Genomic DNA, 288,358 nt, shown 5'->3' on the forward strand with positions numbered 1-288,358 from the left:
GCTTTTACTTTTTACAACTGAAGAAGAGGAGGCGATAGAGCTGGAGGCTGAGTCAGCAATGTAAGACAAAACTTTTTCCTGATGCTCTGGCTTTAAAAGCGGTTTGCCAACTCCTAGAAAACTAAGCGTTCGAGGCCTTATGTAGCCAGACGATGACGCAGGCTCAACACCTCCTGCATTCGATCCTATTTTGCTCTTGCCACTACCATCAGATCCAACACCATCATTACCAGCTGCCAACCCCCGCCCAATTCCACGGCCTCTTCCACCAGCCTTCCTCATTTTTGGTAGAAATGTAGACAAAATCCAACAAACTATATAGTAATGTAAAACAAGGTACAAGGTGTCTATAGGACAGGGGAGATTTTGAATTTCTGCAGACACTTGTGGACACTGGACACTTTTGGATTGTGTGAGGCCCACTGATATCTGAGCGCTATGTCACAGGCTCGATGGCACAGCTGTGACAAAAGTGACGAGAGGATAAGGGAGATTTTGAATTTCTGCAGACACTTGTGGACACTGGACACTTTTGGATTGTGTGAGGGCCACTGATATCTGAGCGCTATGTCACAGGCTCGATGGCACAGCTGTGACAAAAGTGACTAGAGGATAAGGGAGATTGGATTGCTTTTAAAAAAGCAGTTTGCAGAGCAGTGGGTAAACAGCAATGCCAGCCTGTCAGGAAGCCTTAAAAGGCAGCCCAACAACCAACACCACTGATACACCACAATATAGCCTCCCCTTGCACTGCACACACAGTGACTGGTGTGTTGTACAGGCCAAATCGCTAGCAGCAGAAGCAGTTTTTTTTTCTTCTCAGCAGGACAAAAAAAAATTGGGATTGCTTTTAAAAAAGCAGTTTGCGGAACAGTGGGTAAACAGCAATGCAGGAATGTCAGGAAGCCTTAGAAGGCAGCCCAACAACCAACACCACTGATACACCACTATATAGCCTCCCCTTGCACTGCACACACAGTGACTGGTATGTTGTGCAGGCCAAATCGCTAGCAGCAGAAGCAGTTTTTTTGTCTTCTTCCCTGCCTAACGCTCTCCCTACAGAATCAGCAGCAACCTCTCCCTATACTGAGATCGGCAGAAGTAAGATGGCGGTCGGCGTGCACGCCCTTTTATACCCCCTGTGACGCCCACCAAAGCAAGCCAATCACTTGCATGCCCTTCTGAAAGATGGTGGTGACCCCTGCCTATGTCATCACGTTGCCCACAGTGTCCGTGGATCCTGATTGGCTGAAAAAGAGCGCAAAACAAACTTTTGAAACGCGACTTTGGCGCGTAAGTCGCCGACCTCGTGGCCGACCTCATCCTAGGGTCGGGTTTCGTTTCATGAAACCTGACTTTGCCAAAAGTCGGCGACTTTTGAAATTTTTCGACCCGTTTCGCTCAACTCTAGTGCTGGAACCCGGATGGGTAGCATAAGCTGCAAGAGCAAATGACACTAGCGAGGACCAGCTGACGGTGCTGGAACCCAGAGGGGCAGCAGAAGGAACAAGAGCCAATGGGACAACCATGGACCAGCTGACGGTGCTCGAACACGGTTTCTAAGCAGGAGGTACCTGTGCTAAAAAGCACTACCAAGGACCAGCAAACGTTGCTTGAACTCGGATACCAAGAAGGAGGCACCTAGGCCAAAGGCTCTGCCGAGAACCAGCTGACGGTGCTGGAAACCGGATGGGTAGCAGAAGGTACCCAGGAAGAAACAAAGTTGCAAGGCCGTGAGCCGGCCGCAGTTACCGAAACCCACAGTCCTACAGGGGGTGCTTGTCCTATTGGCACTACGGAACCAGCCTTTATTACCAGAACCCGCAGCCCACATAGGAAGCACCAAAACTGCAGGCACCATAGACTCGGCTAATCCGATCGCAACACGACAGGACAACGTATTGGTGGCAAAGTGACGTTTACACTACCCGGAAACAGCAGGCGTGCTGGAACGAGGCTGGGCAGGAGGGAGTGCCCGTGCCAAAGACACTCCCGAGAACCAGCTGATGGTGCTGGAACCCGGAGGGGCAGCAAAAGGAACTAGAGCCAATGGCACAACCGTGGACCAGCTGACGGTGCTGGAACACGATTTCTAAGCAGGAGATAACTGTGCTAAAAAGCATTACCAAGGACCAGCAGACGTTGCTGGAACTCGGATACCAAGAAGGAGGCACCTAGGCCAAAGGCTCTGCCGACAAACAGCTGACGGTTCTGGAACCCGGCTGGGCAGGAGGGAGTACCCGTGGCAAACACACTTCTGAGCAGCAACATGCGATGTTGAAGCCCAGGGGTCAATCATGCAGCAGGCTGAGGCCAACTTGGAGCGAGTTTTATATTGGTTGTACACAACTACTGATTGTAACCGTGCTCCACTTTGGCCCCTGGCTCTACTGTCTCTAGTATTTCCCCTGGCCTCCAACCACGCCAGTTGCTGCTCTGCAGTGTTGTCTGCACAATCCACACTTGTTCATGAGTTACTGGGGCTCAGTCACGTCAGTTGATCCCCTGATGTGTGTCCGGCAAGGTGTCCTGCCCTGTCCACATTCCCACAACTATTAATGGGAATGGGGACAGAGCAGGAGACATTGCCGGACACACATCAGGGGATCAACTGACGTGACTGAGCCCCAGTAACACAGGAACAAGTGTGGATTGTGCAGACAACACTGCAGAGCAGCAACTGGTGTGGTTGGAGGCCAGGGGAAATACTAGGGACAGTACAGCCAGAGGCCTAAGTGGACCACGGTTAAGAGTCAGGAGTAGTGTGATGTTGGAGGCAGCAGTAGACTTTGCCATCTGCACAGCAGGGGAACAGCTGGCGTTACTGAACCCCACAGACACAGGAGCGAGTGTTTCTATCTGTGCGGACGGCACTTCCAAGCTACAACCGGCTGTGTTGAAGCCCAGGATCTTTGCTCCGAGCAGGCTGAGGCCTACTTGGAGCAAGTGTAAAATAACATGTAGTGTGATGTTGGAGGCAGCAGGAGACTTAGCCATCCGCACAGCAGGGGAACAGCTGGCATTACTGAACCCCACTAACACAGGAGCTAGTGTGTGTTTCTCTGTTAAGACGGCACTTCTGAACACCAACTGGCATTGTTGGAGCCCAGGATGAGGCATGGAGTTGGCTGAGGCCAACTTGCAGCTGGTTTTATAGAGGTTGTAGACTACTACTGATTGTCACCGTGCTCCACTATGGCTTCCGGCTCCACTGTCTCTAGTATTTCCCCTGGCCAACAACCCCGCCAGTTACAGCTCTGAAGTGGCGTCTGCACAATGCACACTTGTTCCTGTGTAACTGTGGCTCAGTCCCGTCTGTTGATCCCCTGATGTGTGTCTGGCAAGCTCTCCTGCTCAGTCCTCATTCACACTACTAGTAATGTGAATGTGGACAGAGCAGGAGACCTTGCCGGACACACATCGGGGGATCAACTGACGGGACTGAGCCACAGTAACTCAGGAACAAGTGTGGATTGTGCAGATGCCACTTCAGAGCTGTAACTGGCGGGGTTGTTGGCCAGTGGAAATACTAGAGACAGTGGAGCCAGAGGCCTAAGTTGAGCACAGTTACAAATCTGTAGTTGTTTGCATGTGGATGGAGCAGGAGACATTGCCGTCTACACAGCAGGGGAACAGCTGGCATTACTGAACCCCACAGACACAGTAGCGAGTGTGTTTTTCTCTGTGAAGACGGCACTTCTGAACACCAACTGGCGTTGTTGGAGCCCAGGATGAGGCATGGAGCAGGCTGAGGCCTGATGGTGTTGGCATGTAGAGGCAGCAGGAGACTTTTTGCCATCTACACAGCAGGGAAACAGCTATCATTACTGAACCCCACTAACACAGGAGCTAGTGTGTGTTTCTCTGCGAAGACGGCACTTCTGAACACCAACTGGCGTTGTTGGAGCCCAGGAAGAGGCATGGAGCAGGCTGAGGCCTGATGGTGTTGGCATGTGGAGGCAGCAGGAGACATTGCCGTCTACACAGCAGGGGAACAGCTGGCATTACTGAACCCCACAGACACAGTATTGAGTGTGTTTTTCTCTGTGAAGACGGCACTTCTGAACACCAACTGGTGTTGCTGGAGCCCAGGATGAGGCATGGAGCTGGCTGAGGCCAACTTGCAGCACGTTTTATAGAGGTAGTAGACTACTACTGATTGTAACCGTGCTCCACTATGGCCTCCGGCTCCACTGTCTCTAGTATTTCCCCTGGCCTCCAACCCCGCCAGTGACAGCTCTGAAGTGGCGTCAGCACAATCCACACTTGTTCCTGTGTTACTTGGCCTCAGTCCCGTCAGTTGATCCCCCGATGTGTGTCCGGCAAGGTCTCCTGCTCTGTCCTCATTCACACTACTAGTAATGGGAATGTGGACAGAGCAGGAGACCTTGCCGGATGCACATCAGGGGATCAACTGACGTGACGGAGGCCAAGTAACACTGGAACAAGTGTGGATTATGCAGACGCCACTTAAGAGCTGTCACTGGCGGGGTTGGAGGCCAGGGGAAATACTAGAGACAGTGGAGCCAGAGGCCTAAGTGGAGCAGGATTAAAAATCAGTAGTAGTTTGAATGTGGATGGAGCAGGAGACTTTGCCGTCCACACAGCAGGGGAGCAGCTGGCGTTACTGAACCCCACTAACACAGGAGCTAGTGTTTTTCTCTGTGCAGACGACACATCTGAGCGACAACTGGCTGTGTTGAAGTCCAGGGATTATAGTTCAGGTGGTAGAAACATGAACACAACAGGAGAACTGGATACAGTTGCCAACCAATTATTTAGTCGGGAAGAGGACTGGCAAATTCTGGGGAGATCCAGGCCTTGTTCATTTTCAGAAAAGTAAGCCGGTCGACGTTATTGGAAGAAAGTTGCGTGCGACGGTCTGTTAGTACACCACCTGCGGCACTAAAGACGCGTTCCGATAATACACTGGCAGCAGGGCAAGCCAGCACCTCCAATGCATACTGGCTATGGTCTGGCCATGTATCCAGTTTAGAGACCCAAAACTTGAAGGGGGAAGAGCCATCTGGGAGTACACTCACAGGGCAAGACATGTAGTCTGTCACCATCTGAAGGAAACGTTGCCTCCTGCTGACTGGAGCCGTCAGTGATGGTGTAGACAATTGTGGCGGACACACAAAACTTTGCCACATTTGGGCCATAGTGGTCTTGCCTTGTGCTGAAGCGCTGCCTCTGCTCCCTCTTTGTGCCGAGTTTCTTCCACTGGCTCGACGCACAGAGGTGCTTTGTAAAGCACTAGCACCACTGCTGTCGGGTGGAATGGAAAACATGATTGACTGCACCAGTGTGTCTTGGTACTCCCGCAGTTTACGCTCCCAGTTCAACATTGGTATGAGGGTTTGCAAGTTGTCCCTCTAGCGAGGATCTAGGAGGGTGTACACCCAATAATCAGCCGTGTAGAGAATGTGGGCGATGCGGCGGTCGTTTCTCAGGCACTGCAGCATGAAGTCAACCATGTGCTGCAGACTCCCAACTGCCAAAGAACCGCTGTCCCCTGCTTGAGGCGTGATCTCTGCATCACCCCACCCTCGCTGTACATACTGACTAGAGCTTTGTGTACCTCCCTCCTGTGGAGAGATGTCTTCCTCCTCCATCGACTCCTCCTCATCCTCCTCACAAAGTGTCCCCTGCCTAGGCCTTTGTGAGGAAGAACGTAGCGCAGACTGTCCAGAGGCAGATGGCATTTGGGACTCCTCATCCTCCACATCTTCCAAAACCTCATCCCTTAGTGCTTGCAGTGTTTTTTGAAGCAGGCAGATAAGGGGGACAGTCATGTTGACTAGTGCATCATCTGTACTCGCCATCCGCGTGGAATCATCGAAGGCAAGCAAAACGATGCAGATGTCCTTCATAGAGGCCCACTCAGTGGTGCTGAAGTGTGACCGGCGCACATTGCGACTTGTTTGCGCCTGATGCAGCTGGTACTCCATGACTGCTGCCTGCTGCTCACACAACCGCTCCAACATATGTAACATTGAATTCCACCTGGTGGGTAGGTCACATATGATGCGATGTTCCGGAAGGCATAATCGGTGCTGCAGAGCAGCAAGGCGTGATCTTGCCGCGCTGGTACGACACAAGTGAGCGCACTCTATGCGGACCTTGTGCAGCAGTGCATCAAGATCCGGATAGTTTCTCAGTAAGCTCTGCACGACCAAGTTGAGCACATGTGCCAGACATGGGATGTGAGTGAGGTTGCCAAGGCCAAGAGCTGCCACCAGATTCCGGCCATTGTCACACACTACCAAGCCCGGCTGGAGATTCGCTGGCAGAAACCACACGTCGCTCTCCTGCTTGATGGCATTCCAGAGCTCCTGCACTGTGTGGCTTCTATTCCCCAAAGAAATTAATTTCAGTACGGCCTGTTGACGTTTGGCCACGGCTGTGCTCATATCGGTCATAACAGGCTCCTGCTGCGCTGTTTCAGAGGAAATTGAGTAGGAGGAGGAGTCAATGTGTACAGACTGGATTCCTGCAATCCGTGGAGTTGGCAGAACACGTAGAGCGCCACTCTCCAGATCTGTACCCGGCTCCACAACATTGACCCAATGGGCAGTGAGGGAAAGGTATCATCCCTGTCCATGGTTACTGATCCACGCATCGGTGGTCAGGTGGACCTTGCTACTGACGGCATTTAGTAGCGCATGTTTTATGTTTGCCTCCATATGTTTCTGCAGGGCAGGGACGGCTCGCCTGCTGAAATAAAAGTGGCTGGGCACGGTGTATTGTGGGACTGCCAATGCCATGAAGTCCCGGAAGGTGTCAGTCTCCACCAGCCTGAATGACAGCATTTCAAGTGCCAGTAGTTTGGCAATGCCAGCATTCAGAGCCTGTGCTCGGGAATGGTTTGCCGAGTATGGCCGCCTTTTCTCCCATGCCTGTGCTACCGATGGCTGTCGAGTGGCCTGGGACTGTGAGGATGACTAGGAACGTGGTGCTGTGGGTGGAATGTCACAGGGTCTCCGGACAACAGTGCCAGAGGTTCTTCCTTGGCGATCCTGTGAGGAAGCTGAACCAGCTGTGTGTGAGCTGGAGGAAGAGGCCCCAACACGAGCTGAAGAGGTGGTAGGTGATGCTGTACGTTGGCCTACGTCTTCAGTGTGTCTGTGTAACTCCACCTCGTGCTTGGTCTGCACATGTTTCCACATATTAGTGGTATTGAGGTTGCTGACATTTTTCCCTCTTTTGACTCTCTGATGACACAGCTTGCATTTGGCAAAGCGTCTACAAATCACTAAAATTGACAAATCCCCGGGCCCGGATGGGATACACCCCCGAGTACTGCAGGAATTAAGCACAGTCATAGACCACTATTTTTAATATTTAAAGATTCCATAATAACAGGGTCTGTACCACAGGACTGGCGTATAGCAAATGTGGTGCCAATATTCAAAAAGGGGACAAAAACTGAACTTGGAAATTATAGGCCAGTAAGTTTAACCTCAACTGTGGGTAAAATCCTGGAGGGTTTTCTAAGAGATACTATACTGGAGTATCTGGAGAAGAATAACCTTATGACCCAATATCAACATGGGTTTACAAGAGACCGTTCCTGTCAGACTAATCTGATAAGCTTTTATGAAGAGGTAAGTTCCGGACTGGACCAAGGGAATGCAGTAGACGTGGTGTACATGGACTTTTCAAAAGCTTTTGATACGGTGCCACACAAAAGGTTGATACATAAAATGAGAACAATGGGGATAGGGGAAAATATGTGTAGGTGGGTTAAGAGCTGGCTCAGGGATAGGAAACAAAGGGTGGTTATTAATGGAGCACACTCGGACTGGGTCACGGTTAGCAGTGGGGTACCACAGGGGTCAGTTTTGGGCCCGCTTCTTTTTAACATATTTATTAATGTCCTTGTAGGGGGCATAGAAAGTAGAATTTCAATATTTGCAGATGACACTAAACTCTGCAGGGTAATTTAATTAATACAGAGGAGGACAATTTTATATTACAGGAGGATTTATGTAAACTAGAAGCTTGGGCTGATAAATGGCAAATGTGCTTTAATGGGGTTAAATGTAAGGTCATGCACTTGGGTAGAACAAACAAGATGTATAATTATGTGCTTAATTGTAAAACACTGGGCAAAAGAGTCACTGAAAAAGACCTGGGTGTATGGGTGGACGACAAACTTACATTTAGTGGCCAGAGTCAAGCAGCTGCTGCAAAGGCAAATAAAATAATGGGATACATTAAAAGAGGCATAGATGCTCATGAGGAGAACATAATTTTACCTCTATATAAGTCACTAGTGCGACCACACTTAGAATACTGTGTACAGTTCTGGTCTCCGGTGTATAAGAAAGACATAGCTGAACTGGAGCGGGTGCAGAGAAGAGCGACCAAGGTTATTAGGGAACTAGGGGGTCTGCAATACCAAGACAGGTTATTACACTTGGGGTTATTTAGTTTGGAGAATCGAAGGCTTAGGGGTGATCTTATTACAATGTATAAATATATGTGGGGACAATACAAAGACCTTTCTAATGATCTTTTTACTCAGACCTGTGACGGGGACAAGGGGGCATCCTCTACGTCTGGAGGAAAGAAGGTTTAAGCATACTCACAGACGCGAATTCTTTACTGTAAGAGCAGTGAGACTATGGAACTCTCTGCCATATGATGTTGTAATGAGTGATTCACTACTAAAATTTAAGAAGGGACTGGATGCCTTTCTTGAAAAGTATAATATTACAGGGTATATACACTAGTCTCCTTAATATTGCGTTGATCCAGGGAGCTAGTCTGATTGCCGTGGAGTCGGGAAGGAATTTTTTTTCCCCAATGTGAAGCTTACTGTTGCCACATGGGGTTTTTTTGCTTTCCTCTGGATCAACATGTTAGGGCAAGTTAGGATAGGATATGGGTTGAACTAGATGGACTTAAAGTCTCCCTTCAACCTTAATTACTATGTTACTATGTTAATTGTCATCTGCAACTGTGTCAAAAAGGACCACGCACTGGAAGTCTTGGGAGTGCCCGTTTTGCCTTTTGAAAGTGGAATGCTCCTAAAGGGTGCCCAAGTGGAGGCTGCAGGCAACCAAGTCTGCTCCCTCCCTCTCCCTCCAGTTTTGGCCGTTCGGGGAATCTCTTCCTCAGAGCTTCTCCCACCACCTTCCTGTTCCTCACGCCATGATGGGTCAAGGACCTCATCTACACTCCCCTCTTCAAACACCTGCTTCTCCTGGGTTGTTTCGCCAGCACCGTACGCAACAGAAAGTGGTAACTGAGTCTCGTCATCATCTGATGCATACTGAGGTGTACTGACCATAGGCACTGGCCCATCCACCTCTTCAGATTCCGGGGGACAAAGAAGTTGCGCATCACTGCATACTCCCTCTTCTTCACATTCTGGAATGCTGCTTGGCTGGCCCCCTCTTTCCAAACCAACAGATTCCGAGAACAGAAGTAGAGACTGTGATGGCTCCTGTCCAGGGCTCTCTGACTGCCTGGGCACTTAGGCAGGTGGTGAAGAGACAGATGGTTGCTCTTCGGTGCTCTGGCCCTGAGAGGATGTGGAAGTAATTGAAGTAAATGCATTAGCTGCCATCCATCCGACAACAGCTTCAATTTGTTCCTCCTCCAGCAGTGGGGTACGGTGAGGTCCTACAAAGCTGCGCATAAAGGACTGTTGCCTGCTAAAACTGGGGGATGCTGACTCACTGGTGCCAACAGCAGGCACAGAATCCCCACGTCCTCTCCCTGCAGAATCCCCACGTCCTCTCCCTGCAGAATCCCCACGTCCTCTCCCTGCTGAAACTCCACGCCCACGTGCCTTACTCCCTGCCTTCTTCATCTTGCTACACTGAGAAAGATAGGCAGAAAAGTACAAAGGGGGGCCTTAGTGTGCTTATTCCTGAACAGCTGGTTACAGGTATAAGAAACACTAATTTTATGAAGTGTGTGTGTCGACTACACTTTAATGGGAGCTAATGTGGCCTACACAACTTTCAAATGTAGTGTTTGGTGAACTTTGTTGTTTTTTTTTGGGGGGAAAAAAAAATAAAAGGATGTGACCAAAGATTTGAAAGTCAGAGTATCACCAACTTTCTGGAGCTATTACAATGCAGGCAGGTAACCTACAATGCAAAAGATGAGGCTCCAAAAAAATTGGGTAATACTAATCTAGCTGCAGCTGATGGGCACAAGCCAGAAAAAAGGCTCCTCTATCTACTCCTATATAGTGTTTGCAACCAACCAATGTAGATGGATAGGGATGGATGCACACTAATAGGAGAAGAAAAATGAGCTGCAATTAAAGAAAAATATGTGTGAGGCAGTGACGCACGCTGAGCGGCCTACAACCAGACGTAGCTGCAGGACACACTACTCAGCATGAGCTGCACTCACACACAGTCAGAGACCTTTCAGACAGCCGTGAAAAGTGCAGCTAAGTGGGCACTAGCACTGAAAGGCTGCAGAAAGGCTCCGCTGTCTACTACTAGTGTTTGCAACCAACGTATATGGATACGGATGGAAGCACACTAGATAGAATTTTTTTAAAGTAAGCAGCTCAAAAAGAAAAATATGTATGAGGCACGCTGGGCGGCCTACAACCAGACGTGGCTGCAGGACCCACTCCACAGTGTTAGCTGCACTCACACAGCCCTTGCAGACAGCTGTGAACACTGCTGCTAGGCAAAAGAAAGCTACAGTGGTGGTTTATGTAGCCTGGGTAAAGCACAATATTGTTTTTAGAATCGCTATTTCTAACTGTCCCTCACAGTCTTCAACAGCAGCCTGTCCCTAACTGAATTCACAGCAGAGTGACCAGAAATGGCGGCGGCGGTGGCTTTTATAGTGCATCATGACATCATTTCAGCAGCCAATCACAGCCATGCCAATAGTTAACATGCCTAACAGGATGTGCCCACACTTCTGAGGATTCCCATTGGCTGAATCAAAGCGAGCGGGCTGATAGCATTATGGGATCTTCCAATTCCGGTATCCGATATGAAAAAAGTATCGGAAGTCAGTATCGGAATTCCGATACAGCTAATATCGGCCGATACCCGATACTTGCGGTATCGGAAAGCTCAACACTAATCATAACTGATTATTAACAATCTCATCATAATTCCTGTGTGTTCCCCATGCAAGATGGTGGTCATGTCACTGTATGTACTGTATATTGCGTATGTACTATGGAAAAAGTGACTTATGCGTTCACAAAGAAGATTTCTCTGATAAGATGTATTACCACATTTTTTATACTTGCACTATTAATGCAATGTTTGTAGACATAAGTGATTAAAAAAATGGGTAATAGAACTACTTTTTCTGCAAGTTTCTGAAAACTCAAACAAAAACAGCAGTGCTTCTACAAACTATTTATAGCCTTGATGATTTTTTTGTTAATAAAAATCAATATTCTGCCTGACACCTGACTTTACTATAGCATTTGACTGATTAAAAACTACAAACTATAAAAATTCTTGTTTTTAATCATTCAGACCAAGGTGTGCAACATAAAAAAGCGTCCTGATTTTGCCACTACAGGCCAATGGGATGTTCGAACAGAATGTGATGGAAAGGAAGAAGTTGGAATTTTTGATGGCATACTTGTCTGTAGTGGGCATCATACCTTTCCACATTTACCACTTCATTCTTTTCCAGGTATGAAAAATTATTGTATATCAAAGAACATTTATTGTTCAGTTTAAAGTTTTTGTTTAAAATTATGTTAATAAGATTACAGATATAGTTATTTAAAATGTTTAACATAACGAAAAAGTTCCTACCGTTCTTGCCATCCATTTCCAGAATTATTTTCGATTGTGATAATTTACTAATTACTCATGATATCTTTGCACACGTCCACTTCTTGCTCACTCTTGTAAACATACCATCCAACCTTGATCCAGAAGAATATTACTGGATTTGTATAGCTGTCCCAGGAGGTTGCGATTATAATGTGTTGTTACCTGGCATCCACTTGACACAATTGGTGAAATACTATGGTGAAACAAGAAGCTAACAGCTCAGTAAATGTGTCTGTCTCAATGGCAGGGAGGCACAATGATATAACTTGATTTCTCTGACTGTGCAAAATGATTCTAAGCGCACACCAGAGCAGAGATGAGTATTTTTTACTTGGCAAATACACTATTCTGAAGCTAATGAAAACTGTGGGGCCACTGTTGGGCTAACACACTGTGGTGGAGAGGAACCTTCCTTTGGGTAAAATGGACTATGGGGCATCATACTGTGAGTGGGGTTTTAATTAGTAATGAGTGAACGTGCTCGCCACTACTCGTTACTCGCCTGATTATCACTGTATTCAGTGTACTGAGTATTTCCAGGATTACTCGTGTCTCCACCCAGCTTTTTTGGTGGACTTTACAGACCCAGTCACGATGCAGGAATGGTCTGCCAGGCCATGAAAGCCACAGCCATCTTTGTTGTGGTCGTGCAGTGATTGGCTGGCCGCACAGCATCATCAGGGGTATAAGAGACTGGACGCCGCCTTGCTCGGCGCATTCAGCTCCAGATTGAGATAGTGTAGGGAGAGCTGCCACCTTTATAGGGTCAGAATTGGAGATTTATTAGTTAGTGTGGGGTCTACCATCCTAAACTACTCAAATCCAGCTAAAGCAACAGTCCTTCTAAGGACTAATTCCAGACTATATAGGATCCAGTGTTAGGCAGGCAGGGTAGTCTACGTCGCTCTATACACATCAGTGCAAGGCCTGCAGGCACTATATGTGTGTGTATAGATCATTGCATACATCAAGAGGGTCCATTCCCTTCCTGTGTTCTGGTGCTGCTGCTACCTGTAGGATATATTGACGGTATATATCTAGCCCCAGGTGTAATTGTAATACAGGCCATACATTTTTTGGTGTCGTATCTTCGTGGCAGCTCATATCAGTGTTCTCAAAGTTTGGCCTGTTTACAGCAGGGTTTTTTATGTCCCGGGTGAAATTGTACTTATATACAGCAGTATTTAGCCCAAAAAAATAAAAAAACACATTACTTATATACAGCACTATGTTGCAGTATTTTAAATAACAGGCCATATTTTACAGTGGGGTCTATCTGGGACACGCCTCATACATCCGTGTGCCAAAAATTGAGGCATTTTAGGCATAAATTCTCTTTTTGGGGCAGTCTGTCACTCTCGTTAGATCCAGCACTCTTTTTGCATCCAAAAAAAAACCAAAATAATAAAATTTACAGTGGGGTATGTCGGTAAAAAGATTTCTGTTTCAAGTTGTTATGGCAGCTTCATGACTGTGTTAAATGCTCCAACTACTACCACCATCATCATCTTCAGCCTAGGGGCAGATAGAAAGTCTGAGTAGCAGAGAGTGAACACTTAGGCGGTGTTGTACTCAGTACTGTACTCTGTCTCTGTATTACGAAGGCTAAATCTTGTTGCTGAAATCATGCCTGGAAGAGCCATAGCAAGATAAATACACCAAAGAAAAAATGGAACCGAGAGCAATAAATAAAATATACAATTTTGTTATTATCCAGAAGATAAAATACAAATTTTATAAAGATCAATCACTATTTAAAGATGTATAAGGGAATCAGCAACACCCAGTTACCACATACGGACAAGGAGAGTAAAAAATGGCAATATGTAAACAAATGCATATGATAATATAAAGGATATAGATAATATTCCAATTTTTGTTATCCTCCACAAAATAGGAAGGCAAATGCAAAAAATATATAAATTTTTGTGTGTATATATCCCAAATATGAAAAAACACAATTTTTATTTTTTTATCATTTATGTAAAGAGCATTTAGGGCATAATAAAGTGATCCATAGAAGGACCTACAGATGGCCAGTTACAAATACTAATAATGATCTAATAAAGTGCATAAAAAATGATAATATTCAAAAAGTTGGTAGCCCATCACAAATGTGAAGAGGGAGGATTACAAATAAATATATATACTAACTGAAGAGCCCAGCGCTGCCCGGGCATAGTAACTAACTGTGGTTAGTTATAACAAATTATAATTATCCTCCATCCCATAGTCCAGTGCCCACATACCCATCATACATATTCACAATCCCATAGGCCCGTACCCATATACCCATCATACATATCCTCCATCCCATAGGCCCGTGCCAATATACCCATCACACATCCTCCATCCCATAGGCCCGTGCCCATATACCCATCATACATATCCTCCATCCCATAGTCGATTGCCCATATACCCATCACACATCCTCCATCCCATAGTCCCATGCCCATATACCCATCATGCATCCTCCATCCCATAGTCCCATGCCCATATACCCATCATACATATTCGCCATCCCATAGTCGAGTGCCCATATACCCATCACACATCCTTCATCTCATAGCCCCATGCCCATATACCCATCATACATATCCTCCATCTCATAGGCCCGTGCCCATATACCCATCACACATCCTCCATCTCATAGCCCCATGCCCATATACCCATCATACATATCCTCCATCTCATAGGCCCGTGCCCATATACCCATCACACATCCTCCATCCCATAGTCCCGTGCCCATATACCCATCACACATCCTCCATCTCATAGCCCCATGCCCATATACCCATCATACATATCCTCCATCTCATAGGCCCGTGCCCATATACCCATCACACATCCTCCATCCCATAGTCCCATGCCCATATACCCATCATACATATTCGCCATCCCATAGTCGAGTGCCCATATACCCATCACACATCCTTCATCTCATAGCCCCATGCCCATATACCCATCATACATATCCTCCATCTCATAGGCCCGTGCCCATATACCCATCACACATCCTCCATCTCATAGCCCCATGCCCATATACCCATCATACATATCCTCCATCTCATAGGCCCGTGCCCATATACCCATCACACATCCTCCATCCCATAGTCCCGTGCCCATATACCCATCACACATCCTCCATCCCATAGTCCCATGCCCATATACCCATCATACATATTCGCCATCCCATAGTCGAGTGCCCATATACCCATCACACATCCTTCATCTCATAGCCTCATGCCCATATACTCATCATACATATCCTCCATCCCATAGGCCCGTGCCCATATACCCATCATACATATCCGCCACCCCATAGTTCCATGCCCATATACCCGTCATACATATCCTCCATCCCATAGTCCAGTGCCCATATGCCCATCACATATCCTCCATCCCATAGTCCCATGCCCATATACCCGTCATACATATCCTCCATCCCATAGTCCAGTGCCCATATACCCATCACACATTCTCCATCCCATAGTCAACCATTATGACATCATAATGAGCGGCGGGGCTTGCAACCTATGATGACATCAGCGTCGCCATGGCAGCCATGGTGACATCATAATGAGAGGTGGGGCTTGATACGCACACACTTTTTCCCCATTATGTAGATAGGGGCAAATTTTGTGGCTGTAGCTGTGACGGTGCGGATGCCTATCCCGGACACATATATATATATATATATATATATATATATATATATATATATATATATATATATATATATATATATACACACACACACACGTACATACATACAGTTGTGGCCAAAAGTATTGACACCCCTGCAATTCTGTCAGATAATACTCAGTTTCTTCCTGAAAATGATTGCAAACACAAATTCTTTGCAGCTGCACACAGGGGAGAAGAGAGAACTGCCGTTCAGAGCACAAATCCAGGGGGATTGTGCAGAGAGACTGCATCTTGTGAGTATGTGAGACCAGAGCCTGCAGTGGCTGGAGAGGTGCACTCTGACCCCCGTTCCGAGACAGTGACCCCCGTACGTAGCCCCAGTACCTGCGGTGTTGGTGCAGAGCCCCTGACTCCAGTTGAAAGACTGATAGAGACACAGAGCCCTTGATTCCTGCAGAGAGACTGTTTAGTTTTGGAGCATAGACTCAGAGCAGGGGACACCCGGAATGCCTTGTGTTCCCCCTGCCTTTCTTCATTAATCCCCGAGACCCCTGTTGTGGATCCTTAGAGACTGCAGAGCATACAGCCACTAGAGAGATGACAAGTGCCGCTGCTGACGGCACCGACGCGGGAGAAGACGACCCTACAAGCAAGTACTCGGCAGACTGATAAGTTCCAAGAACACCTGTTCTTTTTGACTGTTTGATATACTGCTTTAAAACCAGTTTAACCCCCACTGCTTTCTCCCTGCGAGGAGTATCATATCCCTGTAAATAAAACCCTTTAACTTTTGATCTGTCTCTGTTCCGTGGTGACATACCAGCACCTGCACGTTTACTACATTCATACTCATACTAACACACATATACAGACACACACACTGTATACTTCCCATGTACTCACACAGATATACATATATGTACAGTTGTGGCCAAAAGTATTGAAACCCCGGCAATTTTGTCTGATAATGCTCAGTTTCTTCCTGAAAATGATTGCAAACACAAATTCTTTGGTATTATTATCTTCATTTAATTTGTCTTAAATGAAAAAACACAAAAGAGAATGAAGCAAAAAGCAAAACATTGATCATTTCACACAAAACTCCAAAAATGGGCCAGACAAAAGTATTAGCACCCTCAGCCTAATACTTGGTTGCACAACTTTTAGCCAAAATAACTGCGACCAACCGCTTCCAGTAACCATCAATGAGTTTCTTACAATGCTCTGCTGGAATTTTAGACCATTCTTCTTTGGCAAACTGCTCCAGGTCCCTGATATTTGAAGGGTGCCTTCTCCAAACTGCCATTTTTAGATCTCTCCACAGGTGTTCTATGGGATTCAGGTCTGGACTCATTGCTGGCCACCGTAGAAGTCTCCAGTGCTTTCTCTCAAACCATTTTCTAATGCTTTTTGAAGTGTGTTTTGGGTCATTGTCCTGCTGGAAGACTCATGACCTCTGAGGGAGACCCAGCTTTCTCACACTGGACCCTACATTATGCTGCAAAATTTGTTGGTAGTCTTCAGACTTCATAATGCCATGCACACGGTCAAGCAGTCCAGTGCCAGAGGCAGCAAAGCAACCCCAAAACATCAGGGAACCTTTGCCATGTTTGACTGTAGGGACCGTGTTCTTTTCTTTGAATGCCTCTTTTATTCTCCTGTAAACTTTATGTTGATGCCTTGCCCAAAAAGCTCTACTTTTGTCTCATCTGACCAGAGAACATTCTTCCAAAACGTTTTAGGCTTTTTCAGGTAAGTTTTGGCAAACTCCAGCCTGGCTTTTTTATGTCTCGGGGTAAGAAGTGCGGTCTTCCTGGGTCTCCTACCATACAGTCCCTTTTCAGTCAGACGCCGACTGATAGTATGGATTGACACTGTTGTACCCTCGGACTGCAGGGCAGCTTGAACTTGTTTGAATGTTAGTCGAGGTTCTTTATCCAACATCCGCACAATCTTGTGTTGAAATCTCTTGTCTATTTTTCTTTTCCGTCCACATCTAGGGAGGTTAGCCACAGTGCCATGGGCTTTAAACTTCTTGACACTGCGCACGGTAGACACAGGAACATTCAGGTCTTTGGAGATTGACTTGTAGCCTTGAGGTTGCTCATGCTTCCTCACAATTTGGTTTCTCAAGTCCTCAGACAGTTCTTTGGTCTTCTTTCTTTTCTCCATGCTCAGTGTGGTACACACAAGGACACAGGACAGAGGTTGAGTCAACGTTAATCCATGTCAACTGGCTGCAAGTGTGATTTAGTTATTGCCAACACCTGTTAGGTGCCACAGGTAAGTTACAGGTGCTGTTAATTACACAAATTAGAGAAGCATCACATGATTTTTCGAACAGTGCCAATACTTTTGTCCACCCTCTTTTTTATGTTTGGTGTGGAATTATATCCAATTTGGCTTTAGGACAATTCTTTTTCTGTTTTTTCATTTAAGACAAATTAAATTAAGATAATACCAAAGAATTTGTGTTTGCAATCATTTTCAGGAAGAAACTGAGTATTATCTGACAGAATTGCAGGGGTGTCAATACTTTTGGCCACAACTGTACATACATACATACACACACACTTTGAGCCTTATATATGAAAAAGGCACAGCAGCACCCTGTGAATGCCAAGTCATATGATGTCAATGGAAATAACTTACAAATGCTCTGTCCCTCAGCAAGATGTACTTACAAAAGCGAAGGTTCTTAGCACATGATTTGGCCAATTCATGTGTGCCCGTCAACCGCAGCAAGGTGACACTTCTCTGACAGGTTCTGTCCAAACCATTCCATATCCTACTGTATATACCACTTTCTGGTTAAAAAAAAACCTACTATAATGGACAGACATGTCTCTCCTGAGCTGCAAGCCTACAATTTGAATGGGCAAGTAGAACTGGTTGAGAACATCTGCAGGTTAACGGGGGGAGTGCAAGTGTCAGAGCAGAGGGAGTCACACCCCCCATAAATAGCTATACAAAAAACCTGACCAGCACCTTCCAAGTGTGAATAGGTGCAAGCTGCAGTGACTACTCCTCCAGTTAACCTGCAGGTGTTCTCAACCAGTTCTGAGGGACAGAGCATTTGAAGTTATTTCCATTGACATCATATGTCTTGTCATTCACAGGGTGCTGCTGTGCCTTTTTCATATATGTTTTGTAGTCACTGCAGCTTGCACCTATTCACACTTGGAAGGTGCTGGTCAGGTTTTTGTGTATAGTTTTTTTGTATATCTATCTATCTATATATATTAGGTGAAGAGCCTGGCGCTTCCCGGGCATAGTAACTAACTGTGGTTAGTTATAGCAAATTATAATTATCCTCCATCCCATAGTCCCGTGCCCATATACCGATCATACATATCCACGATTCCATAGTCCCGTGCCCATATACCCATCATACATATCCTCCATCCCATAGTCCCATGCCCATATACCCATCACACATCCTCCATCCCATAGTCCCATGCCCATATACCCATCATACATATCCTCCATCCCATAGTCCAGTGCCCAGATACCCATCACACATCCTCCATCCCATAGTCAACCATTATGACATCCTAATGAGCGGCGGGGCTTGCAACCTATGATGACATCAGCGTCACCATGGCAACCATTATGACATCATAATGAGGGGCGGGGCTTGATACACTTTTTCCCCATTATGTAGATAGGGGCAAAATTGTTTGGTGAATTGGAACACGCGGAGTTAAAATTTTGCCTCACAACATAGCCTAGGACACTCTTGGGGTCCAGACGTGTGACTGTGCCAAATTTTTCGGCTGTAGCTGCGACGGAGCGGATGCCAATCCTGGACATACATACATACATACATACATACACACACTTGAGCTTTAAATATTAGATACTGTGTATATGTGTGTGTGTGTGTGTATATATAGATATATATATAATCTCTCCTTCAAGTAAGAAAGACACAATTCAATCTCAATATTCATATAAGGTGCAAAAGTGCATAATAAGGTGATCAATAACAAGACAAACACAATAAAATGTAGAATATAGAGAAGGAAAAATGTTGCCTGATATCACTGAAGTAAATAATGAGCTCTTGTGACTGGATCTCCAATCTAAACTAGATGTGTATTTCCTGAAGGAAGTACAGATAGTGGTTTGAAATGGTGCCCGGGCTGCCCCTTTAAGAGAGACTTGCCTGCTGCCCCTGCACGACTTTCAACTCAGTATCCGTTTTACCTGTGGGTGCCTCTCAGGGGCCACTTTGGCCTGTGGGGCCCCTCAGGGTCTGATTTGGTGGGTGGGGCCCCTCAGGATCCGATTCAGTGGACTGGGCTCCTCAGGGCTTGAATTGGTGGGCCGATTTGGTGGGCGAGGCCCCTCAGGGTCCGGTTTGGTGGGCACGGCCCCTCCGGGTCTGATTTGGCGGGTGGGACCCCTCTGGGTCCGATTTGGTGGGCGGGGCCCCTCAGAGTTCGATTTGGTGGGTGGGGCACCACAGGGTCCGATTTGATGGGCGGGGCGCCACAGGGTCTGATTTGGTGGGAGGGGCCACTCTGGGTCCAATTTGGTGGGCGGGGCCCCACAGGGTCCGATTTTGTGGGCTGGGCCCCTCAGGGTCCGATTTTGTGGCCGGGGCCCCTCAGGGTCCGATTTTGTGTCAGGGGCCCCTCAGGGTCCGATTTTGTGGTTGGGTCCCCTCAGGGTCCGATTTTGTGGTTGGGGCCCCTCTGGGTCCAATTTTGTGGGTGGGGCCCCTCTGGGTCCAAGTTGGTGGGCGGGACCACTCTGGGTCCAATTTGGTGGGCGGGTCCTCTCAGGGTCCGATTTTGTGGTTGGGGCCCCTCAGGGTCCGATTTTGTGGCCGGGGCCTATCAGGGTCCAATTTTGTGACCGGGGCCCATCAGGGTCCGATTTTGTGGCCGCGGCCCCTCAGGGTCTGATTTTGTGGGCGGAGCCCCACTGGGTCCAATTTGGTGGGCGGGACCACTCTGGGTCCAATTTGGTGGGCGGGACCACTCTGGGTCCAATTTGGTGGGCGGGGCCTCTCAGGGTCCGATTTGGTGGGCGGGGCCCCTCAGGGACCGATTTGGTGGGCGGGGCCCCTCAGGGACCGATTTGGTGGGCAGGGCCTCTCTGGGTCTGATTTGGTGGGTGGGGCCACTCTGGGTAAGATTTGGAGGCTGGGGTCGCTCAGACTCCAATTTGGAGGCCGGGGTCGTTGAGCTTCCGATTTGGAGGCCGAGGTCAAAGAGCCTCCGATTTGGAGGCAGGGGTCGATGAGCTTCCGATTTGGAGGCCGGGGTCGATGAGCCTCCGATTTGGAGGCCGGGGTGGCTCAGCCTCCGATTTGGAGGCCGGGGTGGCTCAGCCTCCGATTTGGAGGCCGGGGTGGCTCAGCCTCCGATTTGGAGGCCGGGGTGGCTCAGCCTCCGATTTGGAGGCCGGGGTGGCTCAGCCTCCGATTTGGAGGCCGGGGTGGCTCAGCCTCCGATTTGGAGGCCGGGGTGGCTCAGCCTCCGATTTGGAGGCCGGGGTGGCTCAGCCTCCGATTTGGAGGCCGGGGTGGCTCAGCCTCCGATTTGGAGGCCGGGGTGGCTCAGCCTCCGATTTGGAGGCCGGGGTGGCTCAGCCTCCGATTTGGAGGCCGGGGTGGCTCAGCCTCCGATTTGGAGGCCGGGGTGGCTCAGCCTCCGATTTGGTGTGTCGGCCCTTTAAGACTCATTTGGGTGCGCTGGGCCTTTAACAATCAGTTTGGCGCATTGGCCCTTTAAGAGCTAGTTTGGCTCACTGGTCTTCTTTTAAATCCACTTTGGCGCACACATTCTCTCTCAGGGGCATGTGTCATGTGATGAAGCTAGATTTGCATTTGTGCTGTGAGTTTCGCTTTAAGAGCTGATATTATGTGGCAGAGGCTCTGTGCTGGGGTTCAAGTGAAGTTCGTAGGCGTTGGCATAGTAACTGGGCCTTCCTGCGCATATCAATGAGCTCAACTGTCATTTCAATCGCCTCAGGGCACGTTTTGCCATTTCCTATTGAAAAGCATTGAGACAGTGCATTCCAATGACGGGAAAAAAAATTTTCAAATGCAAATTGCGCAAAAACTACAAATCCGATCGACATGAAAAATACTTAGCACACCTCTCATGGACGCTGGCTTCGAAACGACACCTCAACGGAGTCTGTGCGTGTAGCGGTTCGGGCCGCATTAATTGCGGAAATCAACTTAATAATAATAATAAGAAGAAGAAGAAGAAGAATAAGTTAGCAGCGTTCGGATTACAATATAGTGGTTTTTTCAAACCACTATAACTATAGAAGGTAACCATAAGTGTTATGATTGGGTCACAGAGGAGGAAAGCAAGACCAAGCTAAGCCACAGAAAACTAGAGAGGTTGGTAACTAAGAGGATTGCAGACCCCTGATCCTATCCACACAACTAGCAGTAGCCGTGGAGTGTACCTACGATGATTCTAAACGCCTCGACACAGCCGGAGAACTAAATAAGTCTAAATCAAGAAAGGGGAAATCTAAACTGCCCCAGAGCAGACCCCAAAGGAATAGATAGCCCCCAAACATATTGTCGGTGAGACAAGATGAAAACACAAACGCAGATAGGAATATAGGCTGAGCAAACGATGAGGCCCAAACTAACTAGCTAGGACAGGAAAGGAAAGACACTGTCTGCAATCACACAAAAAACCCTGCAAAAAATGCCCAACACATCTGATAGAAAAAACACTGAAGTCAGTAGACTTCGCCCACTATATCAGCACTCTGGTATATTCTGAAAGCAGATCAAAGAGAGGCCAATCTAATAAGGGACAAAAACAAACTGGCACAAAAAGTAACATAAGGATGGAAATTGAGCACAGCCCCAGCCGGGGCTGGCTGACCACATAAAATTGAAATAGACAAAACCAAATCAAATATGAAAAATAGCAAAAGAACATTTAGCTTGAGCATGCAGGGACTGAGCTGGAAACTAACACCTCAGGAGGGAGGAAAAAATCACCAGCAGGGATAGAGGGAGTCGGCTGTCTTAAATCCAATCAGAAACTCCAGATGTCCAATCATCCTCCTCATTATCAGGTGGCAGACCTCTGTTAGTTAGATCAGCTCCATTACCTCCTGTAACCACCAGAGGGAGCCCGGAAAGAGAACTCGCGACCCCTCTGTCAATATAACCAGCTCCACTACCTTCACTAGTCACCAGAGGTAGGCCAGAAAGTGAATTCACAACACATAAGTCAGTATTAGTGTTATGAGTGAGATTTCTGCCCTGTCTACGCAGAGATCTAGAACCTTGCCTCCTGCAGTCTCCTGCTCTCCGTACACTGCAGGAGAGATTGCAGAGGAGATTGCTTTTCAGCAACTCTCTCTGGAGGCTAAGTCCTTATCCCATCCTCTGAGTATGCTTATGGGACAATCTCTCATTGGAGCTCAGGAGTCAGGTGCTCAGGTCCTGCTCCTGATTCCATTGGTCCAGCTCAGGGTTATGGAGACTTCCGGAAGGTCCTGTCCGCTATAAAGGGTGCGCATGGCCGTTCCGCCATGCACTAGTATTCTCATACTGCTGCTGTGTGTATGGTGATGGATGCTTGGACTGGTGACTGACTTATTAAGAAACCCCTTCCCTCTGATAATACGTCTGTGTGAGTGTTTGGGTATCAGCCAGCAGCAGCTCTAGCGCCAGCGCGCTCAAGCTCCATCTGTTCCGGCAGCTAGCGTCCTGCATCGCGCTTTCAATATAGCGGTGCCATCGCTTAGGCACAAGTTTACGCTGCGCAGCGGTTGCAGTCCTGCTGGGTGTTCGCAGTTGCGACGCCATGCACCTTATTTTCATGGTAGGTCTAGACGGAGTAGTCCTGTCATTTAAGGCTACTCCTGTGACCAGTAATACCGTGTCTGCATCGCTGGGGTCTGTGACCTTGAACAGATGCAGCGTTTTCTGTATGCTTTAAGCCTGCAGCTCTGTGATTCTAACAGAGCTTGCTCCAGTGCACAGTAGGTGCAGTTAAACCCTGTGCACATAACCGCCACAGTGCTCTGCCTCTTCTAGCAGCGTTTTTTCCATCCACCGCACGGTGGACCCAGAGTGGCGAAGGCACTTTATTTATATTTTTATTTAGTGCCTTCTGCCACTCCTAACAATTAGTAGTAGTTACTATCAGGTATATCAGGTGGGACAATTTTATGCAATACATGAAAATCCAGAAACTGTATGCCAAGACCGACCTTTCCATAATGTGGACTGTGGGACCCCAACGCGCGTTTCACTACCTGCATCTTCAGGGGGGCATGATGTCTGAGTGTAATAAGCCGGCTTATATGTGCTAATGGGCGGAAATCTTTCCGAGCGGTAGCAAGATAAACTTGAAGATAACGTGGACAAAACTTGCAACTACTGAAGCCTGGTGTTCCTGGGCAGGATTCTGACAAGCCCTCACCTACTAATACTGAACTGGTTGAAAGCTGATGTTTAAAAGGAACCCATGCATTTCTATAACTGAAGCTATAGATTTTGACATTTTGGATGCTTTTCCAGAGATGTCAATTGGAGAATGTGGTGGCCGCAGATGTGACTTCAACACCACCACGCGAGTTGCCGCCTCTCCACCACCCGAGGTGCTGCACCCACCAACTTCTGTCTCTTTCCCATTCTCCCGCAGAATGAAAGTCTGCAAGGACAAGGTCCTCTCCCCTCTGTAACAGTTTGACATTGTAATTTTTATTTGGGTAAACAATATCTATTACTATGTATGTAACCGCTTGTCATGTACAGCACCATGTAATTAAAGACACTATATAAATAACTAAATAACAATAATACTATATGGGTGTCAGCTTGGTAGCTATACCCCAGTGGGTGTTGGCACAGTGTCATGATGTAAAGATCTCCCTGTAGCGTGGGTCTTGAAGTGTCACCTAGTAGTATTGCCCATCACCAAAAATCTTGATGACTCGAGGGTGTTCTGTCACTGACATTTAATTCATAATCCCTGATTATCGGCTTGTTAAATATTTACAGTGTTTTCTGGCTCCATCTAGTGACCAGAGTCATAACGGCAGTGTTATTGTGTGTTTTACTTTAACTTTCTATTTCCCTCCATTTGCAATGCACCCTGGTAGCCTTTTGCAAAGGATTATGGTTAGTTCAGCCCCCATTTTCCCTCCAGTCGACCATTTTCCTTCTGCCTGCATTCAGGAAGCATCTCATTTCTCTTCTCCCCTTGTGACCGCATCGCTGGTATGTACTTATGTTTCCAGTATCTAATTCCTGTCCCATATTAGCCTGCCTAGTTAGTTTTCCCTTGCTCAGCTAGCAGTGCAGATGTTGATTTATTATGTACAGTATATATGTATTCCTATGTACCCCGTGCTGACTGAGTGTATATATGTTTGTATTGTAGTTTCACCACGCCAATATACCATCACATTCAATAAAGTACAGATTCAACCTACAGTCTCCTTATTGGACCCTGGTATAGCGGTTTAGCTGCCTGTATATAAGCTACATGAATTCTACTTTATTTAGTGAGGACAGAACAGTGAAACAGCAGCCCTCCAGCCAATGGGAATTCAGGGAAGAGACAGTCTTCCATCTTGCAGGACCACAGTGAAACAGCAGCCATCCAGCTAGTGGGAATTCAGAGAAAAGACAGTTTTCCATCCTGCAGGAACTAGTGAAACTGCAGAAATCCACCTAGTGAGATTCAAGTCACCGGCTACACAGAGGCTAATACAGCTACAGCAATCTCTGCACAGCCAAGCATCTCCCCAAGACACCATGTCCCACAAATCACATAGGACAAAATCTGTTACTTCTGTCTCCTCAAAGACTATATCCATCAGCAGCGCGGTCGCCGTTGCCTGTGTAAATGCTGAAGCCACCAAAATGTGAGCAAGCTATGCTGAAGAAGAGATGCAACTTAAATTGGAGAAAGCACGCTTAGATGACCAAGAAAGAAAGGTGCAGTTAGAGAAGGCACACGTGGATGCCGCCTTAGAGAGCCTAAAAGTAAAAAGAGAAGCTGCTGCAGCACAAGCCAAAGCAGAATCGCTAGAAGCCGCGCACAACCCTGAGCTGCATAGCCTAAGCAGTATGTAAAGTCTGAAGTTGCCACTGCAAGATTTGCCGCAACGCACATCTCAATATTGTTAATGAACTTCCTGATCCAAATTATAACTAAGAACACGACACATCCAGTGAACCGAGTGAGAGTCATCATGAGGCTCAGCTCCAGGAAAACGTGGAGCAAAACAACTCTGCTAATCACTACCTTGCCCCTCACCAGGTAACCGACGTGAATCATCTTGCTGACGCACCGCACGTCAGACCGAAGTAATTTGACACGGGTTGGCGTCACCCTGAGGATACTAACAGGTATGAACGCACCTCACATCACTAACAGGTTGACCCATCACCAGTATACTCTGCTGACTACAGGTTCACAACAGAATTTAAGTTCTTCACATGATGTGATCTGGTTGCCAAGGGACTCATGAAATTCACGGACAACGCTGAAGGTTACAGAGCTTGGAAAGCTTCCTTCCAAAATGTCATTAGAGACTTGGGGCTACAACACAGGGAAGAGATAGACCTCTTAGTCAAATACCTAGGAGAAGAGTCAGTCAAACATGCAGAAAGGATCAGAGACATTAATATAAACCACCCTCAAATTGGCCTCAAGCAGATCTGGAAGAGGCTGAATGAGTGTAACAGCTCAGCAGAGGTAATGGAGAGAGACTTGCTCAAAAGAATCAATGACTTTCCTAAAATATCTAACAAAGGTCTCCAGATACTTAGGGAACTAAGTGACCTGCTAAAGAAAGTCCTAGTTGCCAAATGTGAGGGTGACCTACAAGGACTTGCATTCCTTGACACAGCCGACGGTTTTAACCCTATAGTCCAAAAGTTGCCCTACAATCTACAGGAGAGGTGGCTCACACATGGTTGCACGTACAAATACAAACACAGTGTTCCATTCCCTCCCTTCTCCATTTTTGTAGACTTTATACACAAACAAGCGACAATCAGAAATGATCCCAGCTTTGATTTTGCAATGTCATATGCCACACCGTCACCAGCTGCAAACCCACGCAGAACATCTGTGGCAGTGCACACGACTTATGTTTCTTCTCCAAGTTCCAATTACAGGTCTGCTGGCCACTCTCAATCAGAGACAAAGGTACAGGACCCTGACAAGCAGTGCCCGCTCCATCGGAAGCCTCATCCTCTCCTGAAATGCAGAGCCTTCAGGGGAAAATCTATGCCAGATCGCAGAAGCTTCCTGAAAAAGAATGGTATCTGCTACAAGTGTTGCTCATCTACAACTCATCTCGCCAAGGATTGTAAGGTCAGTGTAAAATGCACAGAATGTGGCACCACAGATCATAACACTGCTCTTCACCCTGGCCCTGCTCCATTGAGTGCACAAAACACGCCAGCTGACAGTGAGCATGATGGGGAGGAAAGAAGCACTGATGCACCTACGCCAGAGATTTCTTCACAATGTACTGAAGTCTGTAAGGGACAATAGACAGTAGGTCCTGTTCAAAAATATGCCTCGTCAGTTTACCCAAAGGGCCATAGAGACAAAGCTGTAAGACTGTATGCTATCTTGGATGATCAAAGTAATCGATCCTTGGCTAGATCAACATTCTTTGACCTATTCAACATCAAAGGGCCAAGCACCCCCTACTCATTAAAGACATGTGCAGGTACTGTAACAACAGCAGGTAGGGAAGCCATTAACTACCAAATTGAGTCCTTAGACGGACAATTCTGCCTACCACTGCATACAATCGTCGAGTGTAATCAGATCCCAGACAACAGATCTGAAATACCTACGCCGACTGTGGCAATCCATCACGTTCACTTAAAACGCATAGCACACCTTATACCGGAACTCGTCCATCAGGCTCAGATAAAGCTGCTGTTGTGAAGAGATATCCTACAGGTCCATAGTGAGATGTCATATCAATGGACTCCAAAATGCTCCATATGCCCAAAAGTTAGACCTAGGATGAGTTATAATAGGAAACGTGTGCTTGGGACATATGCACACCCCATCTTCTGTTACAAGCATGCTAACAAATACACTGGAGAAGGGACGCCCATCTCGGTTTCAACCTTGCAACAAGTTCCATGTCAAGGAACTACCACACAGCATCCAACTACCCAATCATTTCATAGACTTTACTCATGACAGCAGTATGGTGTCAGGAAGCTATGAGGTTCAGTTGGGGTGCACAGTCTTCCAGAGAACGAAGCAAGACAACCAAGTAGCAATGTCGGTAGAAGACAAGTTGTTCTTAAAGGTAATGGACAAGGGACTTGTAAAAGATGAGACCAACAGCTGGGTTGCACCTCTTCTCTTCAGAACCCACAGATCACGTCTACCAAACAGAAATCAAGCAATAAAATGTTTCTCATCTCTCAAACATAATCTGCAAAAGAAACTAGAGATGAAAGATCACTTTTTCTCCCTCATGTCAAAGATTTTTGAGAACTGTCATGTAGAACTAGCTCCCACTCTCAAAGACTATGAAGAATGCTGGTTCCTACCCATGTTTGGAGTATACCACCCTAAGAAACCAGGCCAAATTAGAGTGGTGTTTGACTCCAGTGCTAAGTTTGATGATGTCTCCCTCAATGATGTTCTACTGACAGGACCAGACCTCAATAGCAAACTGCTGGGAGTACTTATGCGCTTCTTTAAGGATTCCATTTCTTTTATCGCTGACATCCAGCAAATGTTCCATTGTTTCCTTGAGAGAGCGAGAGACAGGAACTTCCTAAGATTCTTCTGGTACAGAGACAATGATCTTACTAAAGAGGTCACAGAGTATCGCATAGAGTGCACATCTTTGGCAATAGTCCTTCACCTGCAGTTGCCATTTATGGACTCAAAAGGTCAGCTCAAGAAGGAGAAACAGAATACGGATCAGATGTCAGACAACTCATAGAAAAGGACTTTTATGTTGATGACCGTCTGAAAGCCATGCCTTTTAAATGAGACTGCCATCAGTCTTCTCAGGAGAGCCCAAGAGATGCTTGCTTGCTCGAACTTCAGGCTTCACAAAATAGCCTCAAACCGCCAAGAACTCATGAAAGCATTCCCTTCACAAGACTTGAGTAACGATCTCAGAGACCTGGACCTGGGGTCAGACCCCACACCAATGCAACGCAGCCTCGGGCTTCTCTGGAATCTACAGTCAGACACTTTCACCATTCAGGTCAGCCAGGAAGAAAAGCCTTAAACACACAGAGGTGTCCTGCCTACCATCAACAGTCTGTATGATCCCTTGGGTTTTGCAGCTCCTGTTACTATACAAGGCAAAGCCTTACTAAGAGACTTAACTAAGGAGACATCTGACTGGGATGCACCTCTGCCACCTGATAAGAGAATCCAGTGGGAAGTATGGAAGAACTCTTCAGCAGCCCTCTCCAACCTGAATGTTCCAAGACCATACACCCCTGTTCCGTCTACAGAAATACAAAGCCAAACACTGTATATATTTACAGATGCTTCTGTCAAAGCAATTGCTGCTGTTGCCTTTCTCAAAACTGTGGACTCCAAATGTCAGAGCCACATTGGATTCGTTATGGAGAAGGCCAAACTTGCTCCACAACCAGAGCACACTATACCAAGGTTAGAGCTTTGTGCTGCAGTCTTGGCAGTTGAATTAGCAGAGTTCATCGCATCCGAGATGGAAATCGACCTGACATAAGCCAAGTTTTACTCAGACAGCAAAGTAGTCCTGGGATACATCCATAAGGAAACTAGACAATTCTACATTGATGCCAACAAGAGAGTACTGAGAATTAGGAGATCAGTTCATCCAAAACAGTGGCATTACATTCCCACGGACCAAAATCCTGCAGATCACGCAACTAGAGCAGTTGACGCAAGTCGACTAGTAAGTACAACATGGCTCTCAAGACCAAAACTATTGTACACTGAGGAACGATTTCCAGACATCTTCGAACTAGTGAGAGAGGACTCAGATGCTGAAATACACCCTCAGGTGTCTACACGTCATACATTGACTCCAGCTACTCTCCTCACCCAGAAAACAGGACTATCCAGTGCCCCTCCAGGAGGATTCGATGCTAAGGACCTCTACAAGCGCCAATGAAGACAGGTACAAAGTCTTGCAAACACATTCTGGGACAGGTGGCGCAAACAATATTTGTCTACCCTGCAGCCATGGATAAAGTGGCAATTTACCAGGCATAATCTAGGCATTGGTGAACTCATCCTTGTGAAAGACTGTCAAGTCCATGGGAACCAGTGGCCCCTTGGTCTAGTGATCGCAACATTCCCGAGTAAGGATGGCAACGTCCGCAAAGTCGAACTGAGTATGGCCAAAGGGAATGAACTTAAGACATTCTCCAGACCAGTAACTGAGCTGGTCCTATTGTTGTCTTCAGAGAAAAAGAATAGTGACAACCGTTTGATGCCAGACTGGGAGTGTTCCGTCTCCGACATTTAATTTATCATCCCTGATTATCTGCTTGTTAAATGTTTACAGTGTTTTTTTGGCTCTATCTAAAGACCAGAGTCATAACCGCAGTGTTATTGTGTGTTATACTTTCACTTTCTACTTCCCTCTGTTTGCAATGCACCCTGGTAGCCTTTTGCAAAGGGTTATGGTTAGTTCAGCCTTATTTTCCCTCCAGTCCACCATTTTCCTTCTGTCTGCATTCAGGAAGCATCTCATTTCTCTTCTGCCCTTGTGACAGCATCGTTGGTATGTACTTAAGTTTCCAGTATCTAATTCCTGTCCCATATTAGCCTGCGTAGTTAGTTTTCCCTGCTCAGCTAGTCGTGCAGATGTTAATTTATTATGTATATATGTATTCCTATGTACCCCGTACTGACTGAGTGTATATATGTTTGTATGTAGTTTCACCATGCCAATATACCATCACGTTCAATAAAGCACAGATTCAACCTTATTGGACCCGGTATAGCGGTTTAGCTGCCTGTATAAGCTACATGAATTCTGCTTCATTTAGTGAGGACAGAACAGGCAGCGTAACATGAACTCAGCCATGCGTGCAAGACTGCTAACATTCAATACTTCCGTTTCCTCACCAATAGGACGACTGACCATGCGCTCCTCCTCCTTGTCCTCAGGCCTCCAACACTTAGAAGTAATCTCAGTAATATCATTGTACAAACTTCATTATAAATACTTTCTTGTAATTACACCCCTGATTTTTTTTTAATCTCCCCCACCTCATTTTAGATTGTAAGTTGTCATGAGCAGGATTGTTTTGTTTTGGTTTAATTATTCGATTATCAGTGTTACTTAGGACTGTTGTGTTTGAAACTGGTAAATGTTTTCGCTCTATAATAACTCTCAATCTTCAAATTAGAGCACAAATAACCAGGATAGATACGTTAATTATGGTGTCATTGACGCTCACCCTCTTTGTGGATTCGTCAAAGTTTTGGAGGATTTTACATATGACAGATATCTATGTCCACTCCTGACATGTTGTGTGAAGACAGAACTGAATACTGACAACCATATTGATGCTGGTAGAATCTTAACCAACTGCCCTGCTCTGCTCACAAATCCTTTCCTACATATGCAGTGTGCCTGGGGGTGTTATGAATGAGTCACCGTAGGAGGCAAAAACAGAAATACTAGAAAACCAGAGAAGTTGGCAGCTATCGGATTGCAGACCCCTGAACCTATCAACAACAACTAGCAGTAGCCGTGGGGGGTTCCTACGGAGCCCTAGACCCCTCGATCACAGCCGGAGAACTAAATAGCCTAAAGACAGAAAGGGAAATCTAAACTGCCCCAGAGCAGACCCCAAAGCAATAGGCAGCCCCCAACATATAATGACTGTGTGAAGCAAGATGAAAAAACACTCACACAGATAGAAAAATAGGCTGAGCAAATGAAGGGGCACAAGCTAACTAAATAGGACAGGATAGAAAAGCTGCTGTCTGCAATCCGCCAAAAACCCTATAAAAACAAGAGCCAACAAACTGATAGGGAAAAAAGCCCTGAAGATGCTAGGCTTCAAAAAGACTAGATCAGTACTCAGGTATTTTCGGAAGACAGAGCAAAAAGGAATTCAGCTCACCCCAGCAGGGGATGGCAGAAATCCAGAAAAACAAGGCAAAACAAAACCAAAACACAAATGCAAAAAGCAGAGCAGAAAACTTAGCTTTTGAGGAGCAGGAATCAGACTGGTCTCCTAGAATCCCTCAAAGAAATCACCCGCAAGGCAGAAGGGCGTCGGCTGCCTTATATCCAGTCAGCAATTCCAGTCACCCAGTCATCATCATTCTGCTCAGGTGCTTGTTAATCAGCCTCACTACCTTCCTTCACCAGAAGAGGGAGTTCATCAGACCTCAATGGTGAAGGGGAAAATGAACTCACAACAGTACCTCCCCCTTGAGGAGGGGTCACCGAACCCTCATCCACGCCACCAGGGCGATCAGGGTGAGCCCGATGAAAGGCACGCACCAATCTTTTGGCATGAATATCAGAGGCAGAGACCCAGGAATTATCCTCCTGACCATAACCCTTCCACTTAACCAAATACTGGAGTCTCCGTCTAGCCAGACGGGAATCCAGTATCTTCTCTACCTCATATTCCATGTTACCTTCAACCAATACAGGGTCCGGAGGTGCCACCCCAGGAACAACTGGTTCAACAAACCTCTTTAACAAGGCCTTATGAAACACATTATGGATTTTAAATGGGACAGGAAGAGCCAAACGAAAAGAGACCGAATTAATAATCTCCAAAATCTTGTAAGGTCCAATAAATCTAGGCTTAAACTTAGGAGAAGCCACCTTCATAGCGATATTTTTTGATGATAACCAAACCATACCACCAACCTTAAACTGGGGACCAATGGTCCTATGTCGGTTGGAAAACCGCTGGGCCTTTTCCTGGGAGAGAGAGAACTTATCCACCACTTGGTCCCAGATCTGGTGCATTCTCTCCACTACAGTGTCAACACCTGGGCAGGCAGAAGGCTCCACCTGCCCTGAAGAAAATCGAGGAGGAAACCCAAAGTTACAAAAAAAAGGTGACATCAAAGTGGCAGAACTAGCTCTATTATTTAAAGCAAATTTGGCCAAGGGCAAAAATGAAACCCAATCATCCTGATCAGCGGAAATAAAACATCTCAAATACGACTCCAAGGTCTGGTTTGTTCTCTCCGTCTGCCCATTGGTCTGGGGGTGAAAAGCAGAGGAGAAGGACAACTGAATTCCCAGCTTGGAACAGAAAGTCCTCCAAAATCTTGACACAAACTGAACTCCTCTGTCAGATACAATGTTCTCAGGAATCCCGTGCAAGCGAACCACCTGTTGCAAAAACAGGGGCACCAACTCAGAGGAAGATGGCAACTTAGGGAGTGGTACAAGATGAACCATCTTAGAGAACCTATCACAAATCACCCAAATAACAGTCATTCTCTGAGAGACAGGCATATCAGAGATGAAATCCATTGAAATATGGGTCTATGGCCTCCTGGGGACCGGCAAAGGCATCAACAACCCACTAGAGCGAGAACAAGGTTTAGATCGGGAGCAAGTCCCACAGGACTGCTCAAAATTCCTGACATCACGAGACAAGGCGGGCCACCAAAAAGACTGACTCACCAGATCTCTAGTACCAAAAATACCTGGATGACCAGCCAATGCAGAGCAATGAACTTCAGACATCACGCTCTTCTTCCACTGGTCAGGAACATACAACTTTCCACTGGGACAACGCTCAGGTTTGTCCTCCTGGAACTCTTCCAGAGCACGTCTCAAATCGGGCGAGATGGCAGAAAGAACTACCCCTTCGCCTAAGATGGTAGCAGGCTTGGTCACCACAGGAGAATCAGCAAAGAAGCTCCTAGAGAGGGCGTCTGCCTTGACATTCTTAGTGCCTGGAAGAAAAGAGACCACAAAATCAAAACGTGTAAAAAAACAAGGCCCACCTAGCCTGTCTAAGATTCAAGCGTTTGGCCGACTCCAGGTAAATCAAATTCTTGTGGTCAGTGAGGACCACGACTTGATGTTTAGCTCCCTCCAACCCATGTCTCCACTCCTCAAATACCCACTTCATGGCTAACAGTTCCTGATTCCCCACATCATAGTTACGTTCAGATGGAGAGAACTTTCGGGAAAAGAAAGCACAGGGATTCATTTTAGATGTTACAGGATCCTTTTGGGACAAAACAGCTCCTGCACCAATCTCAGAAGCGTCCACCTCTACCTGGAACGGGAGTGAGACATCAGGTTGCCGCAAAACCGGGGCAGAAGTGAATCTTCGCTTCAGCTCCTGAAAGGAAGAAACAGCCTCCGGAGACCAATTCAACACATCAGCACCCTTCTTAGTCAGATCAGTCAATGGCTTGGCAATACTAGAAAATTTTGCTATAAATTTCCGATAAAAATTAGCAAAACCCAAAAACTTCTGGAGGGCCTTCAAAGAAGTGGGCTGAACCCAATCATAAATGGCCTGTACCTTGGCTGGGTCCATTTCAATAGTTGACGGAGACAAAATCCCAAAAATGAAATCCTCTGTACCCCAAAAAGGCATTTCGATCCTCTGACATACAAGGAATTCTCCCTCAAGATCCGGAACACAGTCCGAACATGTTCCACATGAGAATCCCAATCCTTGGAGAAGATCAAAATATCATCCAGATAGTTAATCAAAAACTTATCCATAAAGTCTCGTAAAATGTCGTTCATGAAGCACTGGAAGACAGAAGGGGCATTAGTGAGCCCAAAAGGCATCACCAGGTACTCAAAATGTCCCTCCGGAGTATTAAACGCCATCTTCCATTCGTCCCCATGCTTAATGTGGATAAGATTATACGCCCCCCTGAGGTCAAGCTTGGTAAACCAGCAAGCACCTTTAACTCTGGAGAATAGATCCGAAATCAGGGGTAACGGATACTGATATTTAATAGTAATTTTGTTGAGGGCACGATAATCAATACAAGGCCTTAATGAACCATCCTTTTTGGCCACGAAAAAAAACCCGGCACCTAAGGGTGAAGAGGATGGTCTAATATGACCCTTCTCCAACGCCTCCTTAATATAGGATTGCATAGCCTCGTGCTCAGGTACAGATAAATTGAAGAGCCGACCCTTGGGAAATTTACACCCCGGGCTCAGTTCAATTGCACAGTCATAACTCCTATGAGGAGGCAAAGACGCAGACTCATTCTCACTAAATACATCATAAAAGTCCGCCAAATAGTCAGGAACATCATGCGACTGGGGAGAGGTGGAAAAAACCGGAGCCTCACTAAGGTCACACCGACAACCCCAACTCACCACAGACACAGATTTCCAATCCAAAACTGGATTATGAATTTGCAACCAGGGAAACCCCAGAACAATGGTATCGTGCAAATTATGCAACACCAAAAATCTGCAATTTTCTTGATGGTCTGGGGCGACCCGCATTACCACCTGGGTCCAAAACTGAGGTTAATTTTTCGCCAAAGGAGTAGCATCAATCCCCCTCAAAGGGATAGGTGTCCGCAGAGGTGTCATAGGAAATCCACAACGTTTAGCAAAATCCAAGTCCATTAGGTTCAGGGCTGCTTCCGAATCCACAAAAGCCCTGGCGGAAAATGTGGACAGGGAGCAGATCAGAGTAATTGCCAGAAGAAACTTAGGTTGAACTCCACCCACAGAAAACGTGTGTGCAAAATGTTTCTCTCGTTTAGGACAGATAGAAATAATATGCGAGGCATCTCCACAAAAAAAACACAGCTTATTACGCCTTCTGAACTCCTGACGCTGCTCCCTGGACAAAACTCTATCACATTGCATAGGTTCAGACACTTGTTCAACAGGTGGCAACACCTCTCGTGCAGTCCTGCGTTCACGTAAACGCCGATCAACCTGAATGGCTAATGACTAGAGTTGAGCGACTTTTGTTTTTTTAGGGTCGCGTTTCGTTTCGTGAAACCCGACTTTTCCAAAAGTCGGGTCGAGCAAGATCGTCCGATTATAGGGAAAAGTCGGGGTCGTCACGAAACCCAATGTAAGTCAATGGGAAATAAAAGTCGGCAGTGAGAGGAGGACAGGAAACACACCAACAGTGCCCATTTGAATGCCAAAAGCATCAATTCGTCTTACTTAAGCTTGTCAACCTTAATTAACTTCATAATATAAGTTACGCACTGAAAAATGGGTGTTATTTGGCTAAAGTTGTGGGGGGGGAGGGCTGGCTGCAGGTTTTCAGGTGCCCTGGGCGAAAGAGCGCCCCTTTAACACATACCACAACTCATCATGCTCCGATACGGCAGATAAATAGCGGTATAGTACAATGAAAAATACCTCACTTTTTACATCTCATGACGAGGCCCATCTATTTCTCCATACAGAATCATTGGTCCCATATAATGTTTGAAACAGTATATGATGAGCTCCACATAATGCTACAGTATATGTTGGTCCCCATGGATGAAGCTCCACTGTCTTATGGGCCCAAATAATGCTCCAAACATAATGGGCCCCATTTCTAATGCTCTAGTGTATAATGGGCCCTGTAAATGCTGCTCCAGTGTCTGATGTCCACCTTTGGAATGTTCCAGTGTATGGTGGGCCCCATCTATCATTCTCCAGAGTATAGTGCTCCCCAAAAATTGCTGTCCCAACATTGAAAACAATCAAATAAGTCTCCTCGCTAGGGAATCCCTGTACTTGTCTGGACAGGTGCTGTAGCTTGCTTAACAGCTCGCCAGCCGTTCTCACGCCCAGTATGGATTGCACGTGATTGCACAAAGGTTAGAAAGGGTACCGTATCCCTGGATAACATGTATGGATAGCGTACACATTCAAAATATATGTCTATACAGCATGAGGCAGGCTCAGACGGTGTTAGGCCCAGTATGGATTGCAAGTGATTGCACAAAGGTTAGAAAGGGTACCGTATCCCTGGATAACATGTATGGATAGCTTACACATTCAAAATATATGTCTATACAGCATGAGGCAGGCTCAGACGGTGTTAGGCCCAGTATGGATTGCACGTGATTGCACAAAGGTTAGAAAGGGTACCGTATCCCCGGATAACATGTATGGATAGCGTACACATTCAAAATATATGTCTATACAGCATGAGGCAGGCTCAGACGGTGTTAGGCCCAGTATGGATTGCACGTGATTGCACAAAGGTTAGAAAGGGTACCGTATCCCTGGATAACATGTATGGATAGCGTACACATTCAAAATATATGTCTATACAGCATGAGGCAGGCTCAGATGGTGTTAGGCCCAGTATGGATTGCACGTCATTGCACAAAGGTTAGAAAGGGTACCGTATCCCCGGATAACATGTATGGATAGCGTACACATTCAAAATATATGTCTATACAGCATGAGGCAGGCTCAGACGGTGTTAGGCCCAGTATGGATTGCACGTCATTGCACAAAGGTTAGAAAGGGTACCGTATCCCCGGATAACATGTATGGATAGCGTACACATTCAAAATATATGTCTATACAGCATGAGGCAGGCTCAGACGGTGTTAGGCCCAGTATGGATTGCACGTCATTGCACAAAGGTTAGAAAGGGTACCGTATCCCCGGATAACATGTATGGATAGCGTACACATTCAAAATATATGTCTCAGGAGGCAGGCTCAGACGGTGTTAGGCCCAGTATGGATTGCACGTGATTGCACAAAGGTTAGAAAGGGTACCGTATCCCCGGATAACATGTATGGATAGCGTACACATTCAAAATATATGTCTCAGGAGGCAGGCTCAGACGGTGTCAGGCACAGTATGGATTTGACGGCCCAGATTACACAGCGGAGGAGCAGGGAGAGGTAAAGATTGCAAATGCTGGGGCCCTGCCCAAGCAAGGGGGGCCCACTCGTGGGCGTCGGTACTGGCACTGGGCCCCTCATAGTACAGCGGTGTGTCTGATGGCAGGTGTGCACCACCGCCGTCAGAGACACTTGATTGCACTATGAGGGACCCTGTGCCAGTGCCCGCGCCCAAGAGTCGGCCTACCCACCTGTCCAGGGCAACGGCACTCGCACGGTGTCGTGCGGTAGGTGGTGACCCCGGCCATGGGGGGGGAGGCAGCACAGTTAGGGAGTTTTAGAAAGTGGCATATGTTGATGTTGGACATTCAGCTGATGCAAAAGGCGAAATAGGTGAAGTACCAGGAAGAGGTGGACCAAAGCAAGCCATTTTCCTGTCACCCTATGTGTCATCAGGGGAAGGTGGGACAAAATCCTTGGAAACCCATGCGTGGTTCATTTTAATGAAGGTTAGATCATCCACATTTTGGGTTGACAGACGGGTCCTTTTTTCTGTAAGGATTGATCCAGCTGCACTGAAGACTCTTTCCGATAGCACACTTGCAGCTGGGCAAGCGAGCTCCTGTAAGGCATATTGGGCCAATTCAGGCCAGGTGTCCAGTTTAGCGGCCCAATAGTCAAAGGGGAATGACCTGTGTGGGAGAACATCGATATGGGAGGAAAAGTAGTTTGTAATCATAGTTGACAACTGCTGTCTCCTGTCACTTTCCATCGATGCAGTATTACCAGTTGTGTGAGCGGTATTTGAAAAATCAGTCCACAACATTGTCATGAAACCCCTGTCTCCAACGCCACTTCTGCTGTGTGCACCACGAACACCTCTGCCAAGCTGCCCCCGGCCCGTACGGCTCGTGTGAGAACCATCACCGCTGCTGTGTGCTGGGAATGCCTCAAGCAACCGATTTACCAGAGTTGCTTGTTTATTAGCCAATATTAGGTCAAGGTTCTCCTGTGGCATGATGTTTTGTAATTTGCCTTTATAGCGTGGATCCAGGATGCTGGCCAACCAGTAGTCGTCATCGTTCATCATTTTGGCAATGCGGGGGTCCCTTTTTAGGATCCGCAAGGCATAATCTGACATGTGGGCCAATGTTCCCGGTGTCAATGATGCACTGCGAGTGCTGGGTGGAGGAGCACTTTCTGGCAAATCCACATCCCTCCAGTCACGCACAAACCCTGTACCAGACCTTGCCACGCCAACATTTTCACTTGCCCCACGAGATGCATCCTCCTCCCCTAAGTAATCATCCCCATCATCCTCCTCCTCCTCTTCTTCCTCCACTTCGTCCAGGAGAGGTCCCTGAGCAGACAATGGCTGAATGTCATCAAGGATTCCCTCCTCCTCTTCCTCCTCATCAACATTGGCTGCAGACGCCTGCTCCTTAAGGTGCGTCAAAGTTTGCATGAGCAGACGCATAAGTGGGATGCTCATGCTTAGGATGGCGTCGTCTGCGCTTACCAGCCGTGTGCATTCCTCAAAACACTGAAGGACTTTACAAAGGTCTTTCAGCTTCGACCACTGCACGCCTGTCAACTCCATGTCTGCTCTCAAAGTGCCTGGCCGTGTATCCTCCCACAAATGCATTATGGCCTGCCTCTGCTCGCACAGCCGCTCCACCATGTGCAGGGTGGAGTTCCACCTTGTTGCAATGTCGATAATGAGGCGGTGGTTGGGAAGGTGGAGCAATCGCTGCAGCTTCTGCATACGAACGGAGTGTACAGGCGACCGGCGGATGTGCGCGCACAGTCTTCGCACCTTCTGGAGCAGGGCTGTTAACTCCGGATAATTTTTGAGGAAGCACTGCACCACCAGGTTCAATGTGTGAGCCAAGCAAGGTATGTGGCTGAGTTTTGAAAGGGCTATGGCTGCCACAAAATTACGGCCGTTATCACTAACTACCTTGCCTGCCTCAAGATGTACACTGCCCAGCCATGACTCAGTTTGTCGCTTCAAGTACTCGGCCAGCACCTCGGCGGTGTGTCTGTCGCCCAAACACATCATCTGCAACACAGCCTGCTGACGCTTTCCACTAGCTGCTTGATAGGGGGACACATCGTGTGCAACAGTGGCAGCTGCAGATGGAGTGCTCGTACGACTGCGCTCTGTGGACGAGCTTTCGCTTCTGGAGGAGGTGGAGGAGGAGGAGGGTCGAACGCCTACAGCCAACTGTTTCCTATACCGTGGGCTAGGCAGCACTGTCCCACCACCGCTGTCCCCTGTGGACCCTGCATCCACCACATTAACCCAGTGCGCAGTGATGGACACGTAACGGCCCTGGCCATGCCGACTGGACCATGCATCAGTTGTGAGGTGCACCTTTCCGCTCACTGACTGCTTGAGTGCATGGACAATGCGGTCTTTCACATGATGGTGGAGGGCTGGGATGGCTTTGCGAGAGAAGAAGTGGCGACTGGGTAGGTCATAGCGTGGTACTGCATAGGCCATGAGTTCGCGGAAAGCTGTGCTTTCCACCAACCGAAAGGGCATCATCTCAAACGAGATTAGTTTGGCAATGTGGGCGTTCAAACCCAGTGTACGCGGATGAGAGACTGAGTACTTTCTTGACCTACTCATAGTGTCTGGGAGGGTGAGCTGGACTTGAGAGCTGCATATGGTGGAAGTAGCGGTGGACAGGGCGGACTGAGAGAGGGTTGATGATGGTGATGGAGTTGGTGTTCTTTCTGATGGCCTAGAATCAGTCTTTCGTTGATATAACAGTGGGATTCCCTGACTGCTGTGGCCTTGCAACGACACCTCAACATTTGCTGCTGTGCTAACCGGTGGGCTTACAGTGGGGGAAACAATGTAGCGTTGCTGACTACCTTCGTTGTGATCAGTTGCACATGTGGCACTTGAGGTTTGGTGTTGTGTCCACGCTTGCAAGTGCATGCTGGTTAAATGTCTAAGCATGCAACTGGTATTCAAATTTTTCAGATTTTTCCCTCGGCTAAAGGTCTTTGCGCACTTCTTACAGATAACCTTGGCCTGATCATGAGGATTTTGTTCAAAAAAGTGCCACACTGCACTCTTCCTACTTTGGCAGACATTTTGCGGCCTAGCACGCTGTGATCTTTTGACCTTCTGGACAAGCTGTCCAGCAACTCTTTTGATGTTTGGAACCTGTCTTTGGAGTGCTCCGGGCCTGCCAGATAACAGCTGTTGCGATGTCGATGTCTGCTGTGGATGCTCCTCATCTGAGCTATTGGAAGCAGCACCCTCTTCCCCCAATGGATGCTAATCTGGGTCAACAACTGGGTCATCCATCACCTCCTCTTCTATGTCATGTGCACCTTTCTCTGTGTCACCGTGTATGGTGGTATAGTGTGCGGGAAGGGGAACCTGAGTCTCATCAGGGTCAAAATCTGGCTCTGTACACTGCGAGGACAATGTAGTGCTCTGAGTGAATGTACCAGCAGAATCATCCATCAGCGGCTGTGCATCAGTGCACTCCATGTCAGATTCATCTTGGCCTGGGTAATTCACCATTTGACTTGATAATCCAGGCATGGTATGTGAAAACAGCTCCATGGAGTAATCAGTAGTATGGCCTGCGTCATCCTTCAATCTTGGTTGGGGTGAAGGACACAAGGAAAGGTGTGGTTCATGAACATGAGCCTCCAATGACGACTCGGTGCTTTTACTTTTTACAACTGAAGAAGAGGAGGCGATAGAGCTGGAGGCTATGTCAGCAATGTAAGACAAAACTTTTTCCTGATGCTCTGCCTTTAAAAGCGGTTTGCCAACTCCTAGAAAACTAAGCGTTCGAGGCCTTACGTAGCCAGACGATGACGCAGGGTCAGCACCTCCTGCATTCGGTCCTATTTTGCTCTTGCCACTACCATCAGATCCACCACCAACACCATCATTACCAGCTGCCAACCCCCGCCCAATTCCACGGTCTCTTCCACCAGCCTTCCTCATTTTTGGTAGAAATGTAGACAAAATCCAACAAACTATATATTAATGTAAAACAAGGTACAAGGTGTCTATAGGACAGGGGAGATTTAGAATTTCTGCACACACTTGTGGACAGTGGACACTTTTGGATTGTGTGAGGCCCACTGATATCTGAGCGCTATGTGACACGCTCGATGGCACAGCTGCCTGTGACCAAAGTGACGAGAGGATAATGGAGATTTTCAATCTCTGCGTACACTTTTGGACACTGGACACTTGTAGATTGTGTGAGGCCCACTGATATCTGAGCGCTATGTGACACGCTCGATGGCACAGCTGCCTGTGACCAAAGTGACGAGAGGATAATGGAGATTTTGATTCTCTGCGTACACTTTTGGACACTGGACACTTTTGGATTGTGTGAGGCCCACTGATATCTGAGCGCTATGTGACACGCTCGATGGCACAGCTGCCTGTGACCAAAGTGACGAGAGGATAATGGAGATTTTGAATCTCTGCGTACACTTTTGGACACTGGACACTTGTGGATTGTGTGAGGCCCACTGATATCTGAGCGCTATGTGACACGCTTGATGGCACAGCTGCCTGTGACCAAAGTGACGAGAGGATAATGGAGATTTTGAATCTCTGCGTACACTTTTGGACACTGGACACTTGTGGATTGTGTGAGGCCCACTGATATCTGAGCGCTATGTGACACGCTCGATGGCACAGCTGCCTGTGACCAAAGTGACGAGAGGATAATGGAGATTTTGAATCTCTGCGTACACTTTTGGACACTGGACACTTGTGGATTGTGTGAGGCCCACTGATATCTGAGCGCTATGTGACACGCTCGATGGCACAGCTGCCTGTGACCAAAGTGACGAGAGGATAATGGAGATTTTGAATCTCTGCGTACACTTTTGGACACTGGACACTTGTGGATTGTGTGAGGCCCACTGATATCTGAGCGCTATGTGACACGCTCGATGGCACAGCTGCCTGTGACCAAAGTGACGAGAGGATAATGGAGATTTTGAATCTCTGCGTACACTTTTGGACACTGGACACTTGTGGATTGTGTGAGGCCCACTGATATCTGAGCGCTATGTGACACGCTCGATGGCACAGCTGCCTGTGACCAAAGTGACGAGAGGATAATGGAGATTTTGAATCTCTGCGTACACTTTTGGACACTGGACACTTGTAGATTGTGTGAGGCCCACTGATATCTGAGCGCTATGTGACACGCTCGATGGCACAGCTGCCTGTGACCAAAGTGACGAGAGGATAATGGAGATTTTGAATCTCTGCGTACACTTTTGGACACTGGACACTTGTAGATTGTGTGAGGCCCACTGATATCTGAGCGCGATGTGACACGCTCGATGGCACAGCTGTGACAAAAGTGACTAGAGGATAAGGGAGATTGGATTGCTTTTCAAAAAGCAGTTTGCGGAGCAGTGGGTAAACAGCAATGCCAGCGTGTCAGGAAGCCTTAGAAGGCAGCCCAACAACCAACACCACTGATACACCACAATATAGCCTCCCCTTGCACTGCACACACAGTGACTTGTGTGTTGTGCAGGCCAAATCGCTAGCAGCAGAAGCAGTTCTTTTGTCTTCTTCCCTGCCTAACGCTCTCCCTACAGAATCAGCAGCAACCTCTCCCTATACTAAGATCGGCAGAAGTAAGATGGCGGTCGGCGTGCACGCCCTTTTATACCCCCTGTGACGCCCACCAAAGCAAGCCAATCACTTGCATGCCCTTCTGAAAGATGGTGGTGACCCGTGCCTAGGTCATCACGTTGCCCACAGTGTCCGTGGATCCTGATTGGCTGGAAAAAGAGCGCAAAACAAACTTTTGAAACGCGACTTTGGCGCGTAAGTCGCCGACCTCGTGGCCGACCTCATCCTAGGGTCAGGTTTCGTTTCATGAAACCCGACTTTGCCAAAAGTCGGTGACTTTTGAATTTTTTCGACCCGTTTCGCTCAACTCTACTAATGACATAGAATCGTCAAGACCAGAGGGAACAGGAAATCCCACCAGAGTATCTTTTACGGCTTCTGACAAACCCTTCTGAAAGAGAGCTGCCAAGGCATTATCATTCCAGGTAGTTAGGACCGCCCACTTTCAGAATTTTTGACAGTACAATTCTGCAGAATCTCGACCCTGGCTCAATGCCAACAGGGTCTTTTCAGCCTGATCAATAGCATTAGGTTCGTCATACAACAACCCCAAGGCTTGAAAAAATGCGTTCACATTAGTAAGAATAGGATCATCTGGTTTCAAAGAAAACGCCCAATCCTGGGGATCGCCACGCAGCAAAGAGATGACAATTTTAACCTGCTGCGCGGAGCTCCCTGACGAGTTAGGCTTCAAGGCAAAAAATAATTTACAATTATTTTTGAAATTCAAAAATTTAGACCGATCCCCAAAAAACACATCACGAGTAGGGATCTTTGGTTCAGCAGCATTAGAATGAGCAAGGTAGGCGGAAATTCCCCACAGCGAGCTGCTCCACATGACCAGACAATTGGTTTATCTCCATTGAGAGAAAAAAAAATTCCCCCTACGGCCTCAGAGATATACAGGAAAAAATATACACACTTTTTTTTTTGCAATTCTTTCCTGCTATTGAGTACCCTAGGATCTGCGGTATGGTGGGTGATTCTGTTATGAATGAGTCACCGTAGGAGGCAAAAACAGAAATACTAGAAAACCAGAGAAGTTGGCAGGTATCGGATTGCAGACCCCTGAACCTATCAACAACAACTAGCAGTAGCCGTGGGGGGTTCCTACGGTGCCCTAGACCCCTCGATCACAGCCGGAGAACTAAATAGCCTAAAGACAGAAATGGAAATCTAAACTGCCCCAGAGCAGACCCCAAAGCAATAGGCAGCCCCCAACATATAATGACAGTGAAGCAAGATGAAAAAACACTCACACAGATAGAAAGGCTGAGCAAATGATGGGGCCCAAGCTAACTAAATAGGACAGGATAGAAAAGCTGCTGTCTGCAATCCGCCAAAAACCCTATAAAAAGAAGAGCCAACAGAATGATAGGGAAAAAAGACCTGAAGACGCTAGGCTTCAAAAGACTATATCAGTACTCAGGTATTTTCTGAAGACAGAGCAAAAAGGAATTTCAGGCAGAAATCCAGAAAAACAAGGCAAAACAAAACCAAAACACAAATGCAAAAAGCAGAGCAGAAAACTTAGCTTTTGAGGAGCAGGAATCAGACTGGTCTCCTAGAATCCCTCAGAGAAATCACCCGCAAGACAGAAGGGCGTTGGCTGCCTTATATCCAGTCAGCAATTTCAGTCACCCAGTCATTATCATTCTGCTCAGGTGCTTGGTAATCAGCCTCACTACCTTCCTTCACCAGAAGAGGGAGTTCATCAGACCTCAATGGTGAAAGGGAAAATGAACTCACAACATGGGGGAATCACACACTAGTCATTGAGTTAGAAGCTGCAAGCGCTGCTGAATCACGGCAATGACGGATGAAGCTGTAGCTGACCATCTAAAATGGGTATTTCGAGCATTGCACTTTTCCGAGCAGATCTGCCAGCTCTGTACCACTTTTTCAAAAAACATTGACCAGTTTGGTAAAGCGCATGAGCCAGGCATGGCACATGTGTGAGCTCGCCTCACCACAGAACAGCCACCAGGTTCCAGCCATTGTCACACACAACCATGCCTGGCTGTGGGTTCAGCTGTCATGGCCACCGATGTGCCTGCTCTTTCAGAGGTGTCCACAACTCTTCAGCATTTTGGCTTTTGTAACAGAAGCATATTGGCTTCAGCACAGCCTGTTCCCACTTTCATTTGGCAGTGCTGCAGTGCTTCCAGCTTGTGACTGATGTGCTACCTTTTGTAGCTGGAGGCTGAAGAGGAGGCAAAGGAGGAGGTGCAGGAGCTGTAGACTGTGGGGGCAACCCAGATTGACATAGGGCCCGCAATACTGGGGGAATAGGAGGACATGCACCATACCAAGGTTGGAGTGGGTCCCGGCTTCCACTATGTTAACCCATTGTTCCATCAGTGAGATCTAGTGTCCCTGACCACAAGCACTTGTCCACGTGTTTGTGGTTAGGTGGACTTTCCAAGTAACAGCATTGAGGAGGGTACGGGTAATGTTGTGGGACACGTGACTGTGTAATGTTGGGATGGCACACCGGGACAAATATTCCTGCATGATCGTGCCCTTGCGGTGATACTCGACTCTACCCTCTCTTTCAAGCTAAGATCCAAGCCCTTGCTTCCTCCTGCCCATTACAACTCAAAAACATTTGCTGGATCAGTAAATTCCTAGCAAAATCAAAGATGTTTGTGCATGCCCTCGTGATCTCTCGCCTTGACTATTGCAATCTTATACTCTCTAGCCTCCCCTCTAGTGCTCTTGCACCACTTGAATCTATCTAAAACTCTGCTGCCAGAGTAATCCAACTGTCTCTCCGTTATTCCCCATTCTCTCCTCACTGCCATGCCCTTCACTGCCTTCCTATTGCCCATAGGCTTTAGTTCAAAACCCTAAATATGACATACAAAGCCTTCCACAACCTGTCTCCTCCATACATCTGTGAAATGGTCTCCAATGTCTGACTGGGTTATGACGACTTCTACGCAAACCCAGTGTGCCATCAGCGACGTGTACCGTTTTCCCCCCCCCCCAACACTTGTCCACGGCTCCGTGATTAGGTGCGCTTTCCCTGTAACAGCATTGTTGATTGCCCGGGTAAAGTTGTGGGACACGTGCTTGCTTGTGTAATGTTGTGAGGCATACCCAGAGAAATCGTGGCGGGTGGAGACAGAGTACCTTATTAATGTCACCACCATCAGGTTGCGGAAAGCGTCCATCTCTCACGAGCCAAAAATGCAACATTTAGCGCGCAAGCAGATGAGAAATTTGTGAATTTAGTACTGTGGCCTGTGGGCCGTTGGCTGCGTCTTTCCGTTTACGGTCCAATGACTGGGGTATGAACAACTGAAGGCTGCGCTGGGTCAAGGACGTGCTTGATGATGGTGCTAATAAACTGTGGTCAATGGTAGGTGCAGGGCAAGAGGCATCTCTGCATGCACCATGGACAGCGGATTGGCTTACACGCACAACAGCGGAAGAAGCAGTTGTATCACCCGCAGGCACTGTTCTTGGAGCCTGGTGTTCAACGAACGAAGTCGGGTGTTTTGCTGCCATGTGCCTGATCATGCTGTTGGTGGTAAGGCTGGTAGTTTTACTACCCCTCCTGATGCAGCTTTGGCCAGTGTTGCAAATGTCCTTTTTGGAGTTATCAGCAGAGTCTTTAAGAAAAAAAAAAGCAAGACTGGTAGAGGGACATTCATTGTCTCCCTCTCCCATACCACCACCTCACCTCGACACCTGTCTTTCGGTGTTCCCAAAGGCTCTGTTCTAGGACCCCTACTATTCTCCATCTACACCTTCTGTCTGGGACAGCTGATGTAATGGCACGGTTTGCAAAATCATCACTACGCCGATGACACGCAGATCTACCCATCTGTAACTGACATCACCTCCTTACTGACCAAAATCACATGTCTTCCCACTATATCATTCTTCTTTTCTTCTCGCTTTCAAAAAGTGTACATGGACAAATCAGAATACATAATCTTTCAAGCATCTCATGCTGAGTATATCTGACAGCTGTGTATGCCTCATTCAGTACTACTTTAGTAAGAGGTAAACTTTGCCCTAGAGAAAAATGATTTTCCAGAAATTCACTGCCTTTTTTGTACATTTTTTGCAGCTGTGCTATTCATCTTATTGGTTTGGCTGTGGTAAATTTCTAAAATGTCATCAATACCATCATCATCCCTATTGTCACGGTCCTGTTAGGGTCGGCGTGCAGTCACCACTGAGCAAGGACTCACCCACACTGCAGAGGGGCCCGGGGTCAGACACGGCTGGATAGTTCAGGCAAACAGGACCTGGAGAAGCTGAAGTCAGTGAGCAGTGAAGTACCTATGGTCATGTGACCTCAAGGGGGCAGAGCTTAGCATCCTGCTGCCAGAGATAGGCAAAATACTATACAGGAATACTCAAAGTCAGACAAACCGGGTCATACACAGAGATAACAATAAAGTACAAGGGATGAGACCGAACGGATAGTCGAGGACAGGCAGTGGTCAAAGCCGGACAGGCAGTGGTCAAAGCCAAACAGACATAGAAATGTAACACCCCTTTAGGGCTACCACGGTACCTTGGGTGTTATGGGGGTCTCACCTCTCTAGGGCGCTGTGCCTCCACCTGAATCTTGATTGGAGCTCTGTCTCTGGGGCTGCAGAAGGACAGTTATCTTCTGCCAGGGGCTGATTTGGGAAGCCCCTGCCACAGCTCGGTACACACTCAGGAAACAGGAGTAAAACAGTCTAACAGATTTATTGCTATGCAGCAGAATTGAGGTGGGTTTAAAGGAATAAACATACAATGCAATTGACGGTGCTCTATAAAAGTCATATACACATCACAATCTAATTCAACTCCAACCCTGCAAATATAATGTGGCAGGTCCCCCCTCTTTTGTATTGACTCAGTCCAAATGTTGGGGCCCAGTTGCCACGGATGTTGGCGCGCAAAGTAGAAACTGTGGGTTCACTTAGATGAATGTTTCTGTCAATAGTCTAGGTTGCCGTGTACTCACTGTAAATAACACTGATAGAACCACAAGTCTTAGAAGGGCACTTACTGTGTCTCTAACGGCCGGAGGATTCTTTGGACTCCAGCTGGGGGCTGCAGGATTTAGACCTTTATGCGATGGGAGTGCCGGCAGGACTCTCTGGATCTTTGCTCTCTCCAGCAACACGGGTATCTCCGCAGGGTCCCCCACACTCTGCAACTTAGGGGAATCAAGATCCACACCGCTCTGTCTCTCATAGCAAGCAGCGGCCACGTTCTCCCTCCTCTGCACATTTACTTTAACTTTCTTCACAGCGTCCTCCCCCAAGTCCCTCCTTCTCTCTTCTTCTATCATCTCACTGAAACAAGGGTCCCTGGGAATTGTAGTCTTCTGCCACTCAGGAGAAAAATGATTAGTGTCTGTAGGTCCCTGTTTAACAGCCACTGCAAAACTCTTCTTAGGGTCTGTAAGTTCCAATATGTCGGTAGATGCTCTGACAATTCCCTGTGCAGGTGTTACATTCTCCCCCTGGTGAGTCATTAAAAGTTTCCCATCACGATATGAGGACTCTCCACCTGAAACATGAAGGGGGGTTAGGGCATCCTGAATAACACCAAATTTACATGCACACAAACCACCACCTGGACACATGGGAGATACCGAGAAATAAGGCCAAACAGAATTTGAATTAGGGGTATTAGCCTAGGGACCTCAGTGGTATGTCCCATTCTGTCATAGGTCAACATCATGGGTGGCCTAACATCCCGTTTGGGACGAGTGTGTACCTAGGGGACCCCTCCTCAGCCCCGACTCTTGTCTCTCCAAAACGGGCTCCTCCAGATGGATCTCTTCATTCAATAAATGTCCTTCTTCTGAACTCTCTCCCAATTGTGAGCAGAGCGCATTAGCCTCCTGACAAATGTCCTTTGTTCGTGTTTCCACTTCAGGAGTCTGGTTTACAGGGCCCGAGCCTATGGGGCATGGGTCCTCGGTCCGTCTGTAGCTCCATTGACAGTTGGTTTCCCATTCATCCCCAGACTCGCTGTCACTTCCTCCTGAGGCAACCCCAAGCTGGGGTAGCGGTTCTCCCCTACGACTTCTCCTATTGCACAGAGGGGTGTTATGACCTCCTTGAATTGGCAATGGTGGTAAAGGGATGTTTTGTCCCACAGGCAACAAATGGTGTCGATGATAGGTTTTGACAGCCCCGCCCCCTTTCTCAGGCTTTACTCTGTAGGCCGGGACACCAGGCAGCTTCTCCATCACCACATAAGGGTCAGGACATCACCGATCAGCAAGCTTGTGCTTCCCAGGAAGGCCCAAAAGTTGGATAAGGACTCTATCTCCAGGCAGTAAAACTTGTTCTCGAATTCTACAGTCATAGCGAGTCTTATTGTGCCTCCCTGACGATCCAGAGGCCTGTTCTGCCAATCTGTAAGCTTTTTTCAAATCTTCTTGTAGCTGGAACACATATTTTAAGTAGGTCGTCCCATTAAAGCTGTCAAAGGATGTCCCAAAACTGATATCCACTGGTAGCCGGGCCTGTCTTCCAAACATGAGGAAGTAAGGCGAGTATCCCGTTGACTCATTTGTGGTGCAATTGTAGGCATGAACCAACTGACTCACATGCCTGCTCCAGTGTCCTTTCTTCCTGGCATCCAAAGTGCCTAACATGTTCAAAAGGGTACGTTTGAACCTCTCGGGTTGAGGGTCCCCTTGGGTGTGATAGGGGGTGGTTTTGGATTTCTTGATCCCACAGCGCATAGCTCCTTGATTAGTCTTTCAAAATCTCTTCCTTGATCAGTATGGATGTGGGCTGGCAGCCCGTAATGTACAAAGAACTTCTCCCATAGGGTTTTTTGCCACAGTAATTGCCCTTTGATCTTTAGTGGGGTAAGCTTGGGCATATCGGGTGAAATGATCATTGACCACTAACACATTACTGACATTACTTTCATCAGGCTCGATGGAGAGGAAATCAATGCACACTAGCTCAAGTGGGCCATCACTGGTAATGTTCACAAGGGGGGCGGTTCTCAAAGGCAAAGTTTTTCTCAACACACACCGGGAGCATGATCAGCAGTATTCTTCTATATCCGCTTCCATCCGAGGCCAGTAAAATCGGTCGGCGACAAGACCCGTAGTCGTCTTGATGCCAAGATGTCCATGATCATCATGCAGGGACTTCATGACCATCCACCAAAATCGGGTGGGTAACACCAGCTGTCTACGAACTCCTCCCTTCTGGCACTTTGCCTCCCGATATAGTAGTCCATTTCTTACTACTAGCGACTCTAGCTGCCAAGTCAGCAGGACAGACTCCTCTGTTCTCAATGCATTCTTCTCGGGCCTCAAGCCCCTCTTAACCCACCATCGGACTACCCCCACCGACCGATCCTCCTGCTGTGCCTTTCTAACTTGATTACGAGTCAGTTGAGGAAGAGAATCTGGGGTCACATTTGTCACTTGGCAGTACAACAACGGGAGCGCTTCACTGGATGCTCCCAAGAATTCAGCACAGCACCTCATAGGGAGGGCATTAGTTTGCTGTCTATGGCACAGAGTCTTCACCTCCGTGGCAGGGACCTCTATCCATCCTCCTTCTTCCTCAATTAAGGGTTCCCTAGGCAGGCGAGAAAGGGTGTCTGCATCAATGTTACCGATCCCTGGTCGATATTTTAAGCTGAAATCGTACAAAGAGAGTGTGGCAAGCCATCGGTGCCCCGTGGCATCCAATTTTGCTGTGGTTCTCACGTAGGTTAATGGATTGTTGTTAGTATGAACCACGAAAGGTACCCCATAGAGGTAGTCATGCAGCGTGTCCACTACAGCCCATTTCAGAGCCAGAAACTCCAGTTTGTGAGCTGGGTAGTTGCGTTCACTAGGAGTCAATCCTCGACTAATGTAGTAAACAGGATGCAGATAGCCAACATGGTCCTGGTAGAGAACCCCTCCTAGTCCATCGAGAGAAGCATCCACATGTAACACATATAGTTTACTGGGGTCTGCATAGGCCAACACTGGAGTTTGGGTCAAACATGACTTCAGTTTCTCAAATACCTCATCGCATACAGGTGTCCATCTTTCCCCAAAAAGATCATTAACTCAGAAGTAGACTCTCTTTCTTGATTTTGAGGAGTGGGCTGTCCTCCCGAAAGGGGGATACCCTTGCGTAAGGGCAGTTAATGGCTTCGCAATCCGAGCATACTACGGTACAAATCTTCGGTAATAGCCACAAAATCCTAAAAAGGACCTAAGCTCCTTCAGTTTGGTGGGCTTAGGCCAGTTTACAACAGCCTCCACTTTGGCGGGATTGGTGGAAATTCCTTCTCTGCTGACTATGTGCCCCACATACTTCAGTCGTCTGGTAAATTCGGCACTTGTCAAGGGACAACTTCAATCCAGCCTCTTTCAGCCGATCCAGCACCTTGAACAACCGCTGGTTGTGTTCCTCCAAAGTCTTCCCAAAAACAATAAGATCATCTAGATAAACCAGGACCTCACGTAAGTGCATGTCCCCCACCACTTTGTCCATACATCTCTGAAAAGTCGCCGGAGCACCTGTCAGTCCTTGAGGCAGTCACTTAAACTCAAAGAACCCAATAGGGCAGATAAAAGCGGTCTTCTCTTGATCTTCTTTTGACATGGGTATCTGATAGTAACCACTCCGGAGATCTAACACAGAAAACCATTGGCTCCCTTGCAGACAATCCAAAGCTTCATCGATTCGGGGCACAGTGTACTGGTCAGGGACCGTACGTTTTTTCAAGGTACGATAACCCACACACATCCGAATAGCTCCATTTTTTTTCTTGCTATCACGATAGGGGAAGCATAGGGGCTACTAGACTCTGATGACTCCTGTGTCCAGCATACCGCGTAAATGCCGCCTGACATCTTCGATATCCGCCGGAGCTGATCTTCGGGATCTCTCTCGGAAAGGCTTTTGATCCTTCAACCAAATGCGATGCTCTTCTCCTTTGGCAAGGCCCATGTCCCATTCGTCCAGAGAGAACACTGCCCCCCGCATAATCATGCCATCGATGACCAGCCTCCTGTCTTCTCCTTCCAGCTCACTTCCTTCAAAACAAGGGTCAAAGCTTTCAGGCTGTAGTTCCCTCTTCTCCTCCATTTTCACATAGGTTTCCAAACAGACTGGGTGGATAGATTGGGGGAGAAAATTATTCGCAGACCCTATTTCCCGACACCACTGAGCTAACGTACGGAAGATGTTAGCATTTGTCCCTACTATGACAGGTGTTGGTCTCTCATCTGCCTCTGCCTCCAGGCAGATTAACGCTATGATGGGTATCTCTTTCGCCACTCCAACAACAGTCTTTGAGAATCGTAAGGTCACAGACACGTACCCTCTGTAGGGGTGGCTGTGCTCACTCAGTCCCCACACCACGAGTCCAGACAACGGTTTCAGAGGCATGTTGGATAAATATCTTATACCATCCTTCGAAGATGATGGACACTTGAGATCCGCTATCCAGCAATACTGTACAAGGTTGACCATTGATATATGCAGGGACATGTGGGGCTGGTCCCACTAAACCTTCAGGCAGTGTTTTCGATGAGGCCCAATCGGATGGGGCAGTAGAGTAGGATTTAGCTGCTGATGGGGGCACCGTATGGGGTTCTACTGGCCCCCCCTTTCCCGTTTCCCGACTGCCTGAGTGTGATGGGGAAGATGTGAAGAGTTCTTTGAGCTCCACTTCTTCGGACACTGATGAGCCATATGGTCTGGACTCCCACAAACAAAGCACCCTTCTGGTTTCCTACTCTTTATTCTACAGAGGTCATCATTCTCGCTTCCTGAAACCAGGGTTTTCTTCTCGGCTACCTCCGCAGCATTTTGTAGCTGCTGTATTGTCTTGGTCTGGGCACTTAACAATTGTGTAATCTGCTCCCCCTGTTTCTCGATGACTGTCAGCAGTTCCATCTCTCGGCAGTCGGCTGCTGTCTTCAGGGCAACAGTAGTCACCCGAGGGGATGTCTTCTCTCTTGCTGCCAATATAACCTCCTCATTGCGAACTTCCTTAAGCAGCTCATGAAAGAACCAGGAATCTTCTCTCTGTCACAAGACCTCATCCGCTGGGCAATTGGATCATGCATTAGAGCTCCTCTGAGTACTTGTTCCAGACGACACTGATCAACTTCTTTAGGGCTGACTCCACCTTTAGATACTCTTCTATGAACCAGCTTGTCTAGTCAGTAGAGATAGCCAGACATCTTCTCATCTGGCAGTTGGTAGATGGTACGGAGTTTATAGAGATCAGTAGCATCTTCAGGGGATCCAAAAGCATCTTCTAAAGCACTCATATAATCTTGTTAAGTTGCTTGTGGCTTGCTCCGCCAAGCAGCCTGCACCACTTCCATAGCAGTACCCCTCAAACTTTGTACTATTCTCTGCTTCTTTACGGCATCCGTGCATCCGTGCACTGCCACTCTTCTAAGCACAGCAAAGTGACATCCCTCCAAGTCTCATATCCTTCTTCTCCAGCAGGAGTGGGGAGGGCACCCGAGAAAGTTCTTAGATGACGGTAGTTCCCTTCTGGCTGCATCTTTGCAAACTGACTAATTTTTCCATAGCTGTCATAAGCACATCTGCAGGGGCCGCTCTCTCTTCCTGACTGGCTCTAAATGGAGTAGAGGACGGACCTTCAGTACTCTTTCTAGGCTGAGTGGTGGATTTCTGTTGCCGGGTCTCCACTTTGGACTCAGGCCAAGTGATCCTCCATTGTCGACCATACTCTGTGGACACGGCTATCATGGATGGGAAATATTCTTTCCTCAAGATCTGCCCGGTTGAGATCAGGACTGTAGGTAACTGTCCCCTTTTTTCCTTCCAGCGGTCGACCACTTTAGGGTGGGCAAGTTCAGTGAGTCGGTTGACTATTTTCAGTATTTCCTCATCAGACACATCACGGAGCTCACCACTCACTGCAAAGCTTTGTTTAGCTGTAACATCCATCTCTCTGCACCACAAATACGCTTCTCGCTCTGTTAAAGTCTCCATAGTAAATACTCCTGTGTTAGTTCTGATCTTAGCAGTGCCTCCACTGTAACACCCCTTTAAGGGCTACCACGGTACCTTGGGTGTTATGGGGGTCTCACCTCTCTAGGGTGCTGTGCCTCCACCCGAATCTTGATTGGAGCTCTGTCTCTGGGGCTGCAGAAGGACAGTTATTTTCTGCCAGGGGTTGATTCGGGAAGCCCCTGCCACAGCTCAGTACACACTCTGGAAACAGGAGTAAAACAGTCTAACATATTTATTGCTATGCAACAGCATTGAGGTGGGTTTAAAGGAATAAACATACAATGCAATTAACGGTGCTCTATAAAAGTCATATACACATCACAATCTAATTCAACTCCAACCCTGCAAATATAATGTGGCAGGTCCCCCCTCTTTTGTATTGACTCAGTCCAAACATTGGGGCCCAGTTGCCATGGATGTTGGCGCGCAAAGTAGCAACCGTGGATGAACCTAGATGAATGTTGCAGTCAATAGTCTAGGTTGCCGTGTACTCACTGTAAATAACGCTGATAGAACCACAAGTCTCAGCAGGGCACTCACTGTGTCTCTAACGGCCGGAGGATTCTTTGGACTCCAGCTGGGGGCTGCAGGATTTAGACCTTTATGCGATGGGAGTGCCGGCAGGGCTCTCTGGATCTTTGCTCTCTCCAGCAACACGATTATCTCCGCAGGGTCCCCCACACTCTGCAACTTAGGGGAATCAAGATCCACACCGCTCTCACATAGCAAGCAGCAGCCACGTTCTCCCTCCTCTGCACATTTACTTTCACTTTCTTCACAGCGTCCACCCCCAAGTCCCTCCTTCTCTCTTCTTCTATCATCTCACTGAAACAAGGGTCCCTGGGAATTGTAGTCTTCTGCCACTCAGGAGAAAAACGATTAGTGTCTGTAGGTCCCTTTTTAACAGCCACTGCAAAACTCTTCTTAGGGTCTGTAAGTTCCAATATGTCAGTAGATGCTCTGACAATTCCCTGTGCAGGTGTTACAGAAGGTAGCAAGCAGAATCCAACAAGCAGTATCCAGAGAACAGGTCGAGTTGTACACCAAGTTATCAGGCAAACAAGAAACACAGCACAAACACACTCAGGGGTCAACACACTCTGCCAAGGGCGAAAGTATAACTGATGGGGATAGGAGCTTCCTGAGGCCATAAGAAGCCTTCCCAGAACCAGGGAGAGGCCACAATAATGAGCCCCAGGTGTGCAGGTAAGCCTGCACAGGGATCATAACCTTTAACTTCAGAAGTGCCAGTCATCAGCACTGGTTCCAGACATTAACCCTACATGTGCGAGTCAAACCCGCACTGAGATCATGACAGTACCCCCTCTCAACGGGGGGGCCTCTGGACCCCCAGGCTTGCCCGGGTACTTAGCATGGAAAGCCCGCACCAGGCGATCAGCATGCATCAACCGGGCCGGCACCCAGGACCTGTCTTCCAGTCCATACCCATTCCAATGAACCAGGTTCTGTACCGACCGCCGAACCAACCTGGAATCTACGATATGACCCACCTTGTACTCCACCTGCCCCTCAACAGGAGGAGCAGTGGACTCAGAGTCTCCCCGGACTTCTTCAAAATGTTTCAGTAGAGATTTATGGAAGACGTTAGGGATCTTGAAAGAAGGCGGAAGGCACAGCCTATACGCCACTGGATGATTTTTTCCACAATCTTGTATGGGCCAATGAATTTGGGCCCTAACTTGGCTGAAGGAACTTTCAACTTAATGTTTTGCATGAAGAGCCAAACCTTCTCTCCAACCTGAAACGTGGGACCTGGTGTTCGTTTCCTGTCCGCGAAATCTTATACCTGCCCTGAGACCTAGATATATTCCGCTGGACTTCCGCCCACGTATTCTTTAATCGCTGAACAGAGCCCTCAGCCCCGGGACACCCCGAGTCCAGACGAGAGAACTCACCAAAATGAGGACTGAACCCATAATTGATCAAGAAAGGAGTCATACCCGTGGATTGACTCACCCGACTATTGAAGGCAAATTCAGCCAACGGCAGTGCATTGCACCAGTCATTCTGTCTAGCAGAAGTTAGACACCTGAGGATCTGTTCCAGGGACTGATTAGTGCGTTCCATCTGACCATTGCTCTCAGGATGGTATGCAGACGAAAAGGACAGAGAAATTCCTAATTTTTTGCCAAAAGCACGCCAAAACTTAGCCACAAACTGCACACCATGATCAGACACCACATTCAGGAGTACCCCATGCAACCGGATCACATGCTGCACAAACAATTTGGATAAAGTCTCAGCTGACGGTAGTGCGGACAGGGGTACAAAATGAGCCTGCTTAGAAAATCTGTCCACCACTACCCATACCACCGTATTACCCTTAGATGGAGGGAGATTGGTAACAAAATCCATGGACAAGTGAGTCCATGGTCTTTCGGGTACTGCCAAGGGCATCAGCTCCCCTGCCGACCGGCTATGAGAGCTTTTAGAACGAGCGCAGACCCCACAACCAGAAATGAATTTTTTTATGTCCGAACCAAGGGTAGGCAACCAAAAGATCCTTGCCACCGCCAGACGCGTGGTTGAAATACCAGGGTGAGCACTCAGCTTGGATTCATGGAACTCCTGCAAGAGTTTCAGGCGAAGTTGCTCTGGGACAAGCAACTTACCCCCCGGCTTGGCCGCCGGAGCCAGCGACTGGGCCCCCTGAATCTCCCGTTCCAATTCAGACGAGACCCCTGCTAACACAACCCCAGGGTGAAGAATGGAGGATGGTGGCTCAGGGGGAGACACCAGCTGAAATCTGCGCGATAAGGCATCAGCCTTGACATTCTTAGCCCCTGGACGAAATGTAATCGTAAACTGAAAACGGGAAAAAAAAGTGACCAACGGGCCTGTCTGGGCGTTAGTCTTTTAGCAGACTCAATGTATGACAAATTTTTGTGATCAGTGATCACAGTAACCGGGTGACTGGCCCCCTCCAAAAAGTGCCTCCACTCCTCAAACGCCAACTTGACCGCAAGAAGCTCTCTATTGCCTACATCATAATTTCTTTCCGCAGCAGAGAACTTCTTGGAAAAGAAAGCACATGGCCTGACGTTGGTTAGAGTGGCAGGCCCTTGGGACAACAACACCCCCACCCCAACCTCGGAGGCGTCCACTTCCACGACGAATGGTTTGGACGGGTCTGGCTGTACTAACACGGGAGCAGACATAAAGCATCTTTTCAGGGTCGCTAAGGCCTCTTTTGCGAGTGAGGACCAGTTTCTCACATCCGCACCTTTACATGTAAGATCTGTGAGTTTGACCACATATGAAAACCCCCTAATAAATTTGCGGTAATAACTGGCAAACCCCAAGAAGTGCTGAAGACCCTTAAGGTCTCGGGGTTGCACCCAATCTGCAATGGCCTGCACCTTCTTGGGGTCCATGCGAAAAACACTTACAGGACACAATTCCATAAAAGACAATTCTTGAACAAAAAAACACACATTTCTCCATTTTTGGCATACAGATGATTTTCCCTCAGTCTTTGGAGAACGGTTCGTACATGATTCCGATGAGACTGACTGTCGGGAGAGTATATCAGAATATCGTCTAAGTAAATAACATCAAAACGACCAATGAGATCCGAGAATACCACGCTGATGAAATTCTGAAATATGGCGGGGGAATTGGTAAGACCAAACGGCATGACTAAATTTTCAAACAGTCCCTCGGTCGTGAGGAACGCGGTTTTCCATTCATCCCCCTCCGGGACCCTTATCAAATTTATATGCCCCCGAAGATCCAGTTTGGCGAACCATGTAGCCCCTGAAAGTTGGTTACACAAATCAAGAATCAACGGAAGGAGGTACGTATTTCATACAGTAATCTTATTGAGCTCACCAAAATCGAGGCAGGGGCGTAAACCGCCATCTTTTTTCTTCACAAAAAAAACCCCTGCCGCCACAGGTGAGACTGAGGGACGTATGTGTCCTTTGCGAAGACTATCAGCAATGTAATCTTTCATGGCCAAGCGATCAGGGCCAGATAAATTAAACAGATGGACTTTAGGTAATTTAGCCTCCGGGACTAACTCGATAGTGCAGTCAAAGGGTCTATGTGGCGGCAACGTCTCGGCCTCACTTTCAGAGAATACATCTTCGAATTCTTTCAGGTACTCCGGAATACCTTACAGCTCGACAGATGACACAGATACAGATTTAACTGGTTCGACCAGTAGTGCAGATTTATCCCATAACATCAAATCATTAAACCCCCATTGAACAATCTCCCCCGTTTTCCAGTTAATAATTGGGTTATGGCGTTGTAACCAGGGCATGCCCAACACCAACCCTGCAGGTAGATTGTCCAGAACCAAACAACTTAGGTTTTCCATATGAGTAGCGCCCACTCTGAGAGAAATCAAGTCAGACATAAAGAGAATTCCCTCCTTAGTGGGGGGGGAGTCAATGGCCACCACCTTGATCGGAACCTTGAGTCTAACTGTCTCTATCTTACAGCATGTAACCAATTGGGAGTCAATAAGACTGATGGTTGATCCGCAGTCCACGAAGGCTGTAGAGGGAAAAAAACAACTGTCCACTAACTGTTCCACATGAAGCAACACCTTAGAAAATGAGGAAAAGGGTACCTGAGGGTCTGAGTAGTCTCCCTGCTGACTACCCAGACCTAGTCGTTTCCCGTCGACCGGGTCGAGGAATGGCAATCAGGACACTCCTTTTCCAATGTCCCGTTTTACCGCAGTAAAAGCAGGGAGACAGCACCTACGTCCATGGGCACAGAAACAGTCTCTTTTCCACTAGGGAACAATGGAGTTTCCACCTGCATCACCCCCTGGCCCACAACCTGCGGTCCATCCGGACGGCCTGGGTCATGGCGTCATCCAGAGAGTTAGGTGGGGGATGTAGTGCCAAGGCATCCTGTAGCCGCTCGGACAAGCCTCTGCGAAAAATTCCTCGGAGAGCGGCATCATCCCAAGAGACCTCTGTGGCCCAGTGCAGAATTCAGTGCAAAACCACTCAGCTGAGTGTTTCCCCTGACAGACGCTCATCACCATGTCCTCTGCCAATCGCACTCGGTCAGGCTCATCATATATGCGCCCGAGCGCCTCAAAAAATGCATTCACAGACACTCTCTCAGGGGCAGTGGGAGGAAGGGAGAAGGCCCAAGCTTTTGGGGACCCTCTTAATAAAGACATAATGACCCCCTACCTTCTGACTTTCATTCCCAAAGGAACGTGGCCTCAAACTAAAGAGTGTGCATCCCTCCATGAAGACCCTGAACTCCTTTTTGTTCCCAGAAAAGAAGTCAGGCAGTTTAACAGGTGGTTCTGGAGACACCAAAACAGCATCACTTGCCCCAGCCCCCAGAGGTCCAGCAGCTAAAGCCCCCTGCACTGTCTCAGAAACCTGCTACTGAGAACAAGCAAGAGCTTGCTGCTCCAGAGATAAACCCTGAAACAACTGACTCAGACTTTTCATCTGTTCAGCCAGAGATTGTATGGGATCCATATTTCTCAGCAGAGAAAAAAAAACAAAAAAAAACTTAATGGTCAGTTATAATGTCACGGTCCTGTTAGGGTTGGCGTGCAGTCACCGCTGAGCAAGGACTCACCCACACTGCAGAGGGGCCCGGGGTCAGACACGGCCGGATAGTTCAGGCAAACAGGACCTGGAGAAGCTGAAGTCAGTGAGCAGTGAAGGACCTACGGTCATGTGACTGCAAGGGGGCAGGGCTTAGCGTCCAGCTGCCAGAGATAGGCAAAATACTAGACAGAAATACTCAAAGTCAGACAAACCGGGTCATGCACAGAGATAACAGTAAAGTACCAGGGATGAGACAGAACGGATAGTCAGGGACAGGCAGTGGTCAAAGCCAAACAGACATAGAAGGTACCAAGCAGAATCCAACAAGCAGTATCCAGAGAACAGGCCGAGTTGTACACCAAGTTATCAGGCAAACAAGAACACAGCACAAACACACTCAGGGGTCAACACACTCTGCCAAGGGCGAAAGTATAACTGACAGGAATAGGAGCTTCCTGAGGCCATAAGAAGCCTTCCCAAAACCAGGGAGAGGCCACAATAATGAGCCCCAAGTGTGCAGGTAAGCCTGCACGGGGATCATAACCTTTAACCTCAGAAGTGCCAGTCATCAGCACTGGTTCCAGACATTAACCCCACATGTGTGAGTCAAACCCGCACTGAGATAATGATACTATATTGTAAAGAGGAAATCAGGTGTTTCCAAGGGTTGTAGTTATGTACATTTTGTGCCATTCCTTTAACAGTGTTCGCTACACTAGGACAGTTAATTTTAGACTGGAAATTTAGGTTATTATTAGTAATATGTATGGGTGAAGATGAAGAAGCTTGTGCCACGGGTATGTTTATAGTTACAAGACAGTGCACTCCTCTTTAAACTTAGTTTTTCACAAGCATCCATTAGTTTGTTTGGTTTTCCTCCAACACTGATCTGCTTTCTCTAATTAAGCATCTCAAGAGCATGCTGCACTTTGCCCTTTATACAGACACATGCATCTTTTGCAGCATATTTTGGACGGGCATTTCTTAGGCCAAGTCTCACACGCGCATCTGTTACACCGATCTTTAAACGGGCATGGATCCGATTCTGGTAATTGATGATGGCTAAACCTCTAATCATTGTTGGCTGTATCCTGGATTTCATACCTCTCATAGTCACTGCTGTTATTAATCATGTACTTTCCCATTCCTGTCATCACCATGCCCCTTTTCCAGATCACTTCATCCAACGATTCGCCGCCATATTGTTACTAAAAACATGCACCTTCCCAGCAGCAACTGTGTAGGAAGCCACGTTATAGTTTTGCAAGGTGTTTATGATGGCCGTAAAAAAATAAGGAAACCCTATGTTGTCTACCCCCAGGGGGAAATGTTTGCCAGGCCATACACTTAGTGTATGGGCATTCCAAGTCTAGGAGACCCGTTCCTTTAAATTGAGCATAGTTTTTAATCAGGCTTTCCCCCACAGCTCATCTTCCACCACCACTAGATCACCAGCGTTAACGTGTTCTGTGCTGCTACAGCCAGTGTTGAATGCTGAACAAGGGTGGGTGGCGTTGCTGGGCATATAATACTTGTTATGGAAAAGGTGGAGGTGTACCCCACAGGGAAAAATGTTTGTCATCCTAATACACTTAGTGTATGGGCATTACAAGTCTAGGAGACCCGCTCCTTTTTAATGGGACATGTTTTTGTTAAGAGGCCCTCTGTTTCTTCCAAGGGGGGATTGGGGTTATTGGGGTGCATATGACTTGGTAGTAGGGCAGGCCTTGCTGTCAATGCATAAGAAAATAGAATGGTAGTACAAAATGAATAATGTGAAGTGGATTTCCCTGTGCCCATCCAGTAACTTGGTTCAAAGGCTTATTGGGGTGCATATGACTTGGCAGCAAAGCAGGCCTTGCAGTCAATGCATAAGAAAAGAGTAGGGGAGTACAAAATGAATAATGTGAAGTGGATTTTCCTGGGTTCAAAGGCTTATTAGGGTACATATGGCTTGGTAGCAGGGCAGACCTTGCATTCAATGCAACATTTTTTCTGGAAGCCCTCCTGGACATCTCATGAAAGGGGTATTGGGGTGCGTCGTAATTCTTGGCAGCCCATCCACTCACTGCATAGGCTATAACAGTTTTGGAGACCCACTGTTTAATAATGGCCCTTTAAGCAGATTAATGCTGCCTGATGCCCCTGTAAAATAGGCTCTGTGACTTTAAGAGTCCCTCCTTCATAAATTAAACAAGATGTGTCTGCTTATGTGTCATACATCACATGTCCAACTAGAGTTGGTAAATGTTGCAAAGACATTTCCCAGTGAATGCATTTGTTTTGGTTGAAAGCAATATTAAAGTTGAAAAACGCTTCAAAAACACTGCATCTGAGCATAGCTTAAAAATCTTTAGTATCTTTGACATAAGAAGGGATATCATGTAAGAGTGGTCGAAGCAGCCAATCAAGATACTCAGAAAGGGGTTCTGTAAGAGACCCTATCCCTGAAACTATTGGGCGACCCGAAGATTGAGACACGGATTTATGCACCTTTGGTAACAATTTTTCCGCTCTTTTTTTTTTTGTTACAAAATATTATTTTCTACTTGCTGTCTGAGGAATGTATGTAAATCATTCTTAAATCTAGACGTGGGATTGGAGGAAAGTCTAGAATATGTACTTGTGTCTGACAACTGCCTATGTGCTTCCAATACATCATTTTCAGACAAAAGCATCAAATTAGCATCTTTGTCAGCTGTTTGTATCACTATGTCAAACCAACCTTGAATATCTTTTATGGCTTGTCTCTCAATTTCAAAAAGATTAGAAGAGGATTGTTGAAAAATTAACGCATCTATGACCTGTGATTCAAAAAATCTATTGCATTCCCTGGGGATACCGGGGGCATAAAAGTTGATTTCACCCACCCACTGTAAAAGGCAAAACAAACAAAGCATCATGTTCAGTGGTGGTCCATGGTATATCATTAAGACTTAACAACAATGTAGGATCATCACATATGTCCGCTAATGATTAACTGCCTGCCATAAAATCTAATGGTCCTATTGCACATGGAATCTCTCCTGGAGGAATAAGAGTATCAACTGGTTTGGACGAGAGGACTGACTTATGGAGTTGTAGTTTCCTGACTGCCTTGAAAAGGTCGACCTTAAAATCTACCAAATTAAACGCTTCAGGTATACAATAATTTAAACCTTTTGACAAAACTGATAAATGTGCTGCATTCAATACATGATCATTTAAATTAATAATAGACATCTTAGAAGGCTTTATTATGACATCGGTCTCCACGAGACCTGCTTCCTCTTTCGTTGGTTCCCGCCATTTTCTCCTCCTCCCCCTCTGCGCATTCTGTGACTAAAGGGGCCGGTATATTTGAAATAAGGTGCGTTAATTATGGGGAGTTAAAGATCCTTTTGGATAAATTATTAGGCTTATTGTGCGCTGCTGAGACCAAGATAAAGTCACCACATGAGAAACTTTTTAACTCTTTATTCCCAACGCGTTTCAAAGTGGAATATCACTTCTTCTTCAGGGGATGACATAGAGTGAATAGATACAGCCTTCTCTGGTTAAATACATTCAAAATTTGAATTTGGGCGCCAAAAAGTCCCATGTGATGAGGGAACAGATGTCAGAGTTCAAGGGTTAATGAAATGCAAAGGCAATTTACAAAGATTCTCATTATTTAACAATTGTACTATCTTAATTTATATTTTACAGATCACATAAAGATATGCGGACAAAAAACGAAAATAATTGCAAATCCTGAAAAAAAGAAAGAAAGAAAATAATGCGAACCTATTGAAAAATTTATATATGTATCAAAGTCAGAGCCTATACCACTTGAATGGAGAAGAATTCGTTTGAGAAAGAAGTATGATGTTAGATGCAAGAAAAAAGTTAAAATTTATTACTGAAAAATTGTTTAAAAGTATATGAATACTATTAATAAAAGGTAAAGGAGGATAGTAAAATATCTTTAATAAAAATGGGGGAAAAAAATGTATATATCTAAAAACTTATAATAAAATATTGTTGATAAAAATTTATTATTAAAAATATGAATTTGTTAAAAATTTAATAGAGAAACTGTATATGTATATATTAATAAAATTGAGTTGGATTAATAATTGTTTGGACAAGGTTTTTTTCTTTATAGGACTAAATAATATGATTCAAGTCAGGGAGTCAAATTGATTGATGGGTACATGACAAAAGAAGTGGACCTACAGAAATGAGGATCCAGAGGTAGGTTTGCTACCCAGGGGGGAAGCATACCTGAATGGATAAAAATTCTTGAAAGAAAAAAAGCAAATAATTAAAATTAGATTAATAAATCAGTAAGAACGCTCTAATAGAAGGAAAAATAAATATACAATAAATCCACTTTAAGAACATTCCAAAAAATTGTTAAAAGAAAAAGATATTTTTAAAAAATGTGATTATAAGAAAACTTCTGTGATTTCGTTGAGACCATTGGGCTTAAGCGTATTAAGTCTATAAATCCAAAATATTTCCTTGCGGTTCAATTGTCCCAATCTGTCCGGGTGATCACTGGGTATATGTTCGATGGGACTTATTTTTAACCCATTGGAGTTTTTCCCATGCTTGAGAGCAAAATGTCTTGAAAGACCATGTTGCATAAAACCTATTTTGATATTATGTCGATGGGAATTAACCCTTCGATGGAGGGGCTGGGTTGTTCTTCCAACATATTGTTTTCTGCAGTCGCATTCTATTACATATATCACAAATCCTACAGTACAATTTAGGAAACTTTTAATGGGAAAACATTCTTTGGTAAAAGTGGACTTAAAGATTTTTTCTTTATGGGAAATGATACCGCAACATAAGCAATTTCTTTTACCACATTTATATATCCCTATTATTGGATTTTTCTGAGACGGCTGGGAGCAATTAGATTTTTAATAGTAGGTGCTCTACGAAACGTGATACCAGGATTCTTCGGGATAATTTTACATAAAATGGGATCATTTAAAAGAACATGCCAGTTACGTGTCAGAATTTCTCTGATTTTAATATTCTCAGCACAAAATTGCGTGATAAAATTGCCAGCAAATCTCCCACTATCAGTTGTAGTCCTCTTGGTTCCATAAATTAAAGAATTCTGAGAGAGACTCTTACTAGTGTTATACGCATCTTTAACCAGTCCTTCGGGGTATTTCTTGGCTATAAACCTGTAGAGTAATAAAATCAGAGTAATAAAATTTTAACAAAAACTTTTTTTAAACACGTTGATAAAAATAGTTATATTCCTTTTAGTAGCGGTCATTTTAGTAAATGGCTAAAAAATATACCTGCCAACCAATATAAAAGAATTAGAAAAAATTGTACTGACACAAGTGATTTTGAAAATCAAGCTGAAATATTGAGAAACAGGTTTATATTTGGGCTTAATACGCTTAAGCCCAATGGTCTCAACGAAATCACAGAAGTTTTCTTATAATCACATTTTTTAAAAATATCTTTTTCTTTTAACAATTTTTTGGAATGTTCTTAAAGTGGATTTATTGTATATTTATTTTTCCTTCTATTAGAGCGTTCTTACTGATTTATTAATCTAATTTTAATTATTTGCTTTTTTTCTTTCAAGAATTTTTATCCATTCAGGTATGCTTCCCCCCCGGGTAGCGAACCTACCTCTGGATCCTCATTTCTGTAGGTCCACTTCTTTTGTCATGTACCCATCAATCAATTTGACTCCCTGACTTGAATCATATTATTTAGTCCTATAAAGAAAAAAACCTTGTCCAAACAATTATTAATCCAACTCAATTTTATTAATATATACATATACAGTTTCTCTATTAAATTTTTAACAAATTCATATTTTTAATAATAAATTTTTATCAACAATTTTTTATTATAAGTTTTTAGATATATACATTTTTTTCCCCCATTTTTATTAAAGATATTTTACTATCCTCCTTTACCTTTTATTAATAGTATTCATATACTTTTAAACAATTTTTCAGTAATAAATTTTAGCTTTTTTCTTGCATCTAACGTCATACTTCTTTCTCAAACGAATTCTTCTCCATTCAAGTGGTATAGGCTCTGACTTTGATACATATATAAATTTTTCAATAGGTTCGCATTATTTTCTTTCTTTCTTTTTTTCAGGATTTGCAATTATTTTCGTTTTTTGTCCGCATATCTTTGTGATCTGTAAAATATAAATTAAGATAGTACAATTGTTAAATAATGAGAACCTTTGTAAATTGCCTTTGCATTTCATTAACCCTTGAACTCTGACATCTGTTCCCTCATCACATGGGACTTTTTGGCGCCCAAATTCAAATTTTGAATGTATTTAACCAGAGAAGGCTGTATCTATTCACTCTGTCATCCCCTGAAGAAGAAGTGATATTCCACTTTGAAACGTGTTGGGAATAAAGAGTTAAAAAGTTTCTCATGTGGTGACTTTATCTTGGTCTCAGCAGCGCACAATAAGCCTAATAATTTATCCAAAAGGATCTTTATCTGTGGTCACGGACGTGAACCTCGGGCGTGCAGCAGGCTGACATTGATCTACATGCTTTAAACTATCTTGGAAAAGGTGAGTAGATTCCCTGAATTTATTTCATCTGTTACCCAGATAAGACCCTATTGCGCTCTTTCTCTCCTCAGTTTTATCTAATTATGGGGAGTTGGAAGACGCCGCCATATCATCAGTATACTAGAGTCTGAGTTTGTAGCAATATAGTGCTTATGTTTTTTTTTCTCAAACTTTTATTCCGATTATATTTCCTTCTGGATTGTCTGGAATTTAAAAAAAAAATGTTGCTCTTATTCCAAGAAAAAATTTGTCCCATATCGAAATCATCTTTATCACGGATGAATTTGTCTCTTTCCTTGTTTAATTTCTGTCTGCACAATGATTAACTTGCTATCCAGTTTTAACTGTGTCCACTGATTATCAGTTAATCATGACTTGAGTTCTTCTTTAGTTGTACTTAATTTGGATTTAACCGCTTCATAGTTAATCATATTGTGCTGCAGCACCAAATTTAACAATTCCTGGGAACATTTCAACAAAATTTTTTCCGATGCCGCAATAAACACCTGATTATCCTTAAAATGGGACATCTCTTTGAAAACCCTTAGACCACGTGAAACTCTGCCGCTATCAACGTATGACTTCAATGAGTTGTTAATCCAAAAAAGGTTGACTTCTCTTTCAGCAATAGAGGATAGTTTACATTCAAAGCTTTTGTTCTCAAAGAGTGTATATTGTCTTGCTGTTCACACTCTGTAAATAAGTGTCCACATTCTCCCAACTTGCCAATGATCCATTATTTGGAGGCATAATAATGTATGAATCCATAAAGTGATACTTTAGTCGCTGGGAACATTACAAGGGATTTACTAGAGGCAGTATTTCTTTGTGGGTGCAAAAAATGTAAAAAAAACAAACTGTTTTTAGGGATGTGATATCGACATGGAAGAAAGAAAAATGTTTTTTCCCTATTAGAAGTGTGATGTCCTGCCTTTTCTGAGCTTTGCACGGTGTTTGAAAAGTAGTTTCTGTCACCAGATAGGGTACTAGCGAATCTAGTCTCCTGAGATCTCAATCTGCGCATGCGCCACTTCTGGCCGCCATTTTCCTTGAGACTACTGCAGGGAAATCTGTGGGGGAAAAGGGACTCCGCTGACCGGAGCCAACATTTTCTGAGGGCCTGAAGTAATTCTCATATCCTGCCACCGCCCGCCCCAAGGTAAGCTATTGTTAAAACGGACTATAACATGCACCACTAACCCCTACTTTATTTAATTTTCCTTCCTATCTTGCACCCCAATATATGGGGTGCATCTTATACTCCACAAAATACTGTGTATGTATGTGTGTATCTAATATATAAAGCTGAATGTATGTGTGTATGTCCGGGATTGGCATCTGCACCGTCACAGCTACAGCCAGAAAAGTTTGCACAGTCACACGTCTTGACCCTGAGAGCGTCATAGGCTATGTTTTGAGGTGAAATTTTAACCCCGTTCCTTCCAATTCACCATCAATTTTGCCTATTAATCTTATCATTTCTATGGTGTTATCATCCTTCTGTAAAGCTGGAAATAACACAATTTATTACCGTGCCAACACAGACTACCCTCTGACACAGACTGCAGGGGGAGCCCAGAATCACACAGTATAGGATTAGATACACGGCACAGCAGTCAGCATCACACAGGAGAGGATTAGACACATGGCTCAGCAGTCAGTATCACACAGGATAGGAATAGATACATGGCTCAGCAGTCAGTATCACACAGAATAGGATTAGATACACAGCTCAGCAGTCAGTATCACACAGGATAGGATTAGATACACAGCTCAGCAGACAGTATCACACAGAATAGGATTAGATACACGGCTCAGCAGCCAGTATCACACAGGAGAGAATTAGACACACGGCTCAGCAATCTGTATCACACAGAGCCCGGCGTTGCCTGGGCATAGTAACCAACTGTGGTTATTTATAACAAATTATAATGATTATATTGCACATAAAAATTAGGATTAGATAAACGGCTCAGCAGTCAGTATCACACAGGATAGCTCTTGAATGAGCTGAAAATAAAATACTATCAATACTTGGGTAATCATTTAGTTAATTTGTGTTGCAAATCTGTAGTGTTGAATATATGATGTGAAATGTTTTTATGTGCAATATAATCATTATAATTTGTTATAACTAAACACAGTTGGTTACTATTCCCAGGCAACGCCGGGCTCTTCAGCTAGTGTGTATATATATATATATATATATATATATATATATATATATATAATTTATTAGCTAAAGGGCCCAGCGTTGCCTGGGTATAGTAACTAACTGGACCTCGTGTTCCTCCTTTTTAGCCAGCCTCCTCCTGCACCTCACGCTCCTCCTTTATGCACACTATTTTTCTGCAGCATAGCTTTTATACTGTATATACACGGTGGCAGATAGTGTCACCAGGCAGACGGCGCTACACCATCCCCTCCATGCCAGCAGTGGCCCTTCGATGCTCTCAGGTCATTCCCGTTAACCCCTATTAGACCTGCGGGGACCTGTAGCGAAGCACAGATGTGACTTAGGCCTTACACACCTGTATTATATACAGATATGCAATATATGCTTTATATGCGTATATACTAGATCTATTTGAGTATTTATTGTAACTTTTTATTTCTATATAAAACACGTATAGTCTGTATCTTAAAAGTACAGTATTTCTTAATATCAAGTCTCCACCGGATGGGGGATAGGGTCAGGGGACTAGGATGAGTCCCAGTCTAGATTCATCAGAGCAGCAGTGACATGAGGCTGCCCTGTCAGAGATAAGAATTAGAGATGAGGGAACCTTTAAAGGCTTGGTTCCACCAATGCCCTGATGTTCGCCGAACATGTTTGTCAAACATACCCAAACCCCATTGAAATCAATGTGAGTAAAACCAAACAGCTAAAATTAGGGGCAGACACCAGGAAGAGTGGCATAAATTGACCTTAGAGTACAAATAGCATAAGTGCGCAGCATAGATGCATGGGACACAGCTTTGACCAGCATTTCTAGCTGACAGATTGATCAGTAACAGGTAGATGAGTGACAGATGTAGGCCTGGTGCGCTGAGCGCCCTGTCAAATTCATTCAACACACATGACAGACCCAACTTGAAGTCCAAACATTTCCAAAAATTAGGGGCAGACCACCGGAACAGTGGCATCAATTGACCCACAGTAGATATTTAATAATGGAACAGCAGCAATCTGCCATAGCCCATGCACGAGGTATCCGGATCTGGACCAGCATATATAGTCTTTAATTTAAGTTTAAATTAAGACTAGAGATGAGCAAATTTGTTTGAAAAACTTTTGCCAATCTGAAATTCGGCCTGAACATAGTGCATTCAGATTCATGTTTGGTTTCCCAAGCATTTTTCCTCAAAGGCAGCAAAATTCAGTCACAGTTCGGTAAATTATCGCATTTCCACTAATGCTTTTGTTTTTACTTTGACTGATAGTGGTGCTGTATGATGAACAGGGGGGCATGTTTGATGAGTGGAGGGGGGAATGTCTAAGTCAGAGAAGCGGCAGACTGTAATTTATTTATTTTTTTTATTTTTTTTTTTAATAACTTAGTGTGTACGACAGCCAATCAGTGAGCAGAAACCATTCACAATGTCATGACACAGGTATTCTGTGATTGGCTGCCAAAGTCGCTTGTCCTTGTCCATATAAAAAGCGGCCATCTTATTTTGCTGGCGCCATTTTCTTATTGTCACAGTGCAGAGAAGCCACTCCTAGATAGTACTGCAAGTGAACTTGTCAGCTAGATAGGATACTGTCCTGTGTGAAATCGATCTTTCAGCATCTAACTAGATTGTGCTAAAACTGTTGCACTGAGGAATCAGAAGGCCAGATTTCCTCTTAAAAATCGTTAGGACTATTATAGGGGTTCAGCCAGGAGGTCCCAATTGCTATTCCAAATAGTTTTAGATAAAACTATGAAACCCAAGAAAAGGGAAGTACAAACCCCAAACTAAAAATAATCAATTTTATTTCCTAAAAACTAAAACCAGATACAGTATAAATTAATGCATTAAGGGACTATAGAACTGAACAGAATGACCTCATGCCTCCTTGGAAGAAGCGACAAGTGAAACGCGCCTCGAGGTCTTTCTTCCCAGTCTGGTCTACACCACGGTAATGACTGTATTTCATTGATTCTGTCATTTAATGTTCTGTTAAAGATCATGGAGTATTCCTGTGGTATGATTTACCAGGCACTTGCACTTTTATCTTTCCTTGCTCTCTTATTATAAACATATAATTTTTACATGACCCATTAGCTTCAGTCCTTATTCACTGTTGCACTTTTATTGTATTTATTTCTATTATACTGGCATGCTATCATTGGATTAATTTGACATCCTGAATATTATATGTGGCTTGTATTTTGACATTTGCTATTAGCCATATGTGAGTCCAAATTTTTTTTTTTTTTTTTTTTTTGGGTGTAGACGACTTGGAGGTCATTCTGTTCCGTTCTATAGTCCCTTAATGTATTTATTTATATCTGATTTTAGTTTTTATGAACTAATAAAATTGCTTATTTTCAGTTTGGGGTTTGTACTTCCTTTTTCTTCGGTTTCATTATGTTTTGAAGTGTACCCTGTAACAATTTTGGTCTTGTTTTGGGATTTGGGATAAAACTATGTTGCAGTGAAGAATCAGGACAGAGGACACATTTCCTTTAAAAAATCCTTAGGCCTAATATAGGGGTTCAGCCTGGAGGCCATATTTTTTAATCCAATCATTTGGGATAAAACTGTGGCACTGAGGAATCAAAGGCCACATTTCCTCCTAAGTATAGTTAGGTATAAGAGTGTTCAGGCAAGCAAAAATGAACAGTGATTGCTCATATAGTGACAGGTGACTGACTGACAGATGTGTGCCTAAGGTTGTGAAGCAGCAGGTTGCAAGAGTGGAAGGGTATATATAACATGAGTGGGGAAAAGGCTTGGTGTTTGACGTGAACGTGGGTTAGGTGCTAATATTAAAGAAAGCTCAACTGAACAAACACCTTCTCATCCTATCCAAAGACCACATGTAAAGGGGTTGTTATATATGTATAATATAGGGAGATTAGATGCTAGACAGGATAGCAATAGTTAGCTGGTTTTAGCCAGGATAGAAACAGTTAAGTAGCTGTACCAATAGGATTGCTGGTGGGAGGAGTTGCCCAGAGGGGACAGGTTGATTCTAGAAAAGTAAGTCAGTGTGTAGAGAGAGTTGATACGGAGCAGAACTAGTGGAGTGGCAGCAATAGCTTGGAGCAAGCGGGACAAGACAGTGTGCTGATCGGGAGAAAAGGAAAGTTGAAAGCTGAACTTCTGGAGAGCACTCTCGGGGAGAGGCCAGGAAGCAAACCTCGGGGCAGTGTTATGAATGAGTCACCGAGGAGGAAAAAACAAAAAGTAAGCTAAGCCCAGAAAACCGGAGTGGTTGGTAACTAGTGGATTGCAGACCCCTGATCCTATCCACAACAACTAACAGTAGCCGTAGAGCGTGCCTACGGTAGTCCTAGACGCCTCGTCATAGCCGGAGAACTAAATAAGCCGAAAGAAAGGGAAAATCTAAACTGCCCCAGAGCAGACCCCAAAGCAATAGACAGCCCCCAACATGTATTGTCGGTGAAACAAGATGAAAACACAGACACTGTCAGCACAGCCAGCTCCATAACCCTCACCAGAAGCCAGAGGCAAACCCAAAAATGAGCTCCCAACAGTACCCCCCCTTGAGGAGGGGTCACCGAACCCTCATCCATGCCACCAGGCCAATCAGGATGGGCCCGATGCAAAGCACAAACCAATCTATCGGCAGGAATATCAGAGGCAGAGACCCAAGATTTGACCTCCTGGCCATAACCCTTCCACTTGACCAAATACTGGAGTCTCCGTCTAGCCAGACGAGAATCCAGTATTTTCTCTACTTCATATTCCACATTACCTTCAACCAATACAGGGTCAGGAGGTGCAGCCATAGGAACTACTGGCTCAACATATCTCTTCAACAGCGACTTATGAAACACGTTATGGATCTTAAACGTAACAGGAAGAGCCAATCGAAAAGAAACGGATTAAAAATCTCCAAAATCTTGTAAGGTCCAATAAATCTTGGCTTGAACTTTGGAGAAGCCACCTTCATAGAGATATTCTTTGATGACAACCAAACCATATCACCCACTTTAAACCGGGGACCAATGGTCCTATGCAGGATAGAAAACCACTGGGCCTTTTCCTGGGAGAGAGACAACTTATCCACTACTTGGTCCCAAATCTGCTGCATTCTCTCTACCACAGTGTCAACACCAGGGCAGGCTGAAGATTCCACTTGCCCTGAAGAAAATCGAGGATGAAACCCAAAGTTACAGAAAAAGGGCGACATCATGGTGGCAGAACTAGCTCTATTATTTAAAGCGAATTCGGCCAAGGGCAAAAATGAAACCCAATCATCCTGATCAGCAGATATAAAACATCTCAAATAGGACTCCAAAGTCTGGTTTGTTCTCTTAGTCTGCCCATTGGTCTGAGGGTGAAACGCAGAGGAGAAGGACAACTGAATTCCCAGCTTGGAACAAAAGGATTTCCAGAATCTGGAAACAAACTGAACTCATCTGTCCGATACAATGTTCTCAGGAATCCCATGCAACCGAACCACCTGTTGTAAAAACAAGGGTACCAACTCTGAGGAAGATGGCAACTTTGGGAGTGGTACAAGATGGACCATCTTAGAGAATCTATCACAAATCACCCAGATAACAGTCATTCTCTGAGAGACAGGAAGATCAGAAATAAAATCCATTGAAATATGGGTCCATGGCCTCTTAGGCACCAGCAAGGGCATCAACAACCCACTAGAGCGAGAACAGGGTTTAGACCGGGAACAAGTCCCACAGGACTGCACAAAATTCCTGACATCACGAGATAAGGCGGGCCACCAAAAAGACCGACTCACCAAATCTCTGGTACCAAAAATACCTGGATGACCAGCCAATGCGGAGCAATGAACTTCAGACATCACTCTCTTCCTCCACTGGTCAGGAACATACAATTTTCCCATAGGACAATGCTCAGGTTTGTCCTCCTGGAATTCTTCCAGAGCACGTCTCAAATCGGGCGAGATGGCAGAAAGAACTACCCCCTCACCTAGGATGGTAGTAGGCTTGGTCACAATAGGAGAATCAGCAAAGAAACTCCTAGAAAGGGCATCTGCCTTAACATTCTTAGTGCCTGGAAGAAATGAGACCACAAAATCAAAATGCGTAAAAAACAAGGCCCACCTAGCCTGTCTAGGATTCAAGCGTTTGGCCAACTCAAGGTAAATCAAATTCTTGTGGTCAGTGAGGACCACAACTTGATGTCTAGCTCCCTCCAACCAATGTCTCCACTCCTCAAATGCCCATTTCATGGCTAACAATTCCCGATTCGCCACATCATAGTTGCGTTCAGATGGGGAGAACTTTCGGGAAAAGAAGGCACAGGGATTCATTTTAGACGTCACCGGATCTTTTTGGGACAAAACAGTTCATGCACCAATTTCTGAAGCGTCTACCTCCACCTGAAAAGGAAGTGAGACATCAGGTTGCCGCAAAACCGGAGCAGAAGTGAACCTCCGCTTCAGCTCCTGAAAGGCCGAAACAGCCTCTGAAGACCCATTCAGTACATCAGCACCCTTCTTAGTTAAATCAGTCAGTGGTTTAGCAATGCCAGAAAAATTAGCTATAAATTTACGATAAAAATTAGCAAAACCCCAAAACTCCTCTGTACACCAAAAAGGCACTTCGATCCCTTAACATACAAGGAATTCTCCCTCAAAATCCGGAACACAGTCCGAACATGTTCCACATGAGAATCCCAATCCTTGGAAAAGATCAAAATATCATCCTGATAGATGATCAAAAACTTATCCACAAAGTCCCGGAAAATATCATTCATGAAGGATTGGAAGACAGAAGGGGCATTAGTGAGCCCAAAAGGCATCACCAGGTACTCAAAATGTCCCTCCGGAGTATTAAACGCCGTCTTCCATTCATCCCCATGCTTGATGCGAATAAGCTTATACGCCCCCCTGAGGTCAAGCTTAGTAAACCAGCAAGCACCTTTAACTCTGGAGAATAAATCAGAAATCAGGGGTAACGGATACTGAAATTTAACCGTAATTTTGATGAGGGAACGATAGTCAATACAAGGCCTTAATGAACCATCTTTCTTCGCCACGAAAATAAAAACAGCACCTAAGGGTGAAGAGAATGGTCTAATATGACCCTTCTCCAATGACTCCTTAATATAAGATCGCATAGCCTCGTGTTCGGGTACAGATAAATTGAAAAGTCGACCCTTGGGAAATTCACACCCAGGTCTCAACTCAATTGCACAGTCATAACTCCTATGAGGAGGCAAAGACGCAGACTTGCTCTCACTAAATACATCATAAAAATCCGCCAAATAGTCAGGAACATCATGCGACTGGGGAGAGGTGGAGAAAACAGGAGTGTCGCCAAGAGCACACCGACAACCCCAACTCACCACAGATACAGATTTCCAATTCAAAACCAGATTATGGATTTGCAACCAGGGAAAACCCAGAACAATGGTATCATGTAAATTATGCAACACCAAAAATCTGCAATTTTCTTGGTGGTCTGGGACGACCCGCATTATCACCTGGGTCCAAAACTGAGGTTTATTCTTCGCCAAAGGAGTAGCATCAATCCCCCTCAAAGGAATAGGCGTCTGCAGAGGTGTTATAGGAAAAACACAATGTTTAGCAAAATCCAAGTCCATTAGATTCAAGGCCGCTCCTGTTATGAATGAGTCACCGTAGGAGTCAAAAACAGAAATGCTAGCTAAGTCCAGAAAACCAGAGAAGTTGGCAGCTATCGGATTGCAGACCCCTGAACCTATCAACACAACTAGCAGTAGCCGTGGGGGGTTCCTACGATGCCCTAGACCCCTCGATCACAGCCGGAGGACTATATAGCCTAAAGACAGAAAGGGAAATCTAAACTGCCCCAGAGCAGACCCCAAAGCAAAAGGCAGCCCCCAACATATGACGGTGAAGCAAGAAGAAGGAACACTAACACAGACAGAAAGATAGACTGAGCAAAGACGGGGCCAAAGCTAACTAGATAGGAAAGGACAGGAAGGCTGCTGTCTGCAATCCGTGAAAAACCCTATGAAAATAAGAGCCAACAGACTGACAGTGAAAAAAGCCCTGAAGATGCTAGGCTTCAAAAAGACTGTCAGTACTCAGGAATATTCTGAAAAGAAAAGGGGGAGACAGGGCGCTTCCAATGCGTAGGTCTGTATGGAAAGTAGATGAGTGCACAGCAAGTGTTAGACTCACCTGATAGGGTTGTGAGAGTCACAACACCTATAATCGCATAAAACAGCTGCAGCAGTCTGCACAAGGTCCAAGGACTTGGTACAAAGAGAAGGCTTGTAGTGCAATAAGAGACTGCGCTGCTGTGGTAGAATTCAAGGTATCTTTATTGCCAACGCGTTGATGCCCTGATGAATTGAGCTGGGACTGGCTCAGGAAACGCGTTGGCAATAAAGATACCTTGAATTCTACCACAGCAGCGCAGTCTCTTGTTGCACTACCAGCCTTCTCTTTGTACCAGGAATATTCTGAAGACAGAGCAACCGGCAAAAAGAGATTCAGCTCACCCCAGCAGGGAATGGCAGAATCCAGAAAAGCAAGGCAAACAAAAACAAAACACAAATGCAAAAGGCAAAGCAGAAAACTTGGCTTTAGAGGAGCAGGAATCAGACTGGTCTGCTAGAAGTCCACAGAGAAATCACCCGCAGGGCAGAAGAGCGTCGGCAGCCTTATATCCAGTCCGTGACTCCACTCATCCAGTCGTCATCATTAGGCTCAGGTGCCTGATAATCAGGCTCATTACCTTCCTTTACCAGAAGAGGGAGTTCACCAGACCTCAGTGACGAAGGGGAAAATGAACTCACAACACGCTCCTGAATCCACAAAAGCCTTCGCGGAAAATGTGGATAAGGAGCAGATCAGAGTAATTGCCAAAAGAAACTTAGGTTGTACACCACCCACTGCAAATGTGTGTGCAAAACGTTTCTCTCATTTAGGGCAGACAGAAATAGCATGAGAGGCATCCCCACAGAAAAAACATAGCTTATTACGCCTTCTAAACTCCTGACGTTGCGCCCTAGACAAAACTCCATCACATTGCATAGGTTCAGACATTTGTTCAAAATGTGGCAGCGCCTCCCGTGTAGTCTGGCGTTCACGTAAACGCCGATCAACTTGAATGGCTAATGACACAGAATCGTAAAGACCAGAGGGAACAGGAAATCCCACCATAGTATCTTTTACGGCTTCTGACAAACCCTTCCGAAAGAGAGCTTCCGATGCACTATCATTCCATGTAGTAAGGACCACCCACTTTCGGTATTTCTGACAGTATAACTCTGCAGGATCCTGACCCTGGTTCAATGCCAATAGGGCTCTCTCAGCTTGATCAATAGCATTAGGTTCATCATATAACAACCCCAAGGCTTGAAAAAATGCATCCACATTAGTCAAAACAGGATCTTCAGGTGTCAAATTAAACGCCCAATCCTGGGGATCACCGCGCAGCAAGGAAATGACCATTTTAACCTGCTGCGCAGAGCTCCCCGGTGAGTTAGGCTTCAAGGCAAGAAATAATTTACAATTATTCTTAAAATTCAAAAATTTAGACCGATCCCCAGAAAACACATCAGGATCAGGGATCCTTGGTTCAACAGCATGTGAATGAGTGAGATAGGCGGAAATTCCCCGCACTTCCGCAGCGAGCTGCTCCACACGATCAGACAATTGCTTAATCTCCATCAAGGAGAAGAAGAAAAAAAAAAATCCTCCTACGGCCCCAGAAAAAGAGGAGAAAATATACATACAAAAAAAAATTGACAGTTTTTTTTTTACAATTCTCTCCTGCTTTTGAGTACCCTAGAATCTGCGGTATGGCTGGTGATTCTGTTATGAATGGGTCACAGAGGAGGAAAAAACAAAAAGCAAGCTAAGCCCAGAAAACCGGAGAGGTTGGTAACTAGCGGATTGCAGACTCCTGATCCTATCCACAACAACTAGCAGTAGCCGTGGAGCGTGCCTACGGTGGTCCTAGACGCCTCGTCACGGCCGGAGAACTAAATAAGCCTAAAGAAAGAAAGGCAAAATCTAAACTGCCCCAGAGCAGACCCCAAAGCAATAGACAGCCCCCAACATGTATTGTCGGTGAAACAAGATGAAAACACAGACACAGATAGAAAGATAGGCTGAGCAAATGATGGGGCCCTCACTAACTAGAAAGGACAGGAAAGAAAAGCCGCTGTCTGCAATTACGCAAAAACCCTGCCAAAAATAATGTCCAACATGTCTGATAGAAAAAGGCCCTGAAGTCGCTAGACTTCAAAACACTATCAGCACTCAGGTATATTCTGAAGACAGAGCAAAAGAGATCAACTGATCAGAGACAAAATGGGGATTCAGCCCAGTCCCAGCCAGGGCTGGCTGAACACAAAAACTAAGTAAACCAGACAAAAACTCATATGAACAATAGCAGAGAAAACTTAGCTTTAGGAAGGCAGGAACCAAACTGGAAACCAGAAGCCACAGTCAGGAAAATTCACCAGCAAGAAACTAGGGAGTTGGCTGCCTTAAATCCAATCAGAAACTCCTGATGTCCAATCGCTGTCCTCTATCTCAGGTGGCCGGTCTCTTCCATTTAGATCAGCTTCATTACCTCCCTTCACCAACAGAGGGAGTCCAGATAGAGAACTCACTACTCCTCTGTCAGCACAGCCAGCTCCATAACCCTCACCAGAAGCCAGAGGCAAACCCAAAAATAAGCTCACAACAGGGCAGCATCTACAATCCAGTCAGGACTGCAAGCAGCAGTCTGGTACCTTGCCAGGATGGGCAATCAGTTATGGCCAATGGGAGGATTCTGCAGGCCTTGGGTTCAGAGAAGATGCAGGACAGGAAGTGTCAGGACCAGATCAGGAATTGTGCAGAAGATGGAATGATAAAGCTTTATGGTAACGGATGGACTGCAACTGTGCTGCAAGAATTTGTTCATAATAAAAATTCTCTCTCAAAGAACAAAGAATCTGAGGAAGTTTGTGGGAGTTCACATCTCACAGGGACACTGTATCCTGTTCAGGCTCTGGTCCCGCAGGTAGGTGAAGGATCAAACACATCCCAGTCCAACACCAGCAAACATTCTACAATTGTAGTTTCGGGGCGCCCGGGTGCTGAAGCGTTAAAGCCCCTCATCACAGCTGGCACCCGGGCCCTCGTTACACACATACAACATTTATTACTGGATGGGCTTCTCAACTCCCTTTTTCTGGCAGCCGCACAGCGATACGCATTGTAGATGAGGGCGAGAAAGAGCATGTGCTCTAGTGGATGGCAAGCACGTTGCATCAAGTGGCCTCTACTCCTCTTCCTCCACCTTAACATCACACACAGTACAATCCTCAGAGATCGCACCTCAATCACCTTTATTTCCCTAGCATCATAAATTTCCATGTTTGCTCATCCAGGAGTTGGTGGGGAATTGCACCCTGGCAGACATAGATTTTTTTTTCCAAGGAATGGGTGTTGTTGTCTGTGACATGCTGGTCTAACTCGAGCACAGCTTTCTTAGGGAAGTAATGGCGACTGGCAACTGGTACTGGGGGACTGCGAAGGCTATCAGCTTTCGGAAACAGTCTGTATCCACCTGGCAGAAAGGCAGCATTTCCATGGCCAATAGATAGGTGACTCTGACAGCTGACTCATTACCCAGAAGGTAGGGAGCTTTTAATGAGTGATAGGGTCCCTGGATTCCCCTTAGTGCCAGAAGCAGTCACGCACTGCTCCCAGCACTTTAACACCCTAAATGCTGCAAACATACATTCCAGGAGCTGGCAGAGGGGCTGACAGCCCCTCTGCCTTTGGATCGGAGACCCAGTGGTGTTACGCGGGGTCCTGATTGTTGCCATGGTGACCCGATGTCATGACAACATCCGGGTCACCATAGCTAGGAAAGTTGCTGATCATGCACAGTGCATAATTGGCACCTTTCGCCGTCAATGCAGAGCTGACAGTTTGTATAGTATGGGGATGCTTCTGCATCCCCATGCTGTGCAAGCAATCAGCCTGCAAAGAATGTTAGTTCCATAGTGGGACAAAGTTAAAAAAAAGTTAAAATAATTGTAAAAATGTTTTAAAAAAATCAAATTAGTAATTAAAAAATTCAAGATTTTGTATGAAAAAATCTAAACAATAAAAGTACACATATTTGGAAATGCCAGCCACGTCCGCAATGACCAATCCTTTAAAACTGTCCCACTAGTTAATCCCTTTAGAAAACAACACAAAAAATAAATTAAAAAACAAGGTAAAAAACAATGCTTTATCATACCGCCAAACAAAAAGTGGAATAAAACCACCAAAAAGACAGATAAATGCGAAAAGCATCATCTTGTCCTGCAAAAAACAAGCCTCCATACAGCTCCATACAAAGTCCTGCAAGAGTAGACAAGCACCAAACATGTAGTGTCATGAGGACTCTTCTCTTCTTACTGCAGCACAGTGCAATGAGATCACATCCTCATGGTGCGGATGTTGCTACAATGCCACTGGAGCAGTGAATATATGAGAGTTTGGCGAGAGCTTTTTGATGGGAAGCACTCCATAGTGGAGCTGAAAATAAATAAGTGAATTTAATTGTGGACTGAGGGAGCTAAGTGAGGGACCATGTAAGAGCACAATACGGGAGGGGTAAGTACAGTGGGTACGGAAAGTATTCAGACTAGTGTTGAGCGAAACAGGTCAGCCAATTTCAAAAGTCGCCGACTTTCGCAAAAGTTGGGTTTCATGAAACGAAACCCAACCATAGCGTGAGGTCGGCCACGAGGTCGGCGACCAGAGCGCCAAAGTCGTGTTTCAAAAGATGCTTCCAGCGCCCTTTTTCAGCCAATGATGGAGGACGCACACTGTTGGCAACGCGATGACATAGGCAGCGGTCACCACCATCTTTGAGAAGGGCATGCAAGTGATTGGCTTGCTTTGTGTGGCATCACAGGGGCCATCTTCTGCTGATCTCAGAATAGGGAGAGCTGCTCCTGCTGCTGATTCTGTAAGGAGAGCGTTAGGCAGGGAAGAAGAACCAAAAAAACTGCTTCTGCTGCTAGCGATTTTGCCTGTACAACACACCAGTTAGTGTGCAGTGCAAGGGAGGCTATATTTTGTTGCATCAGCTCTGTTGGTTATTAGGCTGCCTTATAAGGCTCCCTGATAGCTGCATTGCTGTTTTCACACTACTGTGCAAACTGCTTTTTTAAAAGCAAAAATACTTTTCATCCTCTTTTTTGCCTTGTTACCAAGCGTTCATTTTTCCATACTTTTGTGTGCAGCAGTCCTGCTTATTAGGCTGCCTGCTGCCATACTTGGGACTGAGAGCATCATTGTCAGCTTGCTAAAATCTCTAGGGAGATTCAAATTCCCCCAGTCCTATATAGACATTTTATACACCATCCAATTTCAGCCTGTTATATTGAGGTGTAATCTACACTGGGCCTGAGATAATAGTTCAGTGTCCTCAAGTCTGTCGGGAGATTCAAATTCTTCCCAGTCCTATATAGATATTTTATACACCATCTGTTATGAATGGGAAACCGAGGAGGAAAAAAAGACAACAAGCTAAGTCTCAGAAAACCAGAGAAGTTGGTAACTATGCAGATTGCAGATCCCTGATCTTAACCGCACAACTAGCAGCAGTCGTGGAGCGTTGCTACGTTGGTCCTAGACGCCTTGTCACAATCGGAGAACTACATAAGCCTAAAGCAGAAAAAGAGGAAAACTAACTGCCCCAGAGCAGACCCCAAAGGAAAGACAGCCCCCCACATGTATTGACAGTGAAATAAGAAGAAAATACAAACAAAGGCAGGAAAATAGGCTGAGCAAGCGATGGGGCCCGGCTAACTAAAAAGGACAGCAAAGGAAAGACACTGTCTGCAATCTGCCAAAAAAACCTACAAAAATATTGTCCAACACTTCTGATAGCAAAATTAACCCTGAAGTCACTAGACTTCTAAACCTATATCAGCACTCTGAAATATTCTGAGACAGAGCAAAAAAGAGGCCAATCTAATAAGGGACAAAAAGCAGATTGTCAAATACTGATTAATAGAAGTGGAATTTCAGCATAGCTCCAGCAGTGGCAGGCTGATTACACAAAAAACTGAATTGACCAACAAGTGCAAGTGTGAACATTAGCAAAAACAAACTTAACGTGAGAAGGCTGGAAGAGAGCTGAAGTCCAGGACCTGAGAAGCACACTGAATCACCAGCACCCGGATAGTGCGTCGGTTGTCTTATATCCCGTGTGATACTCCAGAGATCCAATCGTTATCTTCCTCATCAGGTGGCAGATCACTACCACTTAAAACAACCGCACTACCTCCTGTCACCACCAGAGGGAGAACGGAAGGGGAACTCTCAACTGGTGGAGCAGAAAATGCGTTCATGACAATCATCCAATTTCAGCCTGTTATATTGAGGTGTAATCTACACTGGGCCTGAGATTACTTCAGTGTCCTCAAGTCTGTAGGGAGATTCAAATTCACCCCAGTCCTATATAGACATTTTATACACCATCCAATTTCAGCCTGTTACATTGAGGTGTAATCTACACTGGGCCTGAGATAATAGTTCAGTGTCCTCAAGTCTGTAGGGAGATTCAAATTGTCCCCAGTCCTATATAGACATTTTATACATTATCCAATTTCAGCCTGTTATATTGAGGTATAATCTACACTGGGCCTGAGATAATAGTTCAGTGTCCTCAAGTCTGTAGGGAGATTCAAATTCTCCCCAGTCCTATATAGACATTTTATACACCATCCAATTTCAGCCTGTTATACTGAGGTGTAATCTACACTGGGCCTGAGATATTAGTTCAGTGACCTCAAGTCTGTAGGGAGATTCAAATTCTCCCCAATACTACATACACCTTGCACCTTGTTTTACAGTACCATATTGCTGGTGGTATTTTGGGTACATTTTCCCAAAAATGAGGAAGTATGTTGGAAGAGGCCGTGGAAGTGGGCGGGGGTTGCCAGCTGGTAATGATGGTGTTGGTGGTGGTGGTGGATCTGCTGGTAGTGGCAAAAGCACAATAGCACCTAATGCAGGAGGTGTTGAGCCTGCGTCATCGTCTGGCTCCACAAGACCTCAAAGGCTCCCTTTTCTGGGAGTAGGTAAACCGCTTTTAAAGCCGGAGCTTCAGGAACAAGTTTTGGCTTACATTGCTGACACAGCCTCCAGCTCTATCGCCTCCTCTTCTGAACTTGGAAAAAATAAAAGCACTGAGTCATCATTGGAGGCTCATGGTCAGGAACCACACCTTTCCTTGTGTCCTTCACCCCTACCAAAAGTAAAGGATGTGGCAGGTCACACTACAGATTACTCCATGGAGCTCTTTTCACATACCATGCCTGGGGTATCAAGTCAAATTGTGAATTACCCAGTCCAAAAAGAATCTGACATGGAGTGCACTGATGCATAGCCGCTGCTAGATTTATCTGCTGGTACATTCACTCAGAGCTCTACATTGTCCTCACAGTGTACTGAGCCAGAATCAGACCCTGATGAAACTCAGGTGCCCCTTCCCGCATACTATACCACCTTACATGGTGACACAGAGGAAGGTGCACATGACATTGAAGAGGAGGTGATGGATGACCCAGTTGTTGACTCAGATTGGCATCCATTGGGGGAAGAGGGTGCCGCTGCCAATAGCTCAGAAGAGGAGGAGGAGCATCCGCAGCAGGCATCGACATCGCAACAGCTGTTGTCTGGCAGACCTGGAGAAGTCCAAAAACGGGTTATAAAAACCAAAAGAGTTCAGGACAGCTAGGCCAGACAGTCAAATTAGCACAGCGTGCAAGGCCTCAAAATGTCTTCCATAGTAGGAAGAGTGCAGTGTGGCACTTTTTTGAACAAAATCCTAATGATAAGGCAAAGGTTATCTGCAAGAAGTGCGCAAAGACCTTTAGCCGAGGGAAAAATCTGAGAAATTTGAATACCAGTTGCATGCTTAGACATTTAACCACCATGCACTTGCAAGCGTGGACGGACTACTAAACCTCACGTACCACATGTGCAACTGCTCCCAATGAAGGTAGTCAGCAACGCTACATCGTTTCCCCCACTGTAAGCCCACTGGTTAGCACACCATCAGCAGCAAATGTTGAGGTGTCGTCGCAAGGCCAAAGCAGTCAAGGAATCACAATGTTATTGCTACGAAAGACTGAATCTAGGCCATCAGAAAGAACACCAACTCCATCACCATCATCAACCCTCTCTGTCCGCCATGTCCACCGCTAGTTCCACCATAGGCAGCTCTCAAGTCCAATTCACCCTACCAGAGACTGAGTAGGACAAGAAAGTACTCATCCTCTCATCCGCGTACACTGTGTTTAAACGCCCACATTGCCAAACTAATCTCATTAGAGATGATGCCCTACTGGTTGGTTGAAAACGAAGCTTTCCGCAAACTCATGGCCTACGCAGTTCCACGCTATGACCTACCCAGTTGGCACTTCTTTTCTCGCAAAGCCATCCCAGCCCTCCACCTTCATGTGAAAGGCCGCATTGTCCATGCACTCAAGCAATCAATGAGTGGAAAGGTGCACCTCACAACAGATGCATGGTCCAGTAGGCATGGCCAGGGCCATTACGTATCCATCACTGCGCACTGGGTTAATGTGGTGGATGCAGGGTCCACAGGGGACAGGGCGGTGGGACAGTGCTGCCTAGCCCATGGTATAGGAAACAGTTGGGTGTAGGCATTCGACCCTCCTCCTCCTCCAGAAGCGAAAGCTCATCCACAGAGCGCAGTTGCACGAGCACTCCATCCGCAGCTGCCAGTGTTGCACACTCGGTGTCCCACTATTGAACAGCTAGTGGTAAGTGTCAGCAGGCTGTGTTGAAGATGATGTGTTTGGGTGACAGACACACCACGGAGGTACTGACCGACTACTTGCAGCGACAAACTGAGTCATGGCTGGGCAGTCTACATCTGGAGGCAGGCAAGGTAGTTAGTGATAACGGCCGGAATCTTGTGGCAGCCATAGCCCTTTCAAAACTCCGACACATACCTTGCCTGGCTCACACCTTGAACCTGGTGGTGCAGTGCTTCCTCAATAATTATTTGGAGTTAATAGGCCTGCTCCAGAAAGTCCGAAGACTGTGCTCGCACATCCGCCAGTCGCCCGTACACTCCAGTTGTATGCAGAAGCTGCAGCGATTGCTCCAACTTCCCAAGCAACGCCTAATTATCGACGTTGCAACAAGGTGGAACTCCACCCTGTACATGGTTCAGAGGCTGTGTGAACAGAGGCAGGTTGTAATGCATTTGTGGGAGGATACACAGCCAAGCACTTTGAGGGCAGACATGGAGTTGTCTGGTGTGCAGTGGTCGAAGCTGAAAGACCTCTGTAAAGTCCTTCAGTGTTTTGAGGAATGCACACAACTGGTAAGCGCAGACGACGCCATCATAAGCATGAGCATCCCAGTTTTGCATCTGCTCATGCAAAGTTTGACGCACATTTAGGAGCAGGCGTCTGCAGCTGAGGATGAGGAAGAGGAGGAGGGAAGCCTTGATGACAGTCAGCCATTGTCTGCTCCGGGACCTCTCTTGGATGAGGTGGAGGACGAAGAGGAGGAGGAGGATGAAGATGGGAATGATTATTTAGGGGAGGAGGATGCTTCTCGGGGGGCAAGAGAAAATGTTGGCGTGGCAAGGTCTGGTACAGGGTTTGTGCATGACTGGAGGGATGTGGATTTGCCAGAAAGTGCTCCTCCACCCAGCACTCGCAGTGCATCATTGACACCTGGAACATTGGCCCACATGTCAGATTATGCCTTGCAGATCCTAAAAAGGGACCCCCGCATTGCCAAAATGATGAACGATGACGACTACTGGTTGGCCAGCATCCTGGATCCACGCTATAAAGGCAAATTCCAAAATATCATGCCACAGGAGAACCTTGACCTAATATTGGCTAACAAACAAGCAACTCTGGTAAACCGTTTGTTTGAGGCATTCCCAGCACACAGCAGCGGTGATGGTTCTCCAACGAGCCGTAGGGGGCAACATGGAAGAGGTGTTCATGATGCACACATCAGGAGTGGCGTTGGAGACAGGGGTTTCATGACCATGTTGTGGACTGATTTTTCAAGTCCCGCTTACACGACTGGTAATACTGCATCGATTGAAAGTGACAGGAGACAGCAGTTGTCAACTATGGTTACAAACTACTTCTCGTCCCATATCGATGTTCTCCATCACAGGTCATTCCCCTTTGACTATTGGGCCTCTAAACTGGACGCCTGGCCTGAATTGGCACAATATGCCTTACAGGAGCTCGCTTGCCCTGCTGCTAGTGTGCTATCAGAAAGAGTCTTCAGTGCTGCTGGCTCAATCCTGACAGAAAAAAGGACCCGTCTGTCGACCCAAAATGTTGATGATCTAACCTTCATTAAAATGAACCTTGCATGGGTTTCAAAGGATTTTGTCCCACCTTCCCCTGATGACACATAGGTTGCCAGAAAAATGGCTCGCTTTTGTCCTCTTCTTCCTCGGACTTCTCAAATTCCTCCATTTGCAGCTGCTGAATGTCCAACATCAACATATGCCATTTTTTAAACCTCCCTAACTGGGCTGTCTCCCCCCCCCCCCATGGCCGGGGTCACCACCTAGTGCACGCAACCGTGCGAGTGCCATTGCCCTGGACAGGTGGGTGGGCCGACTCTTGGGCGCCGGCACTGACACAGGGTCCCTCCATAGTGCAATCAAGTGTCTCTGACGGTGGGGGTGCACACCCGCCGTCAGACACACCGGCGTACTATGAGGGGCCCAGTGCCAGCACCGACGCCCACGAGAGGGCCCCCCTTGCTTGGGCAGGGCCCCAGCATTTGCAATATTTTCCTCTCCCTGCTCCTCCGCTGTGTAGTCTGGGCTGTCAAATCCTTCCCTGGGACTGCCACTACAAATTTGGTGAACTGATAGATGATGGTTAAGACGTAGCTATGCCCTGTCCTGCTGGCCGGGCTCTAGCTTCAGATGATCAATGGCTTCCAATTCTTATGGACGTCGACTCACAATGAGATGCAGTGGTGGTTTATCCTCAGCTTTCACAGTTTTCCTACTCAGACATGTGACATTCCTGCCCACATTTTTAAATGTGCCCTCTCATGCCAATCCAATAGAATCGCCTACAGCCTGTGGCTGCTGTCTTTTGCACTCCAAAGTTACCTGACAGATCATGATAGGCAGTGAGAACCATGTCTACATCTCTCCCTGTGATCAAAATTTGATGAAGATGAGTAACGGTGATGGGATCAACGGTACTGCGATACAGCAACCCTTTCTTCACAAAGAACTATTTTCGCTGTCTCCACAGACAAAGTAATTGAGGGTCAGCATCGCCTCTGAGTTTTCCGCCGGGAATTTTTCCCCTGATTAGTAATTCCTAAATTTCTGCAATCACTCTTCTTTCTGTACTTTTATCCATCTCGTTTCCTCTTGCGGAGAGTCTGGACTGTCTTACTGAGGCAGAAATATATATGAAGATTTAAAAATACCCCAACAGTGTATACTGGTGTACACTTCAAAAACATTTCTTTTTTTCTAATTTTTAGATTGTTGTCTAATCCATACTGAGGCTGTGAGTGTCTTTGTCGGACTCCGGAAATAAACACGGAGATTTTAAATGTTTAAACTATGCTATATATACCTGTTATCCGGTGATACTGTACCCTTTCTCAACTTTCTGCAATCTTGTCGAAACCATACTGTGCCTGAGACCATCTGAGTCTGCCTCCTGATTACAGATGAGTGGTGTTTGAGTGGAACTGTTGGCCAAGTTCAAATTCTAGCTGTTTTGGGCGGTGTTAGATCCGTTCGTCGAACTACAACACTTTGATTAAAATTCGGCTGTTCGAGTTTCCGTTCGAGAACGTTTCGTTAAACAAAAGTGTATCTTTTTTTCACATTAATAATGGTTTTCAATGATAATAGACAGTTTTAGGGCATAGTAGCAGTGTCTGGTAGCCAGCGGTGTAGTATACCTGAGAAGGAGCTACATCATGTGTGTTTCTAATAATTTTTTACCGCATATTGTCCTGAAAATCCTTTTGGGCCTAGTAACTGTGTCTGCTACTCAGAAGAGAAGCCCACCCGTGAACCGAGCTATGCCGCCTGTTAATGAAAGAACCAGTTTTTGACTGCATTTACACCACTTAATACTTTGTTTTCCAAACAATTTTATTAACATTTTATAACAGAGCATACATAAATGCAATATCGTGAGGCACTCATGACACATGAAAGAAAAAAAGAAAAAACAACCAGACTATAAATAATAATAATAAGAACTCATGGAAACATTTCCAGCCAGCGATACCACTTCTTTATAAAGGAAGGAAGACAGCCATTCAGCAACGCCAATTTTTGCTCATATGACTTATGTAAAGTCAGCTTTGCAATGATATCGAGTGAAGTGGGCACTCGAGTGGATTTCCAAAAAAACGCAATTTCATTTTTAGAAACCAAAAGTAAATGAATAACCAATTTCCTAACAGAAGGATTCAAACTACTTGCATCCAACGAGAGCAGGGCGAACTGAGGAGTCAGTGAAAAATCTGATTGATTTAACCCCTTCACCCCCAAGGGTGGTTTGCATGTTCATGACCGGGCCAATTTTTACAATTCTGACCACTGTACATTTATGAGGTCATAACTCTGGAACGCTTCCATGGATCCCGGTGATTCTGACATTGTTTTCTCGTGACATATTGTACTTCATGTTAGTGGTAAAATTTCATTCAAATAACTTGCGTTTATTTGTGAGAAAAACGGAAATTTGGCGAAAATTTTGAAAATTTCGCAATTTTCCAACTTTGAATTTTTATGCCCTTAAATCACAGAGATACGGCACACAAAAAACTTGATAACTAACATTTCCCACATGTTTACTTTATATAAGCACAAATTTGGAACCAAAATTTTTTTTTGTTAGGAAGTTATAAGGGTTAAAAGTTGACCAGCGATTTCTCATCTTTACAACACCATTTTATTTTTACGGACCACATCACATTTGAAGCCACTTTGAGGGGTCTATATGATAGAAAATACCCAAAAGTGACACCATTCTAAAAACTGCACCCCTTAAGGTGCTCAAAACCACATTCAAGAAGTTTATTAACCCTTTAGGTGCATCACAGGAATTTTTTTGAATATTTAAAAAAAAATGAACATCTAACTTTTTTTCACAAAAAAATACTTCAGGTTCAATTTTTTTTATTTTACCAAGGGTAACAGGAGAAATTGGACTGCAAAAGTTATTGTGCAATTTGTCCTGAGTACGCTGATACCTGATATGGGGGGGGGAACGACTGTTTCGGCGCATGGCAGAGCTCAGAATGGAAGGAGCGCCGTTTGACTTTTTCAATGCAAAATTGTCTGGAATTCAGATCGAACGCCATGTCACGTTTGGAGAGTCCCTGATGTACCTAAACAGTGGAAACCCCCTACAAGTGACCCAATTTTGGAAACTAGACCCCCCAAGGAACTTATCTAGATATGTGGTGAGAACTTTGAACCCACAAGGGCTTTACAGAAGTTTATAACATAAAGCCGTACAATTAAAAAATCATATTTTTTCCACAAAAATGATCGTTTGACCCTCAATTCTTATTTTTCCAAGGGTAACAGGACCCTAAAAGTTATTGTGCAATTTGTCTTGAGTACGCTGATACCCCACATGTGGGGGTAATCCACTATTTGGGCGCATGGCAGAGCTCTGAAGGGAAGCAGCGCCATTTGACGTTTTTGGCTGGAATTGAGATCGGACACCATGTCGCGATTGGCAAACCCCTGATGTACCTAAACAGTGGAAACCCCCCACAAATGACACCATTTTGTAAACTAGACCCCCCAAGGAACTTATTTAGATGTGTGGTGAGAACTTTGAAACCCCCAGTGCTTCACAGAAGTTTATAACGCCCGGGCGTGAAAATAAAAAATTCGTATTTTTTCCACAAACATGATCTTTTAGTCACCATTTTTTTATTTTCCCAAGGGTACCAGGAGAAATTGGACCCCAAAAGTTGTTGTCCAATTTGTCCTGAGTATGCTGATACCCCATATGTGGGAGAAAACTACTGTATGGGCACACGTCGGGGCTCAGAAGGGAAGTAGTGACGTTTTGGAATGCAGGTGTCATGTTGCCTTTGGAGAGCCCCTAATGTACCTAAACAGTGGAAACCCCCCACAAATGACCCCATTTTGAAAACTAGACCCCCTAATGAACTTATCTAGATGTGAGGTGAGCACTTTGAACCCCCAAAGGCTTCACAGAAGTTTATAATGCCCGGGCATGAAAATAAGAAAATTGTATTTTTTCCACAAACATGATCAATTAATCCCCAATTTTTTTATTTTCCCAAGGGTAACAGGAGAAATTGAACCCCAAAAGTTGTCCAATTTGTCCTGAGTACGCTGATGCCCTATATGTGGGAGAAAACTACTGTATGGACACACGTCGGGGCTCGGAAGGGAAGTAGTGATGTTTTGGAATGCAGACTTTGATGGAATGGTCTGCGGGTGTCATGTTGCCTTTGGAGAGCCCCTGATGTACCTAAACTATTGAAACTCCCCACAAGTGACCCCATTTTGGACACTAGACCCCCAACGGAACTTATCTAGATGTGTGGTGAGCACTTTGAACCCCCAAGTGCTTCACAGAATTTTATAACGTTCGGACGTGAAAATAAAAAAATCATTTTTTTCCTCAAAAATGATATTTTTGCCCCCAATTTTTTATTTTCCTAAGGGTAACAGGAGAAATTGGACCCCAAAAATTGTTTTGCAATTTGTCCTGAGTAGGCGGATACCCTACATGTGGGGGTAAAACACTGTTTGGGCGCATGTCAGAGCTTGGAAGGGAAGGAGCATCATTTGACTTTTTCAACTCAGAATTGGCTGGAATTGAAATCAGATGCCATGTTGCATTTGGAGAGCCCCTGATGTGCCCAAACAGTGGAAACCCCCAATTCTAACTCCAATCCGAACCCCAACACACCCCTAACCCTAATCTCAGCCCTAACCCTAGCCCTAGCCCTAACCCTAACCCTAGCCCTAACCCTAACCCTAGCCCTAGCCCTAACCCTAACCCTAACCTAACCCTAACCGTAATGGAAAAATGGAAATAAATACATTTTTTTTATTTTATTATTTTTCCCTAACTAAGGGGGTGATAACGGGGGGTTTGATTTACTATTTATGGCGGTTTTTATGTTTGGCGGCTGTCACACGCTAAAAGACGCTTTTTATTGTAAAAATAGTTTTTGCATCACCACATATTGAGAGCTATAATTTTTCCGTATTTTGATCCACCGAGTCATGTGAGGTCTTATTTTTTGCAGGACGAGTTGACGTTTTTATTGGTACCATTTTCGGGCACGTGACAATTTTTCATCGCTTTTTATTCCGATTTTTGGGACGCAGAATGAACAAAAACCAGCGTTTCATGAATTTCTTTTGGGGGGGTGTGTTTACACCGTTCCGCGTGCGGTAAAATTGATAAGCAGTTTTATTCTTCGGGTCAGTACGGTTACAGCGATACCTCATTTAGGTCGTTTTTTTATGTTTTGTCAGTTTTATGCAATGAAAACTATTTTATATAAAAAATAATTATTTTTGCATCACTTTATTCTGCGAGCTATAACTTTTTTATTTTTTTGCTGATGATGCTGTGTGGCAGCTCGTTTTTTGCGGGACAAGATGACGTTTTCAGCGGTACCATGGATATTTATATGCGTCTTTTTGATCGCGCGTTATTACACTTTTTGTTTGGCGGTATGATAATAAATCAATACTTTTTGCTTCGTTTTTTATTTTTATTTTTTAAGGGGTTTGCTAAAGGGGTTAACTAATTGGACAGTTTTATAGGGCGGGTCCTTACGGACGCAGCGATACCTAATATGTGTACTTTTATTGTTTTTTGTTTTTTTTATTTTCAAAAAATGGATTTATTTGGGGGAATATTTTTTTTTTTTTTGTAATTTATTTGGCGATTTTTTTTGAAAAATTATTTTAACACTTTATTTTTATTTATTTTTTTACTTTATTAAATAGTCCCAGGTGGGACATCACTGTTCTGTGACAGATCGCTGATCTGTCACATCAAAGATCACTGTGACAGATCAGCGATCTGTCACAGGCAGTGCACAAGGCTTCCTCATGCCTGCGCTTTGCAGGCACTGAGGAAGCCAGCTTCCTGCAGGCCCCCGAAGGCCCCCGTCGCCATCTTGGATTCGGGGGCCTGCAGGAAAGGAGCCCCCGGCAGCAGCGCTGCACTTTGCGCTGCCGTGGGGGGCTCAGGGAAGCACGGAGGGAGCCCCCTCCCTGCCGATGCTTCCCTTTAACCCCTGGTACACCGCGATCATGTTTGATCGCGGTGTGCAAGGGGTTAACGTGTCAGGGACGGTCCGTGACCGCCCCTGACACATTGTGCCGGGTGTCAGCTATGATAATCAGCTGACACCCGGCCGCGATCAGCGGCGCTCACCACGTGGGCGCCGCTGATCGCGGTAGACATACTATCCCGTCCATGGCATAGGGGCCCGTGTCCCATGGACAGGATAGTACGTCGGATGTCAGGAAGGGGTTAAAATATGAGAAATAAGAGAGATGTCATCCCAAAAATTCCAAAGATGTGGACAAAATCAAAATAAATGGGAAAGGCTACCATGTTGCCCGCAATCCCTCCAACAGAGAGGGGAGGTGGAAGGATTGATAAAAGCTAGACGAGATGGCGAGTAATACCATCTCGATATAATTTTAAAGTAGGACTCATGGAGAGCCATAGACATGGTAGCAGAATAGGTTAGGGACACGGTCAGTTCCCAAACCTCTGGAGTAACAGAAAAATTCAAAACCGATTCCCATTTTTTCATATATGGGGATTTTATAAATGCAGAATCGTTGTTGAACCACTGGTAGATATAAAGAGTGGACCAAAAAATATTGTGGCCTGATTTACATAAAATATTGACCGCTGGCTCCGATAGCGGAGGGCAATGAGTCACCAGTGGAGACAAAAATTCTTTCAACATAGTAAAGTGTAGAAAAGCAGAGGAGGGAACCCCAAACCTACTCTTAAGATGAGAAAAAGATGCTAATTTATGACCATCAAATGTCATTCAATTTAGAAATACCCCAGTCAGCCCAAGTAGAATGCAAATCGAATGAATAAACAGAGGCCAGAAAAGAGAGAGGAAGCCTCAACAGGAGTTGAATCCTAGAAAAACCACTCTTAAATTTAAAAAACTTCCTCCAAGTCACAATAGCAGCCATAAAAATTGGATGATTAGACTGAGATAAATGCTTAGATGTCAATAGATTCAAAATAAGAGAACAAGGAGGGGAATTTTTTATTAAAAAAATTCCAAGTCCGCTCATGAAGGTATATGGCCAGTTGACCACCAACATAGACTTTGTTTAATATGATTAGAGTAATAATAAGCTGAGATGTTAGGCAGTTCCATACCTCCACGTAACTTATGTTTGTATAACAGATTTGAAGCAATACGAGCCATTTTATTTCCCCAAATGAATAAATTAAGGCATGTCTGCAGACTAGTTAAATAAGAAGTGGAAATAAGCAGGGGAAGGTATCTGAAAACATAGAGGATTTTGGGAAGGAATATTGATTTGGCTACTAGACATTTTCCCCACCAGGACAATTCTTTGTCCCCGTAAAAATTAAGGCCTTTAGAAATGGAAGCGATTAGGGAATCTAGATTAGTGGAAATCAGAGATCCAAGGTTTCTAGAAAATCGCAGACCTAAATAAACAATTTCCCTCTCTGCCCAACCCCAAGAAGAAACAGCCTTTATACTCCTGATTTGAGCATTGGTGAGGTTAAATTGGAAAATTTTAGATTTGGACTCATTAATCTTAAAATAGGAAAAGGAGGAAAAAATTTTAAGAAGGGATTGTAAATGTGGAATAGAGGAGCAGGGATTAGTGAGAGACAGGAGGACATCATCAGCATATAGACTGATCTTAAATTCCTGACGACATGTTCGAACACCCTCTATGGAAGAATGATCTCTGATTAATTGGGCTAGCGGTTCTATTACAAGGGCAAAAAGCAATGGGGAGAGAGGACAACCCTGACGGGTGCCATTAGAAATTGAAAATGGGGAGGAAAAGTGATTATTAATGTACATTTTTGCTTGAGGGTCAGAATATAAAGCCATAATTTTGGTGATAAAATCTAAATTAAATCCAAATTTTAATAGGGAGCATCTGAGAAAGGTCCAATTCAAGCGATCAAATGCTTTTTCTGCATCTAATGAAATTAGAGCAGAAGGAAGTTTTTGGGAATTAATTAACTTTATAATATTTATCAGCCGTCTGGTCCCTTGAGTGGATTGCCGATGTTTGATAAAGCAAATTTGGTCGGTGGAAATTAATTTAGGCATAATAAGATTAAGACGATTAGCTAAAACTTTAGAATAAATTTTGAGGTCAGTATTTATTAATGAAATGGGACGATAATTAAGAATTTGATCAGGATTAGTATTGGGCTTGGGAATTAGTACAATTGTAGCATCTAAATTTTCTCTAGGGATGGAGCCAACAGACGCAGCGGAATTAAAAAGTTTAGTTAGATGGGGGACAAGAATGTCACGGAAAGACTTATAATAATTGTTACTATAACCATCGGGACCAGGGGCTTTGTATGACTTTAATTGACTAATGGTGTTACCAATCTCTTCAGCAGTAAAAGGAGCAGATAAAAAAATCTGCGTCCACAGAGTTGAGATTTGGAAGGTTAGCTGAAGATAAAAAATTATTAAGAGTCTGCATCTGGAGCGGGAAGAGAGGGATCAGACCTCAAATTATAGAGTTGATTGAAATATTTTGCAAATTCATTTGCAATGTCCTGTGGGTGGGTGAGGGATAATCCCTTAGGAGAAGTAATTTTGTCAATGCGGTTACGTACTCTAAGCTTCTTTATTCGATTAAACATAAAACGGGTGGGTTTATTAAGGGACATATAATGATGAAATTTTGATTGCTTTACTGCCGAATCATAGAATGAAAAAATTGTGGCCCTTAATTCATTTCGAAGACGGGATAACTCAGCTACAGATGTGGAGCTAGAGGAGGGATTTTTAGATAAGGACAATTCCAACTCCATCTCCTTAATCAAAGCCTGTAAATTTTTAATTTTTTGACGGTTAAAACTTTTTATACGGGAGGATATACAAACAAGAGTGCCTCGTATAACCGCTTTGTGAGCATTCCACTGGAGGAATGGTTTGGAAGGATCAAATATATTTTCTGAAAAATAAAACTTGAGAGATTTAGATATTTCCTCATGGGAAGTAGGATTTTTAAAAATAGAAGCATTACACTTCCACAACTGCTGATTATTAACAGAGTGCCCCTCTACCAACTTGGCAATAACAGGAGCATGATCTGAAATGGATTTATTTCCAATTGAAACTGAGGAAAATCTAGGGAGAGAAAATATGTCTGACAAAATGAGGTCAATACGAGAGGCAGATAAATGAGTCAGAAAAAATGTATATTATTTTGAGGTGGAATTGAGACAACGAAAAACGTCAAAAAATTCATTCGTGAAAAGCCAATTATTTAAAGAGAGGAAATTAAGTCTACTTGAAGAAGAGGCATCAAGTGAATTATCGGGGACCAAATTAAAATCGCCTAAGAATAAAAGAATGCCTCTCTTTAGCAGTTCAAGTTTTTTTAGTAATTTATTCAAAAACCTAATTTGACCTTTAGTAGGAGCGTAGATATTGACAATGGTATAAATTTGGGAGTTTATAGAACAGACAAGGACATGAAAATGACCGTTCACATCCACCAATTCCTCCAGCAGTTCGAACGACAAGGAGTCCCTGACTAGGGTCATGACACCTGCCTTTTTAGAGGGACCTGAGGCCTCAAAAACATGAGGGTAATTTTTTAGGGAAAACGTGGGATGATTATTAATTTTAAATTTAGTCTCCTGGAGGCACACAACATCTGCTGCAGATATATTAATTTATCTCTGAAAGGAAAAACGCCTATTTGGACTATTAAGCCCCTTAATGTTATAAGTAACTAATGTAAGTACCATAAAAAAAGAGAAAAATTGGCGTTAAAAAACAATCACCGGCTGGAAAGTGTCAAAAAAAGAAAACACTACAAAACTAAATAACCAAATAATAAGTACAAACTTAATATTGTACAGTGTTAGAACCCTGAGAGGGAAACCACAGAAAATGGTTCTCCTACTTGCGCCGGGGGAAAAGTCCGTGCAGCGCAAGGCTAAGGAAACCCTCATTAACACCTATATCATTTAGACAAATATACAAGCTAAGAACAATATTAAATCATATAATATCAGATAACCCATAGACATACATCACGATAGGCTCAGGTCACATGTCCTGGACCAGCAGAAGAAACTTTAGGAACAGAGGACACGACACCCTGAGATTTCAAAAATAGGAACCCTTCTTCAGGTGTGGGAAAAGTTGCATTCCTTCCTTTGTAATTAAAAATGAGGCATAGAGGAAAGCCCCACTTATAAGGAAGGCCTTTCTCCCTCAAAACGGAGGTCAGTGATCGAAAGTGTTTCCGATCTTCTATAGTTGCTTTAGATAGATCAGTGAACAATTTAAGATGGTGATACGGTTCCAGGAAGCCTCCCTTAACTCTCACCAAATTCTGAATTTTCTCTTTTATATGGTAGAAATGGATTTTCACAATCGCATCTCTGGGAAGGTCCTTAGGGATGGAAGGAGGCTTAGGAAGCCGATGGATATGATCAATAATAAGATCCGCATCCGAAAGATTGGGAATCATCCTCCTAAAAAACCCCTTAACATAGTCAGGAAGCTTGACGAGGGAAATATCCTCCGAAATGCCCCTGATTTTAATATTGTTGCGGCGGGAGCGGTCCTCCAGATCCGCTAATTTAAGTCGCAACTGGTGTATCTCAGACTTGGACTCCGAGTGGTGTTTTAGAGATAACGTTTGTGATTTTTCCAATTCTCCCAACCTAGACTCATGGTTATCCAGCCGGGCAGTAAAGTGCTCAAGAGTGTCTTGAAAAAGTTTTGTCTGGTTAGCCATGTCGATACACATCCTGGCACTGAGTTTTTCAACTAATGTGTTCATACAGTATATGCCTCAAGGGATGTAGCACCAGGGAAGGCACCAGACATCTCCTCAGGCTTCAGCCTGGATTTTTTTGGTGCAGGGTTGGGGGATGAAAAACTACAATTTTCCCCTGAGGAATTGGCATTGGAAGACTGTGCGCTATCCCACCCCGAGGGGCCCTTCCTCTTTGAAGAAGAAAGATCCATAGTCTCAATATGTGAAATCGAGGAAGGACATACCCCACTCAATTTTGTTAAGTCAGCATTGTGCAAGGACACAGAGAGAGAGGCCTGGGGTTAGTAGTAGACTGTATGAGATCTCTATCAATCGGAGAATGGGACTTAGGCGGACTAAATAGATTAGCCGAGTCCCTGGAAGACCCATAATTGGATTTTGATTCTTTATTTTGCTTTTGAGATCTAGAGGCGCTTGCCGATCTAGCCGTAGGCAATTTTAAGTTAGATGGACTCATTTTGGCAAGTGACATTACCTGGACCAGAAGAGAGGAAAATTGCAAGCCGCGAATACAGAAAACAAGATTCCTCAAAAATGTGCCCGTATAATGACCAGTTGGTTAGGCAATCACAGCCCCAGCTCCAAAAGGAAAGCCGAGGGAGTAAACACCAATCAAAACAAAATATCGCTTAATATATATCCAGAATGTCGTGTATTTATTATTTTTGATACAATATATACGTCTTATATATAGTTTATGCCTAAATAATCATATTTTCTATGAAAAAGCAGAAAAATTTAACCTAGCAAAGAAATAAGAACAGTTAAACAATTATATTGTATTCTATATAATTGTTATTATTTATAATTTATTAATTATTTTTATGAAGTTATATATTTTAGTATTTTTTATATATATTTATATATTTATTTACTTATTTTTTTTTATTTATTTATGTTTCTATGTGTCTAAATTAAAATCAATAAGCTGGATATTTATTCTAATAATTAGTATCTGTATATTTTATATTAATAAATGAAAATATCCTGTTAGAGAGAAGACTGTCGATACAAAAATCAACTGTAGAAGCTAATTATATATTAATTTTAACTAGAAGTAATATCACTATATAATATAATATTTTGTGCAGTGTAATAGTAGATCCAATAAAATCAAGTCCCTAGAAATCAATTTTAATAAACAGATTATGCAGGTTAGCAGTCTTCAGAGGCGTACTTCAAGGTACTACCTCCATCCACACTGACAGGGAGCAGCTGTAAGGATCCACAATGCAGGGAAGTTGGCACAGATACAGCGGTGACGTCACAGACAGAGGAGGAGAGGCTGGAGCACATAGGAAGACAGCGGTCTGTGGTAAGATCCACCCAGGCAGTGTGCCCGAAGGTCCAGACACCCGGGTCCACCAGGGGCAACTCCAGAGAAGCTTTTTTGTGGATGGCATGGTTGAGGTTGCCCGTGTTGAGTCCAATTAAGCCGCAGGCTACACTCCTGGTGGTGCCCTTCAGGACATTCCTTTAAGGTTCAGCTTTGCAACCATACTGCCCCCGGAAACCAAACACTTTTCCTGACAGTGACATTCTGGTCAAAGAGCGCGATGACATCACGTCTGTACGCCCTCTGCCTAAACAGTCCAACTGCAGAGAGATGGAAGATGGGGACGACGAGGAGTCCAGAGTACAGGGATTCCTAGTGAGGAGACTTATTTAATTGTTTTAAAGGTTGGGAGCAATTTTTGGGGAGCACGATACTCTGGAGAATGATATCTGGGGCCCACCAAACAGTTGTGGCCAAAAGTATTGACACTCCTGCAATTCTGTCAGATAATACTCAGTTTCTTCCTGAAAATGATTGCAAACACAAATTCTTTGTTATTATCTTCATTTAATTTGTCTTAAATGAAAAAAAAACACAAAAGAGAATGAAGCAAAAAGCAAAACATTGATCATTTCACACACAACTCCAAAAATGGGCCAGACAAAAGTATTGGCACCCTCAGCCTAATACTTGGTTGCACAACCTTTAGCCAAAATAACTGCGACCAACCACTTCCGGTAACTATCAATGAGTTTCTTACAATGCTCTGCTGGAGTTTTAAACCATTCTTCTTTGGCAAACTGCTCCAGGTCCCTGATATTTGAAGGGTGCCTTCTCCAAACTGCCATTTTTAGATCTATCCACACGTGTTCTATGAGATTCAGGTCTGGACTCATTGCTGGCCACCTTAGAAGTCTCCAGTGCTTTTTCTCAAACCATTTTCTAGTGCTTTTTGAAGTGTGTTTTGGGTCATTGTCCTGCTGGAAGACCTCTGAGGAAGACCCAGCTTTCTCACATTGGGCCCTGCATTATGCTGCAAAATTTGTTGGTAGTCTTCTGACATCATAATGCCATGCACATGGTCAAGAAGTCCAGTGCCAGAGGCAACAAAGCAACCCCAAAACATCAGGGAACCTCCGCCATGTTTGACTGTAGGGACCGTGTTCTTTTCTTTGAATGCCTCTTTTTTTCTCCTGTAAACTCTATGTTGATGCTTTTGCCCAAAAAGCTCTACTTTTGTCTCATCTGACCAGAGAACATTCTTCCAAAACATTTTAGGCTTTTTCAGGTAAGTTTTGGCAAACTCCAGCCTGGCTTTTTTATGTCTCGGGGTAAGAAGTGGGGTCTTCCTGGGTCTCCTACCATACAGTCCCTTTTCATTCAGACGCCGACAGATAGTACGGGTTGACACTGTTGTACCCTCGGACTGCAGGGCAGCTTGAACTGGTTTGGATGTTAGTCGAGGTTCTTTATCCAACATCCGCACAGTCTTGCATTGAAATCTCTTGTCAATTTTTCTTTTCCGTCCACATCTAGGGAGGTTAGCCACAGTGCCATGGGCTTTAAACTTCTTGATGACACTGCACACGGTAGACACCGGAACATTCAGGTCTTTGGAGATGAACTTGTAGCCTTTAGATTGCTCATGCTTCCTCATAATTTGGTTTCTCAAGTCCACAGACAGTTCTTTGGTCTTCTTTCTTTTCTCCATGCTCAATGTGGTACACACAAGGACACAGGACAGAGGTTTAGTCAACTTTAATCCATGTCAACTGGCTGCAAGTGTGATTTAGTTATTGCCAACACCTGTTAGGTGCCACAGGTAAGTTACAGGTGCTGTTAATTACACAAATTAGAGAAGCATCACATGATTTTTCAAACAGTGCCAATACTTTTGTCCACCCTCTTTTTTATGTTTGGTGTGGAATTATATCCAATTTGGCTTTAGGACAATTCTTTTTGTGTTTTTTCATTTAAGACAAATTAAATGAAGATAATAATACCAAAGAATTTGTGTTTGCAATCATTTTCAGGAAGAAACTGAGTATTATCTGACAGAATTGCAGGAGTGTCAATACTTTTGGCCACAACTGTACACAGGAGCATTCCAAAGGTGAACATCAGTCACTGGAGCAGCATTTACAGGGCCCATTATACACTGGAGCATTAGAAATGGGGCCCATTATATATGGAGCATTATTTGGGCCCATAAGACACTGGAGCTTCATCCATGGTGAACAACATATACTGTAGCATTATGTGGTGCTCATCATATACTGTATTGAACATTATATGGGACCAATGATTCTGTATGGAGAAATATATGGGGCTCATTATCCTGTATGGCGCACTATGCGGTGGCCATAATACTGTATGGAGTAATATACTGTCCATTTTTGGAGCTATTGGAGAATTTAAAATGGATATCTGTCATGAGATGTAACAAGTAAAGTATTTTTCATTGTACTATACCGCTATTTCTCTGCCGTATCAAAGGATCATGAACTGTCATGTGTTAAAGGAGCCCAGTGACACTATTTGGCCCTGGGCCCACGAAAATCTTGAGCCAGCCCTACCCCCCCCCACAACTTTTGCCAAATAACCCCCAGTTTTCAATGCCTAACTATTATTATAAAGTAAATTAAGGTTGACAAGCTTAAGGAATAAGAATTGATGTTTTTGGCATTAAAATGGGCACTCTAGGTGTGTTTCCTGTCCTCCACTCACTGCCGACTTTTCTTCCCCTTTGACTTACATTGGGTTTTGTGCTTCAGTCGGCCATCGACTTTTCACTATAATCGACCGATTTCATTCGACCCGACTTTTGCGAAACCCAACTCGACCCGAAAAAAGGCAAAGTCGCTCATCTCTAATTCAGACCCCTTTAAATTTTTAAATCTGCTTCATTGCAGACATTTGGTAAATTCAAAAAAGTTCATTTTTTTTCTCATTAATGTACACTCTGCACCCCATCTTGACTGAAAAAAAAGAGAAAGGTAGAAATTTTTGCAAATTTATTAAAAAGGAAAAACTGAAATATCACATGGTCATAAGTATTCAGACCCTTTGCTCAGTATTGAGTAGAAGCAACTTTTGAGCTAATACAGCCATGAGTCGTCTTGGGAATGATGCAACAAATTTTTCACAACTGGATTTGGGAATCCTCTGCCATTCTTCCTTGCAGATCCTCTCCAGTTCCGTCAGATGAATGGGGGGCCCGAACATCCATTGTTTGCCATGCTATAATCTGCATGACAGCGTGATGGCAGTAAGTTGATTATGCTGGTCAGAGAGCTGTGGTTCCCACGCTGTCAGAAGACAGGGTGAGCCAGCAGTTTTGACCTGTGGCAAAAAGTTTACCGCTGGTGAGAGGCAACAACTGGTGTCAGTACTGCTCCAATCAGTGTACACCTCTTGCCGCCAAAAACTGTGAGAGGAGGCGCCACTGCCACAGTATTCATCAGCCGTAGCCTGCGCTGTAAATTAAATAAAAAAAAAGTTATGTGGGGTCTGTTCTGTTTTTGATAACCAGCATGGCAAAAATGACAGCTAGAGGCTGGTATTCGCAGACTGGTAAGGGGCCAGGGATATTAGCCCACTCCAGCCTAAAAATAGCAGCCCGCAGCCACCCCCGAAAAGACTCATCTATTAGATGCACCAATTTTAGCATTTTGTCCAGCTCTTCTCACTTACCCTTTGGAGGTGGCAAGTGGGGTAATAGTTGTGAGGTTGATGTAACCTTTGTATTGTCAGGTGACATCAAGCCCACAGGTTAGTAATGGAAAGATGTCTATAAGATGCCTATGCATTACTAACCCCATAGTCATATTAAACATAAAACCACCCAGAATAATGTCCTTTATTTGAAATAAAAATCCACACCCTGTTTTACAAATTTATTTAAAAATAAGAAACTAAGTTATACTCGCCTTTCGTCCATTCAATTGAAGTCCTTGTGACCTGTAAAAAAAAATAGAAAATAGTAAACCACAAATATACTCTCCTTACGCTTAATCCTCCGTAGTCCTTGCTCCCTTACCTATCTGAAGTGCAGCTAATCCATACTGTTCCATGACGATTCGGATGATTTGGAGAGTAGTCACATCAGTGACCACTCTCCCCACCAGCTGGCACACGTTGACATGAGCATAATCACTCCTATCAGTGTCTCGCACTTGGCTTCAGCAGTGAGAAAGTTCACCGGAGTTCATAGCGGTGCCATAAGTGAGTTCACTGGGGTCCAGCTATAAATTTCGGTGGACTTTCTTAGTATGGGAGCTCACTAGACACTGACAGGAGTGATTACTCTCCTGCCAGTGTGTGCCGGCTAGCAGGAAGCACAGTCACTGATATAATCACTCTCCAAATCATCCGATTGGTCATGGGAGAGTATTGATTAGCTGCACTTCAGACAGGTGAGGGATACGGTTGTTTATTTTTCATTTTTACAGGGGACATGTGCATCAGTGGATTAGGCATAAGGTGAATATTTATGTTTTTCTATTTTTTTACAAGTGACAAGGGCATCAATGTAGTAGGCATAAGGTGAGTATAATTTAGTTTACTTAAATATACATTTGTAAAGCGGGGTGTAGATATTTATTTCAAATAAATGACTTTATTCTAGGTGTTTATTTACAATGTGACTATGGGGTTAAAAATGCTTCTCCATTGCTAACCTCTGAGGGCTTGATGTCACCTGACAATATAAGTGTCCCCAACCTCACAACTACTACCCAATTTTCCACTGCCACAGGGCAAGTATGAAGAGCTGGGCAAAGGATCAGAACTTGCACATCTAATAGATGCGCCTTTTCTGGGGTGACGGCAGGCTGCTATTTTATGCTGTGGGGGCTAATACCCATGTCCCCTTACCAGCCTGAGAATACCAGCCCTCAGGTGTCTGCTTTAGTTTGGCTGGTTGTCAAAAATAAGGTTAACCCCATACTGTTTTTTTTAATTATTTATGTAAGCTTAAAAAAGGGCATGGGGACCCCTCTATACTTGTGAATTAGTGATGAGCTAGTGATTAGCCATTAGTGATGAGCTAGTGTGCTCCTCACTACTAGTTACTCGCTCATACATCAGTGTTCTCTGGATGTTCATTACTCGGTGAGTATTTTTTTTGAATGTTCAAGTGGGAGCTCGAGTCTCTGCCCCGCATGTTTGACCCTTTGTAGACAGCCAATGAACATGTGGGGATTTCCTGCCAGTCACTGTAATGCTGTAGCCATCTTGGTTGTGGCATTACTGCAATTGGCTGATGCATAGCATCAGTTCTACAATAGACCCGTGATGCTATGCTCGGCACACTGTACCCCTGACAGAGGCAGTGTAGTGAGTGGTGCTGATGAGCAGAACAGAATTGTAGCTGCGTATTAGCCAGGGATTCAACCACATATATATTTCTATGAAGTACAACAACAGGGCTAATAATAATCAATAGTATTACTGCTGTTAGCAGCACTTAGGCTGGAGTAACACTAGAGAGGAATACGGACGAGTGCTATGCAAGAAAAAATGGCATAGCACTTGGACCGCTGTTAATCTATGGGGAAGCTCCCATCACCGTATTTTCTCGGCCGTATTATAGGTGAGAGTGAAATCGCAGCATGCTGCAATTTTATGCATATATCAGCCGAGACTCACCCATGAACATGTACGTGTGTGAGAAAAAACCGCACTCACACCATGCGAGTGCTGTCTCATTTTTACGCACCGGTGTCCTTTGAAAAGCCCGCAATTCATGTCCGGCTACTGTAAAATTACACTGACAGCTCACAAAACAATAGATATATACACAGAATACATACACACATATTTATGTATACAAATGTATATATAAGCTATAGCCAGCAATAGCTATGCAGACAGCTGAGAGCTGATACTTGGAGCCTATAGAGGGGCCATGGATAGTGCCCCCCCATCTTGATGTAGTAATGGCCTGGATTGGGGGGTGGTCCACTGCTTACCATGCACAGACGACACAGAGACGAAACGAAGGCAGATTTCAGTTGCAACAGGTCCAAGTTTATTGGTCGTCCTCCTGACGACGTAGCCATACACCGCAGTTCCTTTACAGCTCTCCGTACCTTCACCTTCCTTCAGTGTAGTGACGTTTCTCGCGGATCTTTCGCTGGGGCTGCCCTAGGCCTATCTACCGCCAGCGCTTCACCAGTCCGAGGTCGTCGTCCAATCGGTACCCCCGGGGCCTCGTCTGTCCTGCGGTTCTTTGTGTCAGGGGCCATCCCCCTGACTGTCTCTTCCTATCAGTCCCCTGGTCGAGCTCTCCACCATTGTCAGTCCTCCGTACTGAGTCTTCTCCTCCTGAGCTTCTCCCGGGACTAGCCTGGAACCCTGTCCTGTCCTATTTATCCCCTTCCTCGGGAATTTCCTTCCTGGGTTCCTATCTCCCCGCCCCCATGACTAAGCGGTTTCTAAAGCACTAAGCTGCTGTCAAGGCCTGAACTACGCTCCCCCTGCCATCTTGTGGTCAAACTTAGGTATTGCACTCCTATTCCATTTTCCCCAGCTGTTTCCCTTCTGTCCTTACAAATATCTGTCTACAGTGCACAAACCGTCTCTTCTTCCTCCAGTCAAGTCCGTCCGTCAAGTCACCTTCCCCACACTCCCCCTTCCTTTGTCTATTGTCGCCCCCAACAATCGTACTCCCTACCTACGTTGTCCTGAAGCTTGTCCAAAGTCTGTTGTCGGACTGGTTGTTGGACCAAACCCGCCATATGCGGGGGGCGAACCAAACCGGGAGCACCATGCTCCGAGCAGCCTACTGCTACTCGCCTGCGCTCACGCCACGTGACAACTTCTTTCAGGTTGGCGAGGTCCACACGGGTTACTCTATGGTGTGTACCTCCCACTACTCTCCCCTTCTGTTACCCTCAACTGTCCGGAACGCCATGACCGAGGCCTTTCGCCTACCAGGTCATTGTTAGCGCCCGCCTATCCTTTTGGGGTGTCCGTGGTGTCGGGGACCTGGTTGACTGACTACTGTCTGGTTCACTCTCTTCCGTCTTATTGCCCTTCAATTTTAAAAAGAGTCAAGGTCAGCGTTGTCTTCTTCCTACTCTGTATCCGGGACCTGTTGCACATTCTTATTTTTTTAAACATATAACATTTCCAAAAATTATACACACTATACATAGTGTCAACATTCACTATTTTTTATCTGGCACAACATGCGCCCTGTTTCCTATTGTCATATTACACTTATACTACTCACTAATTTCGTTACCTATTTACTAACGAACTACTCTTGATATGAGACTATTCACTTTCCTACTACATGTACTATATATATTTTTAACCTACACTATTTTCAATAAGTGCAACAATTACTTCTTTTCTTGCAACCTAATATGGTATAGTTAAACTATCTACTAATTTTGTTACCTGTCTACTGACAGACTACTTTTAATATATAGAGCACCGGAGAAGAAAAGGAGCGAAACGATGATAGCAAAAATATCATAATTTATTAAATATTTTACAAAAAGTGCAGAAAATCACGATGAGGTGTCAATGTAAAACAGATGAGTACACATCCAGAAAAAATCCCCTCACCAGCCCAGATGGAAGAAGTGTCCACCTGTATATAATAATGTCAGCGTGTCCGCAGTAAACAGCTTAAATAAAGACACACTCAAAATGAATGTACCCACGGACAATTGATACTGGTCAAGGTCTTTCTATATGCATAATATTAACAACATGTCTATAATAAAGAGGCTCCAATATAATGTCATGCTGCACCATCGTATCATCATAAGGTGCAGTAAAGGAAATATGCCCCAGAACAACTGCTGCAAAAGACAATTAAATATAGTGAGGCTATATGTCACAATAGCGATGCTGCCCTTTTGAAGATTAGAGGGATTGATGCTTTACATAAGGGGATTAGGGGCGGTGATGACAAAAAAATCTTATCACAGATGGAAGTTAGATGGATTGTCCATTTGGACACCATGACCCCCAACGGACTCAATGAGACATTGAGCTTCGCCCCATTTTTGTAATTGCATTGGACCCTATAATTGATGGGCTTTTTTGACCCTCTAATTTTGTAATGTGTGCCTTTGCGCACCTTTTGTTAGTACATATATTTTTTCCTTTTGGAGTGCATCTTTTTGTTCTCTTGATGCACTGGAACATCTATATATTATGACTATTTTCCCCTTTGTTGTTTCTCCACATGTCAGCACTACCCTCATAATGAGTGGTCTGGTAATGTGTTGTTTTTATTGTTTTTAATTTTCTTTTTATCTTTGCACTAATATGTTTGTCATTTACGCTTATTTAGTGACCTTGAGAATTCTGCGTCACTTTTGGACCTTTGCCCTTTACTTGTGTCCGTATGGAATGAAATCCAGTGAGTGCTCCAATGCTGAAGATTGCTGCTCTATTCTTACACATGGAGTCTGATATTGCTGCTATTGTATAATATACATAGGGATAAAGTTCTTCTTTTATGGCCTTATCTATTACTATTATTATCTTTCGTATATAATTGGAGTACCATTTATGTAATTTTTGGGGACTCTTATAATGTCTATACATTTGATTATTTGAAATGGCCATGATAATAGGTACATTCTATTATGCATCTTTGATGGCCCCATGTCTTTAACTGGTCTATTCATTAGTATTTTACCAAACTCATTTGCCATGTTTTGGTGCATAATTAGATGCTTGTAACCTGCATAGTCTTGATTTTCTGTTTACATCATTGTACGGTTCTCTGAACACTAATATGTGATAGGATAGCAACAATATTAATGTGCACCTATTATGCGGGCTTTATGCCCATTCATGTTTGGTTTATATACTAATGACTGAGGGGGTATAGCACTGATCCTAGATTGTGATTTCTGTATCCCCTTCTTTTAAAAAATGTATATGAACATATTTTCTGCATATATTTTGCCATTCTACTTTTGCCCCGCATGGTTGTATGTATGTGTGTGTGTGTGTGTGTGTGTATGTATATATATATATATATATATATATATATATATATATATATATATATATACCCGCATTAAGAGCCCACCGGGAATCGAACCACGGGGAGCTGTGCGCGTCGCTCTGTGGAGGCATTGCGCCGCTGACAGGTGTCTCTATGCTATACATGAAGGTCTGCATTCAGGCTGACCGATATTTACTCCTAGCACGACACCAATTCTGTGTGACGACGCTGGCCGACCCCAGCGCTCATGCGCCAATGACGCTCTGCTGATTGGCCGATTCCGGTAGCGTGACAGGGGTTAGAGGGTATTTTAAGGTCCTGTGGAGATGCAGTTACTATCTCCTTTATAAAGCGGCCTTCTAACGCCGCAAAATGCACGTCGGAGGTCACTGCCTGATGCTCCCCTCACCCCTTTCCCAGTGTGTCCCCTGGTAAGTGCCTCACTATATTTAATTGTCTTTTGCAGCAGTTGTTCTGGGGCATATTTCCTTTACTGCACCTTATGATGATACAATGGTGCAGCATGACATTATATTGGAGCCCCTTTATTATGGACATGTTGTTAATATTATGCATATAGGAGGACCTTCACCAGTATCAATTGTCCGTGGGTACATTCATTTTGAGTGTGTCTTTATTTAAGCTGTTTACTGCGGACACGCTGACAATATTATATACAGGTGGACACTTCTTCCATCTGGGCTGGTGAAGGTATTTTTTCTGGGTGTGTACTCATCTGTTTTACAGTGACACCTCATCATGATTTTGTGCACTTTTTGTAAAATATTTAATAAATTATGATTTTTGCTATCATCGTTTCGCTCCTTTTCTCCTGTGCTCCACTGATTATTGGAGCAGATGTGGCTGTTGCCCGGGGTGAACAAATGGTTTCGATATCATCCCTGGGCATTTCAGCTCTTTATATGGGATCTTTGTTGATTACTTTTAATATATATATATATATATATATATATATATATATATATATATATATATATAGAGCACGTAAATTATTTTCTGTATCATATCTACAGCTATCAATCTTATACAATTTTCCAACCATTATCAAAAACATTTTTCCCAACAACGGTGCGCCCCCTTCCTTTATGGGAAGCACTCCCATACATCCCTGCTACAACAGGAGGTGGGGTCTCTTACCCCAAAGGATATATAGTATAATGAAAACCTGGCACTCAAATTAAATGCTTAAATGGAACAGTTTATTTGTAGTACCAAACAAAACATTTCGGTCAGTGCAGACCTTCGTCAGTTACTACAAGGTGAAGAAAAAAATAGAACAAAATAAAACAAATTAACAAACGAACAAACAAAGTGTAACCATAAATAAAGTATATACAAAAATACATTAATAAATAGATTCTGGTCATAGTAATATAAATGGAACATCCAACTCAGTTAGGGACCAAAATTATATTCAGTGGTCAGATTAGAAGGAATAGCTGAAGATTAGAACATACCGTGCTCAAAGATTGTCTGTACTTAGATTGGAGGGCACTTTTTGTATGTCCCTGTAAAGCCTTAAGGAAGATGAGTGATAGTGTTAAATGAATCTATATTCAGTAGTAAATAAGGTAACACTGCAGCCTGATACATACCAAATGTCAGTGTGCTGCTGGAGCGCAGTTAAGTCTGTAGGGCAAATATAATATAGACTGCCGTTAGCTGGCGGTAAAGTGTTAAGTGCTGCCAGTAGTAAAAATGTCATCGTGTAATAGTAAATGATTTTTTTTTCTTCACCTTGTAGTAACTGATGAAGGTCTGCACTGACCGAAACGTTTTGTTTGGTACTACAAATAAACTGTTCCATTTAAGCATTTAAGTTGAGTGCCAGGTTTTCATTATGCTATATATGGTTTGGGAACCTACCAAAGCACCACCACAGTTGTGCACACGGTGTTTTTTCCTAGACGTATCTCCCTTACATGTCTGCACACTGTCAGGTCATGACCTCCTCCTCTACTTTCTCCTACAACATTGATGAGACCTCAAATATTTTGGCTCAATCAAAATTCTCCAGTGAATTCCTAAAGGTACCACCCCATGAAACACGGGGCAGAGACCTTGAGCAAGAACTTCGTCACCGCACCAATCTCGAGTTGCATTGTGACACTGTCTGAGTACCTTCGGGTACAAAGAATTCCACGGGGCCTTCGAGTCTCAACTCCGTCCAACACTCTTCCGTGACACCCCAGAATATTGCACTAGATATGAACAAATTGTTAATAAATGTTCATTTGATTTAATGACCCTCACCATAGAACACCTACAGAAGGCCATTGAAACTAGCACAGAGAAGATCAAGAGTATTGAATCACAACTATCTAGCCTTGGTACCCCAGATGAACTGAGTACACTAAAGGCCCAGATCAAGACCCACGTGGATCAACATTGTAAGGAAACGGAGAACAGAAAACGCATCAAATTTACCAGGGACGCTGAGGACTATCAATCCAATAGAGTCTATAGATGGCAAGACTCCTTCTTCTCCTGCCACGCTACCAGTCGTCAGACCACACGTACCTCTACAGATTATTCTACTTCAGGGTCCGATCAGGACCAAGGACCTTTCCCATCCAGTTCAACGAATTTTTTAGGACAGAGACACCACTTTCCTCAAAGAAGAAGACCAGACGGGGGAAGGGGCGAACCACAAAAAAATCGAGACCCAACGAGAGTGACGAGATCACAGGTATCTACCCATTGGTGATCAACATTTCCTCTAGAGCACTGGATATCTCTGAATACCATGTACTTCAAAAAGGACTTTCTTTTTGTCCTACTTATAGATGTCGCACATTTGATCTCGAAATGGATTTCCGTTTTTTTCGCTCTTTAAGATTAAAAGTCACCATCAGTCAGGGTGTGAGCATGGCACTGTTCCTCCAGATGATGGATATCACAACCGTAGCTCATGGATACCCATCCAGTCAACAATCAATCTCCAAAACTCTATCGATCATCCATCCATCCCAGCATTGATTCTCTCCCTTTGAAGTCCCTCGAAGAACTGCCTGATTCAACCCATGTGCCTTTTTCTCCCTCAACCTTTAAACATTTTTCTTTAGCGCACAGAACAAAGCATATTGCATTATCTGGGAGCTGCATGTGAAACCCCCCCCAGTGGTGATGGTGGCTTCTCTGGATCTACTATCTGCATCCACTCAATGGGCCTAGGCTGGTAGAACAATTGATTTGATAGGATGATTGCTTTACAATTACCTTTAGAAATCTCCTGTCTGGCCTTAGGTTTACGTAAGATCTAGAATGCTCGTCTTTCTCTGCTTACTGTCACTGAATGGAAACATTGATTCCAGAGGATGAACTGACGCGCAAGCAAATCACTAAAGCTAAAAGTGGCGACGCAATATATGGCAGATGCTTTGGCTGAGTCTATAAGGTTTGCGGCCAGGAGTAATGTACTATCTAACTCAGTGCGTCGGGCCATCTGGCTTAAAATGTAGTCAGGAGACAGCCATTCAAAAAGCAAACTCTGCTCCATCCCATTCTCAGGGACACATGTCTTTGGCCCAGTAGTAGATAACATTTTAGAGAGGGCCGCTGACCACAAAAAGGGGTTCCCAGATGAGAAAACAAAAAAATACCATTCCTTTCGTTTGCCCCATCAGTCCCTCAGGCAAGACTATAATGGTCACCGCTGGTCATGGCTGGTGGCACTCTGACTGGCTGTAATAATCTTACCGCCAATCAGAGCCGACAGTGTTTCTCACACTGCATATGACCTGCCAAACATTAACATGGACTACCTGGAGAAGTCCATATTCGGGGTCCGTGCCCAAACAGTAGGTGTTCGGTATGGACCATGAACTTCATTGTTCGGCTTCGCCAATCACTAGTTATAGTTCTTAATGGGGAACAGTGTTGCTGGGAAACTTAGTCTATAAAGGAGGATGATGTAGACACAATATTTTGTAGAAGAGAATAGTATGGAAGCCATGTATCATAGAAAGGACAATGTGGGATAATTTTTGGTGCAGAGAGCACAGTGGGAGAAATTTATTCAGGGGCACTGCATAGGACTTATTTAGGACATATGTCAAGTGGATAGTTTTATTTTTATATTTTTCATGAACTGTTGGGATATACTGCAGAAGGCCAAAGGGGGAAGTATGCAGAGATGAGCTGTGGCTATGATAAGCAATCATTGTGTCAAGACTAGATAAACTAGAAAGTTATGAGGATAGCTCCATATCAGAGAAGACATCGCCTATAAAGTATTTGCATCTTTTGTTTACCCGCTTCTTTAGCGGCCTTAATTCCACAACCTATTATGGCATGTGCCCATGATCAGGAATTGCTACAGTTTTGACTCTGCGTATTTAAGCAATGTCAAAACTGCAGCAGCTAGCTGTTACAGCCTAGTGGATAGAAATCCCATATCCACTTCTGCATGCATATGCGCCTGCGGATCACCCTACGAAACTGACATGTGATGCATCTTTCAGGACCGCAGCATGTCAATTTCTCTTGTGGAGACGCTATTCTCAGCAACAGATATAGAAATGTATTGAATGTAGTAAATCCGCATGGTTCAGTAAATACATGCGGATTTAGCTGTATTCAATAGAACTCTGCATTTTGGACACAGCGAAAATATGCTGCGTCCAAACAGCTGCTACTTCCAGATTGTGGGAACGTAACCTTACAGATATCATCACTGTCTCCATTTGAGGCTCACAATCTTTAAATTCCTAATCGGTATGTCTTTGGAGTGTGAAAGGAAACAGGAGTACTCACAGGAAACCCACACAAATGCAAGGAGAATAACCAAGCTCTTTGCAGATATTGTCCTTGGTGGGATTTGCACCCAGGGCTCCAGTGCTGTAAGGCTACAATATTAACCACTGACCCACTAAGGGTGTGACACGCCCCAGAGGCCGTGGGATACTCTGTACTGAGCCAGTCATCTTAAAGAGATGTCACAGTGGCAGTGACCCGGTCCGTGGCCCCATGCGGTCATGTAAAAGGGGAGTATTGATTAGGGATAAAGTTTATGTAGTGATTCGTGATGCCAGTTGGAGTGTTCGACTGTAGTATAGCCGACACTGCAGATGATCCCTGGTGGAGTAGATGGTGATGGCAGTGCAGATGTTTAACCCTCTCCAGCCAGGGCTGGCCCCCAGAGATTGTGATGGAAGTAGAAGGCACGGAGTAATCAGGCAGGAGACAAGGAAAGTCACTTTATCATTTACTGTAGTTCAGAGGAGATATTACAACGCTCACCAGGTTACAGTCTGTTCTGGAGAATGGGAGTTATCCTTCACTCTGCCTGTGACTGAGTGAAAGCTTCCTGCTATTCTAATCGCATCTGGGACCAAGGCTTCCTGGAGTGTAGAACTTCCAGTATAGCACTACTCACTGTGTATTTCTCCTCTGGCAACTTGCTGCTTGGATCCTGTGTGAAGCAGCTCAAGTTCCTTCTTGCACAATCCTTCACTGATCCTAGTTTACTACAGTATTCCCTGGGAAAAACACTGTGTTGTTGGTTGTATAAATCCGCACAGTCTCTCAGCTTACCACCCTGCTCTGAAAGCACGGATGGCCTAGGGGCTGATTCCCTGAGGCTTCTTAGCTTTGCTCCTGAAGGAAGCACATGGCATGGCTTCCAAGAGCGTTCTCCATCTTTCCTTCACCTTTTTCATTGAAACAACAACTCTCGACTCCTCCCCCTCCCAGACAGGGCATGTCTGCAAAGTTCTAAGCTTCAGACAAGTAAGGGAGTGAGGTAAATTGTGTGTGTTGTGGTCTCTAGCAGAGAAAACATAACTCCCATTGCTCACAAAACAGTACATATTTAAATCTTTTGTGGCGGTAAAGACGTAGGGCGCCATAGGTGCATTTACACTGACCGATTGTGGTTTTTAAATATATGACAATCAGCCATACAAAGCCAACTAGCAGCTGTTTAATATCCTATTTAGACAGTCCGATTGCTTTTTCATGTACAGTATATAGATTGGCTGCTAAACGGGTTGTCCACTACGAACACAAACCCTTCTTGAACTAAATGTTTTGACCCAGATAAAATAAAAACCTATACTCTCCTCTGATGCTGGCGCCGTTCCAGTGGTGTCAGCACTCGTGACCCTGGAGCTCTCGTGCTGTTGTTGTGACACTTGGTGCCCAACAACCAATCGGTGCTGGCGTCACAATCTCCACCTTCTTATGGATTGAACATGAAGAGGAAGTCTGGGATCAGCTGCATCCCAGACCTCGTCTTCATGTTCAAAACGTACGAAGGCGGGGACAGTGACCCCAGCGCTGATTGGGCGCCAGGCACCACGTGTCACAACAGCAGCACAAGAGCTCTGGGACCACGAGTGCTGAAATGGCGACGGCACGGGAGATGAGTATGGAGCGCCCACACCAGGGCCTAGCGGGGTACTTGGTACCGGGCCCGTTGATCTCAATGGGAGTTGTCACGGAAGCTGTGACCCGGTCCGTGGCCCTGGGGCTCCATGGCAAAAAGGGGATGAATGAACAATGAAATAAAGTTTATGAATAGTTCATGACGCCACCTGTGGTGTTCGGCAAGTGAGGTGTTAGGCCGACGCTGCATGCAGATCCTCTGGGACTGGTGGTGGGTTGCAGCTAAGATGGTGAAGCTCCCCACAGGTGGAGCTGTAGTCCCAGGGCAGTGTAGATGTAGCAATGGAGGAGAGGCAAAGGCGGTGTAGAGGCCGGTGCCCAGATGTAGTAGTGCGGGGTGTAGTGATGCGGGAATAAGTGGAGGACACCAGGGCATGTAGTTCCAAAGCTTTACTCACAGTCTGCAGTTCACACAGATGCCTGCCTCCGTGCTGTGTCCTCCGTGTCCTGGGCACAGTCAACCTCCAGGCAAGATAGGATGCTCCCTTCCAACACTCCGCCAACATATACCTTTCAGAACGTCTCCTCTTATAGCGTCTTTAAGCGTGAAGTACTCCTAGTACTGAGTTACACAAGAGTGCCTCCTGACAGATGTTCCCAAGAACTCTACTTGTACGGCAGACAGCTGTAGCCTGCTTCGGAGACTCCTTACTCCTGAGTCCTGGCTCACTATCCAAGTTGCTGTTGTGCCCCAAGTCTTAGATGGGAGTAGTGCATTTACAGCCCACTACTCCACCGGTGTCTGCTGCAGAACCATTAGTGTCCATACAACCTCGGGGACTGGGCCCCGGCCTTGCACTTAGAACTTCTAGGCAGGGTTCTCCTCTAACCCACGTCCTCTCTGTTCCCTTTTACTCCTTCGCTCCGTACTAATCCCTCTCTCTCATAGAAGGTCAGGTTTCAGTCCAATGTCTTTCTCCTTCTTTCCTTCCCTGTGCCAGCTGGCTCAGATCACTGAGGCAGGTGCAGCACTCCTTCTTCCATCCCTCTTCCAGGGATCCTCACTCCTCTGAGTGACTCTCTCTCACTCACTCACTGACTTGACTGACTGACTACCTAAACCTTCCCGCTCTTTATGTATTCTAAACTCCACCCACCTCCCAGCAAGTTTCGTATTTCCAAGCAGGGAACCACCAAAGGTGCTCTGCTACTCTGTAAGCAAGGAACCACAATGTGGTTTTGCTACACTACTTTGTGGTGAGGGGTGCAGGTGTTGGAGCGTGGTTGGAGTTCCCACTCTACCTGGATGGTGGGGCACCACACCTCAGGAAGAGGTGCAGTACCTCTGTGGCAACTAAAGCCTCAGGGGCGCCACATTTATAGTTTTTTATTTATTTATTTTCTTATTTTATCAGGGCCAAACATTTAGCTCAAGAAGGGGTTTTCCTAGTAGTGGACCTTTACCATGATCTCTGTGCACATAGGATAGCATCGTTCTTGGCAGCATATGTCCTGTTTACACAGAATTAATGAGGATTTCCAGTGTCAAAATAACTGGCTGCAGTTTTTTTTCTTAAACTCTGCCTTCACCTTTCTGGAGTCCAGCATGCATTCTCCGCCACGCTTTTCAGTATTAATATAATGTACATTAGTAACATCTCATCAACAATGTTGCAGACAACAAGAACAGCAGCTTTGATTGGCTTGTGCTGTAATCTCAGGCAGAACTGCTTAGTTCAGTTATTGTCTGCAGAACTGTCAATGTGACATGTATTCAACATTTGACATGTATTCATTGGTTCCGCGGTGTGCACTGATGATGATTCTTTTGCTGTATGTACTGATGGTGCTGTATGTACTGATGGTGGATATGATCAGGACTGCCAATAGGAATTTTAGGGCCCATACTAGCAAAATTTTGGGCCCCTTTGAGACTATACCCAGACTCCACCCCAGCTCTAGAAGACCCACAAAAATTTGTTCAAAAATTAGGCAAACACATTCAAAATTTCTTCAAATATATTACATTTTATTAATACATCATACACCATGACACCATATAATAGAGAAAGAAAGGAAAAGATAAAAATATAGATATAGTAAATCCAATATCTACTATATAATCGTCTAATTCTGTCTGTAACGGAAATCCTGCGTCGTTGATTGGTCGTGCCCGGCCGGCCGCGACCAATCAGCGACAGGTGCAGTCCTGCCGCGAATTGGCGTGGTATTGAAACCACGCACGCCATCGCTATCGTCAGGAGATCTGCGGTGCTAGCCGCTGATCTCCCGACTGTTGCCGCAGGTCATCTCCTGCTGCACGGAGGTCAGCGGCGACGCCGCCGGGAGATGACGGCACAGTGCTCAGTGCAGATGGTACCCAGGGTCCGTAGGAGAGGAGGTTCTCCTCCAGGCCCTGGGTACCATAAACCTGTAAAAAATAGAATTAAAATAAAAAATAGTGATATACTCACCTTCAGACGGCCCCCAGACCCTTTCCCTCCTCTCGCCATGTGCCCGGCATCTTCCGGTCCCAGTAATGCTTTGCGCGAAAGACCGCTGATGACATCACTCTCTCGTGAGAGTGACGTCATCTCCGGTTATTCACGCTAAGCATTACTGGGACCTGAAGATGCCGGGAGCGTGGAGAGGAGATAAATAGTGATATACTCCCCTTCCAACGGCCCCCGGACTCTTTCCCTCATCTCGCCACGCGCCCAGCATATTCTGGTCCCAGTAATGCTTTGCATGAAAGACCGCTGATGACGTCACACTTTTGCGAGAGTGACGTCATCTCCGGTCCTTCGCGCTAAGCACTACTGGGACCGGAAGATGTCGGGAGCATGGAGAGGAGATCGGGGACGTCGGAAGGTGAGAATAACCTTTTTTTTTATTTTTTTTTATCTAGAATACCCGATGCATTAGAATCGGGCCGCCATCTAGTATAAAATAAGAGCGGGGACAGGAGTGCAAAATGATTAAACTGTCAATTCATCATAATAGTCCAAAGGATGCAATATAGGGCATCAGGTATCAATAGATGCAGATAAGAGCAAAACCACTGCATAAATAAGGGCATGAGGAAATCACAAAGTGCTGTGTGCAAAATACAATTTTAATGCATGATCTGATCAGATAAGAAATAATAAATGAGTTTATATATCAAATTTATATATCAATTAGAATCAAATTATAATGAGAGACTAATCAGACTATAACCCAGTATAGTGCACATAACCACGTTGCATGATGCTCAGATCCCAAAATACGAAATTTAATCACATAATGTGTTAATAACAATAAAGGTGAGTAAACACCATCTGTATAGAACACCGTTAATACTATAAGACCTATGTATTGAGCCTGATGGAAAGTAGATACATACCAGCACCGATAGTGCACACCACGTCCCCCTTCACAAACTCAAACGCGCATTTCGCACTGCTTCATCAGGGAGTCAAAGCGCTGGGAAACAAATTCTATGTAGATGGAAGGAGGGAGGAGCTAGAGCCAGAGCTCCATCTTCTTCCTCTCCATTCTATCTAGATGGAAGCTGCTACTGATATAATATTATCTCCTATCTCAGTAATGGGAGAGTCTCTTTACTAAATACAAATTTTTACCTCAGAATTCAGAATTTTTGATAATGACCAATTTTGGCATAGAAAGAAGCAAATTTCACTTATGAAAAAAGCAACTATGTAATATATTTTCTGTGTACTATTGATTTATTACATAAAAATTAAAATGACAGTTACTTTAGCTAACATGGTAAAGTCCCCTAATAGAATTCCTCTTTTAAAATTGCCATATTTATTTGCTATCCATAAAGACTTGCACTATAAAAACCCATTTGAAATATATCCTATAACTTCTGATTGATCATCTAAAAATGACCAAAAACAAGATAAAAAGTAATCAAACATTTGTACAGACCCAAATGGTACCAATAAAAACTAAGTAAATAAACTTGAAGCTCCGTTAATGGAAAAAAAATATTATGGTTTGCAAAATATAGTACCCAAAAACAAACACTGGGTTTTATGAATGAAAATAGTAAAATATAACAAAAATAATAATATATTAACCCCAGAATGTTTGCACAAGGGAAAGTCAGGAGATAGAGGCTGGGTTCACACAGCTGTAGGCAAAAAAATCACCCAGTCATTTCAGCAAATGGAAGATGTGACTGGCTCAGTGTGCAGCACTTTCTGTTCATCACCATAGGGAACAGGTGCAGGAGCTACTGTATTTGCAGTAACATGGACTCGTTTGGTGTTAAATGAAACAGACTAGTGCATGCTTCAAATGAGAAATAAAACACAGGTGTCTGTGCATGCTTATATAGTAGCTCATTATAAGGTCAGTGTGCTGTCCAAAGCATACATAGACAACACAGTGAAATTACAGCTCTTTGAAGAAGGCTATATACAGTATATCAGTCAAACAAGTGTGTGAAACCATCTAATGGGTATGAGCACCAAATGCATCTGTGGATGTATGCAATTAGGAAATTATAACAGAAAAATGGTTAGCCACAAACACAGAAAGCAGAAATGTGTGGGTAAACTGGTAACTTGCTTGCAGAAACGGAGATGTGAAAAGTGCTGAGAGAAATTACAAGAAGTAACCTGGAATCTTCATTATAGAACCTAGATAAGATGGACTGAAACAGAAAATTGCACTGTTAGAATATAATTCAGGTGTAATAGGAAACTCCTGACGAACAATGCTTTATAAATACTCAGATATGGCCCAGTGCTGGGGCCACCTCAGATAAGTAACAGCAATGATGCATATCCTGTAGTGTTAAACATAGTTGGTGCCTTTTCAGTATGGAGTGCTGCGCTTTTATGCGCTTGGAAGTTCTAGGGTGCAAAAGATTTTGAACTGTGGGCACCAAGTTAACTGATCTTCATTATTTTTTTTTTTTTTTTTTTTTTAAAGGTTGTACTGCTGAATCTTGTATAATGATAATGCTGAATGAGTAACTAAACTTTCCTGCATTTTCTTATATTTAGCAGACCACTGATTGCTCCAAAGACAGTAGAGAAGGGTGAAGCTTGGGAAGCAGAAGTGCACAGACGGCAGAATATGAATGCAATAGAAAGTCATAGCCTTATGGTCTTATAACATGTCAAATTCATACTATTTGCTGCCATTGAGTTTCTCTGGCTGTATTCAGGTGTGTAATAACGCCACGTTCAGTATCTGGTCAGTATTTTACCTTCGTATTTGTAAGCCAAAACCAGGAGTGAGTAAAAAGTACAGAAGTGGTGACGTGTTTCTATAATGCTTTTCCTCTGATTGTCCCACTCTTGGATTTAGCTTATAAATAATGTTATATAATACTAACCAAATACTCAATGTGTGACACACGTTGCCAAAGACTGTATCTTTCCTGTGTGAAACTGGTAGTCAAGCCAAGCAGTCAGCATTGTGAAAGTGAAGTAGATACTCAATGGACAATGCCTGTGAGCATAGAGATGGAAAGACTTGTGCTATACCTGAATATGGGACAGACACTCACCTTTGGAAGAGTAGCTTGTTAGTTTCCCCACAATGCATGTGTAGTGTTGTGAGTGCAGACTGTGAGTTGACTTGTACCTTAAAAAGTCTTAGCTGTATGGATAGTTTACAGAGTACAATACAGCCTGCTGTCATTGAGGTAAGGACTGAATATATTGTCCAACAATATGTCTTACTGGGCAAAATCTATGCCAAAACGCTGCTTATAACATTGCAAATATAAGGAAAAATCCAGTATATCCTTGAAGCGTTCAGACATCTTTTAGTGAAATCATCTATTAACTTTTCTGTTTCATAGTGCTCAGTTTAAAACTGTGAAATTATGCAAGGAACTAGAAAAAAAATGTCCAGTTATCACACTATAAATGTACCTGCTTGTTCTACATACTATTTTAGATTTTTACATACTTTAATTTATTTTCTATTCTTTTATAGGCATTAACAAATTTAAAGGCCATTATTTACACAGTCGGGATTATAAATATCCAATACAATTTGCAGACAAGAAGATTATTGTGATTGGAATTGGAAATTCTGGTGGTGACTTGGCAGTGGAATTGAGCTCTGTTGCCAAACAGGTAATAGATATGGAGGTTTGATTTAATATTATTGGCTGTCCTTTTATATTGACTTACCTTTAGGATAGGTCAATAATAATTATCAGATCAGGTGTCTTATCCCCAGCACAGCCAGCCATCAGCTGTTCTTAGCTCCGCAGCTCCTGTTGTGACAAGATGCACTAGACTATATATAAAGCCAGACCTTCATAGCGTCATATACTGTGTAGTGCCCATTTCTGAATACTTTAGCTCAGCTCCTACACAAATGAATTGGAGCTGAGCTGCCAAAACAGCTCAAATTAGAGGCAGACACAAGGAAAAGTGACATCAATTGACCCAGAGTACAAATAGTATAATTGTGCAGCATGTATGCCTGGGATAGGTCTTTGACCAGTAATCCTAGATGAAACATTGATCAGTAACAGGTGGATGAGTGACAGGTGTAGACATCAGGAAAAGTGGCATCAATTGACCCACAATAAAAATTTTATAATGGCACAGCAGCAGTCAGCCATGGGCCATTCATGAGGTTATAGGGTCTGGGCCAGCATTTGAGGGACCGGTGTAGGTCTACTGTGCTGGGAGCCCTAATACCTCATGAAACAGCTGAAACTGCTTTTCTGCTCAGCCACACTCAGGTGGCACAAGTATCAGCTTCGTAGACTGTTTACAAAATTTAAGGTTAGTAACACAGGTAGTTGACTGAAAATAAGTGCAGGCCTGCCGGTTGAGAGCCCTTCTGCTGCATGTGGAGCACCCCGCGGGGCCTGGGGGTACTCTGTACCGGGCCCGTCGACTTCCATTGGGGACGGTGTCACGGCGGCGGTGACCCGGTCTATGGCCCAGAGGCGTCCAGTAATAAAATAGGGGAAAGTTGTGTGGTATTTATGTGGTAAAAATGAAAATAAAGTATTAGATGGTGAAATACATGACGCCACCTGTGGTAATCTGGTCAGAGTTGACCAGCGCTGCGGTGTTGCTTTTCTGGGATGGATGTTGGGCGCAGCTATGATGTTGTAGCCCTCCACAGGTAGGGCTGTAGTCCTAGGGCAAGGATGTTAAATAAATAAAAATGGCTGTGAACGTTGGGGTGCAGAGAAATGAGAGAAGGACACAGAGAGGTGCAGTTTCTTTACCTTTTACTGGTAATAGGTTGCAGTCCGGAGTACCACATACAGGTGATGGAATGAGTCCAGCTCTCCTGGAGGCATTCAGGCTACTTTCACACTTCAGGTTTTCGGCGTCAGGCGCGATCCGGCGTCGTGCCGGAACGCCGGATCCGGCAAATGTTTAGTAAAACCGGATGTGACGGATCAGGTTTTCTGCCGTATCCGTCTTTTCCTTGACAGACAAAACCGGATCCGTCTCATCCGGTTCATCCGTTTTTCTATCCGTTTTTCGACGGATTACGCCGGATCCGGTTTTTAAAATTGACCCTTGTGGCCTTCCGAACGGGATTGGCTACTGGAAAACTATATATAGCATGTTCCTACAGCCCTTCTTTGACAGGTTGTAGAGGAGAAAGTGCAGGTTGGAGAGAAGAGCAAGTTACTGGCGAAGATGGATGTTGTCATTGGAAATATTTTGAAGAATTTGGCGGATTTTATAGCGGAGGCGAATCGTTTGAGGGTGATTGTTCTGGAGAAGGAGAGAGCGAGACAGCAGCGCATCAGGCATCGTAGACGACGTTTGTGGATCCACCCCATCACAGCCAAGAGAATGACGCGTGGGGTCTATTCTTCACTCTGCATGGACCTTCGACGAAACCCGGATAAATTTTTTGGATATGTTAGGATGAAAATGGAGAATTTTGATTACTTGGTGGAGCGCATTGCACACCTCATAAGAAAAGCGGACACCTATTGCCGCTTCTCTGTTTCACCCACAGAGCGTCTGATGGTGACTTTAAGGTAAGCCACATTTATTGGATGTGATCGCATCAGAGCACACTTTCACTGCAATCTTGTTGGTGGTAGTTTGTATCTCCAAGTGTTATAGCTCAGTTTTGGTATGTAATGCTGTGATTTAAAACTAATTTATTGTTTTTTAATTCCACACAGATTTCTTGCAACTGGAGAATCCCTTTCGTCACTGCATTTCCAGTACAGACTCGGGATTTCCACCATATCTGGAATAGTGAAGTACACATGCCGTGCACTGTGGGACTCCTTAGCTGAAGAGTTTTTACCAGAGCCCACAACAGAGAGGTGGATTGAAATTGCTGACAAGTTTCAACAGATATGTCAGTTTCCCAACTGCTTGGGCGCTGTGGACGGGAAACATATCCGCATTGTAAAGCCAGCTGGATCGGGATCGGAATATTTCAATTACAAGAAATATTTTTCAATTGTCCTCATGGCCATCGCTGACGCGGAATACAAATTTATTGCGGTTGATATTGGGGCCTATGGCCGCTCCAATGACTCTCAAGTTTTCAAACTGTCTGCCATGGGGCGTAAACTGTATGGAAACACCTTCCAGTTCCCACCACCTAGACCGCTGCCGCAAACATCTGGTCCACCTATGCCATTTGTCTGTGTAGGGGATGAAGCCTTCCAGCTGTCAGAACACCTTTTGAAACCGTACTCTAGCAGAGGATTGACAAGACCAAAACGCATTTTTAATTACCGCCTCACAAGAGCAAGAAGAATGGTTTAATGTACCTTTGGTATTCTGACAGCCAAATGGCGGGTCCTATTGACTGCGATCAACCTCAAGACAGAAACTGTGGACGAGGTGATCAAAGCGTGCGTGGTACTCCACAATTTTGTTATCTGCAAGGAACCCATTTCCATTGAGGACACCTCTGAAGAAACCACCTTGCAAGATTACCATGACATTACCACTAGAAGTTCTGTGACGGTTTCAGTAATGAGGGACAATTTTGCACTATACTTTGTCACCTCAAGGCAGAGTACACTGGCAGGATGACAGAGTGTGAAAGATTTGTGCCCAACCAAACTTGTGTACCTTCTGTACCAACAGTATATACCTTTGCCAACCAAAGTTGGCTATCTTGTCATGGTCTCTATTTTTAGCTTTAGGCCACAGGTGTGTACCTGGTTGTGTTTTATGCAAAGTATTTCACCTTTTAACAAAAGTTGTGTACATTGTTATGAAATCACCAACAATAAACACAACTTTTTAGGTGAAATACTTTGCTTCAAACACAACCAGGAACACAACTGTGGCAAAAAGCTAAAATTTACCCACAGTTATATACCTAGTTTTGAATACCATTTCACCTTTTAAATACCCTGTATTTACCCTTTTTCGCCGCAGAAAGAAATGACAGACAACCAGTGTAAAATAATTTAACTTTTATTGAAAAATGTTTTTTTTAGTAAACTTTTTTAAAATTTTAATAAACTTGTTTAATAAAGCTTTGAAACCATAAAACTGGTCATTTTTATTTAAATACACACATTATAAATCTGTGTAGTGTGTGGTGGAAATACTGCTGTAGGGGCTGCGGGACACTTCGACACTGGGAGTGTGGAGAGAGGACTGGGATCGTGGTGGGGAAGGAACAGTTAGAGGTGAAGGTGTGGAAAAAACTACAGAATGGGTGGACATGTGGGAAGCAGAAGAGGTGGTGGGTGGTGGAGTGGAGGGTTGGGCAGGGACTGTAGGAGCAGATGATGTTGATGGCAAGTTGTATGGGGAAGGAGTTTGGTACGGGGCAGGTTGCTGGAAGTGGGGAGATGTCTGGTACGGGGCAGGTTGCTGGAAGTGGGGAGATGTCTGGTACGGGGCAGGTTGCTGGAAGTGGGGAGATGTCTGGTACGGGGCAGGTTGCTGGAAGTGGGGTGATGTCTGGTACTGGGGAGGTTGCTGGTACTGGGGAGGTTGCTGGTACTGGGGAGGTTGCTGGTTCTGGGGAGGTTGCTGGTGCTGGGGAGGTTGCTGGTGCTGGGGAGGTTGCTGGTGCTGGGGAGGTTGCTGGTGCTGGGGAGGTTGCTGGTGCTGGGGAGGTTGCTGGTGCTGGGGAGGTGGATGGTGCTGGGGAGGTGGATGGTGCTGGGGAGGTGGATGGTATGTAATAGGAGGGGGAGGATGGAAAGTGGCTGGAGGGGGTGTAGATGTAATAGGAGGGGGAGGATGGAAAGTGGCTGGAGGGGGTGTAGATGTAATAGGAGGGGGAGGATGGAAAGTGGCTGGAGGGGGTGCAGGTGGAGGAACTACTGTGGTGGGAGGAGGAGGTTGGGAGGTAACTTGCTGGAGAGCAGCGTGGCATGAATGCATTACATGCATCTGCTGGGCAGGAGAGAGCGTTTCCATGCGCTCCACAACAGACCTGAAAAAGGTGTGGTTTGGCGAAGATCTTGCTTCTGAATGCATGGTTTGCAGAAGTGTCTTCACCTCCAGAATGCTGGAGTTGATCTGCTGATAGCCTGCGGAGATTTGCTCTGACAAGACTTTTAGACAGTTCTGGAAAGATGCATTCAGATGCAAGAACTCTGGCGCATAAGTCTTTTCCTGACCCCTCTGCCGCTGCCGCCCAGTACCCGCAGGTGTACTAGAGGTGGCAGGGGCAGAAGGGTGGGGTAAAGGGAAAGCGATCTCCTCACCAGCAGCTTCATGTAATGTAGGCGGCCACGATGCTCCTGTGCTGGTGGATGGGACAGATGGGTCGAATGTGTGGGAAGGCTGGGAAGGTGCAGATGTACCGGGGCGGTCGAAGTGTCCCTCGGTGCCGGTCTCCTCAGGGATCGCCTCAGAAGGGTCCAATCGTGCAGGCTCCCGAGTGCTGCTCACCGTGCTGTGGAATAAAGAGAAAAAAAAACAATTAAAATAGTGACATGGTATGGCCCTGGCTGAAAAAAAGAAAGTTACATCTAAACATTTTTTTGTCACATGTGGTGTGTAATATTTACCTTCTGGTGAGCATTGTCTCCCGGAGGAACGACAGGGCTCGTGCGTACTTGTACTTGCTCCTGCGTCCTCCAGATCCACTCGGGGCCTGCATCTCTTTATTGAACTCCTTCTTGAAACGATCCCTCACAGACCGCCACCGCTTCACAATTCTTTCCCCTGAAACGAGAAAGGACAAAGTGGTTAGTATACAACATCAGTGTTTCCCAAACTCCAGTCCTCATGGTCCCAAGGGGTCATGTTTTCAGGATTTCCAAAGTAAATAGAAATCCTGAACACATGATCCGTGGGGACCACGAGGACTGGAGTTCGGGAAACACTGGTTTACATCAAGCAACCGGTACTGTATATACTTACGCTCTTTAATCTGGGCCCGAGCTTCGAGGTCCTCCCAGCGGTCCACAAGGAGCGAACAGATTTCCTCCCAGCGTTGTCGGGTAACGATAAGGTCAGCGTGGCGGCGGTCAGCCATATTCCAGAGCGGCTCCCTTTCTCTGACGAGATCGATGAGGTGGTCCACATCGAGTCCTCCATCCTCACCGTCAGAGTCGGGAGCACGCTGTGAAGGCTGTTAAAGAGAAAGACAAAAATAACATAATTAGCCTCCACAAAAGAAATGAAATAAAAAGTGCAAAAAAAACAAAGCAAAAATATTTATACTTACACGCTGGTGACCGCCGCGTTGCTGTCGCCGACGACCCTGGGAGGCACTGCGAGGACCTCTTGGCCGAGCACCAGATTGGGAAGACTAGAGAAGAAAACAAAAAATGTTATGTCTTTGGATGTAGGCATTTGTTTGCTGTGTGTGGTCTGCAGAACATTGTTTTCTATGTGTTGTGTGTAGTGTGATGTTGTGTTTCTGCGTTTGATGCAAAAAACTTACCAATTGTAAGCCCACTCCAAGTGTCTGTCCACCCCTTCCTTCTTCTTCTGGGAGCTCCTCTTCATCTTGTGATTCCTGTTTTGAAATAAAAGGCAATGAATACACATATATTACAGAGATGATGGATTTTGGAAATAAAAACTTACCGTCAAACGCTGACGATGCGAGGGAGGGCTCCCAGAAGATGATGTGCTGTCTTCCTGGTGGCCACACTCCATGCCTGTGGGTGGTGTTTCTGCTGCTGCCATTGCTGCTGCTGCATCTATTGGGCGGCTGTTGAATAAAGAGAAACAAAGGGCCAATGAATATCTTGATATTCCATAGCCCTAGTTTGGAGGAATGGGGGATTTGATAATTACCGTCTCTCATCTGCTGCTGGACTCCCCTCCTGTTGTTCAGCATGCTGCTCCATTTGGGGTGGTGCTGATGGTGCTGCTGCTGCAGATGTCTGCTGCCTTCTCCTGCTCCTGGTTCTTGGCTTGGGTGGCATGTTGGGTGTGGCTGAGGGTCCCATTGTCTTGCTTTTATATATGTCCTGTGGGCAGAGCTACTGAGCATGCTCAGACCAAAGAAACCGGATCCGGCCGCCGGATCCGGTGCATTGCGGCGCTCATAGGCTTTCATTGTATGAAAAAGACGGACACGCCGGATCCGGCGTGTCCGGCTTTTTCGACGGATACAAAAAACGTTACAGTCACCGTTTTTTCCAGACGCCGGATCGCGTCACATTGCCGGATCCGGCGAAAATCGGATGAAACGCATGGCCATCCGGCTCGATCCGGCTCTAATGCAAGTCAATGGGGGGGAACCGGATCCGGCATTGCATTTCGACGGATCCGGTTTTAGTCAAAAGCGCCGGATCGCGCCTGAAGCAGAAAACCTGATGTGTGAAAGAGGCCTCAGGGGATTCACCTTGCCAGTTGGGGACTTAGGACCTTCCTTTCTGCGCTTTGTGTGTGGGTCTCCGCTGTATATAACTATGCTGCGACCCTCTATTCGTGATGGTTTCACTAACCTGTACGGCTGTCAGTGTGAGCTTATTCCACGGGTACCATTCTCTTCACCGTCGGCCCCGGGCTCCTTATCCGCTGCCGTGCCCTCAGGTGATCAATGTGCACAGGAATTTACAATCCCCTTTAATTTCAGATTTGGCTATCAGGGCGTACAGCTCCTGTCAGCCTAGGACTCTGATGTCCCTTTTCTCTTTATTAGCACTTCACTCAGGGGTCTGCTATATGCAGTATTTTAGCTTCCCTAGAGTTTCTCAGTCTCTGCTCTTGTCCTTTCCCTCTTCACAGATCAGCTGCCTGTCTTTATCTGACAGGATCTTCCAGAAAGATCTCTTTACCTCACGGCCTCACGTTTAACTGTCATTTCTTCTCACAGCTCACAGCTGCTTCGTTTCCATGACAACCCCCTCAGCTGACTTCTAGCTGGCTCACCAACCCCCTCTGCTGGCCAGAATTTATAAGACATCTCCCTTTTTCTGACAAGCAGAGGAATTGTGATTTAACCTCTGTTACCTGGCATGGGGGTCACTTTTCTGCCACCAAGCATGACTTCACCTCTTAGAGGGAGGCAATGTCACTGTGACAACTGGACTCTGGGGTGTCACATTTTGAGGGAGATATCAGAATACATGATTGCTCCGATGCAACGGGTTTGCGGGACGCCTTCATCTACACCTTGAAAATGAGGTCCAGAGAGCATGTGCTCCTGTGGATTGCAAGCACTGCATCAAGGATCCTCTCCTCCTTTTTGTAATGACACCTAAGGTGTCACTGGCGCTGCGTAGGGGGGAGCTATCAGGGAACACGTGACTGAGCGCAGGGAGTGCACAAGGACCTGAGACTAGTGAGCACAGGACCTGGCACTAAACGATCACATGAGCCACTGCATGTGAGTGCAGGGAAGGACACTGACCACACAGAACACAGGGCAAAGTGAAAAGACAGTAAGGCTATGTGCACACGGAGTTTTTTGGCTCTGCGGATTTTGTAGTAAAAACCGCAGATAAATCCGCAGGACTAAAGGAGCTTTACACCTCATAATGGATGAGGTGTGAAACTGCAGCATTTCTGCACTAAAGAATTGACATGCTGCAGATTGTAAACAGCAGCAAAACCGCACGAAAAAATCCGCAGCATGTGCACTGCGTTTTCCAGTTTACCATTGAAAACAATGGTACTGTACAACGCACCTAAATCTGCTGCGGACCCGCAGCTGCAGAAACGCTGCGGATCCACAGCAGAATCTGCACTGTGTGCACATACCCTAAACGTGTTCAAGGAGAGCCGAGAGTCAGAAGCCAGACGAACACACAGTACCTAGGGACAAGACAAAAAGTAAACGGGGACAAGTCAAGGTGGTCAGATAACCAGGAGAGACAGAGCAGTACAAAAGCAGGATACAGAGGCAGAAGTCAGGGGACAAACAAAATCATACACAGCAAGGCACACAAGCACAGAGGCACACATTTAAGGACGAGTCACCTGGGTCAGCAACCACTATCCGAGTATATGGAAGTATCACCAACACTAAATGCAGGTACTGCCAACAATAAATAGCCGCCCCACAACCAAAGAGATTTGGACTGAATTAACCCTGACCTGACCAGGATGGAGGCGGAACCATCCTGTCCAGAGTCATGACACTTTTTACGACCTTAACATCACACACCGTGCAGTCCTCAGAGGTAGCACCTCAATTACCCCTGTTTCCCCCCGTGTTACCACTCTGCAACTGCCCAACTGACTGTGGGGAGCCACAGACGGATGAGTCTGCAGAGCTGTTCACACATGCTATTCCACAAGCGCCAAAGATTCACAAAATTAAGAGAAGGCCCCAAATTTTTTTCAGTTGGATCCGGGGCCAGATGAATTAAAGTCTGAGCAGAATCCAGAACCTCGTCAACAGAGATTAACCCCCAGGGGTGGAGGTGATCTCGATGAGAGTCAAATACCTGGTCACATGCGGACTGTGCTGTCATGGCAGGGAGAGGAGGGTGACTCTCGGGGTAAGGAGTGGAAGAACAGAGAGGATGATGATGAGGTTGTAGATCCCACTTGGTGTGAACCCAGAAGCAAGCAGCTGAGTAGTTCAGCAGAGGAGGTGGTGGAGGAAAATGTGCTAGATGTAATTGCATCCTCAGCCACAACGCTGGCCATAACCAGCAGCATCACAGGTCTGTAGTTTGCATGAGCGGCAAGGGTTGCGCAGCCTGGGCCTTTTTTGAGACCACAAAAAAGAGACCTAACTTACTTTATCTGAAAAGTTTGTAAAAAAAACTCAGTAGAGGCAAATATTCCAATAATTTGCTGTGACATGCATGAACCGGCACATGCACAATCAATATGGGTTAATCTGGGAATCTCACTGTTCTAAAATGTGGCTTAGTGGACCTCGCCAACCACCGGCCGCCCGATCAACCGCATCTGCTGCTGCTTCCTCCTCCATCACCATGGCAAGTGTACTCACAGAGGTCTCCGGCCGCAGAACCTCCACTTGTCTACCCCTACAGTCGGAGTGAATGGGAGTCCTTCAGCTGTTATGGAAGTGGACATGCCTACTGTTTTTGACCAATCTCAGATATCGAGCACATCACATCTTTGTCCAGTTTGTTGGGCTCTCCATGCATGTGTCATGACTGTCACACAACAGTGACACATACAGCTGCGGAGCCAAGCAGCTGATCAACCAGCAAGATCCAGGAAGCTGGGTTCCCTCTGCAGCTTATTCGGTAAGTACTATAGCTTGCCGAATAAGTAGGGACCCGAACAAATTCACCCAACTCTAGTGGTGAACTAAACCACTAGACACCAAGGGATGGAGAACTAAACCACTAAACGCCAGAAGATGGGGAACTAAACTACTAGACAACAGAGGTTGGAGAACTAAACCAGTACACACCAGGCGATGAAGAACTAAACCACTACACACCAATGATTGGTAAACTAAACCACTAGACACTAAGGGGTTATTAGACAAAGTTTTTAGAATCCCTAATGCTTGCATGACAAACCTCTGTATTGAACACTTCCTTCACCTCCTCTAGGGCCTACACATGCATCTTCAACCCCTCTCGTAGTGAGTCACGTTCCAAAAGTGCAGAGAGATCCCCCCATCTCTGAACTGTGCAGTCATGGCTCACTGCAATCAGGCAGTGTTTTAGATTTATATGCCTTGGAGATCACAGTCACATAGCTCAAGAGTTGTGAACAGCTTCCCAGGCCAAGTATGAGTAATGGCTGTCTCCACTGAACCTAGAGTCAGTATAGGCCATCTGTGTTAACGGTGCGAACCTAGTGGTGGCCCTATACCGGGGCAACCTCACACACGTGCCTTGCATGGCTCACGTCCTCAACCTGGTGGTATAGCAATTTCTCTGTGACTATCCCAGCCTATATGCACTGCTAGAGAAAGCAAGGTTGCTGTGTGCTCACTTCTGACAATGGCACCTTACGGGTCATTGACTTGCATAGCTTCAGAGGTCTTTCGGGCTACCACTTAACCGGTTGATATGCAATGTTGCCGACACTGTGGAATTACACTCTGCACATGTTGCAGTGACTGTGGCAGCATCAATGAGCACTGGTGCAGTAAGTAATTTTACATAGCCTGAGCCAACGCAGCACGTACATGGTGCAAATCACACTTGGAAATGGGCACAGATGAAGGACCTCTTCACCCTTCTGCATAGTTTTGAAATGGTTACGAAGATGGTTAGCACTGATGACTCAATCATCACTATCACTACATGTTGGAACACACTTTGAATAGTCTGCTGGAGGAGGTGGTAGTCCTAGAGGTAGAGGAGGAAGCAGAGGAGGATGCAGATGGGATAACAATATCTCGAAGTTCCAGACTGTTGTTGCACAAGCAGGTGCCATGGGAGAGTAGATTACAGCGATTGAGGGGGGCTCATGGTATGAGATACTGTTGTTGAAGGTGCAGGAGCTGAGGAACAAATGGAGGATGAGGAGGAAGAGGTGATGGTCAGGAGGCAGAGGATAATGATCCCCTCTGATGTATGTGGTTAACGGGAGGAGATGAAGGAAGCAAGCTTGAGCATTACCCCGCCACCAACACACCATAGACATAGACTGCATGTAAGCACCTGACAAATGAGCACCTTCTTGCTGCATTATCTGCAACATGATGCCCGTGTTAGGATTAGAAATAGTGCTGACTACTGGGTTGCCACTCTGTTAGATCCACTGTAAATTTTGACAGACTCTTGCTGCACTGGAAAGGGCTGTGCAGATGCTGGAGTATCGAAACACTCTTGCAGACCATCTTAGGCCTGTTTCACACTTCAGTTTTTGTCCATCAGTCAAGATCCGCCATTTTGCAAAAAAAACGGATCCGTCATTTTGTTTGGCGGATCCGTTTTTTTCCCATTGAGTTGCATTACCGGCGGATCTTGACGGACGGCCATCCGTTGGATCTGTTTTTTTGCAGATCCGCCAAAATGTTGCCATCTGCCGACATGCCCGAACGGATCATGTAACTTTTTTCGGGTGGCAGGATCCGCACTTCACACTGCGCATGCCCGAAAGACTTCACTCAGCCTGGAATTTAACGCTAAAGTCTGTTCTGGCGCCTGGAAAAAAAAGAATCTCTCTCTTGCGGTTCCTTTAAAATTCTTCATTCATTGGATCCGTCAAAAAAACGGTCTGGTGGCATGCGTTCACATCAGTTAGCAACGGATCCGCTTTCCGCCATTTTGGCGGATTTTAACTGACACAAAAAAACTGAAGTGTGAAACATGCCTTAAGGGTGCTTTTCCCCAATACAACATTGAGGCACACAGTGTGCATCACGATTATAGACTTCCAACCATGGTAACATCGAGTCGTCAATGCAAAAACATTAGCAGCAGCAGTGTAAGTGGCAGATGAAATTTCTGTGAGTCATTTCACACATTTTTTAGACCAGCCCGTGCCCCAGCAGAACAGAGTACAAGACACATAGTACAGACATAGTACTGCACCATCCTCTCCAGTTGTTCCCTATCTTGAGCTCAATATAAATTCCATCAGGGGGATTCAGACCCTTTTGCATTTTGGTCTTCAAAACTGGAAGAGTGGCCTGAGCTAGCCTGTCATGCCTTGGAGGCTTTATTAATAATAATCATCTTTATATAGTCAACATATTCCGCAGCGCTTTACAGTTTAACAGTTTTAAATACAACAGTCATAGGTAACAACGCTAACAATACAATAATTAAAGCAAAATAAGACGACCCTGCTCGTGAAAGCTTACAATCTCCAATAAGGTGGGGGAGATGCAAAGTACAGGTGTGTATTTACAATGATAGTCCAGCAATCTTGAGGGAGTGAATAATAGATAGAGACAGCGAATGAGCTGCACACACTTACACATAAAATGACTTTAATTGGGGAACGTGATAGGCTGCTCTGAACAAATGTGTTTTGAGGGAGCGCCTAAAACTGTGCAAGTTGTGGATGGTCCTAATTTCTTGGGGTAGAGCATTCCAGATGATTGGCACAGCACGGGAGAAATCTTGGAGTCGGGAGTGGGAGGTACGGATTAGTGCAGAGGTCAGTCAAAAATTGTTTTCAGAGCGCAGCGATCGGCTTGGTCGATAGACAGAAATTAGGGAGGAGATGTGGAGAGCACTTTGGAGAGCTTTGTGGGTGAGAACAAGTACTTTGAATTGGATCCTGTAGTAAATGGGCAGCCAGTGTAACCATTAAAGAGCGGACACATCTGAGTACCGATTAGCCAGATGAATGACCCTGGCTTCTGAATTAAGGATGGACTGGAGAGGGGAAAGTTGAGTGAGGGGGAGGCCAATTAATAGACCATTACAGTAGTACAGGCGGGAGTGGATCAAGGCGACAGTGAGAGTTTTTGTTTCCATGGTGAGAAAGGGACGGATTCTAGAGATGGTCTTTAGGTGTAAGCAGCAAGAGTGGGCAAGAGATTGTATATGGGAGGTGAAGTAGAGATTGATGTCAAACGTAACACCCAGACAGCGCGCCTGCTGCCGGGGTGTTGCTATGATGCCACCCATGGAGAGGGCACTGTCAGATTTAGGGAGGTTAGTGGACGGCGGGAGCAGAAGAAGTTCAGTTTTAGAGAGGTTGAGTTTCAGGTAGAGGGTAGACATGACGTTGGAGACTGCAGACAGACGGTCTCTGGCGTTCTGTAGTACAGCGGGGGTAAGGTCAGGGAATGACATGTATAGTTGTGTGTCATCAGCATAAAGATGGTACTGAAAGCCAAATCTGCTGATGGTCTGTCCAATTGGGGCCATGTAGAGATAGAAGAGAAGGGGGCCAAGGACTGAGCCCTGAGGTACTCAAACAGTGAAAGGAAGAGGAGATGAAGTGGAGCCAGCAAACAAAAACACTGAAGGAGCGGTCAGAGAGATAGAAAGAGAGAGGGAAGTGTCCTTAATGCCTAGAGACTGGAGCTTAGAGTAAGAGACTGTGGTCAACAGTGTCGAAAGCTGCAAAAAGGTCGACAAGAGTGAGCAGAACGTGGTCACCATTACATTTTGCTCTCAGGAGGTCATTGGTCACTTTGAGTGCAGCTTCTGTCGAATGTAGGAGGTGGAAGCTGGACTGTGAAGGGTCTAGGAGGAATGAGTTAGGTAATGGGTAAGGCAGGAGTAGACAAGACGCTCCAAAAGTTTAGAGATGAAGGGGAGATTGGAGACTGATCTGTAATTGTGCAGGATGGGTCAAGGGCGGGTTTCTTTAATAATGGAGTAATGATAGTGTTTGAAAGAGGATGGGAAAATGTCAGAGGAGAGGCAGAGATTAAAGATTGTAGTTAGATGAGTTGTGATGACTGGAGGAGATGTGAGGGAGTGGGGTCAGTAGTGCATGTAGTCGGACGAAAAGAGAGGAGCCTGGAGATTTGTGATGGGATCAAATGTGGAGTGAGCCATGGGAAATACAGGGAGGGATAGGAGTCACTGCCCTTGGTGGCTGGGAGCGGATTTCCTGATGGAAATTAAATATTTTCTCTATAAAGTGGGAGGCCAGGTCATCAGCACAAATGTCTGTGATGGAGGTTTGTGCTTTCAGCCTGAGGAAGGAGTGAAAGGAATCAAAATATTTCTTGATGTTGATGGATAGTGAGAGATCAGGGTGGTGTAGTAGGTCTGTTTGGCAAGGTGGAGGGCAGAGTTATAGGTTCTTAACATAAATTTGAAGTGGGTGAAGTCTGCTGGTGTGTGAGTTTTCCTCCATAAGTGTTCAGCACACCTAGAGCATCGCTGAAGAAATAGTTTGTGATGTGAGTCAGGGCTAATTTATTCTGTGCTTGGAGGTTCTGAGGGTGAGGGGCGCTACTTGGTCAAGGGTGCTTCTGAGAGTGCCATTGTAGTGGTGTACAGCCAGATCAGGACAGGAAAAAGAGGAGATTGGGGACAGTGATGAGTGTAGGGAGTCTGAAAGTGGATGAGGGATAACGGCACGTAGAATTCTGAATGTGTGGTAGGTAGGCATGTGCTGGGGTGGGCAAGGAATTGTGAGCGTGAAGGAGAGAATGTTGTTGTCAGAGAGAGGAAGCGGTGAGTTATTTAGGTAGGATATTGAACAGAGCCGGACAAAGACCAGGTGGTCAAGAGTGTTACCGTCTTTGTGTGTTTCAGAGGTTGAGAGCTGTGAGAGGCCTAGAGAAGTGGTTGGTAGAAGCTGGGATGCAGATGTTGAGGTGGGGCTGTTAATGGGGATGTTGAAGTCTCCTAGGATAATGGTTGGTAGTTCTGAGGACATGAAATGCGTCAGCTAGGCCAAGAAATGGTCAAGAAATTGGGTGAGTGAGCCTGGGGACCGGTATATGACCGCTTCTCTGAGGGAGAGGAGACGGAAGAGCCTGAGGGTATGGACCTCAAAAGAAGGGAATGAGAGTGATGGAACTAGGGGGATGATTTGGAAGGTGCATTGTGGGGACAGGAGTATGCCGACTCCACCACCAGGCCTGTTTGTGGCTCTTCGGGGAATGGGAGAATTGTAAGCCACCATGGGAAATGGCAGCAGGGGAGACAGTATCAGAATCCTAAATTTAAGTTTCAGTGAGGGCCAACAGATAAAACCCTTTCTGACATCTGACTTACTATCCTGTCCGTGTGCCCCAATTCGACCATGGACGGGATAGTGTGTCATGGCGATTGGCTGCGCTTGCCAGGTGTTGACTGATTCTTACAGCTAACACCAGGCAATAAGTGCCAGGAGTGGTCACAGATGGAACAAACAAGATTGCAGCGTTCCGATGCTGGCAGAGGGGCTGTTACTCCGCTGCGTGATGCGGGGTCCCGATCGCTGCTATAGTAACCAGATGTTGTCATGATGACATCCGGGTTACCAGAGCTGAGAAACTTCCTGTCATGCACAGTGCATGATCCGGAAGTCTCTCAGGTCAGTGTGCAGAAAGTGAAGCGCTGACAGCTTCTATAGCATGCAGATGTTGCTTCATCTGCATGTCATATAAGTGATCTGCCTGCAAAAAAATGATTGTCTCATAGTGGGATAAAGTGTAAGGGTATGTGCACAAGTTGCGGATTTGCCGCTACGGATCCGCTACAGATTGGCTAGCGATTTGCAGTGCAATGTTGTTCTATGGGGAAAAAATCCGCTGTGCACATGCTGCGGGAAAATCCATGCGGAAACGCAGCATTTTATTTTCCACAGCATATCAATTCTTTGTGCGGATTCCGTAGCGTTTTTACACCCATTCCATTATAGGAATCCGCAGGTGTTAAAACGCATGCCAAATCTGCACAAAATCAGCAATAAATCCACATAAAAAATGCACGGATTTTGACCTATGGATTCTGCCAAAAGATGCAGATTCCGCACTGAAAATTCCGCACCGCAATCCGCAACGTGTGCACATACTCTTAAAGTGAGAAAATAAAATTAAATAATTTGTAAAAATATTTTTTTTTAAATAATAAAAAATCAATATTATATCAATAATTATTTGAATAAAAAAATCTAAACAATAAAAGAACACATATTTGGTATCACTGCATCCGTAACGACCTATAAAACTGTCCCACCAGTTAACCCCTTTAGTGAACCCTATAAAAAAAGGCAAAAAAAACCAATTCTTTATCATCATACCGCCAAACAAAAAGTGGAATAACACTCAATCAAAAATACAGATATAAATAAAGATGGTACCTCTGAAAACGTTATCTTGTCCAGCAAAAAACAAGCCCCCCCATAGAGCTCCATCACCGGAAAAATAAAAGTTATAGCGCTCAGAATAAAGCGATGCAAAAACAACTATTTTTTCTATAAAATAGTTTTTATTATATAAAAGTGCCAAAACATAAAAAAATATAAATGAGGTACCGCTGTAATCGTACTAACCCGAATAATAAAACTGCCTTATCAATTTTACCACATGTGGAATGGTGTAAACGCCCCCCCCCAAAAAAAAAAAAAGAAATTCATGAATTGCTGGTTTATGCTCATTCTGTCTCATGAAAATCGTAACAGAAAGTGATCAAAAAATGTCATGTGCCCGAAAATGGTACCAATAAAAATGTCAACTCGTCCCGAAAAAAACAAGACCTCACATGACTCATATTGGGCCAAACTATGGAAAAATTATATCTCTCAAAATGTGGTGATGCAAAAACTATTTTTTGCAATAAAAGGCGTCTTTTAGCATGTGAAAGCTGCCAAACATAAAAACCCGCTATAAGGCCTCTTTCACACATCCTGATATTTCCGGTACTGGAGCTATCCGTGTCTGTGTGTAATACTTGCGGCACATGTGTGGCATGTGTGTGCTGCATCAGTATCACATGGATGGGCGCCAGGGAAGAAGCGTTGCAGTAAGCGCTGTTCCCCTGTGCCGGGTACTGAACACGGCTCTCGTTATTCTCCCCTGTTCTGACACCGATCGGCAAGAGCAGGGGAGAATAGTGTTACGATTAACCCCTTAACGACCACCGATATGCCTTTTAATGGGTACTTAAACCATTGCGCCGCTTTTTGACGGCGCTGAGATTTGATTATTGCACTCCCCAACATCGGAATTTCTCCAGGGTCTCATTTGCCAGGGTAGCGAGACCCCAGAGAACATGATTTGGGTCAGTTTTTACCAACCCCAGTGTTATCGCCGCTATTAACTGTATAACGGCAACTGCAAAAAAGTCAGATTTGCTATTTCATTTCTTTCTCTGCTGATGTGATCGCACATCAGAGGAGAGAGAAATGGGGTCCCCTGATCACCCCCTGGTACCTCCGCTGTCCCTGAAGGCCCCCCTGAAGTCCCCCAGGCCGCCAGCTTCTTCTTCCAGGAGAAAATAGCGGATACATGCGCAGTGTGCCCACCGAGTTCTGCCGGCCGGCACCCAGCAACAATAGGAGATTTTTTTCCTATTTGTTCATTTTGATCACTGTGATAGACCCTATCACAGTGATCAAAATAAAAAATAGTAGATCAACCCCCCCCTTATCACCCCCTTAGCTAGGGAAAAATAATAAAATGAATGCAGCACCAACCGCCATATGAACAGCTTCTATCCACTCTCTGTTCAACAATTAAATCGTCATGTGTAGACTATATACTGTATCTGTCTTGTTAGATGTTACTTGTTGTATCTGTTGTTATATATTATGTTGCCTCTTTGCCACAAAGAATTCCTTGTATATATGTAATATGTACTTGGCGATAATAAATTTGATTGATAAAATAAAAAAAGTATATATTTCCACTTTCCCATTAGGGTTAGGATTAGGGTTGGGGCTAAAGTTAGGATTAGGGTTGGGGCTAAAGTTAGGGTTGGGGCTAGAGTTGGGATTAGGTTTTGGATTAGGATTAGGGTTAGGGTTTGGATTAGAGTTAGGGTTGGGATTAGGGTAAGGGTTTAGGTTGGTATTAGGGTTAGGGGTGTGTTGGGGTTAGGTTTGTGGTTAGGGTTATGGTCAGGCCTGGGATTAGGGTTAAGGGTGTGTTGTGGTTAAGGTTGGAGTCAGAATTAGGTGGTTTCCACTATTTAGGCACATCAGGGGCTCTCCAAATGCGACATGGCATCCGATCTCAGTTCCAACCAATTCTGCGTTGAAAAAGTCAAACTGTGCTCCTTCCCTTCTGAGCTCTGCTGTGCACCCAAACAGTGATTTACCCCCACTTATGGGGTATCGGCATACTCAGGACAAATTAGGCAAATTTTGGTGTCCAATTTCTTGCTACCCTTGTGAAAGAAAAAAATTGTGGACTAAAAGATCATGTTTGTGGAAAAAATAGTTTTTATTTTCACTTCCGGGCGTTATAAACTTTAGTGAAACACCTGGGGGTTCAAAGTTCTCACCACACACCTAGTTAAGTTCCTTGGGGGGTCTAGTTTCCAAAATGGTGTTACTTGTGGGGGGTTTCCACTGTTTAAGCACATCAGGGGCTCTCCAAACGTGACATGACGTACAATCTCAATTCCAGCCAATTTTGCTTTGAAGTCAAAAGGCGCTCCTTCTCTTCCAATCTCTGCCATGCACCCAAACAGTGGTTTACCTTACCTGCATATATGGGGTATTGGACAAATTGTACAACATCTTTTGGGGTCCATTTTCTCCTGCTACCCTTGGTAAAATAAAAAATGGATATTAAGTAATTTTTTTGTGAAAAAGATAAATTTTCATTTTTTTAAACATTCCAAAAATTCCTTTGAAGCGCCTGAAGGGTTAATAAACTTCTTGAATGTGGTTTTGAGCACCTTCAGGGGTGCAGTTTTTAGAATGGTGTCACTTTTGGGTATTTTCTATAATATAGACCCCTCAAAGTGACTTCAAATGTGATGTGGTCCCAAAAAATATGGTGGTGTAAAAATGAGAAATCGCTGGTCAACTTTTAACCCTTATGTGTGTTGCCTGCAGTAGTAGGGCTCCCAGACTGGCACTCCTTAACTTATTTTCAGTCAACTACCTGTCCTACTACCTACCCTTAACTTTTCTGAACAATAGTAGTCCACAAAGCTGATACTTGTTCATCCTGGTGTCTGCCCTTAATTTTTTGAAATGTTTGGGCTCCAAGTTGGGTCTCCTTCATGTGTGTTGCCTGAATTTGGCAGGGCTTACGAAGCATGATATTTTAAGCTAAAAATGCTGGTCAAAGCCCTGTCCCAGGCCCTGTTCCATACATCCTTGATGTGCAATTATATAATTTTTACTCTTGATCAATTGGGCGGTTAGAGAGTTGTGATGCGGAGGGGGGAACAATGGTAATTGGGGTGGTACCTCTGAGGTTTGTAAAGTGTGTGATAAGGTGAAGGAATATGAGGATAGGCCAATTGATGCAGTGCTTGCCATCAGTTGTCTTTGGCTAGGATGAACCGGTGTTTGTTCACTAGAGCTTTCAGTAACTTTACCACCTACCCCCCAAGTACACCTCGAACACTAAGCCTATCCCCCCTTCCACCAGGACCTCACTTTTTCACACTCATGATGAATGTACTTTTTCCCCTCTTTTCACCACCTGTTTCACAACCCTAGGCCCACGCATGTCAGTCACCTGTCAGTAAATTAACAATCTGTATTTATTTGCCGAGATAGTGTGGCTGGACCACAGAATTAGCACAAAAGATTTAGATGCTGAAATGTGGACTCCTGGATGGACAACACAATTAGCACTAAGGATTTAGATTCAGAAATGTGGGTTGGTGTCTTGACCATACTGTTAGCAGAAATGATTTTGATTTTGAAATGTTGCCTGGTGTTTGGACCACACTATTAGCAGAAAGGATTTAATTTTGAAATGTGAACTCCTGGCTGGATCACACTATTATCACAAACTATTTAGATTCCTGAATGTGAACTCCTTGCTGCACCACACTCTTAGCACAAACTATTTAGATGCTGAAAGGTCAATTTTGATACAGGATCCTATCTAGCTGAACTATCTGACAACAAACCACCTAGCTAGCTATCTGACTACATGCAGCAGGACCATCCGCTCTGTGCTGTTACACTGACAAAATGGCACAAAACATGTCCGTTTTTTATAGGGAGAGACATGTGACTTTGGCAGCCATTGATAGAAGCCCATGTGTCTGGACGTAGTAGATGGTTTCTGCACCCTGATTGGCTGCCGGAATCACTACACATTAAGCTAAAAAAATACAGCCCCTCCACTGCTCCTTTGACCTCTCCCTCATCAAACACGTCCCCCCTGCTCATCATATACCACCATTATCCTAGCCCAAGTCCTAACAAAAGCATTACTGGAAACACAATGATTGGCCAAGCTTTGGCCAAATTTTGCCAATTTTGAGGAAAATGTTTGGGAATCTAAACACGAATTTGAATGTGCAAAGTTCATGCCAAATTTGAGACAGGCTAAAGTTTGCTCCTCTCTACTGCTAGCCTCTGGTGGAGGTGCTAGGTGTCAGACCCTTACCAATCTGATCAGGATGAATTAACACTAGGACAACCGAACTGGTCACCTCCCTAGAACTACCACATGTTGTCATTTTGACTCCTGGCATGATTTTGTTTATTTTTAAAGTTTCTTGCTCCTGGTATTGCAGTAACTTTAATTTTATAGAATGGTATAGAATGCAAAATAGCAAGAATATCGCCAAGCTTTAGCGCACTTCTAGCCATATTAGCAATTAGCAAAACTGCAAGCCGTATTCTGCAGAATTATGTAGTCCACTCGAGAGTTCACTGGTTCACTGACAGATGTGCATGTCAAGTATATTTGCAAAAATGCTAATTATTATAAGTCTAAGCCAACATTTATTCTAAACTTATTCTTAACATACAAGTAAATGAAAACCCTCTCATCTCTTGGTATCACAGATTTGGCCCTATCTTGGATTGCGTCATACCTAACAGACCAGCATTCAGAGTCTCCCACTCGCACACCACCTCCTCACCGCGCCCCCTATCCGTTGGAGTCCCACAAGGTTCAGTTCTAGGGCCCCTGCTCTTATCCATTTACACCTTCGGCCTCGGACAGCTCATAAAATCTCATGACTTTCAGTATCACCTCTACGCTGATGACACACAGATCTACATCTCTGGACCAGATATCACCTCCCTACTAAACAGAATCCCTCAATGTCTGTCTGCTATTTCATCCTTCTCTGCTAGATTTCTAAAACTTAATATGGACAAAACAGAATTAATCATCTATCCCCCATCTCACGTGACCCCCCCAACGGACCTATCCATTAAAGTAAATGGTTGCCCACTCTCCATTCCCACAAGCTCACTGCTTCGGGGTTATCCATGACACTGATCTCTCTTTCAAACCACAAATCCAAGCCCTTTCCACTTCCTGCCGACGTCAACTCAAAAATATTTTGCGGATCCGTACATTCCTCAACCAAGAATCTGCAAAAACCCTAGTCCATGCCCTCATCATCTCCTGCCTTGACTACTGCAACCTCCTGCTCTGTGGCCTCCCCTCTAACACTATCGCACCCCTCCAATCTATTCTAAACTCTGCTGCCCAACTAATCCACCTGTCCCCACCGTATTCCCAGGCCTCTCCCCTCTGTCAATCCCTGCACTGGTTCCCCATTACCCAAAGACTCCAGTTCAAAACCCTAACCATGACATACAAAGCCATCCACAACCTGAGTCCTCCATACATCTGTGACCTCGTCTCCCGTTACTTACCTGCATGAAATCTCCGATCCTCACAAGATCTCCTCCTGTACTCCCCTCTTATCTCCTCTTCCCACAAACGCATACAAGATTTCTCCCGCGCATCCCCCCTACTCTGGAACTCTCTACCACAACACATCAGACTCTCGCCTACCATGGAAACCTTCAAAAAGCACCTGAAGACCTACCTCTTTCGACAATCCTACAACCTGCAGTAACCACCGATCCACCAAACCGCTGCACGACCAGCTCTACCCTCGCCTACTGTATCCTCACCCATCCCTTGTAGATTGTGAGCCCTCGCGGGCAGAGTCCTCTATCATCCTGTACCAGTCGTGACTTGTATTGCTTAAGATTACTGTACTTGTATGTATTATGTATACCCCTTCTCACATGTAAAGCGCCATGGAATAAATGGCACTATGATAATAAATAAATAACTAAAAGAAATAATAACATTTAGGCTGGCTTCACATTTGCGTATGGAGGATCTGCGGATATCCTCCATGAAGCTCCGCCCACCGCCGCACCTCCTCCGGTCAGCTCTGCCTACGTCCGCATACTTCTGTATGCGGCCTGCATACCCTATCTTTAACATTGGGTACGCAAGTCATGCGGATGCCTCCGCATGCATCAATCTGATGATGCGGTGACCAGCGTCAAACGCATCATATTGGAATTTTATGTGGGAGCTGCATCGTCAAAACGACATATGCGGAGGCATCCACATACATCCGCACGACCTGTGTGCAGACTTAGGCGAAGCTTCACGGAGGAAGTCCGCAGACGGACGCAGATCCTCCATACGCAAATGTGAACCTAGCCTTAGCGACACAGACGAGCAAAAATAGAGTACCTTTTCTTCAAAATTTACCTTTCATTACCAAAGGGAGTCATTTTGACGCCCTACTATATTTATAGTAGGGAGCCAAAATGACTCCCTTTGGTAATGAAAGGTAAATTTTGCAAAAAAGTACTCAATTTTTGAAAAAAAAAAAAAGAATTTATTGCCATAAAATCATTTTTTGCATCCTAAATGAGTAAAAGTCAGAGTATCAAGGCGCAATTTGGAAAAATGTAGTCACAGAAGAGACCTAAAAATTGCGAGAAGCCACAAAATGACCACATCGGTAGTACGTGTTAAGTCTTGCACAACCCCTTTTAACAAAAGAAACAAAAAAACAATCTCTTAGGATATCCGTTAAACTATATCATGTTAGAAGATTTGGGGTTAAAATGTGTGTTTTTTTAGCTTACTGTTTTACTACAAATGTTACAACATGGGCTTAATAGTGTTGGCAAAAGTATTCAGGATATGGTTGCTTTAGTACAGCTAAAGATCCAAGAATATTAAAAAATGAACCTAAGATTGTAGAATAATAGAGATTAACATAGTTCTACCACTTTACAAATCACTACTTTGACGTCATTTTGGAATAATGTGTGAAGCTTTGGACAATACTGTACATGCAAGTCATAATAGAGCTTATCTAACAAGCAATGAATGGAAAAATGGAGAGGTAATGGTGCAGTTGACATCAAAAAATTGTATATCGTATTGAGAAACTTTATTGTAGGCACAACAGCATAGGCTCTGTTCACATCAGTGTTTCAAGGTAAGTTTCTCCCTAGGGAACAAAAAATGGAACTCATAAGGAAACATTTACATTACAACTAGAGTTGAGCGAAACGGGTCGGTCATATTCAAAAGTCGCTGACTTTCGCTGAAGTCGGGTTTCATGAAACGAAACCCGACCATAGCGTGAGGTCGGCGACCAGAGCGCCAAAGTCGCGTTTCAAAAGATGCTTCCAGCGCCCTTTTTCAGCCAATGATGGAGGACGCACACTGTGGGCAACGCGATGACATAGACATTGGTCACCACCATCTTTGAGAAGGTCATGCAAGTGATTGGCTGGCTTTGTGTGGCGTCACAGGGGCTATAAAAGGGCGTGAACGCTGACCGCCATCTTACTTATGGCGATCTTAGCATAGGGAGAGCTGCTGCTGATGATGATTCTGTAGGGAGAGCGTTAGGCAGGGAAGAAGAACCAAAAAACTGCTTCTGCTGTTAGCGATTTCCACTTACGACACAACACTTTGTGTGCAGTGACAGGGGAGGCTCTGTTTTTGTGCATCAGCTCTGTTGGTTATTAGGCTGCCTTATAAGGCTCCCTGATAGCTGCATTGCTGTTTGCACACTGCTGTGAAAACTGCTTTTTTAAAAGCAAAAATACTTTTCTTCCTCTTTTCTGCACAGTTACCAAGGGTTCATTTTTCCACCCTTCTGTGTGTGCACTGTGCAGCAGTCCTGCTTATTAGGCTGCCTGCATCCATACTTGGACTGAGAGCATCATTGTCAGCGTCCTCAAATCTCTAGCGAGATCCAAAATCTCACCAATCCTTTAGACACCCTCCACCCTGTCATTCACCATCCAATTTGAGACTGTTACATTGAGGTGTAATCTCTACTGGGCCAGAGACAATAGTTCTGCATCCTCAAATCTATAGTGAGATTCAAATTCTCACCAATAGTAGATAAACCTTCTACCTTGTTTTACAGTACCATATAGCTGGTGGTATTTTGGGTACATTTTCACAAAAATGAGCAAGTATGGTGGAAGACGCCATGGAATTGGGCGGGGGTTGCCAGCTGGTCCCGATGGTGGTGGTGTTGCATCTGTTGGTAGTGGCAAAAGCACAATAGCACCTAAGGCAGGAGGTGTTGAGCCTGCGTCATCGTCTGGCTCTACAAGGCCTCGAAGGCTCTTTTCTGGGAGTAGGTAAACCACTTTTAAAGCCGGAGCTTCAGGAACAAGTTTTGGCTTACATTGCTGACACAGCCTCCAGCTCTCTCGCCTCCTCTTCTGAAGTTTCAAAAAATAAAAGCACTGAGTCGTCATTGGAGGCTCCTGGTCAGGAACAACACCCTTCCTTGTGTCCTTCACCCCTACCAAAAGTGAAGGATGTGGCAGGCAACACTACCGATTACTCCATGGAGCTCTTTTCACATACCATGCCTAGGTTAGCAAGTCAAATCGTGAATTCCCCAGTCCAAGATGAATCTGACATGGAGTGCACTGATGCACAGCCACTGCTAGATTTTTCTGCTGGTACATTCACTCAGAGCACTACATTGTCCTCGCAGTGTACTGAGCCAGAATCTGACCCTGATGAAACTCTGGTGCCCCTTCCCGCATACTATACCACCTTACACGGTGACACAGAGGAAAGGTGCACATGAAATTGAAGAGGAGGTGATAGATGATCCAGTTGTTGACCCAGATTGGCATCCATTGGGGGAAGAGGGTGCCGCTGCCAATAGCTCAGAAGAGGAGGAGGATCCGCAGCAGACAACGACATCGCAACAGCTGTTATCTGGCATGACCGTAGCAGTCCAAAAACATGTTACAAAAAACAAAAGAGTTGCAGGACAGCTAGGCCAGACGGTCAAATTAGCACAGCGTGCAAGGTCTCAAAATGTCTTCCATAGTAGGAAGAGTGCAGTGTGGCACTTTTTTGAACAAAATCCTAATGATCAGGCAAAGACCTTTAGCCGAGGAAAAAATCTGAGAAATTTGAATACCAGTTGCATGCTTAGACATTTAACCACCATGCACTTGCAAGCGTGGACGGACTACCAAACCTCACATACCTCATGTGCACCTGCTCTGAATGAAGGTAGTCAGCAATGCTACATCGCTTCCCCCACTGTAAGCCCACCGGTTAGCACACCACCAGCAGCAAATGTCGAGGTGTCGTCCCAAGGGCAAAAGCCGTCATGGAATCACAATGTTATTGCTACGAAAGACTGAATCTAGGCCATCAGCAACGCCACCAACACCATTACCATCACCAACCCTCTCTCAGTCCGCCATGTCCACCGCTAGTTCCACCATATGCAGCTCTCAAGTCCAGCTCACCCTACCAGAGACTCTGAGTAGGACAAGAAAGTACTCATCCTCTCATCCATGTACACTGGCTTTGAACACCCACATTGCCAAACTAATCTCGTTAGAGATGATGCCCTACCGGTTGGTTGAAAGCAAAGCTTTCCGCGAGCTCATGGCCTACGCAGTACCACGCTATGACCTGCCCAGTCGGCACTTCTTTTCGCGAAAAGCCATCCCAGACCTCCACGTGCATGTGAAAGACCCCATTGTCCATGCACTCAAGCAATCAGTGAGCATCAGTGGATGCAGGGTCCACAGGGGACAGCTGCGGTGGGACAGTGCTGCCTAGCCCACGGTATAGGAAACAGTTGGCTGTAGGTGTTCAACCCTCCTCCTCCAGAAGCGGAAGCTCGTCCACAGAGCGCAGTCGCACGAGCACTCCATCTGCAGCTGCCAGTGTTGCACACGAGGTGTCCCACTATCGAACAGCTAGTGGTAAGCGTCAGCAGGCTGTGTTGAAGATGATGTGTTTGGACGACAACAGACACACCGCGGAGGTACTGGCCAACTACTTGCAGCGACAAACTGAGTCATGACTGGGCAGTCTACATCTTGAGGCAGGCAAGGTAGCTAGTGATAACGGCTGGAATTTTGTGTCAGCAATAGCCCTTTCAAAACTCAGACACATACCTTGCCTGGCTCACACCTTGAACCTGGTGTTGTAATGCTTCCACAATAATTATCCGGAGTTAACACCCCTGCTCCATAAGGTGCGAAGACTGTGCTCGCACATCCGCCGGTCGCCCATACACTCCAGTCGTATGCAGAAGCTGCAGTGATTGCTCCACCTTCCCAAGTACCGCCTAATTATTGACGTTGCAACAAGGTGGAACTCCACCCTGCACATGGTTCAGAGGCTGTGCGAACCGAGGCAGGCTGTAGTTCATTTGTGGGAGGATACACGGGCACGCAGTTTGCAGGCAGACATTGAGTTGTCTGGTGTGCAGTGGTCGAAGCTGAAAGACCTCTGTAAAGTCCTTCAGTGTTTTGAGGAATGCACATGGCTGGTAAGCGCAGAAGATGCCATCAAAAGCATGAGCATCACACTATGTCATGCTCATGCAAACTTTGATGCACATTAACCCCTTCACACCCGAGCCTGTTTTTGCCTTCGTGACCGGGCCAATTTTTTCAATTCTGACCAGTGTCACTTTGAGGTCATAACTCTAGAACGCTTCAACGGATCCTACTGATTCTGACATTGCTTTCTCATGACATATGGTACTTCATGATGGTTGTAAAAATTTTTAGATATGAGCTGCGCTTATTTGTCAAAAAAATCAAAATTTGGCGAAAATTTAGAAAATTTTGCAATTTTCAAACTTTTAATTTTTATGCCCTTAAATCAGAGAGTGATATCGCACAAAATAGTTAATAAATAACATTTCCCACATGTCTACTTTATATCTGCACAATTTTGGAAACATAATTTTTTTTTTTTTTTAGGAAGTTATAAGGGTTAAAAGTTGACCAGCGATTTCTCATTTTTACAACAAAATTTGCAACACCATTTTTTTTTAGGGCCCATCTCACATTTGAAGTGAGTTTGGGGGGTCAATATGACAGAAAATACCCAAAAGTGACACCATTCTAAAAACTGCACCTCTCAATGTACTCAAAACCACATTCAAGAAGTTTATTAACCCTTCAGGTGCTTCACATGAATGAGTGGAATATGGAAGGAAAAAATAAACATTTAACTTTTTTTCACAAACATTTTACTTCAAAACCATTTTTTTTTATTTTCACAAGTGTAAAAAGAGAAAATGAACAACAAAATTTTTTGTGCAATTTCTCCCAAATACGCAGATACCCCGTATGTGGGGCTAAACCACTGTTTGAGCACAAGGCAGAGCTCAGAACGGAAGGAGCGCCGTTTGACTTTTTCAATGCAGAATTGGCAGGAATTGAGATCGGATGCCATGTCGCATTTGGAGAGCCCCTGATGTACCTAAACAGTGGAAATCCCCCACAAATGACCCCATTTTTGAAACTAGACCCCCCAAGGAACTTATCTAGATGTGTGGTGAGCACTTTGAACCCCCAAGTGTTTCAGTAAAGTTTATAATGTAGAGGCGGAAAATAAAAAAATCATTTTTTTCCCACAAAAATAATCTTTTAGCCCCCAATTTTTATTTTCACAAGGGTAACAGGAGAAATTGGACCCTAAGAGTTGTTGTCCAATTTGTCCTGAGTACGCTGGTACCCCATATGTGGGAGAAAACTACTGTTTGGGCACACGGTGGGGCTCGGAAGGGAAGTAGTGACGTTCTGAAATGCAGACTTTGATGGAATGGTCTGCGGGCGTCATATTGCATTTACAGAGCCCCTGATGTACCTAAACAGTGGAAACCCCCAATTCTAATTCCAAACCTAACCCCAACACACCCCTAACCCTAATCTCAGCCCTAACCATAACCCTAACCACAAACCTAACTCCAACACACCCATAACCTTAATCCCAGCACTAGCCCTAACCCTAACCCTAACCCTAGCCCTAGCCCTAACCCTAACCCTAACCCTAGTCCTAACCCTAGCCCTTGCCCTAGCCCTAACCTGTGTACCTGCTTTTTTCTTTTTTTTTTCTTTACTTTTTTTATTTTTGTGACAAAATCGCTGCACTGCGATCTGACTCATAGTAACGCCACTTCTCCTCTGAACTCACACTGACAGATGATCAGAGGAGAAGCAGCGTTACTATGTGACAAGATCGCTGCCTGGCACACAGTAACATGACTTCTCCTCTGATCTCACAATGACAGATGATCAGAGGTGAAGCAGCGTTACTGTGTGACAAGATCGCTGCCTGACACAGCTGTGCCAGGCAGCGATCAGCTGTGCCAGGCAGCGATCTAGTCACACAGTAACGCTGCTTCACCTCTGATCATCTGTCAGTGTTAGATCAGAGGAGAAGCCACGTTACAATGAGTGAGATCGCCGGGAAACAAGCAGCTTTCCCAGCGATCGCTCGCATTGGCTGCTGTGACGCTGACGTCATCAGGACCTGAACCAATCAGGTCTCGATGACGTCGGGGGTCTCAGCATGCATTGTGCACCGGGATCCTCGCGTTGTAAGGTATGTGGGGGTCCCGGGGGGCACAAAACCGCCGACAGTAGATAAACGTCGGCGCTGCACAAAGCCCAGCAAGCGCCAACGTTTATCTACTGTGGGCGGTCGGGAAGCGGTTAAGGAGCAGGCGTCTGCAGCCGAGGAGGAGAGAAGCCTTGATGACAGTCAGACATTTTCTGGTCAGGGAAGTCTCGTGGACGAGGTGGAGGAAGAAGAGGAGGAGGAGGATGATGGGGATGATTATTTTGGGGAGGAGGATGCTTCTCAGGGGGCAAGAAAAAATGTTGGCGTGGCAAGGTCAGGTACAGGGTTTGTGCGTGACTGGAGGGATGTGGATTTGCCAGAAAGTGCTCCTCCACCCAGCACTCGCAGTGCATCATTGACACCTGGAACATTGGCCCACATGTCTGATTATGCCTTGCGGATCCTAAAAAGGGCCCCCCGCATTGCCAAAATGATGAACGATGACGACTACTGGTTGGCCAGCATCCTGGATCCACACTATAAAGGCAAATTCCAAAACATCATGCCACAGGAGGACCTAGAGCTAATATTGGCTAACAATCAAGCAACTCTGGTAAACCGTTTGTTTGAGGCATTCCCAGCACGCAGCGGCGGTGATGTTTTTCCAACAAGCCGTAGGTGTCAACATGAAAGAGGTGTTCATGGTGCACAAAGCCGAAGTGGTGCTGGACACAGGGGTTTCATGGCCATGTTGTGGACTGATTTTTCAAGTACCGCTCACACGACTGGTAATACTGCATTGATCGAAAGTGACAGGAGATAGCAGTTGTCAACTATGGTAACAAACTACTTCTCCTCCCATATCAATGTTCTCCCTCACCGGTCATTCCCCTTTGAATATTGGGCCAGTAAACTTGACACCTGGCCTGAATTGGCACAATATGCCTTACAGGAGCTCGCTTGCCCTGTTGCTAGTGTGTTATCTGAACGAGTCTTCAGTGATGCTGGATCAATCCTGACAGAAAAAAGGACCTGTCTGTCGACCCAAAATGTTGATGATCTAACCTTCATTAAAATGAACCATGCATGGGTTTCAAAGGATTTTGTCCCACCCTCCCCTGCCGACATATAGGTTGCCAGAAAAATGGCTTACTTTTGTCCTCCTCTTCCACGGACTTCTCCAATTACTCCATTTGCAGCTGCTGAATGTCCAACATCAACATATGCCAATTTTTCCACCTCCCTAACTGGGCTGCCTCCCCCCACAGGGCCGGGTTCACCACCTGGCGCACACTCCCATGCGAGTGCTGTTGCCCTGGACAGGTGGGTGGGTACACTGTTTGGCAATGGCACTGGCACAAGGTCCCTCAAAGTAGAATCAAGTGTCTGACGGTGGGGGTGCACACCCGCCGTCAGACACACCGGCGTACTATGAGGGGCCCTGTGCCAGTGCCGTCGCCAACGAATGGGCCCCCCCTGCTTGCTCTGGATCACAGCACTTGCAACGCTGATATACTTACCTCTCCCTGCTCCACCGCGGTGATATTTTCCGCGTTTCCTGACAGTGACATTCTGGTCAGAGAGCGCGATGACATCACGTCTGTACGCCCTCTGCCCAAACAGTCCAAGTGCAGAAAGATGGGAGATGGGGATGACGAGGAGTCCAGACTAGTACAGGGATTTCCTAGCGAGGAGACTTATTTAATTGTTTTCAATGTTGGGACAGCTATTTTTGGGGAGCACTATACTCTGGAGAATGATATATGAGGCCCACCATACACTGGAGCATTCCAAAGGTGGACATCAGACACTGGAGCAGCATTTACAGGGCCCATTATGCACTGGAGCATTAGAAATGGGGCCCATTATATATGGAGCATTATTTGGGCCCATAACACAGTGGAGCTTCATCTATGGGGACCAGCATATACTGTAGCATTATGTGGAGCTCATCATATACTGTTTCAAACATTATATGGAATCAATGATTCTGTATGGAGAAATATATGGGCCTCATTACTCTGTATAGCGCACTATGCGGTGGCCATAATACTGTATGGAGTAATATACTGTCCATTTTTGGAGCTATTGGAGAATTTAAAATGGATATCAGTCATGAGATGTAAGAAGTGAAGTATTTTTCATTGTACTATACCGTTATTTTCCCGTCTCCCATGACAGCACACATGAGAGAGGGGATCCGCCCAGCCAGGACAGGAAAGTAAGCAGAACAATTGCGGATGGTACCCACGGTCCGGAGGAGAGGAGACTGTCCTCCAGGCTTTGGGTACCATATCCCTGTAAAAAATAGAATTTAAAATAAAAAATATTATTCTTACCCTCCGACGTCCCGCGCAGCCTTCCCGCCTCTCTCCACGCTCCCGTTCCCAGTAGTCCTTTGCGAAAATGCCCGCGATGGCGTCCGATCTCGCGGGATCGCGAAGTCTCGCGGTAATTCGCGCGACGTCATCGCGAATTACCGCGAGACCTGACGTCATCGCGGGCATTTTCGCAAAGGACTACTGGGAACGCCTGCGCGGGACGTCGGAGGGTGAGAATAACAGTATTTTTTATTTTTTTTTTACATTCTATCTTTTACTACTGATGCCGCATAAGCAGCCTCAGTAGTAAAAAGTTGGTCACACTCGTCAAACACTGTGTTTGACGAGTGTGACCAACCTGTCAATCAGTTCTCCAAGCGATGCTACAGATCGCTTGGAGAACGCTAGCATTTTGCAAGCTAATTACGCTTGCAAAATGCTAGTTTTTCCGCGGGAAAATCGCGGGAATTTAAAATGCGATTTTTCCGCGGACTGGAATTCCGGAATTCTCGCGGTAATTTCCGCGAGAGTTCCGGTACGTGTGCACTTAGCCTAAGAGATTCCCTGCTCTGGTGGACTGTAGAGAAGAATCTAACAGCCAGCGTCCCGTGGCAAAAACCAGTCGAGGACATCATTACGACAGACGCGAGTGCCACAGGATGGGGAGCACACCTGAGATCCCACACAATACAGGGGACCTGGTCCTCGCTAGAAAGGGATCACGTTTCAAATGTAAAAGAACTATGGGCAGTGGAAAAAGCCATGAAACATTTCCTTCCCTTACTTCGGGGCCGCCACACCCGGGTCATGACGGACAATCAGGCAGTAGTAGCCTACATCAATCAGGGGGGAACGAGATCTCGGGGCCTCATGCAAATATCAGATCTACTCTTCCAGTTAGCAGAACAACATCTGTTATCCATCACAGCACTGCACATAAAGGGGGCAGAAAATATACAAGCAGACTTCCTGAGTCGCAGGCATCTAAGACAAGGGGAATGGTCCCTAAACCCCCAAGTCTTCCAACAAATAGTTCAGGCCTGGGGCAAACCAGAAATAGACCTGTTCGCTACCGCACAGAACCGGAAGGTCAGGAAGTTCTGCTCACTAAACCCAAGGGAAAACCCCTTCGCAGTAGATGCCCTACAAATACCCTGGAAGTTCATCCTGGCCTATGCATTTCCCCCGATAACAATGATCCCAGTAGTGGTCAGGAAAATCAGGGAGGATCGAGCGAGAATAATATAGCTCCATTCTGGCCGAGAAGGCCTTGGTTCTCCCTTCTGAGGCTCATGTCAGTGACAGATCCATGGATACTACCGGAGATTCCAGACCTGCTTTCCCAGGGACCAGTGGTCCACTCTTGGGTGAAGGGCTTCCATCTAGCAGCCTGGAATTTGAGAGGGTGCTACTGAGTCGCCAGGGATTCTCTCCAGGGTTAGTCTCCACCCTGTTGAAAAGTAGGAAACCTATAACATCCCAAATCTACGGTAGAATGTGGAAAAAGTTCCTAGACTTCCTGGGGGAACCCTTGGGGGATGTAGCGCCAGTGGGACCTATCCTAGAGTTCTTAGAGTCGGGGCTACAACTGGGGTTAGCCACTAATACACTCAAAGTTCAAGTCTCAGCTTTGGGGGCCCTATATAACTGCAACTTAGCAGCCAATAGGTGGGTGACAATGTGTCAGGGGCGGTCACACCGCGATCAAACATGATCACGGTGTACCGGGAGTTAAAGAGAAGCATCGGCAGGGAGGGGGCTCCCTCTGTGCTTCCCTGAGCCCCCCACGGCAGCGCAATGTGCAGCGCTGCTGCCGGGGGCTCCTTTCCTGCAGGCCCCCGAATCCAAGATGGCGACGGGGGCCTTCGGGGGCCTGCAGGAAGCTGGCTTCCTCAGTGCCTGCAAAGCGCAGGCATGAGGAAGCCTTGTGCACTGCCTGTGACAGATCGCTGATCTGTCACAGTGATCAGTGATGTGACAGATCAGTGATCTGTCACAGAACAGTGATGTCCCACCTGGGACTATTTAATAAAGTAAAAAAAAATTAAAAAAAAGTGTTAAAATAATTTAAAAAAAATCGCCAAATAAATTACAAAAAAAAATATATTCCCCCAAATAAATCCATTTTTTGAAAATAAAAAAAAAACCAATAAAAGTACACATATTAGGTATCACCGCGTCCGTAACGACCCACCCTATAAAACTGTCCCATTAGTTAACCCCTTTAGCGAACCCCTTAAAAAATAAAAATAAAAAACGAAGCAAAAAATGATTTATCATACCGCCAAACAAAAAGTGTAATAACGCGCGTTCGAAAAGACGCATATAAATATCCATGGTACCACTGAAAACGTCATCTTGTCCTGCAAAAAACGAGCCACCACACAGCATCATCAGCGAAAAAATAAAAAAGTTATAGCTAGCAGAATAAAGCGATGCAAAAATAATTATTTTTTATAAAAAATAGTTTTCATTGCATAAAACCGACAAAACATAAAAAAAGACCTAAATGAGGTATCGCTGTAACCATACTGACCCGAAGAATAAAACGCTTTATCAATTTTACCGCACGCGGAACGGTGTAAACGCACCCCCCCAAAAGAAATTCATGAAACGCTGGTTTTTGTTCATTCTGCGTCCTAAAAATCGGAATAAAAAGCGATCAAAAAATGTTACGTGCCCGAAAATGGTACCAATAAAAACGTCAACTTGTCCCGCAAAAAATAAGACCTCACATGACTCGGTGGGTCAAAATACGGAAAAATTATAGCTCAATATGTGGTGATGCAAGAACTATTTTTACAATAAAAAGCGTCTTTTAGCGTGCGACAGCTGCCAAACATAAAAAACCGCCATAAATAGTAAATCAAACTATTTCCCGCTTGCAAAATGCTAGTTTTTCCGCGGGAAAATCGCGGGAATTTAAAATGCGATTTTCCCGCGGACTGGAATTCCGGAATTCTCGCGGTAATTTCCGCGAGAGTTCCGGTACGTGTGCACTTAGCCTAAGAGATTCCCTGCTCTGGTGGACTGTAGAGAAGAATCTAACAGCCGGCGTCCCGTGGCAAAAACCAGTCGAGGACATCATTACGACAGACGCGAGTGCCACAGGATGGGGAGCACACCTGAGATCCCACACAATACAGGGGACCTGGTCCTCGCTAGAAAGGGATCACGTTTCAAATGTAAAAGAACTATGGGCAGTGGAAAAAGCCATGAAACATTTCCTTCCCTTACTTCGGGGCCGCCACACCCGGGTCATGACGGACAATCAGGCAGTAGTAGCCTACATCAATCAGGGGGGAACGAGATCTCGGGGCCTCATGCAAATATCAGATCTACTCTTCCAGTTAGCAGAACAACATCTGTTATCCATCACAGCACTGCACATAAAGGGGGCAGAAAATATACAAGCAGACTTCCTGAGTCGCAGGCATCTAAGACAAGGGGAATGGTCCCTAAACCCCCAAGTCTTCCAACAAATAGTTCAGGCCTGGGGCAAACCAGAAATAGACCTGTTCGCTACCGCACAGAACCGGAAGGTCAGGAAGTTCTGCTCACTAAACCCAAGGGAAAACCCCTTCGCAGTAGATGCCCTACAAATACCCTGGAAGTTCATCCTGGCCTATGCATTTCCCCCGATAACAATGATCCCAGTAGTGGTCAGGAAAATCAGGGAGGATCGAGCGAGAATAATATAGCTCCATTCTGGCCGAGAAGGCCTTGGTTCTCCCTTCTGAGGCTCATGTCAGTGACAGATCCATGGATACTACCGGAGATTCCAGACCTGCTTTCCCAGGGACCAGTGGTCCACTCTTGGGTGAAGGGCTTCCATCTAGCAGCCTGGAATTTGAGAGGGTGCTACTGAGTCGCCAGGGATTCTCTCCAGGGTTAGTCTCCACCCTGTTGAAAAGTAGGAAACCTATAACATCCCAAATCTACGGTAGAATGTGGAAAAAGTTCCTAGACTTCCTGGGGGAACCCTTGGGGGATGTAGCGCCAGTGGGACCTATCCTAGAGTTCTTAGAGTCGGGGCTACAACTGGGGTTAGCCACTAATACACTCAAAGTTCAAGTCTCAGCTTTGGGGGCCCTATATAACTGCAACTTAGCAGCCAATAGGTGGGTGACAATGTGTCAGGGGCGGTCACACCGCGATCAAACATGATCACGGTGTACCGGGAGTTAAAGAGAAGCATCGGCAGGGAGGGGGCTCCCTCTGTGCTTCCCTGAGCCCCCCACGGCAGCGCAATGTGCAGCGCTGCTGCCGGGGGCTCCTTTCCTGCAGGCCCCCGAATCCAAGATGGTGACGGGGGCCTTCGGGGGCCTGCAGGAAGCTGGCTTCCTCAGTGCCTGCAAAGCGCAGGCATGAGGAAGCCTTGTGCACTGCCTGTGACAGATCGCTGATCTGTCACAGTGATCAGTGATGTGACAGATCAGTGATCTGTCACAGAACAGTGATGTCCCACCTGGGACTATTTAATAAAGTAAAAAAAAAATTAAAAAAAGTGTTAAAATAATTTAAAAAAAATCGCCAAATAAATTACAAAAAAAAATATATTCCCCCAAATAAATCCATTTTTTGAAAATAAAAAAAAAACCAATAAAAGTACACATATTAGGTATCACCGCGTCCGTAACGACCCACCCTATAAAACTGTCCCATTAGTTAACCCCTTTAGCGAACCCCTTAAAAAATAAAAATAAAAAACGAAGCAAAAAATGATTTATCATACCGCCAAACAAAAAGTGTAATAACACGCGTTCGAAAAGACGCATATAAATATCCATGGTACCACTGAAAACGTCATCTTGTCCTGCAAAAAACGAGCCACCACACAGCATCATCAGCGAAAAAATAAAAAAGTTATAGCTAGCAGAATAAAGCGATGCAAAAATAATTATTTTTTATAAAAAATAGTTTTCATTGCATAAAACCGACAAAACATAAAAAAAGACCTAAATGAGGTATCGCTGTAACCATACTGACCCGAAGAATAAAACGCTTTATCAATTTTACCGCACGCGGAACGGTGTAAACGCACCCCCCCAAAAGAAATTCATGAAACGCTGGTTTTTGTTCATTCTGCGTCCTAAAAATCGGAATAAAAAGCGATCAAAAAATGTCACGTGCCCGAAAATGGTACCAATAAAAACGTCAACTTGTCCCGCAAAAAATAAGACCTCACATGACTCGGTGGGTCAAAATACGGAAAAATTATAGCTCAATATGTGGTGATGCAAGAACTATTTTTACAATAAAAAGCGTCTTTTAGCGTGCGACAGCCGCCAAACATAAAAAACCGCCATAAATAGTAAATCAAACCCCCCGTTATCACCCCCTTAGTTAGGGAAAAATAATAAAATAAAAAAAATGTATTTATTTCCATTTTTCCATTACGGTTAGGGTTAGGGCTAGGGTTAGGATTAGGGTTAGGGGTGTGTTGGGGTTCGGGTTGGAGTTAGAATTGGGGGTTTCCACTGTTTGGACACATCAGGGGATCTCCAAATGCAACATGGCGTCAGATTTCAATTCCAGCCAATTCTGAGTTGAAAAAGTCAAACGGTGCTCCTTCCCTTCCAAGTAGAGTTGAGCGACTTTGGTCGGATTGGGTTTCATGAAACAAAATTTGTTTCAGATGAAACTGGTCCGACTAGGGCAACAATAGTCTGAGTTTCGTCCGAAACCCGACCTCAATGCAAGTCATTGGGAAATAAAAGTCGGCATTGAGCGGATGACATTCACTTGCATTGGGGTCGGGTTTCAAACGAAACTCAAACTTTTTTTGCCCTAGTCGGACCAGTTTCATCTGAAGCAAATTTTGTTTCATGAAACCCGATCCGACCAAAGTCACTCAACTCTACTTCCAAGCTCTGCAATGCGCCCAAACAGTAGTTTGCCCCCACATATGGGGTATCAGCCTACTCAGGACAAATTGTACAACAACTTTTTTCTCCTGTTACCCTTGGGAAAATTTAAAAAATGGGGGCAAAAATCTAATTTTTGTGGAAAAAAAATGATTTTTTTATGGCTCTGTTATAAACTTCTGTGAAGCACTTGGGGGTTCAAAGTGCTCACCACACATCTAGACAAGTTCTTTGGGGTGTCTAGTTTCCAAAATGGGGTCACTTGTGGGGGGTTCCCACAGTTTTGGCACATCAGGGGCTCTCCAAAGGGAACATGACACCCGCAGACCATTCCATCAAAGTTTGCATTCCAAAACGCATCCCTTCCGAGCCCTGATGAGTGCCCATACAGTAGTTTTCTCCCACATATGGGATATCGGCGTACTCAGGACAAATTGGACAACAACTTTTGGGGTCCAATTTCTCCTCTTACCCTTGGGGAAAAAAATTGGGGACTAAAAGATCATGTTTGTGGAAAAAATGATTTTTTTTTCACGCCCTGGCGTTATAAACTTCTGGGAAGCACTTGGGGGTTCAAAGTGGTCACCACACATCTAGATAAGTTCCTTGGGTGGGTCTAGTTTGTGGGGGGTTTCCACTGTTTTGGCACATCAGGGGCTCTCCAAACGCGACATGGCGTTCGATCTCAATTCCAGCCAAAAAAGTCAAATGGTGCTGCTTCCCTTCGGAGCTCTGCCATGCACCCAAATAGTGGTTTACCCTCACATGTGGGGTATCAGCATACTCAGGACAAATTGCACAATAACTTTTGGGGTCCTGGTACCCTTGGGAAAATAAAAATTGGGGGTGATCATTTTTTTGGAAAAAATATGATTTTTTTTAATTTTACGGCTGTACGTTATAAGCTTCTGTTAAGCCCTTGGGGGTTCAAAGTGCTCACCACACATCTAGATAAGTTCCTTGGGGGTCTAGTTTCCAAAATGGGGTCACTTGTGGGGGGTTTCCACTGTTTAGGCACATCAGGAGCTCTGCAAACGTGACATGGCGTCCCATCTGAATTCCAGCCAATTTTGCAGTGAAAAAGTCAAATGGGGCTCCTTCCCTTCTGAGCTCTGCCATGCGCCGAAACAGTGGTTCCCCCCCCCCGCATATCAGGTATCGGCGTACTCGGGACAAATTGCACAATAACTTTTGCAGTTCAATTTCTCCTGTTACCATTGGTAAAATAAAAAAATTGAACCTGAAGTAATTTTGTGAAAAAAAGTTAAATGTCCATTTTTTTTTTAAAACATTCAAAAAATTCCTGTGAAGCACCTGAAGGGTTAATAAACTTCTTGAATGTGGTTTTGAGCACCTTGAGGGGTGCAGTTTTTAGAATGGTGTCACTTTTGGGTATTTTCTCTCATATAGACCCCTCAAAGTGTCCTCAAATGTGATGTGGTCCATAAAAATAAAATGGTGTTGCAAAAATGAGAAATCGCTGGTCAACTTTTAACACTTATAACTTCCTAACAAAGCAAAGTTTGGTTCCAAAATTGTGCTGATGTAAAGTAAACATATGTGAAATGTTACTTATTAAGTTTCTTGTGTGCCATATCTCTGTGATTTAAGGGCATAAAAATTCAAAGTTGGAATTTGAATGAAATTTTACCACTACCTTTTTTTGCTGAAAAAGACCCCCCTCAGCTTATACACGATTCACTGTCCCACTTGCCGGGGCTCCAATGCAGTGCGGAGGTCCCCAGTAAGTATTCCAGTGGATGTTGACAGGGCCAGCGGTCGGAATTGGCATCAGGACAAGCGCCGGGGTCCTGAGCATGTTGGGACACCAGTTCGCTATGAGGACCAGGAGCCTGTGCCGCCGATTGCTCAGGCCCCCCAGCACTTGCGATATTCACTTGTCCCCGTTCTACCACCACGCTGTGTCTTCCGCGTCCACTGGCTGTGATGTTCAGGTTAGAGGGTGCGATGACGTGATTAGGGCGTGCCCTCTGCCTGAACAATCACTACAGAGAGCCAGCGACGCTGAGGAGCAGCGGTCAGCGACGAGAGTGGAGTGTCATTTTTATTTTAATTACAGGAGCAGCAATATAAGGGTATATGATCAGCATAAACTGTCTTATATACAGTCATATGTTAAAGTTTGGGCACCCCTATTAATGTTAACCTTTTTTCTTTATAACAATTTTGGTTTTTGCAACAGCTATTTCAGTTTCATATATCTAATAACTGATGGACTCAGTTATATTTCTGAATTCAAATGAGGTTTATTGTACTAACAGAAAATGTGCAATCTGCATTTTAACAAAATTTGAACGGTGCAAAAGTATGGGCACCTCAACATAAAAGTGACATTAATATTTCGTAGATCCTCCTTTTGCAAAAATAACAGCCTCTAGTCGCTTCCTGTAGCTATTAATGAGTTCCTGGATCCTGGATGAAGGTATTTGTGACCATTCCTGTTTACAAAACAATTCCAGTTCAGTTAAGTTTGATGGTCGCCGAGAACAGACAGCCCGCTTCAAATCATCCCACAGATGTTCAATGATATTCAGGTGTGGGGACTGGGATGGCCATTCCAGAACATTGTAATTGTTCCTCTGCATGAATGCCTGAGTAGATTTGGAGCGGTGTTTTGGATCATTGTCTTGTTGAAATATCCATCCCCTGCGTAACTTCAACTTCGTCACTGATTCTTGCACATTATTGTCAAGAATCTGCTGATACTGAGTTGAATCCATGCGACCCTCAACTTTAACAAGATTCCCGGTGCCGGCATTGGCCACACAGCCCCAAAGCATGATGGAACCTCCTCCAAATTTTACTGTGGGTAGCAAGTGTTTTTCTTGGAATGCTGTGTTTTTTAGCCTCCATGCATAACGCCTTTTTGTATGACCAAACAACTCAATCTTTGTTTCATCAGTCCACAGGACCTTCTTCCAAAATGTAACTGGCTTGTCCAAATGTGATTTTGCATACCTCAGGCGACTTTGTTTGTGGCGTGCTTGCAGAAACGGCTTCTTTCGCATCACTCTCCCATACAGCTTCTCCTTGTGCAAAGTGTGCTGTATTGTTGACCGATGCACAGTGACACCATCTGCAGCAAGATGATGCTGCAGGTCTTTGGAGGTGGTCTGTGGATTGTCCTTGACTGTTCTCACCATTCTTCTTCTCTGCCTTTCTGATATTTTTCTTGGCCTGCCACTTCTGGGCTTAACAAGAACTGTACCTGTGTTCTTCCATTTCCTTACTATGTTCCTCACAGTGGAAACTGACAGGTTAAATCTCTGAGACAACTTTTTGTATCCTTCCCCTGAAAAGCTATGTTGAATGATCTTTGTTTTCAGATCATTTGAGAGTTGTTTTGAGGAGCCCATGATGCCACTCTTCATAGGAGAATCAAATAGGAGAACTATTTGCAAGTGGCCACCTTAAATACCTTTTCTCATGATTTGATTCACCTGGCTATGAAGATCAAAGCTCAATGAGGTTACAAAACCAATTTAGTGCTTCAGGAAGTCAGTAAAAAGTAGTTAGGAGTGTTCAAATCAAGAAAATGATATGGGTGCCCATACTTTTGCATCGGTCAAATTTTGTTTAAATGCAGATTGCACATTTTCTGTTAGTACAATAAACCTCATTTGAATCCAGAAATATAACTGAGTCCATCAGTTATTAGATATATGAAACTGAAATAGCTGTTGCAAAAACCAAAATTGTTATAAAGAAAAAAGGTTAACATTAATAGGGGTGCCCAAACTTTAACATATGACTGTAAGCATCTTATGGGGCCCATCATCATCTCTATGCAGCATTATATGGGGCATATTTTTGTATGGAGTATCTTATGGGGCCCATGTCTCAATGTAATTTTATTGGTATCTATTTTTATTTTTGAAATTTACCAGTAGCTGCTGTATTTCCCACCCTAGGCTTATACTCAAATATATATGGTAATTCTTCTCCACATTAATATTAACATAATTATATTAATATTTAATATTCGTTATCTTAGTATTGAGCAGAATAAAGTATGCTGACACCATCTTTGTACAGTGTGAGCCAACACACAACCCGATATATGCAGTGTGAGCCCCACATAGCCTCCATATACAGTATACATACAAATATCCCATACACATGCAAAAACACTTACTTGCCTCACTCCCGCTCCCGTGGTGCTCTGGTCCTGTCTCCTGTGCACTGAGTATCAGCAACAGCGAGATGAAATGATGACATGTCTGCTTTCACACATACTGATTGGTGAAAATGGAGCCGACAACCTGTCTACCAATGTATTCACCGCTGTGCGGTTACAGCAGGTGGCGGATGGATCTCGAGCAGGGGAGGGAGGGCAAGGTGCAGACCATGGGCCACTGTTTCAGCCCTTCAGCTGTCTCGGTCCGTGGACCAGACTGGAACAGCCAGGGGGGCGGATGTGGCTCATGGGACACGGTTTGCTCAGGTCTGGTATAGAGTAAACAATGATTCTAGTAAGACAGTATTCATACAGTAATCTATCTGAATTTAACTTGGCACATTTACTTAATTAAGAGTTTCCTAAAACATTAACTCCTTGCAGCTGCAGCCAATTTTAATTTTTTTTACTTGTATTTTCCTTTTCTTCTTCCAAGAGCCTTTTTTGTGCTTTATTTTACCATATATGTACATTGAGGGAAAAAAGTTTTTGATACACTGCCATTTTTACAAGTTTTCCGACCTGCAAAGAAAGGAGCGATGTGTAATTTGTATTGTAGGGAAACTTCGACTGCGAGAGACAGGATCTAAAAATAAAAACCAGAAAATCACATGGTATGATTTTTACATAATTAGATTGCATTTTGTTGCATGAAATAAGTATTTGATCACTTACCAACCAGCAAGAATTCTGCCTCTCACAGACCTGTTTTTCTTTAAGAAGCCCTCCTACTCTACACTCATTACCTGTCTTTCAACTTGTTACCTGTATAAACAAACACCTATCCACACACTGTAAATCACTCTCCACTATGGCCAAGACCAAAGAGCTGTCTAAGGACACCAGGGACAAAATTGTAGACCTGCACAAGGCTGGGATGAGCTACAGGACAATAGGCAAGCAGCTTGGTGAGAGGGGAACAACTGTTGACTCAATAAAAAAAGAAATAGAAGAAACACAAGATGACTGTCAATCTTCCTAGGTCTGGGGTTCTATGCCAAATCTTGTCTCTATGGGTAAGGATTATTCTGAGAAAGGTCAAAAATCTGCCCAGGAATACATGAGGGGGGGCCTAGCCGATGACATAGGGAGAGCAGACATTATCGTTAGATGGAAGCAGTTGAATGAACACGTAGGTGGGCTGCACTGCTGGAGTGAACCAGTTCATCAGAAAAGATGATGAGGAAAAGGCTTTTTATTCACAAAGCGATACAACGCCTACCGGCATCTTTTCCACTTGAATTGTAAAAATAAGCAGCAGTACCAAGAATAGCCACTCTAAGATGTATAATGATGTGCCTGGCAAGCAATAATGATCCTGCAGTAATTGTGCACCTTGGCCCCTTCAATCTCTTAATTTCTGAGAATGCAGGGAGTCAGACTAGCACAATTTCATACTGCTGACCTACGACAATCATTGAAGTCCAGAAAAATTATTATCTATATATCTATAATGTTGTAATTAAATGGAAGCTAGAGGTGAATATCACGATCCGGTAACAATATTCTGTTGTTGGCAGCCTATTTAGAAAGTCATTTTGTTGGCATTCTGAATGAATAGTGAATGACACCCATGAATACAATAGTCACACTGAAGAGATGATTTATTGAATAGGGTGACATGTTATGCGAACCAACATATGCAATACATGCCTTTTATTATCAGTTTTCTGCTATTTTTTACAACAGGTATTTCTCAGTACCAGGAGAGGTGCTTGGGTTGTCAACCGAGTCGCTGATGAAGGGTTTCCACTTGATGTAGTTCTGTACAGTCGCTCTAAGCTGCTTATTAAACAATTCATGACCACAGAAATGATTAACAACTGGGGAGAAAAAAGAATGAACAGTCGTTTTAATCATGAGAATTTTGGCCTAAAGCCTAGCCACAGGTACCTCAACTGAATAAGGAGATGGGAAAAAACATTACCTTATTTTAACCTTAGTTAACACATAGCACGTAACCTTTCATACACTACTAAAATAGTATAGAATCTACAAGAAAATCTGCACGTTTCCTTTGAAATTCACATGATTTACATTTGGATTTTTTTGTTTTGCTGATCTGTAAAATTGTACAATAGATGAAATCTACAGCAAAAATTCACACAGATATTTAATTGTGGAAATTAAATGTGAATTCAACAACCAAATTTCCACTAGTATACCCACTAAATAGCTAATCACACAGCCATTAATATCTAAATCGCTGGGAGCAGAAGGGAGTACACCCCTAAGTAAAAATGGCCAAATAGTGCCCAAAGTGTCAATATTTTGTGTGGCCACCATTATTTTCAAGTACTGCCTTAACTCTCTTGGGCATGGAGTTCCCTAGAGCTTAACAGGTTGCTACTGGAATTCTCTTCCACTCCTCCATGATGACACCCCTAAGCAGGTGGATGTTAGAGACCTTGCTCTCCTCCACCTTGCATTTGAGGATACTCCACAGATGCTCAATAGTGTTTGTCTGGAGACATGCTTGGTCAGTCCAGCACCTTTACTCAGTTTCTTTAGCAAGGCAGTGGTCATCTTGGAGGTATGTCTCGTATCACTATCATACTGAAATAGTTCTCTGTGGCCCAGTTTCTGAAGGGATGGGATCATGTTCAACTTCAGCATGCCACAGTACATGTTGGCATTCATGGTTCCCTCAATCAACTGTAGATTCCCACAGCCAGCAGCACTCATGAAGCCCCAAACCATGACACTCCCACCACCATGTTTGACTGTAGGTAAGACATATTTGTCTTTGTGCTCCTCACCTGGTTGTCGCCACACATGCTTGACACCATATGAACAAAATCAGTTTACCTTGGTCTTCTCGAACCACAAGACATTTTTTCCACTAATCCATGTCTTTGATCTCCTTGCCTTCAGCAAACTATTTACAGGCTTAGTTGAGCATCATATTTGGAAAGGTTTCCTTCTGGGACATCAGCCATGCAGACCAAATTGATGCAGTATGCGGTATATGGTCTCAACACTGACATGATGACCCCTCCCCTCACCCTTTTAACCTCTTTAGCAATGTTGGCGGCACTTGTGCATCTATTTTGAAAAGACAACCTCTGGATATGACACTGAGCATGTGCACTCATCTTCTTTGGTTGAGCATGTGAGGCCCGTTCAGAGTGGAAACTGTATTGTTTAACTTCTTTATAGTTTTGGCCACTGTGATGCACCTCAGTTTCAGGGTGTTGGCAATCATTTTATAACCTAATAATTATTGCTCTACATAAAGCTGGTTTGTTTTCAGATCCTCAGAGTTTTTGCCATGAGGTGCCATGTTGAACTTCCAGTGACCAGTAGAAGAGTGTGAGAGCGATGACACCAAATTAATCACACCTGCTCCCCATTCACACCTGAGACCTTGTAACACTAATGAGTTACATGATACTGGAGAGGGAAAATGGCTAATTTGGCCATTTTCGCTTAGGGGTGTACTCGCTTTTGTTGACCGCAAATACAGCTCATTTCTAAAGAAGAATGGGAAACAATTTCAGCCTTTATATGTGCATTGCTCATAGAGAAATATCCCCAAAAGATTTGCAACAGTAATTGCAGTGAACATTTTGACTCGGGTTCCGAATTCAAATGCTTTTCACAATTTTCCAATTTATGTTTTTAAAATATTTATAAAACCTTATTTCCTTTAGACTTCACAAATTCTTGGTAATTTGCAATGGTATATTAAATAAAATCCTAATAAAATACTTTACTTTAAAGTTTGTTTATGTGCTAAAAAAATTGGAAAATTTAACTCTGTATGAACACTTTTTCAAGGCACTGTATATATTTCTGTGCATGTATGGGTATATATTTTCTTGCATTGTAATAATGTTATCATGTATTTGCATTTAGGATTCTTAGCCAGCATCCGACCATTAATGATGACCTCCCCAATCGAATCATCGCGGGAAAAGTTCTTGTAAAACCCAATGTGAAGGAATTTACAGAAAGAGATGTCATTTTTGAAGATGGCACTGTAGAGAAAAATATTGATGTGGTATTTTTTGCTACTGGATACAGTTTTTCTTTCCCGTTTTTTGAGGATCCTGACCTTAAAGTAGAACAAAATCACATATCTCTGTACAAACATGTGTTTCCACCACACTTGGAAAAGACAACTGTGGCCTTTATTGGCCTAATTCAACCTATTGGTGCAATCATGCCAATTGCGGAGCTTCAAGCTCGATGGGCCACAAGAGTCTTCAAGGGTAAGCATTGCATCTGATCAAATGTGGTAAGAAAATTCTAATTTCAGGTTAATTGTTGGATTACGTTGTCATCTGTATATAAGGGAAACACTATTTCTGACTTTTACATGATTTGTATTGTGCATTTTTTTTACAGTTTTATGTCTCTTTCCCATTTTTTACCCCAGGCTGTAAAGTTGGAGTCGTGGAGTTTGTGTCCATTTTAATGGAGTTGGTGTAAAATGGTCTGATTCAGAATCCTAAAATCTATAATAAATTGGGTTCAGTAGCTCAGTGCAGGATGTGTTGTAAATGTTTTCATAATAATTTGGGAAAGCTATGAAATGTCCTATAAATGTCTGTTCTGTTCCCGATGTAAGGATCTCCGCTTTTAGTTGAAATGAATCTGTGCTGCATTTTATGTACATGCTCAGTAGTGATGCAGGGCTGTGGGGTCAGAGGTAGAGTTGAGCGAAACGGGTCAGTCAAATTCATAAGTCGCCGACTTTCGCTAAAGTCAGGTTTCATGAAACGAAACCCGACCATAGCGTGAGGTTGGCCATGAGGTCGGCGACCAGAGCGCCAAAGTCGCGTTTCAAATGATGCTTCCAGCGCCCTTTTTCAGCCAATGATGGAGGACGCACACTGTGGGTAACGTGATGACATGGGCAGCGGTCACCACCATCTTTGAGAAGGGCATGCAAGTGATTGGCTTGCTTTGTGTGGCATCACAGGGGCTATAAAAGGGCGTGCACGCCGACCGCCATCTTACTTCTGCCGATCTTAGCATAGGGAGAGGTTGCTGGTGCTGATTCTGAATAAGGGAGATCGTTAGGCAGGGAAGAAGAAAAAAAACTGCTTCTGCTGGTAGCGATTTTCACTGTACAACAAAACAGTTTGTGTGCAGTGACAGGGGAGGCTATATTTTTGTGCATCAGCTCTGTTGGTTATTAGGCTGCCTTATAAGGCTCCCTCATAGCTGCATTGCTGTTTGCACACTGCTGTGCAAACTGCTTTTTTAAAAGCAAAAATACTTTTCTTCCTCTTTTCTGCACAGTTACCAAGCGTTCATTTTTCCACACTTTTGTGTGCAGCAGTCCTGCTAATTAGGCTGCCTGCTGCCATACTTGGACTGAGAGCATCATTGTCAGCCTCCTAAAATCTCTAGGGAGATTCAAATTCTACCCCATTACTATATACACCTTGTACCTTGTCATACACCAGCCAATTTCAGCCTGTTAAATTGAGGTTTAATCTATAGTGGGCCTGAGATAATAGTTCAGCCTCCTAAAATCTCTAGGGAGATTCAAATTCTCCCCCAATACTATAAACACCTTGTACCTTGTCAGACACCAGCCAATTTCAGCCTGTTACATTGAGGTGTAATCTATAGTGGGGCTGAGATAATAGTTCAGCCTCCTAAAATCTCTAGGGAGATTCAAATTCTCCCCAATACTATATACACCTGTACCTTGTTTTACAGTACCATATAGCTGGTGGCATTTTGGGTACATTTTCCCAAAAATGAGGAAGTATGGTGGAAGAGGCCATGGAATTGGGTGGGGGTTGCCAGCTGGTACTGATGGTGGTGGTGGTGCATCTGCTGGTAGTGGCAAAAGCACAATAGCACCTAAGACAGGAGGTGTTGAGCCTGCATCATCGTCTGGCTCCACAAGGCCTTGAAGGCTCCCTTTTCTGGGAGTAGGTAAGCCGCTTTTAAAGCCGGAGCTTCAGGAACAAGTTTTGGCTTACATTGCTGACACAGCCTCCAGCTCTATCACCTCCTCTTCTGAAGTTTCAAAAAATAAAAGCACTGAGTCGTCAGTGGAGGCTCCTGGTCAGGAACAACACCCTTCCTTGTGTCCTTCACCCCTAACAAAAGTGAAGGATGCGGCAGGCCACACTACAGATTACTCCATGGAGCTCTTTTCACATACCATGCCTGGGTTATCAAGTCAAATCGTGAATTCCCCAGTCCAAGGTGAATCTGACATGGAGTGCACTGATGCACAGCCACTGCTAGATTTTTCTGCTGGTACATTCACTCAGAGCACTTCATTGCCCTCGCAGTGTACTGAGCCAGAATCTGACCCTGATGAAACTCAGGTGCCCCTTCCCGCATACTATACCACCTTACACAGTGACACAGAGGAAGGTGCAGATGAAAGTGCAGGTTCCTTGAGCAGGTGGGGGGCATACTCATGGGCGATGGCACAGGGCCCCTCATAGTACGCAAAAGGGTCTCTGCCGGCCCGCCGTCAGACACACCACCGTACTATGAGGGGCCCTGTGCCAATGCCATCGCCAACAAGTGGGCCCCCTCTGCTTGCTCAGGATCACAGCACTTGCAAAGTTGAAAAACTTACCCCTCCCTGCTCCACCGCCATGACGTCTTCCGCGTTTCCTGACAGTGACATTCTGGTCAGAGAGCACGATGACATCACGTCTGTACGCCCTCTGCCTAAACAGACCAAGTGCAGAGAGATGGAAGATGGGGCCGATGAGGAGTCCAGACTAGTACAGGGATTCCCTAGTGAGGAGACTTATTTAATTGTTTTAAAGGTTGGGAGCAATTTTTGGGGAGCACTATACTCTGGAGAATGATATATGGGGCCCACCATACACTGGAGCATTCCAAAGGTGGACATCAGACACTGGAGCAGCATTTACAGGGCCCATTATGCACTGGAGCATTAGAAATGGGGCCCATTATATATGGAGCATTTTTTTGGGCCCATAAGACACTGGAGCATCATCCATGGGGCCCATCATATACTGGAGCATTGTAAATGGGGCACATTATATATGGAGCATTATTTGGACCAATTGTACACTAGAGCATCATCCGTGAGCTTTCCAAATGGGGGTCATCAGACCCTGGAGCAGCATTTACAGGGCCCATTATACACTGGAGCATTAGAAATGGGGCCCATTATATATGGAGCATTATTTGGGCCCATAACACAGTGGAGCTTCATCCATGAGGACCAACATATACTGTAGCATTATGTGGAGATCATCATATCCTGTAACGAACATTATATGGGTCCAATGATTCTGTATGGAGAAATATATGGGCCTCATTACTCTGTATGGCACACTATGCGGTGGCCATAATACTGTATGGAGTAATATACTGTCCGTTTTTGGAGCTATTGAAGAATTTAAAATGGATATCAGTCATGTGATGTAAGAAGTGAAGTATTTTTCATTGTACTATACCGCTATTTCTCTGCCGTATCAGAGGATCATGAATTGTGGCATGTGTTAAAGGAGCCCATTGACACTCTTTGGCCCTGGGCCCACGAAAATCTGAAGCCAGCCCTACCCCCCCACAACTTTAGCCAAATAACCCCCAGTTTTCAATGCCTAACTATTATTATAAAGTAAATTAAGGTTGACAAGCTTAAGTAATAAGAATTGATGCTTTTGGCATTAACCCCTTCCTGCCATCCGACGTACTATCCCGTCCACGGTACCCGGGCCCGTATGACCGGGGACGGGATAGTACGTCGGGCCCTTTAATGCGATACCGCGACTAAAGTCGCGGTGATCGCATTAAAATTCCGACGCCATCTCACCTTAGAAAAGATGGCGTCGGCATCCCGGGCTGCGATCCCGCCCCCCCGGCATCCAGAGCGCTGTGATTGGCTGTTCAATTCTGAACAGCCAATCGCAGCGTTTCTCATTGTTTCAGCCAATCAGCTTGGCTGAAACAATGATGTCCTAGGCGGGGATCGAGTACCGATGTACTCGATCCTAGAGCCGGTGCCTGGCAACGCCAGGCACCGGCAAAAAGCACCCGGATTGGCGCGATCGCCGATCTGATCGATCGCGCCAATCGCAGTGCACAGCGGCGCTATATCGCCGCTGTGCCCTGCCAGTATCAGCCAGGATCGGTGCTATATTAGCACCGATCGTGCTGGAGCCTGATGCAGGCCCAGTAGGGCCTGCAGGAGTTGGCTGGCGCGATCGATTAGATCGGCGATCGCGCCAACCACAGGGCACAGCTGCGGTCACCATGTGACCGCTCTGTGCCCTGCTGGTGACCTGGGCATGACCTGCCTAGTAATCGGAGCTGTGAGCTCCGATTCTAGGCAGTTGCCATGGTCACCAGGCAGATCAGGGATTGGTGGGATCGATGTAATCATTCGATCCCACCAATGACAGGTCACAGCAGCGATGTGACCGCTCTGTGACCTGCCCCCTGACCTGCCTCTGACCTGTCTGACCTGTCTTCAGGGGTCCTCACTCTAGCTGAGGATTCCTGCAGAGAGGTCGGACGCAGCAAGAGCTCCTGTGCTGGGTATTGTGGTGCCACAGCTTGTAGCATCACAATCCCTGCAGAAGAAAGAAGAAGAAGAAGAAAGAAAACTACAATTGTAAGTGTTAATTGATCCCTGATCCCCTGCCCAATCTATCTTCACCCCCCCAATCTATCTTCATCCCCCATCCCCCCTCCACCCCCCTCTTACCCCCCTTTTACCCCCCTCCACCCCACTTTTGCGTCACCTCCGTGCGCAGCCGGCGAGCGTTGATCGGTGACGCAGTTCACCGATCAACACTCGCGCTCGCTTTTTTTTCCTTAGCCCCCTTTGCGCCACTTCCGTTCACACATTCCGCAGCCGCAAAAGTTGGATAAGTGACACACGTCACTTATCCAAGCTTGTGCCTGCCGTTTTTCATTTTTTTCACCCCCCTTTGTGCCACCTAACTACAACCCTAACTGTTGATCCCTGCCCAATCTATCTTCATCCACCCCAATCCCCCATCCCCCTTCCCCCTATTTTTACCCCCCTCCACCCCACTTTTGCGCCACCTCCGTGCGCAGCTGCCGAGCGTTGATTGGTGATGAGGTTCACCGATCAACACTTGAGCTCGTTTTTTTTTTCTTTAGCCCCCTTTTCGCCACTTCCGTACACACATCCCGCAGCCGCAAAAGTTGGATAAGTGACACACGTCACTTATCCAAGCTTGTGCCTGCCGCTTTTCATTTTTTTCACCCCCCTTTGTGCCACCTAACTACAACCCTAACTGTTGATCCCTGCCCAATCTCTCTTCATCCACCCCAATCCCCCCATCCCCCTTCCCCCTATTTTTACCCCCCTCCACCCCACTTTTGCGCCACCTCCGTGCGCAGCCGCCGAGCGTTGATTGGTGACGCAGTTCACCGATCAACACTTGAGCTCGCTTTTTTTTCCTTAGCCCCTCCGTACACACATCCCGCAGCTGCGAAACTTGGATAAGTGACACAGTTCACTTATCAGAGTTTGCCGTTTTCCTTTTTTTTTTTTTCCACCCCCCCTTGCGCCACCCCGTACGCACATCCAGCAGCCTAGTTTTGATAAGTGACACTTATCAGCTAGGGCCTGCTGTTTTATACTTTTTTCCACAGCTTTTTCTTTACAGAAAGTTTACACCAATCACTCCCCCCCCTCACGTACACATACAGTTTTCAATAAAGTGTACACCCAAGCACCATATTTACACAAAAATGTCATCAAATTCATCCCAACAGCGCTATTCAGTGGAGGAGGCATATGCTTTACTTGCCTCCGAAACTGATAGCGATTTGGATGACGATCCGACTTTTCTTTATTTTTCGGATTCTTCATCCTCTTCTTCTTCCTCTTCTCCCTCCTCATCTTCCTCCTCGGGTCCTGCGGAACCGCCACGCAGACGCTCCAGGACAGAAGATGAGGCAGCGCCCACCATGCCCGCAGCTGACCCAGTGCTCCCCGTATGGACCTCGCCCCCCGAAAATTACGAGCCACTGATTCCTGATTTTGTGGCAGAATCAGGAATCAAGTTTGACACCACCGGCCTCACAGAAATTGACTTTTTCAAAGTCTTTTTCTCTGAGGATTTTGTTAACCTCATGGTGGAGCAAACTAATTTGTACGCTCGTCAATTTTTGGAGCAAAACCCGCGTTCAACATTTTCAAACTGGTCTCCTGTAGACGCAGTTGAAATGACGCAGTTTTGTGGCCTGGTCCTCCATATGGGGATACTGAAGAAGCCGGAAATTCGGCAATATTGGAGTGTTGATATTTTATACAACACTCCAGTGTTCCGAATGGTCATGGCCCGGACGCGTTTTGAGGCCATCCACAAGTTTCTGCATTATACTGATAATGCAGCGTGTCCCGCACAAGATGACCCCAACTTTGACCGTCTGTTCAAAGTTCGGCCGGTCATCGAACACTTCAACAAAAAGTTTGCTGAAGTGTACGTGCCCCAAAGGGACATCTGCGTGGATGAGTCCTTGGTTCACTTCAAGGGAAGGCTGTGATTCCGTCAATACCTGCCCAGTAAGAGGGCCAGGTACGGAATCAAACTCTATAAGTTGTGTGAGAGTACCTCAGGGTACACCCACAAGTTTAGAGTTTACGAAGGGAAGGACACCCGGATTGAACCCCCTGAGTGTCCTCCTTTCCTGGGAGTGAGTGGGAAAATTGTGTGGGATTTGGTGCACCCACTGCTGGATAAAGGTTATCACCTCTACACTGATAACTTTTATACCAGCATCCCACTCTACAAATCCCTCTCTGAGCGACGTACCGCAGCCTGCGGTACTGTCCGCAAAAATCAGAGAGGACTCCCGAAGACGCTACTTGGGCAGATGCTCCGAAAAGGTGAGAGCAGAGCCCAATGTAGCGACCACCTGCTGGTGGTCAAGTACAAGGACAAGAGAGATGTCCATCTCTTGACCACCATACACGGTGATGGCAGTACCCTCTGCACTGTACGGGGTACCTCTACACAGGTCCTCAAACCGACATGTGTAGTGGGGTACAACAAAAAAATGGGGGGAGTTGATCTCTCCGATCAACTCCTCCAACCGTACAATGCATTGAGGAAGGCCAAGGTGTGGTACAAAAAGCTGGCCGTGCACATCGTCCAAATGGCAATGCTCAACGCATTCCTGCTGTCACAATGTGCAGGCCCCAGCGATACGGCGTACCTTCATTTCCAGGAGGTAGTGGTTAAGGCCATGATGTTTGGCGCTCAGGAAGGAGCGGGCCCCAGTACTTCAGGAACTGAAGGTGCTCGTATTGTCCCAGGTCAGCATTTTCCGGGGGTGGTCCCGCCAACCCCAAGAAAAGGTAAGCCGCAAAAAAAGGTGTCGAGTGTGTTACAAAAAAGGAATACGCAGGGACACCACTTACCAGTGCGACACCTGCCCCGAAAAACCTGGCCTGTGCATGAAGGATTGCTTCAAATTGTACCACACCTCCATGCACTACTAATTTACATTAGATTAGTTGGGGGCACATCTAGATTTGTTCATTGGGGGTCTAGTATCCAAAATGATGTCATATGTGGGTTTTTTTCCTGTTTAGGCACATCAGGGACTCTGCAAATGGAACATGACGCCAGCAGACCATCAAAGTCTGCATTCCAAAACAACACTACTTCCCTTTCGAGCCCCAACGTGTGCCTAAACAGTTTTTTCCCACATGTGGGGTACCAGAGTACCCAGGACAAATTGGACAACGACTTTTGGGGTCCAATTTCTCCTGTTACTCTTGGGAAAATTAAAAATTGGGGACTAAATGATCATTTATGTGGGAACAAAACAGGATTTTATATTTTCACGCCTGGGCATTATAATCTTTAGTGAAACACTTGGGGGTTCAAAGTGCTCACCACACATCTAGATAAGTTCCTTAGGGGGTCTAGTTTCCAAAATGGGGTCACTTATGGGGGGTTTCTACTGTTTAGGAACATCAAGGGCTCTGCAAATGGAACATGACGCCCGCAGACCATTCCATCAAAGTCTGCTTTCCAAAACGTCATTACTTCCCTTTCGAGCCCTGACGTGTGCCCAAACAGTAGTTTTCTCCCACATGTGGGGTATCAGGGTACTCAGGACAAATTGGACAACAACTTTTGGGGTCCAATTTCTCCTGTTACTCTTGGGAAAATTAAAAATTGGGGACTAAATGATCATTTATGTGGGAACAAAACAGGATTTTATATTTTCACGCCTGGGCATTATAATCTTTAGTGAAACACTTGGGGGTTCAAAGTGCTCACCACACATCTAGATAAGTTCCTTAGGGGGTCTAATTTCCAAAATGGGGTCACTTATTGGGGGTTTCTACTGTTTAGGAACATCAAGGGCTCTGCAAATGGAACATGACGCCCACAGACCATTCCATCAAAGTCTGCTTTCCAAAACGTCATTACTTCCCTTTCGAGCCCTGACGTGTGCCCAAACAGTAGTTTTCTCCCACATGTGGGGTATCAGGGTACTCAGGACAAATTGGACAACAACTTTTGGGGTCCAATTTCTCCTGTTACTCTTGGGAAAATTTAAAAATTGGGGACTAAATGATCATTTATGTGGGAACAAAACAGGATTTTATATTTTCACGCCTGGGCATTATAATCTTTAGTGAAACACTTGGGGGTTCAAAGTGCTCACCACACATCTAGATAAGTTCCTTAGGGGGTCTAGTTTCCAAAATGGGGTCACTTATTGGGGGTTTCTACTGTTTAGGAACATCAAGGGCTCTGCAAATGGAACATGACGCCCGCAGACCATTCCATCAAAGTCTGCTTTCCAAAACGTCATTACTTCCCTTTCGAGCCCTGATGTGTGACCAAACAGTAGTTTTCTCCCACATGTGGGGTATCAGGGTACTCAGGACAAATTGAACAACAACTTTTGGGGTCCAATTTCTCCTGTTACTCTTGGGAAAATTAAAAATTGGGGACTAAATGATCATTTATGTGGGAACAAAACAGGATTTTATATTTTCACGCCCGGGTGTTATAAACTTCTGTGAAGCCCTTGGGGGTTCAAAGTGCTCACCACACATCTAGATAAGTTCCTTAGGGGGTCTAGTTTCCAAAATGGGGTCACTTGTGGGGGGTTTCCATTGTTTAGGCACATCAGACGCTCGTCAAACGTGACATGGCGTCCGATCTCAATTCCAGCCAATTTTAGGTTGAAAAAGTCAAACGGGGCTCCTTCCCTTGTGAGCCCTGCCATGTGCCTAAACAGTGGTTCCCCCCCACATATTGGGTATCAGCATACTCAGGACAAATTTGACAAGAACCTTTGGGGTCCAATTTCTCCTGTTACCCTTGAGAAAACAAAATATTGGGGACTAAATGATCATGTTTGTGGAAAAAATATGATTTTTTATTTTCACGCCTGGGTGTTATAAACTTCTGTGAAGCCCTTGGGGGTTCAAAGTGGTCACCACACATCTAGATAAGTTCCTTAGGGGGTCTAGTTTCCAAAATGGGGTCACTTGTGGGGGGTTTCCACTGTTTAGGCACATCAGACACTCGTCAAACGCGACATGGCGTCCGATCTCAATTCCAGCCAATTTTAGGTTGAAAAAGTCAAACGGGGCTCCTTCCCTTCTGAGCCCTGCCATGTGCCCAAACAGTGGTTCCTCCCCACATATTGGGTATCAGCGTACTCAGGACAAATTTGACAAGAACCTTTGGGGTCCAATTTCTCCTGTTACCCTTGGGAAAACAAAATATTGGGGACTAAATGATCATGTTTGTGGAAAAAATATGATTTTTTATTTTCACTCCCGGGTGTTATAAACTTCTGTGAAGCCCTTGGGGGTTCAAAGTGGTCACCACACATCTAGATAAGTTCCTTAGGGGGTCTAGTTTCCAAAATGGGGTCACTTGTGGGGGGTTTCCACTGTTTAGGCACATCAGATGCTCGTCAAACGTGACATGGCGTCCGATCTCAATTCCAGCCAATTTTAGGTTGAAAAAGTCAAACGGGGCTCCTTCCCTTCTGAGCCCTGCCTTGTGCCCAAACAGTGGTTCCCCCCCATATATTGGGTATCAGCGTACTCAGGACAAATTTGACAACAACTTTTGGGGTCCAATTTCTCCTGTTACCCTTGGGAAAATAAAAAAATTGTTGCTAAAATATTATTTTTGTGACTAAAAAGTTAAATGTTCATTTTTTCCTTCCACGTTGCTTCTGCTCCTGTGAAGCACCTGAAGGGTTAATAATCTTCTTGAATGTAGTTTTGAGTAGCTTCAGGGGTGCAGTTTTTAGAATGGTGTCACTTTTGGGTATTTTCTGCCATATAGACCCCTCAAAGTGACTTCAAATGTGAGGTGGTCCCTAAAAAAAATGGTTTTGTAAGTTTTGTTGTAAAAATTAGAAATCGCTTGTCAAATTTTAACCCTTATAACTTCCTAACAAAAAAAATGTTTCCCAAATTGTGCTGGTGTAAAGTAGACATGTGGGAAATGTTATTTAGTAACTATTTTGTGTCACATATTTCTCTGTTTTAAGGGCATACAAATTCAAAGTTTGAAAATTGCAAAATTTTCAACATTTTTGCCATATTTCTGTTTTTTTCATAAATAAACGCAAGTTATAGCGAAAATTTTTTACCACTAAAGTGAAGTACAATATGTCACGAGAAAACAATCTCAGAATCGCCTAGATCCGTTGAAGCGTTCCAGAGTTATAACCTCATAAAGGGACAGTGGTCAGAATTGTAAAAATTGGCCCGGTCATGAACGTGCAAACCACCCTTGGGGGTGAAGGGGTTAAAATGAGCACTGTAGGTGTGTTTCCTGTCCTCCAGTCACTGCCGACTTTTCTTCCCCATTGACTTGCATTGGGTTTCGTGTTTCAGTCGGCCTTCGACTTTTCACGATAATCGGCCGATTGCGTTTGACCCGACTTTTGCGAAAGTCAGGTTTCATGAAACCCGACTCGACCCGAAAAAATGCAAAGTCGCTCATCTCTAGTCAGAGGTGAGATGAATCTGTGCTGCACTTTATGTACATTCTCAGTAGTGACCAGTGCTGTGGGGTCGGAGGTGAGATGAATCTGTGCTGCACTTTATGTACATTCTCAGTATTGACCATTGCTGTGTGGTCAGGAGTGAGATGAATCTGTGCTGCACTTTATGTACATGCTCAGTGGTGACCAGTGCTGTGGGGTCGGAGGTGAAATGAATCTGTGCTGCACTTTATGCACATGCTCAGTAGTGACCAGTGCTGTGGGGTCGGAGGTGATATGAATTTGTGTTGCACTTTATGTACATGCTTAGTAGTCACCAGCGCTGTGGGGTCGTAGTTGAGATGAATCTGTGCTGCACTTTATGTACATGCTCAGTAGTGACCGGTGTTGTGGGGTCAGAGGTGAGATGAATTTGTGCTGCACTTTATGCACATGCTCAGTATGACCAGTGTTGTGGAGTCGAGAGTGAGATGAATTTGTGCTGCACTTTATGTACATGCTCAGTAGTGACCAGTGCTGTGGGGTCGGAGGTGAGATGAATCTGTGCTGCACTTTACGTACATGCTCAGTAGTAAGCACAATGGAAGATTAGTTCAGCTCACCTTTCGTGTACCAGAATATCGTCATAATACGGACTACGTCTCTGTCAGATGGTAAGCAATGCAAATCTTGGAAAGAAGATCTAGCTCAGAAGAATAAAATCCAAAAAACGTTATTCAGATCCATAAAACATAGACAAGCTTAACGCACCAGACCGGAATGTCAGAGGAACGGTTGCTGGTGGGAGCCTGGACGCGTTTCGAACAGCAAGTGTTCTTAGACTCAAAACTGAGTGTATATGTGTGTATATATACATATATCTCAGATTTAGAATTACTACCTGATTTATACATTTCTACACCAAAACAAAGATGGAAATAGATTTAACCCCTTAACGACTGCCAATAGGCCTTTTAACGGCAGTAGTTAAGGGTACTTAAACCACAGCAGCGTTAACGGCACTGTGGAAAAAATGTATAGAACCCCCCAGAGTCGGATTTTCTCCGGGGTCTCTGCTGGCGGGGGTAGCCGAGACCCCAGAGAACATGATTTGGATTGGTTTTTACCGACCACGCTTTTGCGATCGCCATTATTAACCGTGCCATTTAATTTCTCTCTCCTCTGATGCACATCAGAGGAGAGAGAAATAGGGTCCCCAATCACCACCTCGGTACCTCCCGGTAGTCCTTGGCCCGTGTGCTCCCCCTCCATGGGCGCCGCCATCTTCTTCCGGTTAGAAAATAGCGGGCGCATGCGTAGTGCGCCCGCCGAGATCTGCCTGCCAGGCAGATTTCATTCCTTCAATGTACATTTTGATCACTGTGATAAACCCTATCCCAGTGATCAAAATAAAAAAAAATAGTAACCCCCCATTATCACCCCCTTAGTTAGGGAAATATAATGAAATAAAGAAAATATATTTATTTTCATTTTTCCGTTAGGGTTGGGATTAGGGTTAGGGGTGTATTGGGGTTAGGGTTGGAGCTAGAATTGTGGGGGTTTCCATTGTTTAGGTACATCAGGGGGTCTACAAATGAGAGATGGTACCACCATTGATTCCAGCCAATTTTGAGTTCAAAAAGTCAAATGGTGCTCCCTCTCTTCCGAGCCCAGACGTGTGCCAAACAGTGGTTTACCCCAACATATGGGGCATCAGCGTACTCAGAACAAATTTCACACCAACTTTGGTGGTCAAATTTTTTCTGTTACCCTTGGGAAAATAAAAAAAAATTGGGGGACTAAAAAATCATTTTTGTGGAAAAAAAATGATTTTTTTTATTTTCTCGGCTCTGCGTTATAAACTTCTGTGAAGCACTTGGGGGTTCAAAGTGCTCACCACACATCTAGATAAGGTCCTTGGGGCATCTAGTTTCCAAAATGGGTTCACTTGTGGGGGGTTTCCACTGTTTAGGCTCATCAGGGGCTCTGCAAATGCAACATGACGCCCACAGAACATTCCATCAAAGTCTGCATTCCAAAACGGCGCTCCTTCCCTTCCGAGCTCTTCCATGCACCCAAACAGTGGTTCCCCCCACAAAATGGGGTATCTGTTTACTCAGGACAAATTGCACAACAACTTTTGTTGTCCAATTTCTCCTGCTAGCCTTGGAAAAATAAAAAAAAAAATCATTTTTGTAGAAAAAAAAAATATTTTTTTATTTTCACTAAGTTCCTTAAGCGGTCTAGTTTCCAAAATGGTGTCACTTGTTGGGGGTTTCCACTGTTTAGGCACATCAGGGGCCCTCCAAATGCAACATGGCATCCGATCTCAGTTCCAGCCAATTCTGCATTGAATAAGTCAAATGGCGCTCCTTCCGTTCCAAGCCCTGCCGTGCGCCCAAACAGTGGTTTACCTCCACATATGGGGTATCAGCGTATTCAGAAGAAATTGCACAACAAATTTTGTGGCTCATTTTTCTCTTTTTACACTTGTGAAAATAAAAAAAATTGGTTCTGAAATGAAATGTTTGTAAAAAAAAATGTAAATGTTATTTTTTCCTTCCACATTGCTTCAGATCCTGTGAAGCACGTAAAGGGTTAATAAACTTCTTGAATGTGGTTTTAAGCACCTTGAAGTGTGCAGTTTTTAGAATGGTGTCACTTTTTGGTATTTTCTGTCATATTTACCTCTCAAAGTGACTTAAAATATTATGTGGTCCCTAAAAAAATGGTTTTGTAAATTTTGCTGTAAAAATGAGAAATCGCTCGTCAACTTTTAACCCTTATAACTTCCTAACAAAAGTAAAAACAATTTGGTTCCAAAATTGTGCTGACGTAAAGTAGACATGTGGGAAATGTTATTTATTAAGTATTTTTTGTAACATATCTATCTGATTTAAGGGCACAAAAATTAAAAATTTTTTTGCCATATTTCTGTTTTTTTCATAACTAAACACGTCATATCGAAGAAATTTTATCACTAGCATGAAGTAAAATATGTTGCGAAAAAACAACTCAGAATCAGCGGGCTCCGTTAAAGCGTTCCAGAGCTATAACCTCATAAAGTGAAAGTGGTCAGAATTGTAAAAATTGGCCTGATCATTAAGCTGCAAATTGGCTCAGTCACTAAGGGGTTAAAGAAAAATAATTGTGCTGCAACGTCATGTCAACACCACTGAATCCAGTAACTGAGCTCAGCAGCATCACATGGGCTGACGCCATGAGTCGCCCATAGCCAATGAGCTCACCGACTGGCTGCAGCGCTTTAGACGCTACATGACCACAGCAGCCAATAGCAAGCACCAGGAACTGTCACAGAGACTCAGCGCTGGTCCCGGGAGGGGGAGAAAAACACTTTTATTTTATAACTGCAGCTAATGAGAAGGGTTTTCTGAAATTGGAAAACCCCTTTAATTAACGGCTAATACATGTTACTATGAATCTTAGCAGCAAATTAAAAACCTATAACTTACTGCTTCTTATAACCTGATATGATCACTGTTGAGATCTGTTCATATACAGTGAGATTTTTTAATGCAATTTAAAAGCTGCATTTTACAGTACAAGAAGGAGCAATTATGTTTCAGAAGCCTCACGCACATGCTTGTTTTTTTTCCTGAGTGAATTTGAGAACGGCATCGTCTTTTTAGTCTGCAGCGTGTCAGTTCTTTCAGCGTTTTTCAGTGTTTTTTTCAGCCATAGAAAGTTATGGGAAAGTGCAAAAATGCTGCAAAATACGCAATGACTGTTTTTGCAGCATTTTTAAAGCATGTTTGGGAAATAAAACCAACTTTATTAAAGTTATGTAGACAAAGCAAAGTAATCATTACTCAATAGAATGCAGCAAACAAATGTAGCAAAAATGGTGTTTTGAACACAGTAGTTTTATTGCCAAGAGAGCAGGTTTTGGCTTCAGAAACAAAATGCAGCAAAATCACCGCATGTGCACATAGCCTTAAGGAGAATTATGATCAGCCAATTTGTTCCGCCCTCCACAACAGTCCCAGTTTCTTATGTGGCCCCTTTGAAAAATTAATTTCCCACCCCTGCTCTATATAATAGGAGTTTCACTTTTTGGATTGAAGAACTGAAATAAATTAACTTTTTGATGATATTCTAATTTTGTGAGAAGCACCTGTAGCTCAGAGATACAGACCATGTGCCATTGTAGTAAGTAGAGCCATAGTGCCCAGGACCACAAAGCACATGTTAGAGTGTCAGGTGGTCTGTAAACAATTCTGTGATCTCTAAAACTGAGAAAAAGCATTGAAACATTTTTCTGGATTGAATTTGATTGTCATCCATACACTTTTGCATCTTTCTGTTAAATTACAGTGGAGTAATCTCACAAAAACGGCTTTGATAGCTGCAGGTGACCAATTTTTTTCTTTTATTAAAAACAAACTTGGTTTCAAGCAACCTAGCAATTACTAAATGTGTAAGGTATGCATTAAGAGACGGGGAAGTGGAAATGCTAATAGTGCTCGCAGATGCCAAGGACGTGGGGTCAATGTAAGAACACCTGTTGCTGTAGCACAAGAAACATGCCCAATCACAATGCATAGGTTCCTGTCCCACTTTGCAGGGAGGCACAGCACTTCGGAAACCAGAGCAGTGCGAAGAGGTGGTTGGTTGGATAGCAGAAAATGCTTCCAGCAGGCTTGGCAGCACCACACGGTCTTCCACACGGTCCAGTCTCACCAGCCTAAAGTCTGGATCACTTAATCCTCACCCTGATCCTCCTTCCTCCCACCTTGTTGAGTCCCAGGATACTAGTAATCCCACTATAGGACACTCCAAGGAGCTCTTTACAACGTAATTTCCTGATTGTGGACTCTCAACCTGCATGATCCAAGAGGGACAGGAGGACATGCTGTATAGTGATGCTGACAAAACTTAGAGTAGATATGGTCAAAAGAACATGATTGTAGGGAAAGGCAAATTTTGGATAAGAAGGAAGATGATGATGAGACACAGTTGCCGCAAAGTCTTGATGTTAAGTCACAAAGTCAGGAGGACTAAGGTGCAGTGGTGGAAGATGAGGTGGTGGATGACAAAATCGCTGACTCAACCTGGCAATTTGGCATGCAGTGCAAGGCCAGCAGCACTGATGGGGAGAGATCCTCGGCACTGAAGCACAGGAAGAGGCAGTGAGGTGACAAGAGGGAGAAGGCGAGCAACTGTTCCGCAGAGCACAGACTGTCCTGAACTTCTCCGTCAAATAATTAGGTGTTCCCCACTCTGGGACTTTTTTTACAGAGCATTCTGAAACAAACAAAATGGTCATTGGCAATCTGTGCTATGAAAAGATCACTAGGGACCTGACCACTAAGAATCTTACCACCACCAGCATGATCAGGCACATGTCAGCTAAGCCCCCGACTCAGTGGGCAAAACGCCTGGCTCCACTATTGGTGTCATGGGGTGACACCTCTGCCTCTTCCTCTGTGCTAGGTGCTTCCCAATCCAAAACACTAGCACAAAGGCCTCTTGCCCTGCACCTATCCAAGCACATTCTGACTTACCATCATCAGGCACTTCCAAATCCTTATCCTGGCCCAGCGTTCAGTTGTCTCTACCTCAGGCTTTGGAACAAAAAAAAAGTTCCCAACCACAAGCCCAAGTGCTAAACGGGCACATTTCCAGGTTGCTTGCTGGGGAACGGTTGTCATTTAGGTTGGTAGACAATCATGGCGGCAGCCGTCCCTCAGAAATCAGTCACCAGCTGCCCATAACAACGCTCTTACTGGCATTGTCCACATAACAACTGACACGTGAACAAGCACTACATTTCCCTGACAGCGTACTGGGTGAACATTGTGGAATCTGGGGCTGAGTCAGACCCTGGCATGGCGCATGTGCTCCTGACACTGAAGATTGCTGGTCCTACTTCTATCAGATTTTCTTCCACCTCCTAAAGCAGGTCCTGCACCCCCTCCTGCTCCTCCTCGTCCTCCATCTCCAATGTGCTTTCTCAGAGCATGTTTTCCACATCTGCCAGAAGCCAAAAGCTCTGCAACACTGGATCAGTGAAGCAGACCAGACCGATGTGTTTTTTGCATATGAACCTCCAACCATACATGGTCGTGTGTGATAATGGGCATTAGCTGGTGGCGGTTGTGAAGCTTGGTAAGCCCACACATGTAACATGCTGGGCACAAGTGCGCTTATCAATAGGCGCTACTGTGTATACGCTGCCATTTGCAAGCGAAGATTGTAATCTGTGCACACCCCGGCCACTGTTGGGCGGTGCTTACACAGACTGAGGGCATCGCGTACTGATAGATGCTACTGTACATCTGCCGCTGCCATCTTGCTGGAGCAAAAACAATTTTGGCTTCAGCAAGATGGCTGCGGCGCATGTGCAGTAACATCGATCTGTAAGCGATAGATGCTATATGCAGGAGCCACCACTGGTGCCATTTGGCTGGAAATAATTTTTTTGTTTCAAAGACCACAATATAAACTGAAATATTTAAAATAAGAGGCAGGTAACATAGCTTTGAAGGCTGAAGGAAGACCTTATGTCCATCTAGTTCAGCCTATTTTTAGTGCAGCTGTTCTGCATTGTTGATCCTGGGGAAGGCAAAAAACCCACAGAGTAGAAGCCAATTTTCTCCATAGGAAAAAAATTCCTTCCCCTAAGCTGGGTCAACAATCTACCTATAATATTATGTTATTCGTAACCTTCTATACTGTTACTCACAAGAAAAGCATTCATTCCTTTCTTAAATTAATTCAGTGAGTTGGCCATAACCACTTCCTCAGGAAGAGAATTCCAGAGCCTCACTGCTCTTACCATGAAGAACCCTCTTCTATGCTGGTGCAGAAATTGTCTTTCCTCCAAACAAAGAGAATGCCCCCTTGTTCTTGTCACAGTCCTTGGTACAAACAGTTCATTGGAGAGATCTCTGTATTTCCCTCTGATATACTTGTACATATATATTAGGTCTCCCCTATGTCTTCTCTTTTCTAGAGTAAATAGACCTAATTTTGATAACTTGTCTGGGTATTGTAGTGAACCAACTCCATTTATCATTTTAGTAGCCTGCCTTTGAACCCTTTCAAGTTCAGTAATGTCTTTCTTGAGCAGCGGCGTCCAAAATTGCACACAATACTCCAAGTGTGGTCTGACGAGTGATTTGTACAGAGGGAGAATTATGTTTTCATCTCGTGTCCCCAGACCTCTTCTAATGCATCCCATGACCCTATTTGCTTTGTTGGCAGATGCCTGTGACTCCCATTATACTGGTTACTGGAAACGAGCATGCAATTGTTAGGAATTGCTTGGTTCGAGCAGCGAGCATCCGAGCATGTTAGTGCTCATTCATCCCTATTGCACACCCTTTGAAATAAATAAATGCAATCAATCTCTTCCTATAAAAATCAACAAACTTCTTAAACTGGAATTTTTTTTACTACTCTTCTTTTCCAAACTGCTCCAGGACTCTGATTTTTTAAGGGTGCCTTCTCACAACAGCAATTATAATATCAACCAGAGTCCTAACAAGGGTTTTGGTTCAGGGGAGCGAAACTTATGAGTGGGCCGCTAACCAGGTAACCCTGATTACAACTATGGTGGCATACCCTAATAGTGGATGTAGGAGAAACTCAGCAGATGACCGCGCTGTTAATAATAAAAATCTTTATATAAAGACCAACAATGATATTACTGCCACATGATGACTAGAGTTGAGCGAAACGGGTCGAAAAATTTCAAAAGTCGCCGACTTTTGGCAAAGTCGGGTTTCATGAAACCAAACCCGACCCTAGGATGAGGTCGGCCACGAGGTCGGCGACTTAAGCGCCAAAGTCGCATTTCAAAAGTTTGTTTTGCGCTCTTTTTCAGCCAATCAGGATCCACGGACACTGTGGGCAACGTGATGACATAGGCAGGGGTCACCACCATCTTTCAGAAGGGCATGCAAGTGATTGGCTTGCTTTGGTGGGCATCACAGGGGGTATAAAAGGGCGTGCACGCCGACCGCCATGTTACTCATGCTGATCTCAGAATAGTGAGAACTGCTGCTGATGATGATTTTGTAGGGAGAGCGTTAGGCAGGGAAGAAGACACCAAAAACTGCTTCTGCTGCTAGCGATTTTGCCTGTGCAACACACCAGTCACTGTGTGTGCAGTGCAAGTGAAGGCTATATTTTGCTGGATCAGCGGTGTTGGTTGTTAGGCTGCCTTCTAAGGCTTCCTGACGGCTGCATTGCTGTTTACCCACTGCTCTGCAAACTGCTTTTTTAAAAGCAATCCCAATTTTTTTTTTGTCCTGGTGAGGTACTGAGCGTGCATTTTTTCACACCATACAGCGGTGCACACTCCTCACACAGTACCGTGTAACGGCTGTTATCACAGTCACAGTGAAGCTATCTGTGTGTCACTCTGTAAGGATAAGTCGAGGACATGTTCCGTTCTTACAGACCTGCACCTTCTAGTTTTGTCTAGCTTTCAAACAGTTAAATATATTTGCTGCTTGATCACATTCAAAACTATAGAGAGACAGCGTGTGTCAGTCCGTATACTTAAAAAACATGGAGCTTGACAATTTTACGTACACCGGACAGCCGTGTACGTGCACGCTCCTCTCTCAGTACCATGTAATGGCTGTTATCACGGCCACAGTGAAGCTATCTGTGTGTCGCTCTGTAAGGATAAGTCGAGGACATGTTCCGTTCTTACAGACCTGCACCTTCTAGTTTTGTCTAGTTTTCAAACAGTTAAATATATTTGCTGTTTAATCACATTCAAAACTATAGAGAGACAGCATGTGTCAGTCCGTATACTTAAAATACACGGAGCTTGACAATTTTACGTACACCGGACAGCCGTGTACGTGCACGCTCCTCTCTCCGTACCATGTAATGGCTGTTATCACGGCCACAGTGAAGCTATCTGTGTGTCGCTCTGTAAGGATAAGTCGAGGACATGTTCCGTTCTTACAGACCTGCACCTTCTAGTTTTGTCTAGTTTTCAAACAGTTAAATATATTTGCTGTTTGATCACATTCAAAACTATAGAGAGACAGCATGTGTCAGTCCGTATACTTAAAAAACACGGAGCTTGACAATTTTACGTACACCGGACAGCCGTGTACGTGCACGCTCCTCTCTCAGTACCGTGTAATGGCTGTTATCACGGCCACAGTGAAGCTATCTGTGTGCCGCTCTGTAAGGATAAGTCGAGGACTTGTTCCATTCTTACAGACCTACACTCTAGGGAGATTCCTATTCTGCCCAATTCTATATACACCTTGTAGTTTGTCATACACTAGCCAATTTCTGCCTGTGACATAGCGCTGTGATATTCACTGGGCCTCACACAATCCAAAAGTGTCCAGTGTCCACAAGTGTGTGCAGAAATTCAAAATCTCCATTATCCTCTAGTGACATTTTTCACACCTGCGACATCAAGCCTGTGACATAGCGCTGTGATATTCAGTGGGCCTCACACAATCCAAAAGTGTCCAGTGTCCACAAGTGTGTGCAGAAATTCAAAATCTCCGTCTTCCTCTAGTGACATTTTTCACACCTGCGACATCGAGCCTGTGACATAGCGCTGTGATATTCAGTGGGTCTCACACAATCCAAAAGTGTCCAGTGTCCACAAGTGTGTGCAGAAATTCAAAATCTCCGTTATCCTCTAGTGACATTTTTCACACCTGCGACATCGAGCCTGTGACATAGCGCTGTGATATTCAGTGGGCCTCACACAATCCAAAAGTGTCCCAGTGTCCACAACTGTGTGCAGAAATTCAAAATCTCCCCTGCCCTATAGACACCTTGTACCTTGTTTTACATTACTATATAGTTTGTGGGATTTTGTTTACATTTCTACCAAAAATGAGGAAGGCTGGTGGAAGAGGCCGTGGAATTGGGCGGGGGTTGGCAGCTGGTAATGATGGTGTTGGTGGTGGATGTGATGGTAGTGGCAAGAGCAAAATAGGACCGAATACAGGAGGTGTTGAGCCTGCGTCATCGTCTGGCTCCACAAGGCCTCGAAGGCTTAGTTTTCTAGGAGTTGGCAAACCGCTTTTAAAGCCAGAGCTTCAGGAAAAAGTTTTGTCTTACATTGCTGACTCAGCCTCCAGCTCTATCGCCTCCTCTTCTGAAGTTGTAAAAAATAAAAGCACTGAGTCGTCATTGGAGGCTCATGTTCATGAACCACACCTTTCCTTGTGTCCTTCACCCCAACCAAGATTGAAGGATGACTCAGGCCATACTACTGATTACTCCATGGAGCTGTTTTCACATACCTTGCCTGGATTATCAAGTGAAATGGTGAATTACCCAGGCCAAGATGAATCTGGCATGGAGTGCACTGATGCACAGCAACTGATAGATGATTCTGCTGGTACATTCACACAGAGCACTTCATTGTCCTTGCAGTGTACAGAGCCAGATTCTGACCCTGATGAGACTCATGTGCCCCTTCCCGCACACTATACCACCATACAAGGTGACACAGAGGAAGGTGCACATGACATTGAAGGGGAGGTGATGGATGACCCAGTTGTTGACCCAGATTGGCATCCATTGGGGGAAGAGGGTGCTGATTCCAATAGCTCAGATGAGGAGGAGGAGCATCCACAGCAGACATCGACATCGCAACAGCTGTTATCTGGCAGGCCCGGAGCACTCCAAAGACAGGTTCCAAAAATCAAAAGAGTTGCTGGACAGCTTGTCCAGAGGGTCAAAATATCACAGCGTGCTAGGCCGCAAAATGTCTGCCAAAGTAGGAAGAGTGCAGTGTGGCACTTTTTAAACAAAATCCTCATGATCAGGCCAAGGTTATCTGTAAGAAGTGCGCAAAGACCTTTAGCCGAGGGAAAAATCTGAAAAATTTGAATACCAGTTGCATGCTTATTTAACCAGCATGCACTTGCAAGCGTGGACACAACACCAAACCTCACGTACCACATGTGCAACTGATCACAAAGAAGGTAGTCAGCAACGCTACATTGTTTCCCCCACTGTAAGCCCACCGGTTAGCACAGCAGCAAATGTTGAGGTGTCGTTGCAAGGCCACAGCAGTCAGGGAATCCCACTGTTATATCAACGAAAGACTGAATCTAGGCCATCAGAAAGAACACCAACTCCATCACCATCATCAACCCTCTCTCAGTCCGCCCTGTCCACCGCTACTTCCACCATATGCAGCTCTCAAGTCCAGCTCACCCTCCCAGACACTATGAGTAGGTCAAGAAAGAACTCAGTCTCTCATCTGTGTACACTGGGTTTGAACGCCCACATTGCCAAACTAATCTCGTTTGAGATGATGCCCTATCGGTTGGTGGAAAGCGCAGCTTTCCGCGAACTCATGGCCTATGCAGTACCACGCTATGACCTACCCAGTCGCCACTTCTTCTCTCGCAAAGCCATCCCAGCCCTCCACCATCATGTGAAAGACCGCATTATCCATGCACTCAAGCAGTCAGTGAGTGGAAAGGTGCACCTCACAACTGATGCATGGTCCAGTCGGCATGGCCAGGGCCGTTACGTGTCCATCACTGTGCACTGGGTTAATGTGGTGGATGCAGGGTCCACAGGGGACAGCGGTGGTGGGACAGTGCTGCTTAGCCCACGGTATAGGAAACAGTTGGCTGTAGGCGTTCGACCCTCCTCCTCCTCCTCCAGAAGCGAAAGCTCGTCCACAGAGCGCAGTCGTACGAGCACTCCATCTGCAGCTGCCACTGTTGCACACGAGGTGTCCCCCTATCGAGCAGCTAGTGGAAAGCGTCAGCAGGCTGTGTTGCAGATGATGTGTTTGGGCGACAGACACACCGCCGAGGTGCTGGCCGAGTACTTTCAGCGACAAACTGAGTCATGGCTGGGCAGTGTACATCTTGAGGCAGGCAAGGTAGTTAGTGATAACGGCTGTAATTTTGTGGCAGCCATAGCCCTTTCAAAACTCAGCCACATACCTTACTTGGCTCACACCTTGAACCTGGTGGTGCAGTGCTTCCTCAATAATTATCCGGAGTTAACAGCCCTGCTCCAGAAGGTGCGAAGACTGTGCGCGCACATCCGCCGATCGCCTGTACACTCCATTCGTATGCAGAAGCTGCAGCGATTGCTCCACCTTCCCAACCACCGCCTCATTATCGACATTGCAACAAGGTGGAACTCCACCCTGCACATGGTTGAGCGGCTGTGCGAGCAGAGGCAGGCCATAATGCATTTGTGGGAAGATACACGACCAGGCACTTTGAGAGCAGACATGGAGTTGACAGGTGTGCAGTGGTCGAAGCTGAAAGACCTCTGTAAAGTCCTTCAGTGTTTTGAGGAATGCACAGGCTGGTAATCACAGACGACGCCATCCTAAGCATGAGCATCCCACTTATGCGTCTGCTCATGCATACTTTGACGCACCTTAAGGAGCAGGCATCTGCAGCCAATGTTGACGAGGAGGAGGGAATCCTTGATGACATTCAGCCATTGTCTGCTCAGGGACCTCTCCTGGACGAGGTGGAGGAAGAAGAGGAGGAGGAGGATGATGATGGGGATGATTACTTAGGGGAGGAGGATGCATCTCGTGGGGCAAGTGAAAATGTTGGCGTGGCAAGGTCTGGTACAGGGTTTGTGCGTGACTGGAGGGATGTGGATTTGCCAGGAAGTGCTCCTCCACCCAGCACTCGCAGTGCATCATTGACACCGGGAACATTGGCCCAAATGTCAGATTATGCCTTGCAGATCCTAAAAAGGGACCCCCGCATTGCCAAAATGATGAACGATGACGACTACTGGTTGGCCAGCATCCTGGATCCACGCTATAAAGGCAAATTACAAAACATCATGCCACAGGAGAACCTTGACCTAATATTGGCTACTAAACTAGCAACTCTGGTTAACCGGTTGGTTGAGGCATTCCCAGCACACAGCAGCGGTGATGGTTCTCACGCGAGCCGTACGGGCCGGGGGCAGCTTGGCAGAGGTGTTCGTGGTGCACACAGCAGAAGTGGCGTTGGAGACAGGGGTTTCATGACAATGTTGTGGACTGATTTTTCACGGACCGCTCACACAACTGGTAATACTGCATCGATGGAAAGTGACAGGAGACAGCAGTTGTCAACTATGGTTAACAATTACTTTTCCTCCCATATCGATGTTCTCCCGCACAGGTCATTCCCCTTTGACTATTGGACCGCTAAACTGGACACCTGGCCTGAATTGGCACAATATGCCTTACAGGAGCTCGCTTGCCGGGCTGCAAGTGTGCTGTCGGAAAGAGTCTTCAGTGCAGCTGGATCAATCCTGACAGAAAAAAGGACCCGTCTGTCAACCCAAAATGTGGATGATCTAACCTTCATTAAAATGAACCATGCATGGGTTTCCAAGGATTTTTTCCCACCTTCCCTTGATGACACATAGGTTGCCAGAAAAATGGCTTGCTTTGGTCCTCCTCCTATTCCGCGAACTTGACCTATTTCGCCTTTTGCAGCAGCTGAATGACCCACATCTACATATGCCACTTTGTAAACCTCCCTAAGTGGGCGGCCCCCCCATGGCTGGGGTCACCACCTAGCGCACAAAACCGTGCGAGTGCCGTTGCCCTGGACAGGTGGGTAGGCCGACTCTTGGGAGCGGGCACTGGCATAGGATCCCTCATAGTGCAATCAAGTGTCTCTGACAGTGGTGGTGCACACCCGCCGTCAGACACACCGCCGTACTATGAGGGGCCCAGTGCCAGTACCGACGCCCATGAGTGTGCCCCCCTTGCTTGGGCAGGGCCCCAGCATTTGCAATGTTTACCTCTCCCTGCTCCTCCGCTGTGTAGTCTGGGCTGTCAAATCCTTCACTGGGACTGCCACTACAAATTGATTGAACTGATAGATGATGGTTAAGATGTAGCTATGCCCTGTCCTGCTGGCCGGGCTCTAGCTCCAGATGATCAGTGGCTTCCATTTCTTATGGACGTCAACTCACAATTACATGCAGTGGTGGTTTATCATCAGCTTTCACAGTTTTCCTACTGTGACATTCCGGCGCACATTTCAAAATGTGCCCTCTCATGCCAATCAAATAGAATCGTCTATGGCCTGTGGCTTCTGTCTTTTGCACTCCAAAGTTACGTGACAGATCATGATAGCCAGTGAGCACCATGTTTACATCGCTCCCTGTGATAAAAATTGGATTGAGATGAGTAACAGTGATGGAATCAACGAAAGTGCGATACAGCAAGACTTTATTCACAAAAAAATGTTTTCACTGTCTCAACACACAAATTAATTGAGGGTCAGCATCGCCTATGAGAATTGTGATGGAAGTTTTTCCCGTGAATAATAATTCCTAGATTTCTGCAATCAATAGCCTTTATGTCACTAATTGTATGCATCTCATTTCCTATTGCGGAGAGGCTGGACTGTATTACTGAGACAGAAATATATATGAAGATTTAAAATTAACACCAAAAGTATATAGTTGTGTACGCCTCAAATGCATTTCCTTTTTTCCACTTTTTAGATTGCTGTGTAATCCATACTGAGAACACGGAGATTTTACATGTATAAACTATGCTATCCAGTGATAAAGTACCCTTTCTCAACTTTGTACAATCTGGTCAAATCCATACTGGGCCTGAGAACATCTGAGTCTGCCTCCTGATCTATAGACATATATTTTTAATGTGTAAACTAGGCTACATATATACGTGTTATCCGGTGAAACTGTACCCTTTATCAACTTTCTACAATGTTGTTGAATCCATACTGGGCCTGAGAACGGCTGCCGAGCTGTTAAGCAAGCTACAGTACCTGTGGTTTGGACACGTAATTTTTTCAGGAATGACTGTTAGGCCTAACTCGGGAATTGCGGTTGACCTGAACTTACTGGGAAATCATCGTTCGCGGGGAATAATCTGAATCCCAGATCCCCATCACTAATGGAGTTCAGCAGGTTATCTACACCTGTAAGCGAGAAAAGCTGGTCCTTTCAGTGTAGCGTGCATGCAGCCCCGGACATGTACTGGAATGCTAGACCTGTTATTGCTCGATCTCACGTGCCACAGCCTCGCGTATCCCTCTAGTAAGCTTGACGCGTACCGCGGGGCCATGCCGGAGTCTCGGTCATTAACGGAATAAAGCTGAGAAATCGCTAGCACAACTACAAACAGACATACCACACCACACACAGAATCGACAAAGCTTGCAATCTGTCCATCTTTTCTGTAGCTTGTATGGTAGTGGTTTCCTGGGTGCAGTCCAATTAAGCCTCAGGCTCCACTCCTGGTGGTGCCCTTTTGGACATTCCTTTAAGGTTCAGCTTTGCAATCATACTGCCCCCGGAAACCAAAAATTTTGCCTTCAGGGACGCTGTTTGGAGGTTCGTGGGAATAACGCCGCCCGATCAGTAGTCGGCATATGGGTCGCCCTCCCAGGGCTGTGGGGTACTCGGTACCGGGGCGGTGTCAGTGGGATGTGTCACAGCAGCGGTGACCCGGACGGTGGCCCTGGGCGCCCATGTAAATGGTGTGGTATAATGGTAAAGAGTTTATATAGATAGTTTGATGCCACCTGTGGTGTTCGGCAACATTGATGTTAGGCCGACGCTGCATGCAGATCCTCTGGGACTGATGGTGTTGTGCAGCAAAGATGGTGAAGCTCCCCACAGGTGGAGCTGGAGTCCCAGGGAAGTGTAGATGTAGTGATGGGGGAAAGGCACAGGCGGTGTAGGTGCTGGTACCCAGATGTAGCGGTGCTGGAATAACTGTAGGACACCAGAGCGTGCAGTTCCAAAGCTTTACTCACAGTCTGCAGGTTACACAGATGCCTGCCTCCGTGCTGTGTCCTCCGGGTCAGGACCTCTGCCAACCTCCGGGACCAGAATGGAAAGCTCCCTTCCAACACTCTGCCAACATGTACCTTCCTGAACGTCTCCTTTCTAGCGCTTGTGGGGGAAGCACTCACAGGACCGTGGTTCACTGAAACGCCTCCTGTCTAACAGATGTTCCTCAGACTTTACTTGTATGGCAGACAGCTGTAGCCTTTTCCTTCTGCCTCGCACACGTCGATGCTGGGGCCTCCGAGCCTTAGTTGGGTACAGAGCATTTATAGCTGCTACTTCCCCCCGGTTTCTGCTGCAGGAACGTCAGTGTCCCTACAAACTCGGAGACCAGAATCCGGACCATGCGCTCCAGCTAGGAGTGAGCCTTAACTCTGCTCATCCTCCAGCTCCCCTTCTCATGTCCACACACTTCCCCTTCCCTGCACAGAGTGCCCTAACTTACCTCCTCCCGACCACAGAGAGCAGCTCCTCAGCAGTCAGGTTCAGAGGTCTCCCTGCTGGCCTGGAGTGGGAAATGTGTTGTGTGTTGGTTTCACTGCTAGAGAGATCCTTCGTTGCTCCCAAGCTTGACAACACACTCCCTAGGTGGAAGGCAATACCACAGTGGCGACCGTACTCTTGGGGACGCCACAAGTGTACTGAGGCCCAGCCACTGCTGGATGATGCTGCTGGTACATTGACCCAGACCACTACATTCCCCTCGCACTCTACACAGCCAGAATCTGACCCAGAGGAAACTCAGGTTCCCCTTCCCGCATACTATACCACCTTACACAGTGACAAAGAGGAAGGTGCAGATGAAAGTGCAGGCTCCTTGAGCAGGTGGGGGGGCATACTCATGGGCGATGGCATAGGGCACCGCATAGTATGCAAAAGTGTCTCTGCCGGTGGGAGGGCCTAAACAGCCAAGTGCAGTGAGATGGAAGATGGGGACGACAAGGAGTTCAGAGTAGTGCAGGGATTCCCTAGCAAGGAGACTTATGTAATTGTTTTCAATGTTGGGACAGCAATTTTTGGGGAGCCCTATACTCTGGTGAATGATATATGGGGCCCACCATACACTGGAGCATTCCAAAGGTGGACATCAGACACTGGAGCAGCATTTACAGGGCCCATTATACACTAGAGTAGTAGAAATGGGGCCCATTATATATGGAGCATTATTTGGGCCCATAAGACAGTGGAGCTTCATCCATTGGGACCAACATATACTGTAGCATTATGTGGAGCTCATCATATACGGTTTGAAACATTATATGGGAATAATGATTCCGTATGGAGAAATATATGGGCCTCATTACTCTGTATAGCGCACTAAGCGCTGGCCATAATACTGTATGGAGTTATATACTGTCCGTTTTTGGAGGTATTGGAGAATTTAAAATGGATATCAGTCATGAGATGTAAGAAGTGAAGTATTTTTCATTGTACTATACTGCTATTTCTCTGCCGTATCGGAGCATCATGAGTTGTGGTATGTGTTAAAGGGGCGCTCTTTGGCCCTGGAGCCAGCCCTCCCCCCCCACAACTGTAGCCAAATAACCCCCATTTTTCAGTGCGTAACTAGTATTATGAAGTTAATTAAGGTTGACAAGCTTCATTAACAAGAATTTATGCTTTTGGCATTCAAATGGGCACTGTTGGTGTGTTTCCTGTCCTCCTCTCACTGCTGACTTTAATTCTCCATTGACTTACATTGGGTTTCGTGTTTCGGGACAACCCTGACTTTTCCCTATAGTCGGCCGATTTTGCTCGACCCGACTTTTGGAAAAGTCGGGTTTCATGAAACGAAACTCGACCCTAAAAAACCAAAAGTCGCTTAACACTAATGATGACCATATAGTGTTAGATAACAGTCCTGAAGAACATAAAAGAGATTACAGTACAGTTACAGATAGTGACTTACCGGTGAAGTTCTTTCTGATGGAATCATTCACTTTTCCCATCTTTTCCATTTGTCCCAGAATAACATGACAACTTCTCCAGCCAGGACTCAGCTGCAGAGATTACAAAAAATACACATATGACTTCTCACATTTCAGGCATTGTCCCCCATCTATTCCCAACGTGCACAAACTCCTTATCCTGCTAATACCACAAACCCTTAATGTATTAATGCCCTGTGCAAGGGCCCTAAAAAACAGTACCCACGTTTTGCCCCCAAAAACATAATAATGCCCTCTGTGTACCCCTTTGACAGTCAATAACCTGAGTGCCTCATAACAATAAGTGTCCACTTAACATTTAATAATATTTTCAGGCTCCCCTCTACACAGTATGATGCTCTTATACATAGCATAATGCTCCCACACAGAATACGGAGTCCTTATTTGCCCACAAACACTGTATGATGGCCTCCACACTTTACAAAGACCCCACACTAGCTCCCACACTGTATGATGGCCCCTTAAAAAGCCTCCATATAGTATAATGCACCCCATAGTCGTCCCTACAGTATACTGCAATCCTCATAGGTCTCCAAACAGTATTATGCACTCCCTATTAAAAAAAAATATATATAATGCTCACCTCTCCTCCTCATTCGCCCACTTCTCAGAGTGCCTGCTCATTTCAGCACAGCTTGTGCCATGTACTGACGTCATCACGCTTGCAGTTATTGTCTGCACCATTGACATCAGACTCAGAAGGGTCTCATCATTGCACTTAACTCTATTGGTACAGTTGTGGCCAAAAGTATTGACACCTCTGCAATTCTGTCAGATAATACTCAGTTTCTTCCTGAAAATGATTGCAAACACAAATTCTTTGTTATTCTTATCTTCATTTAATTTGTCTTAAATGAAAAAACACAAAAAGAATTGTCCTAAAGCCAAATTGGATATAATTCCACATCAAACATAAAAAAGAGGGTGGACAAAAGTATTGGCACTGTTTGAAAAATCATGTGATGCTTCTCTAATTTGTGTAATTAACAGCACCTGTAACTTACCTGTGACACCTAACAGGTGTTGGCAATAACTAAATCACACTTGCAGCCAGTTGACATGGATTAAAGTTGACTCAACCTCTGTCCTGTGTCCTTGTGTGTACCACATTGAGCATGGAGAAAAGAAAGAAGACCAAAGAACTGTCTGAGGACTTGAGAAACCAAATTGTGAGGAAGTATGAGCAATCTCAAGGCTACAAGTCCATCTCCAAAGACCTGAATGTTCCTGTGTCTACCGTGCGCAGTGTCATCAAGAAATTTAAAGTCCATGGCACTGTGGCTAACCTCCCTAGATGTGGACGGAAATGAAAAATTGACAAGAGATTTCAACGCAAGATTGTGCGGATGTTGGATAAAGAACCTCGACAAACATCCAAACAAGTTCAAGCTACCCTGCAGTCCGAGGGTACAACAGTGTCAACCCATACTATCCATCGGCATCTGAATGAAAAGGGGCTGTATGGTAGGAGACCCAGGAAGACCCCACTTCTTACCCCGAGACATAAAAAAGCCAGGCTGGAGTTTGCCAAAACTTACCTGAAAAAGCCTAAAACGTTTTGGAAGAATGTTCTGTGGTCAGATGAGACAAAAGTAGAGCTTTTTGGGCAAAGGCATCAACATAGAGTTTACAGGATAAAAAAGATGCATTCAAAGAAAAGAACATGGTCCCTACAGTCAAACATGGCGGAAGTTCCCTGATGTTTTGGGGTTGCTTTGCTGCCTCTGGCACTGGACTGCTTGACCGTGTGCATGGCATTATGAAGTTTGGAGACTACCAACAAATTTTGCAGCATAATGTAGGGCCCAGTGTGAGAAAGCTGGGTCTCCCTCAGAGGTCATGGGTCTTCCAGCAGGACAATGACCCAAAACACACTTCACAAAGCACTAGAAAATGGTTTGAGAAAAAGCACTGGAGACTTCTAAGGTGGCCAGCAATGAGTCCAGACCTGAATCCCATAGAAAACCTGTGGAGATCTAAAAATGGCAGTTTGGAGAAGGCACCATTCAAATATCAGGGACCTGGAGCAGTTTGCCAAAGAAGAATGGTCTAAGATTCCAGCAGAGCATTGTAATAAAATCATTGATGGTTACCGGAAGCAGTTGGTCGCAGTTATTTTGGCTAAAGGTTGTGCAACCAAGTATTAGGCTGATGGTGCAAATACTTTTGTCTGGCCCATTTTTGGAGTTTTGTCTGAAATGATCAATGTTTTGCTTTTTGCTTCATTCTCTTTTGTGTTTTTTCATTTAAGACAAATTAAATGAAGATAATAAAACCAAAGAATTTGTGTTTCCAATCATTTTCAGGAAGAAACTGAGTATTATCTGACAGAATTGCAGGGGTGTCAATACTTTTTTTGCCACAACTGTATATAGCTGCTCTCCACAGGTGTTCAATGGGATTTAAATCCAGACTAATCACTGGTCACTTCAGGAATCTCCAGTTCTTTGTTTCCATCCATTTCTGTGTGCTTCTTAAAGTATATTCGGGGTCATTGTCCTGCTGGAAAACCCATGATTGAGGATGCAAACCCAGCTTTCTGACACTGGGCACTATATTCTGACCCCAAATCCTTTGGTAATCTTCAGATTTCATGATGCCTTGCACATAGTCAAGGCATCCAGTGTCAGAGGCAGCAAAACAACCCCAAAATATATTTGAACCTCCACCATATTTGACTGTAGGTACTGTGTTCTTCTCTTTGTAGTCCTCATTTCGTTGTCGGTAAACAGTAGAATTATGTGCTTTTACCAAAAAGCTCTTTTGTGTGAAATGATGTCCAATTTACCTTTTTTTTTCCCCTTTTTTGTATTACAATACACAAAAAGGAAATAAATAAGTGTATAACAAAACGTGTGTAATTGCAATAATTTTCTGGGAGAAGTACTTCATTTTCTGGAACAATTTCAAAGGTGACAACACTTTTGGCCAAGGTTGTATAGAATAGGAACATTATGTTAAAAACATGTAATCTGTATGCAACTCAATGTATTGGATTATACAATACTTGTGACTGTTGAACCCATGAGATTCTTAATGCCCTTTTTAATTTTAAATTATAACTATTCCTCCATCTGTTAGGCTAATGAAGTTCCCTGTTCAGGGTCAAAAACATGTTTGCAATAAAACATATGAACTTTGTTAATTGTGAATAAACTAGTAAAAGAATACATCCAAGTCTGGATCTTGATGCTTGTTCAAAGCCCTGAAAGGTCCTGCTTTCGTTCCTGTAGCTAAAATCTGTGTTTATGGCTAACTCTTTTGGTCTCTATAACCTGATTCAGGTCTGACAATACTTGACTGTTGTTCTTTGGTCTTCTCTCTTTTCTTTGTTTGGTACAAATTTTCAACATCCAACTGCTGTCAGAGTTGGTAACAGCGGCGTTAGGTGTCAGAACCCAGTCATTCTGATACTGAAAGAGGGGTTTCCACTATGATATTGACAATCTAACTACCAAGCAAAGATTCTAAATATGGTTATGTTGTGACTATATTGATTTTACTCATCATTTTATTGTTATTTAGAATCTGCTAACTAGAGATGAGCAGATTGCTTCATGCAACCACGGTCAGTGGTCCAGGTCAGTGCTCTCTAGCCATAGACCAGAGCAGTGCAAATTTCCTTACCTTCCGAGATAAATTTCCTTACCCTCTGGTTTGGCTTATTATTAGCCCTGCTGGTGATAGATCACTTGTGCACCGCACAGTTGACATCATGCCAGGCTGTCAAACATAGAAACTCAAGAAATTTGTACAGCTCCTGTCAATAGCCAGAGAGCACTGACCTGGACCGTGGGCAAGGGTTGCGCTCATCTCTACTGCTAACATATTATTGAATGACCACAGTGTATTAAAGGAAATCTGTAAATAGGTTTTTGCTGTTCCATCTGAAAATGGCAGGATGCAGGGGCAGAAACCATCACTTACTGTGCTGCTTTCTGCAAATTTCATAAATTCAGGGATTTATCTGCTGCAGATCTAGCCGTTCTCTGAATGCTGAGCTCTGTGTACCCCCGCCAACACCACTGATTGGCAGCATTATGCCACTTTCACACCTTCAATATTTGGTCAGTATTTTATCTCAGTACTAGCTGAAGAGCCCGGCGCTGCCCAGGCATAGTAACTGTGGTTAGTTATAGCAAATTATAATTATCCTCCATCCCATAGTCCCGTGCCCATATACCCATCACACATATCCACGATCCCATAGGCCCTTGCCCATACACCCATCATACATATCTTCCATCCCATAGTCGAGTGCCCATATACCCATCACACATCCTCCATCCCATAGTCCCATGCCCATATACCCATCATACATATTCGCCATCCCATAGTCGAGTGCCCATATACCCATCACACATCCTTCATCTCAAAGTCCCATGCACATATACCCATCATACATATCCTCCATCCCATAGTCCCGTGCCCATATACCCATCATACATATCTGCTATCCCATAGTCCTGTGCCCATATACCCATCATACATATCCTCCATCCCATAGTCCCGTGCCCATATACCCATCATACATATCCTCCATCCTATAGTCCAGTGCCCAGATACCCATCACACATCCTCCATTCCATAGTCAACCATTATGACATCATAATGAGGGGCGGGGCTTGATACACACACACTTTTTCCCCATTATGTAGATTGGGGCAAAATTGTTTGGTGAATTGGAACGCGCGGGGTTAAAATTTCACCTCTCAACATAGCCTCTGACGCTCTCAGGGTCCAGACGTGTGACTGTGCCAAATTTTGTGGCTGTACCTGCGACGTTGCGGATGCCAATCCCGGACACACACACACACTTGAGCTTTATATGTTAGATTTGTAAGCCAAAATCAGGATTGGTGCATGTGTTTCTATTATACTTTTCCTCTGACTGTTCCACTGCGGATTTTTGCTTACAAATACTGACCTAACACTGAACTTGTGAACGTGGCCTTACATGTACATGGCCTTTTTCTGCCAATATTATAAAGAGCTCATTAATATGGATAAATCCATGGCAGCAGGTTTGCTAGTCCTTCAGTTTTAATCAGCAAGAGATAATCACTAATTTTATAAAAACTACAGAAGCAGCCCAGTAACAAACCACTGCAATTATAACCTCTGCATCCACATTATGCTGCTCTCAGATTACTTGACAAAAACCTGGTAACGGATTTCCTTTAACCATAAATATAATATTTAGCTTTTCTTGACTATTTTTTAACGATTAAGAACAATTGGATGTTTCACTGCATATTTAATGTTCAGTACTCTAATGTCAAGAAAATTTGGATTTGCATTTATTCATTGCTACTAAATATTGCAACCTAATAAGTAATGTAATTATTACATACAGTAATATAAACTTCCATCTGTCTGGAAACATATTTTTGAAGCCTAGTAGAGCCAGGTCAAGTTCTCCTCTAAAGCACCATTGTTTGGATGGTTAGCGACGACCTGCCTGTTAATTCTTAGACCCGTGGTGAAAATAATAAGTCTCCCATTTAAGCCTCCTAAGAAAAAAAAACAGGCAGCCAGGAGCAAGTGATTATGTTCCTCTTGCCCAGGTCTTCACTAAGTAACTGTTACACTTCTTGATCTTTTTCTGATGTTTTCATTATTTCTCTAGGAATATCCAAACTGCCTTCATCACAATCTATGGCTAAGAAAATCTCTATGACAAAGGAAGAAATGGCTAGGCGGTAAGTAAGAAACAAATAAAGTTGCACTCTGTAGCACCATAGCATGTAAACATGAAATATGAATAGCATTACTGCTCTAGATAATAAGAAAAAATGGAGATACTTGGCACATAATTTGGCCAATTCATGCATGCCCAGCAGCCAACGACAAGGCGATCTCCGGTTTGCTGGGAACCTAGGTATCTAGTTTGAATACTAGGGATGAGTGAGTAGCTTCGGATAAACCCTTATCCAAATAGCTATAGCGCTTACCAAATAGCTGCAAAAGGAACCTGGATACCTGGAGCGCTTCGGCTGATCAGTTGTTTGGTGCCGCAGCTGTATGTGTTGCGGATGGGTGACAGTCACAACACATGCAGGGAGAGCCTGTTTATTGGGCTCACCATACATGTCTGAATATACGGGCAGGCCTTAGGTGGTAAGTCATTTGATAAAACATCAATGAATAATAACTTCATTAGAATATAATCACTGTACTACTTCATAAAAGAAAGATTCGTTGTCTGGGGACTACTCTCAGTTTGTTATATGTCTGTTAAATGTGTACTTAACATGGTACTACCCTCATACATACAGTACTTAAAGAATAACCATCATTATACATTTTATTTCATAAATCAATAGCACACATGAAAATAACAAACTTTTTATTATCTTATCAGAGAAATCTGCTTTTTTGTCTGACAGAAATGATCAGTCATTATCAAACCTCTCAATTATAAGATACTATCTGGATTCAGTGAAGAAGCTTTCCCATTACTGAGATAAAAGATGGCCGCTGCTACTAATGAGATTCTATGTAGACGGGAAGAAGGAGGAGCTCTACCTCTAGCTACTCCCCCCTCCTTCTATATAGGAGATGGCAGCTGATGCTATTCTATCCCAGTAATAGGAAAGTCTGTATTTACTGAATACCGAATATGGGCTCATAATTATCTGTGAGAAAAATGGACAAGTGCAATCCGATAAAGGAATCATATTGCTCTCTGATCAATGTTGATCTATGATTCCCTGCTCATCTGCATTTTTTTCTTGGCTCTAAGGCCTGTTACACACTTCCGTTTTTGACCATCAGTCAAAATCCGCCGTTTTTGCAAAAAACGGATCAGCCATTTTTTTGGGCGGATCCATTTTTTCCCCATTGACTTGCATTACTGGCGGATCTTGACGGATGGCCATCCGCTGGATCCGTTGTTTTGCAGATCCGTCAATTTTTTTTTTTGTCCACCGAGATGCCTGGACGGACCATGTAACGTTTTTTGTAGTCAAGGATCCGCATTTTTATCTCTCTCTCTCCTCTCTCCTCTCTTCTCTCTCTCCCCTCTCCTTCCTTCCCGGGCAGCGGTTCCTTTAAGATTCTTCATTCGGTGGATCTGTCAAAAAAAACGGATCCAGTGGCATCCGTTCACATCAATTAGGAACGGATCCGCTTTTCCGCCTTTTTGGCGGATTTTAACTGACACAAAAAACTGAAGTGTGAAACAGGCCTAATCGGGCTGAGATAAAAATTGCAGAATGCTGCAGATGTTCTAATATCACATACGAGACTTGCCAGTGCAAGTCAATGGATGTGATAAAAAAAATCACACAGCACTCGCACCATGCGAGTGCCGTCTGAATTTTACACATCCATGTCCTTAAAAGCACGACATTTTATCTGCTGCTTATAGTAAAATCAAAGCGTGATCCAACAGAATAGAATAAATAGAATAGATATACATACATAGAATAGATATAAAGATGTTTGTCACATATATAATTAGTGTAGTGCTTGTGTAACTTACCGTACATCTATTTTATTACTAAATAAATTATTTTCTAAAAAAAAGGTGTAGGATCCCCAAAATTGTCTTAACCAGCAGATAGAAAGTGGACAGCTGGGGGCTGATGTTTATAGCCTGGGAAGGGCTCATAGCTGTATACATGGCCTTTACTGGTTATTAAAATGAAGGACCTCCCCAAAAAAAGTAGGGTCTTCCTAAAATTATTAACCAGCAAAGGCTAGGCAGACAGCTGTGGGCTGATATTAATAACCTAGGAAGGGGCCATGGATATTGGCACTGTCTCAGACCAAAAATATCAGCTCTCAGCCGCCCCAGAAATGGTTCATCCATAAAATGCACCACATCTGCCATTTAGCCTCCCTCTTCCCACTTGCCCTGGTGTGGAGGCAAGTGGGGTAATAGTATTGGGGTCAATGTCACTTTTATATTGTCAGGTGACATCAAGCCCAGGGGTTAGTAATGGAGAGGAGTCTATAAGGTGCCCCCATTATTAACCCCATACTCAAATTGATAAAAAAAATAACACCCAGAATAAAGTCCTTTATTTGAACAAATGACACAAACTCCTTTATTGACTGTATGACCAAGTATGGTGGGGAGGTTGATGCATAGAAGTTAAACAACCAAATACCTCTTTAAATTGTCAAGTAATGGACACCCTCTCCTCTGTGCAGCCTGCATACACCTCTCAGATGTCTCTCTAACCAGCAGCACTGTACCATGACTTCTACTTGTCTTGACTCCAGCTGCATACCCACCATTGGGAAGGGTTCATGGCATCATGGGCACATGACTGAACTCTCTAATCACACCAAAACACTCTTATAGAAGCTGCACCTACTAAATCAGAAACTTGCTCATTTGATTTGAGGACCAGGCTGTTAAAATTTTAGCTGTTCAACACATCTGACTATGAATGAGGGAAATCATAATTCCCAACTTTTGAAGAACAGAATGAGGGGCAAATTTATGGCGCGCAGTGGCAAATCTTGGCCACATCCATTTGAAGTCAGTGGAGTCTGTGAATCATGGCTTTTGCTCCTGCTTGCAAGGTTTTAGGTTCTAGCCTCAGAGAGACTCACAAAATAAAAAAAAATTACATTATTGCAATTGTTTTTCATTATTTTTAGTAATTTTATGGAAAGAAAAAAATCTCTAATTGTCCCTCTAGAATATGTGTTGCACACTCCGATACTTACCTGGGCTCCTCTGCCCCCCGGCGCGGCGTTCTCCGGGTCCCATGCCGCGTCTTGCCGGCATTTCCTGGTCCTCGGCGGGTCCGCTGCCCACGCATGCGCCTTAGGTCTCGTCTGTGCGCTCTTTCACTGCCTTATGCTGCGGGAGGGTCATGACCCACAAGCATCCCCGTCATGGCAGCCTCCACTGACTATTTCAGGCTGCTTCCTACGTGAGATAAGCGCCTGATTATCATTTGTGCCCACTTTGCTGCCAATCCTCGTTCTGGCACTTGTGCTAATCTGTAGTCAGATCTTTGGTTTGCCTCCCTGCGCACTTCCCATGTGCGCTTACTTTGCTCTGCTCTTTTGTCTTACAGTGCCCGTCTTCTCCACACCTCCTGTCAGCCCTTGGATCCTACTCTGCCTCCCTGACTCCGGTTCCATGTTTCCTGTCCTTACATCCTCTTCCCTCTCAGCCATCCCTGCTTTTCTGCTAGCTTCCAGTCTGTCCTCCTGGCTCCCCGTGCCCCCTGTCATCTTTCCTTTCCTACATCTCTTACTCTGTTGTCCCTTAAGAGCCGTCCCTTTGGTACCAGCTGTCGAAATATTAACCCCTTTGGGCCTGCCCCTGATGCTCCCTGTATAGAGGGTGGTTCCACTTGGTCAGCTCGCCCAGAAGTGCTCTGGTATTCTGACCCAGAGGGTCCACTCTAGGTGGTGCTTCCATAGGTCTTACAATATGGTGACATAGAAATACACTATATAAAATGTATGTTTATGTACCTATATAATCTGCTTCTGGAGTCACTGCCTACAATATAGCTCAAGATTACCAAATTCTCCTATGTTTATCATTGTGGGCTGGGGCTCATAGCTAGAGCTGCTGTCTGCAAACATGAGATTGCGAGTGCTAGTCTTGGGGAGACCAGGTCATAAGAGAATGAAATGAATTAAATAAACTGTCAGGAAAGAGATATGAGGTCCCACCCCCGAGGAGGAGGAGCCATGGATCGATAACGTCTGAGAATGGTATTGGAAGTCAGGACAAAGCTCTGACCTGCTGGGAAGGGGGGACAGAGACCTCAAATCGGGGCAGTCCTGCTGAATCCGGGACGGTTGGGAACTACTGTATAGTGAAATGTTGTGACGCTGCAATTGCATAAGATAGATTTGTCTTCTATTTGATATTATTAGGAATTGAAACAGGATGTCAATGTATATTAGGAAATATTTGCAACCTCTCATTCATCAGTGTAATCTGCCTACAATTTGAGCAATGATTCTACAATACCACTACATAGCCCTTCATATTGAAAAATCATTACTCGGGTACTTTGCCTGAGGCCCAGTCAGTGGCGATTAGCTGTATGAATGAAGTTTCTAAAAGAAGGCTTTGAAAGAGTATTCTGGCTCCATGCACATTGGGAGGTGAGCAAGTGCCTCTGTCATTCCGTCCTTAAAAACCTGCTGGGTCACATGTACATATGGCAGATATTGTGCACCTATCCTACTCATTAGGGCCTGTCACCCTGGAGAGATCGCAGAAATGAGACAAGCCAGAATACTCCTTTTAAGTTTCACAATTTTTGGAAATTCATTATTCTGCAACTTATGATTGCATCATAGTTGTAATTCACTATTGTATCTTCTTTTCTTTTTCAAGGTATGTGGAGAGCCCACGTCACACCATACAAGTCGATTTCATGGAATACATGGATGAAATTGCTTCTCAGTTCGGTGCCAAGCCCAGCCTACTACCATATTGGATTACAGACCCTAAACTTGCTTCAGAGCTGTTTTTTGGGCCCTGTACACCTTACCAGTATCGCCTGTCAGGCCCTGGCAAATGGCCAGGGGCCAGGAAAGCCATTTTAACTCAAAGGGAGCGCATTATTAAAGCAACGAAGACTCGAATTTGCACTCAGGAATCACTGGAAACCAAATCTTCGATTACATTCCTTCTGAAGTTAGCAGCGATCATTGCTTCTCTGGCAGCAATCTATTTTGCTTATGTTTAGGAGGCATCTCCTGTCTGAATTGAGATCATTTTGTAATGTAATTGCCTCCTGTTAGGCATTTACAGCTCTATAGCTTTCCAGACTTGCCCTACACAGCAGTTCTCATACCCTTTAAATTTGAAGAAAAATAAAATTGACAAATAAGGTTATCAGCTTCACTTGCAAAAGTAATTAATACCATATATCTGTGGCATGTTATGTCTTTGCCTATGATGGTATTTTAATGTGCTCAATATTTAGAATTCAATATAAAGCTGATTTCAGTTGCTTTTACATTGTATTAAAACGCATTCTACATAATCTTTTTATTCAACACTCATATTATATTATGGGGAGAAGTTGACTGCAAAAATTAAATTCAGCCGTATTCTGTAATCTTTATAAATGTGAGAATAAATCTGCATGCAAAATGTATTAACATTGTAATATGATAACACAGACCAATAAAATGATCATTTCAATACTCATTTTATCAGCTTTTGTTATTTCTTTATAGTGTCACCTGCTTTCACCAATCTTTACCGCACGCAATATTGGGGTAGCACAGAAGGAGTGTAGATTCATGGTTGTCAGAAAAGGAAGTTGCCGGTGACTGGAAGAGTTTGGAGTATTGGGGGGATTTTCAGAATAAACTTTTGACCCGAGAGAGTCCTTGCATTTAGAGTCATGGCAAGCACTCTTGGTCTATAGCTTGGAGGCTTCAGAATGTAATCCCACCACCTTGGTCTCTGTAGTTCAGTATGATGACAGATGTCCTATGCTGATAATTTGAAATAGATGTGGTAAAGAGCAGGTTCCTTTGTAAGTTAAAATGTGGATTTTGAAGGGGGGTTGCTTGTGTAATGGGCAGTCAGGGAAGGTAAGATTCTATTGTCAGCAGGCCACAAACAATGGCATGTCTGTGGGTCGCCCTCCCAGGGCTGTGGGGTACTCGGTACCGGGCTGGGATGTGTCACAGCAGAGGGGACCCGGTCCGTGGCCCTGGGCACCCAAGCAATAGGGGAAATGTAATAGTTTGAATGAATAGTTCGTGACGCCACCTGTGGTGTTCGGCAAGTGAGATGTTAGGCTGACGCTGCATGCAGATCCTCTGGGGCTGGTGGTGTGTTGCAGCCAAGATGGTGAAGCTCCCCACAGGTGGAGCTGTAGCCCCAGGGCAGTGTAGATGTGGGGGAAGAAGAGAGGCACAAGCGGTGTTGAAGCTGGTACCCAGGAGTAGCGGGCCTGGATGCATTAGCGCAAGAATGAATGGAGGACACCAGGGCTTGCAGTTGCAAAGCTTTACTCACAGTCTGTAGTACACACAGGTGCCTGCCTCCATGCTGTGTCCGCCGGGTCAGGGACTCAGTCAACCTCCAGGCAAGATGGAATGCTCCCTTCCAATGCTCCGCCAACATGTGCCTTTCTGAATGTCTCCTCTATAGCGCCTTTAAGTGTGAAGTACTCCCAGTACTGAGTTACGCTGGAGTGCCTCCTGACCGATGTTCCCAAGAACTCTACTTGTACGGCAGACAGATGTAGCCTGCTTCAGGGACTCCCTACTCCTGAGTCCCGGCTCACTATCCAAGTTGCTGTTGTGCCCCCAAGTCTTAGATGGGAGTAGTGCATTTACAGCCCACTACTCCACCGGTGTCTGCTGCAGAACCATTAGTGTCCATACAACCTTGGGGACCGGGCCCCGGCCTTGCGCTTAGAACTTCTAGGCAGGGTTCTTCCTCTAACCCACGTCCTCTCTGTTCCCTTTTACTCCTTCGTTCCGTACTAATCTCTCTCTCCTATGGAAGATCAGGTTTCAGTTCAATGTATTTCTCCTTCTTTCCTTTCCAGTGCCAGCAGACCCGGGTCACTCAGGTCTGCTGCAGCACCTCCTTCCTCCATCCCTCTTCCAGGGATCTCCTTTCCTCATTCCTCTGAGTGGCTTCCTCTCTGACTGACCTGTAATTCTAAACCTTCCCGCTCTTTTATGTATTCTCAACTCCACCCGCCTCCCAGCACGTTTCGTGTTCCAAGCAGGGAGCCACCAAAGGTGCTCTGCTACTCTCCAAGTAAGGAGCTGCAATGTGGCTTTGCTGAACTACTCTGTTGTGTGGGTTGCGAGTGTTGGAGCGTGGTCAGGAGCCTCCAACTTACCTGGATGGTGGGGCACCACACCTCAGGAGGAGGTGCAGTACCTCTGTGGTGACTGAGCCTCAAGGGCCCCACATACACCCCCCCCGTTAAACACAGCACGTCCGCGGACTGCAAGGCCAACAAAGTTGACAACACAGGAACATACAAAATTTTTGTAATGCTAAACAAACATTTCTTATACTAAACTTCCCAATGTGGAAGGCACTCATTCTTGAATGTTGCAAACTATTCTTAATTAACTATCTAAAATCTTAAGTCAAAAGTGCAATTTTCAATACAATACGTACTATCACTTCAGTATTCTTAATCAACACATTTCTTTCCATCTTTAGTGCACATTTTCTACTTTCTTTTAACTCTGAGTGATAACCGTGGTGCCTGGTTCATCACCTACATTTCCAATTCTTTATTCTTTATTCAAATCTCTCATCTCTCTACCAAAACATTCCTAATTCTATATAAAAGCCATTTCCTAGTTACCAATACTCTTATAAGACACATCATCAAATACATCACATTAAAACTTTCAACAATTCTTGTAAGTGCTGGACACCACTCCTAGCCGGGATCTCTTACACTGTCCTTTGATTGGAGTCATACTCCAGATGAGGTAGACCTTAGCTTCGAAAAGTGTCCATGTAAAACCAAGAGAGGGCACCTAAAGAGGTGCAACTATTTACAATAGCAGTTCTGGACCATTCAGCGTTCATGATCTCCGTAGTTCAAATGGAAAGGCTGCCAAGCCAACACAACTGGGCAACACTGGAAAAACAAACAAAACTAAACCATGATGGTCAAAAATAGAACAAAAGGTACAACGGTGCAAATAAACCCTCCTGGGTATTTAGAGTTATTATTTTAAACTTCTTGACTAGTGGTTGTTCTCTCCTGGGGTTTATGGAAACTGGTTCTCTGGGCTGCTGTTTCCAGTGGAGATGCTTTGGGTATCTTCATCCTGTTGCTGGTTGCTTGCTAAGTGCACGTACTCTGCCTCCCAAAGGGAGAGATAGGGACTGGTCGGGGTAATTGAAAGGGCCATGGAAATGTCAACTGCCTGCGGGGACGGCGTATCCGCTACCACCGATGGCACGGATGCTGCTGTCGGTGATTCAGCCGGTGTTGACACTGCTACCTCTGAGTCTGATTCTTCTGTGTCCATCGGGATTCAACCAGCAGCACTGCAGTCAGGGATCGCCGGCGGAGGTCAATTGGGCCATCTCTATTCGTGGGTTCCGCTCCCAAAACTAGGGTCAGACCTGGAGCGGTAATCATACCTGGCGCTCCCAGCCGCGGTTCCGGCCCCGGTACCTGGTGGTGGACGGCGGCAGCCACAACTCCCGGAGTTGTTGATGGGACAGACCGCAGCTGAATTCGGGCAGGGACAAGACCGGTCTCTGCCGGGGTCCTCGGCGGAGGCCCGTGCAACCGCGCCCGGTCCAAACGGGGATGCGGTCCCGGTCCTCCGTTCTGCTCCAGAGCCCTCATATATCTCCTCCTGACGGGGCTCATCCAATGGCAATATCGGTTGTAAGGTGGTGTATCAGCGGTCGCAGCCTCCGCAGGGGCGGCCTGGGGGGCGAGTGACTTCTCTTCCCCCCGTTCTTCTGACTTCTTTTCACTTTCCATCATGGCGTTCTGGCGTTCTTCTTCCTGCCTCGGCCCCTTTCCCGCCACTGGCTTCTGCCCCTCCTTCCGGGGGCGGCATCTTCTTCCAGCGCCTCCATATCAAGCCAGTATACGAACCCCTCGGGGGGTGGGCCATGTTGCTGTCACATAGTAATTCAGGCAGGGGAGGCCCAAGACTGTTCGCGGTCTTTTCCTAGGACCTCCCATATCGTCACACCCTTCTCCACGCCAGCGGCCATTTTTAATGTTCATTTTACAGTCTATTAAATTGGGTCTTCTGCACATTCTCAACAGTTTTAAGTCCAACATAACTTAGGCACACAGAACCCGAGGGCATCGGGTCTCGTCATCCTGTTCGTGACGCCAAGTTGGGCCGCCTTCCCAGGGCTGTGGGGTACTCTGTACCGGGCCGGGATCAACGGGATGTGTCAAAGCAGCGGGGACCCAGTCCGTGGCCCTGGGCGCCTAAGCAATAGGGAAAGTGTAATGGTTTGAATGAATAGTTCGTGACGCCACCTGTAGTGTTCGGCAAGTGAGGTGTTAGGCCGACGCTGCATGCAGATCCTCTGGGGCTGGTGGTGTGTTGCAGCCAAGATGGTGAAGCTCCCCACAGGTGGAGCTGTAGCCCCAGGGCAGTGTAGATGTGGGGGAAGAGGAGAGGCACAAGCGGTGTAGAAGCTGGTATGTAGGTGTAGCGGGGCTGGATGCGTTGGCGCAAGAATGAATGGAGGACACCAGGGCTTGCAGTTGCAAAGCTTTACTCACAGTCTGTAGTACACACAGGTGCCTGCCTCCGTGCTGTTTCCTCCGGGTCAGGGACTCAGTCAACCTCCAGGCAAGATGGAATGCTCCCTTCCAACGCTCCGCCAACATGTGCCTTTCTGAACGTCTCCTCTATAGCGCCTTTAAGTGTGAAGTACTCCCAGTACTGAGTTACACTGGAGTGCCTCCTGACTGATGTTCCCAAGAACTCTACTTGTACGGCAGACAGCTGTAGCCTGCTTCGTGGACTCCCTACTCCTGAGTCCCGGCTCACTATCCAAGTTGCTGTTGTGCCCCCAAGTCTTAGATGGGAGTAGTGCATTTACAGCCCACTACTCCACCAGTGTCTGCTGCAGAACCATTAGTGTCCATACAACCTCGGGGATCGGGCCCCGGCCTTGCGCTTAGAACTTCTAGGCAGGGTTCTTCCTCTAACCCACGTCCTCTCTGTTCCCTTTTACTCCTTCGTTCTGTACTAATCTCTCTCTCCTATGGAAGATCAGGTTTCAGTTCAATGTCTTTCTCCTTCTTTCCTTTCCCGTGCCAGCAGACCCGGGTCACTCAGGTCTGCTGCAGCACCTCCTTCCTCCATCCCTCTTCCAGGGATCTCCTTTCCTCACTCCTCTGAGTGGCTTCCTCTCCCAGACTGACCTGTAATTCTAAACCTTCCCGCTCTTTTATGTATTCTCAACTCCACCCGCCTCCCAGCACGTTTCGTGTTCCAAGCAGGGAGCGACCATAGGTGCTCTGCTACTCTTCAAGCAAGGAGCCGCAATGTGGCTTTGCTGAACTACTCTGTTGTGTGGGGTGCGAGTGTTGGAGCGTGGTCAGGAGCCTCCAACTTACCTGGATGGTGGGGCACCACACCTCAGGAGGAGGTGCAGTACCTCTGTGGCGACTGAGCATCAGGGGCGCCACATCTGTAGCATAGCAAGAATTTTATCATGTAGAATTTGAAGAGAGCAAATTCTATTTTTAACCCCTTTCCTACATTAGATGTACTATTCCGTCCATGTAACCTGGGACCTAAGTCCCAAGGACGGAATAGTACATCTAGTGCGATCAGCTGCGCTCACGGGGGGAGCGCAGCTGTTCGCGGCCGGGTGTCAGCTGATTATCACAGCTGACACCCGGCACTATGTGTCAGGGGCGGTCATGGACCGCCCCCGAAACACTGTGTGTCGGGGCGGTCACGGACCGCCCCCGAAACTTTAACCCCTGGCACAACGCGATCAAACATGATCCCGGTGTATCGGGGGTTAAAGGAAGCATCGGCAGGGAGGGGGCTCCCTCGTGCTTCCCTGAGACCACCACAGCAGCGCAATGTGCAGCCCTGCAGGTCCCCGGATCCAATATGCGATGGGGACCTTCGGGGGCCTGCAGGGACCTGGCTTCCTCACTGCCCGCAGAGCACAGGCATGAGGAAGCCTGCAGCAGTGCCTGTGACAGATCGCCGCCATAAATAGTAAATCAAACCCCTCGCTATCACCCCTTTAGTTAGGGAAAAATAATAAAATAAAAAAAAATTATTTATTTCCATGTTCCCATTAGGGTTAGGGTTGGAGTTAGAATTGGGGGGTTTCCACTATTTTGGCACATCAGGGGCTTTCCAAACGCGACATGGCGTCCAATCTCAATTCCAGCCAAAAAAGTTAAATGGCGCTGCTTCCCTTCCGAGCTCTGCCATGTGCCCAAATAGTGGTTTACCCCCATATATGGGGTATCTGCATACTCAGAAAAAATTACACAATAACTTTTGGGGTCCTATTACTCTTGGGAAAATAAAAATTGGGGGTGAAAAGATCATTTTTGTGGAAAAAAAAATGATTTTTTTAATTGTATGGCTGTACGTTATAAACTTCTGTGAAGCCCTTGGGGGTTCAAAGTGCTCACCACATATCTAGATAAGTTCCTTGGGGGGTCTAGTTTCCAAAATGGGGTCACTTGTGGGTGGTTTCCACTATTTAGGCACATCAGGAGCTATCCAAACGTGACATGGCATCCGATCTGAATTCCAGCAAATTTTGCAGTGAAAAAGTCAAACGGCGCTCCTTCCCTTTCGAGCTCTGCCATGCGCCCAAACAGTGGTTCCCCCCACATATCAGGTATCAGTGTACTCAGGACAAATTGCACAATAACTTTTCCAGTCCAATTTCTCCTGACACCCTTGGTAAAATAAAAAAATTGAACCTGAAGTAAATTTTTTGTGAAAAAAGTTAAATGCTCATTTTTTTTAAACATTCAAAAAATTCCTGTGAAGCACCTGAAGGGTTAATAAACTTCTTGAATGTGGTTTTGAGCACCTTGAGGGGTGCAGTTTATAGAATGGTGTCACTTTTGGGTATTTTCTATCATATAGACCCCTCAAAGTGACTTCAAATGTGAAGTGGTCCTTAAAAATAAAATGGTGTTGTAAAAATGAGAAATCGCTGGTCAACTTTTAAGCCTTATAAGTTCCTAACAAAAAAAAATTTTTGTTCCCAAATTGTGCTGATGTAAAGTAAACATGTGGGAAATGTTACTTATTAAGTTTTTTGTGTGCCGTATCTCTGTGATTTAAGAGCATAAAAATTCAAAGTTGGAATATTGCGAAACAGTTGGGTCTCAGTATCATCTGTATCATTTATCCTTTTATTCATGGACAAACTCTGACTTTAGTTATCACATTTTCCATACCATCTGCAACCAAAAAGCCACTTCATCAACTGATAAAATTACAACACATATGTATTGTCAAAAAAGAAAGGAAGAAAAGGCTCTTGGCAGAAGGAAAGGAATGCACAAAAAAGGAAAAAATAAAATTGGCTGCATTAGAAAGGGGTCAATAAAAAATCTGCCCCAACTTAAATAGTAACAATCTTGTAAATTTTGAATAGAATCAATAGTACACATGAGAATAAGCAATTTCGTAATCTCTTATCAGATAAATAATCTTCCTTTCTGACAAAATTGATCAATCATTATCAAAATTCTCAATTGTGATGTAAAATCTGTATTCAGTGAAGACATTTTCCCATTACAGAGATAGATGGCAGCTGCTACTGATAAGATTCTATGTAGAGAGGAGGAGGAGCTGGAGACAGACCTCCCCCCCCCCCCCCCCCCGCTTCCCCTTCCGATCTTATCAGTAGCAGCTTTCATCTCTCATCTCAGTTAGAGAAAGCCTGAATAAGCAAATTTCTATTCATTCAACATCTTCAAAGACTAAAGGGCCTTTTACACATAGCAAGATCACTAGCGTTATCACTAAAGCATCACCGATATTTGTGACGCAACAGCGATATTGCTTTGTGTGAAACGTACCTGCAAACGCCCCCCCCGCTGGATATCGCTGATCGCACTCGAATGTCCTGGGCCATTTTTTCCTCATTAGTGTCCCGCTGGCGCCGACTAGCGACGCATGGACGCAGGCGCAAGTCGTTGTCATCGCTGCGGTGTGACAGGTAAGAGTGACCGCCGACAGATCGCTTATCGTTGCTGCGTCGCTTGTTAGATCTGCCTGTTTGGCAGCTCACTAGCAACCATTTAGCGATGCACCAGCGATCCTGACCAGGTCGTATCATTGTCGGGATCGCTGGTGCATCGCTAAATAAAACGGGACCCTAAAGCTGACAATATACATTAGATGTAAGGATTTTGGAGAAACTTCCATAGCAATCTAATGTCGATGATTAGCGTTACCACTACCAGACCAATTACCACAAAGTAACACTGGCTGCTCTCCACCAACAGCAATTTCCTCCACTTCACAGCAGATGCCTTGTGGGGAACCCAACTCTGCATCCAACCATAGTTGTCCCGCAAAGTAATTATTTCCCTCTAATAGGCGTCACGGACACAGGCACAAGTTTCTGCAGTACTCTGGTCATTTTCCAGAACACTCCAAACTCCAAACTACCAAGATAGCACTTGATTTCTCTCTCTTTCTCTCTCTCCTCCTCCTCCAGTCTCTTCTGGTACTGAAAAACACCATGAGGTCTGCAATAAAGCCTATCCAAGAAGCAACAGTGACTTCTTGTGGCCAGAGTCCAATACTGTAAGTCTATTCATTACGATCTCATACTGATGTCAAGTGTGTTCTTGTGGCCATTATGTAAGGGAGTATTCCCTATGCCAGTTATCATGTCCCTTGTGTACCTGCTGTGTGTGGTGATAGTGGTTTGTGCCTTGTCTTTTCACTGTCTGTGAATGAGTATTCTGTAGGTTTTAGGCTAGTTTCACATTACCGCTTTTGAGCGCAGCGACGGCACGCGCACGGCCGCTAAGACCCGCCCCCTGCCGCGCCTCCGCCGGTAGCTCCGCCTACCGGTGCATGACGCTGCATGCGTCCTGCGTCCCCTATCTTTATCACTGGGGGCGCAGGCCGTGCACAGGCCGTGCGCAGCATGCGTTTGGCGGCGCATGCGTCCTTTTCACGGTGCGCCGACCAGCGCCAAACACAACCTGCTGCAGTTTGGTTGCGCTCAGCGCACCGTGAAAAGGACGCATGCGCCGCCAAACGCATACTGCGCACGGCCTGCGCCCCCAGTGATAAAGATAGGGGACGCAGGACGCATGCAGCGTCATGCGCCGGTAGGCGGAGCTACCGGGGGAGGCGCGGCAGGGGCGGGGCTTAGCGGCGGCCGTGCGCGGGCCGTCGCTGCGCTCAAAAGCGCTAATGTGAAACTAGCCTTACTAGTGTGGTGGGGAGGAATTAGTGGCTGTGGGTTGGAAGCCATTTTTACCGCCATGAGGCACTGCTGGTGAAGTAGGCCTGGCCTTAGTTAGATCCTGACAACAAGAAAAAAAAAAAAAACAACGTACAGAAATTAAGATGGGATTTCTGCTTCCTCCCTGAGTTTTGCTGTATACTACTCCTTCATCTGCCAGCAAGAGTGCAGGAGTAATAAAAAGGTCATATTGTGTGCACATGTCCTGTTCATAATAGGCTGTAGTTACATTTGGTGGCAACAACTCAAATATTTACATACAGAGCAGTACCATAGCTTACAGTCAACAAAAATATATAAATCTTGGGGGCAGCAATAGCCGATGTACTCAAGTTTAATGGTAAACATATGCTGTTAATAGACTGGGTTGCACACCAACAAAGTGTCGCCCAATTTGTCAGGTCCAAGAGGACTAAAAGACAGTTATAGCCCATGGAAGGAGATACTTACCAAGCAGTTAATGTTATGCCTGCAAAGCAACGTTCAATCTTAGAAGCCATTATACACAGATTAGCTATCAAATATGAGGCCCGCAGCAGACAAATGCAAAAAGTTTTATGCTAGAGATCAAAGGGAGGAGGAAGAATCTCCAGCAGTTCTTAATTGTCTTACAAAATCTGTGATTGATTACCATGGGCAGGGCCCCCTGAGTCTACAGCCCATTTATGAAGTGCCCAAAGGGTGTAAAGCATTACTTACAGTGAATAACGCTGTGCATCCTCTGCAGTCCTTGATCGTCTCTCCCAAACCCTCTCCAATCCCCCCTCTTTCTCGACTGCAGTGTCTGGTTAGAAGATGAGGATGAGGGGGATGGGCACAGCACAGTAGTCAGACCTGGGGAAGGACATGTCTGGCTCCCTGTTGTGTGTCCCCTTCTCCTCATCATGGCTGCTCCTACATCACTGTCCTGAGATCTGCACAAGTGACATCAGGACCTGGTAAGTATACATACATATGTATATCTGTGTGAGTACATGGGTAGCATACAGTGTGTGTCTGTATATGTGTATATAGTATGTGTGTGCGTATATACAGTATATACTATGATTGTGTATAACTGTGTGCATTTCTGTGTATGTGTATATGTGTATATATTTATATGCATGTACATAGAGTATATAGTATGTGTGTCTGTGTATATTATATATGCATAGCTCCCAAGCGTCCCGATTCTCGCGGGACAGTCCCGTTTTTGACACCCCCCCCCACCCGCGTCCCGCCCGGGACGCTATTTTTCCCACATTGCACTGAGCCGCCACGCCCCAATGCACCCCATCCTCCCCTCCCAGAGAGCCAGTGCCACCGCAGCCTGTAATGATGAGGCTCAGCTGTTCTGTGGCTGCAGGCACAGGACCTGTGATGAGGTCACAGGAGGGGAGGAGTCAGGGGTCACATGATATCCAGAGTGAAGACGCTACAGATGCAGGAGAGGAGCGACTACAGGACCTGTGATGAAGTCACAGGAGGGGAGGAGTCAGGGGGTCACATGATCAGGGGCCTCAGTGTGTGCAGGACTCTGCTGTGCTGATTGTTATGGTGCTGGATGAGGTGATGTTTCTGTGTGGGGTCAGGAGGGGTTTACAGGGTGGATGTAGAAGAACTGTGTGTACGAGGTGCACAGAGTGGAGCCGCGTGTGATCGAGGTGTACGGTGTGGAGTCCAGCGTGTTCGAGGTGTACGGAGCGGGGTGTATGGAGCAGAGCCACGTGTGTATAAGAGGTACAGAGCGGAGCCAAGCGTGTACGAGGTGTATGGAGCCATGTGTGTAGGAGGTGTATGGAGCGGAGCAGTGTGTGTACGAGGTGTACAGAGCAGAGCCATGTGTGTATGAGGTGTACAGAGCGGAACCATGTGAGTATGACGTGTACGGAGCGGAGCCGCGTGTGTACGAGGAGTTCACCGGAAGTGATGTGCTGGCAGCTGACCAGAAATTAGGTAATTTCATGAGGAGATTGTGACGGAACCATGGAGGCACTTCAGGGAATGCTTCAGTTCCATCACAGTGTCCTCCTCCGACAGCGCGGACAGAGGGATCGCCTTGGAATGCTGGCCATGTGAGCGGATCATGATATGTCCTGTATCGGGAGGCTCAGGTGGGCATTACAATGGGAGCGGGGCTGCTATAGTACATTTATAGAATCCTTTATTTCTTTCTTTCTCTCTCTCTCTGTTCTTTCTTTCTCTCTCTAATCTTTCATTTTTATTTCTCTCTCTCTCTGTTCTTTCTCTCTCTGCTCTTTCTTTCCCCTCTTTCTTTTTCTTTCTTTCTTTTTTCTCTGTTCTTTCTCTTTCTTTCTTTCTTTACTTTTCTTTGTCTCTCTGTTCTTTCTTTCCCTTCTTTCTTTCTCTCTATCTCTCTTTCCCCTTTCTTTCTTTCTCTCTGTTCTTTCTTTCTTTTTCTTTTTTCTCTTTCTTTCTCTGTTCTTTCTTTCCCCTCTTTCTTTCTCTCTATCGCTCTGTTCTTTCTTTTTTCTCTTTCTCTTTCTCTCTATTCTTTCTTTCTTTCCCCTTTCTTTCTCTGTTCTTTCCCCTCTTTCTTTCTTTCTATCTGTTCTCTCTCTGTTCTTTCTTTCCCTTCTTTCTTTCTATCTCTGTTCTTTCTTTCTCTCTGTTCTTTCTTTCTTTCTTCTCTTTCTTTCTCTGTTCTTTCTTTCCCCTCTTTCTTTCTCTCTATCGCTCTGTTCTTTCTTTCTTTTCCCTCTTCCTTTCTTTCTTTCTTTTCTCTTTCTTTCTCTTTCTCTCTATTCTTTCTTTCTTTCCCCTTTCTTTCTCTCTGTTCTTTCCCCTCTTTCTTTCTTTCGCTCTTCCTCTGTTCTTTTTTTCTGTCCCCTCTTTCTTTATTCCCTCCTTCTTTCTATCTGTTCTCTCTGTTCTTTCTTTCCCCCTTTCTTTCTTTCCCCTTTCTCTCTCTGTTCTTTTTTCTGACCCCTCTTTCTTTCTCACTCCTTTCTTTCTTTACCCTCTTTATTTCTCTGTTCTTTCTTTCTTTCCCTCTCTCTCTGTTCTTTCTTTTCCTCTCTCTGTTCTTTCTTTCCCTTTCTATCTTTGTCTCTGTTCTTTCACTCTCTGTTCTTTCTCTCTCTGTTATTTCTTTCTCTTTCTGTTCTTTCTTCCCCTCTTTATTTCCCCTCTTTATTTCTTTATATTTCTTTCCCCTCTTTCTTTCTTTCTCTCTGATCTTTCTCTTTCTTTACTTCTTTCTTTTCTCTGCTCTTTCTTTATTTCCCCTTTCTTTCTTTCTTTCTTTCTCTCTCTGTTCTTTCTTTCGCTCTCTGTTCTTTCTTTCACTCTCTGTTCTTTCTTTCTTTCCCCTCTTTCTTTCTCTCTCTGTTCTTTCTTTCTCTCTGTTTTCTTTTTTCTCTCTCTCTGTTTTCTTTTTCTTTTCCTCAGTACCTGTCAGTGTGCCCACAGTACCAGCCACTGTGCCCACAATGCCAGCCACTGTGCCCTCAGTACCAGTCAGTGTGATCAGCAGTGCTAAATGGGTGCGATTGGGAGTGGACATGGGTGTGACCAGTTGTGAAATGGGTGTGGCTGGGGAGTGGCCTAAAACTTGCCGCGGCGCAGCCTTTGTCACTCTTTCCCTTCTTCAAAAGTTGGGAGGTATGTATATGTATACTGCATGTGTGCAGTATACTGTGAAATATATGTATAAAGTGTATATTTATGTGAGCATACTGTATATAAACTGTTTGTGTATATACTTTATATTTGTCTTTGTACACAATGTATGTCTGTATACTGTATATACAATATGTAGTGTGTTTCTATATTTCTAAAGTATATATGTGTGTACATGTATAGTGTATATCTGTGTATATGGGCTGCATATATAGTTCTGTAACTCGTGTCTCCATAATAGGGATCCGTAGTTTACCATATGTCTAATGCCTGTGTCTTACATTAGGGCCCTTAGGGCCTGTTCACACTGTCTTTCTTTACTGGGCCCCAGTGGATTCTGTATGAATTCCTTATAGAGCCATAGATTGCAATGACAGGAATGGAGTTCAAATGAATTCCACATGTGATGTTTTGTTTTCTGAACGTGTCAGTGTGTCCAAACAGCCACAGAAAAGTGGACACTTTTAGACAAAAAAACACAAACAGTCTCTGAGGGTGGTGCACACGATCAGTAATCCCTGCAGGTTGGACACTGTGTACTTGTGCAGAGTCCAGATGTTACAGCACAGTGGATGGGATCTCAAGAAATCCCATGCCCACTATGTATCCAGAGACGCCCGCGGCTCACCCGCAGATATGGACATGTGGCACGTCTTTCCAGATTGCAGCATGTCTATTAATCTTGTGGAGGCGCAATAAATCTCACCCGTACAATATATTGGACGCAGTGAATCCGCATGGTTCAGTGATCACGTGGAGTCACCTGTGTTCAAAATCCGGCAGCGGACATGTGCTGCCAAAACATGTAAATCAACAGCCGCGGAGACACCATCACATGTTTCTCAACGCAAGCAATGACTAGCCAGGTCTTTCACCGGGAAGGAATAACCACGGGAAGGGCAGTCTCCAATGAAGGAAACCACCTATGCCAAAACATGGTATCCATCCACAGACAGCTGTTTCGGGGTATTGCCCCTCATCAGTGTGGAGTAGGAAACTGGCTAGTGGGAGCAATGAGATTTAGCAGTCTGATATACGCAAACAGCGGACGCGGTAGCAGGGAATATGCGAGGTAGGCCTGCACTCGTGCAATGCTCCGCTGCCTGGGCCTGCACCTCAACCTGCTGCGAGCTCAGTCTTCCCGCCTGGTCTCCTGTTTTTTTCCCAGCACAGTCCTTTTATTTCAGACCTGCCCCCTACTGTCCAGTGCAAAGGTCAGTGCGGGTCTGAAAGCTCTCCCCCATGCAACACTGGTGACAGTCCCGACAGTTCCAGAACCGGCGCAAGAGAAGTACCCCCGGTATGGTTCATCTTCTTACACAGACACGGACACCGACCAGAAAACATCTTTTTTTTTTTTTTTTAAATAATTCTGTTAACTGTTGTCTTTTAGCGTTTCTGCAGCATTTTTTTCCTTATTCAAATGAATGGGACACAAAAATGCAAGTGAAAAGGTTGCAAAAACGCTAAATATTTCCTATCAACAATGTAGCTCAATCCGCAGCAAAAATGGTGCATGTGAACAAACACTACAGGGGTTTCCTGAGAATGTAAAAATAATTAGCTTGAAATTATAAATCCCCCGTAGCTCCAGCCCAATGCCCCGGGAGTCTTCACCAGTCTCAGCACTGGGCTGCAGTGGTCTTGTGGCTCCAGGGATCTCTGTCAGTCTTAGCACTAGGCTGCAGTGGTCTTGTGGCTCTGGGGGTCTCTGCCAGTCTTAGCACTGGGCTGCAGTGGGCTTGTGGCTCCGGGGGTCTCTGCCAGTCTTAGCACTGAACTGCAGTGGTCTTGTGGCTCCGGTGGTCTCTGCCAGTCTTAGCACTGGGCTGCAGGGGTCTTGTGGCTTCACCTTATATTATTGCTGCAAAGTGAATAATGACCATCAGGGACCCCGAACCATCAGCCACGGAGCCAGAGGGGATTTAGCAGATTATTTTTTTGGACATGTAGGACTTTCTTTAATAACTTTTTATTCTGCTGTTTGTGAGGTAGGATATAGAAAAAGGCATCAATTCTGCTAATGTTTTCTATTATGTGACTGTACAGCCCCCTTTACACGCCCTATAATGTTTTTCACAGATGCTACTTATCCCATATTTGACCTATGGTGCTGCACTCATATCCATGTTTTCCCAGCAGCACAGATGACAAGGGTCAATACAAGTCTATGGGTCCGTGTAAACATGCCGTGCATGAGCCGCCCGTGTGCCATACATGGGCTGTGCACATGTGTCGTCCGTGTTTTACATGGAAAGTATATGGGAAGCTTTGTCATTTCATTTCCATTATCCATACTGGAAAAACACGGATGGCATATGTATGGTACACTGATTAAAAACACGTGTGACACCGATATCGGTGTAACATACATGTTTTATATGGACATGGGGGCCCCAATTTGTCTAAAACCGGCCCTGACCATGAGATGAGCCGAAGGGTTCAGTGTCTTGTGTGTCTTGGCTCTATAACTACTCCATTAAACAAGAAAATATAAACTATGAAGATGCATAGTCAAAGATATATCCTAAGGGTGCGACATCAGTAGAATGTTATTAAACAAAAAGAGTGAAATAAACAATACAGTAACAATGTCAATACGAATGTATAAAGTACACTGCTCAAAAAAATAAAGGGAACACTAAAATACCACATCATAGATATCTCTGAATGAAAAATAATGCATTGCTGGTACTGTGACAAGTGTGCTGGAAGTGTTATGGATGTGCTGTGTCCTGAAGAGAATAAATCTGTTAAGTTTAAAGTTGCTTTGGACTCTGCCTCCTGTCTTTTAAGAGAAAGGAAGAATGGGGGGCTGTTGTGAATTTGCTTTCTGAACTACCTCTGGTTACTAGTGAAGGTAGTGGAGCTGGTTATATTAACAGAGGGGTCGCGAGTTCTCTTTCTTGGCTCCCTCTGGTGGTTACTGGAGGTAATAGAGCTGATTTGATTAACAGAGGCTTGCCACCTGATAATGAGGAGGACAATTGGAGATCTGGAGTTTCTGACTGGATTTAAGACAGCCGACTCCCTCTATCCCTGCTGGTGATTTTTTTCCTGCCTCCTGAGGTCTTAGTTTCCAGCTCAGTCCCTGCATGCTCAGCTAAGTATTGTTTTGCTATTGTTCACTTTTGATCTGGTTTTGTCTATTTCAGTTTTGTGTGGTCAGCCAGTTCCGACTGGGGCTGTGCTGAATCTCCATCCATATGTTACTGCTTGTGCCAGTTTGTTTTTGTTCCTTATTAGATTGGCCTCTTTTTGCTCTGCTTTCAGAATATACCAGAGTGCTGATATAGTAGGCAAAGTCGTGTGACTTCAGTATTTTTCTATCAGACATGTTGGACATTTTTTGCAGGGTTTTTTGAGTGATTGCAGACAGTGTCTTTCCTTTCCTGTCCTGTCTAGTTAGTGTGGGCCCCATCGTTTGCTTAGTCTATTTTCCTACCTGCGTTTGTGTTTTCATTTTGTCTTACTGACAATATATGTTTGGGGGCTATCTATTCCTTTTGGGTCTGCTCTGGGGCAGTTTAGATTTCTCCTTTCTTGCTTTAGGCTTATTTAGCTCTCCGGCTGTGTCGAGGCGTCTAGGATCATCGTAGGTACGCTCCACGGCTACTGCTAGTTGTGTGGATAGGATCAGGGGTCTGCAATCCACTTAGTTACCAACCTCTCTGGTTTTCTGTGGCTTAGCTTGGTCTTGCTCTCCTCGGTGACCCAATAATAACAGGGGACACAGCAGGGAAGAAGCAGCTGACAGCACAGTGAGTATGGATTTTGCTGACATAATTGCAACCAGGCCGTATTATTACATAGCCAAGGGAAAAGTCGAAGTCGTAAGTCAAGTCACAGTCCAGGGCAAGAGATAGCAAATGAAAAGCCAAAGGACAAGACAAAGGGATAGTCAGAACATGGTCCAAAGGCACAGGCAGCAGAAAATCAGAACTCAGGCTAACACTTACCAAGAAGCACAAACTACATCTGGCAGGAATCAGGGGCAGACAGCTCAGTTAAGTAGTTGTGCAATCATCAGAACAATGAACACCTGGAGAAAGTCTCATGCCTCCCAGTCACAGAATGGACAGCTGAGCTGTCAATCAAAGCATCAACAGCCCAGCAAGCCCATCACAGGACTGGACAGCCAAGCTGTCAATCTAGACACAGACAGCTCAGCAAGACAATTTCCATAGAACAGCATAGCAATCACTCACTGAGCGGAGGAATCGTGACAACAGGATGTTGGGGAAGGAGACAGTAGGTTCGGAGGTAGCAGTAGCTCCAGTGTTGGTGTGGTGGCAGTGGGGTCATTGCAGGCTGTAAGCTTTCTTGAAGAGGTGGGTTTTCAAGTTCCGTTTGAAGGATCCGATATTGGTGGATAATTGGACATGTTGGGGCACAGAATTCCAGAGAATGGGGGATATTCTGGAAAGGTCTTGGAGGCAATGGGAGAGGAATGAATAAGTGTGGAGGAGAGAAGGAAGTCTTGGGAGGATCGAAGATTGCATGAAGGAAGCTATCTATAACGAATGGAAGTGGAGGTAGAGATGGTGAAGTTCACATTCATTTTTTATTTTTAAAGTGGAACCTCGGGACCACGGTCCGGAGGCTCCAAAGGGAGTGTGACTAGGGAGCCCCGGGTACCCATAGTAAAGCCCCTCAGACAGGACCAGAATGGAATACCCGGAGGACACAGGTGCTACCTCCAGTTAGACCCCGGACACGTGGCAGCTGTCCCAGCGGGACCAAAAGGGATAACAGAAGTGACAACAGAGTCCATAGTGAGACGGGTGCTGGATCCGAGTAGTTGGTAAGTAGCTTGTTCCAGTGACCTAGACACAGTCCTCGGACTCGGATGGCTGTTGGCGGAACAAGATGGCTTTCGCCCAGATGGTTGCAGATATAACCTGGATGATCAGGATACTGATATTCTGTAGCGACAGATAGCATTAGAGAATGCACAGAGACTGCTGATGCAGCGCAGACAGGTTAGCAAGAGAACCGGATGTAGCAATGATTGATACTCTCTGCTCCGGCGCTCTCCCTATGTAGGAGAAGCCAGAAATAGCAGCCAGTGCGCTGCCATTGGTTAATTGCCCATTTTGAAAAATGCACGCTGTCCCTGTAAGAAGGCAGGAGAGCACGCTGGCGTGTCCTAATAGCTCTAGTTGCAGATTTGCTGACAGGACGCCAGGAGGTGGAGGAAGGGGAGAGACCTGAATGATGAGCAGCTGCATGAGACACAGAGGAAGCCGGCTGGTCCCTAAGGACAGCGTACGAGGCACAAGGTGAGTGCCCAGAACGGGAGGCAGTGGCAGACCAGGACGCAGCACCAGGACGGGGACCAGGTGTAACAGTGGCAGACCTGGGTGCCGCGCCAGGCTAGGGACCGGGTGTAACACTATCGTGAGATTAGTTGGGAGATATACGAAGGAGACAGGTTATGGATGGCTTTGTAGGTCAGTATTATTAGTTTGAACTGGATACATTGGAAAATTGGGAGTCAGTGAAGAGCTTTGCAGAGGGTAGAAGTGGAGGAGTAGCGAAGAGAAATGAATTAGTCGGGCAGCTGAGCTAAAGTTGGACTGGAGAGGTCCAACAGTGTTAGCAGGGAGGCCAAAGAAGGGAATGTTGCAGAAGTCAAGACAGGAGATGACGAGGGCATTCACAAGCATTTTAGTAGTTTGTAGGTTAAGGAAAGGACGGATTCTGGAGATATTTTTGAGCTGGAGGCGGAAAGAGCTTAGTTCTGCTGTTTGAAGGACAGGGTTACTCCGAAGCAGCAGATTTCTGGTACAGGGGAAAGTGTGATGTCATTTATTGTGATAGATAGATCAGGTAGGGAAGATACGTGAGATAGAGAAAAGATGATGAGTTCAGATTTGTCCACATTGAGTTTAAGGAAGTGAGAGGAGAAAAAGGTGGATATGGCTGATAGACACTCTGGGATTCTGTACAGAATAGAGGTGACATCTGGGCCAGAGAGAGAGAAGTGAGTGTCATCAGCGTATATGTTGTACTGGAAGGCATGAGACTTAATGAGTTGTCCCAGGCCAAGGGTATAGCTGGAGAATATTAGGGGTCCTAGGACAGAGTCTTGAGGGACTCCAACAGAGAGAGGGTGGGATGAGAAGGTAGTATGGGAGTGGGAGATACTGAATGTGTGGTTAAAAGGTATGAGGTGATCCAGGATAAGTCAAGGTCTTTGATGCCAAAGGAAGAGAGGACAGGAGTAGGAGGCAGTGGTCAACTGTATCAAAGGCAGAGGACAGGTCTAGAAGGAGACCTTGAGAAAGCGGCGTTTGTGCCAGTGAAACGCAGGTCGGGGTGGACATCCGGCTTGGGGTCACCACCTTGTAACTTTACAAAATCTGGTAAGCTCTCCCTTTGGCAATTATACTTGGTACTACTGTGACTTACTATTTTTACTTAATTGGGATGGCACTCTCTGAGGTTGAAATCAATTTATTGCTCTATACTAATGCCTGAAACTTTTACCTCTAAGGGGTGACTCCTTTCTATTTGCACAGTCTTGGAGTATGTGTTACTGTTATGTATTATATTTTATCTTGTATTCTTTCTATTTAATACAATTTATGTTGGTTTTTAATCAATTATCACCTGGTACTCCATTTTTCTCTTGATTTTCCATGTTCTCTGGAGTTGGTGCAGACATATATAGGGTGGGCCACCATCAGTGCCCTACTCCTTAGCATTTATTATGCGGCTGGGTTAGTTATCACTAGAAGGAGTATAGAGAATTTTCTGTTTTGGCTGTCAATAAGTCTTTAGTAATTTTGGCCAGGGCAGTTTCAGTGGAATATTGGGGACGAAACAGCATTGCAGGTTGTCACAGAGCAAGTTAGAGGAGAGGTGGGAGGAAAGTTCAGTGTGGACATATTGCTCAAGGAGTTTGGAAGCAAATGGGACCAGTGATATGGGGCAATAGCTTGACATAGTGGTCGGGTCGAGAGATGGCTTTTTGAGGAGAGGAGGCATGATTGTGGCATATTTGAAAGCAGAAGGGAAGGTACGAGAAGTTAGTGATAGGTTGAAGAGATGGGATAAGTGTTGAGGTGAGGTTGGGGAGAAGGTGGGACGGCATGGGATCAAGAGCAAAAGTGGTGAGGTATGATTTGGAGAGGAGATGAGTAATCTCGTCTTTAGTGATGTTGGAGAGGGAGGTTATGGGGAAGGGCATTTGTCAGGTGTACAAAGAGGTTTTGTGGGGTTGAACAATAAATACTTGTCTTGTTTGATCAATTTTATTTTTGAAGTGTATGGCAAGTCCTCAGCAGAGATGAAGAAGGTCGGAGGGGGCAGTGGTGGGTGGAGGAGGGAGTTAAGTGTTGAATAACTGGGGTTGTAGGATAAGGAAGATACTAGGCTTGTGAAGTAAACTTGTTTACCAGAAGCAAGGGCTGATTTGAAAGCGAGTGTTGCTTGTTTGAATGCAGTGAAGTCATCTTGCAAATTTTTCTTCCAACGTCTGCCACTTGCCGAAGCTTTTTAGTGTGGTTATTGTGGGTCGCCCTCCCAGGGCTGTGGGGTACTCAGTACCGGGCCCGATAAGCTTCAATGGGAGATGTCACAGCAGCTGGGACCCGGCCCGTGGCCCTGGGTGCCCATTGTAAAAAGTGGAATGTTCAGTGTGCTCATGATGATTAGAGTTTATGAATGAATGAGTAGTTACGCCACTTGTGGTGTTCGGCAATGAAGATGTTAAGCCGACGCTGCAGTCAGATCCTCTGGGACAGATGATGCGGTGCAGCAATGATGTTATAGCCCTCCACAGGCAGGGCTGTAGTCCCAGGGCAGAGTAGGTGAAGTGACACGTAGATGGTGTAGTGTCGGGCGCAGGGAATATAGCAGTGCTGGCCAGGTTGACACAGGAATAGGTGGAGAACACCAGGGCATGTAGTTCCAAAGCTTTACTCACAGTCTGTTGTGGCACAAGTGCCCGCATCTGTGCCGTGTCCTCCGGGTCAGGAGCTCAGCCAACTTCCAGGCAAGATGAAGTACTCCTTTCCAACACTCCGCCAACTTATGTGCCTTTTCTGAACGTCTCCCTCTTAGCGCCTTTAGTGAAGTACTCACAGTACTGAGTTACACTGGAGTTCCTCCTGTCAGATGTTCCTATGAACTCTACTTGTACGGCAGACAGCTGTAGCCTGCTTCGGGGACTCCTTACTACCTAGTCCTGGCTCACTCACGATGCTGTTGTGCCCCTAAGTCTGGTGTGGGAATAAAGTGGTGACAACTTCTATTCCTCCGGTGTCTGCTGCAGGACCATTAGTATCCGTACAACCTCGGGGACCGGACCTCGGCCTTGCGCTTAGAACTTGAGAAGGGTTCTCCTCTAACCCTAATCCTTAGTTCTCTTCTTCTCCTCACGTTCCGTACTAATCCTTTCCTTGTTATGGAGAGTCAGGCTTTCTATCAAAGTTCCTTTCCTGTGCCAGCGGACCCAGGTCACTGAGGTCGGCTGCAGCACTCCCTTCATCCATCCCACTCCGGGAATCTCCTCTCACAGACTGACCTCGTCAGACTCCTGTGACAAACTGACACAATCCCACACTCTTCCCGCTCTTTTGGTGCAAAACTAAACTCCACCCGCCTCCCAGCAAGCTTTGTGTTCCAAGCAGGGAGCCACCAAAGGGTGCTTTGCTACCCTACTATGTTGTGTGGGATGCAGGTGTTGGAGTGTGGTCAGGTGTCTCCACCTTACCTGGATGGTGGTGTACCACACCTCAGGAGGAGGTGCAGTACCTCTGTGGCGACTGATCCCTCAGGGGCGCCACAATTGTGCCAGGGTTGTCTATTGATTCGTCACACTCTGCCATGCATGAGAGTGGCATTGCCAAAAGCAGTTTCACTGTCTGTGTGTCGTTAAGTGAAAATATGGTAGAATAGAGTCAAAGAGCGTGTGGATGTCTAGATGTGCGAGGTTTTTGTGGGCATGCGCTAGTTGCTGGACATAGGTGACAGGTGAGGAGGACAAGAATGAGAAAGTGAGTAAATGTGGTCAGATATGGGGAGAGGGGAGGTTGTGAAGTTAGATAGGGAGCAGAGATGGGTGAAGATCAGGTCCAATGTATGTCTGTCTATGTGGGTGCCTGAGGACCACTGAGTAAGTCCAAAAGATGAAGTAAGCTACAGGAGTTTTAGAGGCTGTTGACTGGAGGGTGTCAGTAAGGATATTGAAGTCCTTTCCAGACAGAGGAAGTGTGGCGCCCCTGAGGGTCCAGTCACCACAGAGGTACTGCACCTCAGCCAGCGGTGTGGTATCCCACTCTCAGGTAAGGAAGGAGCATTACCCATGATTCTAATACCCGCACCAAACGCACACCAGTTCAGTCAGGGCATCTGGGTGTACCCTTAGGTAGGATGGCCTCATCCCAGGCTGGCTAGGAAAGGGTTTTGGGGAATGAGTGGGGAAGGTAGAGAAGAGGCGGAGCTTAAGGGAGTGACAGTTGGTGGGAGGAGTTAGTGCTGAGGTAAGAAGATTCTTCCGGAAAGATTCAGTCAGTCAGAGGGGAGTGAGAGAAGGAGTGAGGGCTGACAGAGTCTGAAGAGAATTAGTGAGAACGTGAGGAGACAGAGAAGGAGAAGGAGTGCAGTTGGAAGGAAGCTCCCGGGAGGACAGAAGGGGTCCTTGGGGCATGGGAAGTGCGGCGGCCACCTGTGGGGCCCGTATCCAGAAGTGGAGGGACCAGGTCGCCGTGGGGGAGCTGGCCCCAGACTAGTGGAGGACTACAGAACTCAGCTAGCAAGCCGAAGGCTGGGATAGCTGTAGGTACCTCAGCCACAACCACATTTATTCACAAAAAAGGCAGCTATATGGGAGCAAGGGGACTCAGAGGATGTCACCCGTCAAGGTCCGCAGCTGCTGGCTTGGGGACACTGTTTTTGATGGTGCTGGGCAGGAGAGCAGAAAACAGCGCAGTGAGATGGCCAGGAGGGAAGCACACAGAAGGGAGTCCTGTAAAGGTGTATCCCAATCTATCTGGGAGTTTGTTGGACCCCTCACCTGGAGGACACGGCACTAAGCGGGTATCTGTGCACAAGTGAACTGTGAGTAAAGCATTGGAAACTGTACCCTGCTGTGTCTCCTGAGTCATTTATGTCTCACCTGCCCTGCACCACACTCACCACAACAGGGCCCTATCATCGCTTTTAACATCCTAACTGCCCTGGGACACAGCTCTACCCATGGAGAGCTTAACCATCTTTGCTGCCCTAACACCATCCCAGCAGATCTACATTGCAGCGTCTGCTACCCTTGCCGAATACCATGGGTGGCGTCAAAAACTATTTCCTCTGCAAACTACCCTATCATCATTATCATTTATTAATTCTACTGGACGCCAAGGGCCACGGACCGGGTCACTGCTGCCGTGTCATCCCCTTTAAGAACTGTCCGACCTGGTACTGAGTACCCCACTGCCCTGTGGGGCACTCCAACTGGCGTCACAAACAGAATGTGGAGCCCGGCATAGCCGAGTACTGTGTGCCGGAGACTTTATTACATTGTGTGCCAGAAATTTTAATGAGCTGTCAAAATACCGCCATAACTGCGCCACATGGTGCATGTAATTAAATTTTCAAAATAACCGCTATAGCTGTGCCACACAGTGAGCGCGAGCAGAGAGGGGTGAGCTGTGGTGGGCGGGGCCTCGCAGTGAAGTGCAAAGACCATGCCCGCCCACTCCCAACATTACTATGTGATGCGGAGGTGTCTGTCAGCGAGGGAGACCCGCCTGCATTGCTATGGTGGGAATAGAGAAAGAAGGAAGGCCCGCCCCCGAAAGGGGTCAGTGGAAAAAAGGCAGCACGTGGAGTGGCGTGCAGAGAGGCGAGCTGCAGGCATGGCAGAAAAATACCTGGGAGACACCATGGAGAGTGGTATTGACCCGGAGCGTGGAGTAGCAGGAGAGGACTTCCCCAGCTGACATAGTGAGGACCCGGACCCACCGACAACCATGGACCTGGAGTTCTTAGGATTTCAAGTGGAGGAGCTGAGCTGCCAGCTCCTGGGCATGCCGCTGACCGTGGAGGGTAGGTGGAAGTCAGCCCTGCCAGAAAAGAAAAAGTTGGAGGGGCAGCGTTCCATCTGGCAGCCAGTGACCCCAGTCCCTGCAGAGGAGGAGGAGAGAACAGGCACCGGAACAAAACCACAGGCAGGTAATGTCACAGATCCTGCCCCGGTAGCCAAGGAGCTCTTAGCGGGCCTGCTAGCTGCGCCGCCAGTCCATGAACCTGGCTGGGTTCATACTTCTCTGAACTGGGACCAGTCTACAGGCATAGAGAGTCACCTAGGGACTCCGCTCCAGCCCACCAGTCTACCAGGGGAGATATATGCCGAGAGAGTAGTATATCGCTGGGAAAACCCAGGAACAGATTTAATTGAGTTCCCTGGGGAAGAACAGAAGGAAGGAGGAGAGGTAGAAGTCCTTAGCTGGGAGGATTATCAACAGCAGATTGCTCTTAAGTGGGAAAAGGAAAATAATGAGTGCAATGCCCAGAGCAGGGCTATGGGCGAGAGAGACCTGCGTGCTAAGAAACAGGCCCGCAAGTCAAGGAGAGCAGACCAGGGGCCACTGAAAAGGGGCACTGTGGTGGCTTTTCGGCTCGGCTGGGGCTTTATAAGGGACCCCGACTTGTGGGCAGAGGTGTTTGTCAACCACAGGGATGTGGAATCGCACCTCCTGGAGGGACACCTGGATAAGGACCTGTACCCAGGGGACTGCGTGACCTACACACGTCATTGGGGTGAGAAAGGCTGGTATGCCCTGAATTAGAGAAAGTACAGGCCCACCGCCCCTGGCTCAGCAGACACCAATGTGGCGCCCCCAAGAGTATAGTCACCACAGTGGCATTGCCTTCCTCCTAGGGAGTGTGATGTCATGCTTGGAAGCAATAAAGGATCTCTCTGGCAGTTAACCACAACACACAACACAGTTCCATTCCAGGTCAGCAAAGGGAGCTCTGAACCAAAACTGGGGAGGAGCTACTCTCTGGGGGCCAGGAAGCGAGAATTAGGAGTTTGTGTGAGGAGGGCAACGTGTGTGGGCATGAGGAGAAAAGCTGGGAGATTGAACAGAGAGTTCAGGCTCATTCCCAGCTATAGCGCATGATCTGGAGCCCGGTCTCCAAGGCTGTATGGACACTGATGGTCCTGCAACAGAAACCGGAGGAATAGGAAGCTGTTAAATGCTCTATTCCCACATAAGACTCGGAGGCCCAACAGCAACGTGTGAGCCAGAAGAAGAAGGCTACAGCTGTCTGCCATACGAGGGAGTTCTAAAGAGAATAAGCAAGTGGAACTTCAGTGTAACACAGTACTGCAAGTACCTAAAACTAAGCGCTAGGAAGGAGACTACACAACCCATCTGCCTACAGAGATTCCTAAGTTGATTCCAGGCTAGCCAGCTTCTGTACCATCTGTAATCTGGACCGTGGACTGCATTTGCCAAGCAAAGTAAAGGTAAAGAAACTGCACCCTGTTGTGTACTTGCCTTCTTCCTGCAACCCCGTCAGCACACCTACATCTCTGTGCCAGACAATACACCCTCTTCCTCAACACCTATCCTCACTGCCCTGGGATTACTGCCCTACATGTGGAGGGTCACATCATCATAGCTGCACCACACCATCTGTCCCAGGGGATCTGTCTGCAGCGTCGGCTTAACATCTCCATTGCCGAACACCACAGGTGGCGTCACGAATCATTCACTCATAAACTTTATTCCATCACTTAACCCCTTTTACATGGGCGCCCAGGGCCACAGACCGGGTCACCGCTGCTGTGACATTCCCCTTTGAGAGACCGGCCCGGTACCGAGTACCCCATAGCCCTGGGAGGGCGACCCACCAGCATGGAACAACGGCCAATGTCAACACCACCTGAGGCCAAAGCAACTCCTACCTTGCCACATAGCACTACACCAGCCCCTACTGCCTACTTAATGCCAATTGCCATACGGTCCCAGGCTACTCAGACACCAAGAGCAGGATATAACTTGACAGTATATCACTGCATCGGCCATGACCTCTTTGTGTCACCAGGAGTGACCTTTGTACATGTACTTCCCCGGCCAGTGAGTGGCAGACACCAGAAGCTGCCCTGGAAAAAGAAATAAAAAATTAAGGTCGCATTAAAATGACTGTAAATAGTTATAATACCTGGATAGATATGTTTTACCTCTGTTTAAAAGAACTGTGAGGTCATGAAAAAAGTATGATCCGAACTGTTGTTGAAAAAAGTTAGCACTTCTTAATGTGCTCCCTTTTGGTTTTACATAAAACCTTAAAATGTGTATAGCACTCTATTTATTGCACTGTGGGACCAAAGAACTTAAACCATCTGGCGTGGTCGAAGAAGTGGTCCAACTTGAGGACCGACTATGCCTTGTAGCCATGCCCAAGGCCTATGTTGGGGGTTTGAGACGGGTCCCCCCCTTCATATTGTACTCAGGAAAAGGAAAACTACCTTGGTTCAGGATTTTGCTGGATCCTGTTGAAATTTGTAGAACTTAATGTTAATTTGCACTTAGATGAAAAAAAATTTAATTGCACTTGAAAGTGAATGTTTTACTTGGAGAAAATGCCAAAAAGTTTTATTTAAAGTAATGTCAATGTTGAATGTTTTATATACTGTTTGTTATGCAACGTTAAAGAAAAAGTGCCTCCCATAGAGGGAAGATGAGTTAGTTGTTTTACCTGTTGTTATGCATTGCAGAAAATTTTGCATGTTTCTCTGTAACACCTGTTTTACTTTGTTCCAGCCTGAGGACGTGCTGTGTTTAATGAGGGGGGAATGTGGCACCCCTGAGGGTTCAGTCGCCACAGAGGTACTGCACCTTATCCAGAGGTATGGTATCCCACTCTCAGGTAAGGAGGGAGCACTAACCAGGACACTAACACTCGCACCCAACACACACCAGTTCAGTCAGGGCATCTGGGTGTACATTAGGGAGGATGGCCTCATCCCAGGCTGGCTAGGAAAGGGTGTTGGGGAGTGGGTGGGGAAGGTAGGAAAAAGAGGAATAGCTTAGAAGGTGAGTGTGAGCAGTGGCAGTTGGTCAGTTGGTGAAGAGACAGAGAAGGAGAAAGAGTGCAGTAGGAAGAGCTGGAGAGAGAGTTGTGAGGGGAGCATGAAGGAATATTCCAGGAGGGCAGAAGGGGTCCTTGAGGCATGGGAAGTGCAGAAGCCACCCATGGGGCCTGTATCCAGAAGTGGAGGGACCAGGTCGCAGTGGGGGAACCGGACCCTAAGACTAGTGGAGGACTACAAGGCTCAATTAGCAAGCCGAAGGCTGGGATAGCTGTACGTACCTCAAGCACAACCACATCCATTCACCAAAAAGGCAGCAATATAGGATCAAGGGAACTCAGAGGACATCACCCGACAAGGTCCGTGGCTGCCGGCTTGGGGACACTGTTTGTGAAGGTGCTGGGCAGAAGAAATGGAAACCAGTGCAGTGAGATGGCTAGGAGGGAAACACACAGAAAGTAATCCTGGAAAGGTGTATCCCAATCTATCTTGGAGTTTGCTGGATCCCTCACCTGAAGGACACGGCACTAAGCAGGCATCTGTGCACAAGAGAACTGTGAGTAACATAGTTATTAAGGTTGAAGGAAGACTTTAAGTCCATCTAGTTCAACCCATAACCTATCCTAACTTGCCCTAACATGTTGATCCAGAGGAAGGCAAAAAAAAGCCCATGTGGCAAACAGTAAGCTTCATATTGGGGAAAAAATTCCTTCCCGACTCTACATACGGCAATCAGACTAGCTCCCTGGATCAACGCAATATTAAGGAAACTAGTGTATACCCTGTAATATTATACTTTTCAAGAAAGGCATCCAGTCCCTTCTTAAATTTTAGTAGGGAATCACTCATTACAGCATCATATGGCAGACAGTTCCATAGTCTCACTGCTCTTACAGTAAAGAATCCGCGTCTGTGAGTATGCTTAAACCTTCGTTCCTCCAGACAAAGAGGATGCCCCCTTGTCCCAGTCACAGGTCTAAGAGTAAAAAGATCATTAAAAAGGTCTTTGTACTGTCCCCGCATATATTTATACATTGTAATAAGATCACCCCTAAGCCTTCGATTTTCCAAACTAAATAACCCCAAGTGTAATAACCTATCTTGGTATTGCAGACCCCCAGTTCTCTAATAACCTTGGTCGCTCTTCTCTGCACCCGCTCCAGTTCAGCTATGTCTTGCTTATACACCGGAGACCTGAACTGTACGCAGTATTCTAAGTGTGGTCGCACTAGTGTCTTATATAGAGGTAAAATTATGTTCTAGAGGTAAAATATTGTAAACTGCACCCTGCTTTGTCATCTGTGTCATTCGCGTCTCACCTACCCTGCACAGCACTCACCAGAACAGCCACCACCATTACTTATAACATCATAACTGCCCTGGGACACAGCTCTGTCCTTGGAGAGCTTAACCATTTTTGCTAACATAACACCATCACAGAGGATCTGCATTGCAGCGTCGGCTACCCTTGCCAAATACCATGGGTGGCGTCACGACTAAATCCCCTACAAACTTACCCCATCATCATCATCTTTTATTAATTTTACTGGACGCCCAGGGCCACAGACCGGGTCAGTGCTGCCATGAAATCCCCCTTTAAGAACCGACCGGCCCGGTACCGAGTACCCCACGGTCCTCTGGGGCGCTCCAGAAGCAGGAGGTGGGAGTTAAAGGCCAGGGTTTCACGTAGGAGAGATAGCGGTATTTCATATTAGGTTGGAAGCGATAGGAGGGGAAATTAATGGGAAGCATTAGCTATGCGGGACCAGGATTGGGAAATATGTCACCAGCAGTGAAGAGAAGCAAAGACAGGGAAAGCAGGAGGGAGAAGGAAAGTGGCCGGACTGAATTATCTTTTAGTAGGAGAGATCTGAGGTTGAGGAGCACGTCTGCAGAAGAGTTTAGGTGGGGAGGTAAAAGGGAAGGAGAGATGATTATTTGATTAAAGGGTGCTGGGGTTTGGGGATAGCGAAGGAGAGTATTAGTGGAGCAAAAACTGTGAGGGCATATGTAAGTTTGGTGAAGGAGTAAGAGTGGGTTAAAAGAAAAGCAAGATATATGCATATACAAATGTTTACTGTTCCCTTCTGGTCTATTCCTGGTGGGGGCTTGCTCGCAAATTTTGGCCTTGGGTGCAGGCAGACAAAAGTGGCCCATGAACAGCGGCCCATCCTTATTGTGTTTACAGTACGAAATTCACTATTGAGTGGGCTAGATACATACTGTAGGAGCACTGAAAGAAAAAAACCTACTACACAGATATGGTATCAAAACCAGTCTTGGAGTAACATATATTTCAGTTGGATTCTGCCTAAAAAAAAGCTGCAAAAACGCCACAAAATTTGAACATACTGCACAGCAATGTATAAATGACATTGCTGTACACATGTTTAGTGGCCTCTTTCAATCGCTTTAGGGTTTGGAAACTGTGACTAGGTTAACATTATTTACATGTTCATTTTTTGCTAAAGTCACTCCCCACTATTGTGTAAAATAAAGAGAAAAGACTCCAGTGACAGGACCACCACACAAAAAACTATGCCAAAGCCACCAGTTAACTGCTTTAGGAAAATGAGTGCTGGCATTTTCCTGAAGCGTCTTTGCTGATAAAACCTTGGCTGACCAGAGATGTTGTTGGCACATACCCATAAGGGGGTTTTTGGAAACAATGCCAATGATTCATACACTGTCAAGATTCCCAGCATGAGCGGTGGTCTAATGATCCTAGGTATGTGATTTTCACAATTGCTGTCAAATGCTGACAAGATTTTCATCTGCATCTCTCAATTTTCTACTGAGAGAAGCATCTGAGACTCTAGTCAGCATGTCACTGCAACTATGTGAATTGTAGACTTGTATTCACTATGCTGGGAATAGAGAGGAATCGTTAGTCTGTGCACAGCACGCTATCGCGATTTAACAATCTGCAGCGACATAGGGACACAGAAATTTGTTTATAAAATCCAGAAAATCCCTTTAACCTAAAGAGGCAATACAGATTCAAGCGTACTGCACACATACAATAACAGATCCAAGCTTACTGCCACATACAATAACAGATCCAAGCTACCTGCCACATACAATAACAGATCCAAGCTTAATGCCCACATACAATAACAGATCCAACTGTACTGCCCACATACAATAACAGATCCAAGCTTACTGCCCACATACAATAACAGATCCAACTGTACTGCACACATACAATAACCGATCAAAGCATACTGCACACATACAATAACAGATCAAGTGTACTGCACACATACAATAACATATCCAAGCTTACTGCCCACATACAATAACAGATCCAAGCTTACGGCCCACATACAATAACAGATACAACTGTACTGCCCACATACAATAACAGATCCAAGCTTACTGCCCACATACAATAACAGATCCAAAGGTACATCACACATACAATAACAGATCCAACTGTACTGCACACAGACAATAACAGATCCAACTGTACTGCACACGTACAATAACAGATCCAACTGTACTGCCCACATACAATAACAGATCAAGTGTACTGCACACATACAATAACCGATCCAAGTGCACTGTACACATACAATAACAGATCCAAGTGTACTGCACACGTACAGTAAGAGATCCAAGTGTACTGCACACATACAATAACAGATCCAAGCGCACTGCACACATACAATAACAGATCCAAATGCACTGCACACATACAATAACAGATCCAAGGGCACTGCACACATACAATAACAGATACAAGTGCACTGCACACATACAATAACAGATCCAAGTGCACTGCACACATTCAATAACAGATCCAAGTGCACTGCACACATGCAATAACAGATCCAAGTGTACTGCACACATACAGTAAGAGATCCAAGTGTACTGCACACATACAATAACAGATCCAAGTGCACTGCACACATACAATAACAGATCCAAATGCACTGCACACATACAATAACAGATACAAGTGTACTGCACACATACAATAACAGATCCAAGTGCACTGCACACATACAATAACAGATCCAAGCTTACTGCCCAAATACAATAACAGATCCAAGATTACTGCCCACATACAATAACAGATCCAAGCTTACTGCCCACATACAATAACAGATCCAACTGTACTGCCCACATACAATAACAGATCCAAGCTTACTGCCCACATACAATAACAGATCCAACTGTACTGCACACATACAATAATAGATCCAAGCTTACCGCCCACATACAATAACAGATCCAAGCTTACCGTCCACATACAATAACAGATCCAAGCTACCTGCCACGTACAATAACAGATCCAAGCTTACTGCCCACATACAATAACAGATCCAACTGTACTGTCCACATACAATGACAGATCCAACTGTACTGCACACATACAATAACAGATCCAAGCATACTGCACACATACAATAACAGATCAAGTGTACTGCACACATACAATAACATATCCAAGCTTACTGCCCACATACAATAACAGATCCAAGCTTACTGCCCACATACAACAACAGATCCAACTGTACTGCCCACATACAATAACAGATCCAAGCTTACTGCCCACGTACAATAACAGATCCAACTGTACTGCACACATACAATAACAGATCCAAGCATACTGCACACATACAATAACAGATGCAAGCTTACTGCCCACATACAATAACAGATCCAAAGGTACAGCACACATACACTAACAGATTCAACTGTACTGCACACAGACAATAACAGATCCAACTGTACTGCACACGTACAATAACAGATAAAACTGTACTGCCCACATACAATAACAGATCAAGTGTACTGCACACATACAATAACCGATCCAAGTGCACTGTACACATACAATAACAGATCCAAGTGTACTGCACACATACAGTAAGAGATCCAAGTGCACTGCACACATACAATAACAGATCCAAGTGTACTGCACACATACAATAACAGATCCAAGTGCACTGCACACATGCAATAACAGATCCAAGTGTACTGCACACATACAGTAACAGATCCAAGTCTACTGCACACATACAAAAACAGATTCAAGTGCACTGCACACATACAATAACAGATCCAAATGCACTGCACACATACAATAACAGATACAAGTGTACTGCACACATACAGTAACAGATCCAAGTGTACAGCACACATACAATAACAGATCCAAGTGCACTGCACACATACAATAACAGATCCAAGCTTACTGCCCACATACAATAACAGATCCAAGCTTACTGCCCACATACAATAACAGATCCAAGCTTACTGCCCACATACAATAACAGATCCAACTGTACTGCACACATACAATAACAGATCCAAGCATACTGCACACATACAATAACAGATCAAGTGTACTGCACACATACAATAATAGATCCAAGCTTACTGCCCACAGACAATAACAGATCCAAGCTTACTGACCACATACAGTAACAGATCCAACTGTACTGCACACAGACAATAACAGATCCAACTGTACTGCACACGTACAATAACAGATAAAACTGTACTGCCCACATACAATAACAGATCAAGTGTACTGCACACATACAATAACCGATTCAAGTGCACTGCACACATGCAATAACAGATCCAAGTGTACTGCACACATACAGTAACAGATCCAAGTCTACTGCACACATACAATAACAGATTCAAGTGCACTGCACACATACAATAACAGATCTAAGTCCACTGCGCACATACAGTAAGAGATCCAAGTGTACTGCACACATACAGTAACAGATCCAAGAGCACTGCACACATACAATAACAGATCCAAATGCACTGCACACATACAATAACAGATACAAGTGTACTGCACACATACAATAACAGCTCCAAGTGCACTGCACACATGCAATAACAGATCCAACTGTACTGCACATATACAATAACAGATCCAAGCATACTGCCCACATACAATAACAGATCCAAGCTTACTGCCCACATACAATAACAGATCCAAGCTTACTGCCCACATACAATAACAGATCCAACTGAACTGCCCACATACAATAACAGATCCAAGCTTACTGCCCACATACAATAACAGATCCAACTGTACTGCACACATACAATAACAGATACAAGTGTACTGCACACATACAATAACAGATCCAAGTGCACTGCACACATGCAATAACAGATCCAAGTGTACTGCACACATACAGTAACAGATCCAAGTCTACTGCACACATACAATAACAGATCCAACTGTACTGCACACATACAATAACCGATCCAAGCATACTGCACACATACAATAACAGATCAAGTGTACTGCACACATACAATAACATATCCAAGCTTACTGCCCACATACAATAACAGATCCAAGCTTACGGCCCACATACAATAACAGATACAACTGTACTGCCCACATACAATAACAGATCCAAGCTTACTGCCCACATACAATAACAGATCCAAAGGTACATCACACATACAATAACAGATCCAACTGTACTGCACACAGACAATAACAGATCCAACTGTACTGCACACGTACAATAACAGATCCAACTGTACTGCCCACATACAATAACAGATCAAGTGTACTGCACACATACAATAACCGATCCAAGTGCACTGTACACATACAATAACAGATCCAAGTGTACTGCACACATACAGTAAGAGATCCAAGTGTACTGCACACATACAATAACAGATCCAAGCGCACTGCACACATACAATAACAGATCCAAATGCACTGCACACATACAATAACAGATCCAAGGGCACTGCACACATACAATAACAGATACAAGTGCACTGCACACATACAATAACAGATCCAAGTGCACTGCACACATGCAATAACAGATCCAAGTGCACTGCACACATGCAATAACAGATCCAAGTGTACTGCACACATACAGTAAGAGATCTAAGTGTACTGCACACATACAATAACAGATCCAAGTGCACTGCACACATACAATAACAGATCCAAATGCTCTGCACACATACAATAACAGATACAAGTGTACTGCACACATACAATAACAGATCCAAGTGCACTGCACACATACAATAACAGATCCAAGCTTACTGCCCAAATACAATAACAGATCCAAGATTACTGCCCACATACAATAACAGATCCAAGCTTACTGCCCACATACAATAACAGATCCAACTGTACTGCCCACATACAATAACAGATCCAAGCTTACTGCCCACATACAATAACAGATCCAACTGTACTGCACACATACAATAATAGATCCAAGCTTACCGCCCACATACAATAACAGATCCAAGCTTACCGTCCACATACAATAACAGATCCAAGCTACCTGCCACGTACAATAACAGATCCAAGCTTACTGCCCACATACAATAACAGATCCAACTGTACTGTCCACATACAATGACAGATCCAACTGTACTGCACACATACAATAACAGATCCAAGCATACTGCACACATACAATAACAGATCAAGTGTACTGCACACATACAATAACATATCCAAGCTTACTGCCCACATACAATAACAGATCCAAGCTTACTGCCCACATACAACAACAGATCCAACTGTACTGCCCACATACAATAACAGATCCAAGCTTACTGCCCACGTACAATAACAGATCCAACTGTACTGCACACATACAATAACAGATCAAAGCATACTGCACACATACAATAACAGATGCAAGCTTATTGCCCACATACAATAACAGATCCAAAGGTACAGCACACATACACTAACAGATTCAACTGTACTGCACACAGACAATAACAGATCCAACTGTACTGCACACGTACAATAACAGATCAAGTGTACTGCACACATACAATAACCGATCCAAGTGCACTGTACACATACAATAACAGATCCAAGTGTACTGCACACATACAGTAAGAGATCCAAGTGCACTGCACACATACAATAACAGATCCAAGTGTACTGCACACATACAATAACAGATCCAAGTGCACTGCACACATGCAATAACAGATCCAAGTGTACTGCACACATACAGTAACAGATCCAAGTCTACTGCACACATACAAAAACAGATTCAAGTGCACTGCACACATACAATAACAGATCCAAATGCACTGCACACATACAATAACAGATACAAGTGTACTGCACACATACAGTAACAGATCCAAGTGTACAGCACACATACAATAACAGATCCAAGTGCACTGCACACATACAATAACAGATCCAAGCTTACTGCCCACATACAATAACAGATCCAAGCTTACTGCCCACATACAATAACAGATCCAAGCTTACTGCCCACATACAATAACAGATCCAACTGTACTGCACACATACAATAACAGATCCAAGCATACTGCACACATACAATAACAGATCAAGTGTACTGCACACATACAATAATAGATCCAAGCTTACTGCCCACAGACAATAACAGATCCAAGCTTACTGACCACATACAGTAACAGATCCAACTGTACTGCACACAGACAATAACAGATCCAACTGTACTGCACACGTACAATAACAGATAAAACTGTACTGCCCACATACAATAACAGATCAAGTGTACTGCACACATACAATAACCGATTCAAGTGCACTGCACACATGCAATAACAGATCCAAGTGTACTGCACACATACAGTAACAGATCCAAGTCTACTGCACACATACAATAACAGATTCAAGTGCACTGCACACATACAATAACAGATCTAAGTCCACTGCACACAAACAGTAAGAGATCCAAGTGTACTGCACACATACAATAACAGATCCAAGAGCACTGCACACATACAATAACAGATCCAAATGCACTGCACACATACAATAACAGATACAAGTGTACTGCACACATACAATAACAGATCCAAGTGCACTGCACACATGCAATAACAGATCCAACTGTACTGCACATATACAATAACAGATCCAAGCATACTGCCCACATACAATAACAGATCCAAGCTTACTGCCCACATACAATAACAGATCCAAGCTTACTGCCCACATACAATAACAGATCCAACTGAACTGCCCACATACAATAACAGATCCAAGCTTACTGCCCACATACAATAACAGATCCAACTGTACTGCACACATACAATAACAGATACAAGTGTACTGCACACATACAATAACAGATCCAAGTGCACTGCACACATGCAATAACAGATCCAAGTGTACTGCACACATAAAGTAACAGATCCAAGTCTACTGCACACATACAATAACAGATTCAAGTGCACTGCACACATACAATAACAGATCTAAGTCCACTGCACACATACAGTAAGAGATCCAAGTGTACTGCACACATACAATAACAGATCCAAGTGCACTACACACATACAATAACAGATCCAAATTCACTGTACACATACAATAAGAGATCCAAGTGTACTGCACACATACAATAACAGATCCAACTGTACTGCACATATACAATAACAGATCCAAGCATACTGCCCACATACAAAACCAGATCCAAGCTTACTGCCCACATACAATAACAGATGCAAGCTTACTGCCCACATACATTAACAGATCCAACTGAACTGCCCACATACAATAACAGATCCAAGCTTACTGCCCACATACAATAACAGATCCAACTGTACTGCACACATGCAATAATAGATCCAAGCTTACCGCCCACATACAATAACAGATCCCAGCTAACTGCCCACATACAATAACAGATCCAACTGTACTGCCCACATACAATAACAGATACAAGCTTACTGCCCACATACAATAACAGATCCAACTGCACTGCACACATACAATAACAGATCCAAGCATACTGCACACATACAATAACAGATCAAGTGTACTGCACACATACAATAACATATCCAAGCTTACTGCCCACATACAATAACAGATCCAAGCTTACTGCCCACATACAATAACAGATCCAACTGTACTGCCCACATACAATAACAGATCCAAGCTTACTGCACACATACAATAACAGATCCAACTGTACTGCACACATACAATAACAGATCCAAGCATACTGCACACATACAATAACAGATCCAAAGGTACAGCAAACATACACTAACAGATCCAACTGTACTGCACACAGACAATAACAGATCCAACTGTACTGCACACAGACAATAACAGATCCAACTGTACTGCACACGTACAATAACAGATAAAAATGTACTGCCCACATACAATAACAGATCAAGTGTACTGCACACATACAATAACCGATCCAAGTGCACTCTACACATAAAATAACAGATCCAAGTGTACTGCACACATACAGTAAGAGATCCAAGTGCACTGCACACATACAATAACAGATCCAAGTGCACTGCACACATACAGTAAGAGATCCAAGTGTACTGCACACATACAATAACAGATCCAAGTGCACTGCACACATACAGTAACAGATCCAAGTGTACTGCACACATACAGTAACAGATCCAAGTGTACTGCACACATACAGTAACAGATCCAAGTGGACTGCACATATACAATAACAGATCCAAGTGCACTGCACACATACAATAACAGATCCAAGTGCACTGCCCACATACAATAACAGATCCAAGCTTACTGCCCACATACAATAACAGATCCAAGCTTACTGCCCACATACAATAACAGATCCATCTGTACTGCCCACATACAATAACAGATCCAAGCTTACTGCCCACATACAATAACAGATCCAAGCATACTGCACACATACAATAACAGATCAAGTGTACTGCACACATACAATAATAGATCCAAGCTTACTGCCCACATACATTAACAGATCCAAGCTTACTACCCACATACAGTAACAGATCCAACTGTACTGCCCACATACAATAACAGATCCAAGCTTACTGCCCACATACAATAACAGATCCAATTGTACTGCACATACACAATAACAGATCCAAGCATACTGCACACATACAATAACAGATCCAAGCTTACTGCCCACATACAATAACAGATCCAACTGTACTGCACACATACAATAACAGATCCAACTGTACTGCACACATACAATAACAGATCCAACTGTACTGCACACATACAATAACAGATCCAACTGTACTGCCGACATACAATAACAGATCAAGTGTACTGCACACATACAATAACCGATCCAATTGCACTGCACACATACAATAACAGATTCAAATGCACTGCACACATACAGTAACAGATTCAAGTGCACTGTACACATACAATAAGAAATCCAAGTGTACTGCACACATACAATAACAGATCCAAGTGCACTGCACACATGCAATAACAGATCCAAGTCCACTGCACACATACAGTAAGAGCTAAGTGTACTGCACACATACAATAACAGATCCAAGTCCACTGCACACATACAATAACAGATCCAAATGCAGTGCACACATACAATAACAGATACAAGTGTACTGCACACAAACAGTAACAGATCCAAGTGCACTGCACACATACAATAACAGATCCAAGTGCACTGCACACATACAATAACAGATCCAAGTGCACTGCACACATACAATAACAGATCCAAGTGTACTGCACACATACAATAACAGATCCAAGTGCACTGCACACATACAATAACAGATCCAAGTGCGCTGCACACATACAATAACAGACCCAAGTCCACTGCACACATACAGTAAGAGCCAAGTGTACTGCACACATACAATAACAGATCCAAATGCACTGCACACATACAATAACAGATCCAAGTGTACTGCACACATACAAAAACAGATCAAGTGTACTGCACACATACAATAACAGATCCAAGTGTACTGCACACATACAATAACAGATTCAACTGTACTGCACACATACAATAACAGATTCAACTGTACTGCACACATACAATAACAGATCCACACATACAATAACAGATCCAACCTTACTGCCCACATACAATAACAGATCAAGTGTACTGCACACATACAATAACCGATCCAAGTGCACGGCACACATAAAATAACAGATCAAAATGCACTGCACACATGCAGTAACAGATCCAAGTGCACTGTACACATACAATAACAGATCCAAGTGTACTGAACACATACAGTAAGAGATCCAAGTGTACTGCAAACATACAATAACAGATCCAAGTGTACTGCACACATGCAGTAACAGATCCAAGTGTACTGCACACATACAATAACAGATGCAAGTGCTCTGCACACATACAATAACAGATCCAACTGTACTGCCCAAATACAATAACAGATCAACTGTACTGCACACATACAATAACCGATCCAAGTGTACTGCAAACATACAATAACAGAACCAAGTGCACTGCACACATACAATAACAGATCCAAGTGCACTGCACACATGCAATAACAGATCCAAGTCCACTGCACACATACAATAACAGATCCAAGTGCACTGCACACATACAATAACAGATCGAAATGCACTGCACACATACAATAACAGATACAAGTGTACTGCACACAAACAGTAACAGATCCAACTGTACTGCACACATACAATAACAGATCCAACTGTACTGCACACATACAATAACAGATCCAACTGTACTGCACACATACAATAACAGATCCAACTGTACTGCCGACATACAATAACAGATCAAGTGTACTGCACACATACAATAACCGATCCAATTGCACTGCACACATACAATAACAGATTCAAATGCACTGCACACATACAGTAACAGATTCAAGTGCACTGTACACATACAATAAGAGATCCAAGTGTACTGCACACATACAATAACAGATCCAAGTGCACTGCACACATGCAATAACAGATCCAAGTCCACTGCACACATACAGTAAGAGCTAAGTGTACTGCACACATACAATAACAGATCCAAGTCCACTGCACACATACAATAACAGATCCAAATGCAGTGCACACATACAATAACAGATACAAGTGTACTGCACACAAACAGTAACAGATCCAAGTGCACTGCACACATACAATAACAGATCCAAGTGCACTGCACACATACAATAACAGATCCAAGTGCACTGCACACATACAATAACAGATCCAAGTGTACTGCACACATACAATAACAGATCCAAGTGCACTGCACACATACAATAACAGATCCAAGTGCGCTGCACACATACAATAACAGACCCAAGTCCACTGCACACATACAGTAAGAGCCAAGTGTACTGCACACATACAATAACAGATCCAAGTGCACTGCATACATACAATAACAGATCCAAGTGCACTGCACACATACAATAACAGATCGAAATGCACTGCACACATACAATAACAGATACAAGTGTACTGCACACAAACAGTAACAGATCCAAGTGCACTGCACACATACAATAACAGATCCAAGTGCACTGCACACATACAATAACAGATCCAAGTGCACTGCACACATACAATAACAGATCCAAGTGCACTGCACACATACAATAACAAATCCAAGTGTACTGCACACATACAATAACAGATCCAAGTGCACTGCACACATAAAATAACAGATTCAAGTGCACTGCACACATACAATAACAGATCCAAGTCCACTGCACACATACAGTAAGAGCTATACACAATACTGTACTGCACTGCACACATACAATAACAGATCGAAATGCACTGCACACATACAATAACAGATACAAGTGTACTGCACACATACAATAACTTATCCAAGTGTACTGCACACATACAATAACAGATCCAAGTCCACTGCACACATACAATAACCGATCCAAGTGCACTGCACACATACAATAACAGATCGAAATGCACTGCACACATACAATAACAGATACAAGTGTACTGCACACAAACAGTAACAGATCCAAGTGCACTGCACACATACAAGAACAGATCCAAGTGCACTGCACACATACAATAACAGATCCAAGTGCACTGCACACATACAATAACAGATCCAAGTGTACTTCACACATACAATAACAGATCCAAGTGCACTGCACACATACAATAACAGATCCAAGTGCACTGCACACATAAAATAACAGATTCAAGTGCACTGCACACATACAATAACAGATCCAAGTCCACTGCACACATACAGTAAGAGCCAAGTGTACTGCACACATACAATAACTTATCCAAGTGCACTGCACACATACAATAACAGATCCAAATGCACTGCACACATACAATAACAGATACAAGTGCACTGCACACAAACAGTAACAGATCCAAGTGCACTGCACACATACAATAACAGATCCAAGTGCACTGCACACATACAATAACAGATCCAAGTGCACTGCACACATACAATAACAGATCCAAGTGCGCTGCACACATACAATAACAGACCCAAGTCCACTGCACACATACAGTAAGAGCCAAGTGTACTGCACACATACAATAACAGATCCAAGTGCACTGCACACATACAATAACAGATCCAAATGCACTGCACACATACAATAACAGATACAAGTGTACTGCACACAAACCGTAACAGATCCAAGTGTACTGCACACATACAATAACAGATCCAAGTGTACTGCCCACATACAATAACAGATCCAAGTGCACTGCACACATACAATAACAGATCCAAGTGCACTGCACACATACAATAACACATCCAAGTGTACTGCACACATACAATAACAGATCCAAGTGCACTGCACACATACAATAACACATCCAAGTGTACTGCACACATACAAAAACAGATCAAGTGTACTGCACACATACAATAACAGATCCAAGTGTACTGCACACATACAATAACAGATTCAACTGTACTGCACACATACAATAACAGATTAAACTGTACTGCACACATACAATAACAGATCCACACATACAATAAAAAGATCCAACCTTACTGCCCACATACAATAACAGATCCAGATGTACTGCACACATACAATAACTGATCCAACTGTACTGCCCACATACAATAACAGATCAAAATGCACTGCACACATGCAGTAACAGATCCAAGTGCACTGTACACATACAATAACAGATCCAAGTGTACTGAACATATACAGTAAGAGATCCAAGTGTACTGCAAACATACAATAACAGATCCAAGTGTACTGCACACATGCAGTAACAGATTCAAGTGTACTGCACACATACAATAACAGATCCAAGTGCTCTGCACACATACAATAACAGATCCAACTGTACTGCCCACATACAATAACAGATCAAGTGTACTGCACACATACAATAACCGATCCAAGTGTACTGCACACATACAATAACAGAACCAAGTGCACTGCACACATACAATAACAGATCCAAGTGCACTGCACACATGCAATAACAGATCCAAGTCCACTGCACACATACAGTAAGAGCAAAGTGTACTGGACACATACAATAACAGATCCAAGTGCACTGCACACATACAATAACAGATCGAAATGCACTGCACACATACAATAACAGATACAAGTGTACTGCACACAAACAGTAACAGATCCAAGTGCACTGCACACATACAATAACAGATCCAAGTGCACTGCACACATACAATAACAGATCCAAGTGCACTGCACACATACAATAACAGATCCAAGTGCACTGCACACATACAATAACAGATCCAAGTCCACTGCACACATACAGTAAGAGCCAAGTGTACTGCACACATACAATAACAGATCCAAATGCACTGCACACATACAATATCAGATACAAGTATACTGCACACATACAATAACAGATCCAAGTGCACTACACACATACAATAACAGATCCAAGTGCACTGCACACATACAATAACACATCCAAGTGTACTGCACACATGCAATAACAGATCAAGTGTACTGCACACATACAATAACAGATCCAAATGCACTGCACACATACAATAACAGATACAAGTGTACTGCACACAAAGAGTAACAGATCCAAGTGCACTGCACACATACAATAACAGATCCAAGTGCACTGTACACATACAATCACAGATCCAAGTGCACTGCACACATAATATAACACAACCAAGTGTACTGCACACATACAATAACAGATGAAGTGTACTGCACACATACAATAACAGATCCAAGTGTACTGCACACATACAATAACAGATTCAAGTGTTCTGCACACATACAATAACAGATCCAAGTGCACTGCACACATACAATAACAGATCCAACTGTACTGCACACATACAATAACAGATCCAAGCTTACTACCCACATACATTAACAGATTCAAGGGTACTTCCCACATACAATAACAGATCAAGTATACTGCACACATACAGTAACCGATCCAAGTGCACTGCACACATACAATAACAGATCAAAATGCACTGCACACATACAGTAACAGATCCAAGTGCACTGTACACATACAGTAACAGATCCAAGTTTACTGCACACATACAGTAAGAGATCCAAGTGTACTGCAAACATACAATAACAGATCCAAGTGTACTGCACACATAGAGTAAGAGATCCAAGTGCACTGCACACATACAATAACAGATCCAAGTGCACTGCACACATACAATAACACATCCAAGTGTACTGCACACATACAATAACAGATTCAAGTGCAATGCACACATACAATAACACATCCAAGTGTACTGCACACATACAAAAACAGATCAAGTGTACTGCACACATACAATAACAGATCCAAGTGTACTGCACACATACAATAACAGATTCAACTGTACTGCACACATACAATAACAGATTAAACTGTACTGCACACATACAATAACAGATCCACACATACAATAACAGATCCAACCTTACTGCCCACATACAATAACAGATCCAGATGTACTGCACACATACAATAACTGATCCAACTGTACTACCCACATACAATAACAGATCAAGTGTACTGCACACATACAATAACCGATCCAAGTGCACTGCACACATAAAATAACAGATCAAAATGCACTGCACACATGCAGTAACAGATCCAAGTTTACTGCAAACATACAATAACAGATCCAAGTGTACTGCACACATGCAGTAACAGATCCAAGTGTACTGCACACATACAATAACAGATCCAAGTGATCTGCACACATACAATAACAGATCCAACTGTACTGCCCACATACAATAACAGATCAAGTGTACTGCACACATGCAATAACCGATCCAAGTGTACTGCACACATACAATAACAGAACCAAGTGCACTGCACACATACAATAACAGATCCAAGTGCACTGCACACATGCAATAACAGATCCAAGTCCACTGCACACATACAGTAAGAGCTAAGTGTACTGCACACATACAATAACAGATCCAAGTCCACTGCACACATACAATAACAGATCCAAATGCAGTGCACACATACAATAACAGATACAAGTGTACTGCACACAAACAGTAACAGATCCAAGTGTACTGCACACATACAATAACAGATCCAAGTGCGCTGCACACATACAATAACAGACCCAAGTCCACTGCACACATACAGTAAGAGCCAAGTGTACTGCACACATACAATAACAGATCCAAGTGCACTGCATACATACAATAACAGATCCAAATGCACTGCACACATACAATAACAGATCCAAGTGTACTGCACACATACAAAAACAGATCAAGTGTACTGCACACATACAATAACAGATTCAAGTGTACTGCACACATACAATAACAGATTCAACTGTACTGCACACATACAATAACAGATTCAACTGTACTGCACACATACAATAACAGATCCACACATACAATAACAGATCCAACCTTACTGCCCACATACAATAACAGATCAAGTGTACTGCACACATACAATAACCGATCCAAGTGCACTGCACACATACAATAACAGATCCAAGTGCACTGCACACATACAATAACAGATCCAAGTGCACTGCACACATACAATAACAGATCCAAGTGCGCTGCACACATACAATAACAGACCCAAGTCCACTGCACACATACAGTAAGAGCCAAGTGTACTGCACACATACAATAACAGATCCAAGTGCACTGCACACATACAATAACAGATCCAAATGCACTGCACACATACAATAACAGATACAAGTGTACTGCACACAAACCGTAACAGATCCAAGTGTACTGCACACATACAATAACAGATCCAAGTGTACTGCCCACATACAATAACAGATCCAAGTGCACTGCACACATACAATAACAGATCCAAGTGCACTGCACACATACAATAACACATCCAAGTGTACTGCACACATACAAAAACAGATCAAGTGTACTGCACACATACAATAACAGATCCAAGTGTACTGCACACATACAATAACAGATTCAACTGTACTGCACACATACAATAACAGATTAAACTGTACTGCACACATACAATAACAGATCCACACATACAATAAAAAGATCCAACCTTACTGCCCACATACAATAACAGATCCAGATGTACTGCACACATACAATAACTGATCCAACTGTACTGCCCACATACAATAACAGATCAAAATGCACTGCACACATGCAGTAACAGATCCAAGTGCACTGTACACATACAATAACAGATCCAAGTGTACTGAACATATACAGTAAGAGATCCAAGTGTACTGCAAACATACAATAACAGATCCAAGTGTACTGCACACATGCAGTAACAGATCCAAGTGTACTGCACACATACAATAACAGATCCAAGTGCTCTGCACACATACAATAACAGATCCAACTGTACTGCCCACATACAATAACAGATCAAGTGTACTGCACACATACAATAACCGATCCAAGTGTACTGCACACATACAATAACAGAACCAAGTGCACTGCACACATACAATAACAGATCCAAGTGCACTGCACACATGCAATAACAGATCCAAGTCCACTGCACACATACAGTAAGAGCAAAGTGTACTGGACACATACAATAACAGATCCAAGTGCACTGCACACATACAATAACAGATCGAAATGCACTGCACACATACAATAACAGATACAAGTGTACTGCACACAAACAGTAACAGATCCAAGTGCACTGCACACATACAATAACAGATCCAAGTGCACTGCACACATACAATAACAGATCCAAGTGCACTGCACACATACAATAACAGATCCAAGTGCACTGCACACATACAATAACAGATCCAAGTCCACTGCACACATACAGTAAGAGCCAAGTGTACTGCACACATACAATAACAGATCCAAATGCACTGCACACATACAATATCAGATACAAGTATACTGCACACATACAATAACAGATCCAAGTGCACTACACACATACAATAACAGATCCAAGTGCACTGCACACATACAATAACACATCCAAGTGTACTGCACACATGCAATAACAGATCAAGTGTACTGCACACATACAATAACAGATCCAAATGCACTGCACACATACAATAACAGATACAAGTGTACTGCACACAAAGAGTAACAGATCCAAGTGCACTGCACACATACAATAACAGATCCAAGTGCACTGTACACATACAATCACAGATCCAAGTGCACTGCACACATAATATAACACAACCAAGTGTACTGCACACATACAATAACAGATGAAGTGTACTGCACACATACAATAACAGATCCAAGTGTACTGCACACATACAATAACAGATTCAAGTGTTCTGCACACATACAATAACAGATCCAAGTGCACTGCACACATACAATAACAGATCCAACTGTACTGCACACATACAATAACAGATCCAAGCTTACTACCCACATACATTAACAGATTCAAGGGTACTTCCCACATACAATAACAGATCAAGTATACTGCACACATACAGTAACCGATCCAAGTGCACTGCACACATACAATAACAGATCAAAATGCACTGCACACATACAGTAACAGATCCAAGTGCACTGTACACATACAGTAACAGATCCAAGTTTACTGCACACATACAGTAAGAGTTCCAAGTGTACTGCAAACATACAATAACAGATCCAAGTGTACTGCACACATACAGTAAGAGATCCAAGTGCACTGCACACATACAATAACAGATCCAAGTGCACTGCACACATACAATAACACATCCAAGTGTACTGCACACATACAATAACAGATTCAAGTGCAATGCACACATACAATAACACATCCAAGTGTACTGCACACATACAAAAACAGATCAAGTGTACTGCACACATACAATAACAGATCCAAGTGTACTGCACACATACAATAACAGATTCAACTGTACTGCACACATACAATAACAGATTAAACTGTACTGCACACATACAATAACAGATCCACACATACAATAACAGATCCAACCTTACTGCCCACATACAATAACAGATCCAGATGTACTGCACACATACAATAACTGATCCAACTGTACTACCCACATACAATAACAGATCAAGTGTACTGCACACATACAATAACCGATCCAAGTGCACTGCACACATAAAATAACAGATCAAAATGCACTGCACACATGCAGTAACAGATCCAAGTTTACTGCAAACATACAATAACAGATCCAAGTGTACTGCACACATGCAGTAACAGATCCAAGTGTACTGCACACATACAATAACAGATCCAAGTGATCTGCACACATACAATAACAGATCCAACTGTACTGCCCACATACAATAACAGATCAAGTGTACTGCACACATGCAATAACCGATCCAAGTGTACTGCACACATACAATAACAGAACCAAGTGCACTGCACACATACAATAACAGATCCAAGTGCACTGCACACATGCAATAACAGATCCAAGTCCACTGCACACATACAGTAAGAGCTAAGTGTACTGCACACATACAATAACAGATCCAAGTCCACTGCACACATACAATAACAGATCCAAATGCAGTGCACACATACAATAACAGATACAAGTGTACTGCACACAAACAGTAACAGATCCAAGTGTACTGCACACATACAATAACAGATCCAAGTGCGCTGCACACATACAATAACAGACCCAAGTCCACTGCACACATACAGTAAGAGCCAAGTGTACTGCACACATACAATAACAGATCCAAGTGCACTGCATACATACAATAACAGATCCAAATGCACTGCACACATACAATAACAGATCCAAGTGTACTGCACACATACAAAAACAGATCAAGTGTACTGCACACATACAATAACAGATTCAAGTGTACTGCACACATACAATAACAGATTCAACTGTACTGCACACATACAATAACAGATTCAACTGTACTGCACACATACAATAACAGATCCACACATACAATAACAGATCCAACCTTACTGCCCACATACAATAACAGATCAAGTGTACTGCACACATACAATAACCGATCCAAGTGCACTGCACACATAAAATAACAGATCAAAATGCACTGCACACATGCAGTAACAGATCCAAGTGCACTGTACACATACAATAACAGATCCAAGTGTACTGAACACATACAGTAAGAGATCCAAGTGTACTGCAAACATACAATAACAGATCCAAGTGTACTGCACACATGCAGTAACAGATCCAAGTGTACTGCACACATACAATAACAGATGCAAGTGCTCTGCACACATACAATAACAGATCCAACTGTACTGCCCAAATACAATAACAGATCAACTGTACTGCACACATACAATAACCGATCCAAGTGTACTGCAAACATACAATAACAGAACCAAGTGCACTGCACACATACAATAACAGATCCAAGTGCACTGCACACATGCAATAACAGATCCAAGTCCACTGCACACATACAATAACAGATCCAAGTGCACTGCACACAGACAATAACAGATCGAAATGCACTGCACACATACAATAACAGATACAAGTGTACTGCACACAAACAGTAACAGATCCAAGTGCACTGCACACATACAATAACAGATCCAAGTGCACTGCACACATACAATAACAGATCCAAGTGCACTGCACACATACAATAACAGATCCAAGTGTACTGCACACATACAATAACAGATCCAAGTGCACTGCACACATACAATAACAGATCCAAGTGCACTGCACACATAAAATAACAGATTCAAATGCACTGCACACATACAATAACAGATCCAAGTCCAATGCACACATACAGTAAGAGCCAAGTGTACTGCACACATACAATAACTTATCCAAGTGCACTGCACACATACAATAACAGATCCAAGTCCACTGCACACATACAATAACAGATCCAAGTGCACTGCACACATACAATAACAGATCGAAATGCACTGCACACATACAATAACAGATCCAAGTGCACTGCACACATGCAATAACAGATCCAAGTCCACTGCACACATACAGTAAGAGCTAAGTGTACTGCACACATACAATAACAGATCCAAATCCACTGCACACATACAATAACAGATCCAAATGCAGTGCACACATACAATAACAGATACAAGTGTATTGCACACAAACAGTAACAGATCCAAGTGTACTGCACACATACAATAACAGATCCAAGTGCACTGCACACATACAATAACAGACCCAAGTCCACTGCACACATACAGTAAGAGCCAAGTGTACTGCACACATACAATAACAGATCCAAGTGCACTGCATACATACAATAACAGATCCAAATGCACTGCACACATACAATAACAGATCCAAGTGTACTGCACACATACAAAAACAGATCAAGTGTACTGCACACATACAATAACAGATTCAAGTGTACTGCACACATACAATAACAGATTCAACTGTACTGCACACATACAATAACAGAATCAACTGTACTGCACACATACAATAACAGATCCACACATACAATAACAGATCCAACCTTACTGCCCACATACAATAACAGATCAAGTGTACTGCACACATACAATAACCGATCCAAGTGCACTGCACACATAAAATAACAGATCAAAATGCACTGCACACATGCAGTAACAGATCCAAGTGCACTGTACACATACAATAACAGATCCAAGTGTACTGAACACATACAGTAAGAGATCCAAGTGTACTGCAAACATACAATAACAGATCCAAGTGTACTGCACACATGCAGTAACAGATCCAAGTGTACTGCACACATACAATAACAGATGCAAGTGCTCTGCACACATACAATAACAGATCCAACTGTACTGCCCAAATACAATAACAGATCAACTGTACTGCACACATACAATAACCGATCCAAGTGTACTGCAAACATACAATAACAGAACCAAGTGCACTGCACACATACAATAACAGATCCAAGTGCACTGCACACATGCAATAACAGATCCAAGTCCACTGCACACATACAATAACAGATCCAAGTGCACTGCACACATACAATAACAGATCGAAATGCACTGCACACATACAATAACAGATACAAGTGTACTGCACACAAACAGTAACAGATCCAAGTGCACTGCACACATACAATAACAGATCCAAGTGCACTGCACACATACAATAACAGATCCAAGTGTACTGCACACATACAATAACAGATCCAAGTGCACTGCACACATACAATAACAGATCCAAGTGCACTGCACACATAAAATAACAGATTCAAATGCACTGCACACATACAATAACAGATCCAAGTCCAATGCACACATACAGTAAGAGCCAAGTGTACTGCACACATACAATAACTTATCCAAGTGCACTGCACACATACAATAACAGATCCAAGTCCACTGCACACATACAATAACAGATACAAGTGCACTGCACACATACAATAACAGATCGAAATGCACTGCACACATACAATAACAGATACAAGTGTACTGCACACAAACAGTAACAGATCCAAGTGCATGTGCACACATACAATAACAGATCCAAGTGCACTGCACACATACAATAACAGATCCAAGTGCACTGCACACATACAATAACAGATCCAAGTGTACTGCACACATACAATAACAGATCCAAGTGCACTGCACACATACAATAACAGATCCAAGTGCACTGCACACATAAAATAACAGATTTAAGTGCACTGCACACATACTATAACAGATCCAAGTCCACTGCACACATACAGTAAGAGCCAAGTGTACTGCACACATACAATAACTTATCCAAGTGCACTGCACACATACAATAACAGATCCAAATGCACTGCACACATACAATAACAGATACAAGTGTACTGCACACAAACAGTAACAGATCCAAGTGCACTGCACACATACAATAACAGATCCAAGTGCACTGCACACATACAATAACAGATCCAAGTGCACTGCACACATACAATAACAGATCCAAGTGCACTGCACACATACAATAACAGATCCAAGTGCACTGCACACATACAATAACAGATCCAAGTCCACTGCACACATACAGTAAGAGCCAAGTGCACTGCACACATACAATAAAAGATCCAAATGCACTGCACACATACAATATCAGATACAAGTATACTGCACACATACAATAACAGATCCAAGTGCACTACACACATATAATAACAGATCCAAGTGCACTGCACACATACAATAACACATCCAAGTGTACTGCACACATACAATAACAGATCAAGTGTACTGCACACATACAATAACAGATCCAAATGCACTGCACACATACAATAACAGATACAAGTGTACTGCACACAAACAGTAACAGATCCAAGTGCACTGCACACATACAATAACAGATCCAAGTGCACTGCACACATACAATCACAGATCCAAGTGCACTGCACACATAATATAACACAACCAAGTGTACTGCACACATACAATAACAGATGAAGTGTACTGCACACATACAATAACAGATACAAGTGTACTGCACACATACAATAACAGATTCAAGTGTTCTGCACACATACAATAACAGATTCAAGTGTTCTGCACACATACAATAACAGATCCAAGTGCACTGCACACATACAATAACAGATCCAACTGTACTGCACACATACAATAACAGATCCAAGCTTACTGCCCACATACAATAACATTTTCAAGGGTAATTCCCACATACAATAACAGATCAAGTATACTGCACACATACAGTAACCGATCCAAGTGCACTGCACACATACAATAACAGATCAAAATGCACTGCACACATACAGTAACAGATCCAAGTGCACTGTACACATACAGTAACAGATCCAAGTTTACTGCACACATACAGTAAGAGATCCAAGTGTACTGCAAACATACAATAACAGATCCAAGTGTACTGCACACATACAGTAAGAGATCCAAGTGCACTGCACACATACAATAACAGATCCAAGTGCACTGCACACATACAATAACACATCCAAGTGTACTGCACACATACAATAACAGATCCAAGTGCAATGCACACATACAATAACACATCCAAGTGTACTGCACACATACAAAAACAGATCAAGTGTACTGCACACATACAATAACAGATCCAAGTGTACTGCACACATACAATAACAGATTCAACTGTACTGCACACATACAATAACAGATTAAACTGTACTGCACACATACAATAACAGATCCACACATACAATAACAGATCCAACCTTAATGCCCACATACAATAACAGATCCAGATGTACTGCACACATACAAAAACTGATCCAACTGTACTGCCCACATACAATAACAGATCCAGATGTACTGCACACATACAATAACCGATCCAAGTGCACTGCACACAAAAAATAACAGATCAAAATGCACTGCACACATGCAGTAACAGATCCAAGTGTACTGCAAACATACAATAACAGATCCAAGTGTACTGCACACATGCAGTAACAGATCCAAGTGTACTGCACACATACAATAACAGATCCAAGTGCTCTGCACACATACAATAACAGATCCAACTGTACTGCCCACATACAATAACAGATCAAGTGTACTGCACACATACAATAACCGATCCAAGTGTACTGCACACATACAATAACAGAACCAAGTGCACTGCACACATACAATAACAGATCCAAGTGCACTGCACACATGCAATAACAGATCCAAGTCCACTGCACACATACAGTAAGAGCAAAGTGTACTGCACACATACAACAACAGATCCAAGTGCACTGCACACATACAATAACAGATCGAAATGCACTGCACACATACAATAACAGTTACAAGTGTACTGCACACAAACAGTAACAGATCGAAGTGCACTGCACACATAAAATTACAGATCCAAGTGCACTGCACACATACAATAACAGATCCAAGTGCACTGCACACATACAATAACAGATCCAAGTGTACTGCACACATACAATAACAGATCCAAGTGCACTGCACACATACAATAACAGATCCAAATCCACTGCACACATACAGTAAGAGCCAAGTGTACTGCACACATACAATAACAGATCCAAATGCACTGCACACATACAATAACAGATACAAGTATACTGCACACATACAATAACAGATCCAAGTGCACTACACACATACAATAACAGATCCAAGTGCACTGCACACATACAATAACAGATCAAGTGTTCTGCACACATACAATAACAGATCCAAATGCACTGCACACATACAATAACAGATACAAGTGTACTGCACACAAACAGTAACAGATCCAAGTGCACTGCACACATACAATAACAGATCCAAGTGCACTGCACACATACAATGACAGATCCAAGTGCACTGCACACATAAAATAACACAACCAAGTGTACTGCACACATACAATAACAGATGAAGTGTACTGCACACATACAATAACAGATCCAAGTGTACTGCACACATACAATAACAGATCCAAGTGCACTGCACACATACAATAACAGATCCAACTGTACTGCACACATACAGTAACAGATCCAAGCTTACTGCCCCCATACAATAACAGATTCAAGGGTACTGCCCACATACAATAACAGATCAAGTATACTGCACACATACAGTAACCGATCCAAGTGCACTGCACACATACAATAACCGATCCAAGTGCACTGCACACATACAATAACAGATCAAGTGTACTGCACACATACAATAACAGATCCAAATGCACTGCACACATACAATAACAGATACAAGTGTACTGCACACAAACAGTAACAGATCCAAGTGCACTGCACACATACAATAACAGATCCAACTGTACTGCACACATACAATAACAGATCCAAGCTTACTGCCCCCATACAATAACAGATTCAAGGGTACTGCCCACATACAATAACAGATCAAGTATACTGCACACATACAGTAACCGATCCAAGTGCACTGCACACATACAATAACAGATCAAAATGCACTGAACACATACAGTAACAGATCCAAGTGCACTGTACACATACAGTAACAGATCCAAGTTTACTGTACACATACAGTAAGAGATCCAAGTGTACTGCAAACATACAATAACAGATCCAAGTGTACTGCACACATACAGTAAGAGATCCAAGTGCACTGCACACATACAATAACAGATCCAAGTGCACTGCACACATACAATCACAGATCCAAGTGCACTGCACACATAATATAACACAACCAAGTGTACTGCACACATACAATAACAGATGAAGTGTACTGCACACATACAATAACAGATCCAAGTGTACTGCACACATACAATAACAGATTCAAGTGTTCTGCACACATACAATAACAGATCCAAGTGCACTGCACACATACAATAACAGATCCAACTGTACTGCACACATACAATAACAGATCCAAGCTTACTACCCACATACAATAACAGATTCAAGGGTACTTCCCACATACAATAACAGATCAAGTATACTGCACACATACAGTAACCGATCCAAGTGCACTGCACACATACAATAACAGATCAAAATGCACTGCACACATACAGTAACAGATCCAAGTGCACTGTACACATACAGTAACAGATCCAAGTTTACTGCACACATACAGTAAGAGATCCAAGTGTACTGCAAACATACAATAACAGATCCAAGTGTACTGCACACATACAGTAAGAGATCCAAGTGCACTGCACACATACAATAACACATCCAAGTGCACTGCACACATACAATAACACATCCAAGTGTACTGCACACATACAATAACAGATCCAAGTGCAATGCACACATACAATAACACATCCAAGTGTACTGCACACATACAAAAACAGATCAAGTGTACTGCACACATACAATAACAGATCCAAGTGTACTGCACACATACAATAACAGATTCAACTGTACTGCACACATACAATAACAGATTAAACTGTACTGCACACATACAATAACAGATCCACACATACAATAACAGATCCAACCTTAATGCCCACATACAATAACAGATCCAGATGTACTGCACACATACAATAACTGATCCAACTGTACTGCCCACATACAATAACCGATCCAAGTGCACTGCACACATAAAATAACAGATCAAAATGCACTGCACACATGCAGTAACAGATCCAAGTGTACTGCACACATACAATAACAGATCCAAGTGCTCTGCACACATACAATAACAGATCCAACTGTACTGCCCACATACAATAACAGATCAAGTGTACTGCACACATACAATAACCGATCCAAGTGTACTGCACACATACAATAACAGAACCAAGTGCACTGCACACATACAATAACAGATCCAAGTGCACTGCACATATGCAATAACCGATCCAAGTCCACTGCACACATACTGTAAGAGCAAAGTGTACTGCACACATACAATAACAGATCCAAGTGCACTGCACACATACAATAACAGATCGAAATGCACTGCACACATACAATAACAGATACAAGTGTACTGCACACAAAGAGTAACAGATCCAAGTGCACTGCACACATACAATAACAGATCCAAGTGCACTGTACACATACAATCACAGATCCAAGTGCACTGCACACATAATATAACACAACCAAGTGTACTGCACACATACAATAACAGATGAAGTGTACTGCACACATACAATAACAGATCCAAGTGTACTGCACACATACAATAACAGATTCAAGTGTTCTGCACACATACAATAACAGATCCAAGTGCACTGCACACATACAATAACAGATCCAACTGTACTGCACACATACAATAACAGATCCAAGCTTACTACCCACATACAATAACAGATTCAAGGGTACTTCCCACATACAATAACAGATCAAGTATACTGCACACATACAGTAACCGATCCAAGTGCACTGCACACATACAATAACAGATCAAAATGCACTGCACACATACAGTAACAGATCCAAGTGCACTGTACACATACAGTAACAGATCCAAGTTTACTGCACACATACAGTAAGAGATCCAAGTGTACTGCAAACATACAATAACAGATCCAAGTGTACTGCACACATACAGTAAGAGATCCAAGTGCACTGCACACATACAATAACAGATCCAAGTGCACTGCACACATACAATAACACATCCAAGTGTACTGCACACATACAATAACAGATTCAAGTGCAATGCACACATACAATAACACATCCAAGTGTACTGCACACATACAAAAACAGATCAAGTGTACTGCACACATACAATAACAGATCCAAGTGTACTGCACACATACAATAACAGATTCAACTGTACTGCACACATACAATAACAGATTAAACTGTACTGCACACATACAATAACAGATCCACAAATACAATAACAGATCCAACCTTACTGCCCACATACAATAACAGATCCAGATGTACTGCACACATACAATAACTGATCCAACTGTACTACCCACATACAATAACAGATCAAGTGTACTGCACACATACAATAACCGATCCAAGTGCACTGCACACATAAAATAACAGATCAAAATGCACTGCACACATGCAGTAACAGATCCAAGTGTACTGCAAACATACAATAACAGATCAAAGTGTACTGCACACATGCAGTAACAGATCCAAGTGTACTGCACACATACAATAACAGATCCAAGTGATCTGCACACATACAATAACAGATCCAACTGTACTGCCCACATACAATAACAGATCAAGTGTACTGCACACATGCAATAACCGATCCAAGTGTACTGCACACATACAATAACAGAACCAAGTGCACTGCACACATACAATAACAGATCCAAGTGCACTGCACACATGCAATAACAGATCCAAGTCCACTGCACACATACAGTAAGAGCTAAGTGTACTGCACACATACAATAACAGATCCAAGTCCACTGCACACATACAATAACAGATCCAAATGCAGTGCACACATACAATAACAGATACAAGTGTACTGCATACAAACAGTAACAGATCCAAGTGTACTGCACACATACAATAACAGATCCAAGTGCACTGCACACATACAATAACAGATCCAAGTGCGCTGCACACATACAATAACAGACCCAAGTCCACTGCACACATACAGTAAGAGCCAAGTGTACTGCACACATACAATAACAGATCCAAGTGCACTGCATACATACAATAACAGATCCAAATGCACTGCACACATACAATAACAGATCCAAGTGTACTGCACACATACAAAAACAGATTAAGTGTACTGCACACATACAATAACAGATTCAAGTGTACTGCACACATACAAAAACAGATCAAGTGTACTGCACACATACAATAACAGATTCAACTGTACTGCACACATACAGTAACAGATCCACACATACAATAACAGATCCAACCTTACTGCCCACATACAATAACAGATCAAGTGTACTGCACACATACAATAACCGATCCAAGTGCACTGCACACATAAAATAACAGATCAAAATGCACTGCACACATGCAGTAACAGATCCAAGTGCACTGTACACATACAATAACAGATCCAAGTGTACTGAACACATACAGTAAGAGATCCAAGTGTACTGCAAACATACAATAACAGATCCAAGTGTACTGCACACATGCAGTAACAGATCCAAGTGTACTGCACACATACAATAACAGATGCAAGTGCTCTGCACACATACAATAACAGATCCAACTGTACTGCCCAAATACAATAACAGATTCACTGTACTGCACACATACAATAACCGATCCAAGTGTACTGCAAACATACAATAACAGAACCAAGTGCACTGCACACATACAATAACAGATCCAAGTGCACTGCACACATGCAATAACAGATCCAAGTCCACTGCACACATACAATAACAGATCCAAGTGCACTGCACACATACAATAACAGATCGAAATGCACTGCACACATACAATAACAGATACAAGTGTACTGCACACAAACAGTAACAGATCCAAGTGCACTGCACACATACAATAACAGATCCAAGTGCACTGCACACATACAATAACAGATCCAAGTGCACTGCACACATACAATAACAGATCCAAGTGTACTGCACACATACAATAACAGATCCAAGTGCACTGCACACATACAATAACAGATCCAAGTGCACTGCACACATAAAATAACAGATTCAAATGCACTGCACACATACAATAACAGATCCAAGTCCAATGCACACATACAGTAAGAGCCAAGTGTACTGCACACATACAATAACAGATCATGTGCACTGCACACATACAATAACAGATCGAAATGCACTGCACACATACAATAACAGATACAAGTGTACTGCACACAAACAGTAACAGATCCAAGTGCACTGCACACATACAATAACAGATCCAAGTGCACTGCACACATACAATAACAGATCCAAGTGCACTGCACACATACAATAACAGATCCAAGTGTACTGCACACATACAATAACAGATCCAAGTGCACTGCACACATACAATAACAGATCCAAGTGCACTGCACACATAAAATAACAGTTTCAAGTGCACTGCACACATACAATAACAGATCCAAGTCCACTGCACACATACTGTAAGAGCCAAGTGTACTGCACACATACAATAACTTATCCAAGTGCACTGCACACATACAATAACAGATCCAAATGCACTGCACACATACAATAACAGATACAAGTGTACTGCACACAAACAGTAACCGATCCAAGTGCACTGCACACATACAATAACAGATCCAAGTGCACTGCACACATACAATAACAGATCCAAGTGCACTGCACACATACAATAACAGATCCAAGTGCACTGCACACATACAATAACAGATCCAAGTGTACTGCACACATACAATAACAGATCCAAGTGCACTGCACACATACAATAACAGATCCAAGTCCACTGCACACATACAGTAAGAGCCAAGTGCACTGCACACATACAATAACAGATCCAAATGCACTGCACACATACAATATCAGATACAAGTATACTGCACACATACAATAACAGATCCAAGTGCACTACACACATATAATAACAGATCCAAGTGCACTGCACACATACAATAACACATCCAAGTGTACTGCACACATACAATAACAGATCAAGTGTACTGCACACATACAATAACAGATCCAAATGCACTGCACACATACAATAACAGATACAAGTGTACTGCACACAAACAGTAACAGATCCAAGTGCACTGCACACATACAATAACAGATCCAAGTGCACTGCACACATACAATCACAGATCCAAGTGCACTGCACACATAATATAACACAACCAAGTGTACTGCACACATACAATAACAGATGAAGTGTACTGCACACATACAATAACAGATCCAAGTGTACTGCACACATACAATAACAGATTCAAGTGTTCTGCACACATACAATAACAGATCCAAGTGCACTGCACACATACAATAACAGATCCAACTGTACTGCACACATACAATAACAGATCCAAGCTTACTGCCCACATACAATAACATTTTCAAGGGTAATTCCCACATACAATAACAGATCAAGTATACTGCACACATACAGTAACCGATCCAAGTGCACTGCACACATACAATAACAGATCAAAATGCACTGCACACATACAGTAACAGATCCAAGTGCACTGTACACATACAGTAACAGATCCAAGTTTACTGCACACATACAGTAAGAGATCCAAGTGCACTGCACACATACAATAACAGATCCAAGTGCACTGCACACATACAATAACACATCCAAGTGTACTGCACACATACAATAACAGATCCAAGTGCAATGCACACATACAATAACACATCCAAGTGTACTGCACACATGCAAAAACAGATCAAGTGTACTGCACACATACAATAACAGATCCAAGTGTACTGCACACATACAATAACAGATTCAACTGTACTGCACACATACAATAACAGATTAAACTGTACTGCACACATACAATAACAGATCCACACATACAATAACAGATCCAACCTTAATGCCCACATACAATAACAGATCCAGATGTACTGCACACATACAAAAACTGATCCAACTGTACTGCCCACATACAATAACAGATCAAGTGTACTGCACACATACAATAACCGATCCAAGTGCACTGCACACAAAAAATAACAGATCAAAATGCACTGCACACATGCAGTAACAGATCCAAGTGTACTGCAAACATACAATAACAGATCCAAGTGTACTGCACACATGCAGTAACAGATCCAAGTGTACTGCACACATACAATAACAGATCCAAGTGCTATGCACACATACAATAACAGATCCAACTGTACTGCCCACATACAATAACAGATCAAGTGTACTGCACACATACAATAACCGATCCAAGTGTACTGCACACATACAATAACAGAACCAAGTGCACTGCACACATACAATAACAGATCCAAGTGCACTGCACACATGCAATAACAGATCCAAGTCCACTGCACACATACAGTAAGAGCAAAGTGTACTGCACACATACAACAACAGATCCAAGTGCACTGCACACATACAATAACAGATCGAAATGCACTGCACACATACAATAACAGATACAAGTGTACTGCACACAAACAGTAACAGATCGAAGTGCACTGCACACATAAAATAACAGATCCAAGTGCACTTCACACATACAATAACAGATCCAAGTGCACTGCACACATACAATAACAGATCCAAGTGTACTGCACACATACAATAACAGATCCAAGTGCACTGCACACATACAATAACAGATCCAAATCCACTGCACACATACAGTAAGAGCCAAGTGTACTGCACACATACAATAACAGATCCAAATGCACTGCACACATACAATAACAGATACAAGTATACTGCACACATACAATAACAGATCCAAGTGCACTACACACATACAATAACAGATCCAAGTGCACTGCACAAATACAATAACAGATCAAGTGTTCTGCACACATACAATAACAGATCCAAATGCACTGCACACATACAATAACAGATACAAGTGTACTGCACACAAACAGTAACAGATCCAAGTGCACTGCACACATACAATAACAGATCCAAGTGCACTGCACACATACAATGACAGATCCAAGTGCACTGCACACATAAAATAACACAACCAAGTGTACTGCACACATACAATAACAGATGAAGTGTACTGCACACATACAATAACAGATCCAAGTGTACTGCACACATACAATAACAGATCCAAGTGCACTGAACACATACAATAACAGATCCAACTGTACTGCACACATACAGTAACAGATCCAAGCTTACTGCCCCCATACAATAACAGATTCAAGGGTACTGCCCACATACAATAACAGATCAAGTATACTGCACACATACAGTAACCGATCCAAGTGCACTGCACACATACAATAACCGATCCAAGTGCACTGCACACATACAATAACAGATCAAGTGTACTGCACACATACAATAACAGATCCAAATGCACTGCACACATACAATAACAGATCCAAGTGCACTGCACACGTAAAATAACACAACCAAGTGTACTGCACACATACAATAACAGATGAAGTGTACTGCACACATACAATAACAGATCCAAGTGTACTGCACACATACAATAACAGATCCAAGTGCACTGCACACATACAATAACAGATCCAACTGTTCTGCACACATACAATAACAGATCCAAGCTTACTGCCCCCATACAATAACAGATTCAAGGGTACTGCCCACATACAATAACAGATCAAGTATACTGCACACATACAGTAACTGATCCAAGTGCACTGCACACATACAATAACCGATCCAAGTGCACTGCACACATACAATAACAGATCAAGTGTACTGCACACATACAATAACAGATCCAAATGCACTGCACACATACAATAACAGATACAAGTGTACTGCACACAAACAGTAACAGATCCAAGTGCACTGCACACATACAATAACAGATCCAAGTGCACTGCACACATACAATAACAGATCCAAGTGCACTGCCCCCATACAATAACAGATTCAAGGGTACTGCCCACATACAATAACAGATCAAGTATACTGCACACATACAGTAACCGATCCAAGTGCACTGCACACATACAATAACAGATCAAAATGCACTGCACACATACAGTAACAGATCCAAGTGCACTGTACACATACAGTAACAGATCCAAGTTTACTGCACACATACAGTAAGAGATCCAAGTGTACTGCAAACATACAATAACAGATCCAAGTGTACTGCACACATACAGTAAGAGATCCAAGTGCACTGCACACATACAATAACAGATCCAAGTGCACTGCACACATACAATCACAGATCCAAGTGCACTGCACACATAATATAACACAACCAAGTGTACTGCACACATACAATAACAGATGAAGTGTACTGCACACATACAATAACAGATCCAAGTGTACTGCACACATACAATAACAGATTCAAGTGTTCTGCACACATACAATAACAGATCCAAGTGCACTGCACACATACAATAACAGATCCAACTGTACTGCACACATACAATAACAGATTCAAGCTTACTACCCACATACAATAACAGATTCAAGGGTACTTCCCACATACAATAACAGATCAAGTATACTGCACACATACAGTAACCGATCCAAGTGCACTGCACACATACAATAACAGATCAAAATGCACTGCACACATACAGTAACAGATCCAAGTGCACTGTACACATACAGTAACAGATGCAAGTTTACTGCACACATACAGTAAGAGATCCAAGTGTACTGCAAACATACAATAACAGATCCAAGTGTACTGCACACATACAGTAAGAGATCCAAGTGCACTGCACACATACAATAACAGATCCAAGTGCACTGCACACATACAATAACACATCCAAGTGTACTGCACACATACAATAACAGATCCAAGTGCAATGCACACATACAATAACACATCCAAGTGTACTGCACACATACAAAAACAGATCAAGTGTACTGCACACATACAATAACAGATCCAAGTGTACTGCACACATACAATAACAGATTCAACTGTACTGCACACATACAATAACAGATTAAACTGTACTGCACACATACAATAACAGATCCACACATACAATAACAGATCCAACCTTACTGCCCACATACAATAACAGATCCAGATGTACTGCACACATACAATAACTGATCCAACTGTACTGCCCACATACAATAACAGATCAAGTGTACTGCACACATACAATAACCGATCCAAGTGCACTGCACACATAAAATAACAGATCAAAATGCACTGCACACATGCAGTAACAGATCCAAGTGTACTGCAAACATACAATAACAGATCCAAGTGTACTGCACACATGCAGTAACAGATCCAAGTGTACTGCACACATACAATAACAGATCCAAGTGATCTGCACACATACAATAACAGATCCAACTGTACTGCCCACATACAATAACAGATCAAGTGTACTGCACACATACAATAACCGATCCAAGTGTACTGCACACATACAATAACAGAACCAAGTGCACTGCACACATACAATAACAGATTCAAGTGCACTGCACACATGCAATAACAGAACCAAGTCCACTGCACACATACAGTAAGAGCTAAGTGTACTGCACACATACAATAACAGATCCAAGTCCACTGCACACATACAATAACAGATCCAAATGCAGTACACACATACAATAACAGATACAAGTGTACTGCACACAAACAGTAACAGATCCAAGTGCACTGCACACATACAATAACAGATCCAAGTGAACTGCACACATACAATAACAGATCCAAGTGCACTGCACACATACAATAACAGATCCAAGTGTACTGCACACATACAATAACAGATCCAAGTGCACTGCACACATACAATAACAGATCCAAGTGCGCTGCACACATACAATAACAGATCCAAGTGTACTGCACACATACAGTAAGAGATCCAAGTGCACTGCACACATACAATAACAGATCCAAGTGCACTGCACACATACAATAACACATCCAAGTGTACTGCACACATACAATAACAGATCCAAGTGCAATGCACACATACAATAACACATCCAAGTGTACTGCACACATACAAAAACAGATCAAGTGTACTGCACACATACAATAACAGATCCAAGTGTACTGCACACATACAATAACAGATTCAACTGTACTGCACACATACAATAACAGATTAAACTGTACTGCACACATACAATAACAGATCCACACATACAATAACAGATCCAACCTTAATGCCCACATACAATAACAGATCCAGATGTACTGCACACATACAATAACTGATCGAACTGTACTGCCCACATACAATAACCGATCCAAGTGCACTGCACACATAAAATAACAGATCAAAATGCACTGCACACATGCAGTAACAGATCCAAGTGTACTGCACACATACAATAACAGATCCAAGTGCTCTGCACACATACAATAACAGATCCAACTGTACTGCCCACATACAATAACAGATCAAGTGTACTGCACACATACAATAACCGATCCAAGTGTACTGCACACATACAATAACAGAACCAAGTGCACTGCACACATACAATAACAGATCCAAGTGCACTGCACACATGCAATAACAGATCCAAGTCCACTGCAAACATATAGTAAGAGCAAAGTGTACTGCACACATACAATAACAGATCCAAGTGCACTGCACACATACAATAACAGATCGAAATGCACTGCACACATACAATAACAGATACAAGTGTACTGCACACAAACAGTAACAGATCGAAGTGCACTGCACACATACAATAACAGATCCAAGTGCACTGCACACATACAATAACAGATCCAAGTGCACTGCACACATACAATAACAGATCCAAGTGTACTGCACACATACAATAACAGATCCAAGTGCACTGCACACATACAATAACAGATCTAAATCCACTGCACACATACAGTAAGAGCCAAGTGTACTGCACACATACAATAACAGATCCAAATGCACTGCACACATACAATAACAGATACAAGTATACTGCACACATACAATAACAGATCCAAGTGCACTACACACATACAATAACAGATCCAAGTGCACTGCACACATACAATAATAGATCAAGTGTACTGCACACATACAATAACAGATCCAAATGCACTGCACACATACAATAACAGATACAAGTGTACTGCACACATACAATAACCGATCCAAGTGCAATGCACACATAAAATAACAGATCAAAATGCACTGCACACATGCAGTAACAGATCCAAGTGCACTGCACACATACAATAACAGATCCAAGTGCACTGCACACATACAATGACAGATCCAAGTGCACTGCACACATAAAATAACACAACCAAGTGTACTGCACACATACAATAACAGATCCAAGTGATCTGCACACATACAATAACAGATCCAACTGTACTGCCCACATACAATAACAGATCAAGTGTACTGCACACATACAATAACCGATCCAAGTGTACTGCACACATACAATAACAGAACCAAGTGCACTGCACACATACAATAACAGATCCAAGTGCACTGCACACATGCAATAACAGATCCAAGTCCACTGCACACATACAGTAAGAGCTAAGTGTACTGCACACATACAATAACAGATCCAAGTCCACTGCACACATACAATAACAGATCCAAATGCAGTGCACACATACAATATCAGATACAAGTGTACTGCACACAAACAGTAACAGATCCAAGTACACTGCACACATACAATAACAGATCCAAGTGCACTGCACACATACAATAACAGATCCAAGTGCACTGCACACATACAATAACAGATCCAAGTGTACTGCACACATACAATAACAGATCCAAGTGCACTGCACACATACAATAACAGATCCAAATGCGCTGCACACATACAATAACAGACCCAAGTCCACTGCACACATACAGTAAGAGCCAAGTGTACTGCACACATACAATAACAGATCCAAGTGCACTGCATACATACAATAACAGATCCAAATGCACTGCACACATACAATAACAGATCCAAGTGTACTGCACACATACAAAAACAGATCAAGTGTACTGCACACATACAATAACAGATTCAAGTGTACTGCACACATACAATAACAGATTCAACTGTACTGCACACATACAATAACAGATTCAGCTGTACTGCTCACATACAATAACAGATCCACACATACAATAACAGATCCAAACTTACTGCCCACATACAATAACAGATCAAGTGTACTGCACACATACAATAACCGATCAAAGTGCACTGCACACATAAAATAACAGATCAAAATGCACTGCACACATGCAGTAACAGATCGAAGTGCACTGTACACATACAATAACAGATCCATGTGTACTGAACACATACAGTAAGAGATCCAAGTGTACTGCAAACATACAATAACAGATCCAAGTGTACTGCACACATGCAGTAACAGATCCAAGTGTACTGCACACATACAATAACAGATGCAAGTGCTCTGCACACATACAATAACAGATCCAACTGTACTGCCCAAATACAATAACAGATCAACTGTACTGCACACATACAATAACCGATCCAAGTGTACTGCAAACATACAATAACAGAACCAAGTGCACTGCACACATACAATGACAGATCCAAGTGCACTGCACACATGCAATAACAGATCCAAGTCCACTGCACACATACAATAACAGATCCAAGTGCACTGCACACATACAATAACAAATCGAAATGCACTGCACACATACAATAACAGATACAAGTGTACTGCACACAAACAGTAACAGATCCAAGTGCACTGCACACATACAATAACAGATCCAAGTGCACTGCACACATACAATAACAGATCGAAATGCACTGCACACATACAATAACAGATACAAGTGTACTGCACACAAACAGTAACAGATCCAAGTGCACTGCACACATACAATAACAGATCCAAGTCCAATGCACACATACAGTAATAGCCAAGTGTACTGCACACATACAATAACTTATCCAAGTGCACTGCACACATACAATAACAGATCCAAGTCCACTGCACACATACAATAACAGATCCAAGTGCACTGCACACATACAATAACAGATCCAAGTGCACTGCACACATACAATAACAGATCCAAGTGTACTGCAAACATAAAATAACAGATCCAAGTGCACTGCACACATACAATAACAGATACAAGTGTACTGCACACAAACAGTAACAGATCCAAGTGCACTGCACACATACAATAACAGATCCAAGTGCACTGCACACATACAATAACAGATCCAAGTGCACTGCACACATACAATAACAGATCCAAGTGCACTGCACACATAAAATAACAGATTCAAGTGCACTGCACACATACAATAACAGATCCAAGTCCACTGCACACATACAGTAAGAGCCAAGTGTACTGCACACATACAATAACTTATCCAAGTGCACTGCACACATACAATAACTGATCCAAATGCAATGCACACATACAATAACAGATACAAGTGTACTGCACACAAACAGTAACAGATCCAAGTGCACTGCACACCTACAATAACAGATCCAAGTGCACTGCACACATACAATAACAGATCCAAGTGCACTGCACACATACAATAACAGATCCAAGTGCACTGCACACATACAATAACAGATCCAAGTGTACTGCACACATACAATAACAGATCCAAGTGCACTGCACACATACAATAACAGATCCAAGTCCACTGCACACATACAGTAAGAGCCAAGTGCACTGCACACATACAATAACAGATCCAAATGCACTGCACACATACAATATCAGATACTAGTATACTGCACACATACAATAACAGATCCAAGTGCACTACACACATACAATAACACATCCAAGTGTACTGCACACATACAATAACAGATCAAGTGTACTGCACACATACAATAACAGATCCAAATGCACTGCACACATACAATAACAGATACAAGTGTACTGCACACAAACAGTAACAAATCCAAGTGCACTGCACACATACAATAACAGATCCAAGTGCACTGCACACATACAATCACAGATCCAAGTGCACTGCACACATAATATAACACAACCAAGTGTACTGCACACATACAATAACAGATGAAGTGTACTGCACACATACAATAACAGATCCAAGTGTACTGCACACATACAATAACAGATTCAAGTGTTCTGCACACATACAATAACAGATCCAAGTGCACTGCACACATACAATAACAGATCCAACTGTACTGCACACATACAATAACAGATCCAAGCTTACTGCCCACATACAATAATATTTTCAAGGGTACTTCCCACATACAATAACAGATCAAGTATACTGCACACATACAGTAACCGATCCAAGTGCACTGCACACATACAATAACAGATCAAAATGCACTGCACACATACAGTAACAGATCCAAGTGTACTGCACACATACAATAACAGATCCAAGTGCACTGCACACATACAATAACACATCCAAGTGTACTGCACACATACAATAACAGATCCAAGTGCAATGCACACATACAATAACACATCCAAGTGCACTGCACACATACAATAACAGATCCAAGTGCACTGCACACATACAATAACACATCCAAGTGTACTGCACACATACAATAACAGATCCAAGTGCAATGCACACATACAATAACACATCCAAGTGTACTGCACACATACAAAAACAGATCAAGTGTACTGCACACATACAATAACAGATCCAAGTGTACTGCACACATACAATAACAGATTCAACTGTACTGCACACATACAATAACAGATTAAACTGTACTGCACACATACAATAACAGATCCACACATACAATAACAGATCCAACCTTAATGCCCACATACAATAACAGATCCAGATGTACTGCACACATACAATAACTGATCCAACTGTACTGCCCACATAAAATAACAGATCAAGTGTACTGCACACATACAATAACCGATCCAAGTGCACTGCACACATAAAATAACAGATCAAAATGCACTGCATACATGCAGTAACAGATCCAAGTGTACTGCACACATACAATAACAGATCCAAGTGCTCTGCACACATACAATAACAGATCCAACTGTACTGCCCACATACAATAACAGATCAAGTTTACTGCACACATACAATAACCGATCCAAGTGCACTGCACACATACAATAACAGATCCAAGTGCACTGCACACATGCAATAACAGATCCAAGTCCACTGCACACATACAGTAAGAGCAAAGTGTACTGCACACATACAATAACAGATCCAAGTGCACTGCACAAATACAATAACAGATCGAAATGCACTGCACACATACAATAACAGATACAAGTGTACTGCACACAAACAGTGACAGATCGAAGTGCACTGCACACATAAAATAACAGATCCAAGTGCACTGCACACATACAATAACAGATCCAAGTGCACTGCACACATACAATAACAGATCCAAGTGTACTGCACACATCCAATAACAGATCCAAGTGCACTGCACACATACAATAACAGATCCAAATCCACTGCACACATACAGTAAGAGCCAAGTGTACTGCACACATACAATAACAGATCCAAATGCACTGCACACATACAATAACAGATACAAGTATACTGCACACATACAATAACAGATCCAAGTGCACTACACACATACAATAACAGATCCAAGTGCACTGCACACATACAATAATAGATCAAGTGTACTGCACACATACAATAACAGATCCAAATGCACTGCACACATACAATAACAGATACAAGTGTACTGCACACAAACAGTAACAGATCCAAGTGCACTGCACACATACAATAACAGATCCAAGTGCACTGCACACATACAATGACAGATCCAAGTGCACTGCACACATAAAATAACACAACCAAGTGTACTGCACACATACAATAACAGATGAAGTGTACTGCACACATACAATAACAGATCCAAGTGTACTGCACACATACAATAACAGATCCAAGTGCACTGCACACATACAATAACAGATCCAACTGTTCTGCACACATACAATAACAGATCCAAGCTTACTGCCCCCATACAATAACAAATTCAAGGGTACTGCCCACATACAATAACAGATCAAGTATACTGCACACATACAGTAACCGATCCAAGTGCACTGCACACATACAATAACAGATCCAAGTGCACTGCACACATACAATAACAGATCAAGTGTACTGCACACATACAATAACAGATCCAAATGCACTGCACACATACAATAACAGATACAAGTGTACTGCACACAAACAGTAACAGATCCAAGTGCACTGCACACATACAATAACAGATCCAAGTGCACTGCACACATACAATAACAGATCCAAGTGCACTGCACACATACAATAACAGATCCAAGTGCACTGCACACATAAAATAACACAAACAAGTGTACTGCACACATACAATAACAGATGAAGTGTACTGCACACATACAATAACAGATCCAAGTGTACTGCACACATACAATAACAGATCCAAGTGCACTGCACACATACAATAACAGATCCAACTGTACTGCACACATACAATAACAGATCCAAGCTTACTGCCCCCATACAATAACAGATTCAAGGGTACTGCCCACATACAATAACAGATCAAGTATACTGCACACATACAGTAACCGATCCAAGTGCACTGCACACATACAATAACAGATCAAAATGCACTGCACACATACAGTAACAGATCCAAGTGCACTGTACATATACAGTAACAGATCCAAGTTTACTGCACACATACAGTAAGAGATCCAAGTGTACTGCAAACATACAATAACAGATCCAAGTGTACTGCACACATACAGTAAGAGATCCAAGTGCACTGCACACATACAATAACAGATCCAAGTGCACTGCACACATACAGTAAGAGATCCAAGTGTACTGCACACATACAATAACAGATCCAAGTGCACTGCACACATACAATAACAGATCCAAATGCACTGCACACATACAATAACAGATACAAGTGTACTGCACACATACAGTAACAGATCCAAGTGTACTGCACACATACACTAACAGATCCAAGTGCACTGCCCACATACAACAACAGATCCAAGCTTAATGCCCACATACAATAACAGATCCAAGCTTACTGCCCACATACAATAACAGATCCAACTGTACTGCCCACATACAATAACAGATCCAAGCTTACTGCCCACATACAATAACAGATCCAACTGTACTGCACACATACAATAACAGATCCAAGCATACTGCACACATACAATAACAGATCAAGTGTACTGCACACATACAATAATAGATCCAAGCTTACTGCCCACATACAATAAAAGATCCAAGCTTACTGCCCACATACAGTAACAGATCCAACTGTACTGCCCACATACAATAACAGATCCAAGCTTACTGCCCACATACAATAACAGATCCAACTGTACTGCACATATACAATAACAGATCCAAGCATACTGCACACATACAATAACAGATCCAAGCTTACTGCCCACATACAATAACAGATCCAAGGGTTCAGCACGCATACAGTAACAGATCCAACTGTACTGCACACATACAATAACAGATCCAACTGTACTGCACACATACAATAACAGATCCAACTGCACTGCCGACATACAATAACAGATCAAGTGTACTGCACACATACAATAACCGATCCAAGTGTACTGCACACATACAGTAAGAGATCCAAGTGCACTGCATACATACAATAACAGATCCAAGTGCACTGCACACATACAGTAAGAGATCCAAGTGTACTGCACACATACAATAACAGATCCAACTGTACTGCAGACATACAATAACAGATCCAAGTGCATTGCACACATACAGTAAGAGATCCAAGTGTACTGCACACATACAATAACAGATCCAAGTGCACTGCACACATACAATAACAGATCCAAATGCACTGCACACATACAGTAACAGATCCAAGTGTACTGCACACATACAATAACAGATCCAAGTGTACTGCACACATACAATAACAGATCCAAGTGCACTGCACACATACAATAACAGATCCAAATGCAATGCACACATACAATAACAGATCCAAGTGCACTGCACACATACAATAACAGATCCAAGTGTACTGAACACATACAGTAAGAGATCCAAGTGTACTGCAAACATACAATAACAGATCCAAGTGTACTGCACACATGCAGTAACAGATCCAAGTGTACTGCACACATACAATAACAGATCCAAGTGATCTGCACACATACAATAACAGATCCAACTGTACAGCCCACATACAGTAAGAGCCAAGTGTACTGCACACATAAAATAACAGATCCAAGTGCACTGCACACATACAATAACAGATCGAAATGCACTGCACACATACAATAACAGATACAAGTGTACTGCACACATACAATAACAAATCCAACTGTACTGCCCACATACAATAACAGATCAAGTGTACTGCACACATACAATAACCGATCCAAGTGCACTGCACACATACAATAACAGATCCAAATGCACTGCACACATACAGTAACAGATCCAAGTGCACTGTACACATACAGTAAGAGCCAAGTGTACTGCAAACATACAATAACCGATCCAAGTGTACTGCACACATAAAATAACAGAACCAAGTGCACTGCACACATACAATAACAGATCCAAGTGCACTGCACACATGCAATAACAGATCCAAATGCACTGCACACATACAGTAAGAGCCAAGTGTACTGCACACAAACCGTAACAGATCCAAGTGTACTGCACACATACAATAACAGATCCAAGTGCACTGCACACATACAATAACAGATCCAAGTGCACTGCACACATACAATAACACATCCAAGTGTACTGCACACATACAATAACAGATCCAAGTGCACTGCACACATACAATAACACATCCAAGTGTACTGCACACATACAAAAACAGATCAAGTGTACTGCACACATACAATAACAGATCCAAGTGTACTGCACACATACAATAACAGATCCAAGTGTACTGCACACATACAATAACAGATTCAACTGTACTGCACACATACAATAACAGATTAAACTGTACTGCACACATACAATAACAGATCCACACATACAATAACAGATCCAACCTTACTGCCCACATACAATAACAGATCCAAGGGTACAGCACACATACAGTAACAGATCCAGCTGTACTGCCCACATACAATAACAGATCAAGTGTACTGCACACATACAATAACCGATCCAAGTGCACTGCACACATACAATAACAGATCCAAATGCACTGCACACATACAGTAACAGATCCAAGTGCACTGTACACATACAGTAAGAGCCAAGTGTACTGCAAACATACAATAACCGATCCAAGTGTACTGCACACATAAAATAACAGAACCAAGTGCACTGCACACATACAATAACAGATCCAAGTGCACTGCACACATGCAATAACAGATCCAAATGCACTGCACACATACAGTAAGAGCCAAGTGTACTGCACACAAACCGTAACAGATCCAAGTGTACTGCACACATACAATAACAGATCCAAGTGCATTGCACACATACAATAACAGATCCAAGTGCACTGAACACATACAATAACACATCCAAGTGTACTGCACACATGCAATAACAGATCCAAGTGCACTGCACACATACAATAACACATCCAAGTGTACTGCACACACAAAAACAGATCAAGTGTACTGCACACATACAATAACAGATCCAAGTGTACTGCACACATACAATAACAGATCCAAGTGTACTGCACACATACAATAACAAATTCAACTGTACTGCACACATACAATAACAGATTAAACTGTACTGCACACATACAATAACAGATCCACACATACAATAACAGATCCAACCTTACTGCCCACATACAATAACAGATCCAAGGGTACAGCACACATACAGTAACAGATCCAGCTGTACTGCACACATACAATAACTGATCCAACTGTACTGCCCACATACAATAACAGATCAAGTGTACTGCACACATACAATAACCAATCCAAGTGCACTGCACACATAAAATAACAGATCAAAATGCACTGCACACATGCAGTAAAAGATCCAAGTGCACTGTACACATACAATAACAGATCCAAGTGTACTGAACACATACAGTAAGAGATCTAAGTGTACTGCAAACATACAATAACAGATCCAAGTGTACTGCACACATGCAGTAACAGATCCAAGTGTAATGCACACACACAATAACAGATCCAAGTGCTCTGCACACATACAATAACAGATCCAACTGTACTGCCCACATACAATAACAGATCAAGTGTACTGCACACATACAATAACCGATCCAAGTGTACTACACACATACAATAACAGAACCAAGTGCACTGCACACATACAATAACAGATCCAAGTGCACAGCACACATGCTATAACAGATCCAAGTCCACTGCACACATACAGTAAGAGCAAAGTGTACTGCACACATACAATAACAGATCCAAGTGCACTGCACACATACAATAACAGATCGAAATGCACTGCACACATACAATAACAGATACAAGTGTACTGCACACAAACAGTAACAGATCCAAGTGCGCTGCACACATACAATAACAGATCCAAGTGCACTGCACACATACAATAACAGATCCAAGTGCACTGCACACATACAATAACAGATCCAAGTGTACTGCACACAAACAATAACAGATCCAAGTTCGCTGCACACATACAATAACAGACCCAAGTCCACTGCACACATACAGTAAGAGCCAAGTGTACTGCACACATACAATAACAGATCCAAGTGCACTGCACACATACAATAACAGATCCAAATGCACTGCACACATACAATAACATATACAAGTGTACTGCACACAAACCGTAACAGATCCAAGTGTACTGCACACATACAATAACAGATCTAAGTGCACTGCACGCATACAATAACAGATCCAAGTGCACTGCACACATACAATAGCACATCCAAGTGTACTGCACACATACAATAACAGATCCAAGTGCACTGCACACATACAATAACACATCCAAGTGTACTGCACACATACAATAACAGATTAAACTGTACTGCACACATACAATAACAGATCCACACATACAATAACAGATCCAACCTTACTGCCCACATACAATAACAGATCCAAGGGTACAGCACACATACAGTAACAGATCCAGCTGTACTGCACACATACAATAACAGATTAAGTGTACTGCACACATACAATAACAGATCAAGTGTACTGCACACATACAATAACAGATTCAAGTGCACTTCAGACATACAATAACAGACCCAAGTCCACTGCACACATACAGTAAGAGCCAAGTGTACTGCACACATACAATAACAGATCCAAGTGCACTGCACACATACAATAACAGATCCAAATGCACTGCACACATACAATAACAGATACAAGTGTACTGCACACAAACCATAACAGATCCAAGTGTACTGCACACATACAATAACAGATCCAAGTGCACTGCACACATACAAAAACAGATCAAGTGTACTGCACACATACAATAACAGATCCAAGTGTACTGCACACATACAATAACAGATCCAAGTGTACTGCACACATACAATAACAGATTCAACTGTACTGCACACATACAATAACAGATTAAACTGTACTGCACACATACAATAACAGATCCACACATACAATAACAGATCCAACCTTACTGCCCACATACAATAACAGATCCAAGGGTACAGCACACATAAAGTAACAGATCCAGCTGTACTGCACACATACAATAACAGATTAAGTGTACTGCACACATACAATAACAGATCAAGTGTACTGCACACATATAATAACAGATTCAAGTGCACTTCAGACATACAATAACAGATCCAATTGTACTGCACACATACAATAACAGATCCAAGCTTACTGCCCACATACAATAACAGATCCAACTGTATTGCACATATACAATAACAGATCCAAGCATACTGCACACATACAATAACAGATCCAAGCTTACTGCCCACATACAATAACAGATCCAAGGGTACAGCACGCATACAGTAACAGATCCAACTGTACTGCACACATACAATAACAGATCCAACTGTACTGCACACATACAATAACAGATCCAACTGTACTGCCGACATACAATAACAGATCAAGTGTACTGCACACATACAATAACCGAACCAAGTGTACTGCACACATACAGTAAGAGATCCAAGTGCACTGCATACATACAATAACAGATCCAAGTGCACTGCACACATACAGTAAGAGATCCAAGTGTACTGCACACATACAATAACAGATCCAACTGTACTGCAGACGTACAATAACAGATCCAAGTGCACTGCACACATACAGTAAGAGATCCAAGTGTACTGCACACATACAATAACAGATCCAAGTGCACTGCACACATACAATAACAGATCCAAATGCACTGCACACATACAGTAACAGATCCAAGTGTACTGCACACATACAATAACAGATCCAAGTGTACTGCACACATACAATAACAGATCCAAGTGCACTGCACACATACAATAACAGATCCAAGTGCACTGCACACATACAATAACAGATCCAAGTTCACTGCACACATACAATAACAGATCCAAGTGTACTGAACACATACAGTAAGAGATCCAAGTGTACTGCAAACATACAATAACAGATCCAAGTGTACTGCACACATGCAGTAACAGATCCAAGTGTACTGCACACATACAATAACAGATCCAAGTGATCTGCACACATACAATAACAGATCCAACTGTACTGTCCACATACAGTAAGAGCCAAGTGTACTGCACACATAAAATAACAGATCCAAGTGCACTGCACACATACAATAACAGATCAAAATGCACTGCACACATACAATAACAGATACAAGTGTACTGCACACATACAATAACAAATCCAACTGTACTGCCCACATACAATAACAGATCAAGTGTACTGCACACATACAATAACCGATCCAAGTGCACTGCACACATACAATAACAGATCCAAATGCACTGCACACATACAGTAACAGATCCAAGTGCACTGTACACATACAGTAAGAGCCAAGTGTACTGCAAACATACAATAACCGATCCAAGTGTACTGCACACATAATATAACAGAACCAAGTGCACTGCACACATACAATAACAGATCCAAGTGCACTGCACACATGCAATAACAGATCCAAATGCACTGCACACATACAGTAAGAGCCAAGTGTACTGCACACAAACCGTAACAGATCCAAGTGTACTGCACACATACAATAACAGATCCAAGTGCACTGCACACATACAATAACAGATCCAAGTGCACTGCACACATACAATAACACATCCAAGTGTACTACACACATACAAAAACAGATCCAAGTGTACTGCACACATACAAAAACAGATCCAAGTGTACTGCACACATACAATAACAGATCCAAGTGTACTGCACACATACAATAACAGATCCAAGTGTACTGCACACATACAATAACAGATTCAACTGTACTGCACACATACAATAACAGATTAAACTGTACTGCACACATACAATAACAGATCCACACATACAATAACAGATCCAACCTTACTGCCCACATACAATAACACATCCAAGGGTACAGCACACATACAGTAACAGATCCAGCTGTACTGCACACATACAATAACTGATCCAACTGTACTGCCCACATACAATAACAGATCAAGTGTACTGCACACATACAATAACCAATCCAAGTGCACTGCACACATAAAATAACAGATCAAAATGCACTGCACACATGCAGTAAAAGATCCAAGTGCACTGTACACATACAATAACAGATCCAAGTTTACTGAACACATACAGTAAGAGATCTAAGTGTACTGCAAACATACAATAACAGATCCAAGTGTACTGTACACATGCAGTAACAGATCCAAGTGTAATGCACACATGCAGTAACAGATCCATGTGCTCTGCACACATACAATAACAGATCCAACTGTACTGCCCACATACAATAACAGATCAAGTGTACTGCACACATACAATAACCGATCCAAGTGTACTACACACATACAATAACAGAACCAAGTGCACTGCACACATACAATAACAGATCCAAGTGCACAGCACACATGCAATAACAGATCCAAGTCCACTGCACACATACAGTAAGAGCAAAGTGTACTGCACACATACAATAACAGATCCAAGTGCACTGCACACATACAATAACAGATCGAAATGCACTGCACACATACAATAACAGATACAAGTGTACTGCACACAAACAGTAACAGATCCAAGTGCGCTGCACACATACAATAACAGATCCAAGTACACTGCACACATACAATAACAGATCCAAGTGCACTGCACACATACAATAACAGATCCAAGTGTACTGCACACATACAATAACAGATCCAAGTTCGCTGCACACATACAATAACAGACCCAAGTCCACTGCACACATACAGTAAGAGCCAAGTGTACTGCACACATACAATAACAGATCCAAGTGCACTGCACACATACAATAACAGATCCAAATGCACTGCACACATACAATAACATATACAAGTGTACTGCACACAAACCGTAACAGATCCAAGTGTACTGCACACATACAATAACAGATCCAAGTGCACTGCACAAATACAATAACAGATCCAAGTGCACTGCACACATACAATAACACATCCAAGTGTACTGCACACATACAATAACAGATCCAAGTGCACTGCACACATACAATAACACATCCAAGTGTACTGCACACATACAATAACAGATTAAACTGTACTGCACACATACAATAACAGATCAACACATACAATAACAGATCCAACCTTACTGCCCACATACAATAACAGATCCAAGGGTACAGCACACATACAGTAACAGATCCAGCTGTACTGCACACATACAATAACAGATTAAGTGTACTGCACACATACAATAACATATCAAGTGTACTGCACACATACAATAACAGATTCAAGTGCACTTCAGACATACAATAACAGACCCAAGTCCACTGCACACATACAGTAAGAGCCAAGTGTACTGCACACATACAATAACAGATCCAAGTGCACTGCACACATACAATAACAGATCCAAATGCACTGCACACATACAATAACAGATACAAGTGTACTGCACACAAACCGTAACAGATCCAAGTGTACTGCACACATACAAAAACAGATCAAGTGTACTGCACACATACAATAACAGATCCAAGTGTACTGCACACATACAATAACAGATCCAAGTGTACTGCACACATACAATAACAGATTCAACTGTACTGCACACATACAATAACAGATTAAACTGTACTGCACACATACAATAACAGATCCACACATACAATAACAGATCCAACCTTACTGCCCACATACAATAACAGATCCAAGGGTACAGCACACATACAGTAACAGATCCAGCTGTACTGCACACATACAATAACAGATTAAGTGTACTGCACACATACAATAACAGATCAAGTGTACTGCACACATACAATAACAGATTCAAGTGCACTTCAGACATACAATAACAGATCCAATTGTACTGCACACATACAATAACAGATCCAAGTGCACTGCACACATACAGTAACAGATCCAAGTGCGCTGCGCACATACAATAACAGATCCAAGTGCACTGCACACATACAATAACAGATCCAAGTGTACTGCACACATGCAATAACAGATCCAAGTGTACTGCATACATACAGTAACAGATCCAAGTGCACTGCACACATACAATAACAGATCCAAGCTAACTGCCCACATACAATAACAGATCCAAGCTTACTGCCCACATACAATAACAGATCCAAGCTTACTGCCCACATACAAAAACAGATCCAACTGTACTGCACAGCATACTGCACACATAAAATAACAGATCTAAGCTTACTGCCCACATACAATAACAGATCCAAGGGTACAGCACACATACAGTAACAGATCCAACTGTACTGCACGCATACAATAACAGATCCAACTGTACTTCACACATAAAAAACAGATTAAGTGTACTGCACACATACAATAACAGATCAAGTGTACTGCACACATACAATAACACATCCAAGTGCACTGCACAGATACAATAACAGTTCCAAGTGCACTGCACACATACAGCAACAGATCCAAGTGGACTGTACACATACAATAACACATCCAAGTGTACTGCCCACATACAATAAGAGATCCAAGTGTACTGCCCACATACAATAAGAGATCCAAGTGTACTGTAAACATACAGTAACAGATCTAAGTGTACTGCACACATACAATAACAGATCCAAGTGCACTTCACATATACAATAACAGATCCAAGTGCACTGCACACATGCAATAACAGATCCAAGTGCACTGCACACATACAATAACAGATCCAAGTGCACTGCACACATACAATAACAGATCCAAGTGTACTGCACACATACTATAACAGATCCAAGTGTACTGCACACATACAATAACAGATCCAAGTGTACTGCACACATACTGTGACAGATCCAAGTGTTCTGCACACATACTATAACAGATCCAAGTGTACTGCACACATACTGTTCTGTCTCCGACACTCAATTCAGAATCTTTGATTGTCTGTCTGATAATATTACTAGTGAATATCCAGAATGTTCAGTTTCTTCCATACATTTAGGCTGTGTTCACACTTTTTTTTGCATTTTTGCGGCGATTTTAACCGCGCAAGTTTGCAGCGAAAAGGCAAAAATAAGCATCCCATGCAATCCAATGGCATTCCGCACATGCTGTGCTAATGCTGCGGATTTTTCCACAGCGGAATTGCATCGCAGAAAAATACACAGCATGCTCATTCTTTGTGCGGATTTGCGGGAAAATCCGCACACATAGGAATGCATTGTTCTGCTTACTCTCCGCATGTGGCTGTGCCCACCATGTGAAAAGTAAGCAGAACATTTGCGGTCGGAAGGAGAGGAGATTCTCCTCCAGGCTCTGGTCACCATATCCCTGGAAAAAATAGAATTAAAATAAAAAAAATTGTCATATTCTCACCTTCCGATGTCCCTTGCAGCGTCAGCAGGCCTCAGCGATGCTCTCGGTATGTCCAGTTCCCAGTGATGCATTGCGACAATGACCTTTGATGACATTGAGGTCTCGCAATACCGTAGCGGTCTCGCGAGACCGTGACGTCATCAAAGGTCATTGTCGCACTGCATCACTGGGAATGGGACCTGTCGGGAGCATCACGATGATCGGGAACGCTGCGCGGGATGCCGGAAGGTGAGAAAAACACCATTTTTTATTTTTTTATTATTTTTAACATTAGATCTTTTTACCACTGATGCTACATAGGCAGCCTCAATAGTAAAAAGTTGGTCACACTTGTCAAATACCATGTTTGACGAGTGTGACCAACCTGTCAATCAGTTTTCCAAGCGATGCTACAGGTCGCTTGGAAAACGCTAGCATTCTGCAAGCTAATTACGCTTGTAAATCGTTAGTTTTTCCGTGGGAAATAGGTGGGAATTAAAATGCGGTTTTCTCGCATATTTCCCGTGGAATGGAATTCTGGAATTCCGGTGGAAATTTCCGCGGCAATTCCGCAACGTGTGCACATAGCCTTAATGTTTTTATTGTTTTTGGTTCCATCTAGTGACCAGAGTAATAGCCGCAGTGTAAGGCTGGTTTCACACTTGCGTTTTTTTGCGCTGTGTTTTTGCGCATAAATGCGCATACGTTTTTTTTCCTATACTTAACATGGGTGTGCATAGTCATGCGTTTGTACGCGTTTGTATGCGCATGCGATTTTTTGTAGTGTGCGGTCGGGCGCACAAAACGCATCCTGTTGCATTTCTTTTGCGCTCGACCTGTCTCAAAAATCGCATGCGCACGCAATGCACACGAAATTCACCCAAAAACACGTTATAGTCTATGGGTGCGCTGACGTGCGCATGGTCATGCGCACATCAGCACAAAAAAATGCATCCATTTTTTGTAAAAACATGCGCAAAAAAACAAGAAAACGTATAAAAAATGCATGATGCGTTTTTTATGCGCATTTGCACTGCGCACGCAGCGCAAAAAAAACGCAAGTGTGAAAGTAGCCTTATTGTGTTATTTTACTTTCACTTTTGATGCTTGAATTTTTTCCCTCCATTCACAATGTATTCTGGGAAAGTTGCAAGGCACCCTGGTAAGTTTGCAAAGGATCATGGTTAGTCTAGCCCCATTTTCCCTCCAGTTCTCCATTTTCTCTCAGCCTGCATCCTGGAACCATCTCATTTCTCTCCTCCCCATGTGTCAGCATCGCTGTTTCACCGCATCAGTATACCACCACGTTCAATAAAATACAGATTCAACCTACAGTCTCCTTATTGGATCCCGGTATAGCGGTTTAGCTGCCTGTATAAGCTACATGAAGTCTGCTTCAATTAGTGAGGACAGAACAGTGAAATAGCAACTCTCCAGCTAGTGGAAATACAGAGAGAAGAGCCTTCCATCTTGCAGGACCGCAGTGAAACAGCGGCTGTCCAGCTAGTGGGAATACAGAGAGGAGAGCCTTTCATCTTGCAGGACCGCAGTGACACCGGCTATCCAGCTAGTGGGAATTCAGAGATAGAAGAGTCTTCCATCCTGCAGAGGCCAGTTACACAGTGCCATCCAGCTAGTGCAATTCAGGGAAAAGGCAGCCTTCCATCCAGATTGCAGGAACTAGTGAAACTGCAGCCATCCACCTAGTGAGATTCAAGACACCGGCTACACAGAGACTGACACCGCTACAGCAATCTCTGCACAGCCAAACATTCCCCCAAGACACCATGCCCCACAAATCACACAGAACAAAATCTGTTACCTCCGTCTCCTCAAAGATTGTATCCATCAGTAGTGCGGTCGCCATTGCCGGCGCAAATGCTGAAGCGAGAAAGTCACGCATAGACAGAGAGAAGTCACACTTGGAAAGAGGCGCAAGAGAGAAAGACGCAGTTAGATAAGGCACGCGTGGATGCCGCCTTAGAGAGCCTAGCAGTAAAAAGAGAGGCTGCTGCAGCACTAGCCGAGGCAGAATCACTAGAAGCTGCGCACAACTCTGAGCTGTATTGCCAAAGCAGTACGTCAAGTCTGAAGTTGCCGCTGCAAGATTCGCCTCAACGCACATCTCAGTATGTTATATGCAGAAACCTCAGTGACATTATCAATGTCAGAGGAAAGGTGGGACTGAACACAGCCCCCCTTAAACAAAAAAAAACCCAGAGCACCCACTCCAGTATATATGCATGCAAGGAGGAAAACAGAGTAAATGGGTGGATAGAGTAAAAAGCATCTTTATTAATTAAATACAAATGTGTATAAAATAGAGTAACACTTCATAATAAATAAAGTTATAAATAAAGTCATAATAGAGCAACACCACAGGATAGAAAACAGAAAGCCCCAGTAACACCACTCAGCCACATGAGGTGGCGATAAAGTGCATATGGTTTAGTAGAAGGTATATCAAAACCAAATAAGTTGTCAGTACATGCTACCTCATCATCCATCAAGGTAAAGACCACCTACGCCACCATGTGTACACGTTATAGCAATCAGTGCACAATCTAAATCAAACAGGGAAACGGTATCTCACCAGAATAGGGGCAAGTGTTGAGTTCATTTTCCCCTTCGTCACTGAGATCTGGTGAACTCCCTATTCTGGTAAAGGAAGGTAATGAGCCTGATTATCAGGCACCTGAGTCTAATGAGGATGACTGGCTGAGTGGAGTCACTGACTGGATATAAGGCTGCCGACGCCCTTCTGCCCTGCGGGTGATTTCTCTGTGGACTTCTAGGACACCAGTCTGATTCCGGCTTCCCTAAAGCTAAGTTTTCTGCTTTGCCTGTTTGCATTTATTTTTTGTTTTTGTTTTCCTTGCTTTTCTGGATTCTGCCATTCCCTGCTGGGATGAGCTGAATCTCCTTTTGCCGGTTGCTCTGTCTTCAGAATTTTCCTGAGTACTGACATAGCTTTTTTGAAGCCTAGCGTCTTCAGGGCCTTTTTCACTGTCAGTCTGTTGGCTCTTATTTTCATAGGGTTTTGCATGGATTGCAGACAGCAGCCTTCCTGTCCTTTCCTATCTAGGTAGTTTGGGCCCCGTCTTTGCTCAGTCTATCTTTCTGTCTGTGTTAGTGTTTTCATCTTGCTTCACTTCGTCATTATATGTTGGGGGCTGCCTATTGCTTTGGGGTCTGCTCTGGGGCAGTTTAGATTTCCCCTTTCTTTCTTTAGGCCTATTTAATTCTCCGGCTGTGATCAAGGGGTCTAGGGCATCGTAGGAACCCCCCATGGATACTGTTAGTTGTTGTGATAGGATCAGGGGTCTGCAATCCGATAGCTGCCAACCTCTCTGGTTTTCTGGACTTAGGCCGGTTTCACACTAGCGCATTTTCAGCGCGCGCACGGCCGGGGGTAGCTCCGCCCCCGATCCGGCTCTCTGCCTGGCGTGCCCGCCCCTTCCTTGTAGCGCCGCCTCCTAGCGGACAGCGGCGCCTGCGATCGGCGCACCCTATCTTTAGCATAGGGTGCGCCGATCGTGCGCAGGCCGTGCGCTAGTTGCGCTTTGACCTGCGCTGCGCACTTTTGACGGTGCGCCGTGCGCGCCAAAATCCGAAAAGTTTGATTTTGGCGCGCACGGCGCACCGTCAAAAGTGCGCAGCGCAGGTCAAAGCGCGACTAGCGCACGGCCTGCGCACGATCGGCGCACCCTATGCTAAAGATAGGGTGCGCCGATCGCAGGCGCCGCTGTCCGCTAGGAGGCGGCGCTACAAGGAAGGGGCGGGCACGCCGGGCAGAGAGCCGGATCGGGGGCGGAGCTACCCCCGGCCGTGCGCGCGCTGAAAATGCGCTAGTGTGAAACCGGCCTTAGCTAGCAGTTCTGTTTTTGCCTCCTACGGTGACTCAATCATAACAGGCAAGGCTGAGTGGACCCGGGGCCAGGTAGGGGAAAACATCTCAGTATGTTAATGAACTTCCTGATCCAAACTATAACCAAGATCACGACACATCCAGTGAAGCGAGTGAGAGTCATCATGAGGCTCAGCTCCAGGAAAACGTGGAGCAAAATAACTGCTAATGTCTACCTTGCCCCTCGCCAGGTAAACAACGTGAAACACCTTGTTGACACACCTCACGTCAGACCGAAGCAATATGACACCGGCTGGTACCACCCTGAGGATACTAACAGATATGAACACACCTCACATCACTATCAGGGTGACCCATCACCAGTATACTCTGCTGACAAACGGTTCACAACAGAATTTGTTAAGTTTTGCACACGACGTGATC

General features: G+C 44.4%; 1 protein-coding gene across 1 annotated transcript; it reads left to right on the forward strand.

Moving 5' to 3' along the window:
• The first annotated feature begins 11,459 nt into the window (after window positions 1-11,459).
• On the forward strand, window positions 11,460-203,407 carry LOC141096131 (flavin-containing monooxygenase 5-like). Its single transcript, XM_073582530.1, has 6 exons — window positions 11,460-11,643; window positions 118,752-118,894; window positions 161,297-161,496; window positions 163,466-163,821; window positions 197,888-197,960; window positions 202,586-203,407. The coding sequence occupies exons 3-6, from the start codon at window positions 161,408-161,410 to the stop codon at window positions 202,938-202,940; spliced, it is 873 nt and encodes a 290-aa protein (XP_073438631.1). The 5' UTR covers window positions 11,460-11,643; window positions 118,752-118,894; window positions 161,297-161,407; the 3' UTR covers window positions 202,941-203,407.
• Window positions 203,408-288,358: the final 84,951 nt, after the last annotated feature.

The sequence above is a fragment of the Dendrobates tinctorius genome, unplaced genomic scaffold (genome assembly GCF_039654945.1).
Source record: "Dendrobates tinctorius isolate UK_male_01 unplaced genomic scaffold, ASM3965494v1 ptg000072l, whole genome shotgun sequence".
NCBI lineage: Eukaryota > Metazoa > Chordata > Amphibia > Anura > Dendrobatidae > Dendrobates > Dendrobates tinctorius.

Excerpts from the sequence above, each read along its gene's own strand:
- LOC141096131 (XM_073582530.1), top strand. The coding sequence starts at position 161,408 with ATGACCACAGAAATGATTAACAACTGGGGAGAAAAAAGAATGAACAGT. Across the intron at positions 161,497-163,465 it reads GGCCTAAAGCCTAGCCACAG|GATTCTTAGCCAGCATCCGA; the intron begins GTACCTCAACTG and ends ATTTGCATTTAG. Across the intron at positions 197,961-202,585 it reads AAGGAAGAAATGGCTAGGCG|GTATGTGGAGAGCCCACGTC; the intron begins GTAAGTAAGAAA and ends TTCTTTTTCAAG.